The 269,363-nt window shown below is 33.4% G+C and overlaps 4 protein-coding genes across 8 annotated transcripts; 2 read left to right on the top strand and 2 right to left on the bottom strand.

The window, feature by feature from the left end:
- Positions 1–37,727: 37,727 nt before the first annotated feature.
- On the bottom strand, positions 37,728–41,991 carry LOC124371189 (coatomer subunit alpha). The gene has a single exon (XM_046829518.1). The coding sequence runs from the start codon at positions 41,771–41,773 to the stop codon at positions 38,108–38,110; it is 3,666 nt and encodes a 1,221-aa protein (XP_046685474.1). The 5' UTR covers positions 41,774–41,991; the 3' UTR covers positions 37,728–38,107.
- A 12,319-nt stretch (positions 41,992–54,310) lies between these two features.
- LOC124371185 (eIF-2-alpha kinase GCN2-like) lies at positions 54,311–166,146 on the top strand. Its single transcript, XM_046829503.1, is given in 27 exon segments — positions 54,311–54,612; positions 69,076–69,184; positions 70,329–70,495; positions 71,742–71,877; positions 73,358–73,477; positions 77,292–77,404; positions 79,575–79,653; positions 84,195–84,332; positions 85,796–85,993; positions 91,310–91,440; positions 112,076–112,105; positions 115,441–115,593; positions 118,158–118,355; positions 129,200–129,356; positions 132,922–133,088; positions 136,724–136,898; positions 142,124–142,222; positions 142,603–142,888; positions 143,055–143,242; positions 145,305–145,535; positions 151,417–151,574; positions 154,947–155,357; positions 155,359–155,527; positions 157,864–157,973; positions 160,682–160,868; positions 161,646–161,800; positions 165,691–166,146. Coding segments are annotated over 26 exon segments (4,137 nt in total). The 5' UTR covers positions 54,311–54,612; positions 69,076–69,130; the 3' UTR covers positions 165,818–166,146.
- Positions 166,147–187,977: 21,831 nt separating this feature from the next.
- Positions 187,978–244,074, bottom strand: LOC124371157 (serendipity locus protein alpha-like). 5 transcript variants are annotated; one of them, XM_046829477.1, is made up of 13 exons: positions 243,857–244,074; positions 238,949–239,065; positions 224,365–224,597; positions 224,183–224,236; positions 220,910–221,194; positions 216,524–216,658; positions 216,044–216,215; positions 212,391–212,593; positions 209,885–210,053; positions 205,980–206,132; positions 201,254–201,352; positions 197,451–197,783; positions 187,978–188,422 (listed from the first exon to the last, which is right to left on the bottom strand). In XM_046829477.1, the coding sequence occupies exons 3-13, from the start codon at positions 224,572–224,574 to the stop codon at positions 188,175–188,177; spliced, it is 2,061 nt and encodes a 686-aa protein (XP_046685433.1). In that variant the 5' UTR covers positions 224,575–224,597; positions 238,949–239,065; positions 243,857–244,074; the 3' UTR covers positions 187,978–188,174. The 5 variants fall into 5 exon arrangements, with proteins under 5 accessions (XP_046685433.1, XP_046685428.1, XP_046685439.1 ...); XM_046829472.1 differs by having other exon boundaries at positions 201,254–201,355; positions 243,857–244,073; XM_046829483.1 differs by having other exon boundaries at positions 201,254–201,355; positions 220,910–221,176; positions 243,857–244,072.
- A 10,010-nt stretch (positions 244,075–254,084) lies between these two features.
- Positions 254,085–267,969, top strand: LOC124371150 (uncharacterized protein C14orf119). The gene is made up of 2 exons (XM_046829466.1): positions 254,085–254,696; positions 263,266–267,969. The coding sequence occupies exons 1-2, from the start codon at positions 254,307–254,309 to the stop codon at positions 263,269–263,271; spliced, it is 396 nt and encodes a 131-aa protein (XP_046685422.1). The 5' UTR covers positions 254,085–254,306; the 3' UTR covers positions 263,272–267,969.
- Positions 267,970–269,363: the final 1,394 nt, after the last annotated feature.

Genomic DNA, 269,363 nt, shown 5'->3' with positions numbered 1-269,363 from the left:
TTCAAGAGCATTTATTTTTTTTAATATACATCAGACCATTCATAATTAAATCAAACCATGTAAAAGGCAGAAAAACAATTTTACATACTAAAAATAATTATATAAAGTGATTGACTTATCCCCTTTTAGTCAATGAACGGGCGTGCAACAACTTTCCCAGGAAACTCACCTCTGTAAGTGTAGTGCATGAAAGAACTGATTAAGAAGAGAATTTTCTGTTGTGTGGGGGTGTTTCTACCTTTAGTTTCTTCAGATACAACTTTTTTTATAAATAACAAGCACGTGGTGGTGTCTACTATAGGAGTACGTCCCAGTGACGGGGGTTGGGGAGGTGCTTTATGCGCATGCGCGAGCCAGCGTAGCTTCGCCGATGTCGGCCAAGGATCGCTCCAGCCGCATAGCGCGGCCGACGCGATGAACGTTGCGCCACGTCAGTTATGTTAGTGTGACTTGTCCTATTTGACAACATGGTTAGCGATTATTTTAAAAATCCATCTGCAGATGGACAAACGCAACGCCACGGCAGTGTGACATGGCCTTTACTGTATCAGTCTCTCGACTCTTCAATCAGCCGTCGTTATATAGGTTCGCGCGATTGCGGGGGGGCGATATTCCGTTTGGGCACGGCCTGCTAGATAGTGTCTGACTCATCGTTAGTAAAATAATGATTTCACTACTTTTAATGATAATTATAAAACTCAAATCGTTATTTGTACATTAAAAAAACTGTACGTTCCAATTTCGCAATTTCACTAACGAATATTTAATTTCGTATGTAACAAAAAATAACATGTTACAAACAGTCTTGTTCTTATTGGATAGAAATGATTCCGGAATTTCTAGTTTGTTTTTTGTTCCAACATATGCGAGGCCGTTTTGGGCAAGTTTGTCCACAAGTTCTATTCATAAAAATAGTTATCATCATTAAAGGTAGGATTTGATTCCTAACGTTACTACTAAAGATAAAACAGTCTGTATGGATTTCAAAAGTTTTTAAGGATTGTGCATTGTCATTCAACAATAAACACTACCGTTGACAAAATAATATGTTCTAGCGTCGGCCAAAATGCGTATTTTAACTTTTACTTTACTGGTTTGCTCTTCATATAAACTTTGTGTCGGAAGTTGCCTGTAAATGCAACTAACATTTTATCCACCGTACTATTTTCGCTGTCTCCTAGTTGTATCATGATATTTCCATGATATCATGGTATAGAAAAATCCATATACATTAAAAATACCTGTCAAAAATACGTAAATGAAATTATACAAAATAACAATTTAGACTTATAAAATATCACAACAAAAAAGCTACACAATTGCCTTGAACCCAGGCGACAATCTACCATGTACAGAAATAACGAAAGAAATAACAAGGAGCAGAACTCATCGCGTCTGGAAGGTCACACATTACACGACTGCTCCCTAGCGATTAAAAGATAAAGTAAAGAAATGTGGGATCAAAGTAGACCTCAGAAAGATCCATAATCAACGGTGTAGACCTCAAGGCGGACAAGAGATATTATGTACAGACGCCCAATACGAAGTTCTTTCTGAACATTCATGATACGCCAAACAATGTTACGTTGAGGATTCTCCTTATCTACATAATGTTTACAACCTTTGTCATCTAAGTAGAGAATATGACAAATTTTGGGTGTTTAATGTCTTATGGTTCGGGGCTGGGGTACAGGCAGGATAACATTGTATAGTCGGCGGGGACCTGCGACTAAAATTGGAAAGTAGATTGGGTAATACTTTGTTTGGAATTGGATGAATTCTTGGACGATCGTTTAAATTAAAATTTTTGTTTGTAAACAGGTAAAGCATTCTATACATTTACAGGCAAGATTAAACACCACATTAATGAACCTATTACTAAAACCTCATATTCAAAATATAATGATACTAGCAGTTAAAGGCGGCTCCACACGCAATTTAGTAGGTTTTGCACTTGTTTAAGCACGAGTATGGTTTGAGTTAATTATATTCCCGACGCCAATATTCAGTTTATCTTCTTACTACGACTAAGAAAATATGCTAAAAAGTGTATATTCATGGCCATTGTAATTTACTACCATAATTACTACAAAAAGTTTTTGTGTTCTATAGTAAATTTTGCCTTTTTCCTGACCAGGAACCCATATACTTTACGACACACACACACTGCCGTAATATTCAGTTAATAAGATAATAACATGTAATATGAAGAAGAACATGTCCATCCACAACATATACATGCACGACTCTGAGAAGCCTACTGCTATCAAAAAACAACAAAGATTGGTTTTATAACAGTCTTTAAATTTATAGTAAAATTTAGATAGTTACTTTTTCTAATGCTTAGTATTTGCTAAAAATGTACAGTTAAAAGTGAAATAGCAATGACACTATTTACGTGTTTGTTTCGTTATAAATTGAACGATTTTTTAAATATTTTAGAATATTTAGGCTTGGAATTGGTCCAAAACCACAGTCCAGTGAACTTTCATCTATCATAGCTCTTGCCGACTGCTTCAAAGGGAGGCTTCAGAGTCATATTCTGACCATCTTATGTTTTACGGAATTTTCTAAAGTACATGAGTACTTACATAATCGCTGAAATCTAAAAACAGTGTGTAAATTAAACCAATAGTAACTCTTTAAAGAATTTACATATTATCAATGCATGTATAAACAAATTTAAAATAGTTATTAAATTAATTAAATATACGGTTGTACTCATAAAACAATGTTTGCACATAACAGTTTACTACATTTGATGGGTTCTTTCAATTAATAGTTCATAACTTTAGAGACCAGGAATTTTCACTACTTTGAAAAACTGTGGGGCGTGGGCCGAAGGGGTTTTCGAAACAAGAATAGGTCTATATTCATCTCAAGTACCGTAACTATGCCCATGTAAAATATCAGGACAATCGGTTGAATAGTTTACCCGTGAAAGCTAAACAAACAAACAAAGGCACTCTTACATTTATATGATTTCTAAACAATGCGCCAGTAGAATCATGTGTCTCATTCGGCCAAAAAACATGCAATCAAACAATGATGGTAGAGGTACAGGCTGCTGCGTTTGATAAGGCAGATCAATGGACCGATCAGGTGTGCTTAATCATAACTTAATCAGAACAAGAACTAATGAGAGATTTACACAAAAATCACGTATCTGAAAATCGCCCGAGTAATTCCTACATGTGTAAAACAACAAATTGGCTTTTTAATGGCCTTAATGTTATTCCTACCACGGAACGTGATAATAAATCTTATTTTTAAAAATTATACATAAAATTACGAGCTGATCGCACATTATTTTAAAGTATAAACTACTGCGATTTATAATGACAACTCGAATAAGGTGAAGAAACAGTAAGTGCAGAGTTTTTATTTGAAGCCTAGAAATTCTAAAAGATCTAAGTGCCATTTTTTTTATTAAATGAGTTTTTGCTACCATTGTGATCCAAGTGACAATGCCAATGCACACCTATCAGATGTATGTGCCATCTCTTCTCCAAGTAGTTGTAAAATAATCCAACAGAATGCGCTTTGTGTAACTCCACCACATCTGGAAATTCTAAGAGATCCAAGTGCCAGCTGACACCAACTGTTGTTTTACTTGTTTGCTATTCCTTCTGTTGACTTCTAACCTCAAACTCAGTGATTATAGGCGTTGTGTTTATTGCTTTTTAATTACAAATATGAATGAAGACACTTCTGTAGCTTTCACAACCGATGAAAATCAACCTGTGAAGAAGTCTTATAAGAAGAAAAACAATGGAAATGCTCAAAATATTCCCAGAAGAATACCAAATAACCAACCACCATTAAATGAAGTAAGTCATTTCAGCTTAAATATATTATGCTATAGTATTATACAGGGTGATTCAAAACTAAACGGCAATCTCTCGAGAGCTTATTCTATAGCTAAAAACAAGTAAAAAAGTTCATATAACCATATGCCCGGAAACGCTTCGTTAGCGAGTTACGCCTAGCGAAAGATTTCGCCCGGATTTCAGAACCCTTGGTGAAGTCAGGCCGTATAAAAATGGTAAAGGTAGTTACAAAGATACAAATACGATTGTTTTTATGTTTTTATATCTAATAAATTTATTAAAATTCGTCCCAGAACTGTAAATGCAATACTTTCAGAGATATCTTACGTAAAACACAAGAATTGGTGCAAAGAAACAACACATTTTTGTGTTTAACGTAAGATTACTTCCATAAATGTTAAATAAAGATCATTTTTTTCTTAAACAGATTTGTAGAACATTTAATTCTGAAAAGATTCATGTGAATTACTTAGGAAAAAAATTAATAATAGGTATTGAAATTTAGCTTTATTTAAAAATAAAACAGACGCACAAAAATGCATATTCTTATCTGCATAAAATATTAACTAATGTTTAGGTTGTGAGTAACAGCTGATCATTTATTCTAGACTGAACATTAACATAAAATGTATTTACCTTTATAAAACTGTAATAATCACCTATAATAGTTGCTCAAAGTGTCCTCCGTTGTTAGCAATGCACGTTTTCGCACGACGAATCCACTCTTTTCTAGCGCGTTTCATAACGTTTGGAGCATTCTTGATAGTTTCTGCCGCCTCTATGCATTACGTAACTCCTCTATGGTGTTAATCCGTTTTGAATAAACAATTGACTTCATCCAACCCCATAAGAAAAAGTCTGCTGGCGTGAGGTCAGGAGAACGTGGTGGCCATTTTACTGGTCCATTTCGACCAATCCATTGTCTACCATATGTATCATTTAAATAGTTTTTCACATCATTAGAAAAATGTGGAGGTGCTCCGTCGTGCATAAACCATGCATTTATTCTGTTTTGAACAGGAATATCTTCCAAGAGGGTAGGCAGGTTTGTTCTTAAAAAATTTAAGTACGCTACTCCATTAAGTCGATTAGGGAGGGAAAATGGACCAATCAAATTATCACCCAGAACACCAAGCCATACATTGACTGAAAATGTATGTTGAAAATGCCTCGTCGCAGTTTCATGTGGGTTGTCGTACGCCCAAGTATGGGTATTACGAAAATTTACAATTCCATTTCTAGTAAAACAGGATTCATCAGTAACGAGAATACGCCGAAGAAAATACTGATGTCGTAAACAATTTCTTCTTGACCAGCGGCAGAACATCTTCCGTTTATTAAGATCTTGCGGTAATAAGTCTTGAACACGTGTTATATGGAATGGGTACAACTGTGCTTCATGAAGTGTCCGCCATACGCTTGACTGGCAAATATTTAACTGACGTGATAATCGTCTGGTGCTTGTGGTTGGTGATAATTCTACAGCATTTATTATTGCTTGTTCATTATTATAGTTCCTTGCGCTACGTTGACGACCAGTATCTATTCGCTTCGGTTTAAAGCTACCAGTTTCTCTAAGTCGTCTCTCCACAGCTTCAAATGTTTTGCGATCAGGTGTTCTTCGATGTGGAAAAGTATCACGATATTCCTGAACTGCAGCTAAACCATTCTTGTTAACTTTGCCGTAAATCAGTATCATGTCCGTATACTCTTCAAACGAATACATACCATTTACATTATCTGCCATTATTTACTAAGATAATTACATACACTTTTATAAAAATATTTAATAAAATATTTTAAAAATAAATATTTAATAAAATATTTTATACACTTGTATAAAATATTTCCAAATAATCACAGGATCTCACAAAATACAATCTTCACACGCCACAATACAAAAACCTCCATAAAGGTTATTCAAATATTACTTCATGAACTTAATTGTTGATCAGCTGATATTGCCAACCTTTGCAAAGAAAATATGACGATAAAAAGTGTTGAATAAATGATCAGCTGTTACTCACAACCTAAACATTAGTTAATATTTTATGCAGATAAGAATATGCATTTTTGTGCGTCTGTTTTATTTTTAAATAAAGCTAAATTTCAATACCTATTATTAATTTTTTTCCTAAGTAATTCACATGAATCTTTTCAGAATTAAATGTTCTACAAATCTGTTTAAGAAAAAAATGACCTTTATTTAACATTTATGGAAGTAATCTTACGTTAAACACAAAAATGTGTTATTTCTTTGCACCAATTCTTGTGTTTTACGTAAGATATCTCTGAAAGTATTGCATTTACAGCTCTGGGACGAATTTTAATAAATTTGTCAGATATAAAAACATAAAAAACAATCGTATTTGTATCTTTGTAACTACCTTTACCATTTTTATACGGCCTGACTTCACCAAGGGTTCTGAAATCCGGGCGAAATCTTTCGCTAGGCGTAACTCGCTAACGAAGCGTTTCCGGGCATATGGTTATATGAACTTTTTTACTTGTTTTTAGCTATAGAATAAGCTCTCGAGAGATTGCCGTTTAGTTTTGAATCACCCTGTATATTATATATATAGTATTATGCTATATTATAGTATTGAGTACTCACAAAAAAATGATGTGTATGGAGTGATAACTGTGCGGGGCAGGTTAAAAACAGAATGCTACTTTTTATGTATAAGTATTTGGTGGCCTCAGGAATGTTCGATGAAGTTGAACATAAATTCCTCATTTCTGGGCACAGCTTTTTTAGTGCTGATAGGGGTTTTGCCCTCATAGAGAAAACAGCAAAGATGGAATATGTTGAGGATGTAAAGAAAGTCATAGAAAGGGCCAGACCTTCAAAGCCTTTTAAGTTTTTGGACATAACTGACTGATTTTGATCAGGCATCTGCAACCTACATAAACACAAAGGCATTAGGAATATCCAAGATAACCTGGATGAAAATTAATCGAAACAATCCTGGTTATGTTTTCTTTAAAAATAACTTCTGTGAACTTGGGGCTTTCCAAAAAACATACATCTTCAAACGTAATGTTGGAATACAAAATATCGTGAATATGCATCTAGAGAAATTACCCGATGAAATCCCACTCTCAGAAAACAAGAAGAAGGACCTGAGAAAAATGTTGGAGTACATATCACCAGAAAATAGAGTGTTTTTTGAAAAGACGTGCCAGTGAAAATGTACATAACCGAACGTTGGACTTAGATCTTTTACAAAAATTTTGCTTTAGACATACATCTGTCTGCTATTATGTCACAATATACAGGTTGATTCATAAAAGGTGTGCAATATTTCAGGACTTGATACAGGTCATCAAAACAAGGAAAAAACTCCATTGCACATGGGTCCGGAAACGTACCGTTTACTGTCTGTCTGTCTATTTGTGTTTTTTGGGAAATAAAATTAATACTCAAAAACCACTTAAGATACAGAATTCAAACTTAACAGTTATGTTAACCTAGTGTTGGTCCTTTTCAGTGAAAAAAAAAATAATACAAATATCTCTTTGCATTTCAAAATGGCGGCCGTTCAAAATTTTCAAATTGTATTAGCTTTGAAACGGCTACTTTGACAACAAATTTACCAGCATAACTTTTTTTAGCATATTTTATTACCAATTCAACAATGTTTGTTTCAAAAAGATTGAATTACAAATAACTGAGTTACAGCACCAAACGTAAAAACAGGTTAAATCCATGCATTGCAAGTACATACAACAATGTAGTGGATTTTTACGAATAAACTTTTTAAGGTTCTTTATTAAAATACTGAACAATATTATTATAACCTAAAAAAATATTACTATCATTTTTGTTCCATTTACAGTAATCAATGTGTTACACATACGAAAAGTTTATTCGTAAAAATCCACTACATTGTTGTATGTACTTGCAATGCATGGATTTAATCTGTTTTTACGTTTGGTGCTGTAACTCAGTTATTTGTAATTCAATCTTTTTGAAACAAACATTGTTGAATTGGTAATAAGATATGCTAAAAAAAGTTATGCTGGTAAATTTGTTGTCAAAGTAGCCGTTTCAAAGCTAATACAATTTGAAAATTTTGAACGGCCACCATTTTGAAATGCAAAGAGATATTTGTTTTATTTTTTTTTCACTGAAAAGGACCAACACTAGGTTAACATAACTGTTAAGTTTGAATTCTGTATCTTAAGTGGTTTTTGAGTATTAATTTTATTTCCCAAAAAACACAAATAGACAGACAGACAGTAAACGGTACGTTTCCGGACCCATGTGCAATGGAGTTTTTCTTTGTTTTGATGACCTGTATCAAGTCCTGAAATATTGCACACCTTTTATGAATCACCCTGTATACTTTTCTTTATTACAGTTCTTATGTAAAACTTTGCATAACTAGTATAATTGTTAACTGATAATGTAACAATAAGAAGAAAATATGTTCTCAATTAAATATTGTTATTCACGAAAACTGCAGTTTTTTCCTCTTTTCCAACAATTTTAGTTTAGGCACTTAGATCTTTTAGAATTTCTAGGCTTCATTTGTTTGATTGCCCATGAAGTCAATATAAAGTTCTGAGTTACAAACATGAAAAAGCATCCAATACAGAGGCCATTGGGCCATGCATGACCTCACCTTTAACGTTGTTTTAAGCAATTTTACTGATTAACCCGTGTCAGCTCATATAACAAAGGGAGAAATAAAGATGGATTAAAGGACTATCAAATTTTGCTTCTATTATTAAAGCATGTATGACACAGGCTTCTTTTGCAACAATGTGGAAGCATGAGAGAATTGTTGTATTCCGTAAACTCAACAAACCCTGCTGTTCTCCATCAAGTTACATGCTTGTAAGTTTGCTTAAAACACTATGAAAATCTTTGGAAGAAAAACACTTATAAAAAAAATCCTGTAGTACATGACTCTCCTAACATAATGATTCCGTATACATTTAGGTCTTGGTCAAAACATTTAAATCCTCATCAAACAAATGAATGGAACATGTATACGAAAAGAATATAGCCTACAGTTTTTCTCAGACCGGTTAACTCGTATATGTTGACTGTAGGAATGATTCATATCTTCTTCGGCTATGGACGCTAGTTGGGTTCCACACTGTAAGCGGCGCTAGTCACGGTATCTCGTTTCTGACTGGCTAACATCGAATGTTAATAAATTACTAAGAATAGTTTTATTTACGATTCTATGTGTTTATGTTTACATTATTTAAATGTAAGATCTTCATCTTAAGTAATTACTTTACGTTTATACAATCCATTGATAATAACTTGTGTAATAGTTTGTAAAACAAATGTACCAAAGAGTACAAAAATTAACTAAATTTTGACTGAAAAAGCTAACATGATTACAATATATCATATAACTAAAACATTGTAATATGCCATTCCAAATAAAGAGATATGAAGCATGGTTTGTACCTAATCTGATAAACTACCAAAAAAGTGAATCTTTAATTTTTCAATAAATTCTTAATTTAAAAGGATTTTTCAAAATTATATATTTTACTATGTGTGGTAGTTTAAATAAATTTACTTTTAGCTAATAGCCAACAGTATTGGTTTTTTGGTATACCCAACAGATTTGTAGTGTACAGAGGCTGCTTAAAAACATTTAATTTTAAAATAAGTTTCAAAACTATATTTGCAGTATTTGAATTAACACTTATTTAATTGCGTGTGTCTTAAAAAATGCATTCATAGTTAATTTATTTCGCCCCTACTTTTTTGGCGATAATCTCGTTGCACTTCAATAAAATGATTTTTAAATAATTAGCAGTAATCAATATTAATTAAGAGTGCCTAAACCTATTACAGTAGGCTTTTATTCTCATATCTTGATTGTTTACACATTTTACAGTAGCCTAAACACTTTGTCATGGGAGAAGTTTCATCGTAACTACATTTAGCCGCACATAAATAATACATTCTATGCATTCGTAAAATATAGGGTATTTTTATTTTAAGGGACCACTCCTTTTGTTTGTATAATATATATATATATATATATATATATATATATATATATATATATATATATATATATATATATATATATAAACCTCCATTCATAATAATATCTCCTCTTTTACCTCTAATTGATATTCAAACAAACAAACTACCAATGAATTTTATTCCTGATTTGGCCAATTAAAATTTTGTTGTGGAAATTTTAATTATTGGACAATAATGCTGATTGAAATATACTAATTTTTGGTTATACAATCTGTACCTTGAACTTAAATTACATTTAACTTGCAATAATCTATTTTTACTTTTAAAAAGTTGTTGATGGACTATTTTATTATCTTATTAACTGTAAATTTTAAATTAACATTAAATTAAAATGAATTTTACTAAATGAATAATAAAGTGTTTCCACAGTTGTAGAAGGGGGTTTTAATGTGTTTTGGTAACTAAAGTTGTAATGGTAACTAAATGCCTGATTTATGATTGTATAATTTTGAAAGATATTTAACCAGTACTGTAAGGTTTGATTTTATTTCATAGAGTTGTGCTCTGAAAAGTTGTTCTTACATTTTGTGTTATACTGTGTTGATGGGGATTTTTAGGTGATATGTTTTGAGTTTTGACGTACAGTAAAATAATAAACTTAACCTTTGCTGTTAAAATTCTCATATTGATGAGGGACTGATGGGTGGCAGTAATATCTGGGTTCAATTCACTTTATTCATAATTGTCCTTTTCTGAAGTACAATATTTTGCAAAAGACTTAAATGATTCCCACAGAATTAAAGTAATCTTCTAAGATGGAGGTGCATAGTTTTATGAGCTCACTTTTCCAAGAACACACAGCCCCCTAGGTAATTTTATCTCTATACCTTGCACTTGTTCATGCCAGGAGAGGGTATTGTCCAACCTCACTCTTGCAAACTCTCTAGATGTCTGCAGCTCTAGTTTATGAACAGAATCGGGTAGTTATTGGCATGATAAACTTTTCACTGTGAAGTTTGGATTTGAATGTATCGAGTTTCAGCTAAATTTAGTTTCAGATTTTGTAAAAATACTGGGCATGTAGTTTACACTGCTAAATGACTTGATTTTCAAGATGCTCATCAATTATCGCTTAGATTACACTCAAAGGTTCTGGTAAAGGGGTCGTATCGTGAGCCCCATTTCTATTTCATTGTTTTTCTGACCGGTTTGTATAAAATTCACTTTCGCGTTACTTTACCGGCCGGCTAAAGCCGTATAACTTAACTTCGCCCGTGTTCAAAAATGTTGAATTTTGTCGAAATCTAGAGCAAGTTTCGCCTGAAGAAAGGAATTTTTGCACAAATTCAACAGAGCTATATTTTACACTCAAATCTGGTAATATGGCAACCTCAAGTACACCACATATAAATCTCAAAGAATCAAAGCTTAGAATCTCATAGTCAAAGCCTCATCAGTACAGTACTCTAAGGCAGCATAGAATAATCCGAACCATGTCAAAAAAATGTAAACGAAATCCCATCAAAATGAATATGGAGTGGCTATATGCCCTGTCACCGGTCTTGGTTTCAAAGAACGGGAACGAGTATGACGTCACAGACTGTGACGTCAAAGGTTTTGAAGTAGCTCTAGCACTTGTGGTGTATAATAAATATCATTCATTTGGTAATTAATGATGAGATTTGACATTGTAAATTATTCATTACACCAAACATAAAGATGAGGTTCCACGTCGACACAAACTTGTTGAACGTTCCATTGAGTTGAGAAAGAACAGAAAAGTAAAATTAAGTTACTGGTTGGTTGTTAGAACTATTAATTTTATTTTTGCCTAGAACCCATAATACTCTAGGATAGACACTTGCTGAATATAAAAGTAAAACCATCATTACTTAGAGAGTTATTGAAAGGTAATGAATGTCAAAGTTGTGAAATGATGCTAAATGTATTAATGTTAGGTTAAAATTCTTATACAGATACATTTAAAACATGAATTTGTTTTTAAAGTTTTCTTTTCATTCCCTCTTCTGAACCAACACTGGATTAGTTTTTTCTAATACAATTAATTACAGTACACATGTTATCTATTATTAAAAGAGATAACTACAAACAGTTTGGGTATATATAACCTTTGGCAGCCAACAGCTTATATGTAAACGTTACTGTCTACGTACTTTTCATTTAATTTTGTGTACAATACAGCATAAAAGTATATACAGTCAAACAAGCAAGTTACCGCCTTTGTCTCTGTACAAATTCGTTATGAGCTTTCAAATGTTCTTTTATCTGTGGATCATAATTAAAACCACTATATACATAAACATGGTTATTACTTTGAGAGTTTTGGGATCAATATAAGCGGTATACAGTAGATTACACACCAAACATCATTTATACATGATCTTGAATTCGATTTCAATTACATACTTTTATAAGGCTTCAAACAGAAATTTAAAAGTGAATAACTATATTTCATGAAATAGGTCTATACCCTAAATATACTCAATATTGTGCACCAAACTTCGCAGTTGTGATTAAACTCCATAAGTGTGAATACAAACAAAAATTAAATTACAAGTACGTATAAAATTTTAAATCTTTAGAAATATACAGTGATCTTATGTTTTGATCATGAAGTGCATAGTATTGATCCGTGTAAACATTATCATGCAAACTTTATAATAACTAACTATTTAATTTGGATGCTTACAAAGAGCTATTTGTCACATTTAAGTAACAGCATTATACCGCATTGGTAACTTACGTCCAATCCCTCTTACAACTCTATTAAGTGAATTACTTATTTTTACTAATTTTTTTTAAGTTAATAATTGTAAGTTCTCAGTTAATTCCATTTTAATAATTTTCTTATAATGCATTCTACGGCTTTATTGTAGTTTGCCTCTCCTAATTATAATTAATAATTCAAGTTTCATATTTAGAGTCAATTTTAGGAATTTTCATGATCGATTTTTGTTAAATAAGAATGTTGAACTTGAGGAAACATCAGTCCCCGAGATTTATTGTACAGTAATGGGAAAGCGGAAGGGATTGTGGTAATGAAAAGAACTGTCTGTATCATCCACGTTAAATGCATTAGATCTACGACAATTGTGCTGGGTGTGAGATGCCATCAGTTGTTTCGTTGAGATGTCGTATACAACTCTTATAACTTTCTCTAGACTGATATTGCTTTAACGCAATTTTCCGTTTTTGGCCAGTCACATCTTAATGACCATATTCAGGCTTCTTTTTATGGTAAGTTAACAGCTCAAAATTCTTTCGTGTAAGAAGCCAACTTTTCTAGATAATCCTATCTGTTATCGTAATGACACATCCCTGTTTTATAACAATGAATGAGAATTATACATTGATGTATAACATTTCAAGTTCCAGTTTAAGTGTTACTTTACATCTGCCTGACTCATCCAGACGTTTGTATAACTGACAGTATTTTGCCGAAAACAATAGAAAAGTTACGTAGTGATGTATACTGTATGCTATATACTTTAAACTGTACCAAGATCCCTTCTATAAGAACTTAGTCCGATAATACATAAGTGATTAATAATAAAACTATTTTTAATCGGTAAATGGAAGAATTAATTTTCAAATATCCCAAGACGAGAGACTAATTTCCCTCTTACCACTTACATACAATATACAATGAAATCATAACCATTTGAGTGTTATTAGTAAATAAAACAAATGTTCCAGTGTTATTTTATGCTATCAAATGACATACATATTTAATGTGACAAAACTTATTTATAATTAATTATGATTTCTCTTAATGACTATTAATTGAAACATTCCAGAAACATTGTGAGAAACAAAACTATATCTTAATAAACTACGAAGTGTAGATTCTGGTACATGGTTAATTTTTAGTTGTATATTTCTTCTTTTTAATTTATTTAAGGGTACACTTTTATTATATTACCGTTCAATACATTACCAATGCATAATATGCAATTAATAAAATAGTCTACAAATTGTGTTTTTTATATTTCTAAGGCAGTAGTGTAAAGGTGACAGTTATGGCTGCCCTTTCGTTACGTCACGGTGACGTCACCACTCATCGCTCGTCTGTCTAATCTACAGACGGTAGCCGTCCATAATAGCCACAGCGAAATAAATAAAGTCTCAGACTAGCGTTTTCGTATTTTAAGGTTATGTTGTTGTTTGTTTTAATTTTACAGAAGGCCTACTAACAGATTATAATTTAAATAAATGTCAAAATAGTGTTTCTATGGGAAGTTAGGATATGTTACTCGAAGTTAAATTTAATAAACTGTAATTAATAATTATGGCAGTTATCTTCAAATGTAAAATGTGCAGGACAGTTTTATTGAATTATCCTGAAAATTCGTTACTAAGTGCACATGGAAAACAGATGAATTTGAAACAAAATTCTCATATTTCAAAAATTGAATTTGTTGATGTTCAGTCAAAAAATACAAATTGTTTATCTTTTAATCAAGATGTTTTCTATATTAGTGAAGTAAGCCTGCCACAGTGGATCACAGATTGTTTGGACAAGGTATTTGAATATAGATCTAATCTAAGGTAGTTTATGAAGTTGTTTTCCTGATCTAGGTTAGTTAACCCTTTGAATAGCTGGGTGTTGGTATCTTGATTTGAAGAGCTGGCTGTTGGTATCTTGATTTTGAGCCCATAAGAACATTGTTAAAACTTATATTTTATGACCTCATTTTTAACTGTTGAATGATAGATGTTTCATTTTAACCCTTTTGATGCCTGGCCGTTTTTCGCAATGTCATCTGTAAAGTGCCAGAGCCATTTCGCTATGTGCTACTCAGTAGTGCCAAGCTATAAAACAGCTTTTTGATATAATTAGAGAAAACGTGCATAATTCTATTATGGCACATCATAGACTAACACTTTTTTGTTTGTTTTTTAGGTAACATTATGGGTAATAATATGATATCAAATATTAACACATTTGTTTTACATAAAAATAATTATTTAAAACAAATTTCATATTTTTTTATTTTGAAATTTAAAAACACAACTTTTATTTAGTTTTTTATTGGAGAAACATTTTTTGTGTTTGCAGTAATAAGTTGTTAGTAAGCACACCAGGTACTTTGGGATTATACCGACCACACCCAGACATGAATCGTTATTTAACATTTTGCTTCTTGATTACTAGATTAGCGTAGAAGACTATTTCGTCAGTATAAAACAGGAATTGTCTTATCGCAAACCCCTCCCCATCCTCAGACAGAGGTCAAAGTCGAGCGTCTAGTAGATAACGTGATTGCAGAGCCTCGCCGCCCGTTCAGCTGGTGCATCGCTTTGTTGTACTTTCGTGTTTTACCTCTACATTTCTCCAAACACAAAAATTTAACAAAAACAAACATTTACCAAACTAAACTCTTTATTAAAAAAACACTCAAAACTTGTTTTTATTCTTGATCACATTCCGCCACCCAAAATGCGAGTGCCTCCGGCCATCAGCGCGGGCTTCGACAGCACCTTCGGTGCTGCCCCGCGCTGATGTCGACGAAAGAAAAACATCCCTCGAGATAGTACCTATCAGTAAAATATCAAATTCTAGAGGGGCTAATCAGAAATATAAATTGAATTGAAATGGAAAGGCAATTATGTACCGTGCAAATCACGTGATGCCGCGCGGCCTGCCGTAATCAGGATTCTCGAGAAAGATAAGATAACAGCGACAACAATACCGATCACAATACCTGGAAATGCTTGTAAGTTTGTAATTTTGTAATTGAAGAGTTGTTTTTTTTTCGTTCTATCATGTTTGTTTCTATAAATTTCTATTTTTGTGTTCTTCATACTGGTGTGGTCGGTATAATCCCAAAGTACCCAAATTTCATATTTTTTTATTTTGAAATTTAAAAACACAACTTTTATTTAGTTTTTTATTGGAGAAACATTTTTTGTGTTTGCAGTAATAAGTTGTTAGTAAGCACACCAAATTTCAATCCAAAATATTCACAGATAATAAAAAAAATCTTTTGGACTATCAATGTTTTTTTTTTGTAAATATGTCAATGATGTCGGTTTCCGCTCATGACCTTATTAGTCATGCGTTTGACAATATGTTTGGTAGTAACAAACTATCTGAAACAGGTTTATATCAAAGCAAATCAAATTGATTTAGAGCCCATTTTATAATTGTTTTATATACTATAAAATATTTATATAAGTTCAATTGTTACTTACGAGCTGTTGCCGGGATAAATGAATATAGAAGTTCAGTGAAATTTCTTCATAACTTAGTAAATAATTTCTCCATATGTAACTATTTATAATAAAATCATGTCTTGTTAGAAAAAATCACAAGTTACAGTTTATATACATATTTACAATATAATTGGTTTTATTTAATTGACACATTCAAACATTGTAAGGGCATCGTTGTTGGGGAAGGGAGTCCAAGTGACACCCTAGTTTGCGCTTTACACAAACAGTTTTTGCACGTCTTCTTTTTCCTTCGGGGTTATTTTTCCAATGCATACGCTGCAATTCTTTTCCTTAGCTCCAAAAGACAAAAAAAATACTTATACCGGCTGCGCAGTATAATTTTTACCGAAAGCCAATGTCATTGGCCCGCGGCACTTTTCACGTAAAGTAGGCGGACCGATGTCATCGGCCCGTGGCAGTTACAGGGAGATAAAGTTGATACGCAAAAATTTGTTATTGGCTATTCAGAAAAAGTATCTCAAACTATTTTGTATTTTTTCATTTAACCCTTTGGGTGTTTAACGATTTATCATCGATTGTGTTTTTGCCGAAAATGGTTTTACAACAAAATATTGTGTAATAAATTTCCGGTAACTTAACTTTTTTCACAAATTAGTGTATCTATTTACCAATTTGTAGAGAATTAAATTCTTCACACAAAATATTTTTTTTATATTATACTGGACTATGTACTGTACGTATGTAGTCATATGTACTAATCTGTTTATATATATGATTGATGAAAAATTGCCTTAAATTCATGTTACTATTTATTGTTTATGGTATAACTTAGAAATATTTGATCCAAACTAGCGTATTTAAAATTTTAAGGATATGATTATAAGTACTTAAGTATCTTCTAAAGGGAAGACTTAAATAAGCAGCCTCCACTTGTTATTCGGTTGTTTTTATCGAACAATTTTATATATTATTCAAATTCGATATATAAAAATCGTACACTATAAGAGTAATAAATTACTGTAGCAAGAAGAATCTCGTACATTAAATTTTAAAACAAATTTAACACCAACATAACAAAACCTACTATGGCTTAGACAGATATCAAAGAAAACTTACAATATTTATAACTTGCCCAGTTTGATATCAGTGAGTAACCGCTTTTGTGAAATGGAGGAAAGAATTCTCCCCATGGGTTATACTAGGTGGCAAACGCACATGTTGAAGCCATTAAACAAATCTCGTCACTTGTGAGAAATATCTCACATATTTTTCTCATATTCATCGCCATTTTCAGTCTCAAAATATTAGTTATTTCTTACTCTTTATTGTTAACGTTAAAACTACTATAACTAATAAGCTGAATTGTTGTGCTAATTATCATATCGAATTATGGTACTTTGGGATTATACCGAACACACCCAGACATGAATCGTTATTTGACATTTTGCTTCTACTGATTACTAGATTAGCGTAAAACAATATTTTGTCAATATAAAACAGGAATTTTCTTATCGCAAACCCCTCCCCATCCTCAGACAGAGGTCAAAGTCGAGCGGTCTAGTAGATAACGTGATTGCAGTCTCGCCGCCCGATCAGCTGGTGCGTCGCTTTGTTGTACTTCTGTGTTTTACCCCTACATTTCTCCAAACACAAACATTACCAAACAAAAACTAAACTCTTTATTGAAAAAAAAACACTCAAAACTTGTTTTTACTCTTTAATTACACTCCGCCACCCAAAACGCAAGTGCCTCCGGCCATCAGGTGCTGCCGAAGCCCGCGCTGATGTCAACGAAAGAAAAACATCCCTCGAGATAGTACCTATCAGTAAAATATCAAATTCTAGAGGGGCTGATCAGAAATATAAATTGAATTGTAATGGAAAGGCAATTATGTACCGTGCAAAAAACTTAAATAATCATGTGATGCCGCGCGGCCTGCCATAATCGGGATTCTCGAGAAAGATAAGATAACAGCGACAACAATACCGATCACAACACCTGGAAATGCTTGTTGATTGATGGAATGTTAGTTCTGTTACTCAACTACATCGTTTTATAACGTTCTAAGTTCATTGAAAAAAGTTTAAGCGTTGGGGGCATATAATGGAATCTGACCCCATTAACAATTGATAATCGTTTTAAGTTTGTAATTAAAGAGTTGTTTTTTCGTTTTATCATGTTTGTTTCTAGAAATGTATATTTTTGTGTTCTTCATACTGGTGTGGTCGGTATAATCCCAAAGTACCCGAATTATTCCTTCGGATAAAAACATTGAACCATTAAAAAAAACAACCGAATAAGGAGTGTAGGCCACTTATTATACTCTACCTTTTTAAGATAATATAGTATGAATAAATAACACAAAAGTTTTTGTTTTTTTTATACTTATTCACTTTAGCCACTTCACACTATTTGTCAAAATTTGAACCTAAAATAAGAAAATAAATGAATAGGATATTAATAGAATAGATATAAAAGGTAGGAAAGCCTAAATAATAACAGAAATTACAACAGAAACGCTGCAAGTAGATGAAAATGAAGTCTGGGTTTGGCTGGGAAATACTCTGAAGTGGCTAAAGTTAACTGCAACCATTTTTACTTCTTTATTCTTTTTAATTATATATATATATATATAAGTTTTGGATTTCTTTTCTTCGTTATATTTGTTTTTTAGTTTAGTTTCATTTTATTTTTATTATGTTATTGTTAACTTCTACTGAGGCATTTCGATTTAGCTTTTTAGCAGAAAGGGGCACTCACATGATCTGAGCTTGAATTTAGGTACTACTCGAGGATGTTTTTCTTAAATTGCCTCAAATTTCTAACCTAAAAGTTCAAACATCGATGGCCAGGGGCGTTTCCGTTGTAATTTCTGTTATTATTTAGGCTTTCCTACCTTTTATATCCATTGTAGTAGTATCCTATACATCTATTTTCTTATTTCAAGTTGAAATTTTGGCAAAAAGTGTGAAGTGGCTAAAGTAAATAATTAAAAATTTTTTTCTATTTTTAATATTTGTATAAATTATGTCAGCCGTACTTATACATACAAGTATTTTTTTGTCTTAAATCCAAGTTAATGGACTAAAAACAAAACTAATTTCAATCAAATATCATAATTTTTTTTAAGTTAAAAATTTATATGCAACCCTGTAAAAATGACATTCTGATCTGAACAGTCTTGGGTATATATTTTTTAAATTGGCAAACAAAGGATTAAATATACAAAAATGACGAACTTTACAAGAAAAGCTGAGAAATGTTTTGATACATATTAATAAATAATAAAGTCTTCAAAATAAGGCATTTTCTATAATGCTATATCAGACTTAACATTGATTCTATAAGGAAAACTCTAGTTTGTTTGTCTTATAGTCAAAATCCTATATATGAGACTGCTCGCTAAATTATGTAGGCAATATTTTACTACCCACCATAAAAATATTTAAAATTATATAAACAACTCAGTTTTAAATGTGCTACATATAAAAAATATTTTTGCCCTTGTGTTAAATAGTATGTTTAATATCAAAAATACTATATTGGTCTTTTAAAAAAACTATTCCAAGAGGCTATTAAATTACCAATAATTTAAAGAAAAATTTCCATAAAAATATGCTTGACTTATGGGCATATGTAAAGATTTACGAGCAATCACTCATCTGAGCTTGAATTTAGGTTCTATATCGAGTGATGCACTATCAAAGACATTAATGGACAGGGCCATTTTTACCGGTACTTTTCTGACCTCAGATCGTCCAACTTTTCCGAATTCAATGCCTTCGGCTCTACTCTACACTTATGGCAAAGATAATACCAAATTATTTAGAGAGGTACAGGTACAAGTTTACTTCCATTGAGTTTTGGCTTATTTTATTTAGTTCTGTTATAAGTAATACTTGGTTATACATTATTATAAGTATAAAATAATAAATACATTTTCCCACATCAACAGGAAGCTACAATAGATTGGAATATAATAACACTAAACGTAATCAACAAAAATGAGTAAAACATGATTTAAGATGCATTCTGGTATCTAATAAAGATGGTGAGAAAATACAGCAATCAATCAGATGAGACAAAGCTAAATCTGATTTTTAAATATTAGTTCCAAACTGAGTAGAGGGTGGCATTGGTAACATTGCTGTCTGTCTTTGTCCTCAACTCTTGTCTTCTCAGTACTAAGTTATGCGGCAGTTAATTTGCTCATCTCATTTGTTTGGTAGACCATATCAAAGACAGTTGTAAAGATCTCTGCCATCATGGGTTTGGATTGTGACTTTTTATTCTCCACTGGTAAAAGATATTTTGTATCCATCAAATCCATCATTGACAAGAAGTTTATTTTTAAATGTTTATTTAAAAGTTTTGTATTCACTACTAACCTTTTTAATACCAGAAATATTAAAAATTATGACTACTAATATCAGGTATCTTTGCATAGGTGTTATCTGCAGTGTTATAGTATTCAATTTATGTAGGTAATATTAACGTTTGTTAATAAATTTGCAAATGGGTTTGGACTGTTCTCCCTTAAAATTTTAAAATGCGGAGTTTCAAAAAGAAAATACCTCATAAAGCGCTATGTTTATGGAAAAAATATAGACCATCGTATTAAGGCTTATTGATAATAGTAGTAGAGCACCAAAACTAATGTGATATGCATGCTGAACTGCAATTTCTTAATTTCCTATTATGAAATGTAATCATAAAAAAGACAAATAGTTAATGTCTTTTGTTGTGTGGATACCATAATGTGATGGACTGCTGGTAAATTCAAGGAGACATCTAGTGGATATTTTTTGAACCTATAGGGCCTATTACAGATGTTTGTTTCATGTGTTTCAGTAATTTATATATTTAAATTGAATTGTTCTTTGTGAAACACCCTGTAATGCTACCAGTGTAAAAGTTCCATTATTGACAATGGGGATTTGAAGGGACAACATGATTTAAATCATTTAGTGTTTCAATAAAAGAAAGACAATGTTTCCTTGTTTGTGAGGTGTCAGCCATCGGATTTCTGATGATCCTGTAGTATTTTAATTCAAATCATGAACTAATTATGAAGCCTACATTGCACCCTGATGTAGCATATATTTAAATGAATATAAATGGTTCTGAACTTTTGTTTTCACATATAAAATCTGACTGACCGTTAGGGTATGAATAGTGAAAGCAAAACTACAACAATTTGTTAAAGTCAAGATTTGCAGCAGTTGCATTATAAGGAATGTAATGTGTTAACTGCCAAATTACTCAGTAGTATATTTCTTATTTTTAATTGATTGATAATGTCTATATTTTATAAAAGATCAATGGCAATAAAATTCTTTATTCTTGCATCAGTGAAATTTAGTAACTTTGAACATATGGGTCGTTATTTTTTGTAGAAACTTCAGAGTAGCAACACTGAAAAGTTCTAAATCTAGAGCATCTAAGGTTTATTGAGTGTTTTCATGTAGGAGTTATAGTTGTAATGTAGCAGAGTTTTGAAATAATGTCTTTATTTGGATAACTAAAAACAAACAAAAGTTTCACCAGCGAGAAAACAGACAGCTGTTATTTTATTTGTAGACTACATGTTTTATGAAACATATTTTAATAATGTTAATATCGTTTGGCTACCTCAGTAATTGTTATCGGTCAGGAGTCATCTGTTTCACACAGCAGTTTCAAAATCAACCATTTTGTAGGTTGTTGCATCACCTCAAGTCAGTTTGGGTTATTGTTTAGTGCAAATGTTGATGTATATCACTTTATTTTATTATGAAACATAATTTGAAGTGTGAATTTATAAATGACATTTTTACTTCTTTTGATGTAAACAATAGTTTGTTTCAGTCCTGATAATCCACAGACAACATATAGAAACATTTGTATATAAAAATGTTTTTTCATAATTTATCAACAATTTTAAGTTTAAGTAACTGTAAAGTACTTACTTATAATTTCCATAATACCAGCATATTTTAGAATAAGTAAATCAATTATGACTTTCTTAATACTTGAAAACGTTAATATAATAGGCAATTTTTCAAGACAAAATTTACTACAAAATGTAATTTTTGAAATTATTATATGGCTATTTTGAAAATTCTAATAATCTGTATAAGATACATATTGCAAAAGTATTTCAGCAATATTATGTGCAATTTATAAACAATTTAGTAAACCTCTGCACTAAGGCACAAATTGGCCTGTGACTCAGGGAAATTCTGACTGCTACCTCCAAGGTTAAGTAAACTCAAAGGTAAAATAACAACACACTGTGATGAACACAACATTGTTAGAAGTCAAAGTTAACAACAAAAAGGTTTTAGGTTAAACATAGCATACAAGGAGAAGCAGAAACAAAATGTCACAGCAAGACTCAGATGTATACATTTAATTACATGTATACACCAAGAAACATTCCTAAAAATATATCAGGTATAGTACTCATGTTATGAAGGAAGTAATGATAAATAAAGATAGAGTTCAGTTATTTACCTAGAATCTACCCATAGAACAAAGTCTGTAAGTCAAGTTCTCTTATATTTTAGAAAATTTTAAAAAGCAATAATACCATTTATCAATGTGGCATTCTTGGAAATCTTAAAATCAATTGTAACGTAGCACAATAAGTCAAGATAAGAACTTATGAATCATCATCATCAATTTTCAAAATAAGTGGATCAATTGATCTTTCACCACTTTCAAAGTACTTTGCATTACAAAGATATTCAAATGGCAAGACTATTTAAATCAGTAAAATAAAATAAAGCAGTCAGATAACAACTTGAAAGAGGATACATCAAATATCAAGAACCCAATAGCTTTGTTTTGTGAAAGGAGATTATGTAAAAGCAAAAAATCAAGCTTTTTACGTTTTAACTATATTTCCTAAAATTATACCTATAGTACGCATTATGTCAGTGTACAGCCTCCTCTTAGCATAACATAAAGTTGGGTTGTCCACATTGATAAAAAATGGCCCAGGAGAAATTGCTGTCAAACGCTGTCTACAGTTCTCTTCTACATTGATCAAAAGTTTGGAGCACTGTCATCCTTCCCTGATTTCAATTATTCTTGCACGTTAACTGTTTGCAATACCATTTCTACTTTTTTTTTTATAAGAAAAAATTAAAATATTGGCCTTTTCAAACTGCTAGTTAAAGTGAATACTGTATTCCTACAGCCTGATTTAGCATCACTCGTCTGCTGAAAATAAGAGTCTTGGGGCTCTACATTGAGGGGAAGGGAACAACAATCTTCTCATTCTTTGTTAATAACTCTTCTTAGTTCATTTTGCTACCAATGCCTAGGTTCACGGTACTCATATGCTTTGAACTGAAGAGGCTTCTAATTAGCTGTCATCAAAATATACCATCAGATCCAGAAGTGGTTGGTAGTAGATAAAGATTCAACCAAAGGAACTGTAACCTCTATGTTAGACCCAACTTCATAAATCTCCCTGAATTACCCTGATTTGGCGAGTCTTGTCGAAGGTGGACGTACCACTTTTTCTTATAAAGGATAGGCCGATCCTCTTTTTAGCCTTATTCTGCCAGATGTTATGGTTCACTTGCCTGTACGAGGATTATATCAAACCTATCAAGGAGAAAAGTCGGTACAGTACAGGGTCAAAAATACTGATAAAGTTGGATACGGATGAACCTGCATTCTCTCTAACTCAGCTCCAAGTCCTATGTCTTAGACCGCTCAGCCACTGGTGTCCAACTTTTTCTATGTCAGATCATGTTGGGTGATCTGAGATCGGGAAAGTACCATTCGGAATGTCCCTAGCCACCATTACAGGCTTCAGTGGCACCTTCGACACCAACCCGCACATCTAGTGAGAAAAACATCCCTTGAAACAGTATCTAAATTCAAGTTGAGATTATGTGAGCACTTGTTAACTTTTTAAATGTATATGTACATATGTATTTACCTACTTATATAGCCAACTAACAAGTTTTTGATAGGGACAGAGTGGCCTCCTTCTAGCCGACATTGCTTCCTTTTGGGATGCAGAAAACAGGAACCAGTCATCATATGACATGTCATTTCGACAATGAGTCAAAAGGTCCTTTCTAATAATGTAGTTATTTTACCTTATTGGTAAGAAAAACACTTCCAAAAATAGTATACTGGGTGTTTCAGAACTCTACCAAACTTTTCAAGTATAATTCGTGGACATAAAGCAAACCTAAATATCATATTAAAATTTCGAAATACTCAGTAAATACCAAAACAACCGTCATTTTGTATTTTTCACTTTACATGTTTTTAATTTGAGAACGGCTTAATGTAATAATTTGAAATTTAGTATATAGCTTTAGGACACAAAGAAATAATTACAGAAAAATAATAAATTTTACAAGATTTTTAAATGGCAGATAAAAAAAAAAAACTGAATGAAAATCTCTTAAAAGCAGAGTCTTTATTTTGCCCGGGAACTGGTAGACAAGTTTTTGTCCTTAAAAAAATCAACATATGTTTCATACTTTATATCGCTGTTGAGAGAACAGACATAGACCAAGCTTAACCAGTAAAAAGGTTTAGGCTGGACATTTTTCAAACTCAGATTTTTTTATATGGGCTCTAAACTTTTCATTGCCTTCCTACAAACCTGAGAACAATATAAAATATAAAATAAAAAGTACAATCCATAATGGCACAGTTGAGACAGTTTATTCCTCTCTTCAAGAGGCACTGACTGAGGTTTCACGTGATCGATCATTTGTTAAAATAACATTGTTATATTTTAATGTATTTGTATTCTAATGTAATTTTAAGTAATTACAATACTATCAAAATATTTTTTTGTTCTTTGAATGCACAGAAAAGTTCATAATTTCTAATTGTGTAATTATTAATTCTATTTGGTTCTCTATAAAAATAAAATAATGTGTTGATTTGGTTGTCTATCTATATGTTTTCACTACATACAATAAAACACGTTTTAGCAAGTTATCCATGAAAAGATTCAGCAAAGAAGCACCAAAATAAATATAAAAAATACTAAATAACAAACTTATTATTTATAAGATTACAGTAATCTTAATTAGTCATTTATGTACATTTTTTCATCAAGAATTTATGATTATAACACATTTAACAATTGGTATTTTGTGTTCTGCCAAGCAGCTGTCGTCCATGAATAAACTTATTTGGATTCAAGTTTTAGCTTCAACATGTCATTAGTTTATCGTGTTGTGAATTTCCAAGCTTATTTTAAACACTTCTGTTGATACTGCTAAGAATCGAGTACCAATCTTAGTTTAAAAAATTTTTTTTGCCTAACAAACTTTCCATAGCACACTAGATATAATGAATGTGAGGTAGTTTGGTTCATAATAGATATATTTTAACTATTTTAAAATAAAAGAAATATTAAAAATAAGTAATGTAAGGTTTACCTTTCATGTTATGTTATTCGAACATACCCTTCACAGGTCTATTATAAAATACTGGACCGGTGTATTGCCTAGTAGCATGACTGTAATAGTTCTTCAGTTACCAGCCCAATATGCAGATTTATATTGTTATACATTACAAAAAATTTAAAGTACACTATTTTTTCTTTTAATTAATCTTAAACTACACAATTTTTGTAGTAGAATTCTAGATTATGAAACAATTTTATTTGAGATTAACTTTTCCAGGGAGAATGGACAAGAGGAAAGCTTATGTGCCCGGGATGCCCAGCTCGAGTTGGTTCTTTCGACTTCATCTCAGGGTTCCACTGCAGCTGCCAATCTTCAGTTGTTCCCCCTGTTCACTTGGTCCGGAGTAAAATAGATTACATCTCTTGTATAAACATGTTTTAAAGTTTATCAAGTTGTGTAAATAAAATAAGTTGTTTATTATTTATCACTGGTTTTATTTTTAATCCAAACTAGACCGCATAACTGAGTAATATACCACATTTTTGCTAAGGCTTGTAGACTAAGGATTATTTACAACCTTTAATATTTTCAGTATAATATTCTGTTTTTATTCAAAATTCGCACAGAATATAAAATACAAATTTAAATTAATATCTTTTTCTCTTAGCAATTTAATATTCTCTCTGTGATTTATAGTATAAACTTTCATTAAGTACGCAATTAACATTGGCTGTGTGTGAAACAAGCTCAAACAAACATTAGAAAATGTATTTAATTAAACTTACAAATATCTATTTTTTTCTACATATACACCCTTGAAATACATACCCAATTGGATAAGAGGCTTTTATATTTTATTATTGTAAAATTTCCTTGGACGTTGTTTTAGCCATTGGAGCACAAACACCTCCACCGCTTTGTTGTCCACAAAATGTTGGTCTCTATGTGGTTCTTTGAGGTGTCTAAATTGATGAGTCACCATAAGGTGACAAGTCTTAGCCATTTTTATTTAACACGCCCTTGTATAATCAGTGTCTCTATAAATTAACACAGAAGAGTCTTTCTCATGAAATTATTTGTTTATAAGCAAGTAAGACCAGTTCAAATATTAATTAGGGTAAATTTGGAATTCATGATACCCTTTCTTAAAAAATTCAAATGGTTAGAAGGATTTGTTGAGGGTCAGTCCATGTCAAATCAAATGTACTTTAAATTAAAATTTTACTTTGCCATTTTAGATTGCTAAATTTTGGTACCAATTGCTGAAACTAATAAAAATACCAAATTTTACATTTTTACCTCCGACCGTGTCAAAATATATGGTTATGTAAATTTAAAAAAAAAAATGTACCAAAGAAACATTTTTGGAATTACTCTAGGGGTTCTCCTATTTGACACCTGGCAGTGGTGTAATTTTGCAGCATATTCTTTCCAACGATATGCAACACAACATGGGTTATGATGAAAAAAACTCAAAATACATATAAAGATTTGATTTTTGTTTCTTTTATAAGGTGCAGATTTTAAATGTTCATGAATTCTTTTTACTGCAGTAAATACCAGTAAAATATATAATAGGATTGGGGTGGATTTATTAAAAAGATTATTACCAGTAAAATATATAATAGGATGGGGGTGGATTTATTAGATTTAATTTAAAAGATTATTTCAGACACTTTAAATGAATTTCCACCCGTTTTAGTGAATAATAATACCTATCTAACAAAGAGCTAGGTATTTTTTATTTGAATTTTTTCAAAAAAAAAATGTCAATTGAAATATTTTACTAAAAAGTTTATTGTAAATTCACTGGCCAGATATAAATAAAGAATTTACTTACAAGTTAATAGTTAAAAAAAAAACTTATATGATGGTTGTTTTTAATACTAGTTATTTTGTATATATTGTAGGTAAAAGCCACAAAAGACGAGCGCTAAAATAAAAACAGCTGTTTTCAATCAAACATAATTTTATAATACCCTGAGAAAGAATAAAGTATCAAGCCAAAATTAGATTTCCTACAAAAAAGTTGTTTAAAATGTCTTTTGGGTTTGGTTTAAATCATTTTCAGCAAGAGTGTATGATCTCCCTGTTGGACCCAACTGGATCATTAAGCATAAGGATATCCTATGGGTGTAGATTATGAAAATTATCATAGACGTAAATCTAGTTACTCTGATTGGGTGAAAACAGTCTTGGTGGAAGTAATGTAAACGAACACTAAATAACAGTTTAAAATTTAATCTTAAAAAATACTCTTTAATGAAACACTACTTTCAACTCCATATTTAGTTTTTCTCAGAGTTCTTAGTTAAATTACATATATTTGATATATAGCTGTTTATATAATTAATACCTATGGTTTGTTGCTTTGAACTATATACAAAATAACTATAATTAAATAAGCAACTATTTCATTTTTAATATCATTTAGCTGTTTATATCATTAGTACCTATTGTTTGTTGTTTTGAACTATATACATAACTATTTAAAAGAAGCACATATGAACTATTTCATTTTTTTAACAATGAACACATTATGATTCCTTATTTATATTTAGCTAGACAATTGGAGGGCTCAGAATACAAGTAGACCAAGTCCACTTATTGTAATTTTTGAGTTAGCAACGCTATAGCAGGTACCAACTATGTAAAATTTCAGTGTAATAATGAACCAAGTCCTAGTTCTGATAATATCCACTAGGCAGCAGGAAGTTCTGTTGCTTAGTGTTTGTGTATTCTGTGTTGTAGTAGTGATTTTCTTTCAGAATAATACTGAACCAAGTCGAGATGATCTTTGTTAACAGTTCTGTGTTGACATGCTTTAAACCCTTTATTTAGATAATTATATGATCTAATACAAATAAAATGATACACAGGAAGAAGATGCTGCTCTACTGAATGTATGAACTAGATGAGTGTCGATTATCTAATTATTTATCTAAGCAACAGTCATTTTCCATATTTTGCATCCAGCATGATTTTGTCTAGTGGATGAGTTCCCATTATTGTGCTAGTATTTTTAGTTATTAGGTAGGATTCCATAGAAATCTGCCTAATGCTGTCACCCTCATGACACAATTTCCAGAGGACTGTTTGTACTTTCTCCGATCATGATCCTCAGAACCCAAAAGCACCATAATCTAAACATTTATTAATATAGGGTGTATCAAAATATGGATACTCCATAAACTTTTTATTGAACGCACCTAGAAAAACGTAACTTAGTATATATCTGTAGGGTACAAAACTACACTATACGGTTAGTATCACTAGATTATCACACAAATTTTAAAAAATGGACCCAACTCAAAATTTTTACATGAAAACCCTCATCAAGTTACACATTGTTTTAAAATCTTTATGAAAGAAAATCAACAGTGAAACTTTGAGATCTCTATCACAAGCCAGTAGCAGAGGTCAGAGCAGAGAGGAATGTAACATAGAGGGTTTCTAAATCTACTAATTGGAGGGAATATGGAGAGATAGATAGATCCTAGTGGAAGAGTTGGTAGGAAAAGAAATCTATCAGAAAAACGAGTTTGAACTAGAAAGGTCAGCACAAAGGATAAAAATGCCATAATTAAGGCCTATGAGAAAATCTGCCCCCTCAGAAGCATCAAGCTAAGAAAGATATGCCTTGGTGGATAAGGAGGTTAGAAACACATAAAAATAAAACAAGAAAATTATTCAACTAGGCAAGAAGGACAGACAAATGGTTCCTGTACAATAATGCCCTAAGTGAATATAAGAAGGAACACTCTCAAAGAAAGCCCTAGTCAGTGTCTTTATGTACATTGAGGAGCTTTCGACCGAGTAGCATACAAATCCATGGAGGCAGACCTGAATGATAGAAGTTCCAACAAATGCTGTCTCGTGGATTGTAGCCTCCCCCTAAAAAGTCAACAAGTAATAGCAAAGCTCAGAGAGAAATCGGCCTGAAAAGGGTGCTCTTAAGGAAAACTCTCCCCTTTTGTGGCGTTGGTGGTTGACAATTTCTTGACAAAAGCAGAGAAAAGGGGAATAAATCTACAATGTTATGCTGACGACCTAGTGCTTATGGTCATGGAAAGAAATAAAGACACATTGGAATGCCTCTCTTAAGATGCCCTTAATTTTATAAGCAACTTGTATCATGGGAAGGGTCTGAGGATTAACTCATCATATAGTACAATAACCTTAACCAAAAAAGGAATTTTCAACCTGTTCGGGAAGATACTGGAATAAAATATTCCGATGTAGTTCTAGACAACAAACTCACATGGAACCCTCATATCAAAAACATTATATCCAAAGCCAAAAAGGATCATAGGACCTGCAAAAGATTCTTCAGATATAAATGGGGACTAAAAACCCAAAACGATACACTGAAGCTTTAAAGCCATAATAAAACCAATGGTCAGATATGAAGCTCTTGTGTGGTGGCCGAAAATAGAACAAAAAACAGCAGCCAAAAGACTACAGTCTTTAAAGCTTGCATAATCATTACCGCGGTAATGAGCTCTTGTCCAAATCTAGCTCTTGAAGTGTTACTGGGATAAACTCCTCTGAAGAAGGAACTGAAGAAGATTGCTGCATTAAGTGCAATGACGCTTCTGAGTAAAAAGGTGATTAAGCCCACTTTCTTCGAAGCACAAGTAGGTAATTCCACTTGTTCTCTGAGGCAGAAATAATAGCCTATGTTTCTGAAAAAGTGGTTAAGAAATACTCCTTTGAAAGACCATCTCATCTCTATAGAAAATAGAGATAAAAGGAGGCTTACTTTACGGTGTTTTGAAGTATTCCAGTGTTCCCTAAGAACAGATAAGAATTACCTCAAATATATTTGTTAAGCCACATAAATAAAGTTGGCTACAGTTTATATTTTTTTCTGAAATCAGTACAGTTTTCTTAATATTGGGCACAATAAATGGTGAAGATAAAAATTTTTTTAATGAAAGTATAAGCTTGTCTGGAGTTCTTGAAATATGTAAAAACACTCATTTTGCCCAAACTTTAACTACCTATGAAACAAAAACAAGTTGAGGTTTGAATGTAAATTCAGTATTTTTCCTTATCTCTATGGAAGGATTAAAATGTAGTTTCATCAAAATCTGAGATGGTGAGTGACAAATCCAACATGTTCCAGATGATTTTGTGGAATGACCCCTGAATCATTTTCACTACAACCTTGTATATCCTAAATAATTATTTCATTTTCATTGTTATTATATTTTTAAAATGAAATTATGGGTTTATGATAACTGACATAAAATATACAAATTCTGGAATAAAATCTTGATAAGTATCTTGTAAACACAACATCTATTGCTGTTCCGTATCTTATTGTACTTAATTTTTTATCGTTGGACATTGCTAAATTCAGTTTATCTTTGAAAAAGTCAAATAATTAAAGGTTATAGTCCACCAAAAGAAGCAGTCACTTCAACAAATCCGACAGTCAGCTAATAATGAGCCACACTGTCTGATTCAGCTGATTTGTAATTCTCATAATCTCCAAATTAATACTTTCAGTTCCATGAGTGCATAGAGCAATCTTTCTACGTTTTACTTTAAAAACAACCCAAATATTGAATAAACCTTTTGTTTGTAACACGACAAAACGAATAGACATCACAGTGCAATGGAAAGCTCACGATCTCTTATTGACCCTTCAAGTGCTACAGGGAGTTTACTAAACAAAAAGCTTTTGTTAAACCTACTCATGTTAATCAACTTACTTCTAATAAACAAACATGCCCTTGCTTAATAACTTCTTATAATAAATTCCATCAACTTATTGCCGTGATTTAGGTACCACTGGATCAGGGTTAAGAATTTGAGCTATACAGCTATATGCAATTTTACATATATTCTGTACAATTATATTTCTAAAATGTTAATTCAAAAAACACCTGAAATATATACACCTATTTTTCATCACATTTTTCTCGTACCTGGTTTTTGGTTTGTAGGATTAGTAATAACATAAACTTGTTTTCTAAAAGTACGAGTAGATGAAATTTGAATACAACATTGGCCTGTTTTAAAATTCATATTATTGTCCATTTCATTATGAAAAAATGTATTACTTCTTATTTGTATTTTTAGTGAATTAAAAGAAACACTTATGCAAATCTCCAAAAGAGCCTGAGACTACATGATAAAATTACCATTAGTAGGATTAATTCTTGTTGTATCAAAATATATTTTAAATACTATTATTCAGAATTAAATGTTATATTGAAATAATACACAATTGTTTGTATATAGAACAATCTTACTGCAGCTGTTATTGCTGTTACGCAAATTAGTTTAGGTGTATTGAATCAGCACTAGTTTTCATCTTTGTTTCTTGTTTGTTTTGTCTGTTGGTTTGTCCTGTACAACAAACAAACGTTTAATATTTTTTTAATCAAAACTAAATATAGAACATTTTGTATATAATTGATAGGTTATATGTAATGTTCTCCAATAAATAGGCACTAAATTAAAAATTTAAAACAATTCTGTTTATATGTATTTTTGTATTATTCACTATAGTTTCCTGAATAAAATGATGTATAGTAAGTTTCAATTTTATGAGAAAAAGTGAACAGTAAATAAATAAGTTGAGTAGTATGTGCAGGATAGTAAAGATGGCTTAGTACTAAGAAAAATATATTCAACATTTGGCGGGTTAACACTAACACCTTCATTGCTGGTTTATACTAAGTGACACTGAATGCTCTCAACCTTTTTTTCCCCCTTGGGGCGGCCTACTGCCATGCACTTAAGCCTCAAGGGCTTTTTGCGCACCCCGGAAACACACCATGAGGCCCACCAGTCTACAACTTCAGCAGTTCAACAAACGGCCAAAAACAACCTATCAAGTCCTCCTGAAAAAATTCACCACCCCTGTCCAAACTACCAAAGATGGCATACTGCTCTCTTGCTATTGCAGGGCAACCAAAGAGCAGGTGCTCAGCAGTCTCCTCCGGCTCATTACACCTTCCACAGAGCGGATCCTCCTGAAGGATGCCGACTCTGTGAAGATGCTTCCTCAGGTGACCATGCCCCGTAATGAGACCAATGACCTTAGAAGAAATTGATCTACTGTAATGAGAGAAGGTCCGAAGCCACCCTGGAGGAAGGTGACTGTAATACCATTCTACTCACTCTCAAACCCGGATGCAACCTCCACCTCCTTGGTAGAGAGGACTTTTAAGTCCTAACTTCGCCTCTGTAAATAAAGTCATTTTTCATTTCATTTAATTTCACCTTCTCTCATGCTCCGCGCGAATCCATTTTGAGACAACCCTAGAGGATTCACACCTTGGAACACCGCAGAACGGTTGAGGGCCTGTCATAATCAACCTTATTCTGAGCTGTAAGGCGGGTGGCATCTGCAGTCAACATGTTAGTATGATGTAATTGGTCTCAAAATAAACCATATAATTATAATTTGTATACAACTCCTAAAATACAGATATTAATGTGTTACTTTTATTTTGTTGTACTCACATTCTATGATCATTTGAATTTTTATTAAAATAATATAAGAATTATTTTTTATCCATTACATTGCAAAGAGTACTTTAGTATATTAAAAAATTTTTTGTGAACCTACATACATAATTGTTTTTAAGCTTCCAATTTTTAAACAGTACGAGGCATGTAAAAAGTTTGAATAAAATAATGTTTTTTTTAAAAGACCTTTTATTTGGAGTACAGTTTATATCACATTGCTATTTAAGAATTTTAAATGTATGCCTTTTCGTATTCTTTAAGTTTGAGCATTTTTAAATTAAGAACATTTAATGAAACGTAATCTTACCACACTTTTACTTAAAGAATAGCTCAATAATAAGCTTGGGGCAAAATATTGCACTGTTCCATATTCAGTTAGGCTAAAACAGTACTTAATTTTTAAACGTTTTGGTAAACCCTGTAAATAGGGTTAATGATAATTAACTTTTATTTGCATTGAAATGCTCAGTGTAATTACACCTTTAACTCTTGAAGTATTAATGAAAAATATTTTGTTGCCTTTTGCCATTTCTGTAGTGTTAATCAACATAATTTTGTCGATCAAACATTCTCTCACATAATCACATCTTATTATGTGTAGAATGTGTCTCACTCTTATATATATATATCTATGATAACTGTTTGGATCATTGTTTGTCACATATAAACGGTTATTTGAGTAATCTATGTAGTTGTAGAAAAAATTTAGTCTTTGTAATATGTTTTTCTAAAATATTGCTGATAAAAAAGCGATTTGTTGTAGGCTACACCTACATAATGAATGTGTTCTGACCTCAAATGATTTGAGGGGGTGGAGTAGGTCTCAGAAAATTATCCAGTGATGGGTCAGATATAGACAAACTCTTAGTGAAATGATATAATATTGATATGCCTGTTTGATAATCATATTACTCATTCTAATTCAGCTACAGGCTGATATAAATGAAGATTAGCTAATTTAGTAACACTGTGTATGTTATTGTGGATTTCAATTTTTTTTTCTGACTGGTGTGCATCATCTCATTTTCTTTTGTAAATCTGGTATTATTCCATATATTTAGACTTAGTTTATGTTTTTAAAAAACTACATCAAATTTTCTATCAGTTGTATAAACCATAAATTTTGATATAGTACAATTTCAAAAATATCTTATAGTGCAGTCATTGAAGCATTATTGGTCCGAATTTTTTTACTGTGAACCGAATTGCATACAATTTTGGAATTAGGTCCATCTTACCCTTAACTTTAAAAGTGAAAATGATTTGAACTCCGCAACCACCCTGGGGGTGGTTGCCACCCCTTCTCGGGGGTGAATTGTTTTTTCTTCTAAATAACCTCGGATATCGATAGAAGGCCTAATTTTAAGCAAAAAATCATCTATACAGTTTTTCGAAAAATCCAATAATTTTCAAGTTATTGGCAATTTAAAATTCGCATTTTTTCACGTTTTTCATCGGTTTTTTTGCAAATATCTCCAAAAATATACGTTTTATTGAAAATATTATAAATAACAAAATTGTAGCAGGTAAATAAATAAACAATTTGGGTTTTTATAAAGTATTCTAAGTGCAATATTAGGCTAGATATTAAAGATCAAAGCAGTTTTTTATTGTGTCTGAAATTTAATCGATGTGGTCAATGCCATCTAGCGGCGAGCAGATGCATTTTAGGCATTCTAATAAAAAAGGGTTTTGTAGTGCTTGAAATAAGCTTTAAAATGAGCACTATTAAAAGTCTTTCTGCACGTAAAATAAGTGAGCTGTATTGAAAATAAGAGGAGCATCCAATGTTTTTTCTTTTAAATCAATGTGTTTCATAAGTGCCATTTCCACCAAAATTAAAACTAATCGTATTCCGCCTAGAACTAACTTTATTATGAAGAGTTTCATAGATTTTATCAGTTTGAGTGCTTCAGGATACATATTTTTAAAAAAAAGTCACGATTAAAAAAAATTCAAATTAAAAAGAAAACTATCTTTTTCATAATATCTCCAAAATGACGACATATACGTCTAAAAGGGTAAGAATGAAAAATTTAGGTATTTTTCTGAAAAACAATTTGGGTTTTTTGTTTTTTCTGTCAAACAAAAATTGACAGAGATATGATTGTTTAAAGAGCGCGTGGCAGCGCAATCACAGCCTCTCTTAAACCCTTTAACCCTTCACCGTTTGAGAAAAAGGTTTTTTTACTACATATTGCAATGAAGGATGTTGTAGCTCTCTTAATTACCTTTACAATGGTTTTTTTATAAATTGTGATAGCATGAAACTTGAAGGAGTTATGGTCCAAAAACTTATCATATTTTTTTTCTACTTAGTAACTGAAAATTTCGGAGTGTGAATATCTGGAGCAATGTGAAAGTACGCAGTATAATAGAGACCCAAACCTATTGTAATGTGTACATATATACATAATATGGCTCACATATTTTTGAAACGTAGGCATGAATACATACCAACGTTCTTATATGTATATATAACACATTTGAGTGAATTTTATATAATTTGTAAATAATTTATTCAATAAATAGTAATTTTTTACTCTAAATTAAATTATTTTTAAATATATAATCATATATATTTACTGTTTTAATTTAGGGGTAGTTTTAAGGGTAGAAAAGCTTAAGAATATGATAATCATATTGAGAGTGTGGAATAATATTTAAATCCTTTTTATTTTACAAAAATTTGTTTTTAATTTTTTATCAAGGGGTAGTTTTCAAGGGTTGAAAGGGGGTTAAAAATTTGATAATTATTATAGAGAATATAAAATATTACTTATTCTATACTTACATCTTTTTATGTCATACCAAAGTATTTTTTTGTGATTTTTTCAATTTAGGGGTTGTTTGCAAAGGTTGCAAGATTTTCAAGGGGTTGAAAATGATTTTAATATGAGGTAATTGTGTTAGAAAACACTTTACAATTTCACCACTTACTATTATACATGTTTTCTAGCGATAAAATGGCTCAATTTCAATTTTCCCATTAAGGGGTTGTTTACACCCCTTAAAAATAATAGGCGGAGTTCAGATCATTTTCACTTTTGAAGTTAAGGGTAAGATGAGCCTAATTCCAAAATTTCATGCAAATCGGTTCACAGTAAAAAAATTCGGAGGTAAGACCGTATTTTTCGCTTCAATGACTGCACTATTATACTTTGTCGTATGAAAATGTTTTATACAATTTTTTAATACTAACAAAAAGTAATTCTTTACAAAAAATGAGTTATAGAATTTATTTTATTGCTGTGTATAGTTAATTTCATTCTGAGTGGGAAAATATGCAATACAACATATATTCATGTAAAATTGTATTAGCAAAACTTGTTTTACCAAACTTTTATGTATACATCCAATTTTCATAATTTATGCACATAACTGCTTTTTGTTTTAGCTTTATCATAGTTCTGTATATGTATACAAAGTTTGTTTTCTTAAAACTAGATAACATTTGACACAAAAGGGCTATCTCAAATTTACATATTTCTTACATTAACTTGTTTTGATAAGCATTGTCATCTCCAATTTTGAAAAAATATTTGTGCAAAACTTGCATTTCACTTAAAATATTTTTATATAAAATTTTGTTATGGCCTACTTTAAATAAAAGTATTATTTTTTATTTAATGATGAAGAAAATATATTTATACATATTGCTCCTAATTTATATTTTTAATAAAGTTTTGTTTAATACTTTGCATGAAACTCTAAAACAGACGGTCACTACTGGGTGAAATGATCGCCAGTTGTAGGGTTAAACTGATGTATCACACAAGCCATGTTTACATTTGAAATTCCCAAAAAGCATTCCTACCATCGAAGTTAGGCCCTTTTGACAAAGTTGAAAATAATGCAATTGGTTTCTGTGAGGTCGAATTATGGGAAAAGGAGAGAGAAAATATGTTAAAATTAATTAGTACAGCAGCTAAACATACTACACGGGTAGTCTGATGCTCCCTGTATATATTTGATTCCTGAAATATTAATGTAGAAAACAAAAACCCACAAAACCAGACTTTGCGCACAAAACAGTACAAGAGTCAGTAGCAATTTCTCTTAACCTCTGATCCTCTTAACCATGAACGTACCAGATGTAGGTCTACTTATGTTTGAAAAATATCATAGGGGTCCATCATATTAAAAGTTGTTTTAGGTAAGGTTAAATAAAAAAAATCTATTTCTTCCAAGTTATTAAACTTATTTATTCATTATAAATCAATATTTCTGGAGAATCAAAAAACAATTGAACATAATAAATATTTTTTCACATATAATTTAGAATAAAATATATTAGCCTTAATGGAATTAATACACATATGTCTAGGCAACTTAATGCAAGTTCCAGAAAGCTAGGTTTGTAAGTGCAACTTGTAGACTGTAAATATGCAGTTATTAATATTAAAATACAATCTTCTAGTTAAATCCACAACTACGATTCCTTTTTACAACAATAGGCCTACCCAAATTTTTGTCATATAATCATGAATGTATTTCAAGACTGGACATAAGGAGTTTTAATTTACTGAAGAACGAACACATTTTAGTTTAAATACAAAAATATAACTTATTTACTAAAATGACTGAATGGTTAGTTTATAAGCACATACAACTTATACATTGGAAAAAGCAGTTATAACCATGTAATACAAAACCATAAAATGGACAAATCCCAATACAGTTAGTTATAGGTACAACTATTTCATTAAGAGGTTATAATAATGGTTTTTATGCATAAATTAGATAAGTAAAATCTTTGAAAAAGATTTAAATTAACTTCAGGATCACCAATGTAGCCTAATGATGTAACTATCAATAGGAACAATACATATATATTTTGGGTAAAAATGAATTGTGAGACTACAATAGTAAGGAAAATAAAAAATTGTATTTGGCATTTGAAAATTTAACTTTAAAATAATTATATGAACCAATAATCATTACATGCTTGATATAGTGAGGTTGTTACTCAGCAGTTAATTGTTGACAGAAGAATTACAGGGCAATAATTATATATAACTAATAAAATATATTTAAAAATGAGAATGCTAGTTTTGTGACTGATCAAATTATTCCATAAAAATGACCAATCAACCAATCAGGTGTAAAAAATACTGTCCAATATGTATTAGCCTACAATAACTGCGACAAATAAAATATACTCTTCCATAAACTCCAAAAAACAAACATAGATTCAGAAAATAAGTTAGACACAAGTAAATTGAATATATAATAAACACTTATGAACTTATCTGAACTGCAAAGGGCTGATTCTCAGCCCCATGACGTCTCGGCCAATCTCTGCTACACCACAGACGTTACAAACGTTGCCCTTGTATTGAGGCTGGAATGAAGCACCACAAAGTGGACATTTCTCCTCTGGTTTCCCTCGGTAAATTGGACTGTAGCTTTTTCCACAGATGCTGAAGGGGTTATGTTCATCATAGGCAAGAGAGTGCTCGTCAACTAGATTCTTGTCACAAGCTTGCAACATCTTACGAGCCTGTGCAGCTACTTCTGGACGTGGCCCAAGTTCCAAAAGCCGGCGTGCAAATGATGCTGCTGATTTGTAGTTCTTTAGCTTGAAGAAGAGATTGATGGCTGTGCGAAGAGTCAAAATCTGATGGACCGGTTGAAGATTGCAATGTGTGAAGTAAGCAGCCAGTTCACAAACTTTCTTCTGCTCTTCAAGTGTATTCTTGGGCAGTTCTTTACGAGTAGTCTCCATTTGTAACCCCAATATGTACTCTCTACATATTTGCAAAAGCTGTTGAGCTTCAGCGATGTCTTGTCTAGTGTCTACAACAAGGAGAGGAATGCTCAAAAGAAGGCTTCTGAGTTTTTCTATAGCTTCGGAAAATTTTCCTGCAGTAGTAAGTTGATAACATTGCTGCAAACGAACTACCAAGTCACTTAACTTAATCCAAACTGCAGGATGACCTCCTTTAGGACCTGCCTCTTTCCAGTTACGATGAGGATAGGCAAACTGTGAAGGACAACTAGGTAGACATGAATAACTGGTTCGAGACTGACTGAATGCAGCCATGAACAGATGTTGGAACTGTGAAAACTCTGTGACTCCCACTTGGTCATGCAAAAGACGGAAAGCTGTTTCAAAACTACCTGCCATAACGTGGTCGATAGGTAGTTGCGAGTTGGTTGCCCAAACTTTGCTTTGGGACACTCCAATAGTGGGAGCCACAAAGTAGCCTTCTTCTACAGATGGAGAACTTCCTGCAAGGTCGGGTGGTAGTTCAACATCTTCATCACCTACATCCCAGCCTCCACCTTCCTCAGGGGCAGATGCAGCAACTTCTTCTGGGTCTTCATCACCAGGCATTCTATCATCCATTCCCAATTCTGCATCTTCTCCCCAACCCTCACCACCTGCATCATCAGCAGCTAGAGCTGTACTTGCAAGAGCAGCACTCCCTTTCCCTACTCCCATTATTGCACCCTCAAAGAATCCCTTAGATACCGTTAGCAATGGCCAGTTGGTTTCAGCTTGAGCAATAGGTATAGGTGGCTTTAGCAATCGGGCATTTTGTGGAACCTGAGGAAGGTTACCATCACAAACACTTTTTAAGGCATTCATTTCTTCATCCATCCCATGTGTTGCTGCAGTCAAATAAGCTAATGAGTTTTGACCACAATTCTTCAAAATTTTTATTCGTTCAGCTACATCACCTAACAGAAGTGCTCCTTGATACTGACCTGAGAGATCTTTGCGAATTTCTGCAATTTTTGTCATTTTCCGCAGTTTGTCTAAGTTTCCAGTTATCAAATACAAAAATGTGAGCTTGTCAAAATTCTTTGTTCTTTGATAGCACATTTCCACAACTTGATGGTTTCCTTGCATCAGAGCAGCTTGTCCAAGTCGTTCCCAACAGTTTTTGTCTTCTAGAGCACGAGCCGATTCTAAAGCAACTTCAATGTTACCACACTCCAAAGCTAAAGCAAACCTTGTCTTATCATCCTTGACAAAATGTAATGCAACTTCAGGATAGCCTTTTTGCTGTAAATATGCAATAATAGATTGGCCAACCAAACGTGCATTACGGACCATATGTAGAACTTCGTCATATTTCCTATTGATGAGGGCTAATTTAAAGCGATACTCAGTTGGGTCAATACTGAGAACCATTGGACGGCATTCACGATCTAAGCAAAAGACTTGATTTCCCTTTACCTTGGTGATATATATGGGAAGGTCTAGAGTACGAATAATTCCATGATCTCCATTGCAAATTGCATACTTAATATGATTACTTGTAGTATAGATAAATACGCCAGACTCATCCCAAGCTCCAGACTTGACTCGGGTATTTTCATGAATTGAGCAAAGACCCTCCATTTTTCTATTGCAAATAATAACGGTGTGTTTGGCTAGCAAAGCTACATTACTCATGTCCGATGACCAAACAACATAACGGCACTTTGAAATTTTTACTTGAGCCAAGGTTCTCTTTTGTTGAACATCAAACAGTGTGACATTATCTGGATCTCTCAGAAGTAGCATACCTGTACCAGCATAAAAAATTTCATCACAGGAAGGCTGATCTACTTTCTTTGTTACTTCATTTTTCAAGTTTTTGATAACTAATGAGTGACTTCTATCAAGAACTGCAAATCTGTTTCTAGCTACCCAAATTGCAGTAACACCTGTAGACCGTTTACTCTCTGCTGTTTCAACAGTATGACCATCAGTGTGTTCTCTTGGAACGCTATACAAGTCATAGGTTGAATTATCAACATTGCTATTTCGACAACAAACCAGAAGTGCACTCTCAGCCATGTTATATCCAATGCTGTAAACTGGAGTTTTCCCTCCACCTCGTAATTGCATTATGGGCATATCCTTACTTGTAGTAAAGTCAAGTTTACGTAGAAATCTATCTTTGATGTAAAGAAGCATGTTAGCATGAACTGCATAAGCTGGGCGTTCTCTTTCCAATTTGAAAATAACCATACCAGAATCATGACCTGCAGCAAAGAGATTAAGGGTTGGATGAGCAGCTAGGACCCAAAATCGTTCATGTTCCCTTCGGAACGTATGTAAACAAGTTCTTTTAGTCATGTCCCAGACTCTGATGCTTTTGTCTTCACTGTTGGACAAAATTAATTCTTGACGTGGATGGAAAAGGACACAAGATACATTGTTATAGTGCCCTCTGCAGGTATCAACTTCCCAAGCTTTTGCTTCATTCATTCGCCACAGTTTTATCTGCCTATCATCAGCACCTGAAACTATCAAGGGTAGAGTTGGGTGAAAACAAGCCCAATTAACACCACGATCATGACCTTCAAGAACATGTTTTACAACAGCATCTGCCTGACCAAATAAATCTGTTGCCGAAGGATTTTTCAAATGTTCATCAAGACCACCAGGTCCTGGAGCTACATTCTTCTTTCTTAAGCCAGAGATATCCCATACCCTTACAGTCTGATCTAGAGACGCAGACACCACAATGTCATCTGTAGGATGAAATTGTGCACACATGACATAATGATTATGGCCAGTTAAGACACAGATACAAGTGCGACTTTGCCAATTCCAAATACGGATTGTTTGGTCATCAGATGCGCTAAGAATCCATGGATATTCATGATGAAACACAGTTGTACGAATATAATCTAAGTGACCCAGAAGTGTAAAAATGCACCTTCGTTGCTTATAGTTCCATACCTTGATTTTGTAGTCATCTCCTCCTGATACAAATATGGGTTGCTGGTTATGAAAACATATACCTCTCACTGGTCCATCATGTTCATCGAACTTGTCCAGTAATGTACACATACGGTAGTCCCATAACTGTATAACACCATTATGCAAACTTGACAAAACCCATGGTCTTTTAGGGTGGAAAGAAAGACCCTTTACACGAGCCGATTTCGTTTCAAATTTAGTAAGCATTTTAAAGTTATCTGTTCATAAGCAGTATAAAATGACCAATAAATGAGCACTAATAATTAATCTAAAACAGCATGTAACATTTCACATTTTCATGTAACATTTTCAAACATCAAATAAATTAACCAACTCATAGCAATACAATGTTTCCAACAGACGACTATTACTACAGAAGAGCATCCACGTCACAAATACATCAGTCAGTACGACGTCTACAAAACCACAGCCAACCACATTAACGATCTTTCAATTCTCAGCATTATTTTAATACTAGTAAAAAAAATATCTTTGTAGTTAGAAAAGACATCTCCAGATATACAAATATTATTAACTAGTAAATAAATTTAAAAAAATATAGTCAGTAAATTAGTTCCCTAGTAAACTTTACAATATATTTATTTATGGTGACTTTCACTTATGAACATGTAAGAAAAAAATTTAAAAGCCTTCACGATATTAAAAATGTAATTCCTTTTATAATTAATTATAAACCGTGTTAAATTTTACAAAAGTTAATAATTAATAGGGGGAAAATATTTTTAGAATATTTTGTAACCATAAAGTATCGAATTCTTACAATTTAAATATAAGATGTTGACCCAAGGATGTTTTACTTGTACACTGAATAACTAAATTATTGCTAGAACTACAATTATATTTTGTTTTCAATATCCTGTCGATTGTTTTAATGTTTTGAATATCTTTCATGTTATATTCAAGTTATACTATATGAAAATATAAGCTGTTATTTTAATATCTGTAAATTTAAACACTATGTGTAGCAGAACTAATTGTAAAGCGCAAAATACGACAAATAGTGTAAAAATTCCAGCTGAACGTTTATGTGAAAAATATACTGGCCAGATGTCATACCATAACACAATATTAGGCAATCATTTCTGCATGTTTTGTAGATACATTACTGGCCCAATAAAAATTTGGAACAACATTTTATTTATTTACAATCTGTTTAATTTGAGAAGAACAATAAGTAACTATTATATACACAAACAACATTAACAATTAAAATTGAGTTAGATGTTAACACTAACATAATTAATTCGAGAACCTAATAGGTAGATCCAGGATAGCAGTTTGGTGGAGTCTGTACACATTTTTAGAATTATCAAGTAGATTTACCGCAAGGTGGTTTGGATGATCTTCTAATCTTGAAAGATAAATGCGACTGAGTTTGGTTATTTCTCCTTTGACTGTTGGGATGTTTAAATCTTCATGCAATGTTTTATTGGATACATACCATAGCGCTTTTGCAATTTTTCTTAACAATTTTGATTGAAACCGTTGAAGTATCTCCAGATTTGGGTTGCTTGCTGTGCCCCATAACTGAACACCAAATGTCGACACAGGTTTTAGGATAGTTTTATGTAATAGTATCTTTTTCTTCAAATTGAGTTTTGATTTAGATCCGAGTAGCCAATTCATTTTATTTCTTTTTAAATTTAGCTGTTGTCTCTTTGTCCAAATTTGGGATGTCCATGTAAGGCTTCTGTCTAAGCGCATGCCCAGATAATTTACTTGGGGTAAATGAACGTCATTCAATGTAAATGAAGAATAATAATTTTGATCTAATGTAAACGTTTAGTAAGCTGATTTATGTTCGATAATTTTGATTCTCCATGTCTTAACCCAATTAATAATTGCATCTAAGCTTTGCTGTAAGTAATGAGATGCTCGAACACAATCTTTATGGACTGACAAAATTGCACTATCATCTGTGAAAGTTGCAATTTGAGTATGTTTATTTTCTGGGAGGTCAGGGGTATATAGTAAGTATAAAATTGGACCAAGTACACCTCCTTGAGGATCTCCGGATTCTATTGAATGTAGCTGAGTAAGAACATCATGGTATTTTATTTAAAAAGATTGGTTATAAAGATACGATTTTAGTATTGAAAAAGTAGAGTGAGGCAAAAACTTCTTAATTTTATATAATAAACCAGTATGCCACACGTTCTAGTGTTCTAATCTCAGTATGACGTTAAATAAGAATGTTAAGAATATAATAGCTTTTGGAAGTTCTTTTAGTATTTTAATAGAGTCGTAGCCAGGAGACTTATGAGGATTGAGATTGTGAGTTATAACTGAGCAAACTTCAGATGGTTTGAATTTTCGTAACGGGAAATCGAGTTGAAGTGGAGAATCAAATATTTGTGCATTTCCTCTTCGTTGTTTGCAAAGGCGTTATTTGATTTTAAAAATTTGGTTAAATATACTGCAAATGCCTCAGATTTTTTAATATTACTTTCCACCCAATTTCCATCAGGTTTTAAAATAGGGAAAATGGATATCTTAGGATGCTTAATTCTTTTAGTTACTTTCCATAACGAATAGTCTGTAGCTTCGGTTGCTGAGAGAGACTGGGTATACTCTTCAAACCAGATGTTGAGCTGCCCTGTTGAAGTTTGCCTTATCATTTGGATTTATACTGTTTTGCCATATCTTCTTTTCTCAGGGATTTTTTTCTTAATGTAGTTAGGGTAATATAACCCTATCTTATCAACTTTTGAAGAACGTTGTAAGGAAGTAGCCACTTTGGCAGAACTTTGCAAACAATCAATAAAGTAGTATGTTGCATTTTCTAAATCTTCAATACTTTCAACGAAATTTTAAAATTCAAATTTTCATTTAATGAATAACGAAATCGTACCCAGTTAGTAAATTTGTTATGTAACATTTGACGACTTTTTTTAATACCTCTGTGCTTAAATGAAGTATAATTGGAGAATGATCAGAAGATAGATCAAGCCAGGATTTGATATCTGTGTAGTTTAGATTAATACCTTTTGTAACAAAAAATCTAACAAATCTGAAATTTTTCTTATTTCAGATGGCCAGTATGTAGGTTCACCTGTAGAAAGATAACTGTAATGATTATCATTTAGAACCTTTAATGGTGTCGTCCTCTAGGATTGGCCAAACGAGAACTCCATTCTGGGTGTTTCGCGTTGTAATCACCTCCTGCTACAAATTTATTTCTCTATGTAGTGAAAAAGTGTTTAAATTATTGTTTGGTTATAACATGTCTTGAGGACAATAAATTGCTGGAAATGTAATAGGGCCTAACCAATCTTCAAGAACAATGCTGGAAGTTTGAAAGTGTATCTCTCTATAGCTGGGTAGCTCTTAATGTTTAATTGTGTCTCTTACTAAAATGGCACTACCCCCATGGGCTGGATTGTCAGGATGATTGGTATAGTATAATGTGTTGTTAGGAATTTTAAAATAACGTCTGTCTGTGAAATGAGTTTCTGAAATAAGTAAGACGTCTAAGTTATGTTGGATGATGAATAACTGGACTTCTTGACTATGCTGAGTCAAACCATTGGCATTCCATAAAGCAATTTTGAGAATATTCATTTTAGACGAGAAACACTAGTAGTCAGCATATAATCAACGTACTAATTTGTTCTGCTTGTTAAGATAAAATATGTTTAAATCGTGCAAAATATTTTTTGATTGTGTTAGACAAACTTTTAGATTCACCTTTGTGTCCGTTAGATTCTTGTTCCCTAGAAGGAAAATTGTCATTTCTGTGATTATTCTGTACAGCTTGAGCGAAAGTTACCCCTTCAGAAGCCAAATTATTTTGAGAGGAATGGTTTTCTTTAACAATAGTTGGATTGTTTCGTCTAGAATGATCCTGGTTGGTTTTAAAAATCATTGAATACGTCGATCAGAATCTTTTTTTGTTATTTCCTGTGTTATCGTCATTGCCGTCCTACTAGACCATGCCTAACGTCATCAGCAATTCTAGGCTCTTGCTAAAATGCTGCCGATTGTTAATAACTTCCATTGGACAACTGCTCAAGAATCGGGGAACTATCCCATTATTGCAATTATATTATTATGTCATAGTTATTTATTTTTAGCTATGGCGATTGAAACACTGCACGCTAACTTTGTAATTTTGAAATACAACTATTCCATTTGTTAGCAAATACTTTTTACTTGCTACAGGAAACAATTCAAATTGAATGGTTTTGTTTTGTTGTATTTTGTCCGTAGTAACGATGCATATGCTCAAATAACGATTGATGGTTTTGTTTAAATAAAATATTTTTGAGTTAAAATAATTTATGTTTGATACCAAACAGCATTGATTGGACTCAATATTAATTATATATATATATATATATATATATATATATATATATATATATATATATATATATATATATATATATATATATATATATATATATATATATATATACCGGGTGATTCGGTTAGTGTTACCGGCACTTTCTGAGCTGATTGTACTATAAAAAATAAAGAAAAAAGTTCATATAAACATGGGTCCGGAAATGCTTCCTTACTGGGTTATGGCCAATTGAAGATTTCACCAAAAATTGTGTGCAGGAGGTCAAATGATGATTTGCCGCGTGTTTATGAAGAGATATTTATAGGCGAATGCAACTTTTTCTAACGGATTTTTAGATGAGAAATTGAATAAAGTTCATTCTCATAGCTGTATCTCATTTAGTTTTTTTGTTATACTACAAAAAAACAGAAAATAAAATAATTTTGAAAACACTTTTTTTAAGGTTTAACGGACAATTATTTTGTTAAATAGGCATTGAAGACCCACATTTTTACAAAGAAACTTGCAGAAAATTTAATTCTGAATTAAATTATGTGCCACACGGCTATTTAACAGCGAAAGTATTAGTTTCTGGAATTTAATTTTACAACAAACATTCTACCAAGCAAGAAAATTACGTATTTAGTAAATAAACACCGTAATGTAATGATATAAGGTACACAAATTAATTGATTAGCATACATTTGTAAATACGATTTTTAATAGATTAATGCTCAACTAAAAAAACAATAATACTATTACTTTTTAGGACTATCCAAATGGTTACATCATGTACCTACATATCTTTGTTACGTTTAGCTTTACAGAAGGTAAAATTATGTTTTTATAAGTTGGTATCACAAATCAGCTGTTCAACAATACACTGCAATTTATTGAGGAATCCAAATTATTTGTTTACCAATTATGTACTAGTTTAATGAGTGCAATTTAATACAATTAATTTACTACTCGTTTGTTAGTGAAGTGTATTTTAAAGTAACTTACTATCACAATTGCAATGCCTTTGTTATTTACAACGGAAGAATATGCCGACATGGTATTTGTCTTAGGCGTTTGTGACGGAAATGCAACCGCTGCTTACTGCAGAATACCGAAGACGATTTCCTAATCGCAGAGTTCCAAACCCAAAAACGATCAGTGGATCATTTCGTACCCTAAGAGTAACAGGTACACTTCTAGTACTAATAATTATCGGGATCGCCCTGCCCAGAATAATGTAGATATGGAAAGAGGCTATAATCATGGCTACTGAACGCAGTCCTGGTGTCAGTACACGGCGTCTTTCTAGGCGATTTCGCAGTGTCTCAGTCTGAAGTATGGAGAACTTTGCGCAAAAATAGCATGTTCCCTTACCATAAACAAAACAAGTTCAAAGTATTCAACCAACAGATCCTCCTCTTCGATTGGAAATTTTGCAATGGTTAATTAGAAACCGTCAACATCATAGAACCATTTTATTCACTGATGAAGCTCAATTTACCCGAGATGGCGTCAAACAACCTTCACAATGAACACACTTGGGCAGAGGGAAATCCACATAGTGCAAATCGTGCGCAACTTTCAACACAGATTTAGTGTAAATGTATGGTGTGGACTCATTCATGATCGATTAATAGGACCATTCATTCTCCGAGGACATCTAAATTCCCGCGCATGATACCTAGAATTCCTTACAGAACAACTACCACTATTATTAGAAGATGTTCCATTAGCAGCAAGGTGCAATATATTATTTATCAACATGATGGTTGCCCCTGCCCACTTTTCCATAATGTAACAATGCACTTAAACGAGCAGTTTCCCGGGCGATGGATTGGTCGCGGTGGATCACACACTTGGCCACCAAGATCACCAGATCTAACTCCATTAGATTTCTGTATATGGGGTTGGATGAAGAACCTGGTGTACCAGGAAAAAGTAAATACACGTGAAGAGTTAATAAATCGAATTGAAGATGCCGCCGCACAAATAAAAAAACAATCGTGCAGCGTTGCGGAGGATAACTCGATCAATCAGAAAGCGAGCTGCTAAGTGTATTGAAGTATAAGGACTGATTTTTGAACACCTGTTATGAAAGTGGTACGTAGTATTATAAGCTTTAGATTGAAAAACAATAATTTATTTAAAACTTAATTTAAATTGCATCCTAATAAATCTTATGTGTAGGCTACTCTATGTCATTAAAATGCGGGTTTCCTTTGCTTTGGAATTTCTTGCTTGGTAGAATGTTTGTTGTAAAATTAAATTCCAGAAAAACTAATACTTCGCTGTTAATAGCCGTGTGGCACATAATTTAATTCAGAATTAAATTTTCTGCAAGTTTCTTTGTAAAAATGTGGGTCTTCAATGCCTATTTAACAAAATAATTGTCCGTTTAAACCTTTAAAAAAAGTGTTTTCAAAATTATTTTATTTCTGTTTTTTTGTAGTATAACAAAAAAAACTAAATGAGATACAGGTATGAGATGAACTTTATTCAATTTCTCATCTAAAAATCCGTTAGAAAAAGTTGCATTCGCCTATAAATATCTCTTCATAAACACGCGGCAAATCATCATTTGACCTCCTGCACACAATTTTTGGTGAAAATCTTTCAATTGGCCATAACCAGTAAGGAAGCATTTCCGGACCCATGTTTATATGAACTTTTTTTCTTTATTTTTTTATAGTACAATCAGCTCAGAAAGTGCCGGTAACACTAACCGAATCACCCTGTATATATATATATTTATATAATAACTTATATATCTAAGGGCTCTGTGGTGTAATGGTAGCACATTCACCCGGCAAGTGAGAGATCCGGGTTCGAATCCGGGCGGAGCAAGTACTTTTTGTGATTGAATGTTTATTGAAATTAAATTCGGCTATTGCCATTAATATATATATATATATATATATATATATATATATATATATATATATATATATATGTGTGTGTGTGTGTGTGTGTGTGTTTGTGTGTGTGTGTGTGTGTGTGTGTGGTGTGTGTGTGTGTGTGTGTGTGTGAGTGTGTGTGTGTGTGTGTGTGTGTGTGTGTGTGTGTGTGGGTGTGTGTGTGTGTGTGTGTGTGTGTGTGTGTGTGTGTGTGTGTGTGTGTGTGTGTGTGTGTGTGTGTGTGTATAACTCGTTGACACATTAACGAGTTCTTCCATAACATTATTTGGTAAATATGGAATAGTGTAGTCATAAAGAAAGCTGAAGACGAATTTGACTACAACTAGATATTTTATATTTTAATTTAATGTTAATATTACATTGGATTGGTTAAAATCCTTGTATCTACAATTCAAGGGACAGGGGTTTTATTGACAAAATTATGAAATCGATAGCTGAAGTTTGAGAAAATAAATATCGTCTTGTGAGCACGGTAAATTAACTCAGTATTGAATATTAAACCTTTTTCTAAAAAGCAAAGTCTAAACTAATATCGTATCTATATAGTTTGGCCTTACGAGATGACAGCCACATGTGAAAAATGCCATACTTGGGATTAAGCCGCAAGGGATATTTATAATTAAGGTAAGTTTTGTGGTTTTATAACAATACTAAAAAAATCACATTTCGCTATAAAATAAGTAATTTCTCTCAATGTGACTTGGCTTCTGGAGTCCCCTCTATGGTCCTTAAACACCATACAATGGCTACCTGCTAGTTTTTCAGTGATAACAGTGCATAGTTTTTTTGTGAATTGTTGGATATTACCTGCCTGGGATAGGGTTAATTTGTGTTTAGTATGGACTACATTGCTCCTACTCCATGTTAAGTATATAATTGTACTCACTCATTTGTCTATACGTGACATTTTATTGGTTTAAATTTCTTCATACTGATTTCATTTTCTTGTTTTATCCAGTATTATCTATTGTATTCATACTTTATCTACGTCATGGAAAAATATTACAACTTTATTTAGAACCTACGTCAACTACAACTATGCATATAAGTAACTAACAGTCTGACATTTGGTCTGTCGTCTGCTCCACGCCTTTTTTTCTTTATGCCACTGCCTTCTAAATTCTCACCAACCTTCTGCTCTTTTATCCATACTGTAACTAATTGATCTCGGCTTATGCCATTGTCACCTGTGGTGGATCGAGTAGCTGTGGGTGGCCCTGGCTGGGTCTCTGATCTTTGGTATTGGAACTGTTTTGCCTTTTTCCATCAGCATGTCATTAATACCCGATCCTTTGATTTGCATAGTCTGCATGACAAAAGTACTTGATACTGAAAAGGCTCTCCAGTGTGACGGTGGATGCAACAGGTGGTTTCATTCTGCATGTATGAATTTATCGGTTTCCGAATATCGTAAATTAGCTGCTGATACCAATAAAAAATGGTCTTGTGGACGGGCTGATTGCTTTGCTCCTAACTGCCACCCTCTTAACAGACTGTCCACTTCGCTTGATACCATCTCAACTCAAATGGCCCAAATGCTCTCCAAACTTGATAGTTTGGCCAACATGCCTTCGGATGTTGCGTCTATTAGGAGTGAATTGATTGCAGTAAATGAAAAATTGGCTAATTTTGAACCTCGTATTGTCGAGGCTGAAAAGCGTATCGATTTGCTCGAAGAATAGGTAAAAGCCCTACATCACGGCCAACCTAGCACATCCAGCATTGAGACAATAATTGAAGAAATCTGTGACAGGAATCGACGCTCTCTCAACATTATACTTTATGATCTTCCTGAGAATAATGGTAGTCGAGCTGCTTCCCGAATTGAACATGATAATCGTCTTGTTTCCTTGTTAGTTGGCAGCTTCTGCACATCTTACCAGGATGCTACTTTCAAATCCATCCGAATCGGTAAACCTGCCGTGGGGAAATCTAGGCCTCTCAAAGTCATTTTTACCAAGCCTAATGCGGTCTTTGCTTTTTCTAGGAACTTTGATAAAAGTATTCTGAACAATCTTGACCCACTACTGAATAAAGTGAGTTTTTCACGCGACCGTACTGCTGCTGAAAGAACGAATCTCTCTGAACTGAGATCTTTGCTTAAGGAGAGAACTGATAAGGGTGAGACTGATCTCACCATTAAATATGTAAATGGTATCCCCAAGATAGTTAAGCAATATAACAAAACACAGGTTAACACTATCAAGAATGGGCGTGGAGTTATTCTGGACTTGCTCTTTAGTTCCAACCATTCACTAATTGTATCTCCCGCTCTCGATTCTATATTACCACAGGAATCTGCCCATCCTGCTTTATCCTGTGAAATCCCGATAGTCAAGATATCGTCTAAACATATGGGTTCAATTCGAGACTTTCGACGCTGCAACATTGAAAAGATCTTCAATGAACTTTACCATGCATTGGGTCCTGTTTCCTTCCATTTTCCGGATGTCATTGAGTCTTTCAACAACTTTGTCAATACCATTCATGGAATCGTAGTAAGGAATACACCTTTAAAGAAAACCGGTAAATCAAGATTCCCTTGCTGGTTCTCACCGGAGTTGAAGGACTTAGTAATTGGAAAGAAAATTTGTTACAAAAGGTTAAAATTTACTTCCAGCTCTAATTACTACATCGAATTTAGTCGTCTTAGAGATCTTTGCAAAGAGTTAAGCTCTCAGTGTTTCAGTAACTATATCGATTATGTTAATGGTATGATCCCTCTTAACATCAGAGCTTTTTGGAGTTTCGTTGACAGTGTCAGGGGTTCAACGGAATCTGCGGACACCTACTACCTGGATAACAGCTCGGCGTCGTCGCCAGAAGGCATCTGTAACCTTTTCGCCGAGCATTTTTCTTCCGTTTATAACTCGTCTCCAGGTCCCATTCCTCAATACCATTATCTTTCGGAGATTAATATTTCTTCTTGTGTTCTCACTGAGGGTGACGTAGAGCGTAAACTTGCTTCTCTTGACCCTTTCAAGGGAACCGGTCCTGATGAGATACCACCGATGGTTTTGAAGCATTGTAGTGCCCTACTTGCACCTCAACTTACTGTGCTTTTCAATAAACTTCTGGAGCAGGGAATCTTTCCTGATAGCCTGAAGTCTAGTTACGTGGTTCTTATCCACAAATCATCTACGCTGACTAATGTTCGTAACTATCGGCCCATTGTTATTCAGCCTGCTCTGGGCAAGATTTTTGAGTCTCTCGTATTTGATCGCATTAGTTTTGCCTTCAGGAGTACTCTTATTCATGAGCAGCACGGCTTCACACCTGGTAGGTCTACAGTCACCAATCTCGTTCTGTATCAAGACTACATTTTATCTTCTTTTCAAAACCACAGTCAAGTCGGCAGTGTTTATATCGACTTCTCGAAGGCTTTTGACACGGTCAGTCATGCACATCTCTTGGCTAAGATGGAGGCTTATGGTGTTTTGGGCAGCCTTCTTCAGTGGTTCCGTTCATATCTTTCAAATCGGTCCATGACTGTAAAATTTTCTGGTGCCACCTCCCGACCTTTTCTTGCTACCTCTGGCGTACCACAGGGTTCCCACTTGGGTCCCTTTTTATTAACTTTATTTATCAATGACATCATTGACTGTATCGATGTTGAATGTTTATTGTTTGCTGATGACATAAAAATATTCACATCTGTTTCAACCCTGCAGGATTGCTTAAAACTTCAACGTTGCCTTCTTGGATTGGATGATTGGTGTGTGCAGAACAATCTTAAGTTGAACATTGCTAAATGCGCAGTCATCACCTTTCACCGTTCCTCCGCTCCTATACTGTTTGATTACATACTCAATAACTCTGCTCTCATTCGTAAAACTTCTATTAGAGATCTTGGAATCGTAATCTCCCACAGTCTTGGCCCTGAATCCCACATTGATGCCATCACCACTAAAGCCTCTCGTAATCTGGGATTTCTGATCAGAACTTCAAGAAGCGGACTGAGTGTTGCAGCTATGAAGTTTATCTTTACTGATCTGGTGAGGTCAGTGCTTGAATATGGCAGCGTTGTCTGGTCGCCCTATCAGGTTGGTCATATCCAGCAGCTCCAAAGTGTCCAGGATCGCTTCTTGCGGGTGGTTGGAGTCAAATGTGGATTTGAATGCAGAACTGTGCCATTGGAGGATTTGGGGACTTCCTTGGGTTTGAACTCGCTTGTGAAGCGTAGACAACTTTTAGATGTGGTTTTTCTCCATAAACTAATTAACGGAGACGTGAATTGTCCAGAACTGCTCAGGCGGATCGACTTCCGAGTGCCTCATCAGACCAGGTCCCTTCACACTTTCTGCCGTCGTGTCTACTCAACCAATTATGTACATCACAGCACTATCCCGAGACTTCACAGACTTGGAAACCTCGTCTCCTCCCAGCATGACTTTTTCAGTGATAGTGTTATGCACCTGAAAAAACATTTTCTTTTGTTGTAGACATTGACACCTGGCTCATAGTAATATGTATATATATTTATTTCTTTCTATTTTTTCCTCTACTCTTTTCTACATGCATACATTTGATCCTTTTTTCCCCTTTTATTGTAATAAATTATTCCTATGTAGTATATGTGTAAGTGCAGATGGATGTATAATTGATTGTATAATTACTGTTACTATTTATTATTGTTGCTATGCTATTATTGTTATTTTCTATATAGTCTATTTTATATGTTATTGTTATGTTGTAACAATTTTTTTTGGCATTGTTAATAATTTATAATGTGGATCATTTTCATTAGCTTATTGTTGGATATAAGAATATCTTATTGTCTTTTCCATGTACTAATGGTGTTACCGTAAATAAATAAATAAATGCAACATTCCGATCTCATTAAGATGTAATCAGAAACAACTTTAACTCGCAAGACTCTATCACATTATGTCTACCGCCACCGGGCCTCAATTACTACAAATATTTTTTTTAAGGCCACGACTTAATGATTTGTAATCGTCGTACTTGTGTATTAGTTCACTTTCAACATGAAAGTATCCCTTATATTATGTAACCTGTACTTGTGCTTCGCAACCACACAACATACACAGTGTCGACTCCCCATACCACAAAGTAATGTTACAACTTACAAACTCAAGTTATTCTTGTTTTCTGCGTGTGTGTATTTTTTACTGTCGATCTTTCTGTATATTTTGTAATGTAAATGGAAAATCTCAGACTTATTTTTGACTCTTAGCTTGTTATCTTGAACGGAGTTTGTGGACATGCTATCTATTGCTGTGGTCCACATATAGTAATATGTATCAGTAAGGATTATAACAATCCTCGTGTTGTAATTTTGTTAAGTTGTGCTATGCGAGAATCAGGGACTTCTGGGAAGCACTATTTATTTACCAGCGAACAGCGGTGGGAGGAGGCAGCTCATAGCTAACAAGAAATAAATAAAGGATTCTGATAAAACAGATTTTAAAAGTAAAAATAAAAAAAATTAATGATTATTTTTGCCCACAAAATGAATCCCTATAAATTTTAAATAGAAGTGTACAATAATTTTGTTACTCCAAATAAAATAATAGTTCTGCTTCTATACATCCAATTCTAAAATTTTCTAGTTTACAAATAAATTCTTAAAATTAATAAATCAATTTTTAGTTTATAACAACAAACAATAATAAGTTTGGCCATCCATTGGTTAAATTTTACATTTTCCGTTATGTCTAGCCTTAAAACAATTTGACTGAATTGTGTTTGTCAACGTAAATAAATGTTTTCTTTTCTTCCCTGTACAATGTGATTGAGATTATACCAACGAAACAACTTAACCCTAACCTAAGCCTGCCTACGCTCTGGAATTTAGTTTAAAAGTGAGTTTTACATTGTTTATATAATAATTGTTTTAAGTTTTACGTAGATATGATAAATTTCAGTTGTATAATGTAGTATTACTTGTCTTTATTGTAAATTACAGCATATATATATGTCATGATTCTTGCGTCCTTCTTTATCATTATCATGATGAGATAATGTTATTTGGGGTGAAGTATAATAAATGTTCACTAGAGATGTGTCTTTTGGTCATGACCCATCTCATTCAATTCAAATGGGTCACTTATGTAAATGAGTGAATAGGATCAGAGTAGGCCATTTCAAAAGACCTATTCACTCAGAATGTCTTTCACTTTTTCCTACCTACTAATAAGAGTGATATTTTATTCCAAACAAGATAAATTATTTTTAAGAATCGTTAAAACTTATAATATTACAATTAAGTTCATTCAAAACCCTTAGAATATATCCATAGAATAAATAGCTCAACATTAATAGATAGCCTATATGCAACTTACTAAAACTGTGTAGATTTTTGTGTTATAGGTTATAGCAGGTCTCCAAAATCGTGCAAGCATTCATTTTATTCAGCCGGTCATTTTGTTCTTTCGGTCTTTTGTTTATTTCGTTTAGGCATTCTTTCGTTCACTGCTGACCCATAATACTAACCTATGATAAATCAAAATGGGTATTTATTTACAATACCGTGACCATGAAAAATGGACTTTTTTTTCATGAGTTGGGCATTTATAGCCAAGTATTATTATCACAGGTGCATATAAACTGGGGGGAAAGTATATCATTGTATTATATTGATGCCTTTCGGGCATTATTGCATTAAGGATGGAAAATAACCGACAAAATTTTGTCAAACAACACTTGGAGGGTTAAGGATCAGGGGCATCACGTGATCTGGGATTCGACTTTTGCAAGCTCGAGTTAATTTTTTTTCTAAAAGAGCAAGCAGTGCGCAGCACTGCGCAGCGGGCAGGCATCGTTGACAGGATTAACGTCATCATTTCAGTAAAATTGCCAGAGGTACTGTCAAAAACAGAGTTTTCAGAGGATTTCAAAAAATCGTAACTCCTTTGATTTTCGTTGCCGACGAATTTTTTCTTCACTATTGTTTTCAGGAAAAATTGTAGTTTTCAGGAAAAAAAAAATGAACATACCTTTCCATGGTCACGTTATTGTAAATTGATACCTCAAAATGTTGTATTGATAGGGATGTTGCGATATTATCGATACCAATATTATCGTTTCGATATTTCCTATATTGATATCGATATAATTTATCCGATATTATCGTGTTATCGGAAGAATTATACAAATATCGGGGTTTTGATATCATATTGAATGATGAGTTGTAATTGTTTATTATTTTGGCTTTATTGGTTTTACAAAAGCAAAACTCAAACAACTTGCTTTGTTCAGTTTTTAAATGCAACGCCAGCAAAGAAATTAGCTTTGCAGATTAAGTAAAAAGTAACCAGACGATGCTTGGTTCAGTTAAGCATATAATATAGCTGCTTTTTAAAATGTAATTGTTGTCCTTAAAACTCAATTTAAATTCTTATAGATTTATATTGAAATGTAAAATTTTAATTTTTGTTCTTACTTTGACAATTGTTTTTTAATAATTGTGCTTCAAATGGGTCTTATTTAAAACATGTAAAATAGAATAATTTAAGGAATTTATTTTTTATCTTTAAAGAATAGTTTATTTTTTAATGTATTAAGTTGTATTAAAAACATTATTTTGGAAATGAACTCGTAAGTTGTATCTTTTTATTATACTAGTTGTACACACACTCATACAATCAAAGGTTGTATAAACCAGTTTAATCATTCCCCTTCCCTTATTTAAATCAATATCGGTTGATATTAAGGATATCGATATTTGGATTCGATAATATCGGTATATCGATATATCCAAGCTTGATATCGATATCGATAACAAATATCGGAACTAGCCTCATATTGCAAAAACCCTACATATCGATCAAATCCATTGTTCATATGTATTTAAAATACTTTAATTAAAAATATTAAATAGAATATTTGGTAAATTACAGTTAAATTTAAAAGAATCGGTTTTGATGTATATATTTTACATTTACTAGAATCTGTTATGAATAAATTTACTGTTATATAACTGGGCATCCTGTAGATTCACTCTGTAGAATGTGTGATGAGCAGGATGAAATTGCCGAGCACTGCCTGAACTGGCCAGTACTCAAATGATTTTACTTTGTTCTAATTAATTTTGAACAATAGCCTATTCTTATTTAATACATTGTTTATTTTTATACTGAGGGAAAGGGACAATTGTCTCCGCACTTAGTCCTAAAAGGATCTGTGCACCTCTCTTATTTTTTATTTTTGTGTTCTCAGAATCTGAGACTTTTACAGAAGCAAATCAGATTTGAAGGCTCCTGTTCTCTAATGTCCTTGGGGGCCTAGGAGATATGCCCCTAGGAATCTTTTCCAAATTTTTGATATGGTAGGACAGTTTAGCTAAATATGCTCCAGTTTAGCTATTTACAAGAGCTTTGCTGTTGGAGAAAGCTATCTCACCATAATGGACTCCGCTCCCTTTTTGACGAGGATATCTGCTCTTTTATTTCCATGAATACCCTCATGGCACAACACCCAACCGAGTGTACTTAGCCAGTTCTGCCAGAGCATTCTTGCATTCCCAGACTGCTTTCGAATCAAACGGACATGTATCAAGTGTCTTCAGTGCAGGCTGGCTGTCAGAAAGTATCTAATATTTTGTCCTCTTTTGTATGAGTCTACTGGCACATGACTTCCGCTTGGAAGACTGTGGTATGTTTTCCTAGGGGCACCAGGAGATAGTATTTATTAACTTTGTACCTAGAAGCTTCATTGCGCTTAGAGCACTTCCTGCCCCAGAGGAGTGTATCCTAGGACCAGCTTTGGACAATTGAAGCTCATCGCTCCTATGGTGTTTATGCAAGCTAGCCTTTAAAAACTCTGTAGCCTCTTGGCAGCTGTTTTTTTTTGCTCTACTTTTGGCCACCACACAAATGCAGTATATGTGACCATCGGTTTTATAATAGTATCATATGTCCAATAAATCATTTTGGATTTCAAACCCTATTTAATCCTTTGTCACTTTAGTTATTGTGTTCTCAATATGTGGGTTCCAAGTCAGCCTCTTATCCAGGAATATACCCAGATATTTGTCTTCTTTTGATTGTTTTATCCTGATTCCTTCCAGGACAGGTTGTGTAAGCTGGAACTTTCTTTTCCTGGTAGTTATCATATTTGTTTTTAGTGGGTAAAACCTGAAGACCTTCCCATGACACCAGTAGCTTATGAAATTTAATTCTTCTTGAATTAGGTGTTCCAGCATGCCTTTGTTTTCCCTTTGACCATAAGCACGAGGTCGTCAGCACAGCATATTAGCCTTATTTCTGCTTTATTTAGAAGGTCATCAACCACCATCGCCCACAGGAGGGGAGACAGAACCCCAGATTTCATCCCTATTGTGTCTATTGATTATTTTTGTCATAGTTTTCACCATGAAGGAGGTTAGGCTTATGGGTCTGTACGAGTTGGGTTGAGTCGGATCCCTATCTTTTTTCCATTAATAACACATTAAGTTAGAATAATATACAAAGGTGGCAATAATTGCAAATGGTAAATGTGAAATTAATGTCCAGAGTGGTAAAAGACCATTTTCGTGTTTTTGACCTATTGCTATTGTTCACCTGAAAAATATAAATCAAGGTTTCAAGGGTTGGAAATGATAAATAACGGAGTTAGATAACATTACCACTTATTGGTTAATGCTGGCGTCAGCCTTAGCACCTTCTTTTGATACAACAAATAACAGTGACACTGAAATCAGGGGATTATAACTCCAATAAACAACGTTTTTGTTAATTTAGACCCTCTGAGAATAAAAGTTTATATTAGCCTGACACAAGTGTTGGCCACTGATGGTTACAAATAAAAAACATCCCTATAGGTAGTGCCGATCAGTAAAAGATAAAATTCTAGAGGGTCTGATCTTGAATGCCTCCGGCTATTAGGTACTCCTAGCTTAGAAATGCAACTTAGCAAAGCAAACAAATATTGTAAATTCACCTAACCATAACTTCTGGAAATTATTTTGTCTAGGAAAGTAGTTCCACTTTTAATGTTCTAAAATCCATTAGGCCCTTTTGTAATTTGCATCCCCTAAAACATTATATTGTTTTGTTCAGGAGGACGATTGCAAGAGGTTACTAACAGGAATTCCATTACTAGTGTGGATAAGTAAGAGTAAATTTGAAATTAATGCAAACAAATTTAACCAAACTAATAACATAAGTTTAATAAATAAGCAAAACTAATGTAATCGTATCTTCTTAATTTCGTATGTGTGTACAATCTACTTACTAACCTCCTCCTAACTTTCGATCACATAAAAATACCTTTAATAGATTTTAAAATAACATATGAGTACATGATGAACTCATATTCTCACTCTGAAAGAATACGATGACCTTATTAAAGGAATATTATTATTATATAAAGGAATAATTATAAAGAAATAATTATAATTAATTAAATTATAATTATTAAATTAATTTATTCCTTTAATAATTATTCCTCTTCCTTTATTTATTTTTATAATTATAATTATTTATATTTATATTATATTTATATATATATATATATATATATATATATATAATATATTTATAATAAATATATTATATAATAAATAAATATATATATATATTTATTATATATAATATATATATATATATATATATATTTATTTATTATATAATATATTTATTATAAATATTATATATATACATATATATATAATATAATATAAATATAAATAATTATAATTAACAAATAAATAAAGGAAAAGGAATAATTATTAAAGGAATAAATTAATTTAATAGTTTAACTGTGCATGTAATTCACACTCAAACATCTAAATAACTTTATAAACTAATTGATGGTATTAGAATAAATGCTCTGTGGTAGTTGTAGAAAAATTTTGTAGTTGAACAAAAACTGTAGAGAATAACAAACAAATTCTAAATGATATAATTCAAATTTAATTGAAAGAAAGCAAACACTGAAGTAAATCCACTTTTTAAGTCTCAATGCAATAACAGCAGCTATTGCTGTAGCATGTCAGTTGATCAGTTTCAATTAAATTTTATTATTGTATTACTTTATAATTAAGTTGGTACACTGATAATTGTAACTGTTGTTGGCTAATTAAACACAGTATGACTTATTCATAACAGTTTTGTTACTTTAGTTGTGATTGGTGTTATTGCATTTTAATCTCTGAGTAAAATTAATTTCAAATTCAATTTACCATTTACTGTGGTAATCAATAATTTAAATTAATTTAAAATTCAACTTTATTTAGAAATTTGTTGGTTTTGTTTCACATTTTTTAAAAAAATGCTCAAGTATTTTCTTCACTGAGTACACAGATTATGGTATATGTGTATGGCTTTTGTAATGGAAATGCTACAAGCTTCAGTTCCAGAGTATTAATGTTGGTTTGCTCAACGTAAAGTACCAAATCATAAGGACTTTACCAGGACTTTCATTAATCTTCGTGAGACTGGTTATTTCCTACCACAAGAATTTCATCTAATCAAGGACTTTAACATGCAGATGATGCTGAAAGTATTCTTTAAGCAGTTTAACATACTTCCACTACAAGTTCATGGAGAATATCTATGCAACATATCTCAAAAGCTTGTGTGTTGCAAACTCTTTACACTTACACGGATTGTATCCATTTCATGTAAAAAAAGAGTAACAACTTCAGCCACGAGACATTGGTGCGTGTCTGCAATTCTGTGAATGGATTAAAACGCATTGTTGTATTGTTTCAAGAATATTTTTTACTGATGAAGCTACATTAAAAACACCAGGAATTTCCATCAGTGATCAGATGAGAATCCTCATGCTACAATAAACAATAAGTTTCAGCACAGATTTGTAATCAATATTTTTATGCTCCTGCACTCAAAGGAAAAGAAAGATGTTCTTGCAACAGTGACACAAATTATTCTGTAGTGTGTTAAGAAGTGTATAGACTGTAATGGCAGAATTTTTGAACCTTATTTATAATGTAATGAAATTGGTTATATTTTATTTAGAGAAGTACTATAAATAGACTAGTATATAAGAATAAACAAGGAGATAAGAGGAGAGGGGTGATATAACCTTCATTCCTCAGTATCTGCGCTGCTGACCTGTTGGTTCAGGCCTGTGGTTCTGTGTGTGCAGTAGGTTTACTATTTATGTGTGTGTAAACCTCTTATAAGGTTTAAATGTTGAGTCTCAACGGATAAATTTGATATTTTAATAGATTTAACTGTCAACTTGCGTTGAACATAAATCTTATTTGAAAAATATTCTAAGAGGTTTGAAAGTCATAAAATCTTGTCTTATAATGGCTTCAAAATCAGAAAATTATTTTTTGATTGTATCCTCCAATTTATGAGGAACTCAGCCTGCATTAGGGTAATAACTTCCTGAAAAACAGTTTTCTTCGATTTACTCAACTTATTTGCACCAATACAGCTTTTGCACTTCTATCCACTTCGTCTAATGTCACACATGCGGTTCCAGTTCTTCTCAAGAATATCCACACATTTAAGATGTAGTTTAATATCACTTGAGGAACATATAGCAAATGAAAGTGGTTCATTAGGCAAGGAATCACTACATGACGCGCAGTCACTCATTACGAAACAAGAGATGACGGACAAATATGGAAAGACATCTGTACCGATCGGCTGCCACGACTTGACTCTGCTTTTAGCTTTATTCATTTAAATGAGCTGCCATTTTATACTGGGTTGAGATAGAAAGCTCTGGTGTCCACTGTTCTTCTTTTATCAAGACCTTTCAAATGAGGTGTCACTTAATGGGTCTTTACATTTAAAAATTTTGACACCCCCAAATCCCATTTTGGGGAAATGAGCAAAGTTGTAACAGTGACTAAAAAGTTCACTTCTATTTCCTAGAAAGGTGTCCCGAGTTCTATCCCTCCACCTTTATCCATCAAAAACAAAACAGAGTGTATCTATACTTTTAACCCACACTGTATTATGTTTTTCACAGTGGCGCATGTGGGTATTTTACATAACCAGATACTGCTAAGATACTCTGTTGCTGTGAGGACTAAAGTTAATTTTGAGAATTTTATCAGGGTATTAAGAGAACGATTGATATGCGATGAAAATTTTTATTTAAACAGAACAGTTTAAGCTACAAAAGTGGGTGGCATTATAAAAATGCCAATAGATGGAAGATTTACTTTCACTACAACTTGTTCAGGTGTATCTGCTTTAAGCTGGAGTCAAATCTGAGCTTAGTTATAAAAAAGTTCATTGAGAAATCAATTGAATATATAGTACGTGTTTTCTCTTTCCTGGAAAAAATTAGTTTAAGATTGAGCTATAATTCATATAGAGAACCGATTTCAGAGAAGTGCTCAGTGCGGTAAGTCTTCTGCAGTTTTGTATTGAAAATAACTTGGTAACTTCATTCTCAGAAAGCGATAAGTTTGTTTATTAAAACTATCCCGATTACAAGTTAACAATATTGTTGTGTATTATACAGTTAGTTATAAAAATTAGTCATTAGGGACTAATAACCATAGAAATTCTTGCAATTGAGAAATACATGATTACATACAGAATTAATGAAATAATCAATGTTGTTTTTGAATTTTGTTTACAAAACTGTATGTTGGAAGATGTTAGATAACATTTATTTTCAATACTTTAAAATGTTAAAATTATATGTTTTTAATATATGCAGCTCCAGGATTTTTCCTCTATGTTTATTAGAAGCAACTTTTGTTTTTAATAATTAAGTAATCTTTAATTATTCTTACTTACAAGATGATACTGGGTCGTCTTTCCAAATGTTTGGTAGAGCATAATAAACTACTGGTAGAATAATTGATTGGACAATCTTTAATTTAGGAGTCTTAGATTTTTAATTTTTAGCTATGCAATGCACTCAACCTACCAACCACTTGTTGACAAATGTATTTACAAGAAAGTGAGATTCAATCTTAGCCCCTAATATTTTAGCACTGTTTCATGATTTAATCTTTTTACCATCTAACAGAATCATTTCACTAATGTCATGTTCATAGGAGGAAACAAAGTAACCTTTATGCAACAGCATTTCTCTGAGTCCATGACCAACAGACGAATGTTTAATATTTCACAGATCAGAGTTAATATCTTGAATGGCATTGTAAATAATAATCATTGGTATAAAGATGAATAGTTCCACTGTTCAGCAAAATCTGCTGTATAAAACATGAGTGACCTAGGCAGCTGCCTTGAGAGACACCTATTGTCTTAGGTTGTACTGAAGAAGACTGCCTGTATATCTTTGTAATTTGTGTCTTTTAATACAATTATATAGAAAACCAGTTAACCTATATGACTCAAGTTTAGGCAAAATCATTCTCAAGTTTACAGAGCCAAATGCCTGTGAGTAATCAAATGCTGACTTAATATTCCTAAGTCTTGACCCGTATACAATGCAATTCAACAGTGAGGATAGGTTGAGTATCACCAGAGGTATCACCAGTATCAAGTATCTGCATGAAACATGATTGGTTTTCTGGAACCAAATCTTCAGACTTAAAAAAATCAACTTATGCAGCTATAACCCTCTGGAGTATTTTAGAGTATTATAGCTGGAAGAATGCAAATAGTCTAAAACTGAGAAAGATCAGATGATACGATTACTTAAGAATTAATATCACTCCTTCTCCAGCTGGTAGGGAAGCATCCCATAGCCAACAAAATATTTACAAAGTGAGTTATTGCTTCGACACAATACAAACTTGGATATCTCACCATTTGAATGGTAGTACTAGCAATCCCTTAAGATCTAGATGAAATGCTTTTCATTAGGGATTTAACCTTACTTTTGTTGAATGGTATGAAACTATACATTCTGCTTCACTTTTGAAATAAATTATTTGTTGTAAATGTTAAACTTTTCGACCTAACATCATTACCGCACCCGGAAAAGGTCTAAAACCAGTTCTATTTTTGACAACTACACCATCAACTACGCAGTCCAGCCCCAAAAATCTCTTTGAATCTTTGCAATGTAGGTTGGTTACAATGACCTAGGTTGGTTACTGAGCCAGACCTAAATGACTCAGTTGACATTGACATTGCCATGAGAAAAAACAAAGGTGGGAGGAGGAATAAATTTGCCAAAATAAAAAATTCAACTTTTAAAATAATTCACTTGAATGTCAGGGGTCTATATAGCAAAATACCTCAGCTGGAAATTTTTCTAAATGAACAAAAACCAGATTTTTTTCTCGTAACGGAACACGGACTTGATGATGACAAAATTCAAATGATACAAATTCAAAATTACAAGCTTCTAAATAATTTTAGCAGACATGACATGAAAATGGGAGGTACAGCTGTTTTTGGAAAAAATCAAACCAGTGCAAAAGTCATAAAAATTCTTAAAATTGGAAACAAAATATCAGAAAGAAAAAACTTTGAGTGTTGTGAAATTAAAGCGTCAATTGATGATAAAATTTTTATTATAGGTGCACTGTATAGAAGCCCGGATGGGGATATAGACATTTTTAAAGCAAATCTCACAAGTTACTTGAGAAACCTACATCTAGGTGGTGGGAAAACTGAGGTAATTATTGGAGGTGATTTTAATATTAATCTCTTGGAGCCAAACAATAACACAATCGATTTCAATAATATTATTAGAAGTTTTGACTTAATCACCACAATTAATGAGGCCACGAGAGAAACTGAACACTCAGCTACATGCATTGATAATTTTATCACCAGCCTGGAAAACTGCAACTGTACAGTTATTGAACCTTTTATATCTGATCATCATGGAATTGTTTTAAAATTTGATATAAACCATAAAAAAAATCAGAAAATTAAAAAGACTATTAGAAAGCTAAATCAAAACAATTTAATGGAATTAAAGGCTAGACTCAAGGGTGAAAGTTGGACTGATTTTGACAGAGAGACAGATGTAAACCAAAAATATGAATCATTCATTGAGACATTTTTGTATCACTATAACATATCATGCCCAGTAAAAGAAGTCTATGAAAGAGAAACTCAACAAATTAAGTGGCAATGCAATGATGTTTTAAGATTGAAGAATGAGATGACAGCTTGCTACAGCCTGTGGAGAAATGTTAAGTCTGAAGAAAATAAATTAAGATACAATGCTGCTCTTAAAAGATACAGGGACAATCTTAAAACTGAAAAAGCTAAGTGGTACAACAAAAGGATTGAGGAATCTGATAACAAACCAAAAGAGTCATGGAATATAGTAAATGGTATAAGAGGAAAAAGCAAAACAAATTCTGAAAACATGTGCATCATAAATCAAAATAAACAAATATACAATCCAATTCAAATATGTGAGCACTTTAATAAATTTTTTATCAACATTGCAAATGAAATTAAAGGTGATCTACAAGTCAATCATGATGTACATGTTCATGCCCAAGTAGAAAACAACCTCACACTTGATAGTTTTAAAACAATTGATGAAAAAACTATAAAACAACTCTTTGTCAACTTCAGTCCTAAGACTTCCTCTGGAGTTGATGGCCTCTGTATGAAGGCACTCAAATTCTGTCAGGAAGAAATTACTCGACCACTGGTGGATCTTGTAAACACATCAATTAGTAGCTGCACCTTCCCAAACGCCTGCAAGATTGCCAAGGTCAAGCCTCTTTTTAAGAAGGGGGATGTTATGGATGTGTGTAATTATCGTCCAATATCGCTCCTACCAGTGATCTCAAAATTCATTGAAAAAACCATCTGTAACCAGCTGATTGACTACCTTGAGACAAATAAGCTTCTGGTGGAGAGACAGTATGGTTTCCGAAAATCAAAATCAACCAAATTGGCTCTTATTGACTTTGTGAATTGTGTCATTGGGGCAATGGAGGCTGGTGAGACTGTAATGGCTTGTTTTGCAGATCTCTCAAAGGCCTTTGATTGTGTCAATGCTGAAATTCTTATTGGCAAACTTTCGGCCCTGGGCGTTCAAAATTATGCCAGAGATTGGCTTGCCTCATACCTGTCAAACAGGTATCAGGTAGTTGAAATTATGCACAAAACAAAATCCAAAATCAAAACCTTTCAGTCTAAGCCAGAATTGATCCTAAATGGAGTTCCACAGGGGTCAATTCTAGGTCCCCTTCTTTTTTTGATCTACATAAATGACATCACAAATCAAATTCCAAAAGAAAACCTTTACATGTTTGCAGATGATACCACTCTTGTGACCAAAAGTAGGGATTGTGAAATTCTTGAATTAGAATTATTTCACAAAACAAATGTACTAGCCCAATTTTTTTCAAAAAACAGTCTTAAAATGAACCCCGAAAAAACAAAATGCATTTGCATCCAAACCAAACAAATGAAAATTTCAAAAAACTTTTGGACTCCATCCTTGTTCATTGGTGACACTGAAGTGGATATCTCAGAGTCATCTGAGCTGCTAGGAGTGGTGTTGGACGATGTTATGGACTGGGGCAGGCAGTTGGGAAAAGTCGCTGGAAAATTATCCAAGGGCACCTTTGTTCTTAGGTGTCTCTCTGGACTCAATAACTTAGACCTAGTCAAAAGCGTATACCACTGCCTGCTTGAGTCACACATATCCTATTCAATCATCCTCTGGGGTGGCAAAACAACAAATATCAAACAGATTTTTACCTTGCAAAAAAGAGCAGTCAGAGCTATGCTGGGTTTACCGCCTCTGACTCACTGTAGAAATCTTTTTATTGATTTAAATATCCTAACAGTACCATGTTTGTATGTCTATGAGTGTGCAGTGTATATTAAAACACAAAATCTTGAATACCAAAATGATGTTCACTCGTATAACACCAGGCATAGAAACAATTTTGCTGTATACCATAGGCTTACTATTTTTGAAAATAACCCTTATTATTCTGGAAACAAAATTTTTCAAGTTCTGCCTTCTAGTGTAAAAGATTTAAATTCTATAAAAAAATTCAAGTGTGAGCTAAAGAACTTTTTAGTCTTAAATTGTTTCTACAGTGTAGAAGAATTTTTTGAATTCTGTGAGGGCATTGTACCTTACCCACCCTGACCCTTTCCTGGGGCAGTTTGACCTGCAGAAGCCCAGTTTGGGCCAACTCCTGCGGAATTGGAAGTACGAAGTACGAAGTAAGTATGAAATATTTCTTCTTGAGCAGACTTGTGGCTATCTTAAGTTTATTACAGAAATTACTGTATACAGCTCTTGGTATATGATCTATGGAAGCTAGGTACTCATTCTTAGTTGCATTCTTTAATTTTGTGAATTGAATTATATCAACATTTCTTCACCCTTTTCCTCGGTTTTAGTAATTTGTTTCTCACAACTGGAACAAATACATCAAAAATATGAATTATATTTATCATAAGTAGTAAATTTGATCCACTTTATCTACTGATTTAACATCACTTCAGTTCGTTCTGGAAATGGATACAGTAAGCAGTTTGAGCTCAGTATCCCTAAAATTGTGATAATTATGAATTTTCTTTCACTCTTCTTTTATCAAATGGAAGATCACAAAAAACTAACCAGTGATCTGTCATAATGTTTCCTCTGGAGTCTAAAGATTGATATGTCAACTCCCATATCAAGTAAACCCAAAATGCAATCAATGAGTGATGGCTTCAAATTTCTCTGCAGGTTCTTTTATGAGCTACACTAGATTCATTGATTGAAGATGAGTACTGAAAACATACAGTCAGTCTTGAATTTGTGTCCAGAATATTTATAATGTTCAATATTATAATGCTCTCTCTTACTCTCTTAAAGTTAACTTCATGCACATATTAGTGACATATGGTATATAAAACAATTGTTTATTTCTCTAAAATATTTCATAGAAAATGATCATTAATTATGAAATACCAAACGTTTAGGCTTCTTTCTAAGCCTGGCATTATATTGCCCATCGAATATATTGAGTATGAGTTCAGGTAAAATCTCCTTTTTTAATTAGCTTGACAATGTTTGAAGTAGGATTGATCTGAAACAGCCATTAAATGTTATGATTAGTTTATCTAACCTTGTATAAACATTGTACTAATATTTCCCTATCTTATCGTCCAAGTAAAGCAATTATTGCTAGATTATGATTATGTTTGATAAACATTTTTCAACATCATTATTCTATAATTTGGGTAGTGTGTACAACATTAACTTTAGTATGGTTACTTTACCTACATTTATTTTATTTTAAGATTATTGCCTTTAGACAACTGAAATGACAGGTGAATAAAATAAAAATTCAAGAAACATTACAAAGTCCATAGTTTTTCTTCTAGATTTAATTAATAACTTAGTAAATTGAAATACAAAAGGGCTAAAATTGAAGTGTGTAATTAAATTCTTGAACAATTTGTCTTATCTTTATCACTTTAGGCTGCAAGGCACAAGGAGACAACAATGGTGGACAGTGTCAATAACATGTTTGTTCTTAAAATCCTAATTGTTTTAGTAATGTAACTAATTATGTAAAACTACCAGTGTAATATATGCTATATACATTATTTTATGATTAAGTAAGTTTGCTTTTAATAGTTTCAAACTGTATACAATATTATTTGTGATTTATAACTGCCACAGAAATTGTATGGAAAATCTTTCTTGGATTTTAATTAATTGAGGACCTGTACATACATCACAATCACAGTAAATAAAGAAATCTGACTTTTATCTGCCAATACTGTTTGTTTGTGCTTTTCTCCTGTTTAATTAATATTCTATGTCTATTTATCACACGTCTTGTTTTTATTATTATTAATTTTGTTGGCATTTTGTTTATAACAATCTTAAGTACATTTTATTTTTTGTCATCAGTTTTTTAATTGTGTAGCAGTTTTATTATTAATATTAATTTACCAAGATGGAAAAGTATTTGATACCTAGTAAATTCAATTCAACCATGGGCAAGGGCCCATGGCGACAAGGAATTCACTCACTGCCTGTCAATTATCAAGAGTGTTAAGTAGCTTATTCAACCAAACCCTTAGAAGACACTAACAAATTGACATTTATGGTGAATTTTGTTTTTTGTTCTTTTATATTATGTGTTCATTAGTGACTGAGTTCATTAGTTCAACGGTGAACTTCATTTCTGTATTTGCACACGTATATGTGGATTTCTTTCTTTAAAAGGATTATCTATTTATAAAAAATGTATTCCTAAACACGTTGCTCACTTTAAATACGGTAACTTCTAATGTAACTTTTAATTTATTTTATAACTGTTTTTCCAAACATTTGAAAAACTGAATGCTGGTAGTTTATGTTTAGATTGCTGACGTTCAGAAAACCCAAAGATTTAATTGTGTAAGCAATGTTTCAATGTGGTGTGAACTGAAAACTTTGATGATATAATCGATGTAACTTGCCATCGTTTGTTGCAGAATAAATATGATGAGATGGTGTGACGCTCACCACAAACTATGATCTGTTGTGTTCATGGCTGACGAATCCATTCAAGAGCGTCAAGACAATGAACTCGAAGCTCTCAAGGTAAATATAGAGGAGTTTAGATGTGTAGTCCATACATAATTCAGTCTTTAAAGTCTCCAAAAATCAAATTTGTGATATCTTGGTTATAAAACTGCAACATTAACTTTAGGCTATGCAGGAGGAGGTTAGAAGTGTGTCTTATATGTACAAAATCTGTTGATATCCCAACAATTAATACATGATCTCTTGGAAACCTTACCTGTAGACAGTGGAGGAAGTTAATATATTATATCAAATCTCTTTTTTTCACAGTTTTTCATATTGTACTATATATTGATGCTTTTGCACTTATCTTTTGGAAAAATATCAATTGTTAGGCAGAGTGGGAATTCACTTACAATGGCACAGGTTTAATATAGTGGTATATAATAGCAAACCAGGTCATTGGAGATCCACCATTAAACTGCAGTTCACACTACTGACTGATTTTACACAGTAGTTGTTTTGTTTACACACCAGTATGGAAGTTGATGGGAACACATATCCATAGGTAGCGGAATGAGTGTCATGGTAAGAACAGTAAATAATTTGGGGTAAGATGTTATGCTACATTCTACCAGGAATGTAAACAACTGGTAAATTCCTACATTTAGTTCATGTCAACTGTTGATACATATAGCAAGCATTCCGATACCGAGAATAAGTGGGTTGGTAATTAGTACATTCTATCAAATAAATTTCTTACTACCCAAGTTAATGAATCCCTACTGCATAGCATTATATTGTTACTTTAGTTTAATAATACAATAAATGCATAAGTTATGTGGAAATAAAAACAATTTGTAACAATTCATGGATGGCATCCTGAAATGTACTCCTTTCTTCGTTCTGTATTCCAGTTCTTGAAGGTCAAAACTATTAAATTATTAAATTCCTTATATTTAAAAGGTTTAAAAAATTGTGTTTTAACACCTTTGCTGCTGGTCTATAGGCCTACTCATTGATGATAACTATTCTCATAAAGATAGCAAGTGTTCAAGGGTGTCTGCCCGCAGTCAACATGTTAAAGTGTTAATAACAGTGCTTATAATTGATTCACACTTATGTGCGTAATAATTATTTCAATACCACTGAAACGTAAGCATTTAGCAGTATTTAACCATGTTATAAGTATTATTTTACCTAATGGCATATAATGTTAAAGGCGATATATGGTGACCAATTGCGAGAGACTCCCAGACCAAAAGAGACCAAAGGCTGGACGCCTCTGGATATCATTTTGGCCCTGGGCCCCCAGCAGGGCAGTGTGCTACAGGAGGCTCACACTTGCCTGGACCTGCATGTCGTCTGTGGCAATGATTATCCTAACACGTGAGTGAATCAAAAGTCCTCTATATAAACATTTTCATAACGGTGCAGACTTATTTGATTATGTGAAAGTAGCTGTTTAAAAATGTATGGGAAGAAAAGTTAGCTTTTGATCCACTTCTTTAAATAATTATAAAAATCATACTGACTGTTAGTGATAAACTGGCAATTTCCTAAGGTTTACAAAATTTTTAAAGCTTATATTGAGTTTTATGAACATAAGCTAAGCAAGATAGCTCACTTGTAACACTTGGTTGACGAACTTACGTAAATAAAGATATTTAAGTTGTAAATGGAATTTTACGAATTCTAATCAGGATTGCTCTGTAACAGTAACACAAGGCAACTATGGAGACACTAATTTTGTGTTAATAATAATTTGTACAAGAGTTTTAAAGAATTTGTCCACTTTTATGTCGTTAAATAATAAAGAATTTATCTACCAGATCTGAAGGTGCTATCAATGTCTGTTTATTAATATACTTAAGTTGTTGAAACTGTTAGAGAAAGTTAAAGTAGTCTTCAAAGTGAAAAAATCATAAAAAGTTCTATTTTTATAATAACCATATGTTTTCTGGTCCAAGCACAATAAACTTTAACTTATACTTAAGTTGTTGAAATTGTTAGAGAAAGTTAAAGTAGTCTTCAAAGTGAAAAAATCATAAAAAGTTCTATTTTTATAATAACCATATGTTTTCTGGTCCAAGCACAATAAACTTTAACTTATACTTAAGTTGTTGAAATTGTTAGAGAAAGTTAAAGTAGTCTTCAAAGTGAAAAAATCATAAAAAGTTCTATTTTTATAATAACCATATGTTTTCTGGTCCAAGCACAATAAACTTTAACTTATACTTAAGTTGTTGAAATTGTTAGAGAAAGTTAAAGTAGTCTTCAAAGTGAAAAAATCATAAAAAGTTCTATTTTTATAATAACCATATGTTTTCTGGTCCAAGCACAATAAACTTTAACTTATACTTAAGTTGTTGAAATTGTTAGAGAAAGTTAAAGTAGTCTTCAAAGTGAAAAAATCATAAAAAGTTCTATTTTTATAATAACCATATGTTTTCTGGTCCAAGCACAATAAACTTTAACTTATTGTCAGAAGTTTTTAACAACATATTCATATATACATATATATATATATATATATATATATATATATATATATACACACACACATATATATATATATATATACACACACATATATATATATATATATATATATATATATATATATACTGTGCAGGGTGCCCAAGATAACAGTGGTGAAGTCCAAGGGGTTAACTACACAACAGTTGGACACCTTGGTGCGAGACCTGAACATGACAGCTGAGACTCTCAAGGGAGAAGTGATGGTCTTTGAGTTGGCAACAATGGTGCAGGTAATATCTTATACACAGAATTAAATTTCCATTTGATTACTGCAAAAATTGGTAATAGTAATACAATGGTTATGACAGAGTGAAGTAACAACGTATCTGGCTATCTCAGGATGGTTTGAACTATCATGTTCTTGCCAGCAGTCAGCCAACCCAGCTGTTGATGTTGATTGTGAAATTACTTAAAGTGCTGGTTGATTAGAAGTGTTATAGAAAAGTCCAAATTTTTTCCTGAATGAAAATGTTTAATCGGAAACCAGTTTTTATCCTTATTTTTGGTTGTAGAATTTTATAATAGTATATTTTTAAAAGTATAACTTATGCAGATTTAAAATGCCTCTGGGATTTTTGTAAAATGTGTTTAGAATTTTCATAGCCCATAAATGTGAAAAAATTGAAATTTTATTTTTCGTAACTAATAGTATTTAATATTAATATGAGCTGGTCAGCATATAAAAGTGGTTTTCGTTTTCTTTCATGAATTGAGTCAAATTTATGTATTCTCAAGGCTCTCTTAAGTTTGGAAACAGAAAAATCACAGGTTATAGGCTTACTTCATTAGGTGGTGCCTAGCGATTTATGCTTATGGCTTTGTGCAATAGGTGCTAATGAGCAATGGAGAATGGACATGTACATTGTGAAATAATTTCACGATATTGATATTTGATTGGACAATCTTTTTTGGATGTTAGAGAATTTGGAGAAATGTTCATCTTTAGTGATCACATTTTTTGCATTGTAATTATAAAGTTAAATTTTATCCCCATTAATGGCACTTTCAAAAAATTATAATTTTTAATTACAAGAAGCTTGTGATTAACCTAATTTAGTGTTGATGTTTTCCTCAGACAACGATCTTCTCTTTTTTTCACAGACAATAATCTTCTATTTTAAACAACAAAACTGAATATTTTTAACGTTTATTATGAAATAATCAAACACAAAAGCATATTTTACTTACTAAAAAAGTTTGAAGATAAAATAAACAGAAAATCATTATCAAATGCAGCTTTGCTCAAGAATAATTATGATAACCAAAAATGCTAACTGCACTGCTTCTTGGCAATTCATTAACAAAATATACAAACACCCTTGGAATTTGCCATTTTCGTAATAGATTAGGATCTTCACGTTTAAAGCACAAAATATACCTATTGATGTAGAGAAACATAGCAATTTGCCTTTTTGTTTGCCAAATCCTAGTATAATTTGTCATAGTATTTTCCAAAAATATTTTTCACTTTAAGCAATGAATTGTAAACTTTTCATTTAAATAGTTTTAAAATATTTACAAAAGGGTTACATAAATTCATTATGTTATTACATTTACAAAAGTAATAAGTTTGTAGATTCATTTTAAACCATTTTTATATTTTCAACTAAAAATATATGATAGTTAAATATTTTATAAAATAATTATAATAAATATAATATAAAAATGGATAATTACTTTATGACTTATTACAGTGTTTCATTTTTATAGACATTCTTGCATCAGTACAACAGACCAGGCTTCCAGTCGCTCTACGACGAAATGTTTAGCCGTCAACTAAAAAAACAACAAAAAGAAGAAGAGCAAAAAAAGGTTTTGGAAGATAAAACGGTAATTATTAAAAAGCTTATTAAATAACATATTTGCTTCCTCAAGCTTGAATGAAAAAAAAAAAACACTCATTGGATTTTTTATAAAAGACATCTATTTAATAAGAACTATTTTCATCAAAATACATATATTACCAATATTTAACACTTTTCAGGTATTTAAAAATAATTTTCATATTTTAAATAAAGCAATAAAATAAATTTGGTATCCAAAAACATTTCCTAACAATTTTAATTGTCTACAGAAAGATAAAAAAATATACTACATGTTAACTACAAAAATATAAAAATTATACAATATAAAACTTTAGTTAACTAAAATCGTAAGTACTTAAATTGCTTAAGTTTATTCTATTTTATATTGATAATGGGTCAATTCCTAAAAAATCAAATCTGATATTAAAATTGTGGTCTCGATTCCTTATAGGATTTCAATGTTTGTTATTTATTTCTAAGAGATAAAAATATAGCTCGATCCTAAAAAAATTGTATCACCATTTTACTAGATAGAATGATATAGCAAATGAGATTCTGATTCCAATATCAATACCAAAATTTGGTCTCAATTTTGAATTTGATACAGATTCCTGTATAAACAAGCAGAAGAATACCATTTTAATCTGATAAAGGTTAGCCTGTTCTTTTTATTATACCTAAATTCTCATGTTGAAACCTGGCTTTTTGCCCTTTTTAATTATTAACATGAACTAAGAATTTAATGCACTATGCTTTTGTAACCTTTGGCCAGCAGGAGTGATCAGCCAAAAATGTTAAACAGTTGCGAGGCTTGCAGTCATATATAGATACACCAATGGCTAGTCAGCATTTATAAAATAAAATAAATGATATTTTCAAAGAAAATTAAAAAATATACTAATAAGGGAAGTCAAATCACCTATAATTTGACTAAAGAAAGATGTGAAACAATGTTAACCATTGAGAAGCAGATTCCTATCTCTATAACATCAATCTTCTAGTGTAATAATCAACTCCCTGCACACACCCCCTCCTCTATCATCACAGTTGAGTCCCACTGTATTATCAAGATCAACTCATCTCTCAGCCGAGCACATTGCAATTTTGTTTCGACATACACAACTGTCTGTTCAGTTTTGTTGTGTAATAGTGGCATTGCTATGGGTTCTTCAGAGAAATTCGATTGTTAGTAATTACTATTAGTTCCTATTAACTGAAAGAGTGTTGTGCAGCAATGACCTTTGTTGCACACTGATTTTTCCGTCCTTGGTGTCACCGATGGCTAGAAAAATATGTCATGCTTCATTACCGATTTAAAAATATCTTTAATAAAACATGATAAAACATTTAAAGATATTTACATACATATTATATTGTTATAGAGGACATATTTAACAGGTAAAAAAATTGCAATATAAACAAAAATTAGTGAACGTCTGTTTATTTGTTACTGAGTAGTGGGCATCCGTGCATAGATATAGGATGACGCATGAATATAGATAAACATAGCTAAATATTAGTTATAAAAATAAGATAATTTGTTAAGTTGTTTATCTATTTACATGTTTTTTATCTGTTTGTAATTAGCATATTAGAGGGTTATCCAGAAAATAAATTACGTTTTGATATAAACGAAACACAAAGTACAAGAAAAAATTGGAAAAAAAAAATATACATTGGAAAGTGACACTAAAATACTATTTTTGAACATAGTCACCATACTGATTTAGCCACTTATCATCGCAGTGAACTAGTTTTGAAATTCCAGTGTTATAAATTCTGCCACCTGAGACTTAAACCAGGTAGTCACACCCTCCCGCAGTTCCACGTTGTCATCAAAGCACTGCGTCACAAATCAGGTCTTCATTGCCGGAAAAAGGAGTCACTGTAGGCAAGGTCCGGATTGTAAGGCGGATGTGGAAACACCTCGCACGAAAAAATTGGAAAAAAAATATACATTGGAAAGTGACACTAAAATACTATTTTTGAACATAGTCACCATACTGATTTAGCCACTTATCATCGCAGTGAACTAGTTTTGAAATTCCAGTGTTATAAATTCTGCCACCTGAGACTTAAACCAGGTAGTCACACCCTCCCGCAGTTCCACGTTGTCATCAAAGCACTGCGTCACAAATCAGGTCTTCATTGCCGGAAAAAGGAGTCACTGTAGGCAAGGTCCGGATTGTAAGGCGGATGTGGAAACACCTCACACTTAAAAGCATCCAGGACTTCTTGAGTCCGATTTGCTGTGTATGGTCAGATGTTGTCATGCAAAAACAAAATTTTCAGACATAACTTCACTCTGCGTTTGTTTTATATTCCTTTTCTTAACTTTTGCAAGGTTTCACAATACCTTGCAGAATTTATAGTTGAGCCACGTTCTAATAAATTAACAAGAAGAACTCCTTCCCTGTCCTATAAAACAGTTGTCATAATCTTCCATGCCGACAATGTTTGCATGCATTTCCTTGGTTTTTTTGGGGGAGTTTGTGTGTGCCCCCACTCCATAGACTGTAATTTGGTTTCGTAATTCGGTAATCACATCGGTCCCATAAACTTCACAGAGTTGACAATAAATCTCTATTGGTTTATTGTGTTTGGCATACAAAAACTGTATTACTGAACGCTCTTCACAACTCACGGGTGTTGATTTGTGTCACACGTTTTAATCTGCTATTGTAAAACAACAAGGAGCGACAGTCACCTGTAACTAGCAGGGCTGGATAGTCACTGAACGTAGAAACGCCCTGACATAAAAATGGCCGTAATGGTCCCACCCTCTTCTTCTAAGGGGTGGTCTATAGCCTTGCACTTAAGCCTCAAGGGCCTTTTGCGCACCCCGGAAGTGTACCATTAGGCCAACCAGTTTACGGTTTCAGCAGTTTGCCAAAAACAACTGACCAGATTCTTCTGGGCAAATTCCACCACCCTTGTCCAGTCTATCAAACATGGTGTAGCACTCCCTTGCTACTGCAGGACAGTCAAAGAGCAGGTGTTCACCAGTTTCCTCCTGCTCGCACATTCTACAGAGCGGATGAAGAATGTTGACTCCATGAAGATGCTTCCTCAGGTGACCATGTCCTATAATCAGACCCATAACTCCTCAGTCCTGCCCCTAGCGGCTACAGAGCAAAACGTAATTACTTTCTGGATAGTTCTCGTACAAATCAGTTGTCCAGGAATTCATGTATCACTCTCATGGCAATGCGTGAAAATAAATATATAGAATACAAATTGTTAGCAAACGAGTACTAAAAAAATAATGTAATTATTTAACTTTTCTATGTCTCTTTTATACAGAAATTATGACAGTAACAGATTTAGCGATTGGTAATTTATGTATTATTAATCAGGTTAGAATAGACATTTGAGATCCAGCTTCAAACATCACTAGTCAACTATAAAAACATCATAATTGTGAAATTGTAACTTTCCAAGTGTATAGTAAGCATTTCTGTTGACTTTATTCATTATTTTGTAATAAAATACTTTTAAAATTTTGGTATCGGTTTCGAGTAAAAAGAGCTTCAGTACTGAGAATCCTGGATCCTGCAAGAATTGATGTATCGATTATCAGAATCAACCCATTTCTAATTTAATGAATTATAACAGATCATGTAAAATTAGTTTACCACCGAGCCAAATAGCTAAAGTTTGAAAGGTATAACGTTTAATGACCTTTTGAGGTTACTTTGTGAGCTTAGACTTGATGATTCTGTAACTTTTACTAACTGACATGATAGAGTCTGTTGTTTTTGATATTTATTATCTTAATAGTAGTCATTACAGTACAGAAAAGTTGTAAAATACCCTGAATAATTCAACACTTTTTTTAGAGACAAGAGGTTCTGCTAGAGATACAAAACAAGAAGGAAGCACTAAGGCAAGAACTGCGATGGCGAAGGCATTCCGAAATGGTGAAAGAAGAGGAGGGTGATTTCTTACAAAGGTTAAAAGTAGGATTTTTATTTATTTTTCATTTTAAGCCTGAATTTATCTTAGGGTTTTCATGTATTTTGTGATAATTATTCTTTTTAAATCGTTGATTCTCTTTCGATTCAAAGTTCTCTGTTCTGAACAGTTCAGCTTCTGGAAAAAATAAATCTATCATCAGCCGTAGTGGAACACATTCGTGATGTTGGATGGCTTGGGGAAGAGAGATGATGTGTGAAACATATTCCCTAACCCCTCCAAAACCTTTTGTTGTATACATCAGACAACATTGTAGCACCAGTTGTGGAAGGATTAAGGGTTTGCCACACAATTGGCCGTCTTATCTTAGACAGAGAATAATGCATGCTGATTGCAAATGCTCTGTCAGGTAAAAATGCTCCATGTTGTGTCATAGGATTAATATTAGAACCTGTCTTTTTCCTCATTTATATCAACAAGTATAATTCTTTATTCCAGGGTGGCGGAAAGTTAGTTAAATATGCTTATAACGTAATTTTATTGATTAGAAATAAAAACAATAAACTAATGGTCATTTGTTCAAGTTGATTTCGTGCATTGAGTATTTTTCAAGAGTCAGTTTGAAAGTAAACAGCTTGAAATTAAACACTATTAATGATCTTCGGCAAGACAAATTTCATCCCACAATGATAGTGAATGATGTCTCTCATAAGAAACTGAATTTACTAAGTTCCTTGAAATGCACTTTGAAGAGGGCTGACCTGGAACTATCACATTGACAACTACTGCTGAAATGTTACTTGGAAGCTGTAATATGTTGTATAATTTTGCCAAATTTAGTTTTATAGGTGTGTTAAAATATATTCTCTAGCTTGTCCTATACTGCAAACTCAAATGCAAGATAGTCCATGGTTGGGACATCCACCAATATGAAACTAGAGATAGGGACAACTTTCAAACTGTACAACACAAGCATTACAGAATTTGAACATCTCCCATATGAAATGGGATCAAAATAACAGTATTCTTGATAGTATTAAACATCTCAGTAATTCCAAACAATTCAAGTCTTGATTTAGGTTGATTATTTTATTTATTTAAACCGCTAGCTTCACAGTTTTAGCAGTGCTAAGTTAAACTTATGAATTGTGTCTAAAACTAATTAAAACTAATGAGCAAACAAAAATGGGTGCTAATCTAAAAGTAACAATAAATAAATAAAAAGAAACTAATTAAAATGCATTTAATTATACTCCTAAACTGAGTTATAAGGTTTTCTTAAAAATTGGTAATGAGTTGTAGGGATGAATAACATGATTTTGATGGACAAATTTGATGATTAAAACTCATGAGCTTAAAGAAGAATTTATTTGAAGGTAATAATGACAGTTAAGAAGACAAAGTTGAAAGTGATTCTGTCCAAGATATCGATTACATGGATGCTGACTCAATCTTTGAGCCGGTGATCAGAATATGAAGTTTCCTCAGGATACTAAAAGAAAACAGAGTGACTATGTTTGTTCTTTAGACTAAATTATATATCTAAATGCTGTCCTGTTCCTGCCTTCACTTCGTCACATGCTACCTACCACCTGTTACAGTTCCTGCCAGTTACTGACGCCTCCCTGCGTACAGCAAGAAATATTGTTATAGGTAGGAGAAAAATACTTGGCAAGGCAATACGTGCTGCAACTCCCAAGAATGTTTCATTTAACTATTTCATAAAAATATGTTGAACAACATAGTTCTTCACACAAATGAGCAAATGGACAGAGCTAAGAGACCTATTCATGGAACCCATTGAAATATAACAACCAATAATGGTTTCCCTACTGTTCAGTCGGCTGATAACCTCTTGATGTCTCTTTACAATATGACAACTATTGGCTAAATCCAACTGAACAGATAAGGAGTACCAAGTAATGTACTTCCTAATACAGCAGCAGGGAAGTTCAATATCCTTCTTTAACAAAAACAAAACATTGGTGTCAGTTAAAAAGGAGTAAGTTATTTGGCTGCTATCGTTTATGCAACTGTAAGAGATACCTTCCACAAACCCAAAATAATATACCTAAATTGAGGCTAAGTGTGCAGTGGACACAATGGATCAGTTATGTCAAAATATGTCGTATAGCAGGATGTGACATATATGTTGTTTGAACTGCTTCACACAAACTGTGAGTTGCTTACAGAAATGTTTTGTTTAGACTGCAAACAGACAGACAACCTGTTACCAGAAAACCACAGCTCATGGCTGACCTGTTGGACAGTGGAGACAGTAACGAGGCAAGTAGACAATATTGTAAACAGTATTTTGTAAACAATTCCTACAGTATGATTTGTGAATATTTTGTGAATAAACATATTTATAAAATTCTTTTAAAATCTCTGGTGTCACGTTTAGTTTATGAACTGTCCAGTTTATGTACAAATCCAGTTTTTAAACAGTAGTCTTGACAAATGTAACAGACTTGCTACTGAGTAAATGATACATTGTTGCCCATATTTAACATGTTGAAAGACATATACAGTGGTAAGTCAGTAGCTTCTGGATCAATAGTCATGCAGTATCTGTATTTACAGCAACAATGATGGAACAGGTTATTGAGATTAAGACTGTGTAAATTTGATGTTGAACTTCTCCAATATTTTGTAAAAGTAATGTATTAGTACACAGTCCAGGGTGATAACAGAAAGGTTTTTTACTATAATAGGACTTTGATTGGTTAGGTGAATCACATATGGTTTTTTGTCTCTTAAAATTTACTCATGAGTACAGCTAAAATTTATTTCAAAATATAACTTGTTAGGTTATGCATTACAGATAAAACATGTGCTTTAGTTAATTTTTCTACTTATTAGTTCAATTCGTGATAATTACAATAACTCACTCAAAGAGCACATTATTATGTTCACATGTAGTTGTTCAGTCAAATGTAAATAATTAAAATTTTTACTTTAAAATCGTAGATAGTTTTATTTTTGTTCTCAGCTTCTTTACATTTTTACTACAGTTAAACCCCATTATAACGGCTTTACATTTAGCTTTTCCCACTTATAACACCTATTTTATGTCACCAAAAGTTTTATTATTGTAATATTTTTATTGTATTTTATTTTATCTATCACTGTTGCTAATTGCACAGTGTAGCGGATACAACGTTTATCGTAAGGTAACAGGATCAAGCAACGTCGAGCGTGGCTGCTGTTTGGATGGGTAACCGCTGAGCGATTCTGTCCTTGCAAGCAGCCCGCTTGCCCGGCCATTGGTGAAGGTTCGGAAGTCATTCTTAAGCCATTGGTCTCCAGGTTAAGTGTTAGAGAGGGCAGCTTAGCCCTATCTTCGCCTGGTAAATTAAGACAGCTTTACTTATTTTTACTTTACCAAAAAAATGGGCCTTTTTAGTGCCAAAAAATTCCTAGTTTAAGGTTTCCCTCTTATTCAGTCCGCTTTTATATTAATTTTGATCGCTTAGTATGTTTTTGCCCATGAAAATCACTGTTTTCAGCTAATTTTGTTGGGCACATTATACACAAGAGACCACCCAGCATCCTAGCAAGTTTTCTTGGGAATCTGTCCCTCACGTGTACATGGGTGTTTTGGTTGAGGAGCAATCTTCACAGATTATGGTCATAGGAGAGGAACATAGAGTAAATGAGGACAGTGGCGACAGCATTGAAGCGGTACCTCTGCGTTTCATCTCCATGGCCGATGGACACTCTAACCAATATCACAACTGCTATCTCAGTAGCAAAACCTTCCCCTGGAATTTCTCAGATTATTGACCAAAGATGGAGACACTTGTAATATTATCAACCCAGAATAGAAACAAACAAATATGAATTATTTTTTATCAAGCCACTTTTGTATTACATTTTCAAGTCAAGAATTTTCAAACCTCTTTCAATCCTAAAGTATGAATACTCAATTCTTAAATTTAGAATTGTAATAGTGTTTTGCCTAAGTTTTATTTCAATTAAATAATTACTAAACCAATTCCACCTGATAATGCACAAAATATTCCAAGAATCCTATCACTATTTTAGTATTCACACAGTTACATTGAAATATAGCAATTATTAAAAATAACTTTTATTTAAAAAACTAAGTCATTTTCATATCTTCTACTTCTATTTTATGAATTATTAGCTTCAAGAAATTATACAATTTATCTATTAAAGTTATGGGCATATATTTGTATTACTTATAAATATATTTTATACCTAAATGTTTGACAAAATTTCTGTAGCAATTATAAAGATGTTAAGAAGTGAACATGCTTATATTTTATAAAGCACATATTTATACAACTACACAAATTAAGTGTGTAAATTTAGTGATTTGTGCACTACCATTCAGCTGTCACTGTAATTAGACGCACCTGACTTGTGGCTATGCATGAACATGAATATAGAAAATATGAACCGCAATCAAAATATGATTTTCAAAATATTTACTGCTGATCAGCAGTAATTTATGTGCTGTTGATCAGCAATTGTATATGAATAGACACAGCAGACATGTGGTGATGTATATACAAACATAAATGTAGAAAATACTACCAGTAATTAAATTGCTATTTAAAAACAGTGATAACTTGTTAGTTAGGTTTTCTATGGATTGTTATGTATAAAGTACGTCACAAATACATTTTTGTAATAGGTTCTTCTTCTTCTTCTAAAGGGCAGCCTAGTGCCATGCACTAAAACCTCGAGGGCCTTTGGCGCACGCTGAAAGTATACCATGAGGCCAGCCTGTTTACAATTTCAATCAAAGAGCAGATGTTGTAGATGTTGCTACAGAGCGGATCCTCTCAGAAAATGCTGACTCTGTGAAGATGTTTCAAGATATCCCGTGATTAGACTCACAACCTGAGAAGACACTGATCCACTTAAGGAGAGAAAATCAGACACCACCCTAGGGGAAGGTAAATGCAGGACCAATCTACTCATTCTCAGACCCGAATGCAGTCTCCACCTTTTCTCATATTTAGTGTGAACTCACTTCGAGACAGCCCAATTCATAGGATTCACACCTAAGAATACCACAGAACTGTTTAGGCCCTGTCATGTTGGACGCTGAGCCGAAGTTGGCCAGGATATCAGCTCTTTTATTCCTAGAGACCAACCCCTCATGACCAGGAACCCAACATACTGTCACATTGTTGGTTCTGCCAATACTTGATAACCATACCAGACAAGTTTTAAGCTGAATACAAAAGAGTTCACCTTCAATGCTGTCTGGCTATCTGTGAAAATGCTAATTGTCTTACTCCTATACCACAGACTACGATTCTCACAAGTACATTCCATAATGGCTGTGACTTCTGCTTGAAAAGCCATGGGATGAGGGAGGACCCATAGGGACCACCACCAGCTCACTTCATGGTCTCACAATCACAATCCCAGCGCCTGTGCCACTTTTTATTTTAGAGCCATCCATAAACCATTACAATTCCTGTTGAAAAATGTTTTTTTCTTTTCGACCAAGCCTCTCTAGAAGGTATCACAACCCGGAAGGATTTGTCGAAGGAATATCTTTGAGGCATCTTATCAGACATCATGTGCAAAGCATTCCCCTGAATCAGGATGCTAATTTTGCAGTGCCCACTGTTGCAGACCAAGGTTGACCAAAGCCTCCCTGCTGAAGACAGTAGATACTTATCCTGGCTGTAGCCCGAATAACAATGTCCAAGGAGGTAAGGTTCAGACAGCAGTTTAGAGCTGAGACTGGTGCACTTGGAAAGGCCCCAGTGAGAACAAGGTAATCCTTCCTTTGGATGCTAGCCAGACTAGCTATCTCCAACCTGACCTCTGTTTTTGGTTACCAGACGACAGCCCCAAACATGAATGCAGGTCTAACCACGGAGACATAAGACCAATACAGAAACCTTCTCGTATAGAAGTCCCCAAGATCTGCTTATCAAGTCCCACACGTCTGCATTGCATCAAGGACCATTTCCCTCTGGCGACAAAACTTTTCAGATGGCATCCTTACTTTAGACCCCTATCATGGATAATACTTAAGGTACTCAACTTCAAACTAACTCAATGGAAGAGTCTTTCAATGACAATGGACCAATGCATTCCAACTTATGCCTCCTTGTAAAGACGGCCACGGAAGCCTTCGTGGGATTGATATTAAAGCTCATCCCATCACACCAGTTTCTCACCATCGTCAATTCCATGACTTCTTAATTCCTTCTGATGAATTGAACAGTATCTCAATGATTATACTAGCAATAGATTACTTCAATACTGCTCATGAACTGTGTCCCTGAATGTTCCAATGGTTGAGCGTAAACTTACATTGAATTTCAAGTCAAATATAATATAATTACATTTCTTACCTTGTGTGACACCCTCAAATTTTTCAACCTGCCTACTTGGCTACTAGCCAAACAATGTTCATACACCACAGAACTCGTTTTGGCTCGGGCACTTCCATTTCCTTCTTAGCCACTAACAATCTGCTACCACAATAGACATACAACACTATACACAAGACTATTTTCTTGTTGAAATGATTCATTCATTATTTTCTAGTTTGTTATAAGGAAGAATTCACTTGCTGCTATGTTGCTGATGTGGTTGAACATGGACATGAGACTGTCCAACATAATTAGTGATGGCAGAGTCAAGATTTAATTAAAGAATCTTGACAGTCAATTTTTGAAGTATGTTAGGTCTGTTGTACCGAAACTGGATGCATAGATGAAGCAGACTGATATGAGCTTGGATGACTACAGCCCGTCGGGTGTCATTTTCCCAAGGGGAGTCTCTTATCTATATATTAGGTATGTGTTACTGAAATTGTGAATGTACAGATGAAGCAGACTGACATGAACTTCGATGACTACAGCCCCTGGGCAGTCACAGCCTCTCCCAAGGGGGTCTCTCGTCTGGAGAATGAGTTTGAAGTTCTACAGTTTGTTGGGAAAGGTGCTTTTGGTGATGTTTTAAAGGTAATTTTTAAAACATACATTAGAAACTGTTTCTGTTAGGGCTACAGAAACTGACTTCTAAATACCAAGAAAAAATTTTAGGATATAATTGTGTTCTAGAATATCAATGTTTTAATTCTGTAAAAAATGCGCTAATGAACCAAAAGTGAAATTTGGGAATATTTTACTAGTAAAAGTTGGAAGTTTCTTATATAAAGTTGTCCACAATAAAAAAAAAAACAATTTAGTGATTATAAACTAGATTATGAATTTTAAAAATCTACAAACAAATTTATGTCATATTATATCCATGTTTTAATTTAACTTTTGTATTCTTGTTTTTCTTTTGACATCATAGATTATTGCCATCTGATTTAACGACTGCAATGAGGTCATTTTTACACAAGACATTGCTGTTTCAACCCATGAAGAACGTTTCTGATGAAAAATTATAGTCTTGAAGTATTAAATTGGGGATGTTTGAAGGATTATCAGATTGTTCGTAGAAAAATGCTGTGATGAGATCTTGAGTTTGTTGTTTTGTCGCATTTGGATGGACACTGTCATACAACAAAAATTGTTTCTCAATAACAATGTCATTGAAACCATTTCTTAAAACTTGAAGAAACTTTTCTCATAAGGAAGAAATTGTGTAATATCTGTTCATTTTCACTTTATCATTCACTTTTTGCAACAAATCGTTGGTGATGGTTGAGGGCCATACAGTATGTTTCTCATCATGAACCTTTTTTTGGCCATCTTTTCAACTGTATTTGGATGGTAGATTTCAATTACTTTAATTCCTTTATTGCCAAGAAAACAAATTACAGCACGTCTTCACAATTGGTGGGATTTTCAACTGTTGGAGGCATTTGAAATGTGCATTAACATATATAACAATGATCGATTTTTGCTGTAATTTCTTCCGTGGCTTGCTAACAGATGAAGTTAGATAGTTACAAGTGCAGGAGACCGACCGTTGTGCTGCAGCGGTGGAATTTCTCTTGTGTAAATAGTACAATCACCATTAGTAAGGGTATAATATAAGTTTTTGTTCCAGTTAATTATAGTGAGTAACTTCTACAGTGCCACAGTCAGGCAAGTCTTGATTGTTTTATATCAATCTGAACCTTACTAGCCCACAGGCCTTGTAATAAATTCATCCTGTTCGTAAATAAATTGTGATCATTTCTGTCCTTGTTCTCTTCTGATTTCATTATCTCTTTGAGTCTGTCTCTTCATCACGAAAAATACTCAGGCCACCTTTCAATCCTTTCCCATGACAGCCCCACTAGAGAACAACAGAGAGAATTGTACTACACTCCTGGAGAAAACTTTTAAGTTTCAGTAAAGATTGATAGGTAAATTTTAACTGTAACAAGCATTGTCTGCCCTGACAGACAAAATCAGCCAAGATTCTGTTATGGATCTCTTGTTGTTATATTGTGTTGTTTATATATACTACAAATTTTGTTATGTCCCAGGTGCGGAACAAGTTGGACCGTTGCTTATATGCCATCAAGCGTATAGAGTTGAACCCCATGAATAAGTTACTGTATAAGAAGATCACTAGAGAGGTTAAATTGTTGTCCAGACTCAACCATGAGAATGTGGTGCGCTACTTCAACTCTTGGATCGAGACAACTAATCAAGACAACTCCTCTTCATCTCAAACTGAAAAGGTTTCTATTAAGTATAGTTTATAATTAAAAACTATACTAATAAATGTTTCTATTATAATCTATATTTTAGAATTGAAAGAGTATAACAACATTTTTCTGGAATGAAAACTTTTTACTAAAGAGGTTATTTGATCATAAAACACTGTTTACTTGATTAAAACCTGTTCAATTACTTTGAAATCACTGGAATGGTAGAAATTTGTTTATAATCGTTTTGCTGGTTCTAAGTTCCTTTTTTATAAATATGGTAGAATATGATTTTTATAATCATAGACTTGAGCTGGGAGATCGGTGGTAGACAAGACATGAGGCTGGGGAATTGTAAAGGGAGTTTTGAAAGATAAGCTCAAGGTTATGTGCTAGTGGCGACTTTTCATCAGAGGAAGACAATTGGACATATCACTGACTGTCAGCTGATTACACTCAGCTATATACAGGGTCTATATAATAAGTAACCGGACTGACTTCAGGAAATTTTTTATTGGCAAAATATGTACAATTTTTCTTTAGAAATCTTCAAAGTAGTCCCCATTGGTCGATAACACGCTGATACCGTATTTTCCAATCCCTGAACGCTCCCTGGAAGTCGGCAACCTCGATGATGTCTAGAGCCCTCGTCGTAGCAAGTTGAACGTTTTCCAGAGTCCTGAACCACGTCCCCTTAAGGTGTCTCTTAATCTTGGGGAACAGAAAGAAGTCCGGTGGTGCCATATCCGGGCTGTAAGGAGGCTGTGGCAACGTTGCCCTCGACTGTTTTGCCAACTGTTCGGTGACGAGCAGGCAGGTGTGCGACGGTGCATTGTCGTGATGGAGAATCCACGAATCTGCAATCTCCGGACGAACTTGGTGAACCCGGGCGGTTAGTCGACGGAGCACCTCTCTGTAGTACTGGTTGTTTACAGTTTGACCGAGTGGCACAAACTCTTTGTGAACAATGCCTTTCACGTCAAAGAAAGCAATGAGCATCGACTTCACCTTCGATTTGCTCATGCGCGCTTTTTTCGGTCGTGGTGACGCCGGTGTGTGCCACTCCGAACTCTGCCGCTTCGTCTCAGGATCGTATTCAAAAACCCACGTCTCGTCTCCTGTAATAACGTGGTTGAAAAACTCTGGTTCGGTTTGCAGTCGATCAAGGATTTCCGAAGCGACAGCAACACAACGCTTCTTTTGCTCATCAGTCAGGTGTTTGGGTACCAGCTTCGCGCAGATCTTCCTCATGCCCAGATCGTTCTTAATAATGTTTTGAACGGTCATCTTATCAATTCCGACCTCATCTGTGATAGCCCGAATGCTCAGACGACAATCACTGTTCAACACATCACGCACTTTTTGCACATTTGTGTCCGTGTGACTCGTTGATGGAGGACCGACGCGCTGTTTGTCATGGACGTCATCGCGGCCCTCCCGGAAATTTTTGTGCCACTGAAACACCTGAGTTCTGGACAGAGCATCCTCACCGTAAGCCTCTTGAATCATTTGAAGAGTTTCCATGGCCGTTTTCTTGAGTTTGACACAAAATTTAATGCTAAAACATTGCTTGATCGTACTCTCCATTTTCACTCCGACGGGGTAACTGAACATGCACTCCGCTCTCGCTCGATACTAACTCTCCAAGCGCTTGGAGGCAACTGCTGCAGCCCGGTTCCCTTTCACTAGACCCCCCACCACCAATACAGCACAAGATACCGGTTAGCAGACGCTTTGACGGAGCGGGGCAGGCTCAGTCCGGTTACTTATTATACAGACCCTGTATTCTTATTATGGTCGTTCCTAAACCACAGACTTCGATAAACCAGAATATCAATTGAAACAACATTTATTCAATACAGTTTTTAAACTCATTCCCAAAGATTGCACGAACCAATAGCAAGAACTGCCAACGTACACTCAGCTGTTGAACAAAGCTCAGCTGTATAACAATGGTCAGCTGTTTATAATACACATTAAAACACTAAGTTTGGAATGTTATCCTAATAATAACATACCTACATCAGCTTGGCTGATCCATCCTAGTTTTTTTTCGCTTTTCTGAAAATTGCTTGTAACCCCTAAGTTACTATTGCAGTTGCACAATTGAACTTAATTGTCCACCTGATGAGACAATGAGAATACCTCTTCACCTAGATTGCACTACTTTTTGTAGTCTGGATGTCTCTGATGTCAAAACGACATGGGGGGTGTTCGTTTTGAGCCTCTTCATTCTGACTAACTTTGGATCCCTTCAGGCGAGTATGACTCCAGATTTCAGGAGTCAAGTCTGCAACAACATCAGATTTCAGATGCTTGCACATAAGAGGAAGGTTAACAGGAGCTAAACACAACATTCACTTTGATAAATGTGCCATTAGAAAAACAATTTTTACAAAACCAAGCATTCATTTCCTTCCCCAAAGTTATTAAAACATAAACTACCAGAAGATTTAAATTTGAAGGCAGTGTATCTTAGAACAGTTATTAAAGATTTAAATGGAAGAAAATTGAAAACAAAACAAAAATTTGGATTAAAGTGAATGACATAAAAGCTAAGAGGATTTACTATTTGAAAAAGATTAAAGAATTCAGAAAATAAAACAGACAAGTTATATATTAATAAATAAATAAATATATACATATATATATATATATGTATATATATATATATATATATATATATATATGTATGTATATATGTACATATATATATATATATATATATATGTACACATACATACATATATATATGTGTACATATATATTCTGTCAACATACGTCACTCAAAAAAGTGAGTGTGATTTGAAAGAGTTACAAAACTAATATAAATAAAGGTGCTAGGACAATTACACAGGAGGTGACATGGGTTTCATTTGCAATGCATGTCTAGTTTGGAAGGCTGGAACTACAGAAGGTGATTATCACAAGCAAATGAACCATGAAATTTTTGTGACTTTGACAAAAAAACAATTGATTCCTAACCTTCTACAAAATTCAGTCATCGTTATTGACAATGACTCATGTCACAACGTTCAAATATATAAAGGTCCTAATTTGAATTTGTGAAAAAGCTGATATGACTAGATGGTTAGAAGAGCATAAAATTAAATATGACTTTTCAGTATTTAAAAACGTTAATTGTATGGATTAATTAACAACTTTTTTTTACACAAAGACATCTATTAAAATTTTGTATTTGATAACCACCTCAACCAACTTGTCATTCTGTTCTTCGATTACTGCCATACCATCTGGATCTTCATCCAATCAAGATGATTTGTGGAATAGTTAAAAACTTCTTAGCTCAAAAAAGTGCAACTAATAAAATGGAAGATACAAGTCAGTTGTGTAAGAAAAAAACAATAGCTATATAAGTAAAAGAGCAGAAGAAAGTTTGTGATAAAAGTGAAAAATGAATACTTTGAAAAGGAACACTAAATATATGATGCAACTGAGCAGTTTATAATAAACATTGGTGACTGAGTGTGAAACAGTTGCAGTGAAGAGGATAGTGTTAGAGGGGGAATCCTCGAGACTCCATTGTAAATGAAGTAATTATACTTTATATATTAGTAATCTATTGACCATTATACTTTACATCATTGCTCAATAATAATAGTTTAAAATAGAATAAAAGTAAGTTAATTATCTTTATAATAAATAGTTACTACTACTGATGACATATATAATGTCAACTACATTTGTAATAGATCAACATCGGTCAAATTTAAATGTCAAATGGTTCACGACCAGATCGGTAAGTGATAATTGACGTGTACCACAACAAACAGCTGATAAAAACAGATGTTATGTTTTTCATTACATGTAAGTCTAAAATAATTAATAAAACAAAGTATAAATTAGGTTTATACTGAAATTTGAAATCTGTTGGCTATAATAACTAACACAAAAGTAAAACATGTTCGTTTGGGTTGGAAGCTGAATAGCTGACGACTTCCAATGTGTGAGTCCCGGACAGTTGTAGCAGATTTCTGTCTTCTTCCTTCTTCTGGTTGCAGCAGCTTATATTAAAGGACGTGCATTCGTCTCTCAGTTAAGAAGCACAATAACCTAATACTTGAATTACTTTCAGTTACAACAATAACATTGGACACCTAATCAATCTAATACACTTTGAACTTTCACATGGAAAATCACATTGGGCAAATTAAAATAAACACCCAAAACCGGATCATGGGCACACTTAAATTAAAAATTATTGTGAAAGAGAGCTAGTTCAATTTAACTTAGTAGTTTCATAAAGTTATTTTTATAACAAATTAAATTATATAAAATATAAAGTTTAATGAAATTTGAAAGACCTTCACCTTAAATCTCAAGAGGAAGCATAAATTATCACTAGTTCGTGGATGTAATTATAGGTTTTACAAATTCAAAATATCCTAAATTTGAAATATTGAAAAAATTAGAAATGTGCGGAAAATTGACAACTGTAACATAGTTTTAGAAATAGTACTTCTTTGGTAACCTTTAAATTGTATGTAATATTGGTAACAAATATCCAACCCTTTAAGCTTTATGTGTTATTAGATGGTATGGTATGGGTGTCCAATGAATGTACTATGGCAGCTTCTAGTAACTAACTAATGCAGTTTGGCATGAAATAAATGTTCACAGCTCAAACATGCAACATCACAAAACAAAACTTATGCATCTAAAAATGGCAATTTTTGTGCCAAGAACTAACAAGTCTCAACAAAAATGCAAGTCAACATTGAACAATATTTTTGCAGGAAAAAAATTGGCAAAAATTGATCACAATAGAAATTTGATAAAAAGTGAATAATCAGGGAATTTAATAGTGCAATTTTGTGAGAATGACTGGCTGGGATTCAGAAAACCAATATTTTGCGTCAGTCCTTGGTTCCATTTTTTTTCTATAACTTCTTTTTAATTGAAAGTCATAGAAACTGACCCAGAATTGATTTAGAATGTTCTCGTGTGTGATATTGAAGCCTTATGTTAAGTTGTGTGTAATAAGTGTAAAAAAACTCTGACCCAAGAAATGCAAGTCAATTGACAATATTGAAATTTGCAACACACTCGATATCGTAGTGTTTATCCTGGCATAAATCCAACCAGATCTGAATCTGTTCATTGTTGTTATTAGGGGTTGGAACTGCTTTGATAAATTATATTCAATACGAATGTTTAGCATAGATTTGTAATAATGTTAATTTAGATTGCTTGTTTTTGTCCAAAATATCTTTAATGTTTTACCTAAAAATCTTTTCTAATACAACTAAACATTTTTATACTCTTTTGTTCATGATCGGTTACTCTTAAATTGTTATGGTAATTATTGTCCTTCTCTCTTACTCTCAGGTGGAGAAGGTGGCGCACAAGGTGGTAGACATGCTGCCCATTAACGAGGTCAGTGTGGAATGGGACTTGTCCAAGCACAACCAGGACAGCTCTGACGACAGCTCTGATGACAATTGCTGGATCACTTTCCTGTGAGTATATTTTTGCATGGATACTACACAAACTATTTAACCTTCTGGCGATCATGGACTATTGAAGGATGTCTACGTAAATGAAAGTAACCATAACCAGGCTTACCATACATCATTATTGGTTTATCCAAAATAGTTCCAGTAAGTAATTTAGTTTTGTGTAAATGACTGTTTGTTTTTAAATTATTTATTTTTCTTATTTAATTTCTTTATGTTCTTATCTTTTTTCTACATAGTTTTAATTTTTTGTTGGAATAATTGATGTATCTTGTAATAATGCAAACTTTAAGAACTAAGCTGACTTAACACTTTTCAAAGAAAACCCCACCAGTTCTGTTAATCATGAGTTTACAGGCATCTTCACCATTGCTGTTGTGTGGTTCCAGCCACGGTAGTGTTTAAGATGTGAACATGTTCTGGTATATAGCCTGCTAAAAAATCTGCACAGATGAAAAATTCTATCAAATATTAGCTGGGTATTAGAAAAACTTTCCATTTCCATTTTTACTTGTACCACAAATTCTTAATGAGTTTGGGTAGTAATTTATTGAAAACACATTTGCTTAAATTTTAAGTGTGCTTACTAATATTTTGCTTAAATACAATAAATTATAAAATATTCATTTCACAAACATGATAAGATTCCTTCCAGAAAGTCTTCTTAAATCATTGTGAATCTTCTTTTCTCACAAACTTTCATGTCCCATGTAGCCATCGCAACATTTTTTATCACTGTTATTTTTTTTTGCGTTGGGGTATTGGGGTGGATTCACAGATCCTCACACGTCAACCTGAGCTTATTGTGTGCCCCTTTGATGTTAGAGGGGTAAGCCTATCTTTGTGCCCTTAATTAGGCTAAGAAGCTTTTCCCCGATACTAGCATCTGGTTCGTCGCCTGGTTGTTGATCACCGAAAAGAGCTCTTCTCCTTGCTCCCAGTCTCTCACACTCCAGTATTATGTGTTTTGCAGTCTCTCCAGACTTATTGCAGAGTCTACACTCCGAGTCCTCATTTTGTAAACCTAGAGTGTTTAGGTGTTTCCTGAAGTGGCCGTGTCCAGTGATCAAGGCAATCACTTGCTTAACCTGATCCCTGCCCAGCCCCATCAGCCATCTGGTGAAGCCGGAGCTAGAATCAGCAAGCAGTCTTTTGCCGAGTGCTTGTCCTTGGTGACTCTGCCACCGCAAGCGGTGTGTCTTCCTGGACCATTTGTTTATACTTTGGTAAGCAGCTGACTTGCTTATACCACAACTCGGTTCTGGACCGGTGTATGGCATGCTTGCTCCGCTTTTGGCAAGCCTGTCGGCGTATTCGTTGCCACCTATGCCTGTGTGGCCCGGTACCCAACCAAGACGTACAAAGTTGCGTGATCCAAGCTTGCAGAGAGTGTTAAAGCACTCCCACACAAGCTTGGATGAAATGCTGTTGGAGTCAAGAGCTTTAAGAGCTGCCTGACTGTCTGACATTATGCAGATGTTCTTTTATTGGTACCCTCTGGTGAGGCCTAGGTTGGCACAGGCCAGGATACCATAAATTTCGGCTTGAAATATGGAGCAGTTCCGTCCCAAACTGCCGCAAAGGGCAGTTCTAGGGGATTGACTAAACACTCCATATCCAGTTCTGCCCTTAATAAGCGAGCCATCCGTGTACCAGACAAAGCTCTTTCTTATTGTTGGGATGTTATCTTGCGATTTCCACTCATCTCTGGAGTAGAAGTCAACAGAGAATGGCTTATTGAATACGAACTCCGTTCTCATTATGTCTGAGACCATTTCGAGAATAGCGTTTGGGTTTACAGCTTCGGTGATGGTGCCGTGGCCCGTTTTAGACGTGCCATTCCTCCACAAGTCAGCAACCATCAGCCGATAAGCTGACTTACGCGCTTCAGCTTTTATATAGACATCAAGAGGTAGAAGTCCTAAAGCCACCTCGAGGGTCGCTGAGGGACTGCTCCTAAATGCTCCGGTTGCAAAGATTGTGCCAAGCCTTTGTAAGCTTTCGAGCTTGGCTTTAGCAGTTACCTGATTCACCTTTGTCCACCAGACTAATGAACCATAAGTGATTTGAGGCCTTACAACTGCTTTGTAAAGCCATAGTGCTATATGGGGTTTTATGCCCCATGAGATTCCTGCAAGTCTCCTGGACGTCATTAGCGCCCACTTTGCTTTGTGCAGGATATTGTTAAGATGATCATTCCACGTAAGCTTATGGTCTAGAGTCAGTCCTAAATATTTGACTGTCTTTGACCACTCAAGCTGTGTGGATGCGAGTTTCAGCCTGGAAAGAGACTCTAGGTTCTTTTTCCTAGTGAATGGTACAACTACTGTCTTAGAGGGATTTACTTTCAGTCCCTCTCCATGACACCAGTTGTGTACATGTTGAAGGTTGGTATTCATGATATCAACAACAACATTTGTATGTTTTCCCTGTACCATAAGGACTATGTCGTCTGCATATCCTTGGACATAGATTCCATTGTTAGTAAGGTCCTCAAGTAGACCATCTACTACTAGATTCCACAGTAGAGGTGACAGGATGCCTCCTTGAGGGCATCCCCTTGTGGGTGCGATCACAAGCGATTCTTCATTGAGATCGGCCCTGATCCGTCTGGAGCACAGCATGGCCCTAAGCCACCGGTACAGAGCTGGCTCGAGGCCACGTCGCTGTGCTCCACTTACCATCGCAGTGAATTTAGCATTGTCAAAAGCTCCTTCAATGTCTATGAAGGTGCACAATGCCAATTCCTTGGCAGACAGGCTATCCTCAATCCTACGAACACGTATGTAACCAAAGGGTCCTAGGTGCAGATATGAGTAGGCCATCAAAGCCTATAGACTTGGACTATAAATCTAAGGACAGTGTAAATATTGTACATTGGAATGTGCAGGGTTTTCTTGGAAAGAGAGATGAAGCTAATTTGTTGGCAATGAAATTTAATACAGACATGTTGTGTGTTTGTGAACATTGGTTGAGCAGCGATGAACTGATGGAGGTGAGTCTACCAGATTTTAAATTGATCAGCGCATTTTGTAGATCTTCGGGCCAAAGAGGGGGCACTGCAATATTTTTAAGATCCAGATGGCTGGGCGAGGAGATGACTTTTTTAACAGAACTGTCTAGTCAATATATCTGTGAAGTAGCTGCTGTATTTACAAAGGAGATTAACCTAGTTTGTATCGAAATATATAGAGTACCTAACGGTCAGAACTTTGACAATTTTATTGAGCACATGTATGAATTGTTGAGTAATTTTATGAATAGTAATAAGAATAAGGCATCAATTATGCTGTGTGGCGATTTTAATATTGATATTTTAGTCAATGACTCTAGGAAAGCTAAGTTTTTAGATTTACTTTTAGGTTTTAACCTTTGGACAACCATTTCTGATGTAACTAGGCCTAGTACGAATTTTGTGGATGGCGGATCATGTATTGACAACATTGCCACTACTGTACATTTTGACAGAATTGAGAATGCTGCAGTGGAGCCTATGGTTATGTCAGACCATCATGCGATTGTTCTAAAATGCAAATTGTTACCAAGGAAAGATAACGTTACCAGTCATGTAAATAGTAGGCTAACCAATGTAAATAGTTCTAAGCAAAAAGATTTTAAAATTGTCAGAACAATTGATTATATCAATTCATTGTATTTTGTCACTCTAATTAGTAAAATTAACTGGTTGCTTCTGTATGAGTTAAATAGCATAGATGATAAATTTGACTATTTTTTAAATAAATTTATGAACATTGTGAATATTGCTTTTCCTATTAAGTATGTACCAGCTGTTAGGGATTATTGTAAACTTCCCTCTTGGTATAATACAGACCTCAAAGAACTTAAGGAAAGTTGTTTATATATGTATGCTCAGTATAAGTCTACAGGCATAACCTACTTTAAAGAATGTTATATGAAATTAAAGAAGAAATATAAAAGCGATGTTAGAAGTTGTAAGCTACGTTTTAATTGTGAGAGGGTGTCATCTGCTAAAAATAAACCTAAAATTATGTGGTCTATTATTAATGAAAATATAAGTAATAGTGATAGGTCTAAAAGTACAGAAGTTGGAAGTAGTCTAACAGCTTGTGATTTCAATAACTTTTTTGTGAATAGTGTAAATGATCTCATTGCTAATGTGCCTTTTTCTAGTCAGTCTATGTCATACTATTTAAGTAAGTTAAGTTGTAATGTGTCTAACTGTGAATTTAGTATTACTGAAGTAAAGGTTGAACAGATGTATGATGCTATTAATTTGTTAAGTAATAGTTCATGTCTGGATGTGTATGGTTTTAATTCTGAGCTGTTGAAACTTGCTGCACCTTTTATTGCCGAAGCTCTAGCCTATCTCTTGAATCTTTGTATTAATAATGGTACATTTCCAAGGTGCCTTAAGCTGGCAAAGGTTATACCACTGTATAAAAAAGGTTCACGGAAAGAACATAAGAGTTTTAGACCTGTCTCGATAATTCCAATTGTTTCAAAAGTGTTTGAGGTAATAATAAATAGGCAAGTAATTCAGTATTTTGAAAGTAACCTATTGTTATCAGATAGTCAGTTTGGTTTTAGGCCTAAGAGAGGAACACTAAATGCTATTGTAAAATTTATGAAGAACTGTATTTATGGTGTAGATGATAAAAAAGTGGTCATAGGCAAGTTCTTCGACATGTCTAAAGCCTTCGACACGGTAAATCATGAAATTTTGTTAGATAAACTTAAGTATTATGGTTTTGATGATCTGTCTTTACAATTTTTTAAATCATATCTCAAAGAGAGATATCAAATGGTTGCTTTTAATGGAAGCTCTTCTCAATACAATGCAGTTACAGCAGGGGTTCCACAAGGATCCATTTTGGGACCTGTATTATTTATAATTTATGTAAATGACCTGCCAGCCTCCATAAATAACAATGTGACAAGATCATACATGTTTGCAGACGACCTAGCAATCTTACTGAATGGTAAAAATTTTAATGTAGTAAATGATTCTCTATTAGTCGCTAACTCAATTGTGAATGATTGGTGTGCGGCGAACGTCCTCTGTGTAAACCATGAGAAAACTCAGGAGATTAATTTTAGTTTGCAACATAAACCTAACCATGATAATGTAAAGTTTCTGGGTGTTCACCTCCAAGAGAATCTGAAATGGAACAGACATATAGAAGTTTTATGTAAAAAATTAGCAAAAGGCATTTTTATGTTGTTAAGATTGAGATTAATTGTAAATATTGAAACATTAACTGCAGTATACTATGCACACATCCAGAGTCATTTGTCCTATGGAGTTATTGTATGGGGCAATGATCCTAACACCAAAAGACTTTTGATATTGCAGAAGAGAGCTATTAGGATAATGTGTAATGTAAACAATAGAACCCATTGCAAACCTTTGTTTAGACAATTAGAGGTGTTGACTGTGCCTTCTATATTTGTTCTGGATGTATTACTGTATGTTAAAAATAACTTGCAGACAATAACAGTAAATAGCTCTATACATAATTACTTTACTAGAAATTGTTCTAATCTTAGAGTAAACTACTGTACCTACCAGTGTACCAAAAATAGTTTTGTAGAGATAGGTATTAAAATTTATAACATGTTACCAAATCATATTAAATGTCTAGATTTTATTAGGTTTAAGAAATGCTTAAAAAATATCTTAGTAAATCTAGCAGCATACAGTTTAGATGAAGTTATAGATCATATTGAAGCTAACATAGTCTAGTTATGAATATTTTACTTTTATAATACAATTTGTTTTGTATGAGATGACGATGCCATGCATACCACATTTGTAACGGCAATAAAAATTCTGATTCTGATTCTGATTCTACTGACTAGTTGGTGCAGTGCTGATTCACAGGATTTGCCTTGCTGGTATGCATGTTGGTTGCGATGAAGGGGAGTGTCTGAGAGAACTCCCTTTCTCAGGTGCCTCTCCACCAGTCTTTCTAATGTTTTCAGTAGAAACGAAGATAAACTGATGGGACGAAAAGATTTAGGGACAGAATAGTCCGATCTCCCTTTTTTAGGGATAAAGACCACCCTGTTGAGACGCCAGACTTGTGGTATGTACTCATAAGCTAGGCTCGCCCTGAATAGTTCACATAGAAGGGTGAGGAGATTCTCCGGCCCTTGTTGAAGCAGGGCCGGAAAGATTCCATCCCCTCCTGCAGATTTGAAAGGGGCAAATTTAGAAATTGCCCATTTGGCTTTAGAGAGAGTGACAATCCTTCTGGCAATGGCCCAGCTACCACGATTAGCTCTTGGCCATGAGCCTGCCTCATGGTTACCAGACGTTCCAGTGTCGTCATTCTTAAAGATGCAATCAGGGAAGTGAGCCTCAAGGAGAAGTTTGAGGCTATCACTAGACCCGGAAGTGTATTCACCTCCCTGGGACCTTAAAGATCCCAAGTGACCGGTTGGACCTGAGGCTAGTAAACGTTGCAGTCTAGCTGCCGCGCTTAATTCATTTACCTTCTGTATAAACTGCCTCCAGGAACATCACTGTTATTAACCCTCTCCCGGTCACATTAATTTCAGGCGCTCACGGCAGAACGAGACCTATTAATTCGCGGCGGCGCGTTACGGTGAGCGCTCAGCGGCCTATAAAATATTCTAAGACATCAGAACCAACAGGCAAAGTGTGAGATGGCCCAAAATCACTGTAAAATAAATTTGGTTCTGTGTAAGTTATTGTGCGAGACCAGGGAGGGGGCATACGGCCGCATGTTTGTCGGCGACAACTAGTCGTCGGCTCGCCCGGCTCAAGGTCAGCAACATCGTTTAACTCACCCGCACTCTCCGAATCACTTTGTTCACTCAGTAATATATTATCGTCAACATCATTCAAATCACCAACACTTGATGCATCACTAACATCACTAATATCACTATTACTACACACCTCCCGATCAATCTCACTGTTGCGAAGCGAACACCTAAAATCAGCCATATTTACCACTCAACTACTGCCAAAATAATAGATAATAATTCATTGTAATGGTTTCAATACTAAGAAGTAGGACTCCGTATAGGCTAGAAACTGTAATAGTTCAAATTAATGCCGATGGGAGGCAGCACCAGACGGACACAGTTGGTAATGTAGATCGTGGCGATTCGTGGCGTTTGACCTTCAGTGGCTCGGAACAGTGCGTGGCGATTCATGGCTTGTGACCGGGAGAGGGTTAATAGCCTGATCATTCATCATGAACATCTTTCACATCTCGTGTTATTTTATGATATCAACAACATATATCTAACTAGTGACTTGATAAATGTAATATGATTTGTGTCAAATACCATATTATTTGTATACTAATTATCATGGATGATTCAATAATCTTTAAGCATTTAAAAGTCGTTTTCTGAAGCATGTTTTAGCACACAACTGCTACTGACATTCATGGTGTTTACAACAAATACAGGAACTTACAGTAGTAAACTACAAGATAATACCAAATAACATCCCTTACTTCAAAAGTCCCCTGTAGATGTTATTATGTTTTGTTGTATTTGTACTGAGAGTGAACATTAACTATATTTTTTCTTCTTTAAAAATCTATAGTTTTATGGCTATAAAGATATAACCAAAAGTGGAGACCTGGAGTGAACTAATAATATTTATTAAATAAATTGTCTATATAACATTTAAAATGAGTATGAGGATGAATAAAATAAAAGTTGTAATTTTGCTATTCTTCTTAGAATACAGATCTGTAACGCGACCGATTTGGGGATTAATTGGTATCCGCTGCCACCACCGGATGATTCCGGAAAAAGAAATAAAGTTTGTGCAACAACGTTTGAATTTTAAAAACACTGTTTATTAAAGATTAATTTATAGAAATCACACAATTTACATTGGTTAAAAAGGGGAGAGCACTTCTGAATGATATAAAGTATTGAATTACATTATTGAAAGAATTTAGAAAATTTTATAATAGGGCGACAGAGAGTTACATGTCTACGAGTCTGAGGCCTGAACTAGACTAGCTTCCCAGCACACGCAGGTGCTGACTCTGCATTGTCAGCAGTCTTACTGCTGACCTCCTCAACAGTGCTGTACACTTTACAATTATTATGTCTTTAGTTAAATTTTACTAAATGAATGAAATTTGTATATAACCAAATAAAGCATAATTTCTTGAATTATTGTTAATATTGGGTTCGGGTCGTTACATCACCCTCTCCTCTGGAAAAGATGTGTCATAGGATTAAAGTGATGGCACATCTTGAATCTATTACATTCGTATGTTAATGACTTATTTGTAACTTTAAAAATGTTTTTTTTTCTTTGAAGTGTTCCCCAAATTATTAATACATATTTCTAATCTAAGTTTACATAACCATGATACTATTAAGATTTAGGATTATTACTAATATACAATATTTCTTTTCAGAGTCACAAGCCGGTCAGAGTCTTTTGATTTGTCACTTTAAAGATTTTAAAAATTTTCACATTATTTTCACTATTTAATCATGAGGGGGGGTCACCCGAACAAAGGAGGCTTCGTGGATGATCTCTGCTAATGGAGTTCCTTCCTCCACCCTCACCGTCAGTTGGCTCTGGTCTGGGCCGCTTGTGCTCTGAGTTTGTCTTTGCCGCCGACTGGTCGTGCAAAGGCGTCTTATTCCCCTATGACATATAAAAACTACGAGCAGTACACAATTTAAACTTACAACTACATACATGACAATAAAATTATAATTCTTATTTACATCAATGACGACAGGTTGGTTTACATTAGATCCTTGCAATAATGAATTTAGTCCTATTTCTATATGATCATCAATTAGATTCTTTTTTATATCTTTTAGCGTTTCAAAAGTTAAGTTATTGTTTAATAATATAAGAGCGGTTTCATTCGGCTGCAATATGTTTATTTTCGGTATATGAAGGTGCGTAATATTTCTTTTATAAACTATATTGCCTCTAATCCTCGAAAATATCTTACCACTTTTTCCAAAAATATCACACCTTGATATCTGTTTAATGATACCTGAGGTGTTAACAACAACTTCTAAATAATCTTTTACAATGTCTGTTTTAATTACAGATGTATCATCTTCAATATTTCTAAAACAATTTAATATTACTTTGTAAGGTTCTGCAACACTATAAATCCAGTCATTGCCATTTTGTAACCAAAACGGTGAATTTACGTTCTCAGTTAGAACTCTGTTACACTTTTGAGTTACAGAACTTAATCCCATAAACAGTGAATAGATGCAACCATCGACTGTATGGTGTAGTACACTTATTGAATTTGGACAAATTTTAACATAACTGTGCCTACATTGAACATATTCATCTGAGGTGAGAGGTACATAGTACTGCCTATCTTTAGATATCAACAAGTAATCGTGTTCAATTTTCCACACTAACCAATGTCGTAACCTAGGTTGATAAAGTGGTATCACTTCGATTTTATAGGTTTCAAATTGTCTATCAATTGAGCTTAATGGTACTGTAACAATCAATCTTATGCTAGCTGGATTAGCTAATGCTTGCGCTGTACAAAGATCGTAATACAAAAATATATCTTCATCATTTACAGGAACAATTAGTTTCAAATGAGATGGTATACTCTTTTCAATTTTATTCAAAACTTTTGTAAAATCATGTGGATTTAGTAGTTTACTGCTTATCTTACCAGAGTATATAAGTTCTAATGCTTGCCTAAACTCTACTACTCTTAGCTTAGCTTCATCAACAGTTTGACCTAAATGTCTTAACATTGTTGTAATTGCCATATGTTTTGCTAAGGACTGATGCATCATTATATTCTGTTCATTGAAGTTTGTTAATGATGTTATTAACCTGTCGTTGGCTGTAGATAACTTAATCATTATCTCATGAATAGCTTTAGTGTTACTTACAATTCTAGAATTAATATCTTTCATCAAAGTTATTTGTGTATGACGCGAACTAACAACTGTACCACTTATTAACTTTAGTTCGTCTACCTTGGTATTTACATGTTCTAAATCTTCACTAGTCGGTACACCAAATAACCACTTTAATGCATAACCTCCTGCATTTATAAGTCCACGCTTATTTCTAGAATGTCCTACAGGTGGCAAAAGTTTTAATAAGTCAGTTATATCACTCTCATATTGTTCGATTCCTTCCTTCACTCTTATATATTCAAACTCGAAGTCTTCATCCCAGACGTTCACACTGATATTTTTAAACTGTTCTAATTCTACACATCTTTCTTTTAATGGTATCAGTTCATCAAGGATTTCCACTAGATCAAAGTCTAAAACGATTCTCCATTCATCTCCGGATATCACAGAGTCTTCTAGCTTCCTAAACACAACTCCTTGGCTCATTTCAGCTGCTTTGACCAACGTAATAATCATTAGTCCTGTAACAAAGGTTATACTTGACATCCATAATCTAACCTATCATTTATGTTATGCATATTCAATGTTGTTTAACTAACTTCTCCTTATTGTAATATAACACAATTGATCTTCTTAAAGTAACATCGATTTATCCTTTCACTTCTTACAACTTTTTTTCTTCTGGCCTTCTGTATTAGTACTCTCAGTAATCTCATGTGCTTGTGTGGATATACTCAGACAATTTTTAATCTTCAGGGTAGGCCTACCTTTTTTTTTGTTTTCTCTCACACAACATTCAAACTCATTCAGCAACATTCGTTTCACATTTTCTCTTCTGTCAAACTGATCATTTTCACTTCATTCGCTACTGAGTTGTAATCCTACAAGATGAAATTTCGAGAATACACAACAACTTCGGCTTTTTTTTCTTATTTCCCTCATGATATAACACTTTACTTCTACATCATTATAGTACAACTTGTATGCTTCTATTTACAACTCAACTTCATAGTCTTCCAGTCTGGATGGCTTCCTCCTCTCCCTAACTGGTCTTTCATTGTTTCTTTCTTGGGCAGATTGTAATCCACTCGGTCCAGCTTGCTCTGCTGCTTGGCTCGGTACTGTTGGATCTTCAACCTCCTCTTCGGCATCACTTGCTTCTTCTTCGAGGCTTATTCCTCTTCTTGCTTCCGTGCTAGGAACTCGTAGTGCTTCTTCATCTTCACTTTCCTGGAATTCTTCTACGTTGTCTTCACTTTCTTCTTCTTTGTTTTTCGATTCAACTACTGGCTTGATTCTATTCACGTGCACTTTGACGTTTTTCCCTCTTATTCTTAAAACTACATTTAACTCAGATATGATTTCTACTATTTTGTATGGACCTTTCCATAACTGTGAGAGTTTTTTAACTCTGCCCTTTTTTATGTGTGGTACATGCAGGTACACTAACTGTCCGACATAATACTCACTTTCTTTCGACTTCTTGTCGTAATGCTTCTTTTGAGCTTTCCTTGCCTTTTCCTGGCAGTGTTTCGATATTTCTTGAATCTCTTTTAATCTGGTTCGTAGATCTTCTACGTAATCTGAGTAGACATCTGTGTCCTCAGTTATAGTGAGATCTGCTTCTAAGGGTGTTTCCATCTTCTTTCCGTACACCATTTCAAAAGGGGTGTACCCTGTACACTCGTGTTCTTGGCTGTTGTATGCCATGTTGATCATGGGTAACAGTTCGTCCCAGTCTGACTGGTTTTTGTTGACAAAGTGGCTCAGCATTTTAGGGATGGTTCGGTGTACTCTCTCTGTCCGTCCGTTACTCATAGGGTGGTAAGCAGTCGTCTGTAATTTTTTTATTTTCAGTAGTTTGCAAACATTCTGAATCAGTTCTGATGTGAAATTCTTCCCCTGGTCTGTAATTAATTCTTTTGGTACTCCGATTGACGTTATAACTTTCTGAACAAATGCTCGTGCTATGGTTTCAGCTGTTTGATCTGGTAATGCTATAAATATTCCGAATCTTGTGAAATGGTCGATAACAGTTAATATGTACTTGTTATTTGATCTAGTTAACGGTAATGGACCTACTATGTCGCATGCTAATCTATAACCAAATTCACTCACTTCTTGAAACTTCCCTAATGGTGCTTTTGATTTTCCATAATCTGTTCGTCTGTTGCATGAGTCACATGATCGTACGAATGCTGTTACATCTGCTCTCATTTTTGGCCAGTAGAATTTATCTTGAATTCTTAATATGGTCTTCTTTATTCCTCCATGTCCACTCGTTGGTAAATCATGATGTAGTCGTATTACTTTCTCTCTCAATTCTCTTGGTATTACAATTAATTTTTCATCTTCTTTCTTGAAGTACACCACTCCTTGGGGACTTGTTTTGAAATGTTCATGCATTTTCAGTTTTTGACATTCTTTATCTTTCTTTTGAGCTGCTTTAATCGCGTCTATATCTAATAAAGGTAACTTTTCACACTCATTTTTGTACACTACTCTACTTAGACAATCTGCATTTTTGTTTTTCACACCGGGTTTGTGGTAAACTTTGTAATCATACTCAGCTAATTTCAAAGCCCATCTTGTTAATCTACTTGAAGGATCTTTTAATGATAGTAGCCATTTGATTGCACTGTGATCCGTGTAAAGAGAAAAAGATCTTCCATAAAGATAACATCTGAAGTATTTAACTGCCCAAACTACAGCTAATAATTCTCTTTCGGTTACACTGTAGTTCTGTTCTGCGGAATTCAACTGTCTTGATGCGTATGCTATAGGATGTTCTACACCGTTTATTTCCTGTCCTAGCACTGCACCAATCGCTACGTTGCTGGCATCTGTGCTAAGAATGAAAGATTTTGAAAAGTCTGGGTAGATCAACAAGGGTTCAGTAGTTAGTTTTTCTTTTAGTTTTTTGAAAGCTGTCTCACAATCTGGTGTCCAATTAAATTTTTCATTCTTTTTGATCAATTTAGTTAATGGTTTGACTATGTCCGCAAAGTTTGGAACATGCCTTCTGTAGTAACTGCATAATCCAATGAATCCTCTGATTTCTTTCTCATTCTTTGGCTGAGGGAACTCCTTTACAGCTTCAATCTTTTTCGGACAAGGCTTTACTCCTTGATTCGTGATTATATGTCCTAAGAAATTAATTTCGGGTTTTGCAATTTGGCATTTCTTTAGCTGCACACTTAAGTTTACCTCTTTAAACCTCTCTAGCACGTCACTCAAATCTTGTGCATGCTGTTCTATTGTCGGGCTGTAGACTAAGATGTCATCCATGTATGGTAGACAAGACTTTCCTTTCAGTCCTGATAAAGTGGTATCAATCAGCCTCTGGAAAACTGCAGGGGAGTTTATAAGACCCATGGGCATTCTGGTATATTCATAATGTCCTGTTGGAGTACTGAAAGCTGTTTTCTCTTGGCTGTCAGGATGCATTTTAATTTGGAAGAATCCCGAATTCATGTCTAACGCAGTAAAGAATTTACTTCCACCAAGCATGTCAAGTGTTTCGTGGATATCTGGTAAAGGATAAACTTCTGGTACCGTGCATGAGTTTAGATCTCTATAGTCGATGCACATTCTGTGAGTTACAACACCATCTGGACCAGGTTTCTTTGGCACTATGACCACTGGTGCTGACCATGGTGATACACTCGGTATTATGATTCCCTTATCTAGTTGTTCCTCTATCAGCTCTTGTATCACTTGTTTCTGTGCATGCGGCACTCTGTATGGCCTTTTGTTAATGGGAGGGTGGTCTCCTGTGTTAATTTTGTGGCTTACTTTTGCTGTACATCCTAAATTTTCAATTCCTCCAAGGCTAAACAAATTTCCAAATCGATGAAGTACGTTTCTAATCGTTGCTTTTTCTTCTGGTCTCAAATGCTCTATCTTTTCTTCTACTTTTCTTCTGAATTCGTCGCTTTTTTTAGATACTGTGTTGACTCTTTTTGGTTCTGTCGAATTCTTTGGTTTTAAATGAGGTTCTTCTAATTTACAGATCAAAGTGTTCTTGTACATTACTAAATCTTCTGGGCTTGTATTAACTACTTTCGTCCAACAAGTTCCATTTCTTACTTTAGTTAGACTTCTGGCTACATAAATTCCATGAATTTTTACAAGTGCTGGTTCTGTAATTACAACTTTGTTCTCAATTTCTTGCTTTCGTTGTTTCACATTTTTCCCCAATTTTAGTTGTACTAACATTTCTGAACGGGCAGGTATGTTGAGGTTAGTTCTGCAGTATGCTGGAAGATTTTCAGGCAAGTTTTCGTTTTCGTTAGGCTTCACTTGCGCGTTGATTGAGCGATCGGGTTCTACTTGGAAGGTTTGAGTTCGCTTGGTGGCTATACCAAGTCCACTCACACAATCATTTGTAGTTTCTTTGTCTCGTTCGTATAGGTCGACTGCGTCACAACCTTCAATACTTAAGACATATCGTTCTAAATCAATGACAGCTCTTTTCCACCTAAGCACATCATACCCTATAACTGCAATATAATCGTCAGGCAAGTCTGCTACTATGAACGTACACATCATTTCTGTGTCTCCTAGCTTTATAGTCTGTTTTACTTGACCGTAGGTGTGCATTACGGCTCCTGTGATGCCATGTACACGAACATCAGTCGGTGAGATTGGTCCTTGGGTGACCCTTTTCTCTATCATCGAGATTTGTGCCCCAGTATCGATTATGACTGGCCCATTGACACTCCCAATGGTTCCATGAGCTAGTAGTTCATAGTTTTTTTCCTGCTCAGTGATGTATGCACTTTTAGGTTTTTCTTCGCCTGTCCAAACCTTATCTTGTGTAGGTTCAGATTTACTTCCTCACGGGGTTGCCAGCGGCGCTTCTGGGTTCCCCGCTGTAATTTAACGGTAGAGCGTTTCTTGAACTATAACCGCTCCCTGAAGGTTGACCTCTTTCGTTACCCGTGTTCTTTGTTCTGGCCCAGCAATTATCAGCTGTATGACCTTGCTTCTTGCAGAAGCTGCAGTGAGGACGTGTGGAGTTTGCCTTTGATTTACATTCTGATTCTCTGTGCCCTTTTCTACGGCAATATCCACATTCCTTCATCTGCCTGTCTGTAGAGCTTCTACATCTACAGTCTTTTGCTACGTGTCCTATCTTTCCACAATTGTAGCATTTACTTGTTAAATTGTTTCCAAAAACTTTCCTTGGTTTTTCTTCAAATGGATTTGGCCTTTTTTCTAAGTTATTTATTGCTATTGCGGTAGTCACTGCTTCTCTAAAATTCTTTGGAAACTTAATCCTTGTTTGTCTGCCAATTTCTCCGTGAAGTCCTCTGACAAAGGCTTCCATTGTTCTTCGGTCAGCTTCTTCTCTTAATACTCTATTTACTTCTTCGTTATTGGTGGTTCTCAGTGTTTTGTCACTGACCCTCTTGACTCTGTCAGAAAATTGTTCGATAGTCTCTCCTTTATTTTGTCTGATGTTAGCTAATTGTTCAAAATAATAGTGATCTGGTAGGCTATCTCCAAACCTTTCTGTTAGAGCAGACTTAATTTCTTTAAGTGTTGTAGCGTTTTTGCATTTTTCATCTGATTTTGAAAACTGTAGTGCACTACCAATTAACTTTAATTTCAATACTTGTAATGTTTGTGTTTCGTTCCAATTGCTCAGTTCTCCTATGCCTTGAATGCTGTCGAAGAATGGCATGAGTAGATCGGCTCTCTCTCCATCGTAGGGAGTAATGCTAGACACTAGCTCAAATGATGGCCTGCTTGCTGCTCCGATTGTCATATCCATAGCGGATGGTGACATTTCTGTTCTGTTCAGCACAGAATTTCCCGCGATGGTTTCGTCTATGCAGTCTTGAAGAGACCTGACTTTGGTTGAAATTGCATCAAAAGCCTCTTGAAATTCAATGGTTTTTCCTTCAAACGTTACTGTAGAACTCATGATTGTTGATTTGTTATAATGATCTTAATAATCTAACATTTAATTTAGGAAACTCTACAAAATTTTACGAAGTTCGATTTAAAATATACGACTGAATTTATGACTAATAACACTATATTTTTCTTCAAAATCCCAAAAGTTTCTATAAAAATAAATTTTCCAATAACCAATCAATGATTGATAGCCTATCTATACCCAATCCTATCAATCAATCATCATCAATTGATGTTAGTGATAATAATCCATATCTATATATATAAAAATGAAACTGTTCGTGTGTAACAGCATCACTCACAAACGGCTGGACGGATTCGCCTAATTTTTTTTAAAATTTGTTCGTCTTGATCTGTAGAAGGTTATAGGATACTTTTTATCCCTTTCCCGATTCAGGATTCCGCCCCACTGGTTACAGAAATACCCGTAAGAAATGCATTGCAGCAAACATATGTTATTAAGTGAAAGAGTCTTTTCAAATTTTTAATCAGCTGTTCTTTGTAAACATATATAATGCGACAAAAAATATATTTATATATAAATTTCTTTACACTTATAGTTTTAAAGCATAGAGTAAGCTTAAGAGAAACGACAAATTTTGTTTAAACTGTTTCTGCAATCATCTATATATAAAAATGAATGTTTGTGTGTTTGTCCTTTATAGACTCAGAAACTATTGGACCGATCACTATGAAAATTTGTATTTTTCTATGTAGAAGGTTTATACGCAATGCCCATTGATGTAACTAACCACCAGGCTGTACTGCAAGATATAAAAGTTATCAAAGCGCCTGCACATTATAAACTGCAATTACAACACAGTAGATACGTATATTAAAATATCCAAACACTATTTGAAGGCAAAGAAATATACGGGCAAAGCTTAAGAGACGCGTGCGAAGCCGCGGGAAACAGCTAGTACATCATATAAAACTAATTAGTAGATTAGCAATGCCTAACCAATTAACAATATCGATTTACACAGTACAAGTATACTAATGTGACGTATAGATTTTGAATAACGCACTGGAATAGCGTCTAACTTCAAATTCAAATTAATTTTAAAACATAAATATTTCTCAATAACAATTATCTAAACTCAAAATATTAATTTTATCAAAACTATGACACTTGTTTTAAAGAGTGCTTCTACATTACAAAGATTTAATAATTAATTTTTTTATCTAGAAACATTGGCAATTCCTGAATATTATTTAACAAGAATTATTATCTTAATTTTAAAATGAGAAATAGGTGCCCTGGAAGTGACGACCTGACATTGAAGTACACATTGTTACTCCATGTTAGAGTAATTCAATTTAATTTACTTATTACTTAATAATCAATCACAAAATTTGCCAAAAAAAGTGTTCATTCAATGCTGCATTCACTATTATACCACAGCACCTTTATTCTCTCTTATTTCTATGTCTTATTTTATTATATAATTAACGTAGAATATTTGGTAAAATTAGTTTAAAAGTATAGCCAATGTTTCTTTATTATATTTATTTAATTTCTGAACGTGAACAAAGGCTCACCAAATATCACCGCCATTGTGGCTGCCATGGTTGCTAGAGGCTGTGGACAGATGATGTTGGTTGTTGTCAGCGTCACCCACGATGTTGGTTGGTTGCTCCGCTTCCGTCTCCTAGGCTGGTGACGTGATGAAGATGGCAAGATGGCGTCCTTTCTCGGCGTCCTTTCTCGGCTTGGCGTCTTCATGTGTAGATTCCTTCATCCAATTCCATCATCTCCTTGTTGCACTTTTTATACCAAAATTTTGCAAAATCCAACTTCAAAACACTTTTCCTAACCGTTAAAACTGTACTTGACACTGGATTACACTGTTTAAATAATTTTGATGTTCACGTGGTCACTTCGGCGTCGGGAAAACAATCAACTGTACAGTTAAATTGTCCCAAAGTTACGTGATAATCCCACCGCTGCCACCAAATCTGTAACGCGACCGATTTGGGGATTAATTGGTATCCGCTGCCACCACCGGATGATTCCGGAAAAAGAAATAAAGTTTGTGCAACAACGTTTGAATTTTAAAAACACTGTTTATTAAAGATTAATTTATAGAAATCACACAATTTACATTGGTTAAAAAGGGGAGAGCACTTCTGAATGATATAAAGTATTGAATTACATTATTGAAAGAATTTAGAAAATTTTATAATAGGGCGACAGAGAGTTACATGTCTACGAGTCTAAGGCCTGAACTAGACTAGCTTCCCAGCACACGCAGGTGCTGACTCTGCATTGTCAGCAGTCTTACTGCTGACCTCCTCAACAGTGCTGTACACTTTACAATTATTATGTCTTTAGTTAAATTTTACTAAATGAATGAAATTTGTATATAACCAAATAAAGCATAATTTCTTGAATTATTGTTAATATTGGGTTCGGGTCGTTACAGATCCTACCTAGATAATGTTGTGTGGAGAAGATGTTTGGTTTATGATGAGTGGGGAAACCATTCTGGTTTGTGTTCAAGCTTGGCATTTCTATCGGTACAGCCATGATCGATCAAGAAGTCCCTTCATCTGTTGCGCAATGGGTTAATATAAATTTTTAAACCAGTGAAGGCGTTAAACCGTTGGAAATTTTAACTTGTTTGCGGACACAGTTTGAGGACAGTAAACTGTCTCAGAATTTTGTGCTTACGTGGGCGAGAGAATTTAAGGGTAGACATGAGAATTTAGGAGTGGACAAGAGTGGGTTAACAACGAAAGTCATGATCAACGCCCAAAGACAAGGCTTGCAGATGACAATATTTGTGCTGTTCCAGAGCTTATTGAGCGTTATCCCCGGTTAACCATGGAAGACATTTCATAAAAAGTGCGTATCAGCTATAGAAGTGTTTAATCTATAATCACTGATCAACTCGATTTCAGAGCATTAGTGCTCGATAGGTTCCAAGGTTGTTGACTGAAAACAAAAAACAAGTCAAGTTGGAGATTGTTGGAAGGCTTCCGGATCAGTTTCAATGAGGAGGAAATACCGAAACTTCCAAATTGGTTGCAAAAGTGTGTAGATCACACAGGAGATGATCATATTGAAAAATATTAAAATAATAATAAGTGTATGAGGGTCATTTAAAAAGTAATGAGACATTTTCAACTGCTCAAAAAGGCTGAATTTATCCATATGAAACTTTGAGGACATAAAGTTGACAATGTTTGCAATGACATCTGATTAGCTTTTCAATCATATTTTGTAAAAATAGCCTCAAATTTACTCTGTTAACAAATTGTGGGTCTGCTTGAGAATTGCATCATGGAAGAGCAATGTACCGTGATCAGATTTTTAATCGTGGAAGGTAAAAAGGTTGTAAAATCCATAAAAGAATTTTAAAAGTGTACGGAGATAGTGTTGTTTGAATTGATCGAATGTTTACAAATGGGTAGAACAGTTTCACAGTGGCCATACAAAAGTTTCAGATGAAAAACGCAGTGGACAACCTGTTGAAGTTGGGACTCCCTTCCTTGAATCTCAGATTGATGCGTTAATTCGGGACAATAGGCGTATCACTTTTGAATTGAAAAGTATTAAAATAAACGCGAGTGTTGGAACTGTCCATAAAACTATTCACAACAAGCTGCAGTACAAGAAAACCTGCGAGATGAGTGCTCAGACAACTCACGGACGCTCATAAAGAAATCTGGCTTCAAATCAGTCAACAGTTGAAAAATCGATATTCAACTGAAGGAGAAGGAGAAGAATTGTAACGTGTGATGAATCATGGATCCATTACTATGAGCCAGAGTCAAAACTACAGAGCCATGAGTGGAAGCATACGACTTCTCCCACTCGCACAAAATTCAGAACCCAGCCATTTTCCAGTACATTCATGCTTATAGTATCTTGGGATTTTCAGGGGCCAATTTATTGTGATTTTCTTGAAGGCCAAAGAACAATCAACAGCAAATATTATAGTTACACGCTGGAAGACAAGGTAAGACCTTCCATTGAATAAAACGCTGCAGGCTTTTGACTGAACGTGTGATTGTGCTTCATAACAAGGCCCATCCACATACAGCACAGCTGACGTAAGAAAAACTTCCACGTAAGAAACTGGTGTGGGAGATCCTTCCACATCTCCCTACAGCCCTGACCTTGCCCCTTCAGACTTCCATCTGTTTGGATCCCTTAAAGAGGGTCTACGAGGGAAACATTTTCAATCCAATGAAGAGGTCAAATATCAGATATTTCGAGATCAACCCAAAGAATTTTATGTCGAGGGCATTTACAAATTTTCAGAATGATGGAACAAGTATATAAGTGATGCTTCTGACTATGTTGAAAAGTAACCATAGTTTTGTACTGATTGAATAAACCGTTTTTGAGCAGTAGTAATCTATCTCGTTACTTATTGAATGACTCTTGTACAAATTTATCAAATAAAGATTAAAAAATTATTGTTTATATTTTATTTACCCCCGTAATTAAAAATTTTTCTCTTATCTATGCTTGTTAACTTGGTGTTTATTATGTTTGAATTAACTTTAATTATTTTCTAATTATATCTTTGTGATCAAATTACTATTTTTATGAGATTTATATATTTTATTAGAATTAAAATATTTTTAAAACAACAATTAAATTTTGTGCACCATACTATGTTTTTCTTCTACATAAGTTTTTCTAATTGTATATAGACATTGAACAACCGTCAATTTTTATTGTCAAGTAACATGTAAAAGTTTTTGAAAATAAATCATTAGTAAATAGTAAATATTTCGGCTGTAGATATACTTGCAATCGAAATATAAAGCGTATGTTTTATGTTTGTTTCTAAAATTCAATTAATTTTAATAATAATTATTAAGTAATAAATATAATACTTCACAGGTCTGATCTATATGAGATGTCCTATTCAAGGTAAGTCTGATCTTCCTGTTGAATGATTCAGAGAACGTCTTTATGTTTTGTTGATTACCTGCTTGGTTTCTGTCTCCCCTTATAGTTCTAGTTTGAAGTGTTTAATGATGAAATAATAATGATATTTCAATACAAAAAAATATAAAGTGATTGCTATGATTACAAATTTACAATGTGTTGAATTTGAAGTCCAAAATATGCTCCTGCTAAAGTTTTGTGGCTGAGTATAAGCTAAGTATCTCCTGCTTAAACAAGTGTTTTATAATTAATATGTAGCTTGCTTTGCTTTTTTTGCTTCTAACAGGTAAACAAATGCATACACATATATATATATATATATATATATATATATATATATATATATATATATATATATATACAGGGGTGCTGAAAAGTCCCGGGACGGTCTAATAACTTTTGAACTAATTACAATATAAGAACCAAAATTTACATCAAGCTTTTGCTCATATAAAACTATTATTTTTTTATGTATTTCACCATGATATCCTGCTTATGGGGGACGTCCCGCTAGGGGTTGGTGAAAATTCTTAAATAGAAGCATAGGTCGAGTCGTACATCAAATTAAAGCTCTTTTAATTAGAAACATTTTGGCGAAAATCTGACGTAAAACAGTTGACGCATTACAAAATGGCGGACACTCAAAGATTATAAAATACAGAATTTTTCAAATGCAAACATTCTGGTTGTTAGAGAAAACTGAGAAAAATTAATAAAAATACATAAAATGTCAAGATCTATTGAAACATGAGTTCTTATTTACAATATTTAATAATACCACCTTTTTTATCTACTTCATAATTAGTATTGTGCACAGTGTCATAAATATAAAAAATTGTGAGGCCTTAGAAATATATTAATTATAATAAACTATTAATATATAAGTGTGGACTAGTGCACTTAATTAACAATCAGCATGTAATCATCAACACTGCTTGAAATTTATCACACATAGCACACAAATAAATAACAACTTTTATACGATCACTGTCTCTTTCGCTGTTATCCAACATTCAATTTGTGCGCAAAACATTCATAGATTATGCTATCACTATAGTGCTTGTCAATAGTTAACACTTACACACTTAACTTAACTAGTGTGTTAGAGCTGTTTATCAGTTTCCAATAACATTCAGTTGTTTGTGGAAACCCTAAAAATTGCTTGTAATTAAATGTTTGTATTATTCTTATTCAAAAGTATTAGTAATAATATAAATGGTATATCCAATTTAAAACTATTTTAACCTGGCATATTGTATCAGTTGGGTATTAAATTAGTTAATTTGGCTACTGTAGTATAAGGTTCAGGATATGTACATGCAGATTGGCAGTGAATAATCTACATTTGAATATATTTTTGTCTCAATACTTAGAATTAGAAAACATGCAATCAAATGTTGCAAACCAATTTTATCCTTGACCAAAAAATATAAATCTTCTTTGACTACTAATATTTTTGGTACATAAAATTGAAGGATGAAAATAGGTTTTTTTAGATTTTTGACATTTAAAATTATATTTTTATGCTTATGTAAAATCTCAGCACATTTTTAATCAACACTCTTTCCTAAATCCAGCACTACAGCTTTTACTTTCAAATTTTGTCCGATAGAATCAGAAACTTAGGAAAAATAAACATCCTTCAGCTGTATGTGTATGTAATTCAGAGATAATTCTTTTATCAACTGGTACTGCACCAAAAAGTAATACTAGTTCACCACTTTCCTGGATCTTGATAATGGATAATTTATGTAAACTTAATACAATATTCAATTTTCCTTCTACTAATTAGTGGTATACAAATTTCACTTGTATTTACGGAATGAAATGTTGTTCTTTTAAGATTGCTATGCAGTTAAAATGCTCAATAGTTGTGTAGTTATTACCATTTCTTCCTTAGAATGATCTTTTTGCTTGTTACTGCTTAAAATTTAATCTTTATGTTAAGCTGTTATAGAACTATTTAGTTTGAATATTTAGTTTCACTGATACTTAATACATGGATTCAACATAGTATGGTATTTTGAATTTTAGTTAAACTTAATCAGTTTGGTTTTAATTTTTATAAAGATACCAGTATATTATCAGTTTTTTGTAGAACAATGTTTTTTTGATAACATGAAGAAATAGAATATTTAGTATTGATTTTCAAAAGTAGTGAAAGCTACATTTTTGTATAAAACCACTATCATTACTTGTTTGTTTATATGACATACTTGTAAATTATAAACTTCTTCTTGAACGTAACCGTTGTAAATGTGGTCACAGGCATTGTTTATGAAACTAGTTTATAGTTTCTGTTCCATTCTGTTTCCTTGCATGTCAAATCTGTAATGTAATAGCTTCCAAGCTACATATTTCATATGTATGAAACTATATGATTAATAGATATAAACATCTGTTACTTTTTAAAATCCTGACAAAACTAATTTCTTTTTAAAACTAAACAAAACAGAAAGAGAAATATTTTTATTTTCCATTCTATGATAACTTAAACCAACCAACAAAAAATTTTTTTTGATTGATTATAAAACCAACCAGCACACATTTTTGGAATTGATTATAGACAAAAACCTTACCTAGGACAAACATGTTGACCATGTCATGCAACAAAATTACCTCAGGAATTTATGCCTTCTACAGATGATAAAAAATGTATCCAAAAGAAACTTTAAGCTATCCCTTTTGGAATTAGATACATCTAGGGAAACATCATAGGTAACATCTAGGGAACATTTTGGCAGAATATTAATCTTATTTGAATTAAGCTTATTCTGCATCTGTTAGGTGCCATTTTAAGAAACAAAGAATGATTACTTTTAATACACTTTGTACTTTAAACAATTTGAGCAGTCAATCATTTATACCAGAGTTTAACATTTCTCGAAAAATTTCACACTTATAATACCAGAAACAGATGGAATATTGCAATTTCTAATCAGTATTTAGAATATTTTGTAAAAGAAACAGAAGCAAATTTTGTAAATTGCCAGAATTTAAAGAAATTAAAAGAGTTAAAAACAATTTAAGATAACTTTAAAATATTATCTAATTGACACACTTCAAATGAGTTCTTTAGTATATAATAATCTTAAACAGATGTATTGAGATTTTAAAATACGATTTAACATTATGTAAGTTTTAATTGAGGACTTGGCACATTAAGATAAACATGTTATGTTAACTACAATATATTTCTATGCATGTATTATATATATATTTTTTTAAACTAGCCTCTAAGAAAAGAACTTGACACAATTCTTGTATTGATTTGTAAGTTGAAATTGACAGTAGTAATATTGATATACAAATTGTAGGCCAGGTTCGAGTGAGACAACAACTAATGGAGACACGGGAGATACGCAGGGGGTCACCAGTTCCACACCAGAGAGCAGATCTGAGAGTGTGACGAGTGCTACCCAGCAGTTCATGTACATTCAGATGGAGTTCTGCGAGAAATCTACTCTCAGGTAATTTTGATGTTCCATTTGTAGGCAGGTTCAAGTGAGCCAACTAATGGATATATGGGAGATATGCAGAGGTTCACCAGTTCCACACCAGAGAGCAGAGCTGAGAATGGGACTAGTACTACCCACAGTTCTTGTACATTCAGATGGAGTTGTACGAGAAATCTACTCAGGAAATGTAGAAGTACAAACTGTAAACCAGATTCGAGTGAGACAATAACTAATGGAGACATAGGAGATATGCAGGGGTTCACCACCAGAGAGCAGGGCTGTGAGTGTGACAAATGTTACCCACAGTTCTTTTACATTCAGATGGAGTTGTACGAGAAATCTACTCTTAGGTACTGTTGACTTACAAACTGAAAACCAGATTCAAATGAGACAATAACTTAATGGAGACATGGGATAGATGCAGGGGTTTACCGGTTCCACACCAGAGAGCAGGGCTGAGAGTGTGACTAGTGCTACCCACAGTTCTTTTACTTTCAGATGGAGTTGTACGAGAAATATACTCTCAGGTAATCTTGGTATATAATCTGTAGATTGAGGTCGAGTGAGACAACTAATGGAGATATGGGAGATATGCAATGGGTCACTAGTTCCACACCAGAGAGCAGGGATGAGAGTGCAACGAGTGCTACCCAGCAATTTATGTATATTGCGATGGAGTTCTGCAAGAAACCTACTTGCGCGTAACATTGATATACGAGGTCTGTTCAAAAAGTATCCGACTGCCGACCAGTAGGCGGCCGCGGAGTAACCGATCGGCTCGAACCGGTTATTGGAGGGGAGGGGGGAAGTTACTCCTTCCCATATTAGGCATTAAATACTCACTCAGTGAGTCACAGCGCTCTGTTCCGTACAGTACTGCCGTGTGTGTGTGTCGCATTTCAATATGACTGAACGTGTTGAGCAGCGCATTTCCATTAAATTTTTCCAAAAATTTGGCCATTCAGCATCAGAGAAGATTACCATGATTTGGAAAGTTTATGGTGACGTGTCTATGGGCAATACACAAATAAGAGAGTGGTTTAGGGGGTTTAAAATTGCCGCATATCAGTGGAGAGTGATGACCGATCTGGCAGGCCTTCAAAATGTTGAACGTGTTCGTGCAGCAATTAATGAAAACCGTCGATTGACTGTCTTAGAGCTGGAAAAAGATTTAGGAATACCAAAATCGTCAGTTTGTAACATTTTACACAAAGATTTAAAAATGAACCGTGTTTCGGCAAAATTTGTTCCTTGGCTGCTGACAGAACACCAAAAGAACTGTCGACTTTATATCGCACAAGACAATCTGGATTTGATAAAAAGTGACCCAGTGCTATTTAAAAAAGTTATTACTGGTGATGAGTGATGGTTCACTGAGTCATAGGTTTATGGCTACGACCCTGAAACAAAGGCTCAATCTTCACAGTGGAAACCTCGCGAAGAGCAACAGCCGAAAAAAGCAAGACAAAGTCGAAGCAATGTCAAGACAATGCTGACAGTTTTTTTTACCAGGACGGCGTTGAATCTGCTCCAAGAGGCCAGACAGTAAATAAGGAGTATTATCTTGAGGTTCTAAGGCGGCTACGAGATGCAGTGCGAAGGAAACAACCTGAACTGTGGACAAGCCGTGACTGGATCCTGCACCACGACAACGTGCCAGCTTATTCCTCAAATCTTATTCAGCGTTTTTTGGTAAAACACAACATCAACCAACTACGACAGCCTCCCTACAGTCCTGACATAGCTCCTTGTGACTTCTGGCCATTTCCAAAATTAAAAACTCCTTTGAAAGGAAAAAGATTTGACGATGTTGAAAAAATAAAATGCGACGAAGGACCTGTTAGCCAATCCGCAAAATGAATGAAAGGAGTGTTTCTGGAAGTGGGAGGAGCGTTGGAATAAGGTAGTGGCTTGTGGAGGGGAGTACTTTGAAGGGGACCAGATTGCTGTTGCCGCTGAGTAACGTCAGTTCATGCCAGACGTCAAGGTCGGATACTTTTTGGACACACCTCGTACAATCTGTAGACCAGGGTCAAACGAGATAAAGAGGACATTGGAGATATGGAAAAAAATACATATTGCTGTAATATTTGAATATATTTTTTAATGTTTATAATGTGAAATAAAAGATAGGCCACGCTGTGAAAGGAATCAAGAATTGTTTAGTGCATTACCTGTAAATCTTTTTTGTGAGACTTACATTGGATTCATGCACAGTGGCATAGTCAACAAACTATATATATAGTTTAACTATATGTATGTATTTAACTATATGTATAGTAAAATTTATATATATATATATATATATATATATATATATTTATATGTATAGTAAAATTAATCAGTAGTTATTAAATTTTTCTATGACCTCAACTGGTTTTAACATGCATTAAACCATGTTTTTATATTTCACAAAATACTGTATATTTATATTACAAAGAAAATATTAACATTTTGAATGCTGTCCTTAAAGTAAAAGACCCATTTTACTAAGTAGAAAACATTTGATATAACGTAAGAACCTATTTTAGTTGATTTATTCAGTTCAGGGGTCAACCTTATGTGTTTGATCTTAGGACTGCCATCGACAATGGCCTCTACTTGGAGGAGAAGCGGGTGTGGAGACTATTGCGGGAGATAGTGGAGGGGCTCAGCCACATCCACCAGCAAGGCATCATCCACCGTGACCTCAAACCGGTCAACATCTTCATTGACAGTGAGGACCATGTCAAGATAGGAGACTTTGGCCTCGCCACCACCAACATTCTTCACAAGTGAGGCTCTTTCAGTTCTCTGGTTCCCTTTCTATGTGTACATCAGCTGATCCGTATTAGAGAAGTTGAATCTTTGTATTTTTTAAATTACATTTAAGTTAACTATACAAATAATGTAACTAGTAAATTATATGTACATAGAGAAATAAGTCTATTAAAAACATCTAAATAAAAGAAACCTAATATTCTGAAAATAATAAAAACAAAATACGTTTCTATACATGTATAAAAAAGGAATATGTTGCACAAATTTAAGAAAATTATGCTGCTACAATTGAATACAAGCCATTGAAAGATCTAAATTACTCATTTATGCCAATAGGCCAAAATTATTTGCATTCAAGAAACTAATTTAGGTACCAAACATCACCTAAATTTAACTGGTTATGACACTTTGTTATGATTACTGTTGAGAAATATCTTGCGGTAGTGTAGCGATTCTGACAGACGCCTCTTTTAAACTTAAAGAGTCTTAAACATTGGTCACTATAAGTCAGTCTTCAGGCTGTCACTATAAATGTTGATCTTTCCCTTAAATTGATAATTTGCTTCACATATATACCACCTCTGCTTTATGTGCTGGCCCTGGATGATCTGTGGGACGGCCGGACCATGGTTCATCTTCAAAGAATTCACAGCCATTTTAAAATTTGTTAAACCAGACAAAAACATTTGACTGGCTCATACAATTATCTTCAAAGGCTGTTTTTAATATTTTGTTAGTCTTAAAAGCTGATTTCCCGGTTTTTAAAAACAAAATTTCACACAAACTCGTTGCTCCGTTTTTACGTCTATTTTCACGCAGAAAGAATCCGGCAACAAGCACTAACAGACCTGCTCTCAACCAGCTGCCACAACAAACTGAATAAAGAAAACATAGTTTCCTGTCAGAGGGCGTTCAAGGACAAGGCAATGACTCACTCCCCTCTTTCTGTGTACCTGATTGCCAAACTAGCAAGCAGTAGCGGATCCATTCTTAAAACTTTCCGATCACACCTCGTATATTCCATATTGAAAAAAATATTAGTACAGTACACTGATGATGGAATACATGTAAGTAAACTATTGTAATGAATAAAAATTTTAATTTTGATATTCCTTCACATTTATATTAAATAATTTACTTAACCCTGGACCTGGCTTTAGGTGATTTTCAGTACATTACTATAGTTTAATATAAACTCCCGCATTAACTTTAAGTTTAGTGTGTTAAAAAAATAGTGTCAATAAAAATATGAAGGTCCAAAATGTATTAAAAATGCTAAACACCCTGTAAATATGTAATAGTTTTCAACAGTAAATTATAAATTTGACTTAATTTTGAAATTTTATTTTTTGTAATAGCAGTATTAGCAATGTTTCTTGCCACAGAAAAAATGTTAGTTGCATAAAAGCTTAATAACCTTCATCTTGTCCTTCTATTTGTGTATACCCCTTCATAATGTTTTTTCCAAAAAAAAATCCTAATTAATAGAGTTTTATAAACAAAATTACATATTTTCGGATTTTGATTATTTAAAAATTATATGTTCTAAATTAACCTACATTTTTTTTATTCAGAGATAGTTTAGAAGGGAGATATATGTTATACGTATAAATATAGATATATTTTATATGTATAAATATAGATATATTTTATATGTATAAATATAGATATATTTTATATGTATAAATATAATGTTATCTATTAATTTCTTTATGAAGCCAATAATGTTTCTAGAAAGCAATCTTTTATTTAAACATACTTTTTCAAATTAATAAGTTAATATTTACATATGTTATTTTCTAACCAAAATAGGTAATTAACACTTATTTGAATTTTTTGTATATTTATTATTTGTAATAGCAATTTTGTAAAATTAACCCTCAAGCTGGCAGTTGAAATGTCCTCAAGTGGCAGGCCATTTTGAGGCGTTTTGGAGTAGTATCGGTTTTTAATTTTTTTTAAATATAATATGATTATAAACCTATATGTTTTATATATCATTTTTATCACAAGGAAATGTACTTTTTAGTAATTCAAATGAAAACCCCAAAATATTAAAAATTTATCACTCTTTTACTAAGTTTATTAAAAAAAAAATCAAAACAATTTATGTAAAAGAGGTGGGGGTGCACCTATAAAAGACATATTGTGTGAAAAAAAAATATTTCCAAAATACCCAAAATGTTGAAAATTTTATAGTTTTAGAAAATGTATAGTTTACTACATTTTTTTTTATTAAAACAATTATGAAATACTCTAAACTGAAGAAAGTACAAAACGGCTAAATTTGTTGCTATGGATACGACTGTGTTATAAAATTCATCAAAACCTTATTTATTACTCGAAAAATTCATAAAATACACTAAAATGTAGAACAAAACATGCTGTACAAAATAAAAATATTAATTGAATAAAAACATACAAAATAAATAAATAGATTGAGGGGTCTGGCAATTGTATGGTAGTGCCAGAAGGACCCGGTATCGGTGAAAGTCTCGATAGGCCTACTTCACTTGCAGCCTCTGTTAGGCCTATGCCTGTTCCCAATGGTCTAGGGCATCGAGAGTCATCACTCTCAAAATCATCTTCTGGTATCACTACTGCCAGAAGAAAAATCCATTACACTGTCAATATCATCACCGTCATGCTGCCTGTCAGACTCGTGTTCACTGTCTGAATCTAAATTAGCTACGAGTTCTCACAGATCAGAGGATTTGTCTGCTAAGTTTTCAGACATTTCTAGGTTATGCAGAGCCTATAAAAATAAATAAAGAAGCTTTATATCATGATCATCGCATATGAAAATGATCCTAAAGCTAACTAAAACTATCACAACACTGCACTTAGCCTAGATTACAAAGGCTCACTAATATCTTTTTTTAACATATATTTTTCTTCATAACATCACAAAATAAACTGATAAAACACAATCTACGAGAATTTATACGCATAAAAAAGTCAAGTCAAAAGTCAAAAGTTCTTTATTAACATATACATTGAGTACAGTTTTGGCGTCAAAAAATCATACACTTAATTAATTAAACATTGTATAATCAAAAGGTTACAAAAAGATACAGAGTCAATGAGATAAAATAGTTAAGTTACATTGGATATTTGATGTAGTCAGAAAGGTCAAGCATTGAAAAATTCCTCTAGAGTATAAAATGATTTCTGTAGCAGCCAGGTCTTGAGTGATCTCTTAAAGTTCTTGTCTTCTCTATTTCTCTTCAGTTCTTCCGGGAGTTGGTTGAAAAATTTGCTTCCCATGTAGGTAGGTTTCTTTTCAAAGAGGGTCAGGTGATGTGTAGGTAGGGCATAGTCATAGGCGTTCCTAGTGTTATAGTTGTGATTGTTACCTAGGTGTTCAGGTTTCTGAGTTATTGTGTAGCAGATGGCCTCACAGATGTAGAGTGAGACCACTGTCAAGATTTTAAGTTCTCCAAAAGCTTGACGGCATGACTCGAGAGAAGTCAGTCCTGCTAGTATTCGGATAGCTTTTTTTTGTAGAACTAGAACACGGTCCCTGTTTCTTGCTGAGGAGTTGCCCCATGCTAGTAATCCATACCTCAGATGGGACTCAACTAGAGAGAAGTAAGCTGTTCTTGTAGTTTCATGGTTACAAGAACTTTTTACTCTTTTAAGAGCATAAATACTAGAGTTAAGCTTACTACAGAGATTGTCAATATGTGGATTCCAAGATAGCTTGTCGTCTATTGTAATACCAAGATACTTTGCTTCATTATCTTGAGTTATTTCTGGTAGACCATAGTAGTCATTTGTTCTACGGCCTTTCCATATAAGTTGCTGAGTTTTGTTCTCATTAAGGACAAGATTATTGTGTTGGCAATATTGTTTTGTCATATTTAGAGCTATAAAAGAGTCCAGTTCGAGGGATATTGTGTCTTTTTTTGCAATAAGAAGGGCTGTGTCATCTGCATAAAGCATTGCTTGGGCCCAGTCAAGAAGATAGCTTGGAAGATCATTTGTCATTAGAATAAAAAGCACTGGTCCCAATATCGATCCCTGAGGGACGCCTCTAGTGATTGGGAGTAGGGTCGAATTTGCTTTATGGGATGTGTTGTTGTTGGTCGTATAAGGCACTTCAACTAGTTGTTGTCGATCCTTCAGGTAGCTAGCAAGCCAGTTTTGTGATGCTCCCCTAATGCCCATGTTCTCTACTTTTTGGAGAAGTAGAGAGTGGTTTAGGCAATCAAAGGCCTTACTAAAATCCAACAGCATGGCAGTCACAGTCGCACCTTCTTCAAGTTGGTCAATGATGAATTCTGACAGTTGTACTATTGCCGTAGTTGTGGATTTACCACGGAGGAAGCCATGCTGCTGGGTCGTCAAGATGTTGTGAGTAGTCAGGTGTGTTATAAGTTGGCTTAGTACAATCTTTTCCACTACTTTGGATAATGTTGGGAGAATTGATATTGGTCTATAGTTTTCCACTGATGTTACGCTACCTTTTTTGTGTTTAGGAAAAACTTTTGCAAGTTTGAGTTTCGTTGGAAAAATGCCTTGTGAAAACGAGAGGTTGATTATGTGACATAAAGGACTCACTATTTCATCCTTGCAGTGTTTCAGTAGTGTGGAGTTGAGTTCATCGACTCCTGCTGACGGTTTTGATTTCAGTGATGTGAGTGTGTGGGATACTTCTTCTGGTGTAGTTGGATGAAGGATGAAGTCAGGTATTTTGCCATAGTCTTTGCATGATGGTAAGTGATTGTTTATGGCTTGGCCAGCATTGTAGAGAGTTATGTCAGCTATTTTTGTAAAATAATGGTTGAAATGCTCTGCTATTTTGTTGGGATTGTCAGTTTGTTTTCCATTGATTTCAAGTTTTAATGATTCGTCCTTTCTAATATCTTTGCATCTTTCATAGTTAATGACCTGCCAAATAGCCCTTTGTTTGTTGTTCGAGTTGTCAATGAAATCTGAAGTATACTTTTTTCTTAATTTTTTCAGATAGAGGTCATAGTCCCTCTTTCTGGCAGCAGTTTCTATTTTATGTTCTTCAAAACCAGTTGTCCTTTCCATTTCCAGAGCTTTGAGGAAGCATTTTCTTAATCTCTCAGATTCTTCATTGGTTGCCTTAAATCTTGAGTTTCTTTTTAGACGGGATTTTTTATGAGGGCATGTTAGATTGAGGATTTGTAAAAGGATTTCATGAAATTGATCATACGATTCTTCTGTGGAAGGGGTATCGTAGACATTTTCCCATGTCTCTAAATTAAGTAGGTATTTAAAATAATCCATGTTTTCCCTTGAGAAGTGTCTATTAGATAAAATGGGCAGAGGTATTTTTTTATTTGTAGTAATTACAGTACAGAGCTGAGCTATGTGGTCTGATAGGCCAGTGACAATTAAGTCAGTGTCAATTTTACGCTCGTCAAGGTTCGAACAAACAAAGTCAATTGATGATTTGGTGTGTGGAGTGACTCTAGTTGGTGGAAGATCTATCCTATTGATGTTATGACTGGCCAACATGTCTTTTAACTTTCTGTTTTTGTAGTCATGATTTAGCCCATCAACGTTGATATCACCCATGATAATTGTGGGGCACTTCCAGGTAGGGATGAGGTCTAACGTGCTAGACAGGATTTCAAGGGCATTGTCAAGATTTCCACTTGGTGGTCTGTAGACACCAATTATGTAGATTGTCGTTTTGCCAATTTTCATGTTTACTACGTGAGTTTCACACGTAAGTTCACTCGCAAGGTCAGTTGTAAAATTGTATATTTCGTTTCTCAGCCCTTCACTAGCAAAAATTGCTACTCCTCCTTTTCTGCAATTTTGACGACAGAAATCTCCTATTAAGTTGAAGCCTGGAAGTCTTAGTACTTGATAGCTGTGACTCTTTCAGCCTATGCTCAGTTAAGATAACCAAGTCAGGTAAATGGAGCTCTAGGACATGTGTTAGTCTGTTTATTTTCCCTCCTAGGCAGTCAATGTTTTGATGAAAAATCTTCAGTCGGTGTCCTTGATTAGTGGAGCTGTGTTTTGCTATGGTTTTGTTTTCATTAGGTGCTCTGTCTGTATTGTGGTGGAAAGTTGTAGAGGGGGGTTTATTTTGTTTGCCGGATTTTGTTCCCTTCCTGTCCATTGTTTTGCAACAGCAGTTTAGGTTTTGGGCCTTCGCTTCTCTCTCAACCCTAAAAAATAGTTGTCTCCACCTGTCATGTCATTAGTATTCAGTTTTTTTGTTGAGGTGGTTTGGCTGCCTCCACCTGTCATGGCGTTAGTATTCAGTTTTTTTGTTGAGGTGGTTTGACTGTCTCCACCTGTCATGGTGTTAGTATTCAGTTTTTTTGTTGAGGTGGTTTGACTGTCTCCACCTGTCATGAAATTGTAATTCAGTTTTTTTGTTGAGGTGGTTTGACTGTCTCCACCTGTCATGAAATTGTAATTCAGTTTTTTTGTTGAGGTGGTTTGACTGCCTCCACCTGTCATGAAATTAGAAAAAACACACTTATTACAAAAACACTTATTTCATGTAATAAACTTACGTTTTAGATGGTCAAGAATAATGCGACCGGGTACCAATACAACAACAATGGCCGACTGTTTACAAACAACTCTCGTTTTCAATACATCATAGTTACATCATGGCTACTAACAAAACAAAACAAAATACATCGATCAAATCAGCAACTATTTCTGATTTCAGTGGTATATGAAGCATGGCAGTTTAGTTCGTGTATTGATTATAACAAATGTCAAACGGACACATGTCAAATCGACTGATTTTCAAGCGACTGCCACTACAGAAACATTAATTTCAACTGATAATCAGGCGACTGCCAGTTGTAGAGTTAAAATATATATAAATTTACAACAAACACTCCAATAATATACTTTTTATTTCTTTTTATTCTTTTTTCTTCTTTGTGCTCACAGAAGACTTTTTTCAGTTATGTGGGTTTGATGATGTGTTACTTGAGCACAAAAAGTCTTACAGAAATAAAAAAGTGTACTATTGGAGTGTTTGTTTTAAATTTATAAATAATTCCGATAAGAACAGAGCTTCTAGAATGTATTAATATATATATATACTTTTTATTCTGGAAATCTTAGAATAACTCATTTTAAAGAAGACTGAAATAAAAAAATAATATTTTAACTTGCAATCTCTTAAATATCTTTTGTATTATTATGGAGGCGTTATAAGAGCCTCTCAACATAACAAATTGTGCATGCTTTGCATTCGCCAGGACATCACCGCAGGTTTGGACACGAAACGAACCTCAAAACTGCGCCAAGTCAAGGTAAGTTTCAAGCTGAAATATAAAATGCTCAGTACTGATTGTTAAGTTCCATTATATTAATTTATAATTAAACACATGTTGGCTTGGTATTATACGTACCACAAAATTGTTTCTAGGTAATTTCCACAACAAATTAATTTGCTATCCTCTAGTTCGTCCAAACTTCTAATAGAAGCAAAACATTAAATGAATAAAAAATAAATTAACACAAATAAATAAATAAAATTAAAACAACTCTTTAAAACTATAACGTGTGTCTCTCTCCCAACCATCTTCTCTCTGAGGCTTTCCTCATTCAACCCAATCTGCACTAAACAGCCGTATTCGGATTTGTGAAGAACCTTTCAAACAAAAATCATCTAAATTTCGATAGTGTTGGTGTTGAAAGTAGGTTCTTTCTATTTTTTACAACATGTCGGGTGTTTGTTTCATGTGTCAGGAAATGCTTGGAAAGGGAACAGGAACAGCGAACAAACACAGAATTCAGATGCTAATAAAAGTGAGTCAGCAACATGGGTTTTGAAGAGAACATGATGTTTTTGTGCAACTTAAACATAGTGACCGTATTTGATGCATCCAGGAAGAAATAAACTGTTGGAAGTAATTCGAAAGCATTTGTTCAGCGGGGAGGAGATGTTCAATTTGCTCAACCATCGTCTTCACATGGGGGAAGGGTGAGAAGTGCGTCAGGATCAAGGCATTTTGTTTCCTTCTTCTTATCAACCTTATATGTTGATCTTAAAGAGAGAAAGATAGAAGGTTGAATTAATAATGGGGAATTAAAAATTCTCCAAGGAATATTTCGAGAAGCCGAACATATATGGAATGATCTCCATTAAGTGGAAACACTGTAAGTGAAAGAACTGATTGTAGAAAAAGCTAGACAAGCTGGTGAATGGGGAAGACAACAGATTCATCAGCAGCTTTCATGTATAAGTGAAATTGTTGCTGCTGAGGGTAAGTACTACAAACCCTGCTACCTAAAATTGTACTTCTTGTGACGATCTACTGGTGCAGAAGGTAAACAAGATTATCCTGGACAACCCCTCCTTTATGGAGGTATTGGAGCTTTATTGGAGATTCAGAAGTAATTGGGAGTTGAGACAGAGCCCTCCAACAGGGATTGGACAAGGAGCCAGCTAGGGCTAACTCCTATTACCATAACCCAAGATCCAGCGCCCTCAGCACAACTAAACATGATTTCGTGCAAATGTAGAAAAGGATGTGATGGTGGAACCTGCTCATGCCAAACTTTTTAAAGTAAAGTATGAAAAATACTTTAATTTAATAACATATTCATGAAATTTTTGAAATTGTATGTATTTATTTATTTAATATATAGCACAGGTAGGTTAGGAGAAAATTTAGTACAGACATTCACTGCACATCAATGCAAGTTACAAGCACGAGAATTTAAGAGAACTATTGTACGTCAGACAAAATCAATTCTATAACTTCCTGTGGCCGCGTGATGTGACATCTAATACAATGAGACAGGAAGACGATGGTTGGGAGGGGGAAGGGGTAAAGACAGCCCTCTCAGGCCCTATGTTTTGATCCTAGACCTTAATGTTTAGATGTGTGTACGAATTTTTTATTTTTAGGTTTCTTGTTAGTTCTTATTTTATTGGTAACCAAAGTGGCCTAACCTCAACCAAAGGTTGACTTGCAGTTGTTCTACTAATTTTTTGTATGAAGCCTCAAAAAGTTTGTATTTAAAGAAATTCTCCTCTTGGTGTATATTATATTGGCTTCATCCCATTTCATGTGATAGTTTTTAGGCCAGCTATGTTGAGCAATATTAGACTTTTCCACTCACCCTTTTTTCGTATTTTCCTTATGTTCATGAACATCCAAATGCCCTAAACTGTATTATTCCTTGAAACCTTCCATTGTCAGTAATAAACTTTTTAACAAATAAAATCAGTCCATTTCAATTGCCCTCATGATAGCACTGTTTTGTTAAAAAGTTTATTGAAACTATACATCTTTATATATATGTATATATATATATATATATATATATATATATATATATATTTCTTGTGTTCATGTGTATGTGACTGAACTCCTCCTAAACGACTGAACCGATTTTGATGAAATTTTGTGTGTGTGTTGAAGGGGATTCGAGAATGGTTTAGATTCATGATTTGGTCCGATTTAAATAGTTAATTTAATTAATTTTTTATTTATAAATTGTTGTTGATGTTAGTGTTTTATATTGGATCTGGCAAATTGCGCTACGATACGTAATACAAAGTGAACTGATACTTTCAGTTGTTAACACTTTCAGCTGAAGTTCATCAAAGAGGCAGAAACATTTGTTTAGATTGAAATTTTAGTAACTATTAAATTACTGTAAACTGCTTGATCAATATTGTAATGCAGATTGCAGAGACAAAGTTATTATCTAATTTTAAATATTGATTGCGCTAATGATCATTAATCCATCTAATGCCATGGAAATGCTATTTATACGCTATTGTAAAAACTACCTCATTAAATAAAGCTGTGAATGTTTGCACATAAAGTAATCGAATCTGGTTAACTCCTTTGACATTGTGTATGGCATTTTTACTGTAGTTAAAGGCAAATGGGGATAACAAGCTCTTGCCCTTATACTAAAAGCATATACACATTATACATATTTCTTATCAGTAAAAATATCAAAATCACTTCAGCACCAAAAATTAATCTAAGTAGGATTCCGAAGCCAACATATGAGACCATTTCTTTGGTCAGTGCAACAGCATAAATCAATTGTGGAACTATAAATAGATTAGACCGGGGGTGAAATTAAACCACCAGAACAGACTCATATTGACCGCAGCAACTTTTTAGTTGGACGATACACTTTCGTTATTGGGATAAAAAGGCTAACTCTTATTGTTACTGAAATCTTCGGAGCACTTCAATAAATTATCATGGAATGTTGGAGGGAATACTAATCTTATAAAACCTGTTTCACTTTACGACTTCAGGACCCCAAAACACTGTTCTTTAAACTTAAATCTAAAATGGATAAGACTTCAGGACCCCAAAACACTGTTCTTTAAACTTAAATCTAAAATGGATCAGGAGATTGGATTAGCTTTGAGTGACTATCGATTATCTCAGAAGTGTTTATTATGTCATAGATAAAGGTTTTCAACAGGAAAATGCGTGCGAAGCCACGGGCAACTGCTAGTAAACACTGTATATCTGTGCTATGTAATGAATGTGGAAACTATAATTGTTCCAAGAAAAGCCCAAACAAGTTGAAACTTATTACCTTTATACCTCAGCTAAGTTAAATGGCCAGCTTGGTACGCCATTTCGTTTCAATATAGCAGCATACATTTTTCGAACATCAAGGTTAAAACAGCTTTAAAAAAGCTTGATAACTAGAATAATAACTACATACTTTAATAAAGCTACATTGAAATTGAATACTTGATAATGCTATCGACCTGAGAGGCATCATCTGAGTGAAAAGGTGTTATATAAATCAGTGTATGTATGAATACTTGTGACATTTTTTGTATTTTAATCTGTACAATAATTTAAAATGTCACGAGTAAAATGTGGGACTATTTGTTCACCATTGACAGGACAGGAGCAGGAGTGGTGGTGGAGCAGACAGAATTGTTGGCCAGTCACAATCAGATGCTGTCAATGGGGGAAGTCTCCCACACAGGCCAGGTTGGCACAGCTCTCTATGTGGCTCCAGAACTGAACACTTGCTGCCTTAAGGCCACCTACAATCAGGTCAGGCTTCTTTTCACATACTGCACTATATAATATGATTGTACAAAATTGGATCTTGATTTTTAACACTTTTAGTACTTTGATTGATAATCTATTGTCATACTGAAAAATGTAAAGTAATTTAATGTAAACATTTAATTACAAAATAGACAAAATATTTACCATTTCCTTATTTTAGCTAATGACTAATCAAAGAATAGAAGTAAAAACATATTTTTATATTTGAGTATCATTTTATGTGTATAGAAAAAACTTGTTACATAAAAAACTATGATGTTATTTATCTATTTGTACATAAAATCTGAATACATCACAATTTTTATGTATATTAAACGTCTCTTTCACATTCACACACCTTTGAACATACATTGTTTCTACACTCACTCAACAGACCAGGGTTTATCAATGATTTATTATCTCAGCCACTATCCATAAACTTTTCAACAGAGTAAAAGTCTTTGAATATCAATACATATTTTCGTTAAGCTGTGATTTTAAAAATCAGTTTATTGCTTGATATCTTTAAAAACACCATTGAACATCTTGACACCTGTTATACAAGAAGCTGTCAATCTACACTGCCTCAAAAATTAGTTTAAAGTTAGTTACATCTGTATAGAAAGTATGATAAAAGTATTTACATAACACAAAAGACTACTTTGCTTTACTTTTCACAAGTATGACTCTGAATACATTCAGGGTATAGTCCTTCGTCATGACTCACACATACAAATACTGATTGGTGTTTACTTCTTTTTGAAAATTTTTAAAATTCCAACTAATGGTCTACTTATTTGTTTGGAAGGACCAGAATCACCTATCCATTTTGTGGACAAATATTTACACCAGACCTGCATTTTACTGTATTCATATTTTGTTCGTACAAAATATAGAAGTTAAGGATTATTTTATCTCTACAACTTAACCCATTGCGGATCACTGACGAGCTGTGCTCGTCACACAGCGGCCAGGCCTAACGGCACATTGATGAGCTCAGGACGCAAAAGTGGTCTGCTTTTAAGTTTCCCTCCAAATAGTTCTATTAATGAAATGAAATGAAAAATTCTTTATTTTTACAGGCAAAGTTAGGGCCGCATGGCCCTTTCTTACACTTAACCTGTTGCAATGTAAAATTTAAAACATTAAATAAATATTTCCTAAGAATAAAACAAAACATAATAAAGATAATAAAATAAAGAAATAATTACATTTACACAAAGTAGTGAAATTAATGTAATATTTTAACGTGTAATAATTAAAATTTAACACATTAATAAATTAACCATCTCTACTATTCTTAAAACATAATATAAATTTATATTTTTAATATACAAATAAATTAAAGTATTTATTGCTAAATGAACTTTTTCACACACAATCTCACATTCATCCCTCTGCCAGTGTCACGCCCACAGCATCTCAGACCGGAACTGCCCCGGCTAACCGTTCAAGATACATATCTTTCAGTTTCGCCACAAACCGGGAACTGTTATCGATGGAAGTAATGTCTGTTATTAATGTCTGATAGATTGGGCGATTGTCTTCACTTGTCAACTAAGTGTTTAACAATGGTCTACGTTCAGAGTTTTCATAAGTTTTATAAATATCCTACAGATCGCAGTTGTATGTCGAAGTTGAAAAATCATTCGTATGAGTTTACTCTCCGCTTTTTAACGCTTCTGATTGGTTGTTTTCCTCAGCTGTTATTATAATAGTAACTAGTATCGCATTTTATGGTATAATTTGGGTGTCATAATATGAGCTGATCGAAATAGAAAACTTACGATCGTCTGAACTTGATCGATATTTATTACAATAGCTCATAAATAATATATTATATTTAATTATTTTGTTTTTAAGAATATAGATGAGCTATTTTTATAAACCGGAATCCAGTTTAACGTAGATATGAAGTGAGTACAATAGTGAGCGATACGATGTGGCGCACCATTGCTGTTCGTTCGGCCGCGACCGCTGACCGTAAATTAATTCATGCCCGCTGGTGCCCGCGTGCCAAAACAATACGATCCGCAATGGGTTAATATTAAAGCCCCAACTCCGGATGCTAACAAAAACAATTTAATAAGTACATAAAACAAAGTAACCCAGTTGGGCTTTGTTGCCTCAAAGCATATTTTTTTATTCATAACACACCCACACAGAGGAAAACAGAAACCACACAAGTATGCACCTCTGACATTCTGGAACTCAGGATGCCAAAGAACCACCCAACACCTATACTACATTGCTAAACCAATAGTAAAGAAATTAAACTCTTCACCAAAATATTAACTGGTTCTCAAATAAGACTTATAGACTAGTCCTTATTACCTGAGCAACAATGCTCCTGATGTAATAATTATAACAACATGGTATAACATCGGAAAACTTAAAAACACAAACCTTGAAGGCTATTTATTAATAGGAGCCGTCTCAAGAAAAAATCACATAAAAGGGGGTGTAGCAGGGTATATAAAACAAGGCCTTGAAAAATGTGCTAATCTCATTAGCACTAGTGGAGAATAGACTGAATTTGTTTGTGAAACTTCTCTTTTCAAAGTAACTCTAAATAAAGAAACTATACATCGTCTATACACCACCTGGTGCAAATCTTGATAATGGCATAGAAATTCTGTCAGAAGAGCTTGAAAAAGTTAACTGTACAAACAAGCGGACAGTGATAGTGGGAGATATAAACATTGACAATCTTCAGGCAAAGTATGAAAATATTAAATTAAAAGAACTCTTAACTTCATTTGACATTACAAGATTGTCATTATTCCCAACAAGAGTGACCTCCGACACAGCAAAATTAATTGACTGGATTTGCACAAACATGGAACTGGTACAAACAGTCATTCTCACCAGCTTATCAGATCACGCAGGACAGCTTGTTACCATAAATATTCTAAAACATAATCCGACTAATATCATAACAAAAAGAAGAAACATAATGTTACATTTTTGTACAAATCCAACATAAGTAAGAATTTTTCCGTCACCTGAAACAAAACTCTACTTCTTTGTTAAAATCTTGTTATTGACAATGGATGATTTGAAAGGTTAATAGGATTTTGGACGTTTACCATGATTATATGTTACAAAAAGTATAACACCACTGGTAGCACTGTATACTCTGTGGTTATACTTTTTGTAACATATAACCATGGCAAATGTCCAAAATCCTATTATTCTTTCAAAACTCTATTATGATGAACACACCACAAAAGCTCCACACATGGCTAAGTTTATTTGAAATTTTTGGCAATCAGCTTTTACTGACCAGATTCACTTTAACAGTAATAAAGAAAAACCATTCAGCATATAAAATTCTTAGTTAAAATAATACAGGAATTGGTATTGCATTCAGGATCGAGAATTGAGATCACAATTTTGGTACTGATATCGGAATTGGATTCAAATTTGTTTTGTATTAGCCCATCTTTTATTATTTTATTACATTAAAGACTTTGTAATCACTGTAATAATTACAGTGATTGTATCTTAGTCTATATAAACCCCTGGAGTGATTCACAAACAATTGTATGATTCATGTTTATAACAGAAGGTGGATATCTACAGTCTGGGAGTGATGTTTTTCGAGATGTGCTACAGGCCGCTGCACACTCACATGGAACGTATGAAAGTGTTGGCCGACCTCAGGTCTGAGGACTGTTTGCTGCCTGCAGACTTCAAAGATAATGGCAAGCTCAGCAAGACAAACCTGTTGAGGTAGGCATTGACTTGTCTACATCTGGAATATGTTGGGGGGCAAAGAGTGGATATTCAACTAACACACAGAGGTAGCATTACCAGTTTCAGATAATAATGTAATTCAACTATTTGCAAGGCTAGGATAAGTCTGAGGTTTGGTCAAGGTCTAAATCGTGCTATATATGTAGGTTAGCTAGAGGATATTATTTAAGCTTCAGTAATCATGAGAATTTTGAGAGTTTCTCTATCAATTAGGTAACCAATAAAAACATACCAGTATCTACATGGATTATTCATATGAATTCATATTTCAATTAGTGGTATGTTAAAGCCAAATCGAGAGTCCACTGAATCTTCAAAAAACATTTGGATTTGAAAATTAATGAGGTTCCACAATCAAATCTCAACTCTGCTGAGATTTGCCACATCACTAACGGACAAAGTCATGTTTATGTTCCACCACTTCCAGTTTGGTAACATAGTGGCAGGTGAAATATTTCTTATGCCAAACTAGTGAACAATAAATTATTTCTACTAAAAATAGTTTTGCATATTGCGTTGCAAAAATAGTTACGAAGGGTTTGGAGTCAAAGCAAGTTCTTTGTTGTATGACATTATCGTCATTTGGTTAGTAGCAATAGACGGAATAATTAGAGATAGTTAACCAAAGGAAGGGAATATCATGATTTTATAAACAATATTTGATTTGAAATTCGTATATTCTGTGTTTATGGTTGTTGATTGGAGCATGTCTATTTTTGGACAATAACCAATTAGCAGTAGGCCTACTTTGAGTATGAAAAAATGTATATAGATTATCAAATTAAGAAATGATCATACTTTTATACAATTTTCTGTTGGTTTTTTTATTAATAAAGGAGAGACCAATCCTCTTTTGAGCCTTATCCTGCCTATCCTAATGATACAATGTCAATCACATGTACTTCAATTATAGACAGAATTTGAACCTGCATTATCTCGAATTCAAATCCAAAGTCTTACATATTAGACCACTCGGCCATCGGGTCTCCCAATAATATTTAGCTGGCAGTTTGTATTTTGTATTTCTATATCTATGTTTATGCATTGCCATGCATCTGCTGCTTCTATGCATGGAGGTAGGTTGCTTAGCATTGAAAATACAAAAGCTAATATTTGTTTACATTGTACTCTGTGTAGTAGTATAGATAGTCCTCTATAATATATATAATGCATCAAATGAAAGTAGAAGAATATGATTAATTTAAAAAAAAATAGCAGTTTCCCTGAATATTTGCAAATCCCTTTAAAAAAAGAATGGTATGTATACTTGGATTACTTGTTTTTGGGTAACGGGTAGTCTCCTATGATTTAATTCTTTGAGGACTGCTGAGCTGATCTATCAGCCCATTGTAGTATTGGTAATAAGGGCCTACAATTTATACAAATTGTGTATTTATTAAATTTTTTTGTGTTAAGCCCATAAATTTTAATTTTACAGAATTCCAAAACTTCTGAAGAATATGCATCACGTAATTTTAAATAATCAGTGATTTCAATTTACACATTCACTAATTTTATATCATAATCACATATTACATTACATTGTGTGGAGACCCTATACCAGTTACCACAATTTGCCTCATTAAAATATTTTTTATCTAATAAAATAATATATATTATTTCTGAGCTCTGGAATTGTACTCTCAAAACCACCCATCACTTCACCACTGTTACAGAAGGCACATTCATACTACTAAACAAATTAAAAGATAAGAAAATGAAAGAACGTCTATTTGGCCGCTCATAGGCGTGACAGATGTGTGTTGATGCACAAACATAGATAGACATAGGAAATAGAAACTGCTAGCAAAATATTATTTACAAATTAATTTACCATCATTCAGTGAAACAAGAAAGCAGTAACACATTGTTTCACTGAACGATGGCAAATGTCCGGAAAAATCCTGTTTCCTTCACAATCCTTCCATTGTCAAAAATAACCTTCAAACAAAGAAATTAATTTAGTTATATATCTATGTATTTTCATGTAGAAAGAACAACAAAAACACGTTTTATTATTCGGAAATTTTATCACTGCAGATTAGTTGTTGTTTGTGAATAGTTGCAGCAGACTTATAGCAATGTATGATCATAAATATATAAAATACAAACTATAAATATTATATTATTTAAGTAACTAACCTTTTTAAATTTTTTTTACGCAAAGTATGACAATAACAATGGTTAGCAATCAGTAATTAGCTTATTCTCAACGAGCTCTCTTCTGCGAATAGACTTACTTGAAGAGAAAGTGGATTTGAGATTCAGCTTTGACACATCACAGATGTGGTTTTGTGAAATGGTGATTTTCCAAGTGTATTTTAACCCTTTAAGTGCCAAGTTTTCAACAGTGCCGTTGTAGGCTACGATTTATTTGCCACGCACAAAGCTGCTCTGCAGTCAGCACAAATATAGTGTGTTTCTCATGTATCACCCCAGGAGCATTCACTTCTGGCTAGTTTGTACCTTCCAGTTGACCTACACTGGGTACAGAAAAAAACTGATGTATCACTTAAACCTGAGCATTACTATGGATATCCTGGAGCGGCACATCACTAACCGCAAATGACGATATATTGGGATGCAAGGGTGGAATGATAGGCTTAGTCTACTGTCGGAGATGACTGTTGGAGTTGGTGGGGCTACTGCGGGGGATGACAGTTGGAGTTGGTGGGGCTCTCAAAGTGTTAAGGTCTTAACATGAGAGCATGCCATCCCTACCCGCTTTGACTGGAGAGGCTGGTACAGAGATGGTTCCCCTGCTTCCAAGGAGATATGACAGATTAATACCCCCAACCTTACCCATCCAGAATATCGTGTAATTCCGGAAGCAGCGCAAAAGGTCCTTTTAGGACTAAGTGAAATTTATAAGGTTCTTGTCCTAAGAGAACAAAAAAACAACAACAAAATTATCAACTTAGCATGTTTCTTGCCCACTATGATCAACTTGAGCGATATCTTCATATATCAAACTGTTGTCAGAGTCTCCTGATTTGTGTTTAGTCTGTATTCCGATCTCCATTAATTTTAGAAAAGTTACTCTGCTGAATACCCATCTCACAACACATCCGGAAAGATTTAAAATTAATAAAACTTCCTTATCAATATTACAACTAATTCCTGTCTTACCAACTAAAACACAATCAAAATAGAAAATAAAAAACTTGGAGTAGCAACTTCTAAAACGCAATTTAAAAACTAAAAAGCAATAACGCTGTTTCTAACTTCCAGATAAAACATCACTGTATTTTTTGTGATAGTTCTTTAGTTAATTGTCAGTGTGTAGTAGCAATTAAACAACACTAATGTGGATTTGTAGCAGTTGAAAGAAACACTACTAGAGGACAATGAATTTCATTGTATAGCCATCAGGTCGTCATGTATTGAAGCAGCTGTTTCAAACGTGGTTTCATGGGCTTGGCAGTTGATGCAAAGGTGGCATCCACAGGTCTGACAGTTAAGGGGTTAAGCCCTTTTGTTGATTTTGTTCATTTTTTTGTAATACACTACTTTAAAAATATTGGTATCAGAATTGCATAAAAAGAGCAGCTAAGAATCAAATATCAGAATTAACTTGTCCCTAATTTTAATTTTTTTTACAATACTAACAGGTGGATGCTGCTGCATGATCCACTGCAACGTCCGAGTTCTGCAGAACTGCTACAGAGTGACTTGCTTCCACCTCCACAGTTCGAGGAGAGGGAGCTCCAGGAACTGCTGAGACACACTCTCAACAACCCTCAAAGCAAACTGTACAAGTACCTAGTCGCCTCCTGCTTCAGTCAGGTAATTGTTAGATCCGACATCATAACTTTGTCGTAGAAAAGGTTTTTTTTAATTTTACGTGTAACTATACTTATAACAATTGTCACTCACATTTCAGTACCCAGCTCGTAATACCAAACTATTGAGCAAAATTCAGTTTATATAACCTTATTATACAATTTCAGAATTTCGTGGTAATACTAAAACTGACAGTTTAATGTAACTATGTGTGCTTAAACTAATTAGTTTTAATTATTAACCTGACAAAGCTTCTGTACCTTTGTATTCAGTACCGTGTTGTACATCATATCCCAATAAAAATAGTCTAATTGTCTTATGCTGCTGACTATTAATATAAAAAAATATTTTGTTAAAAGATGATGCATGGTTTGAAAAGGATACTAGGATTTCTACATTTGCCATTGTTATATGTTACAAAACTCAAATTACTACATTTCAAGGATTGGAATTTATCCTCTTCGTCAGGTGCCAAAAAAATATATGCCATAAGATTTGGATAAAACAGCTATTTCTGTTTCACTTAATACAGTGTGTTTCAGATTTTTAAACATTTTTGGTATTTTTTGCATCCGTGTTTTTGTTATTGAATATATAATATTTTGTTTTTGTAAGTTTTTATAATCAAGAAATGTTCTTATTCTTAGAGTTTTTCAAATCTATTTAGAATGCTCTGATAGATATTGTTGAATTCATTGTCAATGGAGTTCATGAGTTCTTTTATTTAATTTCAATTCTAGTTTAGAGTATGTTTTTCTCTTATGGTGATTAGCAATTATTTCTTTAAGTAAAGATTTAAACAGAGAAGGAATGACTTTATTGGTTTTTCTTTAGTCATTCAATTTTTATCCATAGATTTGTATAACATCTGATAATTAGAATGCTTAGTTAACTTCAGGTGCACGTTTTCAAGTCCATTGATTTATTTACTGATTCCAGGTCAGTACCATGAATCAATTATTTGTTTAACCCTTTGAGAACTGCAGGCCGATCCGTCGGCTTGTTGTAATGTTGGTAATAAGGGCCTACAATTTATACAAACTCCCATATTCACTAAATTAATAATTTCATTTCAATCACTAATGTTACATAGTAATCACGTTTTACGTGATTTGACATTTATTGTGATGTTATTCTCCACCAAAATGTATTACAACAGGTTGTTTACAAAAACAAACAAAAAAAACTGGTTACTTGAATTGTTTGTTCATTTTTGTCCACCAAGATGCCTGTTCAGGCTGACATACTGGATTTATAAAAACACTTCCATGAAAATATAAATTTAATAAATAGTGTATAAAGAAATGATTTGCTTTCTTTGCATAAAAAATTACTTGTAATTACCTTACCTGTAAAGCACTTACTTTCCTATTTTTTTCAGCTTATGGGTAAAACATTGTTATCCAAAATATTGGTAGAAAAAAGTTGGCATGAAAAAGATATCAAAAGAAATTATTTTACTGACTTTCTTTTTCTAAAAAGTTGATTTGAGAGAAAAACCTTTTAGGCATTAGATTTTTATCTCTAAATGTAGCTATTGTAGCATTTTTGTTCCTAATAATAAGTTACGTCTTTCATTTCATATATCCAGTGTGGCCACCCAAGCATACGGACGTGTGCTGTTCACATATTGTATCAGTGGCATAGTGATTGTTAGCCCTGCGTTAAGTGTGTTCACACCTTTAAAGGGCTGTAGTTGCTTGTTTACCAGTCGCACTTATAACACAACTTATAAAACTAGTTGTTATAAAACTTTATAAGTTCATAAATATACAGGTTAATAACAGTTAATACAGTGAAACCTACTTATAACATTTTCTTGTTTTGATGGCTTGCATCAGTACTATAAGCGGAAAACTTTATATGGAACCCGAGAGTTTCTACCATCTATTGACTCCAAAATCATGTATATTTTCTTCTGTCTGAGAGCTGTAATGAGAGCAAAGGAAAAGTGCAGAGAAGTTTACACATGCACATGCACAGAAAGATACAGCTTCACTCTAGCGTGCATCAGCTCGCAAAACAACTGTGACTCACTATCCTCGTCGTGTGACACCAAAAATTACCACCACAAGTTTGACACTACCATTGCAATGCCCTTGACACACTCCTCTCCACCTTCCCCCAGCCCAGCTCCCATCCCACTCCCCTGGTGTACCGCTTGCGGCGCAGCGGCAGCTGTGTCGGAGTGATCGCCGACCTGCAAACACTGCCACTGCAACCTTGTACGTCAAGTGTTAGATAGCACAGAGTGTTGAAAACAGTGATTTGCAGGACCACAAATATTATAAACAATGAAAAGGTATCGAAATGGGCACTGTATAAGTGGGAAATTTTATAAGCGGGCTTTTGTGCAATTAAATAGTCCGATTTTATTCGGTGAAACTATAATTAAATGTTTTAGGCGGGAAAACATATGCGAGAGACGTCATTGACAGGTTCCACTGTACACTAACATTTTTAAATAAATGTTTAAATCTTTTGTTTGTAAACAATAGTCCTAATTCTATTTGAGTAATTAATATCTTTTTTAGTGTTATTTTGTGAGTCTGAAAGAACAATCTCATATCTGAGAACAGATTTAATGTACGGACAATATACTGTGAGGCAAATGTCTACATTAAAACACTTATAACAAAGTAAAAAGAATTAACACTGCTAATTAAATGTGAAAATTATCTTCCATATCTTAAATTTGAATCAAAATGGTTTACTGTGATGTTGCTATGAAATATTGTTCTGAAATGCATGCATTGTATATTTTATCATTATTTAATATTACATAATTAAATTGTTTTCAAAAACACTAATTCTCAGTAAGGCTTAAATTGCTTGCACCTAAGATTATCATATCTTTGATGGAATTGTCTTTGATCAACACATTTATACGAGGGTTGTTCAATAAAGACTGAGACTGGGCCCGGGATTTCCCCATACTGCTCTGATAAGACATGATGCCAGGTTTTTTCCAATACCTTTGGACCCTACTGTTTACCAACAGACATTGAATTGCTTTATCTCTATCACAAAGCCATCAGTACTCATTTGAACATCAGCTTGGTAAGTGCTGCCTCCAACGTTTTTATCATGTCCAGTTTGCGTGAACAACGATATGCGATTAAGTTTTGTGTTAGACTCAACAAAACTGCGACTAAACACTTATGAAGACATAAAGCAAGCTTTTGGGGATGACGCAATGTCTCGTGCTTCCTGTTTTCGCTGGTTCAAAGATTTTAAGGAGGGAAGAGAGGAGTTGCAGGGAGGACATGGTGCCCCAGTTACTGCTCTCACTGAGGAAATCATCAATACAGCAGCGTCAATGATCAAAACCGACCGACGTCTGACCGTCAGACAGATTGCTGAACTCCTTGACATATCGGTAGGTAGTGCTCACACACAATTTTAAAAGACAATCTTAACATGTCTAGAGTGTGTGCTCGTTGGATTCCTCGTTTACTCACACCTGAACAAAAACAAAACCGTGTCGATGTTTGCCTTGAGTGGAAGCGGTTCGTTGAAGAAGATAGGGATTGGTGGAAGAGTGTAATCACTGCTGATGATGAGTCCTGGGTTTATCAGTATGACCCTGCAATGAAAATCCAAAGCACTGAGTGGGTAGAAAAAAATGAAGGTCGCCCGAAGAAAGCTAGGGCAACCAAATCTGCAAACAAAGCAATGGTCATTACTTTTTTTGACTATAAAGGAATGGTGTACACTCATTCAGTTCCACGTGGACAGACAATCAATGGAGACTATTACAAACAAGTTTTGGCTACATTAATGAATGATCACATTTCTCGAAAGCGTCCAGAACTTCGAGGAAACTGGAAACTTCATCACGACAATGCGCGGCCTTACATTGCACACGTTGTGACAGAATATTTGGCCAAACGAAACATTAAGGTCGTGCCCCACCCACCTTATAGTCCTGACCTTGCGCCCTGTGACTTTTTTTTGTTTCCTACTGCAAAAAAAGGAATTAAAGGGACGTCGTTTTGATTCGGAACAGGATGCAGTAAAGGCTTTGGAGGTGATCCTGAAGAACATGTCAAAGGATGGCTTCTCTAACGTTTTTTCCAGGCATGGCAAAGGCGCTGGGACAAGTGCATTTCACTTAATGGGGAATACTTTGAAGGTGAAAAATTTTATGTAGATTAGAATTAAATAATAAATGTTTTATAGACACAGTCTCAGTCTTTATTGAACAACCCTCGTATATCAACAAACAAGTATATTTAATAGATTGTTTATTTGTCCACATCATTATTCATTGATAATTAAAATATCAAAAATCTGAATATGAATTGTTTACTGAGTATTCTAAACTTTACAGGAATAAAAATAAAAGACAAGAAAGAAATAAGTAGGAAATATCAGGATGGGTGCGACTGGTAAACAAGCAACTGCAGCCCTTTAAAGGTGTGGACACACTTAACGCAGGGCTAACAATCACTATGCCACTGATACAATATGTGAACAGCACACGTCCATATGCTTGGGTGGCCACACTGGATATATGAAATGAAAGGCGTAACTTATTATTAGGAACAAAAATGCTACAATAGCTACATTTTAGAGTTAAAAATCTAATGCCTAAAGGTTTTTTCTCTCAAATCAACTTTTTAGAAAAAGAAAGTCAGTAAAATAATTTCTTCTGATATCTTTTTCATGCCAACTTTTTTTACCAATATTTTGGTATTCCTCACTGAATAAATTTTATAAAAAATATATTTTCACATAGATTGTGTTAAATGCCCTATTGCACAACATTAAAAAACTAATATTGACAATACAATGTGTTCCTGTGCATGCATCATGGACCAGTCAAAATGGACATGTCCCCAAAATACATTTCTTGGGTGGTGCGCACTATGTACGTGTGATACGTTTGTTGCAGATTGAATCAGTGGAGGTATTTAGATAAAGCTATGTAACTAAAACAGGAAGATACATTTTTTTGGAAAACAAGACATTACAAATGTTTAGAACAAAGTAATTATCCACACTAGTATGACCTTAACTGATAAAAATTAGACAGCAGAGTTTGGATTTAAACTGGGAAATCAACTGATAAGTATTTAAATGTTTTTTTTTTAATAATGTTTGTAAACATGAAAATAATTTCCAAAACAGTTTTTAACGGTTAAACATTAACTGAACTTTACTCAGTCCATGATGAGTTTTACTCTAGATTGAACAAATGAAGTATGTGTGTGTGTTTTTTTTAGAAAATGACAACAGCACAAGATGTTACTTATGACATGTCTGTGAGCAAAGGGCGCTGGTTTGTTAGTCTGCTTCAAGAGGTGGTAGAGAAGACACGCAAGGTTAGTACATTCAGGAAAGAGTAAAGTTTTCTGCAAAAAGAAATTATGTTGCTTTTTAATTGTCGAATTTAATATAACATTATTAAGTAAATTGACTTTATAGTTTAACAGGTAAAGTCTATATTAAAAGTGTTATTAAATCAGATAATTTGAGAAACCGACCTTAACAAATTTAACATTTATAATGTTTATTTAGCTATTTGATATAATTTACAGACTGAGAATTTGTCTTATTTCTTAATAAATTTTGTTGTATAGAATGTTTCAAACTCCATTTTCCTTCTGATTGTTAATATTCATTGTAACTTCATATTTTTCCAAATTTAGGAAATATCAATAGAATTATTGTAAAGCTGTATTAAAATGTAGTTGGCTTTCAGGTTCTGGAAACACATGGGGCTGTGAGCCTGTCGCCGCCACTACTAGTGCCATGTGGGGCTGCCCCACTCCCTACTGCTGCAGTATCAGTGATGACACGGTGGGGGGGAGTGGCAATGCTGCCCCACAACCTGCGGTTACCGTTTGCCAGGTTCCTGGCTCACAATCCGTCTATCACACAATTCAAGCGGTATGCAATTGACCGTGTTTACCGGGAAAGGAGAGTGCTCGGACATCATCCCCGGGAATTGTACGAGTGCGCCTTTGACATTGTCACCCCCTCCTCAGGTATAGTGTTGTGAGTGGCTTGGAATATTAGGAACAAGGCCAACTCTGTAATGTGTTAAATAGTGTCAACTTATTCCAGTAAATAGTATTAATTTAATATACTTTTGGTTAAGGATTTACTACTTACTTTAAATTAAATAATAACTATAAGATTTGTTTGTCACAGGTAACATGGTGGCAGAGTCAGAGCTGTTGTCAGTAGTGTGGCAAGTACTTAACGAGTTCCCCTCACTTTTACACAACAACTGTGTGATTTGCTTGAACCACACCAGTCTGCTGAGAGCTATCTTTCTCCACTGTGGCATCGAAGTAACCAAACACAACAGGGTCTGTGCTTTGCTGGCTCAAGCTAAGGTATGTGCATTAACCACTTTAGTTATTTGTCTAATAATTTTTATTAGTGTGTGTGTGTATTCTGTAGATATGTCTTATGTAAATATTGTTTAATGAAACTCAAGTTTTAATTAAATTTTGCTTCTTTGACTTCTCATAAAAGCAATGGAATAGAACATGTAAAATGCAGTCAATATATTTAATGTATGGCATTAGCTTTTTCAATTAAGAGTAGAATGATAGGAAGTAAGACAAAAAACAGGAGAGCCATGTTTGTCATGCTACAACTAATGGCATTGTATCAGGCACATCCTGCTGTTTTCTACTTCAGGACTTCAGGTGATCACAGAGAGCTCATGTCCATAACAAAGGGCATATACAATATTTTAACAGATACAAAATCCAATTTTTCAAAGGCTGCAAAAATCATTGACTGCAGTGATTCCATGTTACAGTAATGTGGGATATTAGATGTAAATTGATACAATTTTAGGACCAAGAAAATAGGAGAATATAGCAGACAAATTACAATAAACAAGGATATACAAATTATTGCATTAAGTTTACTTAGCGCTTATACATTATTTTACAATAAAATACAAAAAACCATGAGTACTAATGATTACAATGATTCAGGATGGACTCATGAAGCAGGCATGTGTGTCTTTATAGGTAACTTTCTAATCCTAAATACAGGGTCTCAGAAAAAAATGCCAGGATTTTGAACTGCAATTACTTATAAATTATTCAAGATAATTAAACTATAAATTTGAATTTCAAATTGAAGTTGAAATTACTAAGTTTTGTTTTCCATGTAGCATGGGCGGAAACGGTGACATTGCTTGCGCAGAACAGCTGCTCGGTACCAGTCCGCTGCTGTTACTGACACACCTGACACCAATCACGAGTACAATGTTTACGGCACTACAGAAGAAACAGTGTGGTTTGTAGTACGCAAAATTGAAATCAATTGTTGTGTGCAGCGTCAATTTCAAGTAACTTGTGGCGGTCAGCCTGGAATTTTAAAATTCCCACCACGGCAAACTGGTACTCTTGATGAATAGAGTGTGGTAGGCAGCAGTCTGATTACCCAAACAGCTGATAAGCTAGCTTCCTTCTCACCGCACCGTTCCTGCAGAGTTCCGACGTGGACCAGCCAAGTGAGTTTTGGGGTGGCAAGAGACAAACCCACTGGCCGTCTAAGCCTTAGTATCTTAGATAAAAAATAATTTAATTCATTGTAATTGGTGACAGTTGTGTGAAAATATAATGTTATTATTATATTTTCACACAACTGTCACCAATTACAATGAATTAAATTATTTTTTATGAAGGGAAACTGGTGGGATGGACAGGCGGCTATATAGAGTATATGTAACTAATTGGTGATGGGAGGAAGCCGATAATTACGGCTCTACTCTGCAAAGATTACTGGCTAGCTACACCTTTAATGTTGCATACTTATTGAGGTCAAAATTCACCAGATGATAAAGCAATTCGTGGCTGGTTTAACCAGTTTCGTGACACAGGAAGTGTGTTGAGAGGACATTCAACTGGCCTGCCAAAAAGAAATGATGACAAAACAGAAGAAATCCAAAAATTGTTCATCAGAAGCCAAAAAAAAAAAAAATGTATTATCCGATGAAGTCTTCAGTTAAACACACCAAAATTAACAGTCCACAATGTTATTCGTAAACCACTGAGACTTCATGTCTACAGTTAAGACGTCAGATTAAACCTGCTAATTGCAAGAAATTTAATACCACTGTGACAGCCACAGAGCAACAAATGGAGCTCACATCAAAACTTTTTAAGTTATGAAAACAAAATTTGTTCTATTCCTTTCAATGTGACTTTTAACCAATTAGTTATCTTTATTAGTTTTTAAATAACGGCCGTTCAAAATCTCTGCATTCTTTTTCGAAGACCTTGTATTATCAAATGATAATTTGGATATTTGTGCTTCAATTACAATTAACGTTTACACTCTATTTCACATTGCGTAACTGATCATTCAAATTGTTACCAGTAATGTCCATTCTACAAAAATGAATACAATGAGAATTTAGTGTTTGTGTTGCAGGAAGAGAACTATAGCAAGCCGGAGGTAGAATCACTGTTGTCAGGTCTGGACCTGGCCGATCACACTGTCAGTACACTGTTCAGCTTGCTGGAACAGGAGCATTCGTGTGGGCGGGCGGCTGCTGTACTACAGCCTGTACTGCGGCGCAGTAGTGCTACCCACATGCTATGCAAACAGGCCTTCCACCAACTCGAGTTAATTGTCACCAACACTGCAGAACTTGGTGTCAAGGTACACCATATTACAATTGCTACAAACTGGCTTATTTTACAGTCAATAAAACTTAATACTTGAAATACATTTATATGTGTATCTGTGTAAAACTAAACTGACCAAATAGTAAGAAAGATGCTCTGAGATTTTAAAATTATATTGGAGTTCTAGTTCCAGCTACAACTGGTTGCCATATTAAATTAGTTTTTGTTTGTAAAACTAAATGTATATAATTTGTTGTTCTTACATACTAATTTATCTAATCAATATGTTCATCCAATCTGGTACATATTATCAAGACGACTCTGGGGCAAAATAGAAATATGTGCTATAATGAGCTGACTTTGCCGCTGTGCCTGGCCCAATCACCAATAGTATAACATATCTCATCAGCTATCTGCGGTATTAAGACACAGCTCTGTTTGCAACATGTGACAATAGTAATACTCATTGTGAGTATTATTGAGTTTTTCAAACCTAGGATAGATCATCTCAGAGACTATTCAATACAACTATAAAAATGCCCACTTAACCATAAAGACCATTCGAACATTTACAATTTTGTACTGTTCAACTATAAGTATGGTAACAAAATCAATCTATCAACAATTACTTTATTTTATCTTTGTTACTAGTAGGCTTATATAGGCTTAATAGGAAAATCAGTAGACTTACCTTGAAAACTATCTTATAGGGTCCATTGATTGGAAAAACACAAAAAATGCAAAACATGTTCTATAAACCAATGTACAATGACACCTTCACATGCTCATCAACAAAGGAGGTTTTTAAGATAAGAGGACACAACACATGTTGTACAGAAAATATAATTCACAACTCCAATGCCAACATTGTGTAGCACAGTGTATAGAGGCCTCACAACCAATAGCCTAAGAACAAAAATAAAACAAGTCCTGAATATGAATGGGCTTAAGTAATATTCCAGAAATATAGTCAGAATATGTTAAGCCTGGATCCAGGGAAAAAATTTAGAGCTCCGAACTATGGATGTAGTTCATTGCATTCATGTTACTACATTTTTATAAGTTGCTTTTGTGAGGTTTTCCTTTCCTTTTTATTTGTATAATTTGCAGGTTTTTGTGTACATTTTATTATTAATAATTTACGTACTAAATTGTAAGTAGTTGTTGTTTTGGTTGTTTAATTTTCTACTTATAAATTGTAAACTTTATATATTTGTACTTTTTTAAATTCTTTTGTAATGAGACTTAAAATGTTTTTCAATTAAAAACTCCTTTTAACTGCCATTTGACTTTCCCTAGTCAAAGTGTAGCCTTTGTTTCAATTACAATTTCAACATGAAGAAAATTTGATCTATATATATAAAAATGAAACTGTTCGTGTGTGTAACAGCATCACTCACAAACGGCTGGACGGATTCGCCTAATTTTTTTTTTAAATTTGTTCGTCTTGATCTGTAGAAGGTTATAGGATACTTTTTATCCCTTTCCCGATTCAGGATTCCGCCCCACTGGTTACAGAAATACCCGTAAGAAATGCATTGCAGCAAACATATGTTATTAAGTGAAAGAGTCTTTTCAAATTTTTAATCAGCTGTTCTTTGTAAACATATATAATGCGACAAAAAATATATTTATATATAAATTTCTTTACACTTATAGTTTTAAAGCATAGAGTAAGCTTAAGAGAAACGACAAATTTTGTTTAAACTGTTTCTGCAATCATAATATATAAAAATGAATGTTTGTGTGTTTGTCCTTTATAGACTCAGAAACTATTGGACCGATCACTATGAAAATTTGTATTTTTCTATGTAGAAGGTTTATACGCAATGCCCATTGATGTAACTAACCACCAGGCTGTACTGAAAGATATAAAAGTTATCAAAGCGCCTGCACATTATAAACTGCAATTACAACACAGTAGTTACGTATATTAAAATATCCAAACACTATTTGAAGGCAAAGAAATATACGGGCAAAGCTTAAGAGACGCGTGCGAAGCCGCGGGAAACAGCTAGTATGGCTATAAATTTGTTGTCTGAGAGTTTCCAACAAAGTAAAATATCATCACAGATGCTTGTATTTACAAAACAAGTTTTTCAATTGATGCAAACAAAATGTAACTGTAACCATGTAGTTTATTCCAGCTGTCATCATGCAAGTGAGCTATAAACACCATAACAAAGTGTATTTGTCTATGAAGTTATGGCTTATATTTTTGGTTTAATAACTTTGTGTTTGATGAGTTAAATATTTTCCCATAATTATAATTCTGTGGGTTCATTTTCATATTGTGTGTAAAGTAAAATAAAAACTGTATACTTATTTTTGCAATAAATGTTTTATAACAAATGTAGGGTTATATAAAAGTACTATTTTTACTCTGCTTTGAAAATTATCCCTTTTCAACAATTTTTTAACGTTTCATACTTTTTATTTCATTCAACATTGAAACATTTGGCATTTCTAGGTTATTTTTAATTTATGCAAAAGGATGAATCAGGCGACATTGAGTTTGACAATGGTGCACGTCACTGCATGTGATTTGGCTGAGAATTAGTAAAGCTAATAATTCAGGGTGATATCTTGAGAATGGTTTGAGCTATAGAAATGTTGTATATTTTACTTAGCTATCGCTAAGATGTCTAGTGAAATTGGTCTGTTTGTCTTCTGTTTATCTGCCTGTGTATTTCTGTTTTCTGGTCTCAAGAATGAATTGAGCTTTAAATGCACTTTAAATTTTGCACTTCATTTGTTTAATAAACAAGAGTACTTAGGATGAAAGTGCATATTTATTCATGGGATTTGGCTAAGTGTCATTGAAGTCTGTCACTAAGTAGGCTGGAAGACTTTCTCTTCTTTCTGCCTGGGGGCCTGTACAATATTCTTCTGTCCGATTGCATGTCTGTATCGGGACATCTCGATAATGAAATTTTGCATTTAACGCTTTAGCATTTAACTTCAGTGAAGCCTGTTATGCGACATGGAATGTGGTGACTCCTATCTTGTTTATTACATGATTAATTGATATAGCTTATGTGTGTTAAGGTTAAGAATTTCACTATGACTAAGACCCGATTATGACATATTTTCAAAGCCAACAGTCACTAATTAAAAAAAAAAAATTATTCCACTCAAATGGTCTAGCGTTTGGATCATGGAGTGTCTGCTGCTTATCTTGCATTTATTCGCAACTGCTTGAATCCGTAGCTCCAAAGAACTACCATCAGTCCCACTACTGCTTAGCTCATAATTTCCACTGCCCGCCTTTCCCCGTCCAGTCAGAATAAATTTACCTTCCCCTGTTACTTTACCACCTGAACCCACATTGTTTTTAATTAGTTTGATTTGTGCATGATGCTTTGGTTACATGCCGGTGTTTTAGTTTGAAAAAAATTTGGAAAAAAAGATATCAAGCAAACATGAAGTAAAACGTTATTGTCTAATTAAAGATTATCAACCCTTGAAGAAAATATTTTAAATAATGTTGACTGGACTAAACTTTATGAGTAGATGATGTAGATATAATGTTTAGTTTGTTTTATGGATACTCTGTTGCCATTGTTTAACCACCACTTCCCAAGATTAAAACAATAGCAGCAATAGAAAGCAGATGGTTAGAGTTAATAATACTGAGTCTGGTTACCTTAATGTTACTGCAGGAGTTCTCCAGGGCTCTGTTTTGGGGCCCTTTTTGTTTATGACTTTAGGGTTAATGTACCATCTCTGTCTCAATTATATGCTGACGATACTAAGATTAGTACAGGTGTTAACATTCCTAACGTTACGGCACAATTGACAACATCCTTAGAATTAGCAAATAATTGGTACTCTGCAAAAAAACTATTAAATACGAAGAAAAAAACAGAGAATATCATATTTATATTAAGAAGTCAAATAAATAACAAGAATGAATGCTTGCTTAAACCTGTAAAACTATTGGAAATTTTTCTTGGTATGATACAAAACTAAATTAGAGTGCTCTTGTTGACAACATTTTAGCTGTCAAGGGTAAAATTTTTGCTAAGAAAGCTCAGGTTTTGTGTCACGTTTGATACACTTATATTGACATATTCTGGTTTATTCTATAACCATCTGTGTTATGAGGTTCGTCTTTGGAGGAAATTCTAGTGCTGCAAAGAGAGTCTGTTTGGCAAAGAAAGGCCAATAGAATTATTGCTGAACCCAGCCAGTAATTTTGACTCTGGCCTCTATTTATATTCTTCAGAATGTAGTCTACAGAAAAGAAAACCTAAACAAATTTGTGACTCACAGTACTCTTCATGATTATGACACAAGATGTAGAGATGATTTAATCACTCCAAATATTAGACTTGAGAAATTTTATAAAAATCACAACTACCAGCAACTCAAGCTGTATATTAAGCTCCCCTGTGCTTTAAAAACTTTGCCAATAAAAAAACTCAAACAAAATGCTGTCAGACTGGTCAAAAAGAAAGAATTTTATTCCGTTGAAGAATTCATGGACTGTGGGAATATTGAGCATATCCTTATATATTTCTTGTGTGCATGTGTATGTCACTGAACTCCTCCTAAACTGCTGGACCGATTTAAATGAAATTTTGTTTTTCTCTAGGCGGATTTTGAGCAGTTGTTTAGTTACAAATTTAATCTGTTACAACTTAAATTTAGAAGATAAAAGTTTTAAAAGTGCCTGCACATTTTAAACTGTAGTTACGAGACAGTTACATATATAAAATAGCCAAACACTATTTTAAGGTGCTACGTTATGATAGATATTTGTCTTTAAAATAAATTTCTGGTTGAACTTAAAGCTTGAGTGTTAAAACACTATAATAAAGTACATGTACGTGTGGCATGCGTCTTTTAACAATTTTGTTGTGGTCTGCAGGACACCTCAGCCTACAAAAATTTAAAATCTTCCATAATTCAATTTTTTAAATATGAGCAATAATAACCATCATGAAGTAATTTTAATTTATTTATTAAATGTTACTTGAATTACTATGAGTTTGTAAAATTAACTTGATTTTTTGTCATAGCTTACTTATTAGAACTGTCACAACAGATGATTTTATTTTTGTTACAATTACTCAAAACTGTATCTACAAATTCTAATCCTAACAATATTATAAATGCGAAAGTGCGCTGAAATTTATATAGACATTCTTAGGCTCTCTGGGATGAATATAGGTCTATACTTATTTCGAAAATCCCTCCAGGCTAAGCCCCACTGGTCTTTAAAGTAGTGACAAAATCCCACCTTGGTCTCTAAAGTTGTGAAATATCAATTAAAGAGCATTTCTAATGTAATCAACTGTTCTGTCTAAATATTGTTCATTATTTTCAATTTGCTTACATTTATAGTGTATACAAATATTTTTAAAACCGTTTTAGTTTTCATCAAAAGGTAAGTACTCATATATCTTACAAAATACCCCAAAACATAAGATGGTTTGAATTTGACACTGAAGACTCTCTTTGAAGCAGTCGGCAAGAGCTGTGGTAGATGAAAGTTTGCTGGACTGTGATTTTGACCTAATGTACAAATTCCATCTCTAAACTTTCTAAAATATTAACAATATTCTTCAGTTTGTAAAGAAACAAATGACATGTGACAAATCCTCTTGTAACATTAATGTTATTTAACGGCAATACAGAAATTTTAAAGTTATAAACTATATGTTTTGTAGCAGTTCAAAGAAACTCTTGTAGTCAGCTATAACAAGCCTGTCAGTATAAAGAATACAACGTATAGTCCTAGGGTTGACTGTGTGAGAATAATTTGCAATTAGTGAATCAAGCAATAAGTTATTATTTTACATGATATATCAAAGGAAACAAATATTTACCATAACTGTGTTTTTAGAGATATATGTTTTGAGTATGTTTTGTTAAATTTGACATAGAATAACAATGTCTTGATTTTTCAGTGTCCCATAGTGGTGTCACCGGGACTGGTGGAGGATATGAGCCACTATTCAGGCATGATCTGTCAGGTGGTGTGGGAACAGAGGAGCAAACAGAGTCGCAGTCAGCGCTCCATCATAGCTGCCGGGGGTCGCTACGACACTCTCATCTCCTCTCTACGGTGATTATTGTTATATGTTATAGTAATAACAACTGGGTCACAAATAAAATATGTAAATATGTTCCTAAAAATGATCACCTCAGATTTTTTTTAAAGCTGCACCATACGGATTTTGGCTAACCATCAAAAGATGTTCACCTGATATAGACATAAAACACTCTGACTAATCAAGCCATGTTTTTTTAAATCTTGGACCAAATGAATAGAATAAAATTTCACCCGCACAAAAGAGGTTTGATGAGTCTTGTCTGTTCATATCTTGTTGGTTCTTTATCCAGAATGATTCCACTGTTTACAATTTCTGTTTATATTGAGGCCTGTGAATTAAAGCGTTTATAATAAACTAGAAAGAAGGAATGTAAGATGTGTTACAAACGATTTTTTCACAAATGAACTAAGGACAGAGTAAACCAATTTTGAAAATCTTAATCAAATCAATGCTGTGCCAATTCTATGACAGAAACACTGAAAACAACAAGAATGATAATTATATTGATAATCCTGAATTCTACTAATAAATGTTAGATGGGAAGTGAACTGGAATTTTTTTTAATAATTGTAAGATATCTTTAGTGGATTAACTATACTTCACACTTGATGTTTACATGGTTTATTAAGTACTGTTACAGTTTCAAAATACTGCAACACTTGCTTGTGGCCATGCATATTATAAAAGCACAGTAAATTATACTGTAATTATGGTTTTACTTAAAACTGTTGTTGATTTGAGGATGTTGAGATGTGTATCTACTAATAACAAGAGAGAAGAATATGCACGTTCAGCTTTCTTTACATGACAGGTTAAATTCACCCAGCCTCCGTATTGCTTCTAACCCCCACCAATGGACACCATTATAAGGTAAATGCTTATTTAATTATACTGGTCTACTATTGATAATATGTATTAGAACTAACACTGAGTAGCCCGGGATTGGCATATCAGATGCAGAAAAATCCTTGTAAATTGCCACCATCGATTTGTGACGATCCATATTTAACCCTTTTAGCCCCGGCGTCCGATATATCGGACAGAGGTGGTCTAGCTAAAATGCCCAACGTCCGATATACCGGACGTCTCGAGAATTTAATGTAGCTGGCTAATAATATGTCCAAATGCCATCAGTTTCGGTATAGTAGTCGGTGAAGAAACGGGCTACATGCAAAAACAATAAACCTTCCAATTGGCATCGTATTTCGTCGTCGTTGAGCGTAGTTTATTTGTCGATGTCAGCTGTCAGATGACTTCAGTTGTATTGTTGTTGTATGCTGACTTATAACCTCAATTAGTTTGCGTGATTGAAAGCGGTTGTTTTTCGTGTGATTTATTGTATTATTAGTAAAAAAAACATGAATAAACGTCGTAGAGAAAAGTTACCAGTGAGTGAAAACACTTTGATAAACACTATTATTGGTACTTTGGGGTTATACCGACAATACCCAGACATGAATCGTTATTTGACATTTTGCTTCTACTGATTACTAGATTAGCGTAGAACAATATTTCGTCAATATAAAACAGGAATTGTCTTATCGCAAACCCCCCCCCCATCCTCAGACAGAGGTCAAAGTCGAGCGTCTAGTAGATAACGTGATTGCAGAGTCTCGCCGCCCATTCAGCTGGTGCGTCGCTTTGTTGTACTTCCGTGTTTTACCTCTACATTTCTCCAAACACAAAAATTCAATAAAAACAAACATGATCAAACTAAAACTAAACTCTTTATTGAAAAAAACACTCAAAACTTGTTTTTATACTTGATCACACTCCGCCACCCAAAATGCGAGTGCCATGCCTTCGCGCTGATGTCAACGAAAGAAAAACATCCCTCGAGATAGTACCTATCAGTAAAATATCAAATTCTAGAGGATCTGATCAGAAATATAAATTGAATTGTAATGGAAAGGCAATTATATACCGTGTAAATCATGTGATGCCGCGCGGCCTGTCGTAATCGGGATTCTCGAGAAAGATAAGATAACAGCGACAACAATACCGATAACAATGCCTGGAAATGCTTGTAAGTTTGTAATTTTGTAATTAAAGAGTTGTTTTTTCGTTCTATCATGTTTGTTTCTATAAATTTATATTTTTGTGTTCTTCATACTGGTGTGGTCGGTATAATCCCAAAGTGCCCTATTATTAGTGGTGAATGTGCTATTTTTGAAGACAATGAATTGAGTTGTTTATATAAAATGTATATATTGTAAATATTATTTCTTTTACTTTTTTGAAAAATTAAACAAGTTTTAGTCTTACAAACCATTACAATTATTTTGTGTTATTTTACAATTGATATTATTTCAAAAGTACAAAAACAAGTATACATATCTGTATACTTCTACTGACGTGTATTTGGAAATATATGAAGAAGTGCTTATGCAGCAATACAATTAATTGGATATATCTCCTGCATTTATCAAGGAAAGTTCTTCAAATTTTGTCTGTGTAGTAAGAAATATGTGTACAACAAAATTGCTTCATTTTTCAGGGGCTACAATTTTTTTTCTACCCTTTATGTATGTCCAAACTATAAAAAATAAAAAAAATAAATTTTTTTGATGTATAAATACGCAAAAAAAAAACAAATAATTCTGTAAAAGTACTTTTTAACTATTACATCTAAGAGTACACTTATTTGTGAACAATTTAAAATAAAAACCTAAAAATTATCTTCAAAAATAAGAAAACTATATGTATTTTCCCTCAATTCTGCACTACGGTCCCTTATCGCCATGAGCTTTCTGGCAAGTCCATGGAAAAATGGCTGGGGTTAAAAGGGTTAAGTAATATTTATTATATAGTACACCGAAAAAAATAAATAAATATCCAAGAAACCATATAGGTGCATTTGATATGTTTTCATGTATGAATTAATGCCCCGTTTTTTATTGTGTTCTTCCTCGTAGGTCTTTGGAATAATAATGAACTATGGTGTAGTTATGGTCTGTTAGCCTGTGAATTTAGGGAGGTTTGTAGCAAATGCATTAAAGTGGTATACATTATTTACCCAACTATTGATCTTGGCAAATCGTACAGATTGTTATCTTCTTTAGTACAAGAAATTGACACTATATTTAGTGATAATAAATTAAATGACCTGGTCAAGATATCTCCTGTCAGTGCTGTCGTGTGTTCTGTGGGCACCAAGCTCATGACACGAGGGAAGTTTAGTCTTACTAGATCTCTGTTACAGTCAGATGCAAGAGGGGAGCCAGTGTCAGAGTGCTGTGGGTATCAGTTTCTCTCTGGACAAGCTGGTCACAACCTTGCAGGCTGACCAGTTCAAGATATCTCCTGTCAGTGCTGTTGTGTGTTCTGTGGGCACCAAGCTCATGAAACGAGGGAAGTTTAGTCTTACGAGATCTCTGTTACAGTCAGATGCAAGAGGGGAGCCAGTGTCAGAGTGCTGTGGGTATCAGTCTCTCTCTGGACAAGCTGGTCACAACCTTGCAGGCTGACCAGTTCAAGATATCTCCTGTCAGTGCTGTTGTGTGTTCTGTAGGCACCAAGCTCATGACGCAAGAGAATTTTAGTTTTACTATATCTCTGTTATACAGTCAGATGCAAGAGGGGAGCCAGTGTCAGAGTGCTGTGGGTATCAGTCTCTCTCTGGACAAGCTGGTCACAACCTTGCAGGCTGACCAGTTCAAGATATCTCATGTCAGTGCTGTTGTGTGTTCTGTGGGCACCAAGCTCATGACGCAAGAGAATTTTAGTTTTACTATATCTCTGTTACAGTCAGATGCAAGAGGGGAGCCAGTGTCAGAGTGCTGTGGGTATCAGTCTCTCTCTGGACAAGCTGGTCACAACCTTGCAGGCTGACCAGTTCAAGATATCTCCTGTCAGTGCTGTTGTGTGTTCTGTGGGCACCAAGCTCATGACCCGAGAGAAGCTCAGTCTCATTAGAGATCTCTGGGCAGCAGGGATCAAGACATACCTGCTGGATGGTGTACAGGTATGCTGTTCATACTTACCCATGGTTTCATACACTTTTGGCAAGTAAGAACCAATTTCATTGTAGCCTTCAACTGGCATTCCACACATGCACACTTCTCAACCTTCTGCACTGGCTCTCAACTGGTATTCTTTTGGTTATTCTATGTTGTGTTTTCAACTTGCTTATCACAATTAAAATGTTTAATAAAATTACTAATTCTTGCAACTATGAGGTTCCTGCTGTAATTCCATTTTTTTAATGTAAGTAATGTGAAACCGCCTGAAATTTATCGCCAAGTTAAAGATGTTTTGGATATCGACGTGGTGAATGATGGAATGATGAGAAATTAATTAGAATGTTCTAACAAGTCGAAATCAAGGTCGAACAAATGTCCATGATGATGCTCAGAGTGAAATGACCTTCTTCTGTCAACATTGATCTGGTAAGGAAGTTGATGGAAAAGTTTATGAGAACAAATGTTTTACAGTGACAATGCTTTCAGATGAAATTCCACAAATTCATGTACTCTTTTGCTGTACATAATTGTTAAATTACTTATATGTTATAATAAGCTACGTTCTAGTGGGTTCCTAAAATGCTTACTAGTGTTCACAAAACCAAGCAACTTGGTATTGCTTTGCTATGTGCTGTTCCATTTTGGGAGGGGGGCAGTTAGATCACTTGCCATACAACCCGGACTTGGCACCATCCAATGCCACTTGTTCCTACACATGAAACGTGAACTAAGTGGCGAGCGCTTTGAACCCAATGTTGAGGTGAAAATGCTTTGGATTCATAGCTATTATCATTGGTAGGAAGTTTCTATGAAGAGAGAATGCATAGAAAAGCTGGTCATCCGCTACAAGTGTAAACATTGGTGGAAACTATGTAGAAAAATTGATTAAGGAATGCTTTTACATGTAGAAATAAAATTGGTTTGAAAAAATGTTTTACTAATTTAAAAAAATTGTGTTTACCTTCATAATACATCTTGTACCAATTCTGTTTTAACCCTTCCCACATGTATTATGGCAATTCTTTAGTGGAAAAAACTATTCCACATGTGCATGATGGCAAGTGTCATAAAGCTGTTGATAGAATGTGTTAGAATAGAACACCATTCACCTGAGATAAATGATGATCATTGGAAGGCATTCCCATATCTGAAAACACATCTAATTCATGGAAACCCAGACCAGTAAAACTACAGGAACAGTCTGAATTCATGGAGCGAAAACTCAAGTGAGAACCTATGAATTCGCCTGAATGTTTGTACATTTCATGGTGCCTGATTTACAGTTTTTTTATCAGCAAGTGATAGATTTCAGAAGGGCTTTAAGTCAGGAAAGTTGAGACAACTGAGACCCAACACTCACCTAAATGAAACACTGGCAAATTACACGTGATTATTCACATTGACTACTGATATTTATCAACACTTATGGCTCCCACAGAGAGGTGAGTGAGTAGAATGTTATCAACATGAGGTAGGTTAAACTGCTGTCCGATCGTTGCACAATTATCCTTGGAATTATATTTACTCACATTGCAAGACATGGTATTTTTTAATATTTTACAACAAAGAATATTTGTATTTAGGTAAAAAAAATAAATCAATTACAAGATTTAAAAAGTGATGCTTGAATGCAGTGAATAAAATACAGTAAAACCCTGGTTAACCTTACTCGGGTCATCTGAAAGAGTTTGATGAATGATAATGTATATATAAATATAAAAACCGAGCAAAATAGTTCATATTTAACAGTAGAACACTGTGCTAACTCTTCGCATCTAAGCGTGATGCATCACTGTTGCGACTGGCCTGCAAATAATGTGTTCTTTTGACGATTCCCCCTCCCACGCTAACTGCTGCTGCACTGTGCCAAGCCAATGCCTACTACTGTACCGGCAGAATTATGCCACTGCTATTAGTCATTTCCCTGCTCCTGCCACCATTCTCAAAGTGTTACTTAAGGATATCATTTGCACGTAATTTATTTCCCTTATGTACTCATGCTAATAAGTTTTTTTTATGTAATTGGGTTAATAAAAAAGTTGGTTATCCAAAATGACTGACTCCCCTTTATTTCTGTTAACTGATGTTTTACTGTATCATAAAGCTAATATTTAGCAGCATAAATAAATTTAAATTTGTGGTTTGGTCCATGAACTTGTTTAAGTTTAAAAATAATATTGTATAATAGCTGTAGCTTTAAAAAAATGGAAAACCAATTTTATCATTTTTTAATAAACTCAATAAGATTAGGCGGGTTTTCTTCATTAAAACTAGTAAATGAACATTTTTATATTTACACCATAATGTATGTAAATATTTTCTGTATTCTGTTTTCTAGAACTTGGAAGAAATACAAAATTTCTGCCTGGAGATGAATGTTCCTCATATAATTATGTTGAAGGACACAGATCCTAGTTCGGTGAGGATACGCTCATGGAACAAGGACAGGTGATTTTAAAATAAAAATATCAGTAATGAAGATGAAATATTATTGTATATTATCTTACCTGTTTAATTGTTGAGGAGGTGGTGTTGTTGCACCGGTATATTTCTCATTGTATGTTAATATTGCTACCTGTGTAACAGCTACATTAGATAATGAAATACAGTCTCCCTATCTATGGAATTTACTGCCCTAAAAAAATGTAAAACAGCTCTTTTCAGTGCCACTATTGCACCAAAGTTTTAAAGTAAGTGCATGTGACTGTCTCGGTAAATTCCTTCTCTGAGTATATCAGAAATAGTGTTCGCATTATAAAAAATACACATGGAGGATATCGAGCACAGTGCATGAGGCAATATACTTCTCACAGGCTTTTGTAGATGCTGTCCTTTAGAAGGCTTACGATGTTGCAACTTAAGAAAAGGAGAAACTTATGATCAGTTATCCACAAAACTGTATTTGCGATATCTATATTATAATAGTAAATTGCCCAATATTAGGATGATAATCATTTTAAAGTCTTCAAACATCCAGTGGCCTATCACAATACATAAAGACACATGCCTTAACTACTGCCTGTTCCAGGGGTCTCTTCTGACACCACTCCTTATTTTTTTGCCAACTCCACTTCCCTGACTTTTTATAGTGTAGAGTATTGGTCCTTCTGAGATTCTACTCGGAGACACCTTGTTAGCAAGGGTGTGGTGAGATCTTGCTGGGTTCTAATGATTTTCCACCAGGGAGAAATTGCTAATGGTTGTGGAAACCACCCTTGCAGTTAGCATCCTTTTTACTTGAGAATAAATTCTCACACAAAACAACAGGAGAGGGTTTTAAGGGAGAAATCACATCTTGGTACTCCATCCAACAATCCTAGTAGGTAGTATGGATTTTCCTGTAGATCTTACTACGAAAGCCATACCGAATGCAATGCTTGGAAAGCCAAGTTGAATATTTTTGAACAGTCCAGTGACTGTGGTACTGACTACAAAAGAGTCTCATACAATAACCAAATCTAAAGGAGAGTTGGTGGGTTTCTATAGTCAGTGCTGTAGCCCTAAATTGACAAATAGGTTGGATTTGCTATGGGAAGGGATATATATATATATATATATATATATTTGTTTTATATTTTCTTTTAACCAATGGTGCTTCACAAGAGGTGTTGAAGTCTATTAGATATTAATAAGTTCTATGATTACTGTCAAAATCCATTGTGTGTGTGTGTTTTCTTTTTTAAATAAGGGTTAAATAACATAAATTACCTCTGCTGCACCATGTCATTAGTTGTTTTATGTGATATGAGGTTCATGTTACAAAATTATGTCTGTTTACACTAATCTGAGCAAGTGGGATAACTGGAGCAGCTTGGATAACCTTTAAGATGCCTGTTTACTAAGAACAGTATTGGACTAATATAAAAAGCTCGTTCATTTGACATATTTACATATAGTGATCTAGTTGAACTGATGTATAGCCTTTACCTATATTAGCTGAGGTTTGGTTTTGTTCCACTCCATTCCATTTATTTTCTCCGAGAGCACAACTAATGCAAAGTACATTCACAATTTAGTGATATGTTAGACCTGGTTGCTTTGGAGAAAGTTAAAGCATGATATATGAACAGACAGATCAATGGATTATTCATTTATTGTGTGTATATTTTGTACTTATTTGTTTTTTATTTCTTTCTTTTTTATTTATTTAATAAAAAAAGTGGTAATTACAAGAACCTGAGTGTCAGAAAGGAAAACCTGATAGAAAGCTTTAGCTTATTCTTTATCTATTTACTCTTATGCCAATGAAATTTTGAATCAGTGTCCAAATGCTGTAAAAGACAAGCAGTTAAAAAAAAAACAAATTTTGTTGTCAACTTCCGCAGAAATTAAACCCTTAACCCTCCAACTGATGACCGATGGCACAGACATTAATCAATACCACTTGTGAACTGATAAAGACGGCACTCGTCATAGCCATCGGTCAACTTTCCGCTATTATTACGTGAAAACCGTTTTAAGTTACAAAGACGTAACTTGCACCAATCGAATCCTCTACTCATAAATACCAATTCATTTTATATAGTTTATATTCGTAGTATTACTCGTTGTCAGCTGATATCGATCCAAATGTTGTACGGCATACAGCTGATGGGCTATGCAGCTGGTGACGTGCTGCACGGTCTTGGCATTCTTTGTTGCTAAGGTCATTATGTAGGCTAGTTGTTTATAATTGATTTTTATGTTGTGAAATGGGCAATCCTTTCTGTTAAAATGTTATACATGAATTATTGGAAGATGAAAATATTAGTTCTGATGATATTAGTTCTATCACTTATTTATTACTTAGCATTTAAAATAATATATTTAAAAAAATATCTGAAAAATATGCTGCGCAAAGACAAAAACCAGTGTACCAATAGATAAATATTTATTGTACAATACGTTTTCTGCTATCACAATGTAATAAAAAAACTGGTACATAGTCAATGATCATTCTGGGAGTTTCTTATTATCAGTCGGAGGGTTAACCTCTTAGAGAGCTTTAGCCTTATCTCTAGATTATGAGGAGGATCTGAAAATGGCATCTTCAAGCCACTATCATACTGATAAATCTTAATTTACTTAATTAATATTGTTAATATTTATTTCAAACATAATTTGTTTTGTAAACTTGGCTATTTTGTTCCATGACCTTATGCATTTGCCGTGTGCAGGTTCCATGAGAAGAAGGTGACGCAAGGTGAGTGTGTGGACAACATGTTGCGGCTATGTGACACCCACACCTCCTTGCGACCAGAGACCAAGAGTGTTCCTGTTATAACAGAAGTGCCAACAATCAACATTGTCTTCCTGATTGGAGAGAAACTCTCCAGTGCCATGAAACGTCGTTATGAAAATCAGGTACACACTTGGTAACTGAGCTTGATTGGTACATATCTATTTTATAAACAGGAAGCATCTTTTTACTCTCTAAGATTCTTTGAAATAATAGTTGTGGAATTTAATTTCTTGAATATTTTGTTTAACTTTCAGATATAGTTTTGAGACAGAATTGTAAGGTAACTTTAGTTGTCTAAATTAAGTAAATCACTCGAGTAATTGAGTCCAATCATAGTTTCATGCATGCATTTTCAAAGCTCAAGGTTATGTTTACTTTTTACTGTTCCTCTATAAAAAATATTTCTTAGTGCACATGTAGTATCTTACCAAACACAAATAATATATACAAACTGAAACTAATACTATTAATTGAAAACACTATTTCAAAAAGTATTAGTTCCACAATTTAGTGACAGCATCAGTAGCCTAATATGTTTACTTACAAAACTAAACACAAGTTCCTCATTACACTTTTTCCAATCAATTAGCCATCACTAAGTATTAGAGGTCTGAAGTATATAAAAAATTTAGTTTTTGTATTGTACAATAAAAAAACTCATAATTATTTCAGGAATGTTTAGTTCTTTCTTTGATAAACAGATACAAGGAGAATAGAAAACAATTATTGATATAAAATGCACTGGTGATAATTTTAAATTGATGTAGAATAGAAAGGGAAAATGAACTACTAGTGTTTTTGCACCTTCTGTAGTTTGTATTTCTGAAAGAACTTGTACCATTCTGAATTTATGCTCCTAAGTTGCCTAAATGAGAATATGATAAAACCTATGTCTGCAGGTGCTCAACTCTATCCTGTCCACAATCCAGCGCCTCTCAGCTAAGGTGCGAGTGGAGGTCATAGTCGTCAACATGGAGGGGGAGGTCATTAAGATGCTGGCCTCATACATCGAGTTGGACTCAGATGACCAGGACCTGTCTGCTGTCACTAAAAGGTATTTCAAGATCATGATAGACAACAAAAATCTTTAATTGTAGAAATGGAGTCTTAATTGCATTTTTTAGGTTAAAAAAACGATTTCCCTTACAATATCCAATTGATAGCAAATTAAGTACCAATGTCCAACAAGCACAACTAACACACATTTTGTACATCTTGAAATAATGCACACCTTGTGGTCAACAACCAGTCTGTGGTAGAAGGCCTAGTCATCTGTAAGCAGGCGATCCAATACTGGTACAATAAAATGGTTTAGTAAATTAGAAGCTTGCTAAGAAATTTCATCTGGAGAGGGGGGTTTGGCCATTTAACTATCAGCGGGTGCAAGTCTCGAGAAAGAAAATAAAATTAATTGCCTTTTTATGCTTTAATACTTAAATGAAGTAACCATAAAGTATTATAAGCCTCGGCTACATTATAAACAGGAGCAGCAAGTAAATGGAATTTCTTGCTTAATCATGTTTTCACGGTCCAGTGAGGGGGGGGGGCTCTGCATTTGTTACAACAAACTTGTGCTGACTCTATTTTTCTATGTACTAAGTTAATAGATAGTCTCAGGTCAGTTGCAAAATGCCTTTAGGCTACAGGAAAAATTGGAACAATTTTTGCCACTATATAGGAGTGAATATCCAGAAAGTAAGTGTTCTGTGGCTCTAACGACAGGAAGGAATTTTTTTTCTTGACACATTGACTACACTGCTATGTAGCTTGATTCCTCTTCTCAGTAACGAGACCGGTTCAAGGTCAGTATGTTGAGAACTGTCAACGCGACAATATTTTTCATGAAAAATGTCAATTCAATCTCCTGCCAAATGCGAAATAAGCTGCGTCATCTGTTATGTCATTTGGAAAGAAAAATCTCCGGTTGAGGTTTGTAATGGGGTAAAAATTGTATATGGTGATAAAGCTAGGAATCATACAAGTGTGTCCAGGTGGTGGCACAAGTTTAAAAACCGTTGTACGTTTGTGCATGATAATAAGAGGAGTGAAAACTTACAATTGTGACTGAAATTCTGAAAACAATTGAAAATGCGTTCCCTAACAATCGCAGACTGTAAATGAACTTTTTGCAATATTTATAGAAATCTCCAGATCTCTGCTACACGAAACCATCACAAAAACCATAAAATATCAGAAACTGCCTGCGAGGTGGGTCCCAAAACAGCTTACAGACCAAGTAGTACCTAAGTAGAAGCTCATTAAGCTATACCTGCCATTCATAATCAGTCTGCCAGGGTTTGCATAAGTGACGTCTACTATGATTAGGGTTAAGGAAAATATGAGGTATTTTGTAAATATTGTTTTGAAATTCCAGTGGTGCAGTCGGTGTCCCACGCTTGCGCACTGTCTACCTACAACTGTTAGCAGTCCGCATCAATTACAGCATCGGTCATTTAATACATCTGTTAATACATATTTCAAATTCCCCTGTAAATTTAAAATTCCATCATCTGTGAAGTATGTAACTGTTATTTGTTTTGTGTTTACTTTTGCGCTAAAGGTGTGAAAGCAGTTAAAATTCACCATAAAATTGTGTAGGAGGGAGAAGGATAAAGTGTATGGACAAAACATTATCAGTGATGAAGTGATATTTCAATAGAGAGAGCTTTCGGTAATCACCAACTAATCATTGAGGCGCAGAGAGTGAATAATAACATGAAAATTAACATTTGACTATTTCTTTGTTAGCAGAGGAGTTTCTTCCAAATTTCAAGAAGTGTTCTCTATGACATTTTTATTTAATGTTTAAACTATCGAGAAATATGTTTTATTAAGAATAAGAATAAGAATTTTATTCTGCCAGAAAATATTCCACACAAATACATTGGCACGTCAATACAATGTTACAACTTTTGTAATACAATGAATATTCTAAAAGTCTTGTTTTGTCCACACTGTTGAGATGTACTCTTCCACTGAATAGAATGATCTTTTACATAGAAAATAATTTAGTTTAGCTTTAAATTCCATATCACTTAGCATCCTTATATCTAATGGTAACTTATTGTATAGTCTAATAGCCATCATCATTGGGCTTTTGTCGGTTTTAGCTAGTCTAGTTTGAGGTAAGTTGATATTGTTACGACTTCTTGTTTCATAATTGTGAACATTTTTCCTTAGGTTTACTTTTTCTAAATTAGCTCGGAGGTAAAGTAGGCATTGTTGTATATATAAAGAAAATAATGTCAAAATTCTAAAACGTTTAAAAAGTTCTCTGCAACTATGATATTTATTGACTCCTGCCAATATTCTGACAACTTTTTTTTGGATGATGAATACTTCATTTGCATAAGGAGAAGAGCCCCAAACAATCAACTATATTTGGGGATTATTATCTCTATTGAATAGTTTACTGCATTTTTATCATTCATGCCCAGAAAATTCATGTTAAAATCACCACATATAACACATTGCTTATTTAAACGATTTATGTAACTTAATACTTTCTCCATGATGTCAAAGAAAATTTCAATATTACCATTACAACTACGATATTAAAACCATTAAAAACAAGGGCATTGTGGAGTATTGTAAATAGAAATAAAAAGTGTAAAACAAAGGAAAGTGTAAATAATTATTTTAAGCCTGATGATTTTAATGAATTTTTTATAAATGTTGCCAAGGAATATGTAAATGTGAACCAAAATAATTATAGTTTTAAGTATTATTTAAGTCAGAAAATTGTGCCTCATGATACAAGCTGTTTTATTTTTAGAGGTATAACAGACTGTGATATTTTAGATATAATAAAACAATTAGCTCCTAAAAATAGCATGGATCATTTTGGTATGACGAATTGTTTAGTTAAACAAACAATAACTTATTTTGTAACACCATTGACTGTTTTAATTAATAATTGTTTAAATTTAGGAATATTTCCTGATGTTTTAAAAATCACCAAAGTTCATCCTATTTTTAAAAAAGGTAAAAGGAATGAAATAGGAAATTACAGGCCAGTTGCTATTGTGCCGGTTTTGTCTAAGGTCATGGAATTAGTCATATGTAAACAGTTATTACAATTTTTGGAAATGGAACATCTGCTTTGTAGAGAACAATTTGGATTCCGAAAAGGGTTATCAACAGCTCAAGCTGTTATTTCTTTGGTTGATATGGTTCTAGACTGTTATGAAAAGAAAGACTTTGCTGCTATAACTTTCTGTGACCTTAGCAAAGCTTTTGACCGAGTGTCTCATAAAATTTTGATTAAAAAACTAGAACATTATAATATTAAAGGGATAGCTTTAGATGTACTTAGCTCTTACTTAAAGAATAGATCTCAATATGTAGTAGTAGAAAAAGATATATCTCTGTGTAAACCAATAACCTGTGGAGTCCCACAGGGCTCTGTTTTGGGGCCTTTGCTGTTTTTAATTGTAGTGAATGATTTCATTATTTCATTATTGTATGATGATGTCTCTCCAGATGCGGAAAATTTTGAAATCCTATCACAGCATTTTGCTAGGAACAATTTGATCATTTCTTTTTTCATCAGAAGAAGTATTTTGAAGGCCCTGCAACAACAACAGTAGCGTCAAATAATCGCATTGCAGTTACTGTTAAATCAGGTGGTAATTTTCTTTGACGAAAGCATATAAAAAGTTGTTTTTAGTTATGATAAGTGCCTGTATATTCATGGCAGTTAAAGTAAAAAAGAGATAAATTCTAACATGTAAGAGAGTTAGAACCTTTACTCCTGCCATAATGGATGTCAAATACTACTTTGAAGACATTTCTTCATATAGATTTTCTTGACTACTCCCATATTCAGTTATAAAAAAAGTACCATAAAGCTCTTGCAGATCTTAATATGTGAAGTATCACAAACGGCTATTGCAGATCTTGACTTGTGATTTATTTTTCTAATTAAAACATTTCTGACTTCAGATTCCCCAAACACAAGAAGATGGTTTCTAGACTCAGTGAGCAGATTCAGGAGATGAGAAACAAGAAAACTGTTGCCACCATAGTGCTGTACGGAACAGTGGACAACACCTTCAAAGTGCTCTTATAGTACAACCTGTAGCCAGTAATCTTGATCTCAACCCATTTACAGGTCTTGATTTTTGTTGCTTTATTATGTTTCTGTTTATAAATAAGTTGTCTATTATTAGTTTTCTTATTACAGAAGCATAAAATTAGATCTGAAACATAAAAGGATTAACTATGTTATAAGTTCTAATTCAATGAAAGATGGATAACTTTTACTCTTTTAGAGTTTTAGTTTATATTTTTTTAGCAAAAACTGCATTTAGAATTACAATTATTTTATGAATTGGGTTTTATTATATTGTTTTAACTTATTAAGCATTTTATGATTGCATAAAAAATGGATTCTTACGATTCTTTGTGTTTGATAGTAAAGTTAACTGTATTTTGTACTTAGAAATGGTTCAACTTCTGGAACTTTTTAACATTACTTTCAACACTAGTTAACTATCATTAATCTCATTAATCAATTATAAATGTTGGATATTTTTAAGATTAGACCTAAATATATTGAGTTTAAGAATCTTGGTGCTATAGTCAATTTTTTTTTAATTAGCCAAACAAACAGACTAGACGTCAGTACAGTGTACAAGAAAGATTGATACAGTGATCACAACAAAACCTATTAAACAGCTAGTCTCCTGACATGATGTAGAATCTCCACGTATTGGACATAAAATTAGTTTTCGTTGCAACCTCTTTTAAGTGTGACGATTCTCTACCACCAACTTATTTCTACATTGTAAACACAGAGCAGTAGAGAATCGACTCTAGTTAAGTTATTTTGTTGATCACTCAACAATTAAACATGTTTTTTAAGTAGAATGGGTATAGGGTGAGCTGATTTACAGAATGAAGATTAGACACCAGTAACACATTACCTATTCCAAGTCCTAATATACGCTCTATGCAAATAATTTTGAAGTCATACTTATATTATTGATCTCATGATATTAAATTCACTAATTCAATTTATTTAAATAAATTATAATACATGAGGAAGAATAGCAACTTGGAATTAAAAGATAGCTTGATTTCACTGTAAAGGATAGTTTTTATTAATCCTTACAATAGCTTTCAAACTGTAACTTAAATATTACTTAATAAATCCTGTTTCAGTATTGGTATTTTAAAGTACACGTGCATATTACCTACTGTCAACTGTCCCATTAAGAAGCTGATTGCATTGAAATGTGGCTAACCTTCAAGTTATATTATTACAGTTATTGAAAATATGTTTTAATAGTTTTATGCAGAGACTTTTGTAACACCATGTGAATATAGTTATATATCGATCAAATACCGTACATAACTACAACATAAGATGGGCTTATTGAAGTTTGTGTCAAGGTTTTTAATGCAATTCTTCCTCATGTTTTATGATTATCATAACATAAGAGTTCTGTAAACTCAATAATTTTAATAACACAGTTCAAACTGTGAATAGACAAGAATGAGGGTCATAAACTGTAATATGGTTTCTGAGGGATAGTAGCAGACTGTAATTATTAACTGAAAATAAATCTTGAAATAAAACTATGAACTAAAGTTGAATTACTACATTGACTTCATTATAATATTGGCAAAAATAAATCATATTTGAAACTAATTTCTAAAGTGTTTAAAATAGTTTAAATCCAAGAAATGGTTTTTATTGTCACAAATGTTAAGCCTCCATAGTTCACAAAAATGGAAAAAGAACCATTGTTTATCTTATTCAAATATGTTTATTGTTGAAATACGTTTATCAAAGGACACAGACAGGGGAATATTCCCAGAAATTCAGGAAATCTGGGTATCGTGGTTTTGTCTAACCCATCTAGTTTTAAGTAATACGCTTATTTATTTATTGATTAAAGAGCATAACATTTTCTAATTGTCTTTGTAATATCTGTTGTTTATTTCATTTAGGTATATCATAATTTTTAAGCTATTTAAAAAAGAACAATATGTTGTCTTGTTTATTTTAGACTCTATTGACATGTGCGATTATAACTTGTCTTATCACATTTTCCGTGACTTTATTATCAAAATCAGTGTAGTAAATTTGTTAAATAATATATATATATATATATATATATATATATATATATATATATATATATATATATATGTCAGCTGATCAGTTTCAACATTCACCACTCTCAACTCTGCCAGTGAAGGTGAGACACAAGATTAAGTGTGCATAGTGGGGGGAAGTCACTCAGGGACTCTATATAAGGTGTTCTGGGTTTTAGTTGCTGTAATAAAGACTCCTCGACATCACTGTCACCGTCCATGACCATGTCAGGTTCCAAGAAGGTAACACTGGTTATGATGGCTTGAACAATGTTTCGTTTCCCTTTTTTATTTAGATGAAGGCCGTGTCTTGTGTGGTTGCTTCTATGAAAATTAGATATGTCAATGTAAGATAAATTAATACATTTGTATAACCTCCAAATTATAATTCATGACATCAATCTTTTTATTTAGATGACTGGTATCATATCTATGTGGTAGTATACTCACAGCACGTAAGTTCGTTCTTAAAGCAACATTTAAAAGGGTTCAAGATTTAAATTGTTCACTATATTTATTGAATGACTCAGTTGATCACAATTATTTCAACCAGCAATTAAAAAATGGCATGATCTTTTGAAAAATTTTTAGTGAGCTCATTTATGTTATCTGATATGTAATTAAAGTTTGCACCTGTTGCAGCCACCACTGAGATATAAAGTTTATCTTCAAGTTGTTGCTCGAGTGTATGTGAAATGTTTCTTCCATGACTATTACAGAAAACCAGCCGCGCTGGGGCTTTAGGCTACAGCTGTTTGAACTATCATTCTGTATTTTAGTTGTATTTGTTTTCATCTAGTGTTTTCTGCAAGATTTATTGTAGGGTTCTCCTATAGTGTAATTAATTAGAATCCGGTTGATGTATCTCAATTTCAGTTTCAGAGGTTTCGGCCAATAAGTTAAACCTGTTTTCATTTTGGATTGTGAAGTTCATAGGGCTAGTTTTATTTAATGCATGTCATAAAAAGTTAGCATATAATGTCTCATTAACTCAATTTAAAGTTTAAACCAGTTTTTTTTTTAAACCAGAATGTTTAGATTTGTTGGTGACAGTGACTCTTGGACAATGCAAGTTAAAATGAAAACTTAAAATATGTACAAATATTTTAGTAGCTATATTTACATCAGTAATTGAATACATCAAAGTCCAGTCCACATCAATTCCTAGACTCCCATTTAGTTTTTCAAGCCTATTGGGAGTCAAGAGATGTTGGCCTTTTTGAATTAGAAACCATGTTAGATCCTTCACCTATTATAGAGAATTCAACTCATATACCAGCATGGTCAGATATTACATCTTGCTCTAGTAAACAACAAGAACAAAGATTTTTATCCACATCTGTATAAACATTATCTAGGCAGAATTCCTTGTAGGTGTGTTATTTATGTTATATAAGCTTACAGACCTCAATACATTTACAAAGTACTGCACATCAGCCTTCACTAATGCAAAGTATTATGAGGAACACCCAAGTACTCGTTCATTAATAATAGCTCTAGCTTATCAATAAAAACACTAAACTCAGAATCGGGAGTTCTATACACACATAAAATAATGAAGTTAAAATCAGTAAAAAAGATAGCACATCCCTTACATAAAACGTCAAACCAATACTCAGAAACATTTATATTTACAAATTTAATGTTATTCTTACATATATAGATGTCCCACCACATTTCAAGGGATGTTTACCGCAGTAGTATGAGGCCGCAACACAACCATTCTGTACATAGAGTTGATTTTCCTCTTCTGCTAACCAGTGTTCATTAAGACAAACCACTTCAGTTGAGTTAAGACTTAATAAAAATATCTAATTGGTCTACTTTATTGTTGAGTGACTGAATATATAAAATAAGCACATTTACATTAGATACAGTTTTTGTGGTAGGAATTATTATGATTCCTATGTGAGACTATACTAAGGTTATTACTTAAAGCCTAAGTATAGCCTAAAAATAGGCTCTTAATTTTTGGACAGTTCACTATGTTTGATCTTATGGAGTTTTATTGGCCTAAAAAGAGCAGGCCAATCAAACTTAATCGGGCCAAATCCTGAAACCTATGTCTAGCAGGATTGAATTTGGTACACTGCAACCTTCAGACCACAGGTCTCTCTTGAGAAAATCTTTACTTAGGTCTAATGGTATGCCAGTTTTGAAATTGTTATAATTACCATAGCGAGCTGGCAAAGTCTTACAGAAATAGTTTTCATCTTCTTTGACTGTTTTTAAATATGCTATGATTCGATCTTTGTCCATTAATGGCTAAACTAGAAAGGAAAATCCAGAAACACTTATCACTATTACTTACCTGGTAAGTTCCATGTATATCTTTTTTTCTGGGATTTAAAACATCAGCATAAGGTGAGCTATTCTGAGGGCTTAGCCCTCCAATTCGCTGAAAAAGATTTTGGTAGTCAGGACCTTTCTTACATTTGGAAAGAATATGCTGACTTTCTACAACCTCATTTTCCATGTTCCAGTGCAGTTGCTTACGCTTATTGATCACAGTTGTTCAGTCACTGTCATTGTTACTAAATGAACAACTTTTAGGCAAAGCTTGGTGATAATTTATACTGTTAACAACACTACCACTGATCTGTTTGATTTCACTTACAGGTTGTTGTACTAGTTGATCCCTGCTGGATTTTAATACATAAGTATAGCTTGTGAGATTTCTATAAAGTAGAAAATTATGGTTACCTAAAATAGATTTTGTTTTCTTCATGTAGTGTATTTAACTGATTTCTCATTTCTCTCTGATGCCCTGTCAGAATTAAAATCTGATCTGTTAGCAATTTAATACAATCTAAACACTTATAAGATACTTCGTTCACGTTTGAAGGTTAATTTCAGTATCATTTTTAATCTCATTTATGCACCGGCAACATCTCTAAATTTGAAGATTTCCAAACTTTTCGAAATACTTTGTATTTTGCTCTGCAGAAAATCTTTTAGGCTTTAGAATTATTAATAAAATTACAAGTACTACACTTCAACGAACAAGCTCTTGGCACCATGGCGTCAACGGTCCATAGCTCTTCAATGTGCTTATATTTGCGACTTATTACTGCCTTTGATTGCACAAACTACTAAACCAATGTTACTACTCAAAAGTATTATGATACAAATATAATTTTCCATTTTGTAATAATTGGTTCCAAGATTTGTCTTAACAAACCATTATTATGAGACCTATGTCACTTGTTTTGTTCTAGTGTTGAAGTAGATAAGAGCCATGGTTGTGTTTTAAACAATATTTTTATTTAATCAATAATATTAAATTAGGAAATCCCTTCTGGCAATGCTCACACACTGGATCTCTTCTATTGGTGTCTAATGAATTTTAATCTGTTAATGAATTCATAATGAGCCGCTGGTATATCTGAAAGCGCTGGATCTGAAGTCAGTGTGATTTTGTCTGAAAGAATTATGTAGTTTACTAATATAACAAAAGGGTTAATTTTTGTTGAGAAAATGTTTTGTGTAGATTAACTATGCTAGTGTTTAAATGAATTTTAAAATCAAATTTCTTGTAAATTCACTTTTTAATCTTGGGGGCTAGGCCGAACAGGAATACAAGACCGGAGAGTGTTTGGGAATTCAAGGGATATACAAAATTCAGATTACAGACTAATTAAAATTCTCAAAACAATCCACATGATGGTTTTTAATGATTACCAGCTTTTCAAAGACTATTGGAAAATTAATTAAAATGTTGTTTTTCATAACCTCTGTCTTTTGAACAACACTTGCATACAGTGTGGTGCCTTTCATTTCACAGAGGAGGTTACAACAGGACATATGTTGTCATAATGGAATAATTATTGTTTTACCACAACTATATGTAAATGTCAAACTAAAAAAAACTAATTTTGTAAAAATTTTGAAAAGAAATTTAGGCTATAGTATATAACAATGCAATGGCTTTTGCGTCACTTTCTGCTACACAAAGAGATTCCAGGAAAAGGACCTTACTGTTTTAAATTTTAAGTACAAATTCATGAAATCAACCCAGTTAATAGACCTACTAACAAATACTCATAAAAAAATAGCAGAAGTAATTGAGCAGCAAGAGGTAAACCACGGCTTAGAAGTTCCTTTTATTGAAAATATCTATGTATGAGGGAGAGGCATCACAAAATCATCATGCAGTAGTTTATTGTGAAAATTAGTTATGATGAAAACTATTTTTATACTGCTCCTATAGTAAAGTGTACTTTTTAAACATTGTTCATCTTTATATTCCTAGAAGATATCATAAATATGTGGGCAAATTTGGCATGTATGAATAAACTATTTTACATGCAAAAATATTTTATATTGAAAAATGAATTGATTTGTGCAACAAAATTATATTGGATAAGTAACCATAAAAAGTTTGCAGTAATTTTATCTATTTTGAAGCATGTTGTGTAGCATGTTATTTTAAAAATATTTTAAGGTAAATTACTCATATATAAAATTTTAAAACAAAATGTAACATAGGAAAATGTTTGCCATGTATTAACACAATTTATATGTTGTAAAACTTTCACACATCTGAGTTTTAAATTTAAAGAGTTTTATTTTTATAGAAGGTAAAATTAAGCAGAATATATTCATAAAGTGCTTTCTATGTGATGTTTGTTGTTATAAACATGTAGCTTTCTATCTCTACAAGTAGTGTGAACTTATTACATTGTTACAGGGTTACAAGTTTGTCCATTTTTTGGTAGTTTAGTTTAAGATAGTATTTATTTGCTGGATGAATAATTGGCTGAGAGATGAGTAAAGAAACTGAGGTAGAGATGCACAGAACAATGAAGCAATGCAAGAGTGTAACATACATGTTTGTTAAGCCAAGGCAGTAATCTTCATCACTATTATCCCCTGTGAGTACAATCTAACAGCTTTAAAATATTTTCCTTTATGTATTATCTTGGCTATAGTATACTGATTAAAGAGTGGTCAATTATCACCAACAGTAGTAACAAATTATTATTTTATTTACTTCTAGTTTAAAACTATTGTTATAGTTTTGGATTATTCAAATTGATGCATAAAACTAACACTTAGTGATTTAGATTACAAAAACCATATATATGGTTTTATAAAAATCAAGTTTAAATTAAATTTAGTGTATCTAATAGTTTAAGATAAAAAAAAACAAATGTAAAACATAATATATTTTTCTAAGCAAAATAAAATTTAATAAGATAAATGTAATAATATTATAATATAACTTGATAAATATTACAATTTTCTTAAACACCTAAGAGTAAAAAACATTGTTGTAAAGTAACTATAATTATCTATATATTTTTCTCACTATTTAATTCAGTATAGTTTTTAACATTATAAACAAAAAAATGTTATAGACACTAATATTATCTCCATTTTCAATTTGAACTGATTTTTATTATATGCATTACTTTTTTAAGATTTATGAAAATACCATGTGAGACTATAAAATTTATATATAGTACATGTTTCTAAGATATAAAAACAAATATGGCATCGTAATGCAGGCCCTTGGTCACAGACACAGTGTCTATCCAGCCTGCAGTCAATAAAAGATATAGAACAGACAGTTTTGTCTAGAACTTGTATAAAAAAAGAAATGTTTTCTTCATAAGTCAAAGTCAAAACTCTTTATTTACATGATCTTTAAGATCAGTAGTTGCGTCAATTTACATAATAATACATTTCGTATACATAGACAACAAGAATCAAAAAGTTGTACACTAAGGGTTGTTCTGTGGTCTCCATTCAAAGAACTCAGTGACGGAGTAGAATGGGTTGTCTTGCAGCCAGGCTCGCAGATCTTTTCTAAACCGCTGTCGGTTGAGGGCTTCTGGTAGTGAATTCCAGATCTTCGCACCGATGTAGCTTGGTTTCTTTTCCGTTGAGGCTTGGGTATGTACTGGAAGGCAGTAGTTAGTAGCATGTCTTGTATTGTACTGGTGAATTTGTACTCCGCTTCTCACTGTTGATGGCATTTTGATGTGAGCGTAGGAGACTACTTCTAGGATATAGAGGTTGATTACTGTCATAATTTTGAGTTCCCGGAAGGCTTCTCTGCAGGATGCTCTCAGTTCCAAACCTTTAAGGCTTCTAACTGCTCATTTTTGTTGCAAGTACTCGCTGCAAATTTCCCATTGTGGTTCCTCCCCACACTGCAATCCCCTAGCGAAGATGAGACTCAAACAGTGCGTGGTAAGCTATTTTTGCACTATCGATGTCACTGGTGTTCTTAATTCTTCGTATTATGTAGAGTCCTGTGCTTAATCTATGGCAGAGAGTATCCACATGAGGTCTCCAGGATAGCTTGTTGTCCAGAGTAACTCCTAGGTATCGACAAGAAGAAATTTCTTCAAGGTCGGGTAGTCCTGATACATCTTGTTTTTGTCGTCCCAGTATTAGTTGCTGTGTCTTAGTTTCGTTAACAACCAGGTCGTTATTGTGGCAGTACTATATTGCCATGTTTAAGGCCACAAAGCTGTCTATATCCAAATGTTCTGGTCTGGGTCTTCCAAGTAGCAGTACAGTGTCATCAGCATACATGAGTGTATCACTGTATTGTTGAATGAATTGTGGGAAGTCCTTAGTAAAGAGGATAAAGAGTATTGGGCCTAAAACAGAGCCTTGGGGGACTCCTCGGGTTATTGGTTTTGCATCAGAATTTACTATATTTGTTCTTCCATTTTGTACATGTTTTATTGCAACTTTTTGTATCCTTTCAGTCAGGTAGCTTGTGAACCATGACTTGGAAGAGCCTTGAATTCCAAGGGTAGTAAGCTTTGTAAGAAGATGTTCATGATCCAGACAGTCAAAGGCTCTGCTGTAGTCCAGTAGTATTGCTGTAGCGGTGTTTCCTTCTTCAGTTTGGTCAAGTAGGAACTCAACCAGATTAATGAGGGCGGTAGTTGTGGATTTTCCTGTGAGAAAGCCATGTTGATTGGGTGTTAAAAGTTGAAATGTGTTGAGGTGATCAAAAAGTCGTGTTAAAACTATTTTTTCTATTATTTTTGAAAAGGTTGGAATGAGAGAAATGGGGCGGTAATTAGCTGCTCCAGTTGTTGTTCCTTTTTTGAATTTTGGGTACACTTTGGTCATTTTTAGGGCAGAAGGAAAGACTCCTGTTCTAAATGACTTGTTGACAATATCTACCAGAGGGTTGCCAGTTCATTCTCACACAACTTCAAAAGTTTTGATGAAATGTCATCATATCCGGCTGAGTTCTTTGTCTTCAATGACCTTATGGTGTTAATCATTTCATCCCAGTTTGTTTCTGTTAGGATTAAATGCGGCACATTTCTGTTAAATATTGGCTGGGTTATTTGTTTTCGTGTAATTCCGCTACTTTTTATAGTTTCTTCTGCGATAGATGTAAAATACTGATTGAAGTTGTCTGCAATTTCTTTGGGGTTTGTAGTTTCTTCTCCGTTAATTTTGAGTCTTGTTAGCGAGTTAGCTTCCTCAGCTGTCTTGCGTTCAGTGTTTATTACATTCCAAATGGCTTTAGATTTGTTGTCCGCTTCCAAGATGGTTCTAGCATTTGTCTGTTTCCTCAGCTCTCTAAGTTGTAAGTCATATTCTTTTTTTAATTGTGAGGCATATCTTTTATGCTCCTCCCTACCACTTGCGTGGTAGGCATTTTGAGCAGCCAGAAATTGCTGTTTTAATTGAAGTGTATTGGGGTCATTGGGAATTGTTTTGCTTTTTTTATTTCTTTGTTTTAACTGAACTAAGGGGCACGCTTGATCTAGTGCTCCCTGGAGAGTGTGACTAAAATTATTGTAGGCTTCGTTTACATTGAAGGATTTATAAACATCTTCCCAGTTTTCATTGGCCAGTAGTTCTTTCAGTTCTCGAAGGTTTCTGGTGCTCATTAGTCTTCTTTTTATAGTAGAGGCATTAGTTGTCTTTATCTCTTCGAAAAGTGTGCACAGTTGGCCTGTGTGATCTGATATGGCGGTGTTTATAACTTCCGCATTGATTTCCTGTGTTGGTATGTTGGTGCAGATGGCGTCTATTGAACTTTGAGATCTATGTGTTATACGGGTTGGTGGAAGATTGATCCTACGCAGTCCATAGCAGTTTAGAGTGTTATCCATTTGGAAAAATTCATCTCCCTTGTTTAGGCAGTCAATGTTAATGTCTCCAATTAGAACTTTTGGGTGTTTTTCTGCTGAGACTGTTTCAAGGGAGTCATAGATGACATCTAGTCCTGTTTCTAGGTTACCATGTGTTCTGTAGATACCTACAATGTAAAGATATGATTTCCCAAAAGCTATTCTCAAGGCAGCTATCTCACATATCATTTCAATGGAGTGTTCTTTCATGTTGATTTCTTCCGCTTTTTCACTTATTGTGGTTTTGACATATATGGCGACTCCACCTTTCAGGTGAGATTTGCGACTAAATCCTGTTTTTAGAGTGTACCCAATAAGTCTTGTATTTTTGAGTGTTTCTTCTTTTTGTCCATGTTCAGTCACTACTACTATATCAGGTTTTAGGGTATCCAAAAGTGCATTGAGTCTATCTATTTTATTGGAGATTCTATCTGTGTTTTGATGGAAGATCGTTAATTTATTCTTGTAGCTAAGGGTGCCTTGTTGAGCTTTGTGTTGGTTTAGAATAGGGTTATGTCGTATTGGCTGAATTTCCTGTGAGGGGGAGCTAAAAAAGATCCATTGGTGTTATGGTTGTTCTGGGATGCAATTTCAGTTGGGGTGTTTAAGTCACAGTCCTGAGTGTTTTGGTTTCCAGAATCAGTATTATAAACTTCTGCCTGCAGTATAGTTTGGTTGTTGCTCTCTGGTGATGAGGATGAAAGATGACCTAAAAGCGCCGGATTTGGAGCTTGTAGTCCATCTCTTCCACTAGGGGCTGGGTTGCCAGTTGCTAGCTGGTACTGATGTTTTGTTAAACCCTTGTAAAAGTCTATGTGTTTATTGAAGAAATCATCATAGCTCTCTTCTATAGCTTTAGGCTTTGCATTCATTGGTGGTCCCTTGCCCAAAATAACTTTTAATTTGTGTTTAATTTGTAATTTGTCCTCAGTCTGTTGATTTTCTCCAAGAGATTTCAGACCCTTCTTCGAGCTTTGTGTGTTAGCAAAACTTGTGTGTAGGTTGCAGTTAGGTCTTGTTTCATTTTGAGGTCGTTTTGAATGGCTATGAGTGTTTATTGATTTACTTTTGGCCATCTGAAGAGAAATACTAAATTTATTTTTTCTGAATGTCCTGGTTAGGGGGGATTTGTTTGAGGCAGTTTGTTTCTTTGCCACTGGAGTCATTTGAGTTTCTTCTTCACTGGGTAATTTAACTTTACTTACTTCCGCTTTTAAGGTTTTAATGGCCTCCTCCAAAAGATGTTTTGATTTCACTTCCACCAACTCTATTAAAAACGTTGTGTTGTCAGTCGGGGGGTATGAGTATTCAAGTTTTGTACAGAGTTTTGGTCAGTTTGAGTTTCAGTTTCATAGTTTTTATAGCTTAGAGATTCTTGTTCTGATGTTAAATGTTTCTTTAAGTTTCTTTGTAAAGCATATATGTTTTTCTCTAAGTTGTAAATTTTTTGTTTGTATTCATTGATTATTTGATTTTGTTTTCTGTCATTTTCCTCAAAGATCCGCTGCATTTCTATGTGCATCTTTTTTTCCCTTTCAGAATTATTATGTATTTCTCCCATCTGGTATAAGAGTTCTTCCAATTTTAACGTACATATTTCTCCCTCTCTTTCTAGTCCCTCTGCCTTTTCTTCTGCAGCTGTGAGTTTCGATTCCAGTTCAAAGTTTTGTCTCTTCAACAGTTTGTTTTCCTCCAGTAGAGTTGTTCCAATTTTGGCAGCCAATTTTAGTTTGTCTTCATTGTTTTCTAATAGGTTTTCTTCTGCTAAGCTTTCTTCGAGATTTATTACCGACATGTTTAGTGTATCACTTTCTTTGTATATTTATATAATTACTTCAAGAAAAATATTCACTTGAGTGATGTTAAGTCATGCTTGAAAAAACTTGAACAATGTTCCTACAAAACTATCACTTGGCTACAGTAAGTGAAAGCTAATATTTTTCTCACAAAAATTACTTATTTCAAATGTTTTTATGTAACAGTAGGTATCAGTAACAATAATATACATTTTTAATGATTGGTTTCATAAAAGCAAGCAATTATTGGCATGTATAAACCACACTACATTAGATCACTATCACCTATCAGAAGAAAATATTGTCATAATTCATAGACAGACAATAAAATACAAAATTTAGTACTGATAAAAATAAAAGAGCCGTTTTTTTCTCAATCTCTGATGACATGACAGCCAGACACGTGGCAGGTCTGCGGTTAGGGCAATAGTCGATTACACATCTTCCCCACTACATTTGTCACTACCAAGTTCAAGTAATTAGTTGCAGTCAAATAAAGGTCCCCCCTATTGATTCTCCAGCCAAATGCAAGGGAATAGTGCACCAAAAATCTATTGGCGAATGTGCCATGTTTATGGAAAAAACATTATGAGTGATAATGTTGTATGTGGATGGTTTAAAAAGTTTAAAAGATAGCCAAACTGACTTGCACGATGAAGGAGGTTGAGGACACAAGTCTGTCACTACAGACAGTCTAGTTGAACAAATTTACAAAGTGCTTATAGAAAACTGTAAATTCAAAATAAATGCTTTGTCTTTGGAATTTCCAGAAGTGTCAAAATCTTATTATTTTCTGTATTGTTTCAGAATATATAGGCTACAAAAAGATTTGTGCTCACTGGGTGCCAAAAATGTTGACTGACACCCACAAAACTCGCTGAATGGCTTCAGCTTTGACATTTCCTGAATTGATCCTTGAATTTGACGTTCGGTCATCTTTAAACTTTTGACGCAATTCACACACACCATCACTCGTGATATTTTCTCCGTAAACATGGCACATTCTCCAATGAATTTCTGCTGCATTATTCCCTTCTTCTTGTAGGAAACGAATAACACTCCTCAATTTACATTTGGTGGTAGAATTAAAAGAGGTGGTCATGGTCATACTGCCGCAGCTCAGCACAAACTCGCAGTGACAAATGTTGCAACGGAGAAGATGTTCGATCGACTACTGTACACACTGCGGACATGTCACATATCTGGCCATCATAACGTGAGATTGGAGATTGAAAAATTAAAATGGCCTAGTATATTTAATTTTAGTGCAAACCTTAAATAATATTGATTTTTTTATTAGTTGTTTCGTAAGATCTAATGGCACAATATATTTTCAGCCTTTTTCTAAAACGTCACTGAAAATTCAAGGCCATATCACCAATAGAATATAAAATCAAAACAGACAAAAAATTAATCAAATATAAATACAGACACCAAAACAACATCAGACATAAATACACCATTCATAGGAAGCTCCCCCTCAATCACCAACTATCTCCCTTTTAGACGTTTATTTAGTTTCTTGTTTCTTTACTCACCTTAAGGCATGATGTTTTTATTTTAGGTGCTCTCAAGTGTTTTGAGTTTTACTCAGTTTTATGATGTTTCAAGCATTTTTGTTGTGATTAATTTATAGTATAATTTTTTGTACAATCTGTATAATGATAGTAATTTAGTTTTAGAGTTATTTAAACTGTGATTTTTGACAACATATGAGAATTAAAATGTTTGTTAAATATTTGTTTTGTTTCTTTAATTTACCTTTTATTCTTTAAAGTAGTTCTCAAGTGACTTGAATAAGTGCACTTATTAAAAAATTCCAATAATTTACAAAATTATTCTTTTATGAAAGTACCTTGGAGAGGTCCATGGATTAAAAAAATGGAGTTGGTTGACATGTTTGGTAAAAAATTATAAACATTCTTTTTATTAGTTCATTTTGATCTCTAGAATCTCTTCTTTAATTTGATATAAAGTTTATTTCAATTAGCCGTATATATCCTATTCAAATATAAGAATTTGTTAAAGCATGTACTATATTTCAGCCTTTCTAGCTCACCACTCTTATGTATTGTTTTGCCTATTTTGTTATACCTTGTTTACCCTTTATATACCCCGTTGTATGTGCTGAAGTGTATGTTCTCCCGCGAACGTAGACTATCCGTCAGTGTGGATATCTGGAGCCTCCCCTGGAGCTCTCTTTGGTCTCATCTACCTCTGTTTCATGACATAGTAGTGCCTCTGATTCATCTGCTGCCTTTAACTCTCTACATAAAGTTATTGCATCTTCATGTCTCAAATTTCAACAAAGTATTCTTGATTTGAGGAAACAGACAAAAATTTAAACTGGACAAATCAACACTGTAAGGTGAATTTTTCAGCAGTTGCATCAAAACACTTAGTTGTTGTCGTTATAGTTGTTTTAGTGGTTAAAAAAATCGGGTTTGTGAGCTGAATGAGACAATGCTTCCCAAACTCCATACAAATATTAAAGGTCATCCTAATTGGCAACAACTTTTTAGTTGTTTGAAGTTTTGTAACTGATGATACATGATTTGAGAGCATGACTGGTTACGGACATTATGCCATTATTATGTGTTATAAGAACTGAAAATCAATATTTAAAGAACTGGTGTCTGCATTCTTTTTCCGGAGGTAAATTCAAAAACATAAGTTAGGTGAAATGTGTCACATATTAGAACACTATCTTGAAACTTTAAAAGATATCAAAAGATGAGTATGAATAACAATGGTTTTAAATTGCTTCTAATCTCTAAAGACTGTTTATGTTTCATCTATATTTTTTTGAAGTGACCGACAAAAATGTTTGGTATAAATAACAATGGTCACCATCTTGCTACTTTTTATACAATTAAATGTTATAACTAGCTAGGCTCTCTAACCGTGAGGTCATGGATTCCTGCAGAGTTCTAAAAAATGTTCAAATGGGTTTAGACTTATTGTTCCTTAAAACATTCAGTTTAATACATTAAGTTTACTGATCGTATATTAAAGTTCCATGTTCATTTTTGTCAAAGATTCAATTTTTCCTCTTGGATAGAACAAGTGTATTCTATTTATTTAAATTTAGGCAAACGGCTATACAAACAAGACATGCCCATTGGTAATTTTTTTTACATTCCTAAATAAGATTCTCTTTAGATTTCTACATATTTTGTCAGTGAGGATTTTGTCATATTTATTGGAAATTTCTCACCATAACAGATCACTGTGAATCGTTATTCCAGAGAAAGTTTTATTCCAATTAGCAGTTACCTGCAGTTTGCACGAAATTTTCAAATTGAAGCCATATGATATTTTTAAATGGGTAAGTAGACATATATCAGGTACATACTGTTTCAGTTGTTTATGGTTAATAGGATCAGAGATTAAGGGAAATTGCAACTGGCTCTTATTTCAGGATTTGTGTGCATAGGGGCTCTTGTGATCACGTGCATAAACTCTATTTCTCACGCCAAAGTTGGGTTTGCTTTGTAACCCCAATCAGGAAAAAATATATTTACATACCGACAATTTCGCCCACAGTTTCTGTGCAACATTTTGTATATTTGCTTGAATAGCTCCTACGATTTCAGTAACACTTGAACTATTTTAAAGCAATGTAAAGAAAGTCCAAAGTCAAAGTTCATAGCTTTCTTAGTGAAATCACTTGAGATGTATTACGATAGGGTCCTATCATATTTTAAAGATGGAATTAGTCATATATCATGTATCAGAGTCAAATTTCACAGCTTTCTTAGTGAAATCACTTGAGATGTATTACGATAGGGTCCTATAATATTTTAAAGATGGAATTAGTCATTATATCATGTATCAGAGTCAAAGTTCACAGCTTTCTTAGTGAAATCCCTTGAGTTGTAATATGACAGGGTCCTATGATATTTTGAAATGGAATTAGTCACATATCATGCATCAAGTACCCATTTTTCAGTGTTCATAATTAAGAGGACCAGAGGTTAAGCAAGATTGCGAGTAATTCTTATTTTAGATTTTGCACTTTAGTTCAAATCATTTCTATTTTCAACAAAAAATTGGACGTTGCTATTTTTACCCGAGAAGCAATAAATATAAATCTCTATATCATTTAGTAATGAGTTTGGATTAAAAACAGTAGTTTTCTAAATTGTATGGATACATATATTGTTATTGAAAATTTAAAACTAAAATCAACATCAATAATACAAACACATTTCAATACTTACATTATGACAGTTGTCATACATATGTAAAGATGATAGGATACATGATACAGTAAAGTACATGTTCTTGCTTCCCAATCCATGTTCACAATATTATACTGTTTCCTAGATACAGTCTAGGAATTATATCAATATTTATATACCTAATCAGTCATATACCCCATCAGTGAGAAATGGATGTGATGTTCCCTAGACGATTTTTTGTCATAAAAATTGCATTTAGTGTCTCATGTATTGCTTTGTGATTCCACTTGCTATAATCACGGACTCACTGCGATCGCAGGGAGGGAATGGTTTGTTGAATCAAGGTTTTTTCAACAGTCCCACCACTTTTGCTCCTTCAGCTACTGTAAAATGCTATCCCACAATGTCTAACAAAACCAAATTCAATACCTTATATGTAAACATTCACAATTTAGTTCATTAGGTAAATTCAAGATTATATTAATTGGTTTGCCTCATTGCCACAATGTTCCTCTATTTTTGGTCAAAAAGTGTCTACTTCTAGCCTTTGTAATCACCTAAAATAGAACTAAGTATTTTATGTTATAAAATTAAGACATTTCATGGTAAAACTTGTTTTATTGTATGGTGAACCAACAATAAGAATAAGAATAAGAATTCGTTTATTGTCATAGAGCTTACACGAGCATCGACACAAGTCATGTATAAAATATAAAAATTAGCATAAGTCCAGACAAGGAAAATTCAGTACCCAAAATATGAAGTTGCCAAAACAGTCACGCCACAATTTAAATTATTTTAAAATATAAATAAATAAATAACAAATTAAAACAGGTATGTAACAAATAAACAAACAACAAATAACAACAACAAGTAAAACACAGCCTCAGAAATTACAACACAAGAATTATATAACATTGATAAATTTTTTAATATAGTTTGTATAAATAAAAAACCATGACATTTAACATTTAAAATCTAATCATTAAAACTAAATAAGTTATGTCTAGAAACTAACAGTTCTACAGTCAAAAAATTCTTTCAATGAATAAAATGGATTGACTAAAAGCCAGGAATACAATTTTTGTTTAAATTCATTTAAAACTATATTTCAAGATAAGTGGTCTTAAACAGTTGTATACTTTCAAAGCAACAACTGTGTGACTATTAATAGTTTTGTTTAGTCTATAAAATTCTATGGATACACTTTCTTTATTTCTGGTGTTATACATATGTCTGTCACTGTATGTCTTCAGGAGGTTCAGGATGTTTGAGTATGTAGAGCACAATATTCAAATTATATATAAGTTAAATATTGTTTGAATTTTATTTGCAATAAAAATTGGTTTACAGTGAGCTAATGGTTGACAACGTGCAATAATTCTAATGGCTTTTTTTTGTATAGTTAAAAATTTCTGATATCCTACTGCAGTTTCCCCATAGAATAAGGCCATATCTGAGCACTGATTGAAAGAAAGCAAAAATATGCCGTTCTGAGGTAATCAGTGTGCACACAACACGTGTGAGACGTCTTAAGAGTAAACAAATCCTGGAGAGCTTAGCTGATAGGTGATCAATGTGGGATCCCCATGTTTAAATGATCATCCACACAAACACCCAACAACTTCACATTATCCAACAATTCAATATCAGAATTAAATATTGTAATTTACTTGTCTGAGGCTAAAAACACTATATGCTGTGTCTTGTTTTCATTCAACAAAAATCCATTGGAGTTAAACCACAATGATGCTTGTTGAATGGATTCCATTGAAATTTGTTTCAATTTCATTCAGATCATTACTACTACTTTATAAATGGTTGTGTCGTTCTGCATATAATATAGTTTTAGAATTGACTGAGAAAGGTAAGTCATTGATAGCTACCAAAAACAAAAGTGGTCCGAGAACAGAGCCCTGAGGAACTCCATACTCAACCAAGAGCTCTCCTGACCACCTTCCCTCGGCAAATACTTTCTGTCTACGATTACTTAAGTATGATTCAAAAAAAACTAACAACATTCTCACTTAAACCATAATATTTCAAATTTCATAAGGATGTCACCGTGATTTACACAATCAAACGCCCTGCTCAAGTCACAGAGAGTGGCCTGAGCAAAGTCTTTGTTTTTCAAAAGCATTTAGCACAAATTTAACAAGGCTGTCTATTGCATCAAAGGTGCCTTTTTCCTGACCTAAAGCCAAATTGTGACATACTCAAGAAGCCATTACTTTCCAAAAAAAATGCTAATTTGATCGTATACCAAAATTTCAAATAATTTTGATAGTATTGGTATAACAGATACTGGGCGGTAAACTATTTGGCTCGTTCTTGGGCCCCTTCTTATAAATAGGACAAATACGAGCTATTTTAAGTTTATTTGGGAAAAACTTCCCTCAAGTAGGCAGAGGTTCAAACAGTATGAAAAAAGGTTCGGCTAAAGTTGTTATCACCTGTTTTATAAGAAAATTTGACATATTCATATATATCACAGCTATTGGAGTTACTCAGACGCTTGGCAGCCCATTTATTATGTCATTGGGAGATATATGTTTCCAAGTAAATGAGAAAGATGGAATTAAATGTTTCCGAACAAGATCTTGAGTACTCGGAGCATGTTTTGACATATTTATTTTTTGTTTAATATTTTTCACGGAATTTATAAAGAAATCATTAAAGTCATCAGGAGGTATACCACTTGTTACTTTACTACCATTTTTCTATGTTATTATTTATTATTCTCCATGCTGCCTTACACTTATTATTACTGGACTCTATAAGTTCAGAATTGTACAACATTTTGGCATCTACTATTGCTTGTCTATATTCTCTTTGTAAGGTCTTAATATGTTGCTGAAGCTCATTGCTGGTAGTATCTCCATTCAGTGATTTTAAAAAGAAAAGTCTATCCCTCATGGAAGATAATTCATTGTTGAACCACTTATTTTTTTATCTGTGCATTAATTTTTTCTAAACTTAACCATTTTTAATTTTTTGAAGAAATTTGATATTATTAACTAAAATAGAAAATATTACTTCAAATACTAAACTCTGCATTGTATTTACCTGAAATACAATGAGTGATTCAGGCTCAGCCAATCATATGAAGCCAATCTAATGGCTAATTTCATTGATTGCAGTTTTTGGAAAAAGAGACTGTTTTTATAGTTGGAGTCAAATTTAACAGCTACAGTGTCCTGATATTTGTCATAAATTTTATTTGTCAGATTAATTAAAAATTGCATCATGGTCTGAGAAAATAAAAGGAACTACATTACACGACAAAACATATTTTCTATGACAGTTAACAAAAACATTATCTAAGCAGTTATGACCTCGTGTAGAGTTGTTGTTCAAGTGATAAAAATTATGTTGTCGAAGGATGTTAAGCATACCTTTGACAGATTTTTTTATTTGTATTTACATCAAAATTAATATTTATGTCCCCACCGACTATGACAGTATAGTTTGGCCAACTTAGATTGTATAAGAAAGCAAATTTTCCAGGGTTTCAAGAAAAAAATATTGTAATCGCCCTGCTGTGGAGTGGTATAAAAGATATTATTTAAAACTTTCAATTCATCTATAAAAAACTGCACAACATTCAAAATGAAATTCTATGCAGAAACTATTCACATCACATGGTCTTGACTGAAACCTGATCATTTACAAAGATCAGGCAACCACCTCTACTATGAGTATTCCGGCAATAGGCTGAGATGCAACTAAATCCAATTGGGAAGGAAGATGGCAATTCAGCAGGGTTAAGCCAATGCTCTGATAAACAAATGAAAATTAAATTTGAAACATTAGTTAAAGAGGTCTCTAACAGTAATGTTTTGTTTCTGAGCCCTTGAACATTCAAAAACATCCCAAAATAATTGTTAATATGGTTATTATGATTCTTATTTGCTTCACATGATAGACTATTGCTATTAAACTAAGGCCTTGTTACATGGTGTTTGTTTTTCCTTAAAAAATAACTATTTTCAGCCTGAGGCTCTCTTGTAACATGATTGCACTCATTCACTAATTTTTGCATCAAAATAATTTTTGTCAGTGTTTGGTGTATTAAAGCCCTGTACTGGTGAAGAAATACTATTATTCACAAGAGTTGAGGACAGCAAAGATGTTCCCAGGACTTTTCCTCCGGAGGGAGACAGGCAGAGTATCCTCGTAGAGGTGTCTGTTGGTTTGACTCTGAGAGTTGGACATTTGGTTCCGACTGGGATGACTGCTGTAATTCTTCCAAACTATTCTCTCTAGAAGTGGGGCCTGGTAGTTCTGCCTTGGGAAGAGTGTAATCCTGCCACTGCCACGGCTGTTCACATTTGAAGGGGAAACTGGTGGTATTCTCTGTGGGGTTATCTTCAAAGTCATTTGACTGATCTCAGTCACAGATGGGCTTTTTATGTGACCTGGTGGGGGTGTCTGCTGGCCACTCTCACTACTATCCAAAGCCGGGGGCATCCGCAGATGTTCCTGAAGGAACATTTGATGTTAGGGAAACCAATAGCCTGGACTATTGTTCTGGCAAGTAATCTTTTCCCATCTTGTTTAGGTGCAATTTCCATGTCGAGTAAAATGCTGTTTTTCTAAGCTGAGTATTGTCCAGTAACACCAAAACTGTTCATTTCTTTTAAGTTTCTTGTTTGAAATTGCTATCTGTTTATTAATGATATGTGTCCTTCCTAGGTCGTATCTTGGAAACATTGGAACAACAATAAATTTGGTGTGGTTATTTTTCTGACAAAATGTACGAATCTGCTTAGGAAATAACCTGGGCAGCTCGACGATTTATGTAGGCAACTCGGTTCATATCATTTGCCCCTCCGATTATAACAGCCACATCCTTGTCAGTCATGTCTGCACAGATGTCAGTAGCATTCTTCACGATGTAGGTAATTGGAGCTCCAGGACAGACATTAAACAAACACCTCAGATTTTGGAACCAGTGGTTGTAAAATTTCATAGAGATCTCTGCCATGACTATCAGAAAAAATATGAACTTTTTTCGGCATAAAATTCTCACTCTTATTTTCCTGTTGTGCAACAAATTTTAGTATGTATGGTGCTAGTTTTAGTGACAGTATTTTTAATTTGTTTAGCATCATTTTTGTTTCTGAATCTACTTCTTAATATGTTGACTTCTGTATGGTTTATACATTCTTCAGATTTCTTGGTTGATAGAATTTCATATTTATTGTTAAGTGTAATAGGGGGTATATGGAAGATTTGGCCACTCACTTAATGACTTGAAATTCATGTATTTACCTTTTCTGACAACTTCACAGAAAACTATCCTCTGACTTTTCAGGCAGGTCTTCTTTTCGAGAACCAGAGAATGATTTTAAATCTTCCTCAAGCAGTTTTTGTGATTTCAATCAGGTTTCTATGATCCAGCATTAGTTCAGTATATAGATGTTCAAGGTTTTGATATTTAGTTTCGTTTTTTTTATTTTGTTCCAAAAGGGCCTCTAGTTTTATTTCTCTCCAGTATTATCTGTTTTTCTATATCTAATTTTTCTTTTGATATTTTTTTCCTTTTCATTCTGCCAGATTTTTTCTCTAGAGTCCAGTTTAAATAAATCAAACTTCTTCCTGTAATTTCCACAATTGTGTATCTTGTGTATCTTTGTGTATCAATCATGCATTAATTTACTTTTCTGGCTTATACCAAAAGAACAAACCCTATCATCGTAAGGAATTTAAATGCCGCAAAGGATATTTCAATTTGTTCTTTAAATAAAGATAGCCTTTTGCACTAAAAATCTGATGCTAGTGTACTACAAATACTTTTTGGTTGCATTAGATTTTCTTTATATTAACTCCTTTATTTTGCTAAGCAGAAATAGAGTGCCCACCATTTCATTGACATGAATATTTTCATTGTTAAACCTTTTTAAGTACATAAAAAATGCCTTTTTCCCCAAACACCTCTAAATTTACAAAATATAGCTGTACACGTAATGAACATGAATTTTAAAAATGGTCATGGTACTCAAAAGGTTTAGAAGAGATAAAGTCAGATGTATTAAAATTATTTTAATAAATTCTTTTAGCTTAAAACTTCATGTTAAATTATGCCATGGCAGAGATAGATACAAACTTTCCTGTAACCTATAATATAAATAATATTTGGAAAGAACTTTTAAATGACAAATTCCACTCATTCAAATTGAATTTTTAGAGATCTGACAGTTGCTTGATTCTAAGCAATAGATTCCCTAACTCTGTTCTTTCAGCTTCTCCAGTTTCTCATCCAAGAAAGCAAGGTCCTGTAGTCTGTCAGGAGTGTTGATGTCGGATGGTAATGACCCAGAGACCTGAGAGAACCAGTGGCTATTGAATGATTCCCCAGAAAAGTGCCTTTTCAGCTCACCAGAGAGTGGTGTTGGTCTGTTAAGTGTCCAGTTGTTGGCCTCCATCTCTGACGACAGAGTATCAGCCAGAGTGCTTAAACTCTCCAGGATATCTGTAAACATATGTAAATATTCTAAATATTTACATACATATATTTTTATAAAGACAATCAAATAGTCTAATGACAGAAAACATCAAACAACATTAAAAATAATGAACATCATGTTAATTTTTAAACTAAACAAACATAATTTGTATTGCAGTTCAGAAGTGTTGACATAACTGAATGTTTTGGTTTGATTCCAAAACAATGTAGCCAATAGGCTATATTGGGCTCACAAGTTTTGTTCAACTGTGAAACAATAGCTGTTCAGAATTTAATCCAGTTAATCCTTCTAGTAGCTTTAATACAGCTATTTTAATTTTGAGTTAAAAGACCTAAACACACAACATATAGGTCACCATTCATGTTTTTTAATTTAAAATGTTATACATTTTTTGAGAAATTTTAAGCTATAACCGTATGTATTATGTTCAATTTATGTCTTATTTCTTTAAAAAAAGCTCTTTTGAGAAAACATACAATCATCCTAATTTATAATTTTACACATCAGCTGTATTTATTTTAATAAGAAATAGTTCATACAAGTACAGTTGAATAAATTAGCATGTTGGATACTACGAGGGTCTTCCAGAAAGTAAAGAACGTTTTGTTATAAGTCAATAAAAACAAAAGATAAGAGCATGAAAATTTATTTATAAATACTTATAAACTTACTCTATTTTTCTACAAAATCGCCGGAACTGTCAAGGCACTTGTTGTAGCGTGGCACCAGTTTTTTCTATACCGACGTTATACTGTTCTGCCGCCAAGGAATGAAGCCACGTTTTTACTCCTTCTTTGAGGTCTTCGTCACCCAAAAAGTTTTTTCCGCCTAAAAACACTTTCAACTTTGGAAACAAGTGATAGTCACTCGGAGCCAGATCTGGACTATACGGAGGGTGTCCGAAGATTTGCCATTTGAAAGAATTGAGTTCTGCTTTGGTTCGTGCACTGCAATGAGGCCGAGCATTGTCGTGGATCAGCACCACTTTCGACGACAGCATTCCGCGTCGTTTGTTCTGAATAGCACGGCGAAGCCGATGCAAGGTCTCGATGTAGGCCTCTGAGTTGATTGTTTCGCCTCTCGGCATGAACTCCACATGGATTAAGCCTTTTCGGTCCCAAAAAACTGTTGCCATCAATTTCCTGGTGTTCAAATTTGGTTTTTCTTTCCTGTTTTTTGTTGGTGAATTCGAGTGATGCCATTCCATTGACTGGAGCTTTGTTTCCGGGGTTCGATAGGAAACCCAAGTTTCGTCACCCGTTACGATGCGGTCAAGAAACGCATCACCTTCTTCGTCATACTGAGTCAAAAACTCAAGAGCTGCTCCCATCCGTTTAGTCTTGTGGACATCAGTAAGAATCTTAGGCACCCAACGAGCACACATTTTCTGATAACCAAGACGTTCAGTCACTATTTCGTGCAAAAGCGACCTTGAAATTTGTGGAAAAAATTCCACTAGACCACTCAAAGTGAAACGACGGTTTTGTTGAATTTTTCCATCAACTTTCGCTGCCAACTCGTCAGTAACGAGTGACGGCCTTCCACTTCGTTCCTCGTCGTGCACATTAGTTCGACCTTCCTTAAATTGAATGCACCATTTTCTCACTGATGACTCGTTCATCGCATTGTCACCGTAAACTGCCTTAATTTGCCTATAAATTTCAATAGGTCGAACATTCTGTGCATTCAGAAACCGTATCACACTACGCAGTTCACACTTGGCGGGATTTTCAATTAACGCCGCCATTTTAAACTTTCACAGGAGACGCAAACGTGACCTCACGGTACCGCTACTCAGCTCACACTGAGGCAGAAGGTGTGGCTAACGAACAAGCTATCTACCGCGGTGGTGGGGGAACTGCGCCGCCCGTGATGCGCAATCGTTCTTTACTTTCTGGAAGACCCTCGTACTTATCAGGCCTAGCAACTCTTATACTACTTATTAAGTAGAAATGATTTATTTCTTTACATGTCATTTCATATTTTAGTTCTTTTCTGTCTACATAATACGAGGGCGGTTTGATAAGCCTGCTAAATTAGTATGAAAGAGCGAGGAATTTTCAGAACCTGCACTGTTGTTGGTAAACCTGATATTTCCAAGGATATTACAGCAAATTTTGAATGAAAGCTGTTATCAGTTGAGTTTTGGTAGCCAGCTGAAGTGGTAACTGTGTAGTTAGTTCCTTAGGATGGAGAAAAACAAATTTTGTGTGGTTATTAAACATTTTCATTTGAAGGTTTGGACTGCATAGATTAAATCCGAGTTGGATGAAGTCCATGTGTGTCCTGCACCAATATTGAAGGCATCTCAACTGAACGAGATGCCTCCATGAAAAAATGGCCATGACGAAGCTCTGTGCGTGATGGATGCCATGCCTGCTCACTTTAGACCAAAAACAGAAACGAAAGAACATTTATACTCAGAATCTCAGAATGCACGAAGAGTGGGGAGAGTGCACCAAGGAAGGTGAAGACCCCAGGATCATAGGCGTAATTTGGGGGTGGCAAGGGGTGGCAGTTGCCACCCCAGAATTGTGGAGCCCGGTATTTTGCCACCCCAGAATTTTGAAGTAAATGTCTAAATAATTTACATATAACTTACTTAAAACTGGAAAATACAAGTCTACCAATAGGGAACCTTTTAACTTTATATCAATTCTCCATTAATTTTGCTTAGTTTTAGCACAGAAAGATAGCACGTCTTTTAAAAACTTGTAAAATCATAAACTTAAAATGAAATATTGGTGTAGTAGAATTTACGAAATGAAATAAGAACATTAAATGCGTGAAGAGCGAGAATGAGCAATGTAGGCTGCTTCTCGTCTGCCGTCTGGAAACGGCAACTCTGTAATACACAGTTGGCGAGGGAGATTTGGCAACAGGGCACCTGTTGTAGTATATTGTCTTTACAGGCTAGAAGCAGACAACGTCTGTCGTTGTCGCCTGCCTACTTTAACCTTACTCCTCAGTAGATGTATTCGATTAGTGCAGTTGCAGTACGATGTGAATTACATTTCAAGTGAACCGTCGTATGATTGGCATGGACTAAGAGATGGTAAGTTTAGTTCAGTTATTTCTTATTTCGTAGGTTAAACTTAGGTGTTGGTCAGTTTCTGGAGTTTCCCCATCTTTGTTTACATCCAACTAGGCCTAATGCTGAAAAATAGAAAATCTTTTTACTGACTAGATTTCAATAAATGGCCCCCAAAAAACATAACCTCAACTTCTAACTTTATTAGTTCTGCCAGTTAGTTCTGCATTGTTACGGTTATGGTTTTAGTTGTTTAAACATTTTTATAGGTGTAATTGGTTGGTATAGGAGAAGTTTTTGCATATATAAGGGAAGTAGCTTGTTTTATAGTACGGTATGGAATACTAGGTTTTATTTTTGTTTGTTTGGCCACCTAAAATGCTTTTACCGATGTCATATAACCTCACATTTAACGCAACACTACTTTAACCTATATATGTAAAAAATAACAACGATACCATCCAATCACCTGAAATTAAGTAATTTCAGCTTATACCTCTAATTAGGTTATGTTACTGTCATTTTAATAACTCCCTCCCGCCTTCCTGTGTTTGACAGCTGTTTTTGCAATGCCGTGGCTGTCAGGCTGCAGACGTTTGTGTCGAAGAGCCAATGACTAAAAAGGTCATACAAAATAATTAGTAAACATCCAGATCTTTTATGGTCTTGCAATTATTTTAAAATACATGTTTTACAATCAACTCGTAGAGAAGGCACTAAATGAACTTTATCTTTAGGGCAAAAAAAGATTATGTGTAATAAAAATACCAGATTAATAGCAAATTTTAAACTATTTCGAAACCTGGTAATGTGTAGGCAGACTTGGGTTTTCGTGTACGCCTACAGCTTCTTAAGTACAGTTTACAGTATGCAAATAAAAAGTATGACTGTTTTACTCATTGGCTGTTAGGGCTGTGTTTATTTCCGATACAAATTTTACACAAAATTTCCCAAAATTACAAAACAAAACTTTGGTAGATAAATCAAAATAAAGTAAAAATGAAGAATAATGGTTTTCTTAAAAACACACCGTTTTTGAGATATCTACCATTTTGTTTTATTAAATTTTTATTTATATCTCGAGAATGTTTTTGACCGATTTAACTCAAACTTGGCATGGTTTTTTATCTAATACAATATCCATATTCAGAAGAATTACCAATTTAATTCAATCATTAGTTTCAAATGATTGCCATTTAAAATTTTCTTAACCTAAATTGTATGAAAACCATAAACTTGAAGTCAAATGTCAGGGCATCTTTTTTGTTGCCCTTTCAATCCCCTATCAAATGGTACAATGTCAAAACAAAGAGATGAGAAATAGTGTCACACACAATAGCGCCCAAAATCAAAAAAAATTGTGCAAAGCCTATGCATGTTATATTAGACTTGTATTAATTTTAGGTTTAGGACTCTGTGTTCTAGTAGCATTTTGCCATTATTTAAATGTTCTTTTGCTATTCTTAATGGGGTTTTTTCAGGCTCAGAAGAACAAAAAAGGGCAGAGTTCGTTGCTGTCCTACTTTAGCTCAGGCCCAGCAAACAAAAGAAACGGTTAGAAGATGAACTACCAGAAGGAGTTGTTTTGGAACATGAACCAGAACCGGCTGTAGTAAGACGTTTTAGATTCGTCATCGGCTCAGTTAACAACCACAACTACAAATGAAGATACCACAACTACTCCTACAGATGAAGTGCAGAGTCTAGCTGTTCCTCTAGTTCATCTGACCAATTGACAATCACTGTAATTAATAAACGTGATCCTGCTCATGGCCCAGGTTTGGCTAAGGCGTTTTTTAGGGAAAGGCTCATTCCAACCACGAGAATTAAATTTCCCTAAAATCGGATGGTAGGAAATTTAGGCCAGAGTGGTATAAAACTGTATCCTCTTGGCTGGAATACAGTCCTCTAACTGACAAAGCGTTCTGTTTTGCCTGCCGTTCGTTTTACAGCCAGAAGAAAAAAATGCAGAAAATGTATTTACACTCAGTGGGTTTTCCAAATGGAAAGAAAGCTGTAAAAGTATTTGAGAATCATGAAAAGAGTAACCTCGCATCGAAGTAGTAACACTAAAATCAGTTCTTTAAGAGAAGCCGACAAAAGTGGCACTGTTATTGAAAAAGTAAATCAAAAAGTATTCAGAAGAAGTACAAGAAAACAGATTGTACTTAGAGGCTTTGTGTGAATCCCTGATATTTTGTGGGAGACAATCTATTGCTCTAAGAGGTCATGACGAATCTACAGATTCAAAAAACAGAGGAAACTTTTTGGAGCTGATGAGGCTATCGTTCCAAAGATAATAGTTTAGTAAACAAATTCTTTGTAAGAGCATCGCAAAAATTTTCAATATACTTCAGCGACTTTCCAGAATGAGCTTCTGTCCATAATTGGGGAACAAATTAAGTTGCACCATTGCAAAGAAGTTAAAGATGCAAATGTTTTTGCCATTATAGCTGATGAGACCCAAGACATAGCAAAGCACGAGCAAGTAGCTATTGTCTTGAGACATGTTAATGATAAACTAGAAGTTCATGAGTCGTTTGTGGGGTTTTACCGTGCTAGAAGAACTTGATGGCGATACACTGGCAAATGTACTTAAGGACGTTTTTGATTTCACTGGACTTGAATATTAAATCATCTGCGTGCTCAGTGCTATGATGGGGCTTCGAACATGAGGGGTCCCTACAAAGGAGTGGCAGCTAGAATTATACAAGAAGCCCCATGGCAATGTAAACATTCACTGCAATGCACATATATTGAACTTGTGCATTGTAAGCTGTTGCAACAAGCGTGAATTCAATAAGAAACACCTTCTTTGTGCTTCAAAGTCTTTAACAACTTCATTGAGAAATCAACTAAAAGACATGCTGTTTTTGAAAACATTCAAAAAAGTGCAAAAAGCTTTAGTGGTGGAACAGCAACATTGAAGTCTTTGAGTGATACCCAGATGGGCTTGCCGTGTCGAAGCAGTGCGTTCTTTGTTAGATAATTTTGATGCCACTCTTACGACACTACGAGAGATTTCTGAAACAGACCCTGACAGTGGTGGACAAGCCAATGCTTTGTTGAAAAATATGGAGGACTTCAACTTTGTATTTGACCTTCTATTACTCAGGAGAGTTCTAACACAATGTGACATACTGTCAAAGACCCTTCAGTCAAGCAGTGTGACCTATGAAGTTGTGAAATCTGTAAAAAACAGCACACTTGAAGTTTTGCAATCCTTCAGAACAGATGAGTTTTTTTCACCAAGTTGTTCAATCACTGCACAGAAATTGCTGACACGTGCGGGTTTAGAGCTGCCGAGTTGCCAAAGAAGGGCAAAATTCCCTCAAAAATCGGGGGTGGGAGTAAAGCTCCATTTGAATCTGTACAACAGTACTACAAAGTTTCAATCCTCTGGCCAGTTATTGATATCCTAAGCGAGGAGATAGAGGCCAGGCTTCAAGAAAACAACCTAGATGTACTTAACCACTTAAGCAAAGTTTCTAGGTGGAAGTGATATATAGACACAGCCAGTGTACAGTATGTGTGTAAATACTATAGTTTAGACTATGACATTCTTCTGTCTGAACTAAAACTGTTTTAACAGAACGGAGGAATCAAGAAGCAAAAGTATCCAAGAAAGAGCTGACGTTTTTGTACAAACATCTTTGAAAAGTGTGTTCCCTATGCTTTTTGAACTTTTTCGTTTGTACTATACAATTCCAATGAACTCGGCATCGTGTGAGAGATCCTTTTCATGCTTACGGCGGTTAAAGACATATCTAGAAACTCTATTGGCCAGGAGAGGTTGTCTTCGTTAGCCCTTTTGGCTATTGAAAGGAGTGTAGAAATAGACATTTCAAAAGTAATTGATGACTTCAATTCAAGCCAGAAGAGAAGGCTTCATTTTGTTTTAAAACTAACTTGTGGATGCAGTCTGGTTACATAGAATAAAGTGAAATTTGTTTGATCATGTTTACTTGATTTTTCCTTTTATAAAAAACAAACGGGCTGGCACACATAAATTAAAATTGGGCACACTTTTGAGTTGTGTGTGAACAATAATTACCTCACTTGTGGACCTTGTGGTTTAGTTAATAACTCAATTCATTAAAAATTTATTGTTTTAGGCTAAGTTGTTTAGCAGTAAAATTTTTGTAAAAATAGCTTGAAAAAGCTTAAAATACTAACAAATTTAAAGCCAGTTTTCTTACAATTTTCCGGGGGAGGGCCCCGGACCCCCCCTCCACCTGGGGGGTATTCCATACCCCCCCAGTAGATCTTGCCACCCCAGTTAAAAAGCTGAAATGACGCCCATGCCCAGGATCAGGGTATAATCCTGATATATTATCTGGAAAAAGGTAGATCCCATTAAAGGTGGATCCTATTATGCTGTTCTGCAGAATAGTTTGAAACAGAAACTCATTAAAAATGTTAAGATTTGCACGGAAAAAGGTGCTGTTTCACCAGGACAATGCCCAGCCCACACAGTAGCTAACACAATGGAAAAAGTGTTCGACTTGGGATTCAAATTGGTTCCTCACCCACTCTGTTCACCAGACTAGGCTCCGGATGCCTTCTTCTTATTCCCAAACTTGAAAATTTGGTTTGGTGGAAAGAAATTTTCATTGAATGAGGAAGTGGCCAGACTGAGACAGACTATTTCGCAGAGTTTGATGAAGCCTATTATGCTGATGGATTGAAAATATTGGAAACTCACTGGACCAAGTGTATAGCTTTGCAAGGAGACAGTCGAGAAATAAAGTGAGTTTTTACCTTTAAAACAATATTTTATTCTATTTGTACCAGACTTATCAAATCATCCTTCTATATTTTACAGAATCATAACTTGTACAGACTACAAATAATAAATAACTAAATTGTATTATCTGCATTTATAACAAAACTATTATTTACACATTTATTCAGAACTTATGGGTCAGAAATTAAGTTTTAAATAAATAACAAATCATATATAACTTTTACAGCTTTTTTATTACATACATTTAAAAGAACGCTTCTTAAACTATTTCTTAAATGCAGTAAACATTTATATTTAAGCACGCATGATTTTATTAGTCTCTGACTCTATTCATTGTCCATCAATGTACATATATTGAATAAAACATTATTTGATTTGATTTGACATTGTGACACTAACAGATGTGCATGGAATGTAGCTACTGATACAAGTCCTGATACTGAGACATCACATGAGCCATCCGACCACTCCACTTCATTCAGTGGGAATAAGTGAGCGCTCGACCTCATAATTATTAATATTTTGTTTTTTTCTTTTGCAATTGAAGATAATTAAATGACACACTTGCTATAGAACGTTTGCCTATTTAAAAATTATTTTGTTTATTAAGGCTGTAAGACATTATTAGGCTATATCTTCATTTAACATTAGATTTGAAAGTGACATACATATTTTGTAAATAACAAAAGAGTTTGAAACAGACAAGTAATAACAGATGATTCATGTGGTTGTAATCAATCAGCTGTGATAGATATGTGAGGAGTATTGTAGTCTGACCTTTATCTGATGCTCCCCTTTAAAATGGGTCTAAAGTTTAATACTCCATTATAAATAGGGACTTTTCTGAAATTCATAAGTGTTTCACTTTGGAAACATAGATTTTAAGGTCTCATTACTAATGAATTGTTAAAAATACAATTATCTGTTAATAGTAAGTGCTCATAATTTATTTTCATTATGGAATCTCCCTCTATTTCTAATATAAATAATAAACCATACTAACAGAAAATAATGTTTTAAAATTTCATTATCATTACAGCACTAAAATCTAAGTTTCTAAAGTGAAGCATTTATGGATTTGAGTAGAGTTTCTATTTATAATTCAGTTTTAAACTTCATCCCCATGTGAACCTCATTTGCGTAACCAGCAGCTAACTGGAGTGCACTTGTAAGCAAGACAGTTTGTAGAGTAGTTAGATGCATTCACTACAGTAAACTTGTTAAATAAGAATCTTGACAGAATATTGTAACTAACCTGTAATGTCTAATGCTAGGTTGCTAGAACTCTCTCCTTCTGTAAGATTTCCAAAACCTGCAGATGTACTCTTGTCCATGACACGGGACTGTACTAGTGCCCGTGGTGTTCTCACATATAGTGTTGTGTTACGCTCAGCCTTGTGGCTCAGGAAGGGAGTAAGCCAGTCTCCACCTCCTCCCTTGGGTGTCTCCAGGGCATTGTTTACTGTCTCTGTCCTCCTTGGAGTTCTCGTACTAGACTGTACTTCCTCTTCTGCTCTAATTATTTCCGTAAGATTCAGGATGCGAATTTGGCGATTCTCTTTCATCTCAGAGATTTTATTCTTTAACCCTGTAGTAAGAGAGTATTGGAAAGAGAAGTCATAATCATTTATTAAAAGTAATTTTTATAAATAGATAACATAATAGTTAAAACTATTGTCTTACGACTCCAATATAAATTTATAAACACAGGAGAATAAGAAGTAAACAAATATAAGTGTTAAGAATAAATGTTAGGAATATTACTTTTGATATATTCAGTATCTTTATAGTTCAGTTTTTCTATAACTCAGTTTTAAAACATACAGACTCTTAATTTATGTTATAATCAATAACATAATTATTAATTAATTATGTCCGGGATGTCTCTAGCCAGCATCCCGGACTTCCTTGGTCCTCTCATTACCTACTGCTCATGACCAGGATGATAGTGGTCTTGCATCACTCAAAACTGAAGGTCACATCTTTGTCGTTCTTGTAAAACTATCAATCCCCAAATTATTGGCCCATAATTTAAAATTATTGTTAATAAAGCATGTGGCTTACACACGCTTTAATGTGCTGAACTTTTTATAAACTTTCATCTCATTTGGGGATGTTCATGGAGCACACTTGGGATTGATATTCGCGGCGGTGTTGCAATCCTGGGGGTTGATCCCACGAATTACGAATTTTTTTTTTGTATGTGTATGAAGGTGAGCCTGCGTGCAACTGTATGGAAAGTCAAGTGAATGGATTTAGTTTTTAAGATAAATACTATAAAAAATTTGTATTATTAACTATTGCAATACAATGTAATATATATTGTCAACAGAATAAAATATATTCTATTCTATGTCTTAAGATGAAATTCACTAGTCCATTATTCAGTTTGAAAATGTTTCAGCGTTTATATATAAATGAATGAAAGTAGACCTATTCTTCCACTTTATCATGATTTCATCAATGATCTACTAGGATCGTCGCAATGTGATTTTTCACTTGCCAACATTTGTGTGGCAGCATATCACAGCTCTAAAAATACAGCTATTTAACTGAAAATTATACTATCAGAAAGATATTTTAATTTTTTTGTAAATTGCTTTTAAAAAAGTACAGCAGTTAATGTTTTATATTTACACATATGTATTATCTTTTGATCAGCTACTGTGAAAAACAACAATAAATATATTTAAAATTGAGAAAGCAATTTTACCCGGAAAACTCTACATGTTCAATTTAGTTCAACAATTGAGTTTTACATAAAAAATAGTGAATCTAAATATATTTGTGAGAGGCGGTTTTCGGTCCATTTTCAGTGTGGGTATCACCCCTTCTTAAGTAATCACAATCCAAGCATATGAGCAATAAACTCTTTTTTAGACTTTGTGCTGTAGCCAAACACCGCAAATGTTACCATTAATTTTTTGGGAGGTGTTAGTTTCTCTCATTAAGGCATTTTGTTTAGTAAGAAAAGGAGTAACCATGCTCAATAACTCCAGGTAAGTTGTTTCATCCTTTCTTAAATAGTTCTTCTAGTATCTTGAATGGTAATGAGAGATCTGATAGCAAGTTAATAAACATACCTATCACAAAACAAACATGCTGCACACAGTCTTCACAGTAAATTTGTGAAGAGACTCATGTCAAATTATGCATGTCCTCAAACGCCTGGGCTTGAGTCCAAGACGAAGCTTGACATTATGTTACACTTTTCGGTCGCAATTGAACAATTTATTCAAACCAATTTAGTTCGACGTTTATTCACATATTCACTAATGTATGCTAATTGATGTGGTATATCATACATCCATATGATTTATAATATATCATTGTGAAAAAATTGGTGTTTGAAACTTGGCAGTACACATTTTACCAAAATGTGACATGCTCATCATTTTTTTCTAGCTTCCAATTGTCTTATTTCTATTTTAATATTTTAGAGAGGACAAAATTTCCTATGATATTATAAAATAAAGACAGTGTGGTTTGGAATGAGTAAAATTTTGTAGGGATGTTACTGTGAAATTATTTGTATGGAAAACATTGAGTATAGTTAATTACAGTGCATCAATAACAAATAGACATTTAAAATAGTATTATTCCTACAAGTGTTATTAAAATTCCTGGCTTTGTACTCTATTAAAAATTATTTTGCATATTATACTTCAGTTGTTGAAGTTCATTTAAGTGATGAACAGGAAAACCTTCTTACCTCAGGAGGATGCTACAGACCCACGCTGTGATTAAGGACTGTTGCACTCAGCAGGACGCCATGCTCAAGGTGCCTAGGGTCAGACTAGAGATGGGGAGGAATGGATTTGGATACTTTGGCCCCCATATATACAACAGCGTCCCTCATAGTCTTAAGGCGTATGAATACACATCATTCAAAAATAATCTTTGGAGGATTAACTTTGGAGGAGGAGTTACTCATAAATAATTATTTTCTTTTAATGTATGCTATTTTGCTTGTTTTAATTTCTGTTATACTCTGTGAATATATGTATATATATATATATATATATATATATATATATATATATATATATATATATATATATATTGATTTTGAAAATGTATGACAAGTTATTTTGAAAAATAACTGAAAATCGCTTTAAATAAAAATGTTATTTAATTATTTTACTGTCACCATCATGTAACAATTCAGTGTACATAAAGAAGATAGTAGTTCAAATATTCGAAAAACTATCAAAAGATGAAATGGAAGAAAAATATTGAACTGTGAACAGTTACAAGAATGAACATATTATAATCTGTTCTCATCACCTACATTTTTATATCTCATATTTTGAGAAAACTCAGAAATCTTGTAATGACCCTTTCAAACACCATGATATTCTAATAAAAAATGAAAAGAGATATTTGTAGAAATTTTAAAAGATAGTTACATCACCAGCTTGTGCAGAAAACCCTACATTTAGTAACACAGAAATAGTGGACGAGAATGATGATGAGGAAGTTGATGACTTGAAAATGGCTTCAGTATCAAATGAGAAAGATACACTGAATCAAACATTAATTGGATTTAGATTTAACTCCATTAAAACAATCAGTTTTTTCACCATCAAAACGATTATGTGTTTAAAGAAAAATTAATAAAGTAAAAACAAAACTGACGATTTGACTCAATCCCTCTTACCATAACTAATAAAATATATAATTTAACTAATAAATTCCCTTTACTCCACAAATTGCAAGGAATACAAAATTCTTTCCTAACCCATAAATCTACAATCAGATGGTAGAACCTCCTACTTACCCAATAGGCCTATAGAGAAAACTGTAATTTTATAACCTAATAAATCATATCATAACCACCAATGATCTAGACTAAGTGTATAGCCACACAGTTATCTTTCTCTTTTGTGGTTGACAAAGTTGTGTGACATATTCTAGTATATTTCTGTCTTAAAAAGTAAACAATTGATTGGGAAACTGTTATTAACCAACATGTTTCTCCTATCCCTTATCTTCGATCGGATGTCTATATGAATCTAAATTAACCTAAGAACTTCTTGGGACAGAGAATAAACTCACACTGTGGCCTATAGGAGTTGAACTGAGAGGCTGAGAGTGACTGGAAGGATATGTCAAGCGGCAGATCTCGTATACTGTTCACTGCTTTTCCGGGGCTATCTGCTACATCAAAACATTAAAAATTAAATTAAACATACCATTAGGCTGAAAATCAATAACAAGTTAGACTTACTTTGTCTGGTGCCTCCATCGCATATGCATACACCCATGTATAAATTTATAAACACAATAAAAAAACGCTCTATTTACCGTTATTGTTATTGTTTTGTTTATTTGTGTTTATGTGTGTACAGCATGACCCCAGGACCGGCTGAACTTTTTAAACAATTTTGTTTGTTATTTTATCTTCCAAGAAAAATAAATTAAACTAAACTTAAATGGCCAAAATGAAAATTTCCAATTTTTTTTCAGCGCTGCAAGGATTAAGCTGTATGTGGACTACAGTGATTTCCCTCATTGAGGACTGGTGGAATGTATGTGTTTGAGGTTAATAATAGTTACTTTCACTGTCACATCAACATTTACAAGTACTGACAAAGTGAACGTTGCAGCATAATGCCTGGTTCAGATATTTGACAATAAATTTTTTAAATTTATAAAGTTACAAAAAAGTATTAATTTTTATTTGACTTTTTTACAATAGTGAATTATTGCAACATTATCAAATCCATATGGCCAAACATAAAATGTAACAATAGTAATAATTGAATTACTTTTTAATATTTTAATAAAAGCAAAAAAGACGTAAAAGGGAAATTTTACTTACTCTCAAATACAATTTCTTCAATAAAACTTTATATACAATTTTTACAGTAAATTCCAAATGTACTCTAAACATAAGATACATGTATTACACATTTTCTTCTTCAACAGTATGTTTGTACATATTTTTAATTTATATAAACAATTAAAATATAATCTTTTATGAAACAAATGTTTTGTAACAATGCTTCTCACATTTCTTTGTAGAATATTAATAAAACAAAGCAACAAATGGGACAGATAACCAACTCTATGTAATCTTTACAATCTTATCTTTCATTTAAGTGTATCTATAATATTGTACACTCCCCTTTATTTACTGTACTAGTTGATCCAGTACCAATTGATCTTCTAAATTTATATTAAATATTTTAATTGCTGGTTGATGATAGTTTCCTTACCTTACTCTGTACTCAACAGCAGCAGTTGACAAAAGTGTTACTATTGCATTTTCCATAAACAAAAAACTATGTTTTCATACTATTGTGAAGTAAAAACATCTATCTTGTTAGATTTTTCAATTCAAAAATATAAAAATAATACTCCCATTTTAAAATGAGTATTATTGGATTAAATATGTTTTAAACTAAAGTGCACACTTGTGATGCCAAAATTATATAGTCACCAACGTTTGGAAGATAAGCCTTTTTATTCTTATTTAACACAATAAGAATATTATAAAATAGTATATTATAGTAATTACTTAAAAAATCCTTGACAGATTTTTACAAAGTTTCCATCATTGTTTTTGTTACAACTTTGCACATCTTTTAATAATTTATTGTGTATTGGTAAATATCTGAAATTACCATGAAATGTGGTATTTAATACTAGAAAATTGTCAAAATTTTGAATCTGTACATGGTACAATACCTTTATTTTCCATTAGTATACTTATCCTTTTAACCGCTGTAGTTGAATATACTTGCAAGCAGAGCACTTGCCATCAATGCTACTATAGAGTATTTTCGCACATGTTTTCGTAATTATTTGGGAAAACTTGAGAGGGAGGAGCAGGAATTACTTTGTCATTAGAATTGTTATTTTCACCCCATTTACGAAATATAATCTCTATATATTTACACATGTGTTCTATGCATTGTTATTATTTTTGTTCGTGGCAATGGATTACAATATTGATAATGAGAATGAAATTGTGACAACCTATGCTTGCAGACTGCAACTTAAACGAGGCATAGAAAGGCACAACCGAAACACTTGACAGGCTATGAATTTCACCCTACCGATACACCATCTTTCACTCTTTGAAGAAAAGCCTTCCTACATGGGAGTGAAGTTTCTGAACCTACTACCAGAGACAATGTCTATCGGCTTGGCTTGCAGAGAGACCATTCTACTCAGTTGAAGAATTCATCAATTGGAGATCTTCAGCCATGTTCCAGTGAAAACCCGTCCCCGCATAGTTGACCACCATCACACTCAAAACTTCAGTAATCATTAATATTACACTGTAAAAAAAAATTGAGGTTACTTGTAACTTCAATTTTGTTATTCCTACTCCTGACGCCTATTCTATACTTGATGTATACGAATAAAGTATTCTGATTGATTGATCAATTGACCGTATGTTGTACATACCAAGTTCTGAATTGGGAATTTATGATGATCTTTCAGAAGACGATGCAGATGTTGATGATAATTTATTGATTTATTTACTCAACGACACTTCCCAATTTACATCCCACTGACTGAAAAAAGTAAACCAAAGAAGAAGTCTCATCTGCAGCACAATCATGAGGCGAGAGAAAACGAAAAGTGAATCCCGCTACATGTGTGAGTTTTGTGATGTCTCTTTATGTGTTGTTCCATGTTTTTCAGAATATCATGAACTAAACTACATCTAGGATTGTATTCTAGAATTGTCATAATATAATAAAACAACTGTGGAATAAACTGTCGTATTTATATACTGATAAAAATATACCAATACACTCTCAATGATTTCTTTTAGGGTGTACTTTAAATACACTAAAAAATAATGAAAAAAAGTTATACATAACATACATAGTTATCAAAGGTAAATGAAATGACCTCGATGCCACGGCTATCGCTGTGTTGCATGTACGTTCAGCTAAGAAAAACTCAGTGGCACTGGCACAGCCGGCTGCACAATCTACTCACAATATATCTACAGAATTTCAGTTTTATACTTTTAGCTTTTTTTACAAATTCCATTCTATTGTACAGCGTACATGTGATATTGAGAATAAGATCACTATAGACTCAAGACGCTGGCAGTTCAGAGGACGCTTTCCATAGCAAATGCTTATTGAAGAGTATACAAACCTTCTGTCCTTGGAGTTGTGGAGCAAGTACATTAATTAGAAGTGCCCATAAGTGAAACTCTGTTCTGCCTTGACCACCTCTCTGCATAATTATGCAAGTGTTGAAAACCAAGAAAACAGAAGAGATAAAATGCAGCAAACGTTTAAAATGTTTAAGACAATTTAGTGATCCCGCCGATTGTCAGATTCGTTCTGTAATAAGATTTTGGAATGCAAGGAATGTGAAACCAGCTGAAATTTATCGTCAACTTCGAGATAGTGTATGGGGAAGACGTGATGAGTGAAGGAATGGTGAGAAAGTGGGTTAGAATGTTCAATGGCGGTCAAACAAATGTGCATGATGAGAATCAGATTGGTCGGCCTTCTCCATCACCGATAATCTGGTAAGGGCAGTTGACAACAAAATCCAAGAGAACAGACGTTTCACTACGACAACACTTTTTGATGATTTCCAAAAAATTTCATGCACTCTTTTGTATGGAATTGTTACGGACCGCTTAGGTTATCACAAACTAAGTTTCAGATGGGTTCCAAAAATGCTCACTGACGTGCACAAAACCAAGAGACTCGGAAGTGCTTTGACTTTTCTCACACGGTACAGTGATGATGGTGAAGATTTTTTTAACAAAATTGTGAGAGGTAATGAAACTTGGGTCCGTCATGTCACACCAGAATCCAAACAGCAGTCAATGGAGTGGCGACACACGCAATTTCAGAAGAAACAAAAATTTAAGATGACAATGTCTGCACAAAAAATCATGTGCACTGTCTTTTGGGATCAGAAAGGTGTTTTGCTGATTGATTTTCTCCCAAGAGGTGAAACCATTAATACAGCAAGGTATTGCGAAACCTTAAAAAAAACTAAGGCGGGCAATTCAAAACAAACGGAAAGGAATGCTCAGTAACGGAATTGTGTTGCTCCATGACAATGCTCGGCCCCATACCACTAGTGACACGCAAACATTGGTTTGACAATTTCGTTGGGAGCAATTTGATTACCTGCCCTATAACCCGGACTTGGCACCGTCTAACTACCACTTGTTCCTGCATATGAAGCGCGAGCTAGGCGGCCAACACCTTGAAACCGGCGATGAAGTGAAAACTGCCGTGGAGTCGTGGCTACATTCATTGGCGGGAACCTTCTACAAAGAGGGTACAGACAATTTGATCACCCGCTACGACAAGTGTTTGAACATCGGTGGAAACTGTCGAAAAATAGTTAAACAGTACTTACTGTTTAACACGCCTCGTACATAGACGTCATACTCTGAAGACTATAGACATCTTAGATAGAGCAATGCTTGGAGTATTGGTGGGTGAACCTTACTCATCAGCACTCAACTGTGAGTGTTAATAGTGCATTACAATTTTCCCTATTGATTAAGAAGCTGTATATAATAGTTTTTACTTATGGTTTTTTTACATAGTAACAAAAGGATATTCATATTTGTATTAAAGTGCTGTGCATTTTAACATTTGTGTACAATTTTTACAAAAATCTGGATTTCTGGATTAATGATTCAAATTAATGAAAGTCTACTGAAGTTCATATAACTTTTCCAATTAATACAATTCTTTTTCACTTTGCAACTATTCAAAGCAATTATGTGCATTAAAATGTTTTCCATATAAACTAAGTACAAGAAGTGAGTTATTACCTGTACAACTACCATCGACAGCTGCACATGAAGCTGTAGACACACTCAGCTGGTCACAGATATGGTCAACAGAGTCTAGTATCAGCTTGGTCTGTCTTGTTATAGTAGATGTATGGGCTTGTTTGGTCACTGCCACTTCACACTTATGCAGAGCTGTCATGCAACGTAAATAGTTTACTTTAGTTATAAGTTTAACATAAATCACATCCATGTATTATGGAACAATGTTTGTACCACCTGGTGGCCAGTGTGTGGTGACTAAAGCATTGTAAATGTCTTTCAATATATTTTAATTATATCTGCTTATCATCCAGTTTGAATAAATCATTATTCAGGTGCATTGAAAGGTTTTAGTAAAATATGTTGTATTTACACACAAGACTTCGTCATTTCTGAACAAATAAAATTTTCCCTTTTCAACCGGTCACCAAACAATTACAATATACAATACTAAACTCATTATTACCTGACATGGCCTTCTAGCAATTGTGTTGCTTTGTATCAGTCTGTGCAATAACGCTTAAGGTAAATATAGAGTATACGAGTTTGAAATAATCTTCCCTTGAAAGAGGTCTAAAATTTAGACTTAGGATTAGATCAAAATGTTGATAAATCAAAGCTGCTATTCTTGAATTATTAGGTAGAGTTGCAATGAATATAGATCAAAATGATGATCTTATTTCTAGGAAATAAATCTTGACCTGTCTGTACCTACTATGACATGCAATATTTTTAAGATTATAAACAGCAAGAGAGAATTTACAGTTCATTGAAAAAAGACTGTGTATGATATTACCTGAAAAAATAGTAAACATTTAATATCAAAAGTAATACACAACATGCGATAAATAATATCATATTTTAGGAACAAATAACCGAATCCAGCCAAATTTGGCAAAGTAAGTTGTGCAGAAGGAGGTAAAATAAGTAACATGTCAAAGAGTTAATCGCTGAATGGTTGAACTCAGACAATTATGAAATAGCTCATTCCCTTCCACTCACCTTTATAAATGGATCGCAGAATGGGACGTGCATTGCTGGGTCAGCTAGTTTAGTTTGAATGTAACATCTCTTGAATGAAAATGGAACTCCTTAGCAAAGCCAATAACATTTTAATCGTGTTAGCAATGTTTTGACATGGTATAAACCAGAAAACTTAGAAGATAGTTAGGTGCAAATGGTACTACCACATAAATATGTTAGTATTAATTAATTTTGTTTATTCATCTTGTTCATCACCCACCACCGTATTTCCAATAATGTGAGTTTTTTTTGTATTTAATAATTAATTACATAATATGTAACATAATTACTCACCTGTTCTAATTAACATATTCAAATACAGTGGAACCTGGCTAATTCGAACTTCTATAATTCGAAATCTTCTTTAATTCGAATATTTATATTGGTCCCTAGCATTTTTTTATATAAGTAATGTAAAAATATCGTGGTTAATTCGAAGTTTATTTTGGATAATTCGAACTTTTTATTCGAACCCAGCATATTCGATGCCGATTTTAAAGTGGAAAGATTCGCGAAAAGACGCTGCACTCTCTCTATTCGCAAGGCACTTGCTTCAAGGCCATTGGACACAAATCTAGCCACCCTCCCGCCAGGCCGGCCGGCTCGGCTGTATGCTTCCGCGCCTATTGTTTTGTAGACGTGACTCATCGCGACTGGCACAAGCTCCGCTGCCTGCAAGATCACTCCACCCCACCCACTCCACTCCCCACCAGCTGTTTGTTTTGTAAATTGATTCAACCGTTAGTTTCACGTGGTTAGTCTATCTTGACAACTGTGCGGGTGTGTGAACTTTCTCGCTTGTCGTTTGTTTACATACAGTGCTGTATGTCTTCCGTAATTTTACATAAGATTTGTTAGTGTTTGACTCTTTGTTCGTTGAGCAAAATGTCGTCACCCCCTCGTAATCCTCGAACATACAAAACTTTGTCTTTGGCTCAAAAAATAGCGGCAATCAAAGAAGTAGGAGAAGGGGGTTAAGAAAAAATCTGAGATTGCCAAGGACTTTGGAATTCCTCCTAACACATTGTCCACCTACTTAAAGAATAAAGAAAAAATTCTCGGGAGTGAAAGTGACAACATTAAAGACCGGAAAAGGTTAAGGGAGCCAGAAAATCCAGATTTGGACAATTGTGTTTTAAAGTGGTTCAAACAAACTAGGGATAAGAAGATTTCCAGTGAGTGGTCCTCTCATAAGAATCAAAGCTGAACAATTTGCTACTGAATTGGGGAAAAAAGATTTTAAGGCTAGTACAGGGTGGCTTGACGGCTTCAAATATCGCAACAAAATTTCGTTCAAATCCATTTGTGGTGAAAGTGGAAGCGTTAATCAACAAGAAGCCAACCAATGGAAAACAGATTTGGAGGAGATGATTCAGGATCGGGATGAAAGGGACATCTTCAATGTTGATGAAACGGGACTTTTTTTTAAATGCACCCCTGACAAAACACTCGCATTTAAAGAAGAAAAATGCCACGGAGGAAAACTGAGTAAAGAGAGAATTACTCTCCTGGTTGGTTGCAAACATGGACGGATCAGAAAAAGCTGCCTTTACTAATGATTGGCAAGTCGGCTAGTCCCCGTTGTTTCAAGAACGTCAAAATCAAAACCAGTGGAGTATGTGAACAGCGCAAGAGCTTGGATGACCAGTCACCTTTTTGAGAAATGGTTGTTGAACTTAGACAAAAAGTTCATAAAAGAAAAACGAAAAGTTATCTTGTTTATAGACAACTGTACTGCGCACAACACGATTCCAGTAATGGAAAATGTTAAAGTAATTTTTTTCCCTGCCAATATGGACTTCGGTTGTCCAGCCTATGGACCAGGGGATCACAAAAAAATCTAAAACATTTTTACAGACGTTTATTGGTTGAGTAACGTACTGACTGAAGATTGTGACGCCCTAAAAATCAAGTTAGACATTCTTCAAGCCTCTCGCATGTGCAAGAAAGCTTGGGACAAAGTAAACGCCCGAAACGATCAAACATTGCTTTAAAAAAGCTGGTTTTGTAAAAAAGGAGGACGACGACGCCGAAAAAGCCAACGACATTATAGCGGAAGCGTTACCTTCAGTTGACGGCTGGAGGACGTCATTACTGACCCTGCCATCTCTTTTGAAGATTTTGTCAACGTGGATGAAGATGTTGCAGTATTGTGGTGAGATAACAGACGCGGAGATCATCGCTGAAGTGCTCAACAATAAACAAGATGGCGACATGGCATCGAGTGACGAAGACGGTGATCATCAGTTGGGGCGGAAATAAACGTTCCGAGTGCGGCCGAAGCAGCACATCACATCATGGAACTTAGACGTTTTTTTTTAAAGTAAAAATGACGTAAGTGAGTCTATTTTCAATTCATTGAATATGGTAGAATCTTTTGTCACTTCTGAAAGACTTAACGTTCGAAAAACAATTGAAGATTTCCGACTTCTTTAGAAAAAATTAAATAATATTGTACTGCATAATGTTTTCTTATCACAATTCAACTTATTTTCTTTTATTCATAAACATATACTGTAATTGTGTATTTTTTAGACAATTCATGATTCAATTTTGCACTGTTTTGCCTCACTTTGCTTAGTAGAAATGCATAGAAAAACATACATTTACAACCATTCATGTCATTTTCAATAAAGGTTTTCAGCAAAGATGTGAAGTGTCATTATTTTAAAGCCTTTAATTCTTAACTTTTTTAATTCGAATTTTTGGATAATTCGAATTTTTTTATTGGTCCCTTGAGATTCGAATTATCCAAGTTCCACTGTATCTTAACATGTCTTATTTTCCAACTTTGATTTTACAACTTAGTTTTATAATTTAGTTTTCAGATATGTAGAAGTTGTTTCCATGCTGAGTATGTGAATTAATACTTGTTGATGTACCTTTCTTCAGTTCATCCAAGACATCAGAAGCCACAGACACATCACTAGATCTCGATAAGTGTTTATACAACAGCCATCCATGTCTGACTATTACCTGGCTGGCCTCCAACACTGCATCACTCTCTCCCTTCAGATCTTTGCTCAGCACTTCCATGCTGTCTTGCACAACCTATATAATAATAATAATACTGCTTCATTGCTGTAGACAATCTACAATATTTTATGGTTTGCAATTAAATCAGAACACACATAATAATAAGAAATATATGGAGATAAACAAAATGAACAAATACCCGTAAATGTATCTTTCAAATGTAACAATATAGGATAAAATATAAATTAAGTGTTATAAAAATTATATTTTAACCCTTTTACTGCCGACGTCCGACATATCGGACGTCGTCATTTTTGCCGAAAACGCCAACGTCCGATATGTCGGACGTCTGTTTTTTTTATCGTTACTGGCTACTGTTATGTTCAAATGCCAAAATATTCGGTATTTTGGTTGTTTAGGAGCAAAGGATAATGAAAGAAGCCATTTGAAGAACTTTGGATTTCTATTTTTGTCGTCTTTGACTAGAATTGACGAACTACCTAGACAGCTGTCAAAACCAGATGATCGGATTATGTTACTGAAATCTTCGTTCATTGTTGTTGTTTACAATGTTATCAAAAGTTTTTTTGAAGTGTTACTTTTGTTGATCAAGGATAAAATGAGTAAAAGAGTTACATCTAACTCTCCTGTGAGTGAGGGAACAATAAGTAAGTGCAAGACGAACTAAGTGACGATTTCCTTCAGAATTTGTCAGATTCAGATGCCGAGAACGAATCTGATATTATTGTTAGGGCTATTGATGACAATCAAAGTGATGTGGATGACACTGATGACGATCCTGACTGTATCTTACCATCAGATAATGAGGAGTTATTAGATAGTGAGGGGGATGTGGCACAGATAAGTTTACCTTCAAATTCCACTGGTAGGCCTAGAGGAGGCCTACCAGTTTTGGGAAAATCCTCATAGTGCAGTTATGTTTCAAGGTAGCACCTTCAAATTTGGGTATATGTTCTAAGCAATTGCTCTAGTTTATAATGATATCATGCTCATAATTTTAGTATAATTTTAAAAATAAATTATCAGATGCCAAACACAATTTTTTATTTTTTTATTTATTTTTTATTTATATCATTTTTAAAAATAAATAATGTGTTTGTTTCAAATTAAAATGTCTTTTTATTATTTAAAAAACAGCATTTAAATACGAGTAAATAAAATAAAAATTCATGCAAATCTAATGAAAAATAAAAAAGATACAGCATTTTTTGTAAATGAATGCACAACAGTGATTTTCCTCCTTGGCAATTTTGACTGGTACAATAAAAAAATGGCCGGCAGTAAAAGGGTTAATATTGTTTTCCAAAAGAAATGTGAATATTCAAAGTTGTATGCTTGGTAAAACACTGAAGCAAATAATGTATGACATACGTTTACTGATATTGATGTATAGGTTGCAGATACAGATCTACTAATATTTTAACATATTTACAATCGCACTCTACATCATACGACCTAACATTATTTAATAAATAAAGGCATTTTTATTTATTTATTTACCATATTCCTGGTACAAAATTTATCACATTTTTCAGAAGTGCCTTAACAGTTTTTTGCTATATTTCTACTAATAAATTAAGTTTTTTCCTCCACTCTTCTCTACTGACACACTTTATTGGGGACACACCAGTAAAGCTAATTACTGAGAGGATCACACATGCCTTATGACATCCTGGGGGTCCTCCAAACAGAAACTCCTAAATTGACTACCTAGATCTGGAGAAGAGTGACAATCCTGATTTTCAGCCACATTGGAAACATCTTAAAACTTTGTTTTCAGTTCTTCGGAAATTAATAATTTTTAAGGAATTTTGTTTAATTAAAAACTATGCAATTATTTTTATAGAGAACGGCAAATCAATCAATCCCCCAAATATAAAGATGAATTGGTTTTTATTTTAGAGAAATTTACTGGAGACCTAGTAGCATTAATTGGTTCATAATTTTGCTTAGTTTTAAGTATTAATTTACTAACTACAGTTAAATCTATTCTGCTCTCAGGGCAGTAAATGCAAGAAAGCATGCAGTAGTGAATGGGCAGCCAAAATACTTGATACGGAGCTAATAAATTTAGTTTTAGAGTGAGACAAAAAAGATTGTATCATAATGGTGCAAAGCAGTATGAACAAAACATCACAATGTAATAAAAAGGTTTGCAAATTTTAAAACAAACTTAGTAGTAATGTTGTTAATTCTAAAGATAGCATTTACCCATTTTGGTATAAAATCATGATTTACTGTCAACTAGTGCTAATAGTGGACTGCATTATATAAAAAGACCAAATTTGAATAAAATGAATGTTATAGCCACATTTATTATTTTAAAAAACTTAAGCTTCACCATGAATTTAAAACTGTTAAAAAACTATTATTCAAGAATCAAGTTATTACCTGAGAAAATGCATACGAGTCAATAATACTATCCAAATGGGATTGTAGAGATGTCAACTGATGTTGCCAGTGGTCGCAGAGGAACTTGACAAAGGCTCTTTTGTTGACACAGTCTGGGGTGAGGTAGAAGGCAGTGATTGCAGGCACCAAGTAATTGTCTACAGACTCCAAACTGGCCATGCAACACCTCATTGCTGCTACCTCTACAACACATCACATTACTAATCCAGAGAAAACAGATATCATTAAAATCAATCAATTGAAGTGTTATTATGAATATCACAAATCAATAATATACATAATTTTTTTACTTTGTTTTTTTTTACTTTTCTTCAAATTCATCAATCAAGATCATTCTGTAGAGAACATTTGTTGAGGACACAAATAACTAAGTTCATATGTTCATGATACTAGTTGGAATTAATTATTATTATTATCATATAGCAACTTTAGAGTGCCAATTATAACACAGTTTAACCCTAGAACTGGCGGTCATTTCATCCTGTAATGTCGGGCTGTTTTGGAGCTTCGCGCAAGGTTTTTTTTAAAAAAATTATTTAAAATATAAAATAAAAGCAATATAAATAAAAGTATATATTTTTGTGTTCAGGATTAAACGTAGAATTATACTATATTGTAAAATTAACCATACAAAATTTTTTAATAAACACTTTTTTAATCAAATATAAAATTTACGAAAAATATTTCTTAAATTTGGGGGACCATACCTAGCAAATGAAGTTATAGTGAGATATATTTAAAAGTGAGATAGCCATTCTGTGTCAAATTTTATCTAGTTTCAGAAAAACATAAACATTATATACATTTATGAAAGCATCATAAAGCTATAGAACAAAAAGCAGCGATGCGCATAAATTCTGAAAATCAGGTGTACACGTAAGACTTTGGTAAAACAAGTTTTGCTAATACATTTATCTATGAATACATGTTATATTGCATATTTTCTTACTTAGAATAAAATAGAATATACAGTACTAATGAAATAATTACCATAAATTGTTTTTTTGAAAAGTAAAAAAAAAGTTGCATTTTGCCATTATTAAAAAATTTTGCAAAAAATTTTCATTCAGCAAAATATAAAATCGTTTCTAAAGCTTGTACTATATCAAAATTTATAAATTTATGGTTTATAAGTAATAGGAAATATTATGTAGTTAGAAAACTATAAATATAACTAAATATATGGAAAAATTATAGAATAACCCAAACAGTTATTATATATAACCAAAGAAATTACAGGAAATATATATTTTTATTGTGAAAAATAAATAGTTACTTCAGAGCTAAAAGAGTGCTATAAATAACGTTTAGTAAGTGAAAACAATAACAAACTATGTGAAATGAATTTTAGCCAAGTTATTTTGCCATAGCCTATACAAAGCCGGTAATTTCTCAAACATATTTCAGTAAATAGAAATTGATTTATTCTAAAATATATATATATGTTTACACTACTACGACATCAAACAACACACTACACATTAAATACGACACTAAAACACGCGTGAAACTATTAAAACTTACAAATATCCACAGCTCGGCACGAAAGTGATACAGAACGGCAGCGGCAATATGGCAGTCACAACAAACTGCGTCGTTTTCTTTTACGTTCAAAATGACAAGCTTGCTCCGTCATAACCATAATACAAAGAGGAATAAAACTCATCTGTTCCCTAGCATTTTTCTTCCCGAATCCAATGGTGCATGAATTATATCGATACGTTACCGGAGTATATTGTAAAAAGTAATTATACGAGGGAATGTTTGACCGACAAAATTTTGACGGTTAACACCACAGAAGCGGCATTGACCGACAAAATTTTGTCGATTAACAGTTCTAGTGTTAAAATTTTTGGTCACAAAATGTACTAATTTATGACAGGCAGTAAGCAGATCATACAAACACCTCCAAACCGTGCAGAGTATGAGGCTCTGTGTACTCTCCAACCAAGATTTGAAGACATTGAGGCAAAGAATTATGTACGGGCAATTTTCAGTAAAAATATTGTAAATCTTACCCTAGCTGTTTCTCTATAATATTTAGTAATTATAATAAAATATGCTAGAAACAATTATACATAATAATACATAAAGAATACTTAATTCTATAAAATATAAAGATTGATTAAGAAATAACTTTATGGAATAACACCGGACTAAAAACCAACAGAATTTAGTTGTACCGTTTTACTGGCACATGAGGGGTTAGCTTTGAAATTTAAGTTTTGTGAAGGTTCAAAAAGGAAACAAAAATCATCTGAAATTAATAAACTTTAAACTAAAATAAAACTTCTTCTTGAAAATAATCACTGGATTTAAAATTAAAATAAAAACTTCTTGATGACTTTTAAGTTCAAACTTGCAATATATTCGTCACTCAAAAATGTACAAAGTTCTCACAGCTTGTCTTTTATTCAATTTTCAAAATTCAAAACTTTCACACTTTAATCTGATCTGGCAATTCTTCACTTTAATTTATCTTCAAAATTCAATTTTATTCTGTTACTAATTTCTTTACTTTACTTTAAATATTAACAATATTTGTATTATAAAAATTCTTTCCTTTCAGTGTCAGAGAATTAAAATTACTTCTTTTCAGTGTTAGAGAATTAAAATTGCTGAAAGCATCTGTAACAACCACAAAACTCTTTTAGTATTTTTTTACATACAATTTTATATACATGTGCTCACTGCACCAACAAGTTTTATATTGCACAGATCAAAAGGACAAGTTCCTAAATTCCCATTAAATTTAATTTTCACAATATTTCTTTCCCCAAGATTATCCAAAATAACTAAGAATGAATATTGACTGGACTCCAGTTAAAAGTTCACTTACCCGCAGGTTCGATGACGATTAGCAAGAAACAACTCTAAACACTTTCAAAGACTTTATATTCTTACCACTACTACAGATCAACTGAGACGGGAGGTACGGCACGTCTACCTCACCCCACCTCTCAATTTCGTTATCAAACTCTCTCATCTGTGATGCGCGCCTCGCTGATAGAAGGCTTTTTGTAATGTCTAGTCCTTATCATTCTTCTGGGCCTACTCCTTCCACCGGTAATCCAGTTACCCCAAAATTACTATTTAATACAATCGGTACATAGTTATTAATTCTGCAGAAGATATCCACCAAAAGAAGGTTACATCTAAATAATACAGATTCAGTAAAAAATATTTAAAATCTTAATATTCTGACAGTCTATAGACAATATATTATGTATAACAGAATTTAAATTAATGAAAATGTTCAAATATCGAATGCAGTATTTTTAAACCCATAAATCTAACAAAAAGCACAAAAACGAAATTCTAATCAGTTATCATGGATTTTAAGTTTGAAAAACCCTTCATACACTGCATTGAAATCCTTTAAGAAAATATCTGATTGGATGAAATGTGATATACTTAAAAAGAAACATTACAAAATTAGAATGAAAGGCATTTGCAATCAGGCTAAGAAATAATTTATACCTTGTATAGTATTGATGAAATACATTATGTTTTTGGTCTACACACATTTTTTTAATAAAGATAAATATATTTTACACACTTGTCAAGCTTCTACTAGGTCCTAATCTGTCAATTTAATACAAAAACATGTAACAAACAACATGTTAACTTACTTCCTTTATCCTCACAGCAGCTGACCGCAAACTGGCCGACAAGGATGATCCGTTCGATATGAGCATCCAACTCGGCGACCAAGGAATCCAGGTCTGTTCTTCTCTGTGTGTGTAATGCCTGGCCACAACAATGCACTAGTCGTTTCACCGGCCCATTAGGCTCTGAGAACACCTGTCCCAATCATCTGTAGTCTATCCAACTTCAAACACTTTACGGTATATTTGCAGAAACAATGCAATGCAGGATGGTACTAATTAAATGGAGTACACCATCACCTTGAATTTCAAGAGTCTCTGAGGCTTTAGCAGCTTCAGTTAGGAAAAGATACACCTTCCTCTACAATTTTATTGGTATTATCATTAATTGTTCTGAATTGCTTTCTCTAGTCTAGTAATTGTTTACAAAATAATTAATTAGAACACTATTTTCATGGCACTTGCAATTTGTAAGTAAATAAAATATATATCCTGTTAGAATACCTGCAGAAAAAGCCTGAGCACAGCAATATTAACTCTCTGCTCTAGACTGGACAGACAGGCAGCCAGTGAGTCTTTCAGCAAAGTCACCTGCCGCTGATCACTCTCACATGCCAGCTGATTGCTCTCGTCCAATAACTGCAATATATTGATACATTATGATTCAAAACAGATGAAATTTACAGAATAGTTTAAAATGTTGTTATTAATACTCAATTCCCAGATCTGATTAAAGTCATCTGGTCAAACTCTCCCCACTGAATTTCTCTGGTGACTAAGGAATAAAACATAGACGTCATGACAAACGTAACAAAAATAAATTGTTACATACTAACACTAAGTAAAATTATAGTAGTTTTAGTGTAGTAACTTCTTTCTAAACAAAGTAGGGGTTTTATCTCATATTTTGGCTGGTATTGTATTACTCCAGGCCTTCTATTTATGCCCTCAATCAGCAGTTGAGTTTCATCTTCTACTCTGGCTAAGGTTAGTAGAGCTGAAAGACACTTGCACACCCGTCATGGTATGCATCTCAACAGAAGAGGGAAGATGTGGCTAGCACATCAGATAGCCAGAGGTCCTGGACAGCAAACAGGAGCAAGAGACTTATAATGTTTCACCAACTCTTAGGACCGGCTCAGAGGAATCAGTAGCTGACGCCATGATGACGACGGAGATCACCACTCCAACTACCGAGGACAGTACAACGTCATCGGGAAACTCTCCGCTCCAGACACCAACCCACAACCGGTAGGCCTACCCAGTATTGCTCCAGGGACTTAAGTGTATACCATTTGAATGTGCAATCTATTAGAAATAAATTAGAGGCTCTAGAATTATGGTTAGACAAATATGTTTTTTTTTGATATTTTGACAATTAATGAACATTGGCTGGATAAAGAAGAAATCAACACTGTATATACCAACTGGTTATACCTTAGCCAGCATTTTTTGTAGAAACCCACCATTAAAAAGAGGTGGAAGCTCAATTTTTGTAAAGAATTGTATTGACTTTAAATTGTTAGATATTGACAAGTTTTGTGTTGATTACTCCTTTGAGGCAGCTGCTATAATCTTGTCAAAGATTAATGTCATTGTTGTAACTGTTTACCGTACTCCAAATTCTGATACCAACCAATTTTTCCATAGTTTAGAGTTTATCGTAGAATTTTTAAATGAAAAATTTGCAAATTTAAAACTTATTTTAACTGGTGACTTTAATAATATAAATATTAACAATAAATCTAATGAATGTAATTGTTTTCTGAACATACTTCGCTCTTTGAATTTATACTGTTTAAATGAGCAAAACACTAGACAAGAAGCCTGCTTGGATAATATAATAACAAACCTTAATGAGTCAAACATAGTACAATGTCAAGTGTTAGATCCTAATTTGTCTGACCATGCTGGTGTATCTGCAGTGTTTTTTGACTTGATCATAGTTGACAACAATAGTGAAAAAGTTTCATTTTTGTTAAAAAGAATGCTTTCTGCTAATTCAGTCTTAAAGTTTAAGGAACAACTGTCACAATTTAACTGGTCACAACTTACGAAGTGCACCAATGTTAACCAAGCTTTTGACTACTTCTTATTTATTTTGACAACTTCTCTTGAAGAATGCTGTAAAACTAAAAAAATAAAAAAAGTAAAGTTAAAAAGGCCAAAAATCACATGGTTCACACCAGAGTTAAAAAAATTTAGAGATTTTATTGTTACCTTATATGATAGATATAAGTTATCGGTAGGGGGAGAAAGTGAACAACTGCATAAAAAACGTTTATAATGAAGCAAAAAAAATTATTTAAGGCTAAAATTTTAGAAGGCAAAATATCTGCGAATGACGAATATATAAAGAATTCTAAGAATAAATGTAAAGCTGCTTGGAATATTATAAAGCTTGAGACCAACCGTTCTAAAGTTAGTCAAGAAGTACCTGTTAATACTAATGATTTTAATGACTATTTTATAAGCTCTGTTTCACTTACACCAACAAATAATGTTTTAGCAATTGAGTTTGTTGATGATTATATTTTAAGTTTGTAACGGTGGGGTCAGTTGTTTTAAGTGGCAAAGCATTGATAACACTAAGGTGTTAAAGTGTGTCTCAAAGTTAAGTTCGTCCCAAAGTGAAGATTATTATGGGTTCTCTAACAAACTTTTAAAAGAAATAATCGATGTACTTGTAGACCCATTAACTTTTTTGTTCAATATGATGTTGGAATATGGTGTCTTTCCTGAAGCATTAAAAGTGACCAAAGTCATTCCAATTTATAAAAAGGGTGAGAAATCACATCCTTCCAGTTATCGGCCAATCTCTTTGGTACCTATATTTAGTAAGGTTTTTGAAAGTTGTGTAAAAGGACCAACTAAGTTTATATATTTTTACAATAATAATTTATTATGTAAAGATCAATTTGGGTTTCTTCCAAACTTAACACAACCAAAGCCATAGAAGCAATAGTAGAAAACGTTTTAGAGAATTTTGAAAATAAATTTTTGTCGTCTGCAACTTTAATAGATCTCACAAAAGCATTTGACTCCATCTCTCATGAACTGATTGTAAGTAAATTCAATAGCTATGGAGTTAGAGATTTCTGAACTACAGTTAATTTCCTCTTACTTAAGTAATAGAAAACAAATGGTTGTGGCAGGCTTGGAACTATCTGATTTTTAAAAACAATTCAAGTTGGGGTACCGCAAGGATCTGTTCTGGGGTCCTTTTCTATTTATAATTGCTGTGAATGATTTTTCATTCAATGTGCCATGTAAAGCAGTACTATATGCCGATGACACCACTCTTCTGAATCAAAGTAAAGATTTGAATGGGTTATTGTTAGAAGAAAATAATTCAATGATAGCAGCTCAGGAATGGTTTTTTCAAAGTCAACGGGCTACTTGTAAACAGTAGTAAAACTGAAAATATTGTTTTCTCATTGAATAAACTTATAAATGAAGGTACTAAACCCGTTAAACTATTAGGATTATATCTAGATAGTAGGCTTAGCTGGGAATGTCAAATAAATCAATTGTGTATAAAACTATCTAGAGTTACTTATTTATTAAGAAAACTAAAAATTGTGTTAGTTTCCCAATGTTAGTTGCTGCTTACTATGCCTTCTTTAATTCCCATTTATTATATGGAATAACACTTTGGGGCAACAGCTCACAATCACTAAAAGTGTTCAAATGGCAAAAAAAAGCTATTAGGATAATGGCAAATATCTCAGGTAGAGAATCATGTGTTCCATATTTTAAAGAATTCCAGATAATGACTCTTCCATGTATGTACATATATTTTAGCTTAGTTAGTGTTAAGGAAAACTTAATAATTATAATTTTAGAAATGAAGTTCACACCCTATAATACTAGACAAAATTACTTACTTGATTGTATTTCTATAAAAACTAGAAAAATCAAAAAAAGCCATGTGTTTATGAAAATAAAATTATTTAATAAGTTACCAAAAGAAGCATGGTCTGTAAACCTTAGCAGATTTAAATTTATTCTGTCAAAATGGTTGAAAGAAATTGCCTTTTACTCTGTTAGTGATTTTTTGGCCTGTGATATTAGTACTTTAAGATTTTAACTGTATTTTTTAAATGTCATCTTGTATTTTTTAATTTATTTTGTAATTTTTAATGTCTATGTGTTATCTATTTATTTATATAGATATATATTTATGTCTATGTTTATTAAACAGTCAAGATATTTACTCTTTAGGAAGATGCTTAAATATATAATAAAATTTCTAGACCTTATGTAAAATATAAATAATGTTTATTAACTGTTATTTATTTTGCACATGTATATTTTTTTTTTTTTTTTTGTAGAAATTGTATTAGATGAAACTGTATTTTATTTGACTTTGTCTATTGCCATGTGCTTAACGACAATAAAATTCTTGATTCTTGATTCTTGATTGTTCTCAGAGAGACAGTAAGCTCTCGATCTTACTGAAATACAATGAAGACAATTGAGAACAATAGACATGAGTTAAGTTTAATCTCCAAATCTAGCTAGGATTTTACTCAATTATTGAGTAAGTTCTAAAACTTCAGCTGACTATGGTGGTGGCATACTACTACAGTAAACACAATGAATAATCATAGACATGAGTTGATTTCTACACACTAATTTTTCAGTATTGTATGCATAATTTAGCCTACACTGTAATAAACACTAAAACAACTACAAACTATTTAAATAGCTTTACTTCCAAAACTAACTTGATTACCCAAGACACCTGAAACACAAATTTATTGCAATTACTTCACAAAAATTTTTGTATAGTTTGTTGTAATTCTTTAATAGAACAAAGTGCGGAGTTTACACCTGTAATAACGCAGTAGTGAAAACCCTAGGCTGTGAGAACACTCAAGCACTGACCCTGTGGCAGACTGATGTGATCTCATTGTAGTCAATTGATGACGCTATCTTGGCGACTGAGATGGCCTGGCACACCATGTCATCTACTATCTGTTTCCAGCCCTCCAGGTCTGAATGGTTCAACTGCTGCAGGGCGTGGTCCACCTGGTGCAGGAATGAAACGGATCCTGCACCGTCCCGATCCTGCTCCGTGCCAGCACCACTCAGCACCCGGCGGAGCTCTGAGACACACCAACGCAGCCTCTCGCTTAGGTACCACACAGTCTGCTGTTGGGCCATACAACACTCACAAGAGCACACACACACACACACAAATAAGATATTTTTAATTGGATAGCTCAAAAAATATCAGTATTACTGAACTATCTTAGGTCAGGGAAAGGAATCCTAAAATTAAAGTATGTTAGCTTTTTTAATCAGCTCTTATAATGTAATATGAAGGAGTCCTACAATACTTTTGAGTCAGAAGTTGGCATATTTTCAGCAATTATGTGAAATTCAAAAACAATATTGTATGTAGTAGCTTTTACATAACAGGAACATAAAATCCAAACAATTACATCTAAAATATTTACAATAAAATTCAATCATTAAAGGATACATCTGTCTGTTTTGCGGGCTAATAGACTCACAGTAAGTTGTCCTTGCTTGTATCCTCAATTTTAATTCTTGGAAAGTATATAAATATCTGTAAACCTGATATAGTACAGTGAAAACAAGTCCTTTTGATCTCTGATCTTTGTTCACTATATTATCGTATTTCCTTATTTCAGTCTAAGAATAATATTAACCTTTATAAACATAGTGTCGTATCCCATAGGGTAAGAATACACAGACAGAAACACGACGTGATGCGAATCAGCGTGAAACTATCAAATATATATATATATTAAAATATGAAATAAAGTACACAAAGTACGATGCAATGTGATATCAGGTATGTTACTTGCACAAATTAACAATTTTGATAATTACTTGAATTTTATAACAATGTTAAAATGATTAAATATGTCATTGATGTCAGCTACAGTAAAAAGTAGATAATATTATTGTCATTGTTGTTTGAAATACACAGAAAGTAGTAACTTTCAAAATTTCTTGTTTTAGTGGAAAATCTGGAGTATATGTATGCATTTCCAATTTTTCAGATTTTTCTCTACATAAAACCTATTGGATTCTTACAACTATTTTGGAACAAAAAATAGTATATCGGTCCAACCATCCTTAGGTGACATAATTTACCAGCAAATATTATAATAAATAAAAATTACAGCCTGTAATTTTTATTTATGTAGATGAAAGCACATTATGTATAAAATATTGTTACTTTTTTAACATATTTTAAATTTGATCAATTATTTCGTAATAAAAATATTGAAGAATCCTTGATAAATTGATACCGCTATGTTTCGAGTTAATCATGTACTGAGTATCAGAATCGGTTTACATTGAACAGCTGATCAAATCTAACAAAGTCGGACTAACACTTTACAACTTGGTTCAAACATAAATTTATAACATGTGTTTCCTGCAATGCATTTCTTATGTGAACTTAGAAACTTTAGAGGCCAGTGGGGTGTAGTCCTGATGCCAGAAAGAAAAATTTTTATAGAGCACATGATAATATCTATGTACCAAATTTCATGTCTCTATCTGTCATGGTTTTTGCTGGGAGTAGATGAGTGAGTGTGTCAATGAGAACATGTCCTTTTATATAAGCAGGCTGTCTACAAATTACTATATCAAACTCCACTATTTGACTTATCAGGTCGAAATGAATAAGAAATGCCATATAAAGTATGGGTCCTATCTTGCTTTGTTTACTGTCTGTCTATCTATTTGTTAGGAAATATTTATCTTTAAACTGAATAAAGGTATAAAATTCAAACTTTGTAAAATGTTTATTCTAATCAGGATCTATTTTTAAAAGTTTCATACAAATATCATATCATGCTTCAAAATGGTGGCCATACATAAATTATGAAACATACTTAGATACAGTAGATGTTGTTCTGCCTAATTTATCTTTAAGGTTTGCTAATGTGTTTGAACTAAATACCAGTTATAATAAAGAATTTACATAATTTCATTAATCATATTTTTTATACCGTGAATGATTTAGTCAACAACAATAAGCAACAAGTAATACCCAAACTATAAAATGTAACAATCAACTAAAAATTTTAGAAATTAAAAATTAAGTTAATTGATCTTCCTTAGTAAATTAACTCATTTAAAGTAAAATATACATAATAATAAATGTGTGTAAACTAATTATTGTACAATGACTGGTATTTGGTAACAATAAATACACAAAAATTAAAGACCAATTCGGCAATAAAACATATAATGAAAGCAGGAAAGTATTTTATAACAATTGTTCAAATATGATAAAAATTAGTAAGTTATATCACCTGTTAGTTATTACAATCAGCTGAAAATTAACCAACACTTAACACATTCACAACAACTAATTTCCGGACTTTTTAATATGCAGTAAAACTTTTTAATAATACAACAAAAGCAAAAATCCGTAATCTTTATTTTACTTTAATCATCTAAGAATAATGAGATAATTGTGTAGGCTCCACAATTTTGCACAAATTCATTTCAATTTTTTTTCAATGTTTCTCTATGTACTTCAAGAGGTACCTAAAAATTAATTAAAATTAAGCGCAGATCAAATTTAAAAAAACCATCAAGACAGGCAAATAATAAAAACGCAACAAGGAAATGCATAAGAAAAAGGTATATTGATGGAACATGGCATAAATGTTAGATAAATAAATAAATATATTTTTCAGGTTGAAAACAATAAACACATGGGTAAACTTAAATAATGTTTTGCAGAATAAATTAATAGTTTTTTTTTTAATTTGTAGTATGATTAATGAACAAAAAAATTTTGAAACTTACAAGCATATAAGAAGATTTAATTTTTTTAGAAAATTTATATTTTTTTGATCGTTCAATTACTACTGTTCTTCAATTACTATGTTTTTACAATAGTTGCATTATTTTTGTTGTATTTTTCTATTGTAAATTTGTACTAATGTTTGTTACACAATTATTTTAAATAAGGACACATATTATTTTTGTTGTAATAAGACAAAACTAACATATTTTCTAAATTAAAACTAGCAGGCTTTAAGTTTTCTAGTAAAGTTTTTAAAGTATTTCTTATCATAAATCTATACACAGTATCCACAAAATACTCTATCAAACTTAACCAACTGATTTAATTAAATCTGATGATTATAAGTAAAGACTTACTCTACAAGGTGGACTGCAAAGTAGAGAGCGGAAGAGAGTCAACACCTTGATTACCTGACTGACACAAAGCCCCACCTTGCCACGATACAATTGGTTGTGAGGCTGAGATACTGCTGTTTGGACCAGTGCCAGACATACAGAGAGACTCTTCAGCCAGTCCTGAAACATGTTACAGTTAGTACCTGACTGACACAAAGCCCCACCTTGCCACGATACAATTGGTTGTGAGGCTGAGATACTGCTGTTTGGACCAGTGCCAGACATACAGAGAGACTCTTCAGCCAGTCCTGAAACATGTTACAGTTAGTACCTGACTGACACAAAGCCCCACCTTGCCACGATACAATTGGTTGTGAGGCTGAGATACTGCTGTTTGGACCAGTGCCAGACATACAGAGAGACTCTTCAGCCAGTCCTGAAACATGTTACAGTTAGTACCTGACTGACACAAAGCCCCACCTTGCCACGATACAATTGGTTGTGAGGCTGAGATACTGCTGTTTGGACCAGTGCCAGACACACAGAGAGACTCCTCAGCCAGTCCTGAAACATGTTACAGTTAGTACCTGACTGACACAAAGCCAAATAATCAATAATCAAGTACCACGTTTAGTGCTATAGAAGAGCTGATTTAGAGGTTTTCAGTTTTCTTTTCTCTTGTTAGCAATGTATTGTTTGCATACATTATTACTCAACAATGCTGTCTAAATTACATAATGGCTGTCTTGAAAATCTGGGAAAGTTACATAGGAAAAAGCTATCCCTCACAGTTTGCCTGTGTTTATTTGCAGATGATACAAAATTAAAATATCATACAATTCCCAAGAAAAAATTGGAAAGCATTGACAAAGACCAAATTACACAATATTTAGCAATTTAAAACTGTTACAATCGTATACTAACACACTCGCTACCAAAGTGAAAGGGCATAGTAGTCTAATGTGATGCAGCAACATCTAATTTGAATCTAAATATACTTTTATACTACAACAACAACAAAATTAGAATAATTCTTGGCTAGGTTATTGATTTTGTAGGGAAAAATAGATTCATAGAACTCAAGATCGTGACAATTTAGATGGATTTTATGTATACTTCAAACTGTAGTATCTGTTAAGGAACTAGCTTGTTAGCTCTTTGCAAGGTGAAGGACATGGCTAGAACACTAAAGTCCAAAATCGTAATGTTATTTATTTTATTTTAATAAGACCTAACAGGGCTTTCTTAAATAGTGCTGTTGTCAGTTGTGTTATAACTTTTGGTAGATAGATCCAAGAGATTTTAAACTTTGGTACTCAGATTCCTCTTGGTCCAAGGAAAAAACACTATTGATTTTGGGATCAAAAGGTCAAAGGACAGTCCGTCTATCTGTTTCTGCCCTCTGTGTGATAACTCGTGATAGAAAGGTCCTGGAGATTTGAACTTTCTACATAGGTCTCTTGATCCAAGTAAAAGCCCTATTGATTTATAGGTGAAGATGTCAAAGGGCAATCCATCAATCTGTCTGCGCAAAACTTGATATAAAAGTCCTATAAAATTGAAATTTTATACATATAGGTTTTTCTTGGTCAAAGAAACAACCCTATTGATTTTTGGGTCAACAGTTCAAAAGGCAGTCCATCCGTATATCTGTGCAATAACTTGATATAACAGACCTAGAAACCAGAAACATATAGGTTTCTCTTGGTTGATCCAAGGAAGAATCCCACTGAATTTTGGGTCAACAGTTCAAATGGCAATTCATCCAACTATCTGCCTGTTTATACGATAAACTTTTGTTAGGTCCCTTGGTATTCCGTTGTATTGTTTTATATGTGTATGTTATATTATTTTTATATTTTATATGCATTCTATAACAAAGGTATAGTTTCTTATTTATGATGTCATTTATGGGACATTTTGTAACCTGGTGAATAAAGAGATTCTGATTGTGTAAAGTGGATTACTATATTTGGTATACAAGTTTTATAACAATTAATAAGTATTCTTATCTCCGTCAAATCCAAAAATAACCTTGAGGTGTTCATCGAACTATCTGCCTGTTTATACGATAAACTTTTGTTAGGTCCCTTGGTATTCCGTTGTATTGTTTTATATGTGTATGTTATATTATTTTTATATTTTATATGCATTCTATAACAAAGGTATAGTTTCTTATTTATGATGTCATTTATGGGACATTTTGTAAACTGGTGAATAAAGAGATTCTGATTGTGTAAAGTGGATTACTATATTTGGTATACAAGTTTTATGACAATTAATTAGTATTCTTATCTCCATCAAATCCAGAAATAACCTTGAGGTATTTTAGATATCATTCCATCATCAGACTATAGCATAAAATTGCATGCACCGAATTACTTGCTTTTGTAGTTAAAACCACATAACACACTTAACACAACAAGTAAACTAACAAACACTTATTTCACAGACAACTTTGTATGGCTACAATACAGCACAACAGTAGACCGTGACATGAACAGTTAGACAACAGGGTACGTAATCTACACCCCTGTACAGCACCCAGCGTTCAGTAGGAACAGCTGATTCAGATTGATTTTTAAATGAGCATGGCATTAAAAATTATGTTGGAAAGAAAATTATTTTTTTATTTAAAATGTTATTTGATGCGTCTTTGTTTTTAAATGCCTTGTACACTTTTTATATTGCTCTAATGTGTTTAAAACATTTCCTTTCCCAAATATGTGTAGCACTTTTAGACCTTGGTTAACCTTAAGCATATAATGGTTTGTATTGTATAGGTGTTGTGCAAAACCTTTTATTCTGTAGTCTGTTGACAGAATAATATCCGAAACATGTAAATTTTTACAACACCTCAGTGTTGTTTTTGGATCTGACAGAGGTAAGAATACCTAATTAATTATCAATTTAATTCAAAATGCACATTGCCAATCAATTAAAAACTAAGTTTTATGTTTGCCTATATCATTATTGTGTTTGTTATTAATAAAGACATTAATTCATGATTCAAGACAATACATACAAAGGTTTATCAACAAAATGACAACTAGTGTAACTGGACAGCTGCTGGCCAATACACTAATATGACATGACTCACAGTAGTATCTCATCTGACATCAGAATAGTGGAAACACACTGATGCTATCTAATGGTCTAATGGTTGTATGGTGTGTGGCACACACTCAGAAATGTCTTACAAGTATGTGTTTTCTTCCAAAGAACTCCTTCTGACTGTTGTGTTTGCTACAAGTAAGTAGATTGAATTCATTTTATATTAAATGTCTGTATAAACAACATTATGTAATAAAAAAACAAGCTGTGTATAAATGTATAAAATTCAACATTTAAAATCAATTTAATAAAATTTAGTTTCATTATTGCAACTCTACAAACATGTTTAATACTTTTGTTCACTATGTTCATTAGATTTAAATACTTATCCACCAAATCCAAATTTTTGTAATGATGAACTGATTACCTTGGTTTCTAGCATTTACAAATATTACATACACTTAAAACTAAACTAATATGTTCTATAAACAAATATTAAACAAAAACTGACAGCACCAATAATGCACTTCCGTGCATCATGATGAGTGGAGATTTATCATGATTGACTGATAATATTAACCAATCATCAGTCAACACAACTTCTTTATCACAGGCTGCCAGGTTTCAATAATCTGACGCACAAGTGTCCTATACTCTTCTCTGATTTCTCCTTTGCCATTAGGTCCAAAAATATTAAACTCCTGTTGTTTTCAACTCCTACGGTAAACTTGATGTTGGGATGTGAGACTTTTATATTTCTATGAATTCATCTAAGCTGTTTTTAACATGCTATCAAACTGCCCACATCATCTACTTAGTTAGCAATCTAAAAATTCAACTTATTCTGTACCCCTTTCAGTACGAACTAAGTTTTCAAAATAAGTTTGTCACTGCAAGTCACAATCGTTACCCCATTGCTGCTGCATCAATTTGTCCATAGAAGTTATAATTACAACAAAAATAGGTTGACAGAGGAATATTTCAGCCACTTATGGTAATTCTTAAGATTTTATTTCCTTAATTATTTTAACTGTTTCCTAAATTGTTTGTATTTTGGTTAATGGTTCTATGTTTGTGTAACAGCAAACATGTAACAACTTAGAGATATATTTGATTAAATTATATGTTGGTGACAATAGGTTTCATTTCAATAATAAAATGATACTTATCACTTTAATAAGTATATAATAAGGGAACTAAAAACAAAACAAAAAATTTATGTTCCTAATTTTTAAACTATATTCCCAAAATAATAAGGGCCAAATATTACAACACGTTTATTAGTCACTAGATGAATATTTTAATCAATAGGAAAATTAGTATAAAAATAATTTAATCATAGATATTTTATATCTAACTACTTTTTGTGCACCAGTAGTGCACTTTACAACAAGTAGTACTAAGTAGTTAGTTGATTTATTTAGATGGACATAGTATTAATACAATGTTAATAATAGCTTTGATTTACTTGACACTATTTATTCTACATTTTGTACAACAAATGAAGATATAATTGATATGATTTGATAACAGTTTCAGTGTTAGTGATGGAGATCAAGACACAGCTGATATGTTGAAACTGACACATTATTTGCGACTTTATTTTGTATGTGTGCAGCGATACATCAGATTCTACCAAGCTTTCACCAACCCCTGCTTCATGGACTTGAACCTGTTTTTAACTTGTTATAACTGGTTTCAGTATTGGTGAAGGAGAACGAGATATTACACATTCTTTATCAGCACATTACATCCAAGCACAATGCGAATAGATTTTGGACAGGTGATTTGTCATAAATGCAAAACAATACTATAACTATCCTAAAATACAAAAACTTAACAATACAGATTACAAGCTTACAGTTATTTTCAACCAACTTGCTTTTACTTTTTTACTACACTGGTGTTATTTTTTTAATCAGTCAAAATTAAAATTAATCAATTTTTGTACAGAATGAAAAGGATTATAAATCAATAATGTCTTCAACTTTCCTTGAATTGATTTTCATTTAAACTTTTACAATAATTTGTTTTAACATTGCACAACTTCAACCCAAAGTACTGAGGAATCCTTGCACATAAATTAAGACAGTGTTTTGGTAACCTATATTTATTACTCTTTCTTGTATTGCTATCTTGTATGCTGCAATTTTGTACTTTCTGATGAACTATGTTTATTACAATGAATGTAGTAGAGTCTCGTAAGTGTACAGTTTTAGAGATGTAGCCTTGAAAAGTGTTTTATAAATATGTATAACACAATATAAATAAACCTTTTAACACTTTTTTTGTAAACTTTTATTTTTGTTACAATGTACATTTCGAAATCTGTGATTTCATCTTCAGGTACTAAAGTTAGTATCGAAATCACACTAAATCACAGATTTCGAAATGTACATTGTAACAAAAATAAAAGTTTACAAAAAAAGTGTTAAAAGGTTTATTTATATTGTGTTATACATATGTACAGTTTTGTTTAATTAATATTTTAAAATTTTAAAAATGATTTTTGCATGAAGATCTTGGATGGGAATTTGTTATGATACATATTAACCGTTTTTGGAGTCTAATACAGTTTTAATTTCTCAATGCCTGGCCCCACAACACAACACAATACCATATCTAAGAATGGACTCTACATAGCCGTGGGAAACAACTTTATTAATTGTATCCAAAGAAACAGTATATCACAAGTGCAAAAAGACAAAAGCTATTGATTTAAGTTTCTTCTGTAGATATTCTAGATGAACCTTCCAATTAATGTTACAATCTAGATATACGCCTTTATGAATTAAGAAGAATTTATGTGATTTTGTAAAATTAGGAAGATCTTTGCTTTTCTGTTTACCAGTATTTTTAACTGAAAATTTAATTACTTGAGTTTTAGTAACATTCGATTTTAACCCATGGGCAATAAACCAAGTCATTTAATTTATAACAACTGGAAGTGTTTCTAACAAATCTATTGTGGTTGTTTTTTTTTAATCGCTGTTGTATCATTAGCAAATAGAATTAAGTTCTAACTAATGGCTACTGCACGATCATTGATATATATTAAGAATAAGAGTGGTCCCAATATGGATTTTTGTGGTATGTCAAAGTTTCTGTTTCCCCAACCAGAGACATGTTTGATATCGGTAATTATTACTGTTTTCTGTCTTCTAGAATAAAGGTATGAGTCAATTATAGACAGAGAGGTACCTCTGACACCATAACCAAACATCTTTAACAGTAATACTGAGTGGTCCAGACAATAAAGAGCCTTAGACAAGTTATAGAACACCTGCAATGGCCTGCGACCTGTCCAAGGCTTCAGTAATTTCATTTATAGACTATATTAAGGCAGAACCTATGTTAGGCTTTTTTCTGAATCCATACTGTTTATAATAAAAAAGATAATTTGCTTCAAAGTATTTAAGTAACCTATAATTTACAATTTTTTCACATATCTTGGTAAAAATAAACATAACACTGACACGGGATGGTAGTTGTTAAATCTGTCTTCACACCTTTTTTGAAAACTGGTGAACTTTGAGAGTATTTCAATTTGTTCGGTAAAACCCCCTCTTTAAGACACTAATTTGTTATAAGTGATAAGAGGTTCAGCAATCACAGTTTCAGCAGCTTTAATAAGGGATATTGGCACCTAATCCCAACCAAACGATGTTTTATTTTTTAAGGAAAGGATCACTTTAGACACTTCCTCAATAAACAATGTACACCATTTACAGTGACCTTTAGTATATCAAAATTAATAACCGTACTAATATAAAAATCACTAAAAGACTTTGCAACAGATTTTCTTTAATTTGTATACTAGTGATTTCCAGAAAAGGCCCCTCTCAGCTTAAAGACTTTCTAATAGTTCTTTATTTACCACTTGCACCAATATTTTGGCATCTTTTAAAACATTCTTGAACACTTTTTAAAATATTTTAACGTAAATTAAAAAGTTTTAATTTTTGTTTTGCTTGGCTTCCCAGTTTAACTCTTGTTTTCTTTTACTTGATATTTTAATTCCCTCTACCCAATCTAGGACCAATGGCTTTGCTTTATTTTCTTTCTTTAGCAATTTATGGGGAGAGCAAGCATTACATTCTGTTAAAATATTACACAAATACTATTGTAATTAGTATTAATATCCATACTAATAGATGACAAAAACAATCATCATCTAGGGGGGGAGGGGTTTAGTGGTGGAGAGGACTTTATAGTCCTAACTTCACCTCTAATAAAGACATTTTTCATTTCATTTTACTCATGTCAAGACTTGGACTACGGTATTTGTTTTTAAATAATTTACAAACTTTATAGTTTTTCCTTTGTAACATTTTTTAACACACCTTTTTTCCTTTATTTAAATGACTATTACTTATTTGAAGAACATAACAAACAATGCATTGTAATCTGAAAGGCTGATTTTCTTATTAATTAGGCTTAAAATCTCATAACTTTTAAATGTAATTATATTGTTCAAACAAGTTCTTGATTGTTGATGAATAATTTCATCCAATATTATAATGGATGAAATTATTCTAGAAGTACAAGGAAACAGAGGAGCAGAAGAACTTAAGACGATAGCATATGCGGATGACATAATGATATGGGAAAATAGGGAAGAAGAGTTAGAACGAGAGTTGAACAAATGGGCAAAAGTGGCGAAGAAATATGGTTTAGAGATGAACATACAAAAATGTAAAGTAATGAAAGTAGAGAGAAGGGAAGGAAATAACAAAGACGTGTTAGTTGAAGGAAAAAGACTTGAAAAGGTGAAGAATTTCTGTTATTTAGGAAGTATCATAACAGATAGGAGCACAATAAGAGAAGAGATAGGAAACAGAATATGGAAGAGTGGAAAGTTTTTCAATATGGTGAAGAAGATTGTGTGGAGTTGGAACATTGGGAAAGAATCAAATCATTGATGTATAAATCTTATTTCCAACCAATTTTATTATATGGAGCAGAGACGTGGACGTGGACTAAAAATGATTTAAGCAGATTGCAAGCTGCAGAAATGATATTTTTAAGAGGGATAGAGAAGACTACAAGAAGAGATAGAATAAGGAAGGAAATAACCAGAGAAAGATTGCAGGTAGTTTCACTGCAAGAGACAATGGAAAGAAGAAAGAATACAGTGGATGGGGCATGTGAAGAGGATGGGAGATAATAGAATGCCTAGAATAGCACTGGAGAAGGAGGGAAGAGGAAGAAGACCAAGAGGAAGACCGAGAGGAAGATGGGAGGACCAAGTGTGGAAAGACATAGAGAGAAGGGGACTACAGAAAATGCAGGTGGAGGAAGAGGAGACCTGGAATGACAGACAAAAGTGGAGGAGGCTGTGTACGACGACCCGTGATAACGGAAACGTCAGATGATGATGATAATGAAACAAGTTCTTGAAAAACTAATAGAGTAACCCTCAGTGCAATTGTCTTTATTGACTATTATGTGCAATTTAGTCATTAACATTCAGAGTAAAACCATGACATTTGATTATTTCTTTAAAATGAGATAAAAAGATTTGTTTTATAAAACATTTATATTAAAGTCTCTAGCTATAATTACTATTTTATTCTTAACATCCTTTTTTAATGTGAAGTAGTTTTAGCATATTAAGCAAAAAATGTTCCTTATATTATAATCAGGTACTATATAAATAGACATAACAATGAAGTTAAAATTAATTAGTTTAACCGAAGAACATTCAAAACCCTTATCCTCTTTTAAAGACAACAACAAATCATGTCCAGTTTTAAATGTACAATTCTTTTCAACCAATAAATACTACTAGTAGTTTCTCTTACAAAAATATTTCCTACAACAAAGTAACAAAATATTTGTAGAATCGTTTTTTAGCCAATGCTGATTAAGTGAAATAACTTCAACCTTTAACAGTTTGAGGACACATATTCCCCAATACTAGGAATTTTACAATCTTCAATATTGCAACTTTGAGAATTAGAAATATAGTTGATTAAGTTATGTTTGTTACTGTTGATTCAATCAAGTTTTTTTAATGTTCCCGTTCACCATAGCAGGTGTTGAAAGTCCAAAAACCCCCTATAGACCATTAACCTTACATAAGTTACCTCCTCATAGTGTACTACTTTGTCCTTTCTTTAAAGTTTTTACTCTTATAGGAGTAGAGGAGCATTTCTCTTTTGAAGCACCAACATCACTCAAGCTCACTGACACATTGGCTTGCTCCGACTGGTCTCCCTCACTTGAGAATCCAAACAGCACTGTAGATAGGTTTTGATCTATTGGGTTGCTGTGATCTCTCGCTGAATCTCTTCCTTCAGTTGTTTTACGAAAGCTGAATAGCTAAGTCCATTGTAAAGAATTCCACCAGGATTCTTGTGTGTAACTACATTCACTGTTTAATTTGTACTGCATTAGAGTAGAATAATGTTCTTGACAAATGTTGCAACTGAAATGTGGTTCTGGGTGCACCCTATTGGAGAGCAAATTAAATTTGTGAACCTCCTAAATTTTAAATCTTCTGCCATCAAAGTAAAAGCTTTTTCATAGACTGTTATGGAAGGTTTCTTATAAAACTGTTTTCAGTTGGAGTCTGTAGAAGAAGTACTTGAAAACTCTGAGGTACTCATGGCAGACATGTAGATAGCGCTCTTAGACAACCAGGCACAGCTGTTAAGCCGAAACTGTCACATTACTTGCAACTTCTACTTTGACAAGGTGTGTGCATATGATAGAGACTCCAGATCTTACCGTGCTTTCACCAACCCTTGCTTCATAGACTTGAACATATTTTTAACTTATTATAACTAGTTTCAGTGTTGGTGAAGGAGAACGAGACACAGCTGTTAAGCCGAAACTGTCATATTGGTTGTGACTTCTACTTTGACAAGGTGTGTGCATATGATAGAGACTCCAGATCTTACCGTGCTTTCACCAACTCATGCTTCATAGACTTGAACATATTTTTAACTTATTATAACTAGTTTCAGTGTTGGTGAAGGAGAACGAGACACAGCTGTTAAGCCGAAACTGTCATATTGGTTGTGACTTCTACTTTGACAAGGTGTGTGCATATGATAGAGACTCCAGATCTTACCGTGCTTTCACCAACCCTTGCTTCATGGACCTTGTCAATAAGTGTGATGGGGCAAGTGAGTTTTTCTTATAATGCTTTTATTTTCTGATTTGATTGTTAGTGGTGGAATTTTTCAAACTCAACCGTCAACACCTGTGCAATATCACTAATTATTTTCTAGCAAGAGGCTCAATACAGGCCATTTCTTTTCTTAGACATAATGCCCTCTCATAAGCTGGATCAGGTGTGCTACAGTTTGAATGGCGTTTTGTTTTTGCCTAATGTAGAATCTAACAATTGGTTGGTGCTGATTTCTCTTATGACCACTATACAGTGTGTTCCAAATGTTATGCACACTGAAGGGATTATTATTTTTATATGGTGATATTTAGTTGTTACAGAATTATGAAATATGGTAAAACTTGAAACTAACAAGCTATTTTGTTAATCAATTATAAGAATGTCAGTAACAGTCATTTTTAGACTGACCTTCTCTGATAATTTCTATGTTTTACTAAACAGTTGATTCCAACACTGTGTGTTGTGAAATATCAGTCAGGTTTACCAACTATCCAAATAGTAGAATAAAAATTCCCTTCACACAACCATACAAAAATGGGTTTTTATGAATTATTTGATGAAAACCACGAGGGAAATTTAACAGATATGGTATTTTTGAAATCAGAAAAAAATTTACTTTTTTTTGATTAAGTAAAAAATGGATCATTACACTTTTAAAAATGACCATGATGGTCAAATTTTAGAATTATTAAATTTATCAAACCAATAGCAAAACAATTTGACCTTTAAATGTACAAAATTGGAGACCATAATTTTATTCAAGAAACTTTTATAGGGAAAATTGGAACCATCTTTACTTGTTGATGAGAATATGATCGTTTTGATGATATTTTTAGGTATTATTTTGGTCTGTCTCTCTCTTTTGTTACAGTTAAGTTAGACAAAAGAAATAAATCCTGGATTACAGATGATTTAAAGACGGCAAAACACAATATTATTACTCTTAGTACATTTTTAAGGGAAGAGACTAGCGAAGAGCTTAAAATGAGGTTTTAAAAAATAAAAAATAGGGTATACAGATAAAAATTTTATGATATAAAGAAAACTATTTTGACTATAAAATTAGACATTTAGAAAATATTTTGATAACAACATGAAAAATTATTTATAGAGAAACTAAAAAGGACTAATTACACACTAATGAAAAAATTGGTTTTAAATATTCACTTCCGGGGTTCACAAAAGGCCCTTCAGGCTTAAGTGCATGGTAATAGGCCGCTCCATACAAGAAGAAGAAATATTCACAATAAATTTATTTCAAGCCCATCTATTGTAAGTAATTTAACATTTATTTAATAGATGTATTTAATGATTTATTGAGTGAATTTCATCTGACACAGTCAATATTATCTCTTAGTTTTAATATAACTTCAAGTTTTGATGTTCCCAATAGGAAGAGAATAGAGTTGTTCAAGATTTTTTGATTATTTTTTTTAAACAAATGGTCAAATGGATACAATAAAGTTTTGGTTACTTTGTTAAAATTTGTTGATTCCTTTACTGAAGCATTCCTTTACTGATTTATTACATGTGGTAGATAAACTCTTCTTTTATTTCTGGAAAAAAAAGAAGAGTTTATCTTTAAAAACTTTGGCTTCATCTCAGTTTAAACGGAGGATCTGATGGAGATACGTGCATGACACTTTCGTCATCTTCCCTCATGGAGACACTGAACTTAACGAGATTTTGTCCCACATAAACAGCATTTCTCCCTTTATTCACCTTACCATGGAGGTAGAAGCCTAAAACAAACTTCCCTTTCTGGACGTGTATGTAGTAAGAGATAGGGACGTCCTTAAGACAACAGTTTATCGTAAGAAAACACACACGGACCAATATCTAAATTTTCAATCAAATCATCAAAAGTCTGTTAAAGAAGGAGTAGCATACTCATTGTATGACAAAGATTGGTTAAAACAAAAAATAGAAAATGTTGAATTGGATCTTTAAAAAAAAAACGGATACTCTCAGTCTATTATAAATAAGTGCAAAACAAACAATAAAGCAATCCAAGTCAAAGAAAGAAAACAAAGAAAAATGTATATACATGTCAATCTCTTTGTGTCAGGATTTTCAGGGAAAATTAGAAGATAGGCAGAAAATATAATATTAGAACCACTTTTAGAACATAAGGACTCAAAAAACTGTATTTACAGTATAAAATATTCTTGTAATAAGGAATATATAGGCAAGACAATAAGACCATTACATGTAAGAATTAAAGAACACGAAGAAAATACAAAAAAAGGACTAGTGGACTACTATATATATATAGTAAAAAATATTACTTTATAATATTTTTTCCACAAAACTGGCAAGAATAAGAAGAAAGGTAATGAACAATCATTACTAATTTATTTCAGAACTACTCTATTGTAGAACAATTTTGGAATAACATTTACAATAACCAATTGTAAATAGCTTTATATCCAGAGCTCTCGTGTTAAAAATTACAGCAGCCGCACATTAGTGGCCTAGGGTAGTACTACCCCACACCAGTAACTTGAATTGTAATGGGAGATATATCTCCAGTTATAACTCACGGATATTACTCGACAAAATCTAAAAATAACGGCCGGTTTAAATATATGTGTCTGAAATTACATACAATGTCTTACTTAAGAAAAGAATAGTGTGTTGTTCCTTTTATTATAATAACTTTTTCGTTACATATAATTAATTTTGAAAGTCGAAAGAGGCTGATCCATTTGAGTGCAAAGAATCAACTCAAATGTATGACCAATGACATCAATGTGATTATTTAGAATAAAACTTTTAGACAAATGTATGAATGTTGCAGAATATGTACCGGTCGGCTCTCTCTGGTTTTGTAGGAACTCTCCAACATTCTCTCCTGATCTTATCACCAAGATGAAGACTATGCTGAGAGGACGAGCAGGCCCACCTCGATGATACAATATCACAACTACAACTACACAACAAATTTCATAACATTTTGCTTCAGCAAAAGTTCATTTAGAGTAAGAATCTTTTATAATACAGTGTCAATAAATTTATAAATATATAACATATTAATATCCAGAAAGTGTTTAGTTATTGAAAATTAAAAGAATAATCACATTATAATCTCATTCTTTGAATCATGACAGTGATGTTAAGAACACAATGTGAATGTTTTTGTTTAGTTTATTTTTAGTTGTGTTTCTAGCTGGCTTTTAAAAACTTACTACCAATTAAGAAAGATACATAAAAGAATAACCATATAACATTTAAAAAACAAAAAAACAGAAACCAATTTAAATTTTATAACTCACATTTCAATACAAGTTGACTTAATATATTAAAGTACAATCAAAGGGCCTCCTCAAAATAATTTCAATACTTTTCTTAAGTCACTTCATATTCCACAAAGCTTCACGAAACCAGTCACTGCTAAAGTTGAAATATTCGTATGGCAAAGATCACTGACTAATAAAATAAAAACTACATGTATGCTCTCAAAATAAACTAAAATTAAATTTCTTTTAAACCCTCCAAACTAAAAACATTATATCTTGTTCCAAAATAACTTTTAAAAATTAATAAACACGTCAATACAAACTAAATTTAATTTTAAATTATTCTTAAATCAAACAAGTATCCTAATAAATCTTCAAGTTGTAACTATAGACAAGATAGGAATACAGCAGACTACGTACATGTCATAAAAAGGCTTTACTGAGGCTGCATACAAAAATTTCAAGTCTATAACTTGTTACTATGTCACATAATACAATTTCATATGATTGTACTCAGTATGTTTACAAATATATTTATAGGTATTTGTTGTTTTTTTCATTGCCATCATGCAGTAGCGTATAAAAAAATTATTTCAGAGAGAGCTGGCACAATAAGGGTTTTTGGGGGTATAAAATACAATAAAAACAGGGTCTCGGGATCTTTCCTTTATTGTCTAACTTTAAAATCTCATAACGTTCAGGAGCTGTATTGGACGTATTTATACATTAATGCTTGTATAAATTCTGAAGTGCCACTGTATTGTCAGTAACCGGAGCTAGTTTTACAAATACTTGGTTTAAGTATTGAATGAATAATAAACACAAATTTCACACATTATGATATATTATTACAACCAACAAGCATAAATCTGTCAAACACTTGTAATACTACCCATTTGTATTCTAGGTTTGAATACATAGGTTTTCGACTAAATTCTTAGAACTGAAATGGTTGCTGAGTACCAAACAAAAAACATATAAACAGGGGAATTAGACGATTAATTAGTTAGAAAATAGATTTTTTCAGGCTCATAAGAAAATTAATGTAATTTAACAATTGTTTCATAGAAAATAATATAATACTATCAATATATTGATAATATCATTGCAATGTTAATATATAAAGATTTTAAATGTGTATCCCTACAAAGAAATGTACACTTTTATGGATTAGGCTACTGAAACACTTTGAAAATTATTGTCTACAATAATTAATAGGAACACATTCCTCAAAGAGTAACTAATAGCTTATTATAAGATAATTGATCTGTCATAAATATTCTTCAGTTCAGTATCATAAGTTGACTGGTACCATGGACAAGTAGTGATCTTTATCAGCTGAAAACAGTAGTTTACCTTAAATTGATTGGTAAAATGTAGTTGAGATGTACAACACCGTTCGAGTTCCTGGAGCTTCTGCAAACATATGTCCATTTGTGCAGAGAAATTGGATGATTCATGGGGTGACATAACCTATTAAACAAATAAGAAAACCTCTTGAAATTTAACTTTATATCAGGCTAAATAAGTCGAAAATCATATTAATATTAAATCACTTTTATATATTAAAAAAGATTAACTTACTAATCATATAAGAAAAAATCAAAGAGGCTAAGCAAATCTACATGGAATAAATTTGGTAATATAAAGGGCTAAGTTTTGTGAACTTTAAAATAAGCTATTTTGTGCATTAACTCATTTGTCTTTCATAAAAAACCATTACGTGATAAATATTACTCTGGATTCAAAATTTTCATGACAGAACTTTTCCACAAAAAGTTCCGTGTCACCTTAATATTATTTAACTTTTTCTTATTGCAAGGGTCGTTCCACCCAGACCAACCTTGTCATCTACACAGACTATATTCTTTCTGCGTTTAATCGAAGACATCAAGTGGACAGCATTTATTTAGACCTTTCCAAGGCATTTGACAAGATTAGTCACTCACTTCTGATTTCCAAGCTCGAAGGATATGGTTTCTGCGGACTCTCTCTAGAATGGTTCAAGAGCTATTTAAGTGGACGCTCGCTGAGGGTCAAACTTGGAAACCATTTGTCTGAAGAATTTCCTCCCACCTCAGGTGTCCCACAGGGGTCCAAGCTTGGCCCTATTCTTTTCAACTTGTTTGTCAACGACATCATCAGCCACCTATCATCGGAATATCTCCTCTTCGCAGATGACCTCAAGATATTCAAAGAAATTTACTCTCGTGATGACTGTCTCAATCTTCAACGTGATCTGAACCTAATTGCTGAGTGGTGCGATGATAATAAGATGGTCATTAACTCAACCAAATGTCTTACAATCACCTTCTGTCGTCTGAAGAATCCTGTTGCTTTCAATTACACTGTATCCGGCGACATCAAGCGAGTGACCTCGATAAACGACCTTGGAGTAAGTTTGACTACAAATTTGTCAACCGATGCACACATTGATGCGGTATCCTTGAAGGCAAACAAAATGCTAGGATTCATTTTTCGAATGTCTAGAGGGACGTTCGGTGACGAGACACTACTGCTCTTGTATAAGGCTTTAGTTCGGCCTAATCTGGAATATTGTACTCTTGTTTGGTCCCCTCATTACGCATCTCATATTCACAAACTACAGAGTATTCAAAACAAATTTTGCAGACTTCTAGGAGTCCGGAGAGGTGCAGCCTATTGGGAGGTCTCTGTCCCCGCACTTGAGCAGGAATTTCTTCTGCCTACGCTGGAGTGCAGAAGGAGAATGTTTGATATTATTTTCCTGCACAAGCTTATCAACGGGGCGATCGATTCACCAGAGCTTCTGAGTAGGATATCCCTCTTGGTGCCTGCTGGAACCAGATCCAGGAATATGTTTTCAACCTGCCACCACTCAAACAATTACAGCTATCACGGTCCTATTGCTCGACTTCATAGGCGTGGAAACAGCATTCCTTCCGATGGTGATATGTTTTATGACAGCATCGCACACCTTAACCCTTTTAGCCCCGGCGTCCGACATATCGGACAGAGGTGGTCTAGCTAAAATGCCTAACGTCCGATATACCGGACGTCTCGAGAATTTAATGTAGCTGGCTAATAATATGTCCAAATGCCATCAGTTTCGGTATAGTAGTCGGTGAAGAAACGGGCTACATGCAAAAACAATAAACCTTCCAATTGGCATCGTATTTCGTCGTCATTGAGCGTAGTTTATTTGTCGATGTAAGTTGTCAGACGACTTCAGTTGCATTGTTGTTATATGCTAACTTATAACCTCAATTAGTTTGCGTGATTGAAAGCGGTTGTTTTTCGTGTGATTTATTGTATTATTAGTAAAAAAAAACATGAGTAAACGTCGTAGAGAAAAGTTACCAGTGAGTGAAAACACTTTGATAAACACTGGTAGTTTGGGATTATACCGACCACACCCATACATGAATCGTTATTTGACATTTTGCTTCTACTGATTACTAGATTAGCGTAGAACAATATTTCGTCAATATAAAACAGGAATTGTCTTATCGCAAACCCCTCCCCATCCTCAGACAGAGGTCAAAGTCGAGCGGTCTAGTAGATAAGTGATTGCAGAGTCCCGCCGCGCGGCCTGCCGTAATCGGGATTCTCAAGAAAGATAAGATAACAGCGACAAAAATACCGATCACAATACCTGGAAATGCTTGTTGATTAATGGAATGTTAGTTCTGTTACTCAACTACATCGTTTTATAACGTTCTAAGTTTATTGAAAAAGGTTTAAGCGTTGGGGGCATATAACGGAATCTGACCCCATTCCCAAAGTACCATAAAATGTATATATTGTAAATATTATTTCTTTTACTTTTTTGAAAAATTAAACAAGTTTTAGTCTTACAAACCATTACAATCAGTTTGTGTTATTTTACAATTGTTATTTTTTCAAAAAGTGCAAAAACAAGTAAACATATCACTGTATACTTCTACTGACGTGTATGTGGAAATATATGAAGAAGTGCTTATGCAGCAATACAATTAATTGGATATATCTCCTGCATTTATCAAGGAAAGTTCTTAAAATTTTGTGTGTGTAGTAAGAAATATGTGTACAACAAAATTGCTTCATTTTTTCAGGGGCTACAATTTTTTTTCTACCGTTTATGTATGTCCAAACTATAAAAAATAAAAAAAATAAAAAAAATTTTATATATAAATACGCTAAAAAAACAAATCATTCTGTAAAAGTACTTTCTAACTATTACATCTAAGAGTACACTTATTTGTGAACAATTTAAAACAAAAACCTAAAAATTATCTTCAAAAATAAGAAAACTAGATGAATTTTCCCTCAATTCTGCACTACGGTCCCCTTATCGCCATGGGCTTTCTGGCAAGTCCATGGAAAAATGGCTGGGGTTAAAAGGGTTAAAAAGAGACTGCAACAGTAATGAGTGATAGAGTTTTTTCCCCTTAATATCAGTTGGAGATGATGTTTGTGATTTTTCACTATTGTAACATTATTTCACAAATCTTAATACTTATTTATTATTCCACTGCATAATCACTACTTTCTGTAATTTAATTAGTTGTTATTTATTTTGTTGATGTTATATTTAAGTTGCATGAAAATGTTGTGAAATTATTGTATATTGGCGGATGCCGTTGAAATAATAATAAATAAATAAATCAGGCTTTAACAGAATATTGATCAAATCAATAAGAAAAGTCAGAAATATGTGTAGAAAATATCTTATACTGATAAAAGTAAGCATATTATGCTCATATACCATATCAATTTTTGTTTTACTTTTTTATGTTTTTAATATTTTCCATTAACCTTTTGATTCAACAATATTATTTATTAGGCTATTAAAAAAATTGCATATAATTTACTGTGCAAAATGTGGTATTACATTTAAATAAAATAATAATTATAGGTAACCTGTAATTTAAAAATGTAGGCAATTCGTAGTATGTTGACACAATAACCTTAATATGATGACATTTAGGATTAGGCCTATTAGCCTATATTTTAAATTAACAACGGTGCTTAGTAAAACTACTTATTACTCGATTTTTCTTATTTGTTGTAGCAAAAAAACTGATACACTATTTACAATATTACGTAGCAAGAATAACAATTCTCATTATTCATAAAATTTCCTGTTTTTGAGTTATTACAATTTGAACATTGTTTATACCCATCATTTTGAATTTTCATACCCGTCCTGAGAGAATTTTTATAAATTTCCAAGAAACTTTGAATTTTTCAACCCAACCTTTATTCAATTTATACATAGGCTAGACTAACTTATATGCTGATTAATTTCTAAAAAAATAAACACTTAACTAACCAACGTAGGACTGAGTTAACTTACTGAGTGACTATATATATACAATTTATTTTTTTAATTTTTAACAGATAAATCATGCTGTGAAGTTAGATAGAATAGTTTATGGACTTCTTTTTTAATGTCACTATCAGTTAATTTGCATCTAACTTACTAGCATCTATTTGTGACAATAACTGGCAAAATTCCTTAACGGAGATTGTATAGAAGCCGGTCAACTCAGAAGATGTGTTGTGACAAACAACCAATAGTAATGATGTTTTAGAATCTTATTCATAATCTTTCCAATAAATTTTTAGCCTGTATGATTGATAAGACAAACTAGATAGCCATAAATTCTCGAGTAGGCCTATCTTTCGATCGACAACACAAACTCAAGAATTTATGGCTATCTAGTTTTTCTTATCAATCATACAGGCTAAAAATTTATTGGAAAGATTATGAATGGGATTCCAAAACATCATTACTGTTGGTTGTTTGTCACAACACATCCGAAAAATTGACCATTGACCGCCTTCTCTACAATCTATAATCCCAACATCCAGTAATTTAAAAGTTGCCTCTCAAAGAGTTAATTATAGTTTATAAACTAATACTTATATATTGTTTAATGTGGGTTTTCTTCCCAATTAAGCTAGTATTCAAATGATAGTTATACCATAAGTCTCTTTTTTGACATCCTAAATTTTGCTGTCAAAGACTTATTAGCTTTTATAAAAAGAATATAAAATAGTATGTAAAAATAAAAATTGATGTATTTCACTGGTTATTATTAGCCTAATCTATAAGTAATGTATGTATAAAATAACCCTAAATATCATAGGCTTATCAACAAAAAATAAGTGTTTTTAATTCAATTAAAACCGAAGAATTTTTAATTAAAACATATTTAGGGATAAAATAACCCTAAAACTGAGAAGAATAAAACTGAATCCTGTACTAATTAAATGGTTTCATAACACTACAATACTCACTCCTAAGCCCTAATCCCAAGTTTGAATGAAATATTTTAATAACAAAATGACGGAAGAAAATTACAATAAAAAAATATCTTGTAAACTTTTGACAGTTGGCGGCAACCGCGTAAATGTAATCTGCAGGTCAAGCAACTGTACAACGGTGGTATAATTTGTAATGCCAAGACAAAGGAAAAGGTTTTTGGGTCTGTTCCGTGACTGAGTAAAATGTAATCAAAAATGGATATATTATGTCATAACATGTTGCAAAAAGTACAAACAATAAGCAAACGTAAAATACATTTACTTACAAAGAGGTTTTCTATCGAGTATTGCATGATTATGACATTAATGAGCAATATATTTACATATACAGCATTACTGTAATAAATCTTTTGATCAAATTTTAACATATTTTAATGTTAAAGTATCTAATATGTATGAATTAAAGCTTAAATGTATTAATTTATTTATTACAAGCTAAAACCTAATCCATTTACAATATATATATATATATATATATATATATATATATATATATATATATATATATATATATATATAAATTAATAAAAGCTGTAAAATGATACAATACCAAGAGGTGCAAACGTTTAAAAAAATACCATAATAAACAAATACACAAGTACAGTTACTAAACTAGAACACGAACATTTGTATTAATAGAACAACATTTAACAATACACACGCAGTAACAACTGAAAAGAATAACCCAACAGTAAGAATAAATAGCTATTACATATTATAACAATGTCACAAACAACAATACACGCTCCAAGGATACATCAACCAAAAAGGCTATGATAGAGACTGCTGTTGGACCAGACCCAGAAACAATTATTGGATAACTTAATGGTCGATCTCAACGTGCATCAATGTTATATTTTATAATCTACAGGAGTCTACCAGATCTAACGTAAAAAGTAGATCACGACCTGCAACACACATATAAATTAGTCATGGCCTTGAACCTGAATTGGCCTATTGAACAAGTAAGGTTGATGTGGGGAAGACCGGTATTATTGATGCAGAAGGCGTCAGGGACCATAAAGCGGTGAAGAAAATGGACCACAAGTTGATATATTGTTGTTTAAACGTTGAAATATAGAAAAGGGGCCAAAAATGATCGTTTACATGGATTTTTAAAAATTCAACCTAGAAAGTGCTGTTGAAGCAGTAGCTGAGATTGACTGTCAGAGCAATGCACATTGATGGGGTTGATAATATTGAGCATTTTATCACTACCGTATAAAAAGAGTATTTGATTCACAAATGCTCCAGTCCAATGTTAAATTAACATACAAACTCCGTAAAATATATAGGAAAACCAAAAATAATATAGATTGGGAGAATTTTAAAGTACGTACAATCAACTAAATGAGTTGGTGGGAAGAGCAAATAGAGCTTTTTCGCTGAGAAACTATCCCCTTACGAGGAACCCCGAAGATTAGAAACCTTGATGACATCAATCAGTACTTTGTTAATATGGGGAATGGAAATAAAGCAAGTAATGAAGAAAACTGAATCGATAAGCTTGCTTTTATGCTGTCACGCAATATGATATAAAATCAAAACTAAATGAAATAAAATCAGGAGCAGGACGATAGTGATGAAATGTCCATCTCAATAATTAAGCTCGGGTGTCTGTATGCCGGAGTGCGATTATTCATCTGACGAATGAATCATTGAAGAGCGGTGTGTTCCCGCAGAGCTGGAAAATGAGTATTGATCATCTATTGCAAAGTGTTGAACAACATGAGACCCATCATGCTTTTACCAGCACTATCAAATATTCTGGAAAAGATGCACTCCAAATGGTACTGTATATGAACGAAGAAAACATATTACCGCAAACACAATCTGGATTTAGAAAAAAAATCCTATAACATGTACTGCCCTAGTAAATGTGTTCGGTAATTTATAAATATAAGATAAAGGGGTGTTCACTTCACGTGTGATGGTGGACTACTCTCAAATATTTGATTCCCATGACCATGAACTGTTTTGCTCTAAGATGCATTTTTATAGCTTTGTTGATAATTCAATCGAGTGGGTAAATCATGTCTAGGAAACCGACGACAGGTTACAAATATGGGAAGTGAGATGTCAATGTGTGCCTCAGGGAAGTTGTCTTAGATCTATACTGAGCAAATTATACATGTTTGACTTACTCCGTTGTTTTCAAAGCTGTACAGCTCAACTGTAAGCAGATGATTGTCGGCTGCACTTGTTATACAAGCTTAGCTCCGTTGATGAATTATTGATAAATTAAATTCCGATCCAGTGATCATCAACACATGGTCAGTTAACAATAACATTAAACTCAATATAAGTAAGTACTATGTCTTCATCTTGCTCCGTACAATCTGGTACAGGCTCTTGGTCAGAGAGGGGTGGGAATTAGGCTCAGTGGGGACTCTGTATTTCTGGTTTTAATTTGACCATAGCATATCAATTCAATATTTAAGACAAGATAATCAGATTGAGCAGGCATTAAAGGACCCAGAGCCGTTCAACAGTCATTTCGTTTTCTGAAGAGAAAACAAGGTCTAATAAAACTCCCAGACCATTCATAAATTAATTAAACTGTCACAATTGGAAAAAGTTAAAAAGATTTACGACAGATTGAAAGAATGCAGTTTTCTTGGAGTTAGTATATGATTTATAATCCCTTGTTGGTCAATATGAAATCTCCAACTATAAGGACTGGTCCTATTTAATTATTAAATATCAACCTATCTTCACTAATAGAGCTGAAGTCTATATATTGGCTGGTTTGCTTATTGGGTGGAAGATAGACAGCGCTGAGAAGTAGGAAATAACCACTGAATTTTACCAGTGCACAAACACATTTCAAAGGACGAGCAGTCGGTAGAATTGCGTGAGACAAATGTGTTGCTAGTTCCTACAATAACATATCGACCACTTTTGTTACTCGATGTTTCATCCGAACGATCATAACAACATGTCTGAAAATTGGTAAGGCCAAGTTCTGCATCATCCATTTCAGTAATCAGGTTAGTCTATACAAAAATTATTAAATAAAAATTACTAGTAGATACTGAAAGCTTAAATGCATTCAATTTGCTTCTAATACCATTAATATTTCTTTAATAAATATGTAATTTAGTCTTAAATAAATATGGCATTTAATATGTAATAGATTTTTTGTTGTTTTTGTTGGGACTTTAACAAGAACAGGGGTTCCATGTAAGTATAAGATAAATAAATTAATATATATATATATATATTATATATAATGATATATAAGAATATCATTATATACGAATATACGAATATATATATATATATATATATATATATATATATATATATATATATATATATATATATATATATATTCGTACAGTATATTTATATGTAGAGTTATTTTTGCAACTCATACATGTACAGTAAAAAGTATCAGGATTCGATAGAGGTGTAGAACTAAGGAGCTAAAGTAGGAGAAGCTTCTCCTTCCAAAAAGTAGGAGTGAATCAGTTCAACTTAGCGGATACTGAGTTAAGAGACATTCTCCCGGAAACGGAGCCTCTAGCATAGGTACTGCGGCTCACCTAGCTCAAGCACCTTGTGTATCTTTCCAAATGTCAGTATCCTGCATACACTTTCCATTGTGGGTAAACTGACAAAATCTCGGAAGTGATACACATGATCGAAGCGTCTCATATTGAAAATTAATCGAACTGCACATTTTACAGTTTTTGAACTCGATCCATATCTCCCTTAGAGATACTGTTTCCGTAGCTAGAATATCAGTAAAACATACAGATGAAAAAATTAAACGCATGAGCCGGAGCGTAGAGCATTCTGTCAACAGACTTATAAATCTGCATAGACCCCTCAGCCTACCAAGGGCACGCTAAGTAGCATGAGTGACACAATCAGAGAATGTGAGCTCACTATCTAGCATATTTCCAAGAGTCTTGAGTGAGTCAGAGACAGGCAGGCTCTCACAAATATGACTTCAGCGAGAGTATTAAGGATGCAATATTTTCGTGATTTACAGCTCTAGCAGTATCCGAATTTGGTTGGACGTAATGACATTAAAGTGTAATTTAGACAATTTTGTGCTGGATTTAGAACTTTGATTAAGTCTTGCACCCCAATAAAGTGTTTTATAAATCATCCTTTCAATGTTGAATCTCTCAAGACTTGAAGAGGCTGGTACTGTTCAAGAAGAAGCTTTATTGTCAGTATAAGGCTACTTCAAATATGCGTTTTTATTTTGAAATTTGTCGTGTGAGGACGCAGTGCAAAGAACTTACTACACATTGCAACCAACAGTAGATTGGCCGGGTCGAGAATGACATGCAGTGCAATTGTTAAGGCGTTCTGCGCCCACATAACCCATACAAAGAATTCCACAAAAATTAATACTTCTATGAACTTTAATGAGAACACTCCCGATAATCTACAACAAATTTGTAGATTGTATATTTGCTAAAATATTAGTTCAGTTTTTTGGCCACCTGTAAAAAGCCTATGAAGATGGGTTGGCCACTAGTTCTTTCGAATTGTCGGTTTCTTGCAATGAAGTAGAAAACATTTTTCCTCTCCATACAACCTTCCATGTTGAAGTACTGTAGATACTTTCCCGTTCCACGCTTGACTGTATATCTAAAATGGTTTTTGTATTTGGGTATCTTTCATCACTGCCCGGAGACAATTTACGTTACACCAATTTTCAAGTAATGACATAGATCTGGCACAACAATTTATAGAACAATATCAGTCCAATCAAGGTTGGCATGTGTTTGTATCGTTGGTTCTCATTAGGTTATGTTGTTATAAGTAACCAAATATCAACGGCTCAGCATGGTTTCTATAGAGTTTGATCAGCTACACCAAACCTGCCCATTTATCGGGACGATATTATCTTAGCCTTCAGTATAAGCTATCAGACTGTTAGTATATATTTAGATATATCGAAGGTTTTTGATAGAATGGGCCATGAATATCTACTAGCCAAACTTAATATTTTGGGTGTGGATGGATCTATACTGCGATGGTTCGGAAGTTATGCGAATAGTCGTCACTAAGTGGTCACGTACAATGGATCAGTCTCCCAGCATTTCCTGTACTTTCTAGAGTTCTCCAGGGTTCCCTTTTGGGTCCGGTGCCTTTCTCAAGATTTATAAATGATTTATCTTTAATTTCTTTATTTAACTAGAATTCATAAACATAATTATATTTACAAACATTTTAAAATATCTTCATACAAATATTTCATATTTACAAACATTTTAAAATATCTTCATACAAATATTTCATATTTACAAACATTTAATATGTATTAGAAAATATTGTTATTCCTAAAGAAAGACAGAATAAACAGGAAATACACTCTCCAAGGCTGAGTCAAGTAGTAAATTTAGTTGGCGGTAAAATCAAGACCAAAATTTAATAGTTAATCAGTTATCTCTCAACTTAACTACAATAGACTTCAAACAAAAATATAACTTTGTGGCAGATAATTATTTTAAACAAACATAATTACTTTAGTATGATTGCCTGATAAACATTCAGGGAAATGCTCATGACATACAGCACTGAATGGCAACACCGCCGTTCGGAAATCTGACAACACCGCATCGATGTATAACAGAACTATTGTTCTATCATACATCAATGCAACGCCGTTAACCTTCACCCAACATATCTTATCATTGCTCAAAGTACAAATAAGCGAACCCTCAGGACCCTTAGTATCCTCTGCGGAGACGAGTCCAGTACATCGGACGCCATTCTTCCGTGTTAACGTTATCGCTTCTTTGCTCTGTTCGTTGGAATCACTTATCCTTGACAGAGTTGTTTCATTCCAGCGACTAATTGGATACTTTGCGTGTTTTTTAGTAATTAAGTGCTAAGTACATTATGCAATTCTTAAACATCACCAATATACTGCACCAAGAAAAAATGCGGTATATGAATTGTCTAACTAATATTATGATAAATTATAAATAATACTTCTAGTAACAAAATAATATTTAGCAACAAAACTACCCAATTAACAATAATAAAATATTTATTAATTTACAATTGATAAAACTATAAATAATAACTAGATATTTTAAGAATTACTATTAACATTTCAAACTTTAATTTTTTTCGTTAATAAATGAACACACAGATTCAAAAAAATTTAAAAATCATATATATTTTTATTAACAGTAAATATAGAATAACAATTGGTTATATATAAATCCACCCATTTACAAACAAAACATCACTGAATGCTGACTCATTTTTATTTTATTCAAAGCACAACTCATAAAGTAAACATTTTACTTATTAAAAAAAATGAAATTATGTTTGAACAGTAAGCAACATGCTGTCAACATCGTCAAGTCTAAGCAACCATGTTCCTTGTGAATGAGAAAAGTGTTCTTTTAGACTTTATTTATGATGGATATCCTTTGTATATTTTTGGAGCCAAGAAACTATAAGTCTTTGTGAAGTGTGTATTTGAAGGTCGGGGCACATTAAACTCATCTGCATTACTCAATTTCCTCCTATAATCATGCTTACTCTTGGAATTACACTTCTCACATAAAAGATTGTTAGTACCTTGTAAATATAAAGATTTCTAATTGGGAGGATACTTAATAATCTAAAGAGTGGTCTAGCAAATTCAACTTTTTGATCTTCTCATTATTATTCTTATAAAATGATTTTGGAGTACATTTAAGCATTTAAGTATTTGTGTGATATATGTCCCTCCCCAACATTCAATTCCATATTGTAATCTACTATTTACCACCGAGATAAATTTATCAGAGCACATATTTTGTAATAAATAAAACATTCGAAGCACACTATTCAGTTTATATTTTAAGTTTAAAATATGTTTTTCTAATTCAAATCCTTATCTAAATACATTCCCAAGTATTTGGTACAATCATCTCCAGTCACCTCTACACATTTATTTTTACACATCTCCTTTCTACAGACACACTCTGGGCACTTGTAAACAATTTTATTTTATTTTAGACCGCTGCTTTAAATCCGGATATCGGAACTGGCACCTCATCAGAACTACAAAGTAGAGAAACTTTAAAACGTCCTGACGAAGCAAGGGCCTTCCGATTTGGACACGTTCGACATGTGTTAAGTTTACTTGCCCAGATGATTAAACAGCATACTGACTAACGAAATCATCGCGAGTTACAACAGAGGAACACTAGCCGAAATGCACCTAGTTTACAAGGTGACAGGAAATGAAATTGAGTTTTTTTAGAAAATATACGGGTTTTTACCTGAATGCGACAGGTCTCTTTCAGACTTAAGTGTAAGTCCATGCAACTGTACGTCAAACAGACTCTGTCCCGTTAGTTGGGCCACCTTTTGGTTTACACTCGTTGTTATGCGATCCAGTTCCAGGTTCAAATACACGTAACAGATCACTCCATCGTTTAACAGCGCAGTATTCCCTTGATCTATGACCATGACGGCTAGTTTGATCTGTTGCAGGTAATGTGGCCCTGGAAACAGGGACACAGTGAGGATACTGCGATCTGTCTAATATTTTGTAACCATGCGACACACTAGGGTAGAACTGATACAATACTGCTGTCTCTTGGTGTGTGTGTGTGTGTGTGTGTGTGTGTGTGTGTGTGTGTGTGTGTGTGTGTGTGTGTGTGTGTGTGTGTGTGTGTGTGTTGGTATACATCATGACTCTCAAAACTATTTTTGTTTAATCATTACGTGGTGTACTTAAACTATTAAACTATTTCCACAGATCCTAGATTCGGCGGGTTAGCTGCTGTCACTGTTTCACCAACATTACATGTGGAGCTACGCTTGTTAAACCCGAGTAGTGCACACAGGTACGAGTACATGCAAAATGTTTATGGTGATATCAGAGTGACACGATCGCCATTCTTTGTAATCTTGAGTTACTTTCCAAATTTTTATTTCAGCGATTCCATCGTCAGATAACCGGGTTCTAGAATCAGCACACATTTTCTCTCATTATTATTGCTCTTTGTAAAGAAAACTGTTTATATTTTATGGCAATAAATTAATGCAAAATAGAACAAAATTGATTAACTATTTTTACAGAATGTTATAAAACCAAATTCAACAACTTTTACAAGCTAATGTTTGCAGAATAATAAAAAGCTTGATCAGCTTGAGAACTGGAAGAGTTAATGTGCAACCATAGTGTTGGAACTGTATAAAAAAGTGTTTTCTCCAACAGCATAGCATATGAGTGCAGTACGCAGCTACAATTCTCAAGTAGAGATGCCGGTGTTGAAACTTTTCGGTAAAGGTTCTATATCGAATTTGCATTTCGAGTACCCTATACACTTGGACGACAAGTACAAAGTGGTTCTTATTGGTTTCTACTCGGCAAACAACATCTACAATCTGCGAGATACGGCACAAGCTTTAACATAAATATAATAAAATATAGATGAATTTGAATATGTACATATTAATGCTAAAGACTAATACTAATGTTAAGACTCAGTTTTAATTGCACGTGACGACAACAATTCTAGCAGTAAATTAAGCGGCCGGTCTGGATTAATCTGTTTGTTAGTATCTACTGTATATAGTATATTTTTGGAGTTAGAAGTTGTTATTATTTTATTTATTATAATGTACAATATTACATTCAAATTTATTATCACTCCTGTTCATTACTTGGCATACTATTCATTGATTATTAAATATTATTAGTGTTATGTTTTTTTTATATCACTTAAATATTTGTCACAGATTAGTTTTATAATTTTATTTTGAAATGTATATAGAATTATTTTATTTTATTTCATAACTAATACTGACCATATTACAATAAAAAACAGTAGCAGTCGTGGGACTGCCGATAGAAGTGAAAACGGAACTATTAAGTTGAGAGTAATTAACAATACGTTATAGTAGCAGTACATCTGTAATTGTAAATGTGACGCATTTTTAATTTTCCAATTTTAAAATCCACGAAAAAATATTATCAAATAACTAGAAATCTATTTTACCATGCTAGTAAGATAAATCTTATACCGTAATAATACTCATTTCATGATGAAGAGGTTAAATATTAAAAACATAATTAAAATGAATAATGCTAAATTTTAAATACAAATATTCGTACAAATATTAAAAATGTTTAAAAATGTATTTGTTGTTTTCATTATTCATTTATCTGTATAACAAATGTTGTAATTGCTCGTAGTTAGTTAAACATAGAATACAAGTGAGTAAACACCGAGTGAACAACAGTGAGTTGAACACCGTTGTAAATAATACAGTTATTGCTACGGATAAAGTATATAATTGCAATAACAATTAAACCCACAATATTTTTAAAACTAATAAATTAGTTAAATTAACTTGGTTCTTTCGTAAAGGTATTTTTATTGCACAATAAACTAATTTATTGAGTTAATACGGTATCAGTGAGCCAATGCGCTAACTACAGTTCTGGCAGAAACGTTCACTCATCACTTCATACGCTACTACAGGCTAAACTAAACTTCCAATAAAAAAATGATAAATTACAAAAAAATATTCATCTATTTTCACACAACTTTCTCGCTGACAAATTTTGTCTGACCAAAAAATAAAAAAAATCCTCGCTTACTACTTTTTTCTTGTCATTGTAAACGCTATGTAAAATGTAAACAATAATCAAAGTTATTTCGAAATTTTTTAAATATTTAAAAATGTAACCAATAGATTGCCAATATTAAGAGCTTTAATTTGACGCATCTTACAGAATTGTACGACATTGGCTTCACTTTTAAATCGCGAGAGGAAGCCGTAAAGGTCACTGATTTTCGCAGTATGTTTTCATACTCCGCCGGGACAGTTTTAACACAGCGAGACTGACTTTTTCATGCAGGTTAGTAGTCCGCGGCCAAGTCTACGGTTAATCAAAAACACAGCGAGACTGACTTTTTCATGCAGGTTAGTATCATTAGCATGTCGGTGACGCGAACCGAGGATTTTACCCTCTAACAAAACGCTCAACGCGCCTAAAGAAGTTTTCACTTCAATAAGTCAATTATCATTACAATACTATTTTTTTAAGATTTTTTACACATGGATTATTATTTATTGTCGGATGTTTGTTAGTATATAAGTACGACAAACTAACAAACGTTAACGTTATTTTCAAACTCAGTGTGGACGTGAAAGGACTGGCTTCCTCTTTGGATATGTTTTCTGAATTTTTAAACCATCACAGCTGAGGAGCTGTCGTCTCGTCCCGTCTGCCACTCGCCTCTAATTCCACAAAGAGTTAAGAAATAGTCAACACCAGTTGCCTAGGTAGATCGAAATTTAGGCTGAGACAAACAAACCGGGTTAGTGTTTGAGTTGTATGGGGTAAATTATTTTTTTTACATATAAAGGGAATTTTTAATCTGTATATGTTTTTTGAACTTATCAAATTTTATTTTAGTTTGCTATTTTTTAAGTGATGGGTTCCACAAATAACGGTTATGTACCTAATACACAAGCGCAGCTCAGATATCTAGTCCAGTGGTTTCATGAGTGGAGTGAAATGCAGAGAAGTGATTTTCTGCCCATTCTTTCCCAGAAATTTGGCAGCAAGAGTTACGTCAACGGTCTTTTACCTGGAATTGACGGATTACCCAATCTGGAAGAAAAACCACCTAGTTTATTTCAGTGCCGAGTCAAGTTGTTCAGGGAATGGTCTGAGACTTGGAGCCCAGCAGACAAAGAGCAATTTTTGAGTCACATCAAAGCTATGGATCCAGAATTTGTACAAAAGTATGAAGATGAGATTAACACATCATCAAAAGCATCAAGTAATGACATTGGCCTAGAAGAAAACAGTGGTCTGCAGGTAAGCAAAAATCTGTCTGGTAGTATCCATTCTTCTATACTTGATCAAGTTATTGGAAACAATATCTTTTGCACAGTTGTAATTTAAAGGCCAGTTTCTAAGCTCATTCTAACTTCATAAAATGACACATGAGTGACCTAAAATAGTTGTATTTAAATGATGAGATTAGGCTAGTCTATTAGGATTCACAGCACAACATAAGGTAATTATCATATTAATGGCCGGAGCGGAAAAATACAAGTTTTGCGTTATTAACCCTTTGAATGCCACAAGGCAAAAAATTTAGTACAAAAGAAATGCACTAGCAACTATATTGCAAGTCATATGCGAAAAATGCCAGGGAATAATAAGAAGTATTACCGGGCTTCCGGAAAAACAATATATTTTTTTTATTTTTCATACTATTTTTATGAAACAGGTATTAAAATGTTTGTAGAAAATTGTATTACAATAAAATGTTACAAAACAAATGAAACAACATAACTTAAAATAATATTAGTTTTGGCATGTCAAAACCAAAAAATGTATAAAGCAATTTTTATTTTTTAGTTTTTATTTTTTTTGACAAATTAATAAGAAACAATTTTACTATGGGAAGAATTTTTTAAATATTCTTTATAACATTGTTAATGTGAAAAAAAATAATGGTTAACTTTTTTACATAATTACTATAGTTACATAACAATGCTTGAAATTATGTACATAATGAAAAAATCATTTTTCAGTACCGGTAACACAACACTAAAACAAAAATTATTAATGCATTACTTACATTTATCCTTTGGTTCTAAAGTATATCTAATATATGTTCTTCATATTTTCCCAAAAAATATGTACACACACACACACACACACACACAAGCGCGCGCGCACGCAATCACGCACACGCACGCGCACGCAAGCACGCACGCACGGGAGATACCAATTTAACAAAATCATTTTAGAGATCCTAACCTCAAAACGATGTAAACACAACCATGTGACCGAACGTATTATTTTAGATATTACGCATACTATACGTAGCGAGTTGTTTACGCGCCAACGATGTTACGCGCCCGGTTGATCACCGCCAGCTGTTGTTGCTTCTATTATTCTGTGATTTTTTTTAACTTCACTAATATAAAGTACCATGTGAACTATTATTTATCTATTGCAGGATAGTTAACAAATAAAACAATATTGGTTGTGAAAAGAATTCATGAAAAATAAAGCGTTAAAAATTACGATAACAGACGGCGACGACGGACGTCGTCGCCTGGCACTTTTCGCACAGTAAGTCGGCGACGATCCATCGTCGCCGTGGCACTTTTCGCAAGGGTTTTTGGCGACGATGTATCGTCGCCGTGGCACGCAAAGGGTTAACTAATTGCAATCGTACTATAAAGCAAAAAAAATATAAGGTTTGATGGGGTGGAAATGAGAAATAACGAAGTTCTAGAACATAAAAAATGAACAACTGTTCACACGCAGAGTAATATTTCCATGTTGTACATCCACGTCAAGCGTCTTGTGACCTTTTGTGACCATAATTCAACCTAGTGATGACGTCATTGGATGCGTCGCCATCTTTGCAAACGTAAATGAAAAATAATACTGAAATGAGCAGAATTTTGATCCAAATGAACAATGTTTTTCTTAATTTCAAGCTACAAATTAATTACAAATTGTTATCGAAATGAGAGGAGTGCCTCCGGCCATAAGCGCGAGCTTCGTCACTTTCGGCGCTGATGTCAATGAAAGAAAAACATCCCTTGAGATAGTATCTATCAGTAAATTACCAAATTCTAGAGGGGCTGATCAGTAATATAAATTGAAATGTAATGCAAAGGCAATTATGTAAAGTGAAAAAACTTAACCCTTTCCGCTCGGATGGGCAGGAGTGCTGACCAAATATGGCTTCTCGTAGGCACATATTATTTTAGCACGTACTGTCCACTCAGATCGGATGGGCAGCGGTGCTGTCCACTATGGCGCCTGTGTGCACACAGCAGCCATGTCATTGTTGCGTCCCCACCAGCTCGGATTTATTTTCAGCGCGTCATTGATACTGTGCCTTTTAAAAAGTTAAATCGATTTAAAGGTCCAAAGGTAAATAATAATGTAGTCAAAAAGTATTACAATGGAAATGTTATATTTCTATAAACTAACATGAGTTACAATGAGTATTAATAATGTGACAGTAAATAATTATAACATGATAAAAAATAAAATTGAACTGCTTATTATTGTTCCGAATACAAATTTAACTGCAGGCTAGTTGTCATCTTGTTGTTGAAATATCTGAGATGAATGGTACTTTTCAAAACAAACACTGATGTGAAGACCGGGCTCATTTTCACAAGTTTTGCAATAAAACTTTAGGCTACTCTTTTCCTGGTGCCGCCTTGTGCTCTGCTGCTACACACGACGCAATCCTTCACTTTTCTACCTTCAAGAGGATATGGTAGATGAAGTTTCCCATTTAGTTGGGAAATGTCACTATCTTCACCATTTAGAATGTCCCTAACATTGCCTGGACTACAGTCAACAAACCTATATTCATTAATTGTTATCACTTTAAAAACCCAAAATTCAGGTAATAATGCTAATATAATTTACACTTTTATTTACAGTTATATTTACATTGATATCTACAATACTTCATTTACACTAATATTTAATAAAATTGCACAATACTAAGAATAATAAACAATCTGTTCTAATAATGTGTGTAGGTTAACTCACTAGTGACAATGTGGTTAAAAGCACGCTAAAACGAAAGCCTAGAATGCAATATTGACCAGATGATAAATTTCCAAGCTTTGTAATGAAACAGCTGATTGATCTTAATGTGTTGTATTATAAAAAAATACGTCTGAATAAAAAAAAGTTTATAACTTGTGGTCAACGCTGCTGTCCATCCGAGCGCTAGTAGGATTACTCGACGGACAGCACAGCTGACCATCCGATCTCTGAGGATGGCAACTCTAAAAATAAATGCGCGCGCTAGAGGAAATGGCGGTGGCCAACACTGCTGCCCATCTGATCTCTGTGGACATTCTAACATTACCGCTTTGAGGGGAAAGGGTTAATTAATAAATCATGAAAAACTATAATATAAATATAGAGATGGATATTAACAGAGAACACTTACCATTAGTGTGTTGGCGGATATAGCTGAGCAGCAGCAACAAAAAAGTGGATTATTTAAAACTTTTTTTTTACTACTTTTTCTAATTTTCCTATAGCAATGAAACATCAAAGTCTCCCGGTTTAAAAACAACACGCGACCGCACGACGAACAAATACACTCATTATTAAAAATTCCATGTTCAATTTAAAAGGAAATAATTTCGTTTCTGTTAAAACGTAAACTCTTTACGTGCCCTACTAAACACTCCGACACACACAATTCACTAGGGTTGGTTGAACTAGTGGATGGTTGATTCATAATTGTAACGCACTCACTCAATCCAACCTACTGAACACGATATTTTGTGAAGCACTGACTCATGCCTCGGAGAACTCAGATAACAGATACACTATCAGGCTGCTACCAGTCCCGTCCGCAGATAATATTCAAGTAAACAGATTATCCAGACACAGCACACAAACTGAACATTAAAACATTAGAAACTTAACAACTTATAAATATACCTCCTAAAATCATGTTATTTGTCATTTGCACCCCCTAGTACTATATATATTTTTTGTTCGGGAGGGTGAGCAGAATACGTTGATAATGTCAAATTCGTGATTTGCCGCCTCGGCCTTTAATCTTATAATATCCCAAGATAATGCTTTGTTTAAAGTTAAGGGTATTAGATAAATGTGAAATTAACAGCTGGAGTGACAAAATACGAGTATAGTGATATTTTTCTATTGCTATTGTCCTCCTGAACAAAACATTATAGGATAAGCTTTCAAGGGATAGAAATGACAAAATAATCATTGCCAGCTTTCTTTATTTAGACTAGTGATGTCATTACCAGCTGCTATTTCGTTTATGTAGGAGAAGGCTAGTGGCAACGACATAACCATGGCGATGAATATGCAGATATTGGCTCAAAATATTTTGATTAACACAGCAATGTTCTAAATGGTTACAAGATAATGACCCTGTAACCATTTCTTTTAAATCTGAATTGTCCTGCTTTTTATTGATGAGATGAACACTACAATTAAAGGTGGAAATGAAATAGTGTTTCGCTGCAAGAAAAGTAAGAACACAACGTATCCAAAAAACGATCTTGAGAAGACTTGTTTCGAACATTCTAAATTTGGTATTGTAAATATAATGAAAAATCGTGTACTATTTTAGTTGAAATCAAACAATTAATTTTTTATGAATGAATATACTTTTGCGGCATCAGTACCTGCAAAAATACTATTTCAGATTGGCTAAAGTAATTTAGTAATTTGTAAGTAGGCCTACTACACTGCTCAAACGTCGTTTAAAGTTTAGTTATTTTATGTAATCTGAAACAAATACATTTATTTTACATATAAAAATATAGTTTCACTATAATACAATTTTAAAAGCCAATTCGGAGACACTTTAATAAGCGGCCTGCACTTGTTATTCGATTAATAGCAATCGAACAATTCAATATATCCAACATCGATGTATGTAAAAATCGTACACAATAAGAATTATAATAAATTACCATAACAAATAGAATCTCGTACATTACAATTTTAAATACATACATTTTACAGTAACAGTACAAAACCAACTATGGCCTAGACTTAGATATCAAAGAATCCTTACAATATTTATAACTTGCCCAGCATGGTATCAATAAGTAACCGCTTTTGTGAACTAGAGGAAAGAATTCCCCCATGTGTTACCATGAGCCAAACCCATATGTTGAAGCTACTTAAACAAATCTCGTCACTTGTGAGAAATATTTTACATATTTTCCTCATATTCATCGCCATTTTCAGTCTCAAAATATTAGTTACTTCTTCTTTATTGTTTATATTAGAATTAGGTATCAGTTTACAAAATCGTGACCATGGAAAGGTATGTTAATTTTTTTTCCCTGAAAACTACAATTTTTCCTGAAAACAATAGTGAAGAAAAAATTCGTCGGCAACGAAAATCAAAGGAGTTACGATTTTTTGAAATCCTCTGAAAACTCTGTTTTTGACAGTACCTCTGGCAATTTTACTGAAATGATGACGTTAATCCTGTCAACGATGCCTGCCCGCTGCGCAGTGCTGCGCACTGCTTGCTCTTTTAGAAAAAAAAAAATTAACTCGAGCTTGCAAAAGTCGAATCCCAGATCACGTGATGCCCCTGATCCTTAACACTCCAAGTGTTGTTCGACAAAATTTTGTCGGTTATTTTCCATTCTTAATGCAATAATGGCCGAAAGGCATCAATATAATACAATGATATACTTTCCCCCCAGTTTATATGCACCTGTGATAATAATACTTGGCTATAAATGCCCAACCCATGAAAAAAAAGTCCATTTTTCATGGTCACGGTATTGTAAATAAATACCTAGAATTACTATAATTAATAAGTTGAAATCATATGCTAAGTTAAATAAATTGTAATATCGAATTATCCTTCGGATAAAAACAATCGAACCATTTGATAATAGAAATCGAATAACGAGTGTAGGCCTCTTATTAAAATCTACCCGCCAATTCAGTTCACTGAAAATTAGTTCAAAGTAAAATGGTGTTTGGAAATAAATTCAAAATTCAAATCATGTGTTTCGTTATTGACTAATGGCGGCAAGAACAGTGACATAGGTGTCTTCTTTGTTTTACAAGCAGTCATGTTTATCCTTGAAAATACATAAAGTAAGTAAATGTTATGTTTTGTCGTAATTATATATTATATTATAATTTGTAAATTAATTTCTAAGATTGAAAACTAGAAAAAACCATATTTTTTGTAATATCTATTACATAATTTGTTCCGACATTTTGCTTTCAATGTTTTGGATGGTCATGAATATCGATGATTCGAATCAATCGATAATCATAATCCAATTGTGTTGATGGCAGCCTTCTTTCCTTATTCTACATTTATTGTGGGCACCACATGTTCTTTGTATAACCATGGGTTAACCTCATATTGGTTGCTGATGATGTCAGCTGTTGCATCATCTTTGGATAGGGTACATAATATAACAGTAATACATAACTCAGTTAATTTAGACCTTCTGAGGATAAAAGTTCATATCAGCCTACTGCCATTAATGTGGTGCAGGACCTTCATTGAAAAACAAAACATTCCCTTGAGGTAGAACCTACTACTAAAAAAGCCTATCAAATTCTAGAGGTCTGATCACGAATGTGTCTGGCCATTACTGCTACCTAGGAACGCAACTTGTCAAAGCAAACAATTCCACCTAAGTTCACCTAACCATAACTTTCTACTATCTTGCAAGAAAAGTAGTGGATGTTCTGAAATTAATTATTTGTGATTTTAATTTATTAAAACAATTGTTTGGTTCAGGAGAGCAATAGCAATAGATTAATAATGTGAATCTTGTTACCAATGTGGATAAACTTTACAAAGTAGTAAATAATTAAAAAAAAAACAAATATAAGTTTAATTAACAAGCAAAACCAATTTAATCAAAACTTCCTAATTTCGTTTGTAAGTACAATCTACGGTACTTTGATATTATCTGGAGGCCACTATTTTGAGAGAGTTTCCATACCGGGGACCTAAACAGACTACATTATTAGAAAGAACAGACTTTAAGTATGTGACTTACTGTAAAAATCACACGTCATTATGACAATAGGTTCTTGTTTTCTGCCTCCCAAAATGAAGGAATATTGATGAGAAAGAGGCCACTCTGTCCTTACCTACAATTAAGGTTATATAAGTAGATAAATACATACGTACATATTATACATATAAAAAGTTAACATTTGCCATCACTCACAGCATCTGAGCTTGTATTTAGGTACTATCTCGAGAGATGTTTTTCTTTTTATGCCAAAAGTGCGGACCACAAAAGCCTGCACTGATGGCGAGGGGCATTTCCAATCGGTACTTTCCCAACATCAGATCCATGATCATTCAACAAGATCGGACATCAGAAAAGTTGGATGCTCTGCCACAAAATCTGAAGTTGGGAAAGTATCAATCCGGAATGCCCCCTGGCTATCAGTGTGAGCTTCAGTGGTGCCTCCCTATACTTATGGCAAAAAAAGAAAAACTTCTCGAGAAAGTAGGCCTACCCAATTTCAAGCTCAGATCATGTGAGCACTTGTAAAGGTTTTCTTTAACTTTAATAATACTAGTAATATATTTATGATAACCTAATATAAACCTCCTTATATTGTGTAATAACAAGTAGTAGATAGGGATAGATTGGCCTCCTTGTCGGCATCGCTTTCTTTTGGGAGGCAGAAAACCAGAATCCATCGTCATAATACCATGTAATTTTCACAATAACTCAAATAAAGTCTGTTCTTTTTAATATTGTAGAGTTTTTAGGATCCCGGAAGAAAAATTCCAAAAATAGGGGCCTCCAGATACAACCAAAGTAATAATAAGAAGAAGAATGTACTTGCAATCTACCTGGTAGCTTCTGATTACATAAAGGTATCTTTTGTAGATTTAAAAATAAGAAGTGTATGATTACAAGACAGACTTTGCTCTCACTCTTAAAATCATGATAACCAATTAAATAGGAACAATAAATTTCCTAATATTTTAACTGCTCATGAAATTCACACTCAAGCATTTACTGTAAAAACTCATTTATGGTATTAGAGTTTTAACGCGCCATTGTAGTTGAGTAATGGACCCCATATCTATCCACGCGGCAGTGAAGCATACTACACAGGCGGTTGTTGGTGAGCTGTACTAAGCTGTTCTGGGACTAAACTTATGGGACATAATGTGTCTGGGACGTAATGTGTATGTGTATATAAACTTAGGAACCTGGGGGGTTTTTTCTTAGGCTCTGGGGATCATCTTCGATGAAGTTGTGTAGGAATTTTGAGGATTGTATAAAAAGTAGTACTATGAGCAGAATTTGCTTTAAGCCGATTTGGTATAAAAAATTTACTTAAAAAATTCAGTTGCACACTTCTTATTTTATGTAATTCTCTCCTAAGAGAGAGAAAACATCACCTCTTCCTCAGGTAACATCTCCCTAAATGTAAGTAAACAGGCATAGATACATTTGCTATTGTAATCCCCCATATGAAAACATCTGCTGTAGTTTATTGGTAGGATTGATGTCACACTGTAATTAATTGACAGTAATTTGAGCTGCTCAGGACAGCAGTAGTGTGGAAGAATGTGTTGTGTGATTCCTCAACATGTATACCTGGCCTCCACTCTTGCCTTTTTATACTTAGAATCACAATTAAGGGTTGAAAATACCCTTTTACAGTATCTTGGTTGTCGTGAAGTTCAGTATGCTAATTTTAACTGGTTTCAGTCCTAATTAAATTTTATTTGTGGGACAATAACAACTAGAAGCTTCAATAGCATACTCTTAATAATTTTAAATTTGTAATTATTGATTTTATTATGAAATTCTGTATTATAAATACTATATTTAAGACTATATATCAATACTGTTGAAATTTGTTTCAGGAGTAAAGCATGGAAATACACAAATGGAATTTGAAAATAAAATTATGAGTTAAGATTTATTTTTATAAACACTACATCATTCCGACAAAGGTTGTAAACTTCATGCAAGATGTGATAATGACATATTTTATAAATTATACATATTTTATAAACCTTATTTAGGAATTATTTATAGTAGGGTTAAGTTATCTGTGTTGGGTCTCATTTATAAGGCACTATATGTATAGTTTTTGTTATTACAGTTATTCATAGTTTATACAACTACTTCACTCCCAGTTTATGGACATGTAATGTTATTTTAAATCATTTTAAGATGACAACCAAATACTTTTGTTATCAATAACATTATTCTATTCCTACTTGATATTGAACTTTCACATTACCTGTTCATACTGAAGTACTCAATTGTGTTGTCTGTATATTTATATATTAGTTACTGTAATGTAATTTTTGGAAATATTTATTTTATAGTAGGTACTAAGTGTAAGCTATCTCTTTACTTTTGTAATGGTACTAGATTTTAATTTTATCGAATTTAATTTAATGGATTATATTTACGTGTAGGTGCAAGTTCAGATAAATAAACTTAAGGTCTCTAACTCTTAATTACAGAGGGTGTTTTCATGTTTGTATTAAAAAAATTAGTGATGGGAGAAGATTGAGAATACAACAAATATCTTTCAGCAGGGCTCATCAATAAACATATTTTGTCTAATATGGAATGTATTCGTTTTTATAATTAAGTCTCGCTATAAATCAAACAAAGTGTATTTGAATATTAGATTTTACGTGTTCAATGTTATTGAAATCTACACATCTGTTATTGTAATCTTGAATGTGTGCTGATTAATTTTGCAAGATGCAACGTTTGTTATTGTGCACAAATCCATTTCAGAAAATAAATCTTTATAAAATATTTACGACTGATGGTGAAAACCCCATGTATAAAACATAACTTTCATGTCTAATTGTAGAAAACTGTTATTACAGTCACGTCCTGTAGTATAGTTAACATGTGATAGTATAGCCTGATGTGTTGGATGGTTGGAATGGATTTTGGAGAAGCCAGACTAATGGGAAGCCATAATTAAATGTGCTTATTATTGTGCTAATTAAAAAGCAAAGTACAATAATTCAAATAATTTCAATTGAAAATTTAATTAAATGAAAATAATATTTATGCAGGTATAAAGTATTGTATTAGAGCTTTGTAAAATATAATTTTACAGTAGACCTATTTGTAAATTGTTTCAGTACAACCCAATGATATAAATAAAAATCAAACTAAACCCATAAATCAAAATAATTATACTACCTAAAGCAAAACATGGTTTTAAACATTAAAAGAATAATTAATTTAGTATATTATTACTTGAGTATAAAGATGAAAACATAGTGAAACAGTACAACACAGCATTTGTCTGAAAAAGTCTAACAGCAGTTTGTCTATGATGTTTCCGTTTTCTGACTTAGATGTTCTCCCTTTGTCATAAGCAAACAGTCTGTATCCATCTGTGATACCACTCTTATATAGTTCTACATTAAGGAAATGACTATTTTTATGTTAAAGGGATTATTAACACAAAAATCCCCCCTGGGGGTGTGTGAGAGGGCTTCTTAGCCCTAACTTCGCCTGGTAAAATAAGACATTCTTTACTTTTTTTTATTATTTGCCATTGACTATTCTTAACTTAATAAAAACTTCGTTTTCTTCATTATTGTCTTTTTTGACAAGCCAGGCCAAATTAGTGCGAGCACACTGAAGGAGACTATAATAATAGGTATTAAAGTCAAGAAATACTGGGAGTTTTTAGTAAAAGGGTTGTCATAAAGTAAAGTCTGTCATATAACCCTTTTACTAGCACATAAAGTGACACTATTATAGGCCTAATAGGTTCTAGTATTGAGGAAGACCAGGCCCTTTTTTAAATGGTAAAAAATCAAACAATTTTCATACAAAAGTGAGCATAAAGCCTAGAAACTAGGGGACTGGCACACTTTTTAATTTTATCTGTATCCCAAATTGAATTTTTTGATATAACTTTTTAACTTTAAAATAGGCAGTTTATGTTAAATTAAACTTTATAAAAATTAGGAACACGAACTATTGTTTAAGCATATGCTACAACATTATTTTCCAACAACAATTTCAAATTCTCGCTAATATTGTGCTTTAGAGATAAACAGTTTTGGAAAACCAAAACCATTTGCTTGAGTTCAGGTTAGATCTACTTCACAGAGCAAGGGACTGTAAGTGAAATGTACTATTATTATTAAACATATAAATGAGCTAATTCTAGGGTTGCTATATCACTGAATTTCCCTGGAAAATTTATGGATTTGAGGTTAGTAAAAATATGGCTCTCTTTTAAACTTTTAATAAAAATGCATTACATAACAGAAATTTTATTTTGAAATCACATTTAAGACAGAAGTATTTTTGTATGTAACTATGTTACAGTGTTACTCTACAACAATGTTGTCATGTTAGATTCCCAAAGCTAAACCGTCACCTATACACATATTAAAATATGTTGTAGAATGCTGAGGAACTAAGATATAGTGCCGGTCCAAGTAACTGAATCAAAACCAAAAGAACCAAACTGAAATTAGCTGTTTTGCTATCCGTTCTATGGTCTATATTTTGAATGGACATTGTCACATTTTGAAAGCGTCAAGTTGTTTACAATGACAATTTGCATAAATGTTGTAAGGCTAATGTTTGTACTATTTATGGTTTAATATATTATGAATTACTTGTGACTGTAATGAGACAAAGAAGAAGGCTAACATTACAAATGTACAAAATAGACCTGTATTTTTCATGAGTTCTTGAGGAACAATTTCCTAGTTTGCATCTGTAGAAGGGGTGTTTACTCTTGTCTGCTTAATGAGGAAAGGAATAGACTAACAATAGAATAAATTATAAACCGTTCTCATGTGTCAAATATAGCTTCAAATTATATTTTTGTCAAGAGTATTATAAGTTTTATACTTATATGACGTAAACAAGTATAGTGATACTATCCATCATATCCTGGCTGTAGTACTGCCTTGATTCCCACTTGTGAGAAGTGTGTCCTTTGAGATGAAAATAATAATTGTGATTACATTAAAATATCCTTAAATATATTGAAAATTTAACTGATGATCGATAAGCTAAATAATTATAATGTTGGTAAATTATAAGTTGCTATAGTTTTATACTGAAGGCTAATTTTACCATTTAAAAAATATTAAATATTATCTACTAGCTGATAAGGCAACTTAAAATTATTCTTCAATTCTACATTTTATTTTTACACTTGTTTTACAAAGAGGTTAATTTCATTAGCAAATAGTTAAAGTTAACAATATACTGTAGTTATTTTTGATTTTGTACTTTGGTAACAAATACTTGTCAAAAGTCTTCCTTATTTTTCCCAATAGTCTCTGCAGTTGATAGTATTAAAACCATATTCTTTTATAAATTTTAGTGTCTACTTATTTAGAATAGTTTTTGCGTAATGTGCAATCCAAATATAAAGTTAATAATAAAAACATTTCCTAATAATTGTGAATTATTGATATAATATTATTTAGTGGTCTTATTCTATAATTCGTATATTATGTTAAAAGCATTTTAAAAATATTTCCGAAGGGTCCTCCTCGCACCTCCCTCATCCCTCGGTGGGGGCTCGTCTCCCAAAATGTTTTTTTACACATTACCATATGGCAGCCTGTAAAAATTGAAATATCTGTGTTGAAATAATTGTGTATTATACTTCAGTCTGCTTAATATTGTATTTGGAAAGGTGTTTTATATTTTGTGTTTAGTTTGTATAAAATATGATTGGCAGTTCTGGATAGCCTATCTGAAAAACAATAAGGATTGTCTGGTTAAAACACTGTTAACTGTAAAATTTAATAGGTTAAAGATGAAGAGAAAACGTTTATTAATCAATTTTGTAGAGAAAAGTACTTCATTGATGTTTTATAAAACAACAGTAAGTAGTTCAATTTTATTGAACCGTTTAGAATATAATATGAATTTTGAATATAACATATGAAAATATACTAAATTAGTACAAATTTTGTCGACAGATTTGTTTTATTTCATCAGAATTGCTACAATCGTGATGTACCACATCCATGATAACCTTGCAGTTTTTCAACTACTGATAATTTCAATTAAATTAGATAGTAAATAGCGAAGCACAGATAGCGATGTTCAAAGTAATAAATAGTGAACTTTATTTTGCCCTTTAGTCTTGTCATTTTAAGGATATTTTGTTAAGTTACAAAAACAGGTAATAATTATTTATTTTCTAAATTTTTGTCTTGCGTTTTTGTGATTAGTAATGTTAAACATCACTTATATGAGTTTAATATAATTTTCCAATATTAATAAAATGTATTTTTTGTAGGATCTAGATTTTGAAAATTTTATATAAATGAAGGCTGTTTGTATCAGATGATCTTTACTGTTGTAGAATAGAATCTCTATTGTTTTCTATAGGTTAAGTTATACTGTAACAAAAATACTCATACATTATACATATTTGTACCTTTATCATTTCCCTAGATGGTTCTGTTGAGTCTCTGTTGTGTTAAATAAGTGTGCATATTGTTTATTGAATGTCTCTAGCTAAATGTTATTTTGCTACAATGAACTGTTTCTTACATTTTTAACTACTTAATCATTAAAAGAATAATTTGTCTAAACAGTGTTATATTCATTATGTACCCATTATGCAGAAAATAAATGCGCTTCTTTAAACAATAAAAGAAAAAGACTTCACATAAATCCTTTAATATTACGACTATATTGTCGAAATATTAAAGGATTTATGTGAAGTCTTTTTCTTTTATTGTTTATATATATAATTTTTTCTATAAACATTAAATCACAAAAAGTACTTGTTCTGCCGGGAAACGAACCTGGATCTCTCACTTGCCGGGTCAATGTGCTACCATTACACCACAGAGCCCTTACTTTTTACGATTCAATTATTTTGTATTTGGCCGTATCTGTCACATATGCGTTTAAATAACCAAACTAACATATGATCAGAAGACCAAATATTTAAAGAAGACCAAAAGTCAAACGACTTTTATTTACATGAATTAAATTTGTATAAATGGCAATAGCCGAATTAAATTTTTTCAATAAACATTGAATCACAAAAAGTACTTGCTCCGCCGGGATAAGTACTTATATATATATATATGATATATATATATATATATATGATATCATAAAATATTATCGTCATATAATTGTTGACCTGTGAACAACCAATCCGGTAGATTTGACTTTTTATATGCTCCAGGTAGAACTGGAAAAACATTTTTAATTTCCGCCATCCTGACCAAAATTCAATCAAACAACCATATTGCATTGGCACTATCTTGAAATACTGTGTTGTTTCTTGTGACGAATATGTTATATAAGATTGAAATTGTTGTGCCTTCATACTATTCCCAAGCTTTCTCCAGTCTGCTCTTTCACTAGTACTCTGACATTCAATCTTACTGGATGTCTTCTGGTGAGTGTAGTTCAAAGATTACAATCATATAATACAACTTTCAGATTGCAGAAAGATTGGGAATGGTGTGAAAGTACTAAAAATTGTAACTTTAGAGCACTATCATCAGGTATTAATGGATGGAGATAGAGCAGCATATTTAGCTTTTTAATTGTCACAAAACGTTCAATCCACAGGAAAGAAAAGGGTATGTAATATTTTTTAAACATCAAGAATAGGAAAAGTTTTCCGTGTATCTAAAATGATTGTTCTGGCTAAGTATTTGCTTATAATATCTTCTGCTGAACATGACATTGATTGTTTTGATTGCCAAGTCATTTTGGAGACATTATTGAAGGGCTTTTAGTTGATGTTATGATTGATTATTGGGGTGAATCACTGCTTTGTAATTTCTTAAAAGAAGTTTTGTCATCTATATACACAATTGGAAAGACATCTATATGGTAAATGGAATCCTAAAAGTCAGTTGTAAGTAAAACCCATATAAGAATATATCTAGGATTAAATCTCAGGGCACTCATCTGATATTAGCTGAGACTGTGATCTGAAAGTAAAGAATTAATATCGAAA

This window comes from Homalodisca vitripennis, chromosome 1 (genome assembly GCF_021130785.1).
Source record: "Homalodisca vitripennis isolate AUS2020 chromosome 1, UT_GWSS_2.1, whole genome shotgun sequence".
In the NCBI taxonomy this organism is placed as follows: Eukaryota; Metazoa; Arthropoda; class Insecta; order Hemiptera; family Cicadellidae; genus Homalodisca; species Homalodisca vitripennis.
This window is presented reverse-complemented; position numbering and strand designations above follow the sequence as displayed.

What these genes read in the sequence shown, in the direction of transcription:
- LOC124371157 (XM_046829472.1), bottom strand. Translation starts at nt 224,574, where the DNA reads ATGTCTGGCACTGGTCCAAACAGCAGTATCTCAGCCTCACAACCAATT. An exon ending in TCACATCAGTCTGCCACAGG is followed by an intron (nt 216,659 to 220,909) that starts GTCAGTGCTTGA and finishes AATATATTGCAG; the next exon opens with TTATTGGACGAGAGCAATCA. An exon ending in TGTCGATGGTAGTTGTACAG is followed by an intron (nt 201,356 to 205,979) that starts GTAATAACTCAC and finishes GTTTTGATGTAG; the next exon opens with CAGATAGCCCCGGAAAAGCA.
- LOC124371189 (XM_046829518.1), bottom strand. Translation starts at nt 41,773, where the DNA reads ATGCTTACTAAATTTGAAACGAAATCGGCTCGTGTAAAGGGTCTTTCT.
- LOC124371150 (XM_046829466.1), top strand. Translation starts at nt 254,307, where the DNA reads ATGGGTTCCACAAATAACGGTTATGTACCTAATACACAAGCGCAGCTC.